Source organism: Nomascus leucogenys, chromosome 1a, assembly GCF_006542625.1.
Source record: "Nomascus leucogenys isolate Asia chromosome 1a, Asia_NLE_v1, whole genome shotgun sequence".
NCBI lineage: Eukaryota > Metazoa > Chordata > Mammalia > Primates > Hylobatidae > Nomascus > Nomascus leucogenys.
The window spans coordinates 47,862,568-48,150,925 of record NC_044381.1 but is presented as its reverse complement, the minus strand read 5'-3'; the positions used below and the strand labels follow the sequence as shown (position 1 = coordinate 48,150,925).

The 288,358-nt window shown below is 39.3% G+C and overlaps 2 protein-coding genes across 7 annotated transcripts; one reads left to right on the top strand and one right to left on the bottom strand.

Moving 5' to 3' along the window:
* Positions 1–50,038: 50,038 nt before the first annotated feature.
* AGTPBP1 (ATP/GTP binding protein 1) lies at positions 50,039–247,140 on the bottom strand. Of its 6 annotated transcripts, none has more exons than XM_030809308.1 (27): positions 246,880–247,140; positions 216,337–216,401; positions 196,554–196,678; positions 184,945–185,012; positions 181,733–181,796; positions 180,856–181,002; positions 177,522–177,653; positions 174,421–174,514; positions 165,942–165,979; positions 162,445–162,653; positions 160,399–160,576; positions 155,312–155,365; positions 151,037–151,134; positions 147,488–147,604; positions 137,026–137,738; positions 125,683–125,766; positions 123,704–123,790; positions 123,472–123,620; positions 100,866–100,953; positions 97,088–97,232; positions 94,110–94,263; positions 92,890–93,070; positions 91,461–91,590; positions 90,087–90,218; positions 83,480–83,656; positions 79,572–79,732; positions 50,039–50,782 (listed from the first exon to the last, which is right to left on the bottom strand). In XM_030809308.1, the coding sequence occupies exons 2-27, from the start codon at positions 216,366–216,368 to the stop codon at positions 50,605–50,607; spliced, it is 3,735 nt and encodes a 1,244-aa protein (XP_030665168.1). In that variant the 5' UTR covers positions 216,369–216,401; positions 246,880–247,140; the 3' UTR covers positions 50,039–50,604. The 6 variants fall into 6 exon arrangements, with proteins under 6 accessions (XP_030665168.1, XP_030665176.1, XP_030665185.1 ...); XM_030809318.1 differs by lacking the exon at positions 50,039–50,782 and adding an exon at positions 56,669–59,148; XM_030809316.1 differs by lacking the exon at positions 155,312–155,365.
* Positions 247,141–263,507: 16,367 nt separating this feature from the next.
* On the top strand, positions 263,508–264,041 carry LOC100606560 (40S ribosomal protein S19). The gene has a single exon (XM_030809304.1). The coding sequence runs from the start codon at positions 263,550–263,552 to the stop codon at positions 263,985–263,987; it is 438 nt and encodes a 145-aa protein (XP_030665164.1). The 5' UTR covers positions 263,508–263,549; the 3' UTR covers positions 263,988–264,041.
* Positions 264,042–288,358: the final 24,317 nt, after the last annotated feature.

Here is a 288,358-nt window from a genome sequence, read left to right as displayed (position 1 = left end):
CACAAAATAGCTTTCCTTGTGGAGCTTATTGGCTAGTAGTGGACACAGACTTCTAGACAATCTCAGCCTGCCTATCCAGTGAAACAGCAGGCATTTTCTCAGATTTGCAGAATGTTCAGAGGAGAGACAGAGCATGACTTTCTGGCAGAAAGTACAGGAGGCTGGATACTGGTCCCCAAAGATGTCCACATCACAATCCCAAAGCCTGTGGCTATGTCATCTTGCATGGCAAAGAGACTGCGCAGATGGGATTAAATTAAGAACCTTGACAAAGGGAGGTTATCCTGGATTATCCAGGTGGGCCCAGTGCAATCACAGGGGTTCTAGAAGGAGGAGGCAAGAGGATACAAGCCAGGAAAACAAAATGTGATGATGGAAGCAGAGGTTGGAGTGATGTGTTTTGAGGATGGAGGAAGGGGCCACAAGCCAAGAATGCAGGAGGACTGTAGAAGCTGGAAAAGGCAAGGAAAAGATTCTCCCCTAGAGCCTAGAAAATGGCCCTGCCAACACCTTCAGGTTATGCTCCTATCTCCAGAACTGGGAGAGAATACAATTGCGTTGTTTAAGCCACTAAACTTGTGGGAAGCTGCTACGGCAGCTAGAGGAAACTCACACGGGTTAGGAAGAGATTACCGGAAGAGATCAGATTTAGGCTTTGAGAATTAAGTAGGAAGCTTCAGGAGGCCAACACAGGGGTGACAGGTGGGAGCACCCAGGCGTGGGGACCATGCGAGCAGTGGACGGAGGGTACGCATGCTGCAGCGTCCCAGAGGCTCTGCTTTCCTTTATCTTTTGTTCAGACAGTAGAGGGTAGTGGAGAGGAGGAGGAAGTGATACTGAGTGGACTGTGGAAGGCCTTGAATGGGGAATATCAGTTATAGCCACAATAATGCCGTGTAACAAACCATCCCCAAACCTGTGGCTTTACACATCAACCACTATTACTTCTCACAAACCAGTGGTCAGCTGAGTGGTTCTGCTGATCTGAGCAGACACACCGGTGTGGCTGGGCCTGCACACGCATCTGTGGTTAGGAGCGTGTGGGCTGGTTGGTCTGGGTTGGCCTCAGCTGGGAGGTCTGTGGCTCTCTTCCCTGTCTCTCTCACATCCTTTTAATGGGCTACCCTGGGTTTGATCTCTTGGTGGTAGCAGGGATGGAAAGAGAAGAGCAGAAATTCACAAGCACTTTTTCAATCTTATTGCATAAAGTTTGCCACACTCTCACTGGCAAAAGTAAGTCACATAGTGTATTGGTTTGCTAGAGCTGTCATAACAAAGTACCACAGATGGTGGCTAAAACAACAGACATTTATTTTCTCACCCTTCTGGAGGCTGGAAGTCTGAGATCAAGGTGTCGACAGAATTGGTTTCTTCTGAGGCCTCTCTCCTCGGCTTGTAGATAGCTGTCTTCTCCCTATGTCTTCAGATGGCCTTTCCTCCATCTGTCTGTGTCCTAACTTCTCTTTCTTTTTTTCTTTTTTTTTTTTTCTTTTTTTGAGAAGGAGTTTTGCTCGTTGCCCAGGCTGGGGTGCAATGGTGTAATCTCAGCTCACTGCAATCTCTGCCTCCCGGGTTCAGGCGATTCTCCTACCTCAGCCTCCTGAGTAGCTGGGATTACAGGCATGCACCACCATGCCTAGCTAATTATTTTGTATTTTTAGTAGAGACAAGGTTTCTCGATGTTGGTCAGGCTGGTCTTGAACTCCTGACCTCAGGTTATCTGCCCACCTCAGCTTCCCAAAGTGCTGGGATTACAGGTGTGAGCCAGCACGCCTGGCCTCCTAACTTCTCTTTCTAGGGACACCAGTCAGATTAGGACCCACCCTAATAACCTCATTTTAACTTGGCTACCTTTTTAAAGACCCTGTCTCCAAATTCAGTCACACTCTGGGGTACCTGGGGTTAGAACTTCAACGCGAATTTGGGGGAGGGAGGACACAGTTCAGCCCACAGCCTATGGCCAAGTTCAGAGTCATTAAGGGAGAGGAATGCCAAGGGGCATGGAGCCTGAGAGAAATGAAAATTTGGCACCAGTAAGGTCATCAATGTGCTAATGAAGAATTAAGAATTTTGATTTAGGCCAGGCGCGGTGGCTCACGCCTGTAATCCCAGCACTTTGGGAGGCCGAGGCGGGCGGATCATGAGGTCAGGAGATCGAGACCACGGTGAAACCCTGTCTCTACTAAAAATACAAAAAATTAGATGGGCGCAGTGGTGGGCGCCTTTAGTCCCGGCTACTTGGGAGGCTGAGGCAGGAGAATGGCGGGAACCCGGGAGGCGGAGCTTGCAGCGAGCCAAGATCGCGCCACTGCACTGCAGCCTGGGTGACAGAGTGAGACTCCGTCTCAACAAACCAAAAAAAAAAAAAATTTTTGATTTAGATTCATTAAATGATGGGAAGCCTGCAGATTTTTAGCTGAGGAATATAACGATGAAAATTGCATTTAAGGAAATTATAGTTCCAGATAGGTGTCTTATAACACAGAACATGAATTTAAAGAAGATTATTAGAAGTGGATTCTAAATGTCATGGCTCTGATCCAACATACTGATTTCAGTTATCTATTGCAAAGTGGCTCAAAACTTCGTGCTTAAACAGCCATTTTATTAGATCTCACAATTTTGTGGGTCAGGAATTTGGGCTGGACTAAGCTAGGCACTAGAGAGTTCTCTAACAGTGAGAATGTGGGAACTTGCAGACTTATCTTTTCTTTTTTTTTTTTTGAGATGGAGTCTCGCTCTGACGCCCAGGCTGGAGTGTGGTGGCGTGATCTCAGCTCACTGCAACCTCTGCCTCTCGAGTTCAAGTGATTCTCCTGCCTCAGCCTCCCGAGTAGCTGGGACTACAGGCGCCCACCAACACGCCTGGCTGATTTTTGTATTTTTAGTAGAGACGGGGTTTCACCATGTTGGCCAGGCTTTTCTCAAACTCCTGACCTCAGGTGATCCACCTGCCTCTGCCTCCCAAAGGGCTGGGATTACAGGCATGAGCCACCGTGCCTGGCTTTTTTTTTTTTTTTTTTTTTTTAAGAGAGACAGGATCTCTGCATGTTGCCCAGACCAGAGTTCAGTGGTTATTCACAGGTACTGTCATAGCACACGACAGCCTCAAACTCCTGGGCTCAAGCCATCCTCCTGCCTCGGCCTCCTGAGTAGCTGGGACTAAAGGCATGTGCCACCATGCCTGGATCAACTTGCAGTCTCTTAATGACTGGACTCAGAAACTGGCACAGAGTTAATTCAACTGCATTGTGTTGGTCAAAATAGTAACAAGCAAGATCAAGCTATTCATGTCTAAAAGCCATGCTTCCTTGGGAAGGCAGGGTGTGAGTAGCTGAATTTACATGTTATCTTTTCTTCACATATTTAAAAAGGGCTTTCAAAGAACATGGGCAACATTTAGAAGCTAGGTGGTAACTTTCCACCAAGAACAGCATCTGATGTGGAAGGCAGGTTTGGTCGCCCATTCTCAGTCTTGCTGAAGATTCATATTCTAGAGGACAAGCCAAAACGCCCATACACTGCACCCCGACCCAGGGTCTCCCAGCATGCGCTTCTGTGCTTTTGGGTGCTACCAGCAGTAGTAGATTCTAAACCCTCCCAGGAGTGAAAAGAATGAAAAGGGACTGACTTCTGGCCCTTTTCTCTTGTGCTGTCATTCTACTGGCCCCCTCCAACAAAGAAGTGAGGGAAACAGAAGTGCACTGTGCCAGCCCCTCCAGGCAGTGAGTGAGAAAGAATTGTGACCTGTTCCAAGCGAGTCTGTGTGAGTATGAAACACTGTTAGTGGAATAGCGAAGTGAGATCGGGAAGGGAAGGATGCCAAGAGGATGTGCTAGTGAGGAGATTGCCTCTGTGAGCACTGGGGCTCACTCTGGCTGGGGGCTTCTGGGGGCTGCTGTAGAGCACAGTGCTGAGTTGGCCCATCAGTGGAGTGGAAGTGGGATCTTGGCCATGCAGCTCCTCTCCATCATGGCTGAGGGCTGTTCCCAGGGCACGGACTGCCTTGCACATCAGACCTGCTCCATGCATGGTTCTAGCAGCCAGAGAAAGCTCAGGCAGAGAGTTACAGACACTCATAGTAGAAGGGCAGGAATGGCAGGTTTTCAGGGCATACAGATGGGGCCCCAACAGTGTGCGCTGGAAACTCGTATCAGGGCACCCACCTTGGACCTCACATCATGGCCATTTTCACCAGTTACACCGTTGAGACATTTTTATCAAATAATCAAAATATGAATGTAGCGTGGATGCTCAGCAAAATAAAATACAATGAAATAAATTCAAACAATACAGAAATGTGTGTGATCAGGGCGCAGTGGCTCATGCCTATAATCCCAGCACTTTGAGAGGCCAAGGTGGAAGGATCACTTGAGCCCAGGAGTCTGAGACCAGCCCGAGCAAGAAAGTGAGACCCCATCTGTACAGAAAAAAACACAAAAATTAGCCAGGTGTGGTGGCACAAGTCTGCAGTCCCAGCTAGTCAAGAGGCTGAGGTTCGATCACTTGAGCCTGGAGGTGGAGGTTGCAGTAAGCAGAGAACACACCACTGCACTCCAGCCTGGGCAACAGAACAAGACTCTGTCTCAATCAATCAATCAATCAATAAAAGTACTATCATGTCTTCCTCCCTCTACCCATTCCACAGAGGTGTCCACTCTTGCAACTGTTTCTGTTTTAAACTGTTGGTTACAATCATCCTTCTAAATAATATACTTCAGAGAGTAGGTCCTCATTATCCAAGAACAATTGGCACTGGAAAAAAAGCCACTTAAAGTGAACCCATTTAAAACAGAGATCAAAATTTCACAGTAAATGGTGATTAGGAGATTATCTTGAAAACTGAAACTAAAATTATAAAAATAAATGTACTTTTATTCAATAAAAGTTAGATTATAATGGCAACTGTGCATTAATTCTTAGAGCAAAGAATAAATCAACCGTTCAAAGAGTGTGGGGAGTAATTTTTATACAAAATTGTACAATAGCAGGATGCATCAAGAGGGAAGGAGGAGAACAGAAGGAACTGACATTTCACACGTACCTTTCACAAACTCACTGATTGCTGCACCAGGCTCTACATATATTATCCCTTATCATCCTTACAACACCATCAAGCATGAGTATTCCCATTTTACAACAACTAAAACTGAAGCTCAAAGAGGTAAAGCAAATTATCCAGGTCATTTAGCTTAGAAGTGGTAAAACCAAGATTTGAACGCATGCAACTTGAGTCAACAAGACCATTTCTGGGCACAGGCTTGCAGAAGAGAGTATTATGGCTAAACTGTGTCCTCTTCCCAAAATGTGTATATTATCGCCCCCCACCACCACCCCATGTACCTAGAATGTGACTGTGTTTATAGAGAAGACCTTTAAAGAGGTAATTTAAGTGAAAGGAGATCATATGGGTGGGCCCTAATACAATTTGACTGTTGTCCTCACAGGCAGAAGATATTTGGACAGAGAGACACCAGAGATGTACAGGCATAGTGGGAAGGCCATGTGAGGTCACAGTGAGATGGGCGCCATGTGCAAGGCAGAAAGAGAACCCTCACCAGCAATTGAATTTGCGGCACCTTGATTATGGTCTTCCAGCCTCCAGAACTGTGAGAAAAGTCATTTCTGTTGTTCAAGTCATCCAGTATGTAGTACTTTGTCATGGCAGCCATCAGGAACTAACACACAGGGAAATGGAAAAGGAAAGGAGGCAGGGGAGGGAAAGAAAAATAAGAGGAGAAGGAAGAGGTGAGAAGAGAAGTATTCAATCTCAATTTACCTTGGGATTTGGGGAGGAGCTTGCCTATATGAATGAGTGAAAGGAATACAACCGTGAGCAAAACTTTGAGAAAACTTCTTAGAACCATTGTCTGGGATGCCTCCTTGAATAAGCTGCACATAGACACAAGCTCCACCCACACACCCACCATCATCCCTCCAGGGCAGCCACTGACTCCAAACAAGGAACAACCTTGGTGTTACCAGCGCCTACATTCTTAATGTGACACGTTACCCCCTCAAGGGAAGCATCCAAAGGAAGTCCTATTAGATTCCTACTAAATGGTTGGATTCAATTTTCAAAAAGGTTTAAAAAGATGAATAGTGAGGAAATGATTCTGATCTGCATGTTTTTCCAGACCTTGGAGTTTTTCCACCCTGGCTGCTTCTAGTTCTGCCTTCAAAGGGCCAGGGAGGTGAACTGAAGGGAAGATAAGCTCCTTTGTCTCCGTCAAAAGCAGATGCCACAAAGCAGGGAGCAGCACTCCCCACAGCGCCTGTCGATTGCTCAGTGTTTTACCGTTTTCCTCGCAGTTAAAGGCATGTCAACTGGGGAGGGGTCCACACTGGGGGGCAGCGGCACCTGCCAAGATGTGTTTACAGCAGATGCTTAGATCTTGTTTTAATGTCATCTGATCTTTAGAGGGAGCAGAACTTGAAAGAGTTTCTGTCCAACGATGCAAAGAACGGAGAACCTCACACTAGCAGCTAAGAAAGCAATGTTTTGAAAGATGGGATAAATTGGTGACCACAGAGGAAAGTTGTTAGAGCTGGGGAAGGGCAGATTTTTTTTAACCTTTCATTAGTGATTCTGAAATAACAGATGGAACAGGGCCATCGACTGCATGATTAGTTTGCTTTGTTTTCGTTGTATTTTCCCCCTCTGAGAACCAGGAAAACAGCCAAGCTTTTTCTTGGTCCCTGACTTTAGAGAAAGTTGTGTTACAGGGCAGACAGCAGGGACTGCCTGTGTGCCATTTGCTTCTTGTGTCCCTGAAACATGGCATCCTTGAAGAGGTGTCTCTGAGTTTGGGAACCTCCAAAACAGCCCCCTGGACAAGGATGTCAGTGCATGGAGTTTATTTGGGAGGTGAAGTCAGGCAGGACCAGCACTGGGGCACGTAGGGAAGTGAAGGAAGACGAAGAAAGATCCCACTAGAGGGAGACAGCAGGTTATCAATGTGGGCAACTGGGGCTCAAGCCTGTTAGGAACTCCGGGAGACGGTGTGGACGATGCCCCTGAGTGATCCCAATCAAGAAGCAAAGAATCTGGGGTATTTATCCATCAAATCCCACATAGCATTTGTTGAGATTGCTCCTGGCAAGACATCAACTGCCCCGTCCTTCAGCCTGGCTGAGCAGGCCAGAGGAAGGCAAAGAGCCTACATGGCCTTGCAGGTGGATGTGGACTTCCAGTGGGCTTTGAGTCAATGGACTTTGAGTCAATGGGCTTGGGAAGGATGAGGGCTTGAGAAGGCATAGGTGGGGCACTATAGTCTCTGCCACAGTGGTTATGCTAAGAAAAGGGAGGGAAAAATGCCTTCTAGGACCATGAGAAAGAGGAGGAGAATTCCAAAAATGAAAGGGTGATGATGAGCTCACAGGTTTTGCAAGTAGGATTGTTGAGACCTAAGACTCATGCCTTCTGTGGACTTTGTGAAAGTGACAGGACTGGATTGGCCACCCAGTGTTTGCTTCCACACCTGGGGCCCACAAATTACTTCTGGAGCTGGAGTCTAGCCTCCTTACATGCACTTCACCACTGCCAATCAGAACAAATGCCCAGCCAATTATAGTGGACATTCAACCAATCAGAATAGATTCCTGACAAGTTAGAACTGATTCTCAGCCAATCAGAACCAACACTGGCCATTAACAATGGGTTCTACTGGTTGTACCGGCCAAATAGCTCTAGCTGGGGGTAAACGCAGGCCTAAGCACAGACTTGCAGTCAGTGAGCTTAAACTTCAGCTTCCAGCCTCCACCTCTGCATCCTTTCCTCTCCCTCCTGTTATATTTCTTTCAGCAACCCAAAGCCTTCATGTAGCCCAGTCCTCTTGGCTTCAGAATTCTCACAAAGGAAAGGCTCATGTATCAGTCATTTACACCATAGTATAAATTCAAGACCCTAAAGCATCTAAAGAGCAAACTTCATATCTGACTGTTGAAACAAAGGCAGAAGCCCCATGAAAAGACACATCCACAACAGGGATGGGTCTTTGCCCCTGAAATAACTCCACAGTAGCCGCCCACATGGGTAGGCTATAAAGCAGCCCATCTTACTTCAGTGCTTTTAGGGAGACTGCTGCCTGCCTGTCCTCCCAGATCCATCACAGCAATTGGTCCTTGTGTCCCTCACATGTCAAAGTCTGATGACCACCTTCGTTACCCACTCAGCTGCTCCTGAGGGTTCCATCCACTCTCACACACATAACCTAATGGTCCGTGAGGAACTATAGGCCTAAATGAAGCCAAAAGCCCTGCTTTTTACAGCCTGTGACAGCCAGGTTTCAAAGAATGTCATGTGATACAGGTTATGTGGGATTTGGGCTGGGAGCTGCAGAGGTGAAGAGGGAACCCTGTCTGTTCTTGCACAGCAGCATCTCTTGCAATGGCCTTTCCTTTCTGTGCCTGCAGCCACAGCTTACCTGAGATCGCTTCTCATGGAAAGCAGCCCAAAATGCCCTTCATCAGTCTCCCGGTCCCACCCTCCAGCCACCAGCCACCACTCTGTCCTGGATTTTGCTGCCGATTCCTCTTCTGAAAGCACAGCCTGAAGTAAGCCATTTCCTCCAGCAGACTTTCTAGTGGGTTCCCGCTGCTGGAATCTCCCGGGCTAGGAGGATGACTAGGACTAGGACTGCCCTCCAGAGCCCCTCAGTGTGGCTGCTCCTCAGTGTGGCTTCCCCAGGGCATGGCTGGCGCAGGGGGGTGGGATTCTCATGTGGGTGCTCGGGGCTCTGTGAGAGCATTCCCTCTCTCAAGGTGGAAGCTGCAACTCCTTTACTGCCCCAGCATTGCAAGTCCCGTGGCGTCACTTCCACTGGACTCCAGTGGCAACATACAAGTCACCAGCTGCACGATTCAGAGGGAGGGGAATTCAACTCCACCTCTTGATGAGAAGAAATGTGTGTGGCATGGGAGATATTGTTGGGATCAACTTTGGAAAATAGAATCTGCCCCCACAGCTCAAAGCCAAATAAACCACTGGCTCTAGCCAGGCATGCCCACACTCTCCCAGGCCATGTTCATTACTGCCACCTGTGACCCATCCTTCAGGGCCCACCACAATTGCCACCTCCTCTGGGAGGCCAGCATCCCAGCCAAAAGCAAACTCTTCCTCCTCCGCCCACTCACCATACTGCAGCTGTTCTTCCCGGCACCTACCCTCTTCCATTTTGCATCCTAGGGCATCTGGCCTGCCCTGGGTCCTTCCAGTCATGAGGACACACGCCTCAAAGCCCTCTGTGTCTTCAAACTGCCCTGCCACATAATATACTCAAACCCCACACGTCTTCCCACAGTGCACCATAGGAGGCCAGCAGAATTGGAACAGAATGTGCTGGGGATGTTTCTGTCAGTGAAACGCGTCTCTGGAAAGCTTATCAGCCTTTGAACATGGCCCCAGGCCCTGGCCCAGCCCCAGCTGGCAAGCTCTGAAGGATGAACTGGATGAGCTGACATCGTCACTAATATTGTCCAAGCCCATATTTCCACCGTGGCTTCTTAAATATGATGCCCTAAAACAAGATTCCTCAGCCTTCTGGTCCAGACAGACATCGCCTGTGGGGCTGTGTGGGGCTGACAGACAGGCTGGCACACACAGTTCTTGGCTGTACAGATTCTGCCTTGGGGTCCTGTGGAGTTCCGGGTCTGTGTGAGACATCTTTTCCCTGTGGGCAATGGCATTCATCTGCCAAAAGTGGCTGCTCCACCTTCTTGACCCAGTTCAACAAACTACAGCTCAGGGAACCAAATCCAGCCCCTTGCCTGTCTTGATAAAGTTTGATTGCAACACAACCTCGCCCATTCATTACGTATTGTCTATAGCTGCTTTCACTCTACCATGGCAAAGTTCAGTAGTGTGACAGAGAAATCATACCATCCTGCAAAGCCTAAAGGATTTGCTATCTGGCCCCTCCTATAAAAGATTGCCCACCCCTGCCCTACACACCTGTAAATGACCTCACTGTTCCCCAGTTTAGAGATGGGCGTTAGGGAAGAAAGATATTCCCCACGATATTCCCCCTTGGCATGTCCCACCTCCTGCCCATTCAGTCTGAGACAGCCCAGGAAGACAAGCAAGGGAGGAAAGATCTCCAGGAAAACCACAAGAAAGAGGCCCATGTTACAATGGGTCAAAGGCACATAGAGAAGGAAGCAAGACTCCTCCTGGGACCACCAGGCCACCCCAGCCTCTGCTTCTCCAGCCTCCTCCTGGGCAAGGTCCTTTCTTCTGCATCCACTAAGAGCTGGGATTGGTACTGTATTCAAGGAAGACCCAGAGAAGCAAAAGGGAGAGGACATCAAGAAGCTCGCGAATGGCCTCATTTCCACACGGAGAGCCACGCTGCTGCTGTAAGGGAAGCCCAGCCCAGTCAGCCCACAAGAACTGCCCCAGGCTCCCAGCCCTGCAGCCTCCCCTTAGCTAGGCTGGGGCACAGTCACTGGCTGGCCCAAAAGCTGGGTCCCAGCATGAGATTCGGGGCCACCATACAAGGTTTTTGCTCTCTGGGGTCCTTTCTTACCTCAGATCACCGCTGACACCTTTGACAGGGGTGGGAACCTGTAAACTCGTTCCCCCCAGTGAACCACCTTCTAGGTGACTCTGCAAAGGGATGCCTCTATTCTCACCCATCTGCAGGAAAGAAATGTGGACCCTGCCCCAAGCATAGAAATGGACAGATGCTTTTCCTTCTCAGTTGACCAAGGTGTAGCCCTGTCCTTAAGGAAAGAAGCTTGCAGAGTTCTAATTCATAAGACTTTTAACACGATGAGTTCCAAGAATGAATCTATAACTTGCCAGCTTTGTGACCTCGAGCAAATTACTGAAATCTTCTGAGCCTTAGTTTTCTTATTTTATTGTTTTTTGTTTATTTTTTGAGACAGGGTCTCCCTCTGTTGCCCAGGCTAGAGTGCAGTGGCGTGATCATGGCTCACTGCAGCCTCGACTTCCTGGGCTCAAGCAGTCCTCCTGCCTCAGCCTCCCAAGTAGCTGGGAGGCACGCACCACCACGCCTGGCTAATTTTTGTATTTTTTGTAGAGATGGGATTTTGCCATGTTGCCCAGGTTGGGATCAAGCGATCCACCTGCCTCAGCCTCTCAAAGGGCTGGGATTACAGGTGTGAACCACCGCACCTGGCCCAGTTGTCTTTTTTTAAAATAGGATAATAACCCCAACCTCGCATGGTTAAAAGATATATATGAGGCCCTTACTATGGTGACTGGAGCAGAGGATGAATGAGGGCTTTGAACAAATGAACAATGATCACACATGCAGCAAAGGAAGTCTCATTCTCTCACGGAACCCCTTGAGAATAGACCTGTTTTCTCCCTCTTATCCTATCTCACTCAATTTACCCTCATTTATCTTCACATAAACTTCTTCCCCTTTCTAGTCTACTGTCAAGGCATACTTGTAAATTGAACTTACATTTACTTATTTTGAATACAAAAATTGGTAGGACAATCCCATATTCCTGCTTTCTTTCTCACCTCAAACCAAAATCAGCCTTCATCTACAGAGCCAAATTTATATATGCCCCATAAACATATCTGTGTGCACCTGGTTTGCATAAGGAGTTAATGAAATAAAAATGTTTAAATACTGGGACTCAGTAGCTAACTACCGGGTTCAAGCCTTTGCTTTGCCATAAACACTGTGTAAGCTTCAGAGGCATGTGACCTGTATAGGTCTCAGTTTTCCCATCTGCAACAATAAGGGATTTGGACTCGATTCTCTTATGTCTGGCTGTATTATGGGATATATGATATGAGAAAAGGGTAGAGACAGAAAGATCTAAAGGATCTTTTTAGTTGGAGTCAATTTGCCATTGGTGAGTCAAAGCTGGCAGGCTCCCAGACATCAGAAACCAATTTTTAATCTGATTTATTTGTATGTCAGTTCTCCTCCTTACTGCTCTACCCACTAACCATGTATAATTCCCTACAAATTCAATCTCAGTCATCCTTCCAAAGAAAAGAAAGCTTTAAATAATCTGAAAAAAAAGTCGCTGATTATCTGAACTAATTCATCCGTGGGCATCAGGTTTCTTTGCAACATACTCCAAGAATTGGGACTCTAAGGGGTGGTCATCTGTCTGCCATGGAGCCAAGCTTATATGTGGCTAATGAATACATGTATGCGCATTTGGTTTCCATAAGGAAGTAGCAAAATAAGTATTATTCCCACGGCATCCTAAAAGTCATTTATGGAAACTTCCAGAAGCCACTGGAGTAGGCAGGGCTAGGCCCCAGTTGCCAATCAGTAGGTCCAGGCCAAGAGCACCACTTACTCTTCAGAGCAGTATCAGGCCACAGACTGCCGCCCTGCCTAGTCATCCCTCCAGCAGGTCATGGCGGCAGGAGAGCCCTGCTGGGGCGGTGAGCAGCCTCATGCTTCCAGGGCTTCTGCTGCCCTCCCCACTGTATGGCTCATCCTTCCTGCTGTATGGGACAGGCCAGACTGGAACCTGAATGCCAGGCTTAGAACTCAAGGCCCCAACCCCTCTAGTCACTGTTCCCAAGACTGTAGCTGGCTCCCTGCCGAGAGGCCAAGGCTAAAACTCCATGACCCTCTCCTCTCGGGCCTCCCTGCAGCCCCTGCCTGCTCCCATCAGCCTCCCACACTGCTCAGCGGTGAGCTCTGAGTTGCATAAATGACCTGGTCACCCTGTTTAAAAATTCCTACTGTTCACTTGAAATTCAGTCTACAGCACCATGGCATTCAAAGACTAAGCCAGAGCTTCCCAGCATCGTTTCTATGCCACGGATGCCTTCCCTGCCACACACACACACACACAAACACACACACTCATATGCATACAACACACACAGAGTTATAAACATACACTCATACCTGCATAAACACATGCAACACACAAACACAAAACCCACACATTAACATACTAAGTCACAAGCTCATACACAATCACACACCCACTCATACATATAACACAAACACGCAGTCACAAACTCATACACAAACACATATACTCTTATGCATACACACAAAACACACAAACACAACACACACATAAACACAGATGTGAAAGAGACATTTAGCAAATGAACTTGAACCTGAACTTGAACCCAAGAAGAGGGGCTTCCAGCCATCTCACCAGCACATAGAGCCTTTGAATTAACACACGAGTTGGGAAGAAACCAAGAACAATATCCCTTGAGCCTCTGGATCAAGCCACACCTGAAGCTAGACTTACCCCATGGGCATTTCATTATGTAAGCCAATAAACTCCCTTCTTTATTGTGGTTCTTTTATTAAGGTTTAGCCAAGTTGGGTTTTCATCACTTGCCAACTAAAGATCCAGACTGAATAGATACCCAGGAATCAAGCATCTGACATTCGGAAAGAACCTCAATTAGTCATACTCTGCCTCCAGAGCTCAGTTGAGTTTCTTTAAAAACTAAGGCTCGGGTCAGGCGCAGTGGCTCATGCCTGTAATCCCAGCACTTTGGGAGGCCGAGGAGGGTGGATCACGAGTCAGGAGTTCGAGACCAGCGTCACCAACATGGTGAAACCCCATCTCTACTAAAAATACAAAAATTGGCTGGGCATGGTGGCACGCACCTGTAATCCCAGCTACTCAGGAGGCAGAGGCAGGAGACTGCTTGAACCTGGGAGGCGGAGGTTGCAGTGAGCTGAGATTGCATCACTACGCTCCAGCGTGGGTGACAGAGCGAGATGCCATCTCAAAAAAAAAAAAAAAAAAAAAAAGCAACTACGGCTGTCTTCTTTCATTTGCATTCAACTGATGGCACCAACCACTGTGCTTTGCACATAAAAAACTTGGCCTACAAATAAAACATTTTTCTGCTGATGTAGCATTCTGAATAACTAAGAATCAGGGCAGAGTCTTCTATTTCACACTTTAAGTCTTTCTCCCACACAGACTTACACAGGGATGACCATAGCTACACTACTCTCAATAGCCCACAACTGAAAGCAACTCAAATCTCTATCAAGTGGTGAACAGGTTAAAAAAGGTGGTATATCTATACAATGGAATAGCATTCAACAATGAAAGGAAACAGACTACAGATATACCACGAGACATGGATGGACCACAAAGACATTCGCTAAGTAAAAGAAGCAGACGCAAGAGACTGCATATTGCATGATTCCATTTACATAAAATATCCATTAGAGGTAAATCTATGAAGACAAAGTAAATTAGTGGCTGTCTGTGCGCAGAGAGGGAGAAATAGGGATTAAGAGTAAATGTACATGAGAGATTTTATCAGGGTGATAGAAATCTTTGAAAGTTGAGGCTGACTCTCTTTTTGGACTCAGCCCGCCTGCACCCAGGTGACATAAACAGCCATGTTGCTCACACAAAGCCTGTTTGGTGGTCTCTTCACATGGACACACATGAAATTTGGTGCCATGACTCGGATCGGGGGACCTCCCTTAGGAGATCAATCCCCTGTCCTCCTGTTCTTTGCTCCGTGAAAAAGATCCACGTACGACCTCAGGTCCTCAAACCCACCAGCCCAAGGAACATCTCACCAATTTTAAATCGGGTAAGCGGCCTCTTCTTACTCTCTTCTCCAACCTCTCTCACTATCCCTCAACCACTTTCTCCTTCCACTCTTCAATCTCTCCCTTCTCTTAATTTCAATTCCTTTCATTTTCTGGTAGAGACAAAGGAGACACGTTTTATCCATGGACCCAAAATTCCGGCGCCGGTCACGGACTGGGAAGGCAGCCTTCCCTTGGTGTTTAATCATTGCAGGGATGCCTCTCTGATTATTCACCCACGTTTCAGAGGTGTCAGAGCACGCAGGGACGCCTGCCTTGGTCCTTCACCCTTAGCAGCAAGTCCCGCTTTTCTGAGGGAAGGGCAAGTACCCCAACCTCATGTCTCTGTGCCCCGATCCCTTATTTCTGTGCCCCAACCTCTTTTTTTTTTTTTTTTTGAGACAGAGTCTCGCTCTGTCACCCAGGCTGGAGTGCAGTGGCGCGATCTCGGCTCATTGCAAGCTCCGCCTCCTGGGTTCGTGCCATTCTCCTGCCTCAGCCTCTCCAAGTAGCTGGGACTACAGGTGCCCGCCACCATGCCTGGCTAATTTTTTGTATTTTTAGTAGAGACGGGGTTTCACCGTGGTCTCGATCTCCTGACCTCGTGATCCGCCTGCCTCGGCCTCCCAAAGTGTTGGGATTACAAGCATGAGCCACCGTGGCCAGCCTACCCCAACCTGTATATCTCTGTGCCCCATCCCTTATTTCCACACCCCAACCTCTTGTATCTCTGCACCCTGATACCTTATTTCCACACCCTGACCTTGTATCTCTGTGCCCTGACCCCTTTAACGCTTTTCTGGAGGGTAAGAACCCCCAAACCACTTCCCTCCATGTCTCTACTCTCCCTTTTCTTTAAACTTGCCTCCTTCACTATAGGCAACCTTCCACCGTCCATTCCTCCTTCTTCTCCCTTAGCCTGTGTTCTCAAAAACTTAAAAACTCTTCAACTCACACCTGACCCAAAACCTAAATGCCTTATTTTCTTCTGCAATGCCACTTGACCCCAATACAAACTCAACAGTAGTTCCAAATAGCCAGAAAACTGCACTTTCAATTTTTCCATCCTGCAAGACCTAAATAATTCTTGTCGTAAAATCGGCAAACGGTCAGAGGTGCCTGACGTCCAGGCATTCTTCTACACATCAGTGCCTTCCTAGTCTCTGTGCCCAATGCAACTTGTCCCAAATCTTCCTCCTTTCCCTCCCACCTGTCCCCTCAGTCCCAACCCCAAGCATCGCTGAGTCTTTCTAATCTTCCTTTTCTACAGACCCATCTGACATCTCCCCTCCTCGCCAGGCCGAGCTAGGTCCCAATTATTCCTCAGCCTCTGCTCCTCCCCTCTATAATCCTTTTATCACCTCCCCTCCTCACACCTGGTCCGCCTTACAGTTTCGTTCCGCAACTAGCCGTCCCCCACCTGCCCAGCAATTTCGTCTTAAAAAGGTGGCTGGAGCTAAAAGCATAGTCAAGGTTAATACTCCTTTTTCTTTATCCGACCTCTCCCAAATCAGTTAGTGTTTAGACTCTTTTTCATCAGATATAAAAAATCCAGCCCAGTTCAGGACTCCTTTGGCAGCAACCCTGAGACGCTTTACAGCCCTAGACCCTAAAAGGTCAAAAGGCCGTCTTATTCTCAATATACATTTTATTACCCAATCTGCTCCCGACATTAAATAAAACTCCAAAAGTTAGAATCTGGCCCTCAAACCCCACAACAGGACTTAATCAACCTCACCTTCAAGGTGTACAATAATAGAAAAAAGTTGCAATTCCTTGCCTTCACTGTGAGACAAACCCCAGCCGTATCTCCAGCACACAAGAACTTCCAAACTCCTGAACTGCAGTGGCCAGGCGTTCCTCCAGGCCTGCCTCCCCCAGGAGCTTGCTACAAGTGCCAGAAATCTGGCCACCAGGCCAAGGAATGCCCGCAGTCCGGGATTCCTCCTAAGCCGCGTCCCATCTATGTGGGACCCCACTGAAAATCAGACTGTTCAACTCACCTGGCAGCCACTCCCACAGCCCCGGGGACTCTGGCCCAAGGCTCTCTGACTCCTTCCCAGATCTTCTTGGCTTAGCAGCCGAAGACTGACACCGCCCAATCGCCTCCGAAGCCTACAGGACCGTCACAGACGCTCTGGGTAACTCTCACAGTGGAGGGCAAGTCCATCCCCTTAATCAATATGGAGGCTACCCAATCCACATTACCTTCTTTTCAAGAGCCTGTTTCCCTTGCCTCCATAACTGTTGTAGGTATTGACGGCCAGGCTTCTAAACCTCTTAAAACTCCCCAACTCTGATGCCAACTTAGACAATACTCTTTTTTTTTTTTTTTTTTTTTTTTGAGACAGAGTCTTGCTCTGTCCCCCAGGCTGGAGTGCAATGGCGCGATCTCGGCTCACTGCAAGCTCCACCTCCCAGGTTCACGCCATTCTCCTGCCTCAGCCTCCTGAGTAGCTGGGACTACAGGTGTCCGTCAACACGCCTGGCTAATTTTTTTGTATTTTTAGTAGAGACGGGGTTTCACCGTGTTAGCCAGGATGGTCTCGATCTCCTGACCTCGTGATCCGCCCACCTCGGCCTCCCAAACTGCTGAGATTACAGGCTTGAGCCACTGCACCCGGCCGACAATACTTTTAAGCAATCCTTTTTAGTATCCCCACCTGCCCAGTTCCCTTATTAGGCCCAGCCACTTTAACTAAATTATCTGCTTCCCTGACTATTCCTGGGCTACAGCCACACCTCATTGCCACCTTTTCCCCCAGTTCAAAGCCTCCTTCACATCCTCCTCTTGTATCCCCCCACCTTAACCCACAAGTATAGGATACCTCTACTCCCTCCTTGGCGACCGATCATGCACCCCTTACCATCTCATTAAAACCTAATCACCCTTACCCCACTCAATGCCAATATCCCATTCCACAGCACGCTTTAAAAAGATTAAAGCCTGTTATCACTCACCTGCTACAGCATGGCCTTTTAAAGCCTATAAACTCTCCTTACAATTCCATTTTACCTGTCCTAAAACCAGACAAGCCTTACAAGTTAGTTCAGGATCTGCACCTTATTAACCAAATTGTTTTGCCTATCCACCCTGTAGTGCCAAACCCATATACTCTCCTATCCTCAATACCTCCCTCTACAACCCATTATTCTGTTCTAGATCTCAAACATGCTTTCTTTACTATTCCTTTGCACCCTTCATCCCAGCCTCTCTTCGCTTTCACTTGGACTGACCCTAACACATATCAAGCTCAGCAAATTACCTAGGCTGTAAAAGCTTCACAGACAGCCCCCATTACTTTAGTCAAGCCCAAATTTCTTCCTCATCTGTTACCTATCTCGGCATAATTCTCATAAAAACACACGTGCTCTCCCTGCCAATCATGTCCGACTGATCTCTCAAACCCCAGCACCTTCTACAAAACAACTCCTTTCCTTCCTAGGCATGGTTAGTGTGGTCAGAATTCTTACACAAGAGCCGGGACCACACCCTGTAGCCTTTCTGTGCAAACAACTTGACCTTACTGTTTTAGCCTAGCCCTCATGTCTGCGTGCAGCGGCTGCCACTGCTTTAATACTTTTAGAGGCCCTCAAAATCACAAACTATGCTCAGCTCACTCTCTACAGTTCTCATAACTTCCAAAATCTATTTTCTTCCTCATTCCTGACGCATATACTTTCTGCTTCCTGTCTCCTTCAGCTGTATTCACTCTTAACAGTCTCCCACAATTACCATTGTTACTGGCCCAGGCTTCAATCCGGCCTCCCACATTATTCCGGATACCACACCTGACCCTCATGACTGCATCTCTCTGATCCACCTGACATTCACCCCGTTTCCCAATATTTCCTTCTTCCCTGTTTCTCACCCTGATCACGCTTGGTTTATTGATGGCGGTTCCACCAGGCCTAATCGCCACTCAGCAGCAAAGGCAGGCTATGCTATAGTATCTTCCACATCTATCATTGAGGCTACCGCTCTCCCCCTGCTCCACTACCTCTCAGCAAGCTGAATTAGTTGCCTTAACTCAAGCCCTCACTCTTGCAAAAGGACTACGCGTCAATATTTATACTGACTCTAAATATGCCTTTCATATTCTGCACCACCATGCAGTCATATGGGCTGAAAGAGGTTTCCTCACTACACAAGGGTCCTCCATCATTAATGCCTCTTTAATAAAAACTCTGCTCAAGGCCACTTTACTTCCAAAGGAAGTTGGGGTCATTCACTGCAAAGGGCATCAAAAGGCGTCAGATCCCACTGCTCTAGGCAACGCTTATGCTGATAAGGTGGCTAGACAAGCAGCTAGCTCTCCAACTTCTGCCCCTCACGGCCAGTTTTTCTCCTTCACATCAGTCACTCCCACCTACTCACCCGCTGAAACTTCCACCTATCAATCTCTTCCCACACAAGGCAAATGGTTCTTAGACCAAGGAAAATATCTCCTTCCAGCCTCACAGGCCCATTCTATTCTGTCATCATTTCATAACCTCTTCCGTGTAGGTTACAAGCCTCTAGCCCGTCTCTTAGAACCTCTCATTTCCTTTGCATCGTGGAAATCTATCCTCAAAGAAATAACTTCTCAGTGTTCCATCTGCTGTTCTATTACTCCTCATGGATTATTCAGGCCCCCTCCCTTCCCTACTCATCAAGCTCAAGGATTTGCCCCCACCCAGGACTGGCAAATTAGCTTTACTCAACATGCCCCGAGTAAGACAACTAAAATACCTCTTAGTCTAGGTAGATACTTTCACTAGATAGGTACAGGCCTTTCCTACAGGGTCTGAGAAGGCCACCGCAGTCATTTCTTCCCTTCTGTCGGACATAATTCCTCAGTTTAGCCTTCCCACCTCTATACAGTCTGATAACAGACCAGCCTTTATTAGTCAAATCAGCCAAGCGTTTTTTCAAGCTCTTAGTATTCAGTGGCAGACTAATGGTCTATTAAAAACACACCTCACCAAGCTCAGCCACCAACTTAAAAAGGACTGGACAATACTTTTACCACTTTCCCTTCTCAGAATTTAGGCCTGTCCTCGGAATGCTGCAAGGTACAGCCCATTTAAGCTCCCGTATAGATGCTCCTTTTTATTAGGCCCCAGTCTCATTCCAGACACCAGACCAACTTAGACTGTGCCCCAAAAAACTTGTCATCCCTACTATCTTCTGTCTAGTCATACTCCTATTCACCGTTCTCAACTACTCACACATGCCCTGCTCTTGTTTACACTGCCAGTTTATGCTGTTTCTGCAAGCCATCACAGCTGATATCTCCTGGTGCTATCCCCAAACTGCCACTCTAAACTCTTGAAGTAAATAAATAATCTTTGCTGGCAGGACTATGCTGAATCTCCTTAGGCACTCTCTAATCAGATGTCCTGGGTCCTCCCAATTCTTAGACCTTTTATACCTGTTTTTCTCCTTCTCTTATTCCATTTAGTTTTTCAATTCATACAAAACCATATCCAGCCCATCACCAATAATTCTACACGACAACTATTTCTTCCAATAACCCCACAATATCACCCCTTACCACAAAATCTTCCTTCAGCTTAATCTCTCCCACTCAAGGTTCCCACGCCACCCCTAATCCCGCTCAAAGCAGCCCTGAGAAACATCGCCCATTCTCTCTCTCCATACCACCCCCCAAAAATTTTCGCCGCCCCAACACTTCAACACTATTTTGTTTTATTTTTCTTATTAATATAAGAAGGCAGGAATGTCAGGCCTCTGAGCCCAAGCCAAGCCATCACATCCCCTGTGACTTGCACCTATACGCCCAGATGGCCTGAAGTAACTGAAGAATCACAAAAGTGAATATGCCCTGCCACACCTTAACTGATGACATCCCACCACAAAAGAAGTGTAAATCGCCGGTCCTTGCCTTAAGTGATGACATTACCTTGTGAAAGTCCTTTACCTGGCTCATCCTGGCTCAAAAAGCTCCCCCACTGAGCACCTTGCGACCCCCACTCCTGCCCACCAGAGAACAAACCCCCTTTGACTGTAATTTTCCTTTACCTGCCCAAATCTTATAAAACGGCCCCACCCGTATCTCCCTTTGCTGACTCTCTTTTCGGACTTGCACCCAGGTGAAATAAACAGCCATGTTGCTCACAAAAAAAAAAAAAGAAATGTTTGAAAGTTGTTTTGTGGTAATGGTTGCACAACTTGATAAATTTACTTTAAAAATCATTGAACTGGGGCCGTGGTTACAGGCACCATGGCTCATGCCTGTAATCCCAGCACTTTGGGAGCCTGAGGCGGGCAGATCAAGAGGTCAGGAGTTCAAGACCAGCCTGGCCAACATGGTGAAATCCCGTCTGTACTAAAAATACAAAAAATTAGCTGGGTATGGTGCCATGTGCCTGTAGTCCCAGCTACTTAGGAGGCTGAGGCAAGAGAACTGCTTGAACCCGGCAGGCAAAGGTTGCAGTGAGCTGATACGGTGCCACTGCACTCCAGCCTGGGTGACAAAGACTCTGTCTCAAAAAAACAAAACAAAACGAAACTAAACTAAAAACCAGAACTGGATTTCACCTTCTGAGAAAAGGCATTTAGGCCAGGCAAGATGGCTCACGCCTGTAATCCCAACACTTTGGGAGGCAGAGGCGAGTGGATCACCCGAGGTCAGGGGTTTGAGACCAGCCTGGCCAACATAGTGAAACCCTGTCTCTACTAAAAATACAAAATTAGCTGGGCGTGGTGGCGGGCACCTGTAATCCCAGCTACTTCGGAGGCTGAGGCAGGAGAATCGCTTGAACCCAGGAGGCAGAGGTTGCAGTGAGCCGAGATCACACCATTGCACTCCAGCCTGGGCAACAAGAGTGAAACTCCATCTCAAAAAAAAAGAAAAAAGAAAAAAAATCATTGAACTATACACTTGAAATGGATGAAGTATATGATATGTAGAATATACCTGAATAAAGTATCTTTCAGTTCTACAATTCACAAGCCTGTATTTTAAGACCGTTTTTTTTGGCTTGACTGTCTCCTGCTTTAGTAAGCCAATCAGGTGAACCACATACATCTTCATCTGATGATTGCTGAAGGTTTTACAATAGAGATGCAGAAGCTTCAAATGCAGAGCTGAAACTGTAAATCCCACGAGACCTACCTAGAAAGCTTATTTTAAAAATTGACAGGCTCCAGTTTTGACCCACCTGCAAGATGTTCATATTTCTGTATATTGGGTTCTGATTTGATCAGAATTTTATCCTACTGTCTTCTGTCTTCTTCCAGAATCTCCTAGGGGCTGGGAGTGGGGCAGGGCGGAAAGAGAGTGAGACTCAGAACCATTCAAGGCAACCTCAGACAGAGACTCTATTAGTTTCTGCACTCCCCATCACCAAGCGCGTAGTAGGAGCTCAATATGTGCAGGGCTGAACAGAAGCCAGGGCATTTGTGTCTCATTTGGGAAATAGGCATGGCCCAATGCCGAGCACCTCCAAGAGGAGCAGCTGGCTAAACACAGCACCAGTGAGTCAAATTTGCGTTTGCAGGGGGAAACAAACAATTAAAGCAGATCAAAGGCTTGATGTGATAATTAGAAACACGCTCATCGCTGTTCAGAAGCTGCCGAGGCTCTCCACGCTCCAAGATGGAGAAAAAGCAGCAGGCACCGTTTTAAATCCATCCTCATCCTCTACCAGCATCCCTTGGATTAATTTTATTTTTCAGCTGAGGGGAGTTGACGTTTCTGCTTGCCATATTTGCAACCAAAGGATCGGTCCCCTTTTTTCCTCAGTCTGTTGGCCTCCGTACATCCATTAAGACAACTCAAAGTCCATGTCCTCGGCCGGGCGCGGTGGCTCACGCTTGTAATCCCAGCACTTTGGGAGGCCGAGGCGGGCGGATCACGAGGTCAGGAGATCGAGACCACGGTGAAACCCCGTCTCTACTAAAAATAGAAAAAATTAGCCGGGCGTGGTGGCGGGCGCCTGTAGTCCCAGCTGCTCGGAGAGGCTGACGCAGGAGAATGACGTGAACCCGGGAGGCGGAGCTTGCAGTGAGCCGAGATTGCGCCACTGCACTCCAGCCTGGGCGACAGAGCGAGACTCCTCAAAAAAAAAAAGTCCATGTCCTCTGGGAAACTTCTCCTGGTCCCCCACTGTGATGCTCACAGTTAGTTGTTGGAGCACATTCTGCATTCTGCTTTGTTCTCATAGCTGGGGGTGAGCCTGCCTGCCCCCCGGCCAGACTGTCAGCTCCATGAGGGCAAAATGTAACTCGGCACATGCTCCTTTGCCTGTGTGCTGTGTGTTCCCCTCTTCACGGGGCCCTCGGCATGTCCTGCACTGCTGTCTTACGCCTCCAGCCCCCACTAGCCCCCTTGATTCACAGAGGAAAGAAAAACATTCGGTTCTAATATTCCCTCCACCTCTAAATTGTTCACCTATGCCAGCTCCCGCCTCCTCTTTTGAGTGTGAAAACCCAATGAGGGAGGTAGATGGAGGTGTGGATTCCAGATCAGCCAGTTTGTGTTTTAAAAGCACACTCCCTGGAGGAGGCAACAAGGGAGGCAAGAGGCCCAGGAAGGGTGACTCAGGCATATTAGTGGGTTGTCCAGAACAAGGTGTGTACCACATAGGAATGCAGGGCAGATGTGAAAGCATCGAGTTTACAGAAGGAGGAAGTATGGTTAATACAGTAGATGCCAGCCGGGTGCAGTGGCTCACACCTGTAATCCTAGCACTTTGGGAGGCCAAGGTGGGCAGATCACCTGAAGTCAGGAGTTCGAGACCAGCCTGGCCAACATGGTGAAACCATGTCCGTGCTAAAAATACAAAAATTAGCCAAGTGTGGTGGCGCATGCCTGTAGTCCCAGCTACTTGGGAGGCTGAGGCAGGAGAATCACTTGAACCTGGGAGGCAGAGGTTGCAGTGAGCCGAGGTCATACCACTGCACTCCAGCCTGGGGGACAGAGCGAGACTCTGTCTCAAGAAAAAGAAAAAATATACAGTAGATGCTTACAGTAGCATGTGAGCTGTCTGTCCATCCATCCATCCGTCTATCCATCCATTCAAATGAAGTAGAAAGAATGACCGGATGGATGGATGGATGGATGGACAGACAGCTCATATGCTAGTAGTTTCAGGTCATCTAGAGAAGTGACTGAAGCACTTCAATTTTCCATGCTTTAGTTTTTCACATATTCCAAATATGAGAGAATTGGGATTTGTCCATAAGACAATTCTCGGGCAAACTTGAGAAATAACAGGAGTTTTCTCCCATAGCCTGGCTATGGTAGACGTATTTTACAGGTGCCATTTATTCACAAAGTTTTCTTCTAATTAGGGTTAAACACAAAACTCATATTATAGTTCTAAGGGGGAGGATGGAATTTGCATTGACCATCCCAGCAAATGCAATAAAAAAGGCAATATTCTGGTTTTGAAGAGTTCATTTGTGCTGATGGAGTCCCAGATCTGGAGCAAGATGTCCAAGGTCAGAAAAAAATAGAGGATTTGAGGGAACCAAGCCTCAGAGTGGGTGGCTTCAGAAATAGCTAAATTGAGACTGATACCCCAAGACTCTGATGCCTGACACCTACCTCACCTCTCTCTTTCTCCCTCTCTCTTCCCTCTGCTACAAATACCGAATTTTAGCCACTAATTAACAAATGACCGATGATTTCAAACCGAAGGCAAAGACTTTTCAAAAGGAAGCCACACTTTGGAAAAGAGCAAAAATCGAACGCATCCCCTGTCTCTCTGTGGGGCATTCCCTACCTTTCTCTGAGTTATATGTGATTACAAGGGGATTTTAACTCTTTTAGGTTTGGCATCACCAATCTCATTAAAAAACACCCTGCTAGCTTACATAATCTACATTAATAAAAATCCAAAAATACATTAAAAAAAAAAGATTGCATTCTAAAATGGAAGACAGCAAACCACTGCCACAATGGAAATCTCATTTTCAATAATGTTTTTGTCTACCATTGGAACAGTGTTGGAAGACATTTGAGGAGCTCAGAAGGTGAATGTACAGCCGAGTTCCACCATTCCCAAAAGGAAGGCCACGGGGGGCTCATGTAGCTTGGCCTTTAGCTGGAAGCTAATAAAAAGTGGGAAAATAAAACACATGACTGCAGTCAGAACAAGAGAGACAATACTCGGTTAAGCAGGCCAGGAAGTTTATTGCCTATTTTGTAGGGCTCAGTTCATTAAGCGTCCTACTGAAAACCGTGGTGGTTCCAAGTTCTAAATGAAGTGAACCCTCCTGGCAACGAATGATTTGGGTAACTTCAGACTAAACTGCCATTGTTTCTCCACAGGGCATCAGAAACAAGACTAAGCCCTGGAAACGTCAGCGACAGGACACAGGTAGTAGATCAGCGTGTCCGGGCCCTGGTCACGGGAAATTCGTAACAATCCGGGACTCAGGAGATGGCTTCATTGGGAGCCTATGGGACTTGTACACCATCACCACACTCTCTCCAGCCCCCAACACCCAAATTGCATCTCCTGAAATGCTGTTAGCTCACTACTCACTTTCCTTGTGCTGGACAAATTGTGGCAACGACAACGTGCTGGAAGTCATCAATCCCGTCTTCTTTCTGCCCTGCCACTGCTTGTGTACCAGGGGCCCCTTAGTAGCCTGTCCCTGGATAAGTTTGCTAACTTGCAGGAAAAATTCCCATTAAAAAAATTCTACCCCCTCCCTGACTCCCACCTCTCTGCTTTCTGTAGGATCCTACATACAGCAAAGGCTGGGCTGAGCCAGGATGACAAGCTTCTCAGTCCCAGGAGAGGCCATCTAACTCTCACCCTCCCGCCATGCCGCTCCTCTCCTCTGACCCTAGGAAACAGTGGGCATCAGAGGGAGGGCTAGGGTCTTCACTCTCCCTCTCTTCTGGGATGCATGCCTTGTCCCTGGGTCCCATGACACAAATGCTCGTGGCAAAAGTCTCTCCTCATCCATCTTTCCCCACATGGTCAGTCCCTGAAGCAATATGGCCTCTGCATTGGCCCAGTTTTGCCATTAAACTGATCCTCTAGTCCCCAAATCCCAACTCCCACCTCCACTAAGGCCTGGGATCTATGACCTCCCCACCAGAAAACTTTTTCTTTATTGGTTTCCTTGAAGAATTTTGATTTCAATCCCTAGCACTTGTTAAAAATATAGTCCCAGATGGTTCTGTTGCATAAACCAAGATGGAGACCCCTGAATAGAATCTCCACATCTTCTGTAGTAGCTGTTCTGCGGAAATACTACTCTACATATACTGGGTCAGTTTGACTAGGCACTAGACATTAGACGACATTAGACAATTGTTGATAAATTCTCTTAGGTGCAATCAAAGTGTTGTGAGAGTTCTGAAAATTTAAACGCATAGAAAGAATAGCTAAATTAGGCCAGACGCAGTGGCTCACGCCTGTAATCCCAGCACTTTGGGAGGCCAAGGCGGGTGGATCACAAGGTCAGGAGATCGAGACCATCCTGGCTAACATAGTGAAACCCTGTCTCTACTAAAAATACAAAAAAAATTAGCCAGGCATGGTGGTGGGCTCCTGTAGTCCCAGCTACTCGGGAGGCTGAGGCAGGAGAATGGAGTGAACTCCGGGAGGTGGAGTTTGCAGTGAGCCAAGATCGCGCCACTGCACTCCAGCCTGGCGACAGAGCGAGATGCCGTCTCAAAAAAAAAAAAAAGCTAAATTATATATAGCAAAATGTAAATAATTGATCTAGATGGAGGGTATATGGATGTTTATTGTACTACTATTTCAAATTTCTTCAACGTTTAATCATTGTCATAATGGAAAGTTGAAATAAGAAAGCAGACAACCAATAAAATATTTCATATAACTACAATTTATGTTAATAAGAAAAATTAAAAATTTTATTATATAAAGGTTTTCCATGACAAGATATGCTAATCATTCAGAAATCTAAGAGAAAAATCACTCCAGAAAGTGACGAAGATTTGTGCCCTGCGATGAGAATGCGGGTATGAAGCTGGGGTCAGCCTCATAAGCAATGGGGGTGGGTGTCATTTATGCAGACTTTGGGGAGGGCAGTTCAGGAACGTTGATCAAATGCATTTCTCCAGCAATTCCACCGCTAGAAGTTTACCCAAAACAACTAGGAAAACAAAGGGAGTAAGACATACGCATAAGGATGTTCAACATAGTATAGTTTTTAAAAGAAAAAAACAACCGATAACCAACCATCTCTCAATAGGGGGCTGATATAGCTACACGGTGGAATAACATTCAGCCATAAAAATTAAGGTATAGATCTCTCTATATGTGTACTTGGAGAGAAGCCTATGGTTGCAAAAGACAGGTCAGTTATAGACAGGCAGATAGATAAAATCCAAGAAGAAATTATAGTCCTCGTGGAGTTGTTTTTGTTTGGTGTGTTGTTTAGTCTTTAGTCTTTTTATTCCTAGAAAAAATTTAAATGACCATTTATTACTTTTGTAATTAGAAAAAAAAAACAACTCTAGCCATTTCCATTTGGGAATTCAAAGGACACAACCCCTTCCACCCAGAGTGAATCAATGTGGCACAGCATGTGTCATGTGGCCCCGCCTGTCCCCAGGGAGAGGACAGACAGCTTTGACAGAATCCCCTTCCTGCCTAGCCACGGCTGATGGAACACATCCACCAGGACGCCTTCCAGGGGCTGATGAGTTAACCACGTGTGCAGTCCGTGGCTTCTCAGAAAGAAGAGTACACACTGTTATGATCTTTCTCTCCAGGCATGCCAGCCTGCATTTCATAGTTTGATTGAAATTGTGCCATCCAGTCTGTCTCTTCACAAACAAATGGAATATTCTGAGCTGCCAGCATTTGGAGGCGCACAGCTTGCATCTTTTTATGAAGAAAAATAAACACTGTGTATCGTAACAACCAAGTCATGATGGATAAAACATGCCTGCGATCGAGAACCACTTGCACGGCCCACGCCACAGACTCGAGGCAGGTGGGGAACGGCTGGACAGTGATGGAGAACAGGCTGCGGGCGGTTGGCCGAGAGAGATGAGTGGCAGCCGCGTGTGGACGTGCCATCAAGGAGAACTCTCTTTTCTGCTTGCATCCCCGCCATTCCTGAAGAACACAGGCACGTGTTGTTTACTCCATTGGTGACAATTAGTGGTGGCATCCGGCTCCCTTTGTGCTTCCAGTCATTACCCAAATGCTTCAGACTTGTCCCATTTCCTGGACATCCTTACGTTGTTTTGTGGACTAGAAAGAATTTCAAACCACTCACATGTGATTTGCCAACTCATTCCTTTGGACAATTGCTTTTCATAGCCCCAAAGTCCTGGAGCAGTGGTGCCCAAGGTGTCGTCCCTGGAGCATCAGCATCAGCATCAGTCAGGGAACTTGGGAAAAATGAAAATGCTTAGTCCCAGCCCCAGAGCTGCTAAAGGGGGATGGGCAAAGCGCAAAGAGCTCACGTGAAGTGAATTTACACTCATTTACACACTTTCTAGAAGTTTCATCCAGTGAGCTGTACTTAGGTCTCTTTGGCCGGAACGGTGTCATATGGCCGCTACTCATTGCAAGGAAGACTAGGGAATGGAGCTTTTGCGTTGGGCCTGTTAGCATCCCACCAGCCCTCTGGACACACACGCACACACACGCACGCACACTCACGTGCTCACACACACATGCACACGCACGCACGCACACACACACACACACTAACCAGGGTTCTCTCAGCAAGCAAGAAAGGCAGGCTGTTGAGTAGGGAAGTGGGAGTGCCTGCCGCCGTTCTCTTCTGTCCCTACTTCATCCTTTCTCACTGTCTTACGGCAAAGGACTATAGCAAAGGCGCGTTCAGCGCCTGCGCGGCCAGGTCCGGGGTGCTGGGTTGCCGCTTCCCGCGGGTAAACCCTGTCGGTCCCCGATCCCCGTCCGCGGAAGGCCAGGAGAAGGCGGTTCCCCCTCTCGCGTCCTCTCCCTTCCCGCATCTGTGAATGACTCTTCCCGCATCGGCCTCTCTCTGCTGACATTAGAAAGACGTCGCTACCCCGCGGCGAGCTTCCTTTGCCCCTAAGAGCACTCCCTTTCCGTGTGCAGGAAACGCCCCCGACTCCGCGCGATCGCCCTGTGCGCGCAGGCGTGACAGGCGCCCCAGCTCGCGCTCTCCAGCCCGCCAGGGCCCGGCTTTGGCAGACCCGAGGCTCCTGACCCGCCCTGAGGGACGGGTTGTACTTACCGAGAATTGATGCTTAGTAAGCTCAAAAGCCCCAGAAAGGAAGTCTGTACAAATCCTTCGTGATCCAGTCAATTGTCGCTGCATAACAAACCACTCCAGAACCGGTAATTCGAAACAGGGGTTTTCTGGCTTTAGCAGGAGGTTCTCACGGGGTCTCCCACGAGGTTGCGGTGGTCAGATGGGGTGCATCGTCTGAAGGCTCGGGTGCCTTGACGTGCCAGATGGCTCCCTCCCAGGGCAGGTATGGGTGCTGGCTGGCAGCTGAAATCTCCAGGGCTGGAGACTGAAGTGTCCGTTTGCACATGGCTTCCCCACGTGGCTTGGGGTTTTCACAGCATGGTGGCTGGGTCAAAAGAGAGAAGGTACCAAGAGGCCCACACTGAAGCTGGAGGGCTGCTTATGAGCTTACCTCGGCAAAACTCCCAGCCACATTGTATGTGTTAAGCAAGTTACTTAGGCTAGCCCAGTTTCAGGAGGAGTGGGATTAGATGCCACTCGTCAATGGGAATTTGTGGCCATCTTCGATCTACCACACTTTGTTTCATAAATAAGGAAACTGAGACCCAGGAAGGTCTTATCCATAGTCATTCACCCTGTTAATGGCAGATTCTGGGCTGATACCTACTCCCCACCCACCCCTACCCCAGCCCCACGATCTTCATCATTGTTGATAAAGGTGTAAAGTAGTTTTTTGCTGATAAACACAAATATTACCATAATTAGAAGGGGAAAAACCCTCCTTTAGGTCGAAATTCCAGGCTTTGTTTTAGGGACTACTCATTGAATATAGAATTTTTCGCAAAACTTTATAAGATCCCTCCCTATTTCAAATATGATAGGGATATGTGGCTATCTGTACAGATGCAAAATTCATTCATAACAAATAAAAGCAGCCATAACCTCCCATGGCCACTCAACTCAAAACTAGATCCTAGGGAAATTCTCAAATTATCTGTGACAAGTATTTGCCGAGTCTCTGTATTTTGAGTATTTTATCAAATACACCATAAAGAAGGTCTCCCCCTGTGGAAGTTTGTACTTTAAGGCCAGAAACAGAATAGAATGGGTAGTGCTGTCTTAGAAAGCCAACTATCCCAAAAGATGCCCTCACCATATCCTTCCCAGATACTCCACTATCAACCCAAAGCAACAGAATTTCTGCCAAAGTGTCTTCCTCATCATCTGTGTGGCAGAGACTTCAAGATATCAAAAAATCTATCCTCCAATTTTTCCCACAAGTTTTATCTGGCCATATGGCTGTTTGCATGAGAACTCTAATTCCCAGCTGCTCATGCACCACATTTGGACCGATAGAAGATGTACTGAGGTAATGTGTGCAATGTCTGGACCAAGACCTCAAAGGGAAGGAGGATAGCCTCCACCTCTCTTCTGCCTTTTCTTCTGGCTGAAATGCCGATGTTCCAGTCAGAGGCAGAACAGTCTTCTGACCCACAAGATGGAAGCCTGCTGTGAATGACAGTGTGACAGTCACTGGTGCTGCTTGCCATATTCAATTCTCATTGCTCTGTGGGAACACCTGTAGGAAGGTTTCTGGCCACTGAGTTGCATGTGTCACTTCCAGGATGAACATTCTATTGCTGATGAAAGGCATTTGCTGTGGCTGCCAAAAATGTTACAGATAGTGGCAGTTCCTTCAGCATGACTCTCAGAAAAGGACAATGTCTCTTTGTTGATCTGCAATAGACAGCTAGCACGAGGGAGAAATAAAACCTTGTTGTTTTCAGCCCCTTAGATGTTTAGGATTGTTTGTTTGTTTCTGCAGCATAGCCTAGGCTTTCCTGACTAACACACCAGGCAACAAGGTAGAAGGGTCTTGGGTCCCTAAAATCATAGTACCACGATCACTTCTGCACTGGTGGTTCTTTAGCAACCAAACTATCTCCCTGCCAGTATAATCATCTTTAAGGGATCAAATTTGGAAGTTGTTTTGGCTCCTGGTGATTAAAAGGGCACCAGAAACCTGAACTTTGAGTGATGAGCATAGTTGAACACCCAAGTTTGAAGAAATAGAGTTTAATCTCACAAAGGAAACTCTGAAAGCCAGTGTCAAACCCACACTCCAGTTATTCCACCCAAAATGGTAAGGGAGCTGGGGTCTTTATTCATCAAATCCTGAGAGTCATTGGTTGAGTGTGGCTCCTAATTTTTTAGCATTTCCAGCCTGATATGTTGGCAGCAAAGAAAGTCAGTTTGGAAGACAGAGAAAGCCTTCAGGTAAAGCAGTGTAAGTGCCGGCAGTGTTGAAAGATGGCCTGTGTGCACTGAGGAGGTAAGAGCAAGAAGATATAGACAAGGCACCACCAGCAGGTGCCATGTTCTTCTAGTTTCTCCCCCCTATCCTGAGCAAGAGCCTCTGTGTGCAGGTGCTGACAGGAAGAGCATCTACAATCCAGCAAGCACAGCCACATCTGAGTAAAAGCCCAGCACAGCCCAGACCCTGCTCCCCTCTCTAGCTTTCTTGTTTATCCCTTACATATTCTGCACTAACCAGACTGAACATCTGTAGCTCATCCAATATTTGTGTCTGTCATTCTCTAGCCTTTTGCATATTCTGTTCCTACTGTTAAGAAGTCCCTTCTCTGGCTACAGAGGCTGACATTCAGACATAACTTCCCCAAGAAAGACTTCCCTAGCCACTCAAGTCCAAGTGAGATGCCCATCCTCTGAGCTCCCTTTGCCCAGGTCTCCCAGTGTCCATCCCAGCTTATTTGTCCCCTTGCCCCTAAAACAATAATCCCAGACAAAATCTTGACTAGCAGATGAAGCAAGTAGGTCTAAATACTAACACTGCAGTAGGCAAGAATCTCATTCTTGCAAGAGGTGGACACTCCTCCCATGCCCACACAGCACCTTCTGTGAAATAACTGTCCCCAAGCACCTTGCTTACTGGATTGGCCATTTTTGAGACTCTGTCTTTCAAAAAAAAGAAGTCCCAGTGTAGTAGTTGCTACATGAATAATGAGCAGAAGAGAGCAGCAAGCTGGTCAATCTACAGATTTTGTATAATGATAGAGAAATTACCATCCACCCCTTCACACCTACCCCAACCCAAAGCTGACCCAATGCTCCCTCTGACTGGAACAGGAAGCTGTGGTTTCCTGCACCATGTTCTAGAAGCAGTGTCTTGTCTCTCCCACTCAGTGCCTCCTCCCTTCCTTCTGTCCTGGGAACTTCCTGGGAAAGCATCATTCTCCCCCTAAAATGATAATCAACTGTCTCCAGCCTCCTTATCATAAACAAATAAAGAAGAAACACAGATAAAGGAGCAAACATGAAATAAGATGTTAAAGAATACAATTCTCACCAAGAGCCCAATGGTCTCCCTAGAGCTTCCTAGGTTGCAGTGGTTTGAATGATGGCATCCACTCCAAAATTCCAATTCAAACTTAATCTCCAGTTTAATGGTATATTAAATTATGAAGGCTCTGCCCTCATGAATGGAATTAGCACCCTTATAAAACAGCTTGAGGGAGCCCTCTCTTGCCCTTCTGTCCCTTCTGCTGTGTGAGGACACAGCGTTTGTTCCTTCCAGAGGATGCAGCAATGGGATGCCATCTTAGATGCAGAGCGTAGCCCTCACCAGAAAACCAACATGCTGAATTTGATTTTGGACTTCCCAGCCTCCAGAACCATGGGAAATAAATTTCTATTGTTCATAAATTACCCATTCTGTGGTATTTTGTTATAGCAGCATAAACAAAGACATCTTTTGTCTGAAAATCTAAATGCCAAAAGCAGGCCTGGGTTATTCTGGAAATATTGGCCAAAGAAGGTTGGACCTGCCTCTGTGAGACTATTTACAACCCCAAATGCAAAACCCAATCCCCAGTGTCCCCTGCCAGTGCATGGACTACATCAGGGTCTCACTCATCTGCAAGTGGCACCACCATTTTCTGAAGAGAAAGAACTCCCATTCTCAAAAGGAACAGAAAAAGAAAATCGCATCTATACTCTTTCTGCTTCTTGACCACACATTCCTGTGACTTTCTTTTTTCTTTTTTCTTTTCCTTACTTGAAAGCAGTAGGGCAGAATTCGTTTCGGGGAATCCTTGTAACATTTCTTCCCTAGTAAAAAATAAGGAAAAATAAAATATGGTCATAAAAAAACAAAGTCAAAGGAAAGGAGAGAAGGGAATTAATATTTGTTTAACACTTAGTATATGTGTGGTATTGTAATAGCTGTTTTCAGTCGTTATCAGTACCCACAATCTTCTGAGGTAGGTATGACCCTACTTTACAGATGAGATGAATGACAATCAGAGAGGTTCAGAAATTTGTCCAAGATCCACATCAGCGGTAGAAAACTCTAGTATGATCATTCTTCTTTTTTTAATCGCTTTAACATGGCCAGCCATCTGCTCTCTCCAATGCCAAGTCCATCTGCTGTTAGAAGGCCTCACCTCCCCTACCACAAGTTCACCCAGGTTGATCCAGGCACCTAGTTTGCAGAAGCTTTCATGTCTGTTTGACAAAACACAGGAAAGAAAGGCATTCCAGGCACAGTGTGAGCTACAGAGCTTTCTGGAACAAAGCGTTTTAAACTCACCTTTTTTGAATGATCTCAATTCTGAGAGAAACAAATAAAAACAAGAATTTTTCAGCTGTGGTCTGTTGGAATAGCTGGGCACTTTTCTCGGCATGTGACATCATTTTCCTTCCAGACTTCCATGATAAAAATAGCCCGGCAGACCCTTTGAACCATTGTCTTCCTGAAACACAATGTGGATTGTGTGTGTGTTTACCACTTTGAAGAAACACTTTGTGACATGAGCCATGCTGACAAGCTGTTCCAGGGGCCTGACTGACGCACAGCAGGATCTGTACACTTGTTAGGCTTACACTGAGCAGACACACACACACCACACACACACACACACACACACACACACACACACACACACACTGCTCTTATGTGGTCCAACCATCCCACACTCAGCACGAGGCCCCCATTCTCTCTCTCCTAGGCAGGTAGATCAGGAAGATGCCTGATCAGAATTGTAAGAAGCTGCCATCTTAAATTTTCTAACTGCTTTCCTATCTGGGTGGACTTAGCACATCCTGTCTGTGGACTCTGTCACTCAGGTGACCTCTCTGGGCTCTGGAAAGGTGAGGTGAGTAGGCCTCCTCTGTCCTGGGGCCTTGACAAGGGCTCCCCCTTATAATAGCACTTTAGATGGAGAGCTGGTTGCTGGAGAGGAAGTGAGGACACTTGCTGTGCAGCATATTTTGGGAGCGCAGGGAAAGGAAACAGACCTGCGTCTGTGAGACTCACAGTGTTAGAGCCTCTCTGTTAGACTGAAACATTCTGGCCAAGACTAGCTGCTCCACCCCTCCCCCAAAATCTTCAGATCAACAGTCACCAGGGCATGAAGCCACTTGACTAAGTCTCATAGTCACCTGCCAGCGGCCCCCAGCAAGGGCTCCACACGCAAGCCCTTCCCACATCTGGATGTCCATGGCTACCCCGTATCCACAGGAGAGACGGCAGGACAAAAAGGGAGGAGTCATGACTGGCCCTCCCACCAGAGCAGCAGCAGAGTGGCCTAAAGGTCTCCAGCAAAAGTGAATCTAAGTGTTCAAGGTGTGTACCCTGTGGGTGGCAGTCACTCCTGCACTCCCCATCAGAGTCCTTGGTCAGACCCAATGTACCAGCTAGTTCAACTTTCTCTAAGCATCATCAGGCCCATGACCAGCAGGAAGTGGTGACCAGCAGATGAGCCTGCCTTTAGTCTAGTGCAAGGGCAAGTGGACACCACAGCCAGGGGAGTGTAGCCCCACCACCATCCCTACCTTCATGCGCAGGCAGGCCCCAGGGCCATCAATCAAGAGGCAGTATGGCTGCAGACCACCACCAGACTGCTGTCTCTTCCTGTGCCACCTCCAGCCCCTACCTCTCCCAAGGATCCCCGGAGGGGAAGAGGAACCCCAGGTTTGAAGTGACTTTAAGGAGTATCTGTCTGGTGCAATCTCTGCAATCTCTGCCTGCAGCCTTGCATAGATGGGGAACTCACTCTTCCTCGGTCAGCTTATTCCACCTCCAGCCATGTCCTTAATTCAACCTCATACTTCACCCAGAACCTCCAGGGCCATGTGGAGCCAGTGCAATCCTTTGAACACCTGGACCTACCAATCGCGGTGCTCTCAACTATATACATATATGAGCATGAAACAGTTTTCTTTTTCTCCAGTGATTTTCTTCAATCCTACCTCGTCAGATCTCCCATTTCCTTCCCTTGATGACATTTTGCAGATTTAAGCTCAAATTCTGTTTAAGCTTCATCTTCTTCCTTCCTCTGATACTTGCTTCAGAGAGACCCTGAATGTGTATGGGGAGAGGGTCATGGTCTATCTCTGAGTCCTTCTTCTTCAGGGCAGCACTCTTCAGTATATGTCAGGGTGAGGGGCTGAGAGAGGAAAACCAACCACTGTTTCTTTAGTCGCTTGGGTCCCAACACAGTCCTCTCCCTGTTGGTTGCCTCTGCTTCCCAGGCTAAGAGCTGGGAACTAGATTTGGCCCAGCTGCAAACCTCTCTATTGGTTGGCACAGCTGTTGGCACCCCCTGGGACAGGTGTTTCAAGAGCTGTGTGTCTGAGTCTCAGAAGACCCTGCAGAGCCCTTTGGATGGCACAGTTCCTTGCAGTCCCTCTAGTGCCCTCAGCTGGAGTCACTTGCATGCATCCCATGGCCTTGCAGGAGCACTGGACCATCCATTGGGCAGTAACTCAAGTGGGACACTGGAAAACCATCTCAATCCCAGCTGCCTTCCACAAGATGCCCTCCCTGGGCCCAGGGAAACTCTTGCGTTCCTGCCTGCCTCACCTTTCCTTTAGGGCCCATAGGCTCAGGGCATTTTGATCATCAGTAATCCCATATCCACTAAAGGTGCAGGTGAGAACACAATCAGTAACAACAGCCTGAAAATTCCACCTTTCTGACATTCAAAAGTGAAGACGGACAAAATCACACCAACAAAATGGCACCTTGTAGTGGATTCAAAACTGTAGGAAAAGGAGAATATGTGGCGGGGAGTGCTATGAAGTGAGAACATCCACATATTGTGAATAGCTCCATGCAAATATGGGCACCAAAACTGGCTGAGCTATGTGGTCCCCCTTGGGTCGGGCAACTTCCCAGACCACCTGGCAGTCATCAAGGATAGCACTGGGCTGCTTAACAATCTCATTTTGTTACACTTTATCTCTTTTTCTCCAAAACTGAAACCAAACTATCACTCCACGCTGAATATTAGCCACATGGAAAGCCTTAAAATTCAACCCATTCTCAATAATTTGACTTTTTTAAATGGGGAAGGTATATTGTTCTCATTTTCCTATTCTCATGCTCAATGGAGAATTGAAACAAACTTTCCATACGCTTGCAAAAAATATATAAAAAGTATCACCTGAAGCTGAAGCCAAACATCAAATGTTTAACTCAAGCAATATGAAAGGTGATCAGTTTTGCTCATGAAAGCAGTCACGTCGCAGTTTCATAAGCGACGTGTAGAACTCATTGCACAATAGCATGGCGGCTGGTATTTGGTTGTTTTCTCTTCTCTTCTTTCTCCTCCAGTTCCTCTCCACTGTATTTGTGTTCTTTTGAGCCCTAAAAATGCCTATAAATTGAGCAGATTTAGCAAATTTAGCACCATAAATGTACTATCTCACAATTTCTTTAAGTCAGACGTCTGGGCATAGCATGGCTCTGCTGGTTCTCTGTGTGGTCTCATAAAGCTAGAGTGAAGGTGGCAGGGCTGCACCCCTTTCTGGGGGCTCTGGGGATGAACTGACTTCCAAGTTCATTCAAGTTGTTGGCAGAATTCCCTTCCACGTAGGACTGAAGTCCCATTTCCTTTCTGGCTGTCGGCCAGGGTCATTCTCAGTTTCTAATCGCTTTCTGTGGCTTGGGGACTCCTCTTCCATCTGCAAATCTTTCTGGCTGAGTCTTCCACATTGAAGGGTCCCTGTGAGTACATTGGGCCCACCCAGATAATCCAGGGCAATTTATTCTAAGGTCATCTGATTAGTAACCTTAATTCTGGCTGTAAAACCCCTTCACAGCAGTACCCAGGTTAGTGTTCGATGGAATCACCCAGGACAGCAATCCTGATTAAAATCTTTAATTTTTTTCTTTTTATTGATATATAATAGATGTATGTATTTTGGGACATATTCATATAATGCGTAAAGATCAAATCAGGGTAATTAGGGTAACCATCACCTGAAATATTTATCTTTACTTTATGCTAAGAACATTCAAATTATTCTCTACTAGTTATTTTGAAATGTACAATATATTAGTGTTAACTATAGTCACCCTACTGATCTATCGAATATCAGGTCTTATTTCTTCTATCTAACTGTGTATTTGTGCTTATTAATCAACGCCTCTTCATCTCTTTCTACCCCCTGCCCTTCCCAGCCTCTGGTACTGGGGGACATCTTCAGAGCTCTGCCTACCACAAACTCCTTTCCCTCCCATTTACTAACTTATTTTTTAGTTTAATTTTCTTCTTTGCATAGATAAAGACCCAAGCAATTTTAGCACGGATATCCACTCTTCTCTTCTGATTTGAGGAGTATCTACGTGGTAGCATCTCTGCCATTCAAAACCACTGAATTTGCAATCCAACGGCATGGGCTTGAGCCTTGGCTCAGGCAAATACATGAATGACCTGCATGCACATCTCTTATATCTGACAGAGGCTCAGTTTCCTCAGTTGTGAAATAGGGATGATACTACATCTCTTAGAGAAGTGTATAGCAATTGAATGAAGTGATATGTTTGGAAGCTCTTTGGAACTCTAAACTGCTTTGCACATGTGTGCACATTCAGACATACACACAAAAACTAGATTCAGCATAAACATCACTCCTCCTGTGAAGTCTTCTCCAATTCCTCAAGGCAGGGCTGGATGTCCCCTCTCAGCTCTGAGCTTCCAGCGCCCAGAGATACATGCCTCTAAGACAGCACTTGTCTAATTCTACCATAATTATTTATTTCTCCCATTAGACTCATTTCCCCTCCAGGGCAGGGGTCATGTCTTATTCACTGCCATCTCTGCAGCACTGAGCGCAGTTTCTGATGTGGAATTGGCACACACTACGTGCTGCTGAAAAAAACAGCAGCCCCTCCCCTTGGTGTCCCAATGCCAGCCTCTGACAGGGTGCTGGGCCCCTGCCAAATATCAAAGGCCAAGGACATGGGCTTTGAAGCAGCCCAAAAGAAACCAGAATCTTCTCTGGGAGGTGAAGAAAACTAATGATTAGTATTCCTAGGTCTCCCTTTGCTGATCAGCAAAACACATCCCACCCACATTTCTTTTTTAAATTTATTTTTAACCTTCCTACTACCTGCTACACAATATTTCCCACCTCAGTTGAAGGTTGTGCTTTCAAGTCTCCAAAATTGAGCATAAAGATTGATTTCTCTTTATTTCTTCTCCCTCCATACACAAATCATCAAGTCTTGTTTCCACCTCCAAAAGATTACTCAAATCCCAAACTTATGAAACTCCAATCCTTTATCAAGACTGTATAACCTTTTCCTCAGAGATTGACGTGGTTTTCATTATACTGGTCAGCAAACAAATTGGCTCTCTGTTTGAAAAGAAGACACTATTCTTATATTCCCAAAGCTGTTTGCTTGAGAAAATAGTCCAGAACAGAAGCTGCAAGTGCCTCTGCTTACATGATATGCAGGAGCAGAAAAGACACATGGAAAATGTCTCCCAATACTACTTTGAACAGTGTGAAAATTAAGGAAAAAGTAAATCAATGTAAGTGTTAGGGTGCATTAGGCTGCAAGTAACAGAAATCCCCACTAACAGTGGCCTAAGCACTAAAGTACAGAATAGGAAGTTCAGAGCTGGTTTGGTACCAATGTCAATGGCAACAAGGACTCAGGCTATTTCTGTTCCACCATTCTCAACTTGCTTCCTGTTGGTTCTCATGTTCTCAAGATGGATGCTGCAACTCCAGGCATCACAGCCACTTTCAAAGGAAGGAAGCAATAGCATTGCCAGCTGTCTGCCTTCCTTTGGGCTTCGGGAACAGGCTGCCACGGGCTCCGGCCCCGCAAGACAATGGTCCTGTTTCCGTGAGCTCCTAGTGGATGTGTTGCCCAAGGGCAGCTATCAGCCAGAGGGAGATGGGGGTCACATATGAACTCGTCCCCAAGAAGGGGAGTTGAGGGGCAAACCCAAGAAACCCAGCTGGTTTTTGAATCAGAAGTGAAATCAGAGGTTTCTACCACGCCAATCCATTCCTTCTCTTTCTACAACATAAATGTAATCCCATTACTTAACTTGCTTAAGACCCATCCACAGCCCCCCACTACCTAGGAACACAACACCATAGTGTGGCTTCCAAGTTCTTTCATGAAGGGACCCCATTTACCTCTCCTCGCCTACCAGCCTCCACCCTCTGCTCAACTTGTTCTCTTTGCCTGGAATTCCTGCCTTCTTATACTCTCTCTCTGCCCCCATCTCCCCGCCTGCCACCCTTTCCCTATATGTTATAATCCCCACCTTCTTTAAGATCCAGTCCAGCCTCCCAGCATCACGACACCTTTCCCACAGGCCCATTTTGGGACTAGTCATTCCTTTGTCCCCGCCTTGGCACTTTGTCCCTCCTGGCACATCATGTTCTGTCGTGCATCATTGTTTATGGAAACAAGGCCTATCTCCCCCATGGGACTCTGAATTCCTTGAGGATAAGGCCACATCTTACTCACTCTTGCATTCCTTTCCCCTTCTCTGCTGGCTTGCACATCAGTACTCAATAAAATTTGAAAAATGAATAAGTGAATGAATGCTCTGAATGAAGAGCTGCCAAACTAACAGGTGGGTTTTCTCTATGGCCCAGGCTAAGGGCAGCTGGTGTTTCTATTCCAAGAACTAAACAATCAAATCATTTAGGCAACAGGAAAGAAAAACTTTCTATTTTTTTTTGATAGACCTACAAACAATAGAAAGTGCAACTTCTAAACAAAGGATAGGAACATAGAACATAAAATTTTGAGGGCAAAATGTCAATCCTGAGGTACTATGCTACGATTCTGCAAAATAATCAAAATCTTAACGAGTATTTGAGCAATGACCTGACATTTTGTGCCTTTCAAAATACAAAATGTACCAAGATAACCACAGACCAGCTATCAGACAACTCGTGTCACTGCAAAGTCCATTACCAAATCCCATTTGCTCCAATTTCTCATTTCGCATGAGCTATCATCTTGCCGCTCTCCTGTGCCACCACTTAAGAGCCTCATTATTAGGCATGGGGAGTACACATTTGGATGGGCAGAGTGTTTGCAATTATATTTTAAGGTGCTTCCCAAAGCTATAAAGTCAGAGCTCTAAATGGCATGATGGACAATGTAATTGTCAACAGACTACGAAACGAGTCTGAAATTAGAGTCAGCACTGCTCAGCCTAGAAGGATGCGCCCGCAGAGCAGACACATCCAAAAGGTCTGATGGGGGGTTCGAGGAGCAGGGTCAGAAAGCTGAGTGGCCTCGAGCAAGTCACGTAACCTCCTTGGACTGAATTTCTTCATCTAATAACAGAGACAGTGGGACTTGATGACCTCCGAGGGTCCTTTCAGCACTGAAAGCTTCTAGGGAGGGACAGGAAAATTCTACATTTGTTTGTTTTTTGTTTTTTAGCGATGGAGTCTGGCTTCGTCACCCAGGCTGGAGTGCAGTGGTGCGATCTCGGCTCACTGCAAACTTCACTTTCCGGGTTCAAGTGATTCTTCTGCATGAGCCTCCCAAGCTGGAATTATAGACAACCGCCACCACACCTGGCTAATTTTTGTAATTTTTTTAGTAGAGACGGAGTTTCACCGTGTTGGCCAGGCTGGTCTCGAACTCTTGACCTCAGGTAATCCACCTGCCTCAGCACCTCAAAGTACTGGGATTACAGGTGTGAGCCACAGTGCCCAGCCAAAAATATTAAGTAGAATAAATGAGACAGCCAAACGGGCCACCAGCCACAGAGACACACTATTTATTGAGCTGTTATTTTGTGCTGAGCTTTGTGCCTGACATCCTACAATTGTAATTAAATCCACACACAATACAAAAACGCACCATTATTGCCCCTTTACAGGTGTGGAAATTCAGGCACAGGGAGATGCAGTGTCTTGCCCAAGGTCACCCAGAGGGCTAAGTAACAGGGCAGTGGGAGATGAACTCAGATCTGCTAAATCCAACACCCAAGCTCTTTCAACTAAGCACAACTCCTTTTTGTTTTGTGTTGTTTTGTAAGGCACTGAAGTGTTCATTATGCAAAAGTCTCACATATTGCACTTGTGTTACAACATTGCTGCAACTTTTCCTTTTCAAAAGGCTGCTCCCATGGGCCCCACTTACACAACAATGTGACTTTCCAAGGCCACACCAGGCCCTGTGACCCTCTTGGTGATCTCCCTGATGAAGGGACACACTCATTTTCTCAAGCATATTATGACCCGGTTTCACCAGTGAAGATCACCAAATGAGGACATGGGACTGATAAAGACTCAAAGGCTGAATGAGTCAGTTCCAAGGGTCTGGTGAGGTTGCCCTCCTGGTGGCTCATTGACTAAAATGTCTGTGCTTTCAATGAAGTTTTAGGGACATTGTTGACCGAAAATGAAGGAGTAATTCCTAGGTAATATTCATCAAGATACTGTAGAACATCTCTTGCTTTCCTTCCTCTCCTTGTTATAAGCACACATTGTGGGAATAGAACAGATTAAACTCCTGAGTTGTACCATTTTCCTGCAGCCAGTAAGTTGCTGCTATTCACTGGAGTCTCAATAACCTTACAGGCTGGGGCCGTAATATTTGGTGATTTAATTAAATGGACATTGAATGCTCTACCCAATGCAAAATAATCCCACACTAGAAAGTAGGCCTGTGAAAAAGCATGCTCTGTCCCTTTGAACAGTTAGATAAATTGAAAGAATCCACATTTAATAAGATTCTAGGATTCCTCCTACTGGGACAATAAAATAAACCTACCATGGATGCTGGAGAACATATGGGTGGTGCTGATAAGCAGGGAGGTTAGAGACTAGAACAAGCATTTGAAAGACCTACGATGAATTTACACCTTTAGGTGTCACACCTGTCCGTTACAAATTCCCAGGCAGGTAGTTTTGATGTGGAATGGGGGCTATATAAATATTAAAGAACTAAAGGTAAAATCTTGGTCTATTATGTCTGGTTTCTACCCATTTGTCTTCCTATGGAGACCTCTAAAATGACACAATTTTAGACAAAATGTACCTTAGGTACATTTTGATACCTTACAAAATTAGGTAAGTACATTAAACAATATTCTTTTCCCTCACAATCACAGAAAGAGAAACCAGAAAGACAGATGAAGAAAGGCTTGTACTAAACCATTATCTATTTTGTTAAACATAAAAAAGACCCAAGGGTCTCTTTTCCTTGAAAAAAAAAAATGGTTAGAAATACAAAACTGGATGTACCTCATTCTTTCCAACCACCCATAAAATAGTGATTTGGAAAATATGAGAATCTTCCCATGAGCTAAAAAAGAAAATGTTTCCATTGAGATTGTTTTCGTAAGACACCCAGGAGAGTGCTTAATCCACGGTAGATATTTTGTCAGTTTTAGCTCTCTCCAATCTCCTTAGGAACACTATGGCTTGTAGTGCTGAAACAGTTGCCATATTTTTCCAGTATCATCAAACTATTGATACAAGGCTGACTAGTCTGGCTCGCTTGCAAAGCCTGGCCCAGGCCACGGGCTAGCTGACTGTGGGAGGAAGCACTGGGTCATCGGCAGCCCCGGCAAGGCTCAGGTCTGTGTTCCCACTCTGCTCTACACTTGCAGGTCCAGGCGAGACACATGCATCTCCGACCGCCAGTTCCCTTGCAGGTAAAGTGGAAGCGCTAATGCTCTCTGTTTAATAGTGTTTTCGTGATGCTGAAATGAGGTACCTTTTAGGAAAGCACTTCCTAAACTTGAAAGGGATGTGCAAATGCTCTTTATGAATCCTGTGTAATGAAAAGGCAGGGGGTTGCAGTTCCACTCAACGAGTGGATGGAAATAGCTTTGAAATGCGTAGATGACTAATGCTAAGACTTCATCCCATTATATTTGTTCATGCTAGAAATTTCCAGCTTTTACTCTCAGTCATTGCATACTTGGTCTAATTGATATGACCCAGCAAAGGGATCTCTGCTCTTTCTCAGCTTGCTCTCCAGGTCCATCTTGTTATCATGATGCACCATTAAAGAGGCACTCAATTTCAATATGAATATACAACAATATTTGTGTCCTTCATTACTACTAGAGAAAACTTTGAAGATGCTGAAAAGCCAGCTTCTAGGACAATATTATCTCTGAAGAAAACAATGAAAAGTCTCACCACTGGAGGAAATATTCCCCAAGTTTAGAGCAGCAGTGATAAAAATGTGGCTCATTTCCGGCTCAGCATTTTTTTTTCTGGTAGACACAACATAAAAATTAGTCGGTCGGACATGTTTGAGTGGACATCTGCTGTTTTTGCCTGCCCAGGGTCCTTTTGGGTGAAAGAATGCATCTCTTCCTTTTAGCTTCTCTTAGGACATTAGCTGTGGGTGGAGCCACACCTTCTAGAATGGTGACTACAGGTTGCTGGCTTTTCAGATAGGTGTCAGACACCCGTTGAACAGACATACCTTCACTAGTAACAAAACATTCAAGTAGCTTAAACAATGAAGGTGGCTTATAGGTCCATTTAACTGACACAATGTGGGGTTTCATGTACAGTTTAATACGGGGCTGAAACGATAAAGGACCCAGTTTCTCTTAATGCCTTGGCTCCATTCTTTCAGTGTTGGCCTGCCTCGGGAATGTCTCCTTTCACACTTGCCTGGTGGCTGTCAGTGGCTGTATCCTTCCTTACCGAAGGAAGGGGCTTGCTCCAGCATTGTCTTGATGCTCACTCTGCGTGGACTGAACGACACACTGGAGTGGACATTTGCTGTTTTTTGCCCGCTCCGTGTCCCTTATGAACTCATCTCTTCCTTTTAACGTCTCTGAGGACATTAGCTTTGGGTGGAGCCATGCCTCTGGAATGGACACTACAGGTTTCTAGCTGCAGTAGGATGGCTTGCTGTAGGAGGATTGCAGCATCGCCATCAGCTCAATCTCTGTGGTCAGCAGTGGAATGTGCCAGATGGCCCAGCTCAGGTCATGTTCTTCACCCCTGAAGTTGCGGGGGAAATTAGTGAGAGACCTAAAACACTGGTGAAGCAAAGGGGAGAATGGATATTTGGTAGGCAACCACATAAGGGTCCACTCAATCAGGTAAAAGACTATTTATTTATTTATTTATTTATTTATTTATTTGAGACACAGTCTCACTCTGCCACACAGGCTGGAGTGCAGTGGCATGATCTCGGCTCACTGCAACCTCCGCCTCCCGGATTCAAGCCATTCTCCTGCCTCAGCCTCCCAAGTAGCTGGGACTACAGGTGCATGCCACCATGCCCAGCTACGTTTTTTTGTATTTTTAGTAGAGAAGGGGTTTCACCATCTTGGCCAGGCTGGTCTTGAACTCCTGACCTCAGGTGACTCACCCGCCTCGGCCTCTCAAAGTGCAGGGATTACAGGTGTAAGCCACCTTGCCTAGCCAAAATATTTTAATTTTGGCATGTAATAGTGACGGTGGTTAATTTTTCCTATTTTTTCATTTTGTATGGCTCGTCGGAGGGAGAAAGACTAGCAAAGGTAGGTGTACAATGGACATTCCCCTCTGCATTAAATAAAAATTAGACTCCTTTAAAGGGGATGTTTTCAGATTTTGAAGTTTATCTTCTTATATGAAATTATACAATTCATCCACTCTATTTCAAGCGCCCCACATTCTGACAGAAAAGGCAGATGAAATGTCAAACACTTCTAGAAATATGAGGAAAACAGGAGAAAGAACAATCATACAGATGACATAAGGGAAAAATGGGAATGTATAAATAATTTAAGTCATGACACTGTAAATATGTATGTAATTTGACTTTAGTAAATATTTACTGTTGAACATGAAAACAAGTTTCTAGTCATAAAGCCCTCTACTTCATTACACTTTCAGCTAGAGAAAAATCTAGAGAGAAGCCAAGCTACTTTCAAAGTGCAGACATTAATTTATTAAACTCTAGTCTTTTCTATTTTAATTTTCAATAACAAACATTTTTGCCTTTTACAATCTCTTCACATTTGCCATTTATCAAAGATCTTTATGTGGTTTAAAAGCACATCACGAACATTCACGAGATCATGCATCTTCATAACTCTGACCAGATGTTTGCTATTGCCTACCCCACTCTTCTCAATGATGTCTTTGAGACAGTCCTATATCGGGTATTATAAAGGTCAATCTTTCTAAATAATCAGAGCAAAATCTCTTTAGCCCTTTAAGGTTATCTGGGTTTGCAAATAGAAGAATACCACAAATCCATTTCCACTTCACAGGGATCTGAGTATGCATGCAAATGCACACACACGAAGAATGCTGTAGGACTTGAGTGTCAACCGCATCTTAGACTACAAATATTACCCTGACTGGCCTGTGCGAGGTCTATATTCCACTGTAAAAGGGCCATTCACATGAATTTTGGCACTGCAAAGTTAGCGAACTCAAACTGAGAAAATGTGTAATTACTCAATGCCTCCCAATAACCAGCCAAGCTCGAAGAAATGGTAGGATTTGATAGAGGGCACCGAGATTCGACGAGTTGTAAACAAGGCTTGTGAGGCAGAGTGGCAAGATGGAGTGGCCAAAGGCCAAGTCATTGTTCACATACTAGAAAGCGGAGTATAAATAAAAGACTCCCATCTGCCCCACATCAGCCCAATATAGGTAAGTAAAAATGCTTTGTAAATATTATTAATAGTGGAAAACAACTGATGTGATGTTCGAGGATTAAACCTTCAAAATACTCATTTTCTTAAAGAAAATTAAACTTTCTTCTAGGTTTCCTTTTCTTTATGTCACAGAAATTTGAATATAGTTTAATCGGAGAAATACTTAATGTTAACATCTATTGTAAAAGAAGAATAGCATTCTAATTAAAACATTGCTTTAATGGGTTTTTCCTAATGGAAAGAACTAGAGTTTACTTACAGCTAAATCTTCACCAACATAAGCGAAAAATTCACCAATTTTCAATGAACATTTTGTAAAGTATGTATAGGAAAACAAGGATTTATAAGGATACACTTATAGTTCCGTTACTATCATTTATTTCTGTATCATGCACAAAAACAATTCCATTAATACATTTATTGTATTATCCATTTCAGTACTTATGCTAATAGTCATTTTAATTTGGATATTTGAAATTTAGAATAGATTCATTGCTGTTAGTGCACTATCTGAAGAGAATTCTAGGTTACTTATTTGTAATTAGGATCCAGACAAACGCCCGTGTTTCTAAACACCACACAAAAACTAGCACAAGTGGCAGAGACTGATCATACTTCCTGTCTTCAAAAGACAATGATCAATACAAAAAGTCAGTGTGAACCATAGGTTTTTGCTTTCCACCTTGCCTGAACAAATTTCACAAATTCAAGAAAGATACTGAGCTTTAAGCAGTCTTCGCTCTTTGGGGAAAGGTAAAGGATAGCAGCTCCTTTGTGAACATGAGGCAGTTGTCAGAAGACCCGGGCTAAAACCCTGGCTCAACCCAAATGCCCCTGTGACCTTACTTGACCTCCTTGATTCTACAAATTAGTTTGATCTAAATTCTCCCCAATGCTAATCTGCAGTTCACAACTCCTGTGATTCTCAGGAAGGAAGGTGTGATGCTCGAAGAGCATACTGGATTATACTAGTGATTCTCAAAGTGTGGCTCTGCAGCATCACCACCTGGGAATTTGCAAGGAATGCAGATTCTTGGACCTCCACCCCAGATCTACATAATAAGCAATCTGTGTCTTCAGAAGATTTGCAGAAGATTCTGATGCACATTACAACATGAGAACCAGTGGACTAGACCAAAACTACATTTAAGAGATTCAAAGTTCCAAATGCCAGGTAAAGGCAATAAATCTAAACTCCATCAACAGACTCAGTTTATCAGATCCCATCACTGCTGCACAACGTAGATCATTAATTTTCAGGACTATGGCACTGAAGACATCTAAGCCATAATTTAAATACTGAATAACCGAGAAAAAAAATGAGGCCACAGAAGCAAAAATAAGGGCAATTTTAGCTACTAATAGCCAATAAAAGTTAATTATATTTCTAACTAGGAAAGTTAGGATTTTATTTTTATTTTTTGAGACAGTCTTGCTTTGTTGGAGTGCAGTGGCTCAATCTCGGCTCACTGCTGCAACCTCTGCCTCCCAGGTTCAAGTGAGTCTCATGCCTCAGCCACCCAAGTAGCTAGGATTACAGGCGCATGCCACCATGCCTGGCTAATTTTTGTATTTTTTGTGGAGGTGGAGTTTCACCATGTTGGCCACGCTGATCTCGAACTCCTCACCTCAAGTGATCCATCCGCCTCGGCCTCTTAGAGTGCTGGGATTACAGGCGTGAGCCTCTGCACCCAGCCCTAAATTTTTTAAATATTTTCAAAGCTATTTATTGTTTATGAAAAAATCATTTCCTAACTATAAAGAATTTCTCCTTCAATCTTGTCAATATTTAATAAAAAGCTTTATTCAGGCTCATAATGTATGTTAAAGTACTTCATTAATATAAAATATTATAATATGTAGTTATGAGTTTTTACACTTAACAAATTGAAATATTTGAGTCATTCTGCACATTACAGTAACTGTAGTTACTTTTAATTTCTAATTTTGTAAAAGCCAAAAACAAATTAATATACAGCCAGCCCTCCATATCTATGGGTTCCATATCCACAGATTAAGTCAATCTCAGGTATAAAATATTCAATAAATAATAAACAATTTTTAAAAACGCAAATTTAAAAAACTGCCAGGCATAGTGGTGAGTACCTGTAGTCCTAGCTACTTGGGACGCTGAGGTGGGAGGATTGTGTAAGCCCAGGAGTTTGAGACCAGTCTGGTCAAAGTGTCCCATTGTGAGTCCTCGTCTCTTAAAACACACACACACAAACACACACACACCCTATACAGTAAAACTATTTACAGAGTATTTATATTTATATTGTATTAGGTATTATAAGTAATCTATAGATGATTTAAAGAATACAGGAGGATGTCCATAGGTTAAATGCAAATACTACTCCATTTTATATCAGAGACTTCAGTATCTGTGGGTTTGGGCATCTGTGGGGGGTCCTGGAATCAATCCAAGAATACCAAGGAACAACTAACTGCATGGACATGGTGGCTCCATAATCTACTATCTGAAGAAATATAACTATAATAAAACATGTAATTGTTTTATACATAAAATATACAAAACATAATTGTTTATAAGTAATTAAATAAATGATTACTTTCCTTCCTAAATTATCCTGATCTTTCCTAAATTTGGTTACCATACTAAGAGGACTAGTTCAACTTCACAGTCTATTTCATCTTTGTTTTCTGAGATTAGTAAGAATTAAGCTAGGGAAAAAGACCCCTTTTTCAATTGCTCCATACTATGTTTTTAAACATCGCTCCCCAAAAATCAGAAAGAATCTACACTGTTAATGAAATACTTTAAATATTAAAAAGAAAAATCATTGATTTGGAAAATGCAAAACTCTGAAATACATCTCTATCATTTCTTTTCAATGATAACAGGTTAAAAACACTACAGGAAAAAGTGAGGAAGATATGTGCCAAAACCTAAGCACCTGAATCCTGGCGAAAATCTGCAATGAGGTATCTTTTGGAGGTTGTTTTATTATATCAGAAACTTAGTTCTTAAAACACTTATCCAAAGTCAATGGATTTGCTTTATTTTATTTAAAAATAAAGTAATTCCTGCAGCAAGAGGGCTAAAACCCAGGTAGGTATCACTACAAGAAAGGGTTTAGCCAGGCACGGTGGCGCACGCCTGTAATCCCAGCACTTTGGGAGGCCAAGGCGGGCGGATCACGAGGTCAAGAGATCGAGACCATCCTGGCCAACGTAGTGAAACCCTGTCTCTACTAAAAATACAAAAATAAGCTAGGAGTGGTGACAGGTGCCCGTAATCCCAGCTACTTGGGAGGCTGAAGGAGGAGAATCGCAGTGAGATTGCAGTGAGCCGAGATTGCGCCACTGCACTCCAGCCTGGGTGACAGAGTGAGACTCCGTCTCGAAACAAAACAAACAAACAAACAAACAAAAGGGTTTAAATGTACTGCAGTCATCTAGGATTCTGATACCAGCGTCAGCATGCCCTAAGTCTATTCACTTCAGTAAGTCTAATAACACAGCACAGCTCATGAGATGCTGAATAAGCTCAATAGACAAATGCACATTTAACATCAGATTATCTCCTCACTGCATTTTTCAAGCTTCTTAACAAACTGTTCAACTGCAGTGATATACTTTAGGTGTATCCATGAGGCACAGTATTAGAGAAATGGGCTGTTCAGATATATCTCTTATGATAGGTGTGGGTATACCTCTATCATAGCAAAATTTAAGAGTAGTATACTAAGCTTTTTTTTTTTTTTTTTTTTTTAAATTGAGACAGAGTCTCATTCTGTCACCTAGGCTGGAGTGCAATGGCACTATCTCAGCTCACTGTAACCTCTGCCTCCTGGGTTCAAGTGATTCTCCTGCCTCAGCCTCCTGAGTAGCTGGGATTACAGAAACCTGCCACCACGCCTGGCTAATTTTTGTATTTTTAGTAAAGACAGGGTTTCATCACGTTGACCAGGCCCAAACTCCTGACCTCAAGTGACCCACCCACCTCAGCCTCCCAAAGTGCTGGGATTACAGGCATGAGCCACCATGCCTAGCCAACTTTCTTAAAAACAACTTCTTATCACTGTGTCCAATTCTGGGTTTTTATCACATTCTCACAAAGTTCTATACATCAAATAATCTGAGCTGGTTAAAGAAGATGACAAGGCCAGGCACGGTGGCTCACGCCTGTAATCCCAGCACTTTGGGGGGCTGAGGCGGGTGGATCACGAGGTCAGGAGATCGAGACCATCCCGACTAACACGGTGAAACCCCATCTCTACTAAAAATAGAAAAAAATTAGCCGGGTGTGGTGGTGGGCGCCTGTAGTCCCAGCTACTCAGGAGGCTGAGGCAGGAGAATGGCGTGAATCCAGGAGGTGGAGCTTGCAGTGAGCGGAGACAGCACCACTGCACTCCAGCCTGGGCAACAGAGCCAGACTCCGTCTCAAAAAAAAAAGAAGATGACAAAATGAATGCAACATTTAATACAGTTTTTATTTGTTTAATTTGGGAAATGTAGAATGTAATGGTTTCAAGGCAAACCCTGGATTACTTCAGTCACAACCCAATAGTTAACATGATTCTGAAGAACAGTCTTATCTTCAATATCTACCCACTTCTAAACAAACACATCTATAGAAATCCATGTACATATATATTAGTTTTCAACAAGTCAGGATTTTCAACAACTCTAAAATTTCAATTTTATATTCTGAACACACTTCAAAATTATCCACTTGATGCAGGATATAACCATAGGGAGATAAAAATTCATGCAATGATACTCAGGTTTTTTTTAAAGGTAAATCCAATATTTGATCATTCAATGCTACATAAGGTGCACTGAATATCTAAAATAAAACAAGCGCCAATTTTATCATTAATTAATAACACATTTATTGTCTTGAAACCAAACTGGCCCAAGTTACTTTGTCTTTTTGAGTCAGCTCTGTATAAACTCATTTCTCTCAAGCTTCCTGGGAAATAAAAACCAAGATGTTTCATTTATTCTTTGCAGTTAACAAGAGATGGCAGCAGGCTCAAGGTAGGTATGTTCTTGATAATTCAGAGTCAGAAAGTACTTCTTCTTGAGCAGAAGTTTCATAATCTCCTACATTTTCAGCCAACTCAATATCTAACTCATCATTACTTTCTGCACTGTAATCAACTTCTTCAAGGAATCGAGGTTCATCTTCATCCAAAACATAAGTGGTAGGGCTGCAGCCAAAACACACAGAACATACAAGACTTCGTTAGGTCTTAAGGTCCTAATATAAGATTATTTCACCATACTGGACTAACTTTGATTCCAATATAATATAAGCTGCATTAACTTTAAAAATCTTATCCAAATGAACAAGTTGAAATTTATAATCGGTGAAAGTTCCTTGTATTGACAATAAGCAGTGAAATGTGACTTATTAATTATATTACAAGAGTATCAATATATATCCTAAAATTAGATAGATAGCTTAAAAAACAGTGAACTCTCTCATCAGGTTATTTCTTTGAAAGATTTCATCAATTTGCAGGCTAAGATTTATTTTTTAATTCTACTTAAATCACTGTAAATCAGGCAAATATAATTTCAATAGTCCTTACAAGAAACTGTGAGCATTTAATTGGCTTCTCGAGTAATGCACTAAAACCACTCACTCTAAGTCTATAAAGTGATTAGCTGCCATAAAAACAGCCCATATACCCACCCCCCAAGTTTCCGTAGGTCAAGAATAAAAATGAAAAACAAGTGAACACTCTACACCCAGATTAATTACTTTCCCTAAGGACACAGAATAAGACATTTGCTTAAAAGCACTAAGTGCTTCTAAATATTTCATGAAGTAGGTTGTTTGGGACTGAGACAACTTTTCTACTAGGTTCTGTAATGTATTCTTTCCTAGAAAAATCACATTATTCTGGTATCTCCCCATTTGTGAGATTTACATCCCCCCCCACACAATATCAAATAAACACTACAGAAACATTTTAGAATCTCTAAGGTAGTGATCAAAACTACCTTAATTTCATGTAGATGTATGTTTGTTTATTTCCCACCTGCTTCCAAAAAGGATTTCCTATAACTGATGCAATTAAAACCTATAAAATCGGACAATGAAAAAGGAACAATATCTGTTAAAATAAGAGAGAAGTAGACGTCATTAGGCACCTGAGAGAATTCCTGCAACTGAGTATGAAATTCAGTCCAGATATCTGGAAGTTAAGGTGGGATGGGAAAGTTAATAGATTGTACGGTTCTAATTTTCTGAGAAGTTTGCAAGACTCATCTGGCAAGAGTACCTTTTTTCCTATACTTGCTTTAATCTTGCTCATTAAAGGAAAAATGCATTGCAAAACCACCTTGATCTAATGTAGCAAACTTCCTCTTAAAAGTTCAGAGCTTGCAATATGATAGAGTAGTCCAAATAAATCAAGCTGAGTGGCTTGGAGGATTGTGTGAGACTTCATTCACAACATACCTAACACTCACAAGAATAATTTAACAGTTTTTAATTTGCAACTAAAATATTTAGTATGAATCTGTTAGGTCATTAGAGAAACAAGTGAGATTAATAGAAATGATTATTTGGCTTTGGTTTTGTTTTTGTTGTTGTTGTTGTTGTTGTTGTTGTTGTTGTTTTGAGACAGGGTCTTTCTCTGTTGCCCAGGCTGGAGTGCAGTGGTGAGATCTCCACACACTGCAACCTCTGCCTCCGGGTTCAAGCAATTCTCCTGCCTCAGCCTCCTGAGTAGCTGGGACTACAGGCCCCCACCACCACGCCTGGCTAATTTTTGTATTTTTAGTAGAGATGAGGTTTCACCATGTTGGCCAGGCTGGTCTCCAACTTCTGACCTCAAGTGATCCGCCTGCCTTGGCCTCCCAAAGTGCTGGGATTACAGGCGTGAGCCACCGCACCCGACCTTATTTGGCCTTTTAAAATGACTTACCATGTTTCTTTCGAAATATAATAATTCATTCTTCCTCCTTGAGTTTGTATTTCAAATTCTCAGAGGAGTCCCAGGTGATTCTTAAAATAAATGGAAAACTGAAGCAAAGAAAGGGAAAAGAGGGAAGGGAGAAAAGACAAATCTTCTCTTGCCACATACTTATTTTCTTCCTGGAGACAGTCATAACAAGAAGGTATGATAATGGAAATGCAAGGAAGAGACAGATACTAAAAAGTTATGCACTGTGCCAGCACAGGGGCTGGGGAAACCACCCAGAACTACAGAGGCTGCTTCCAGATAGACAAGAAGTGGCCAGTGTCTCCCAACAGGTAGGAAGAACACAAAATCCATGTGTTGGATAGGTGGGCAGGGAAGCACGCATCATTCAAGAGATCTATGGACAGCGGAATTCCAGCCCACCTTTCCCCCTATCTGAAAACAGACTTGGCATAAGTGAAACTGGTTGCTGGGAGCCCAGCCACCGCACTGGGATCAGAGTAAGGATCTCATTCTCCATGGGAAACTGAATATTACAGTTAATCAATTTGAACAAAAGGAAAGGGTTTACAGAAAAAGCCTAGTCTTATGAGCTGAAGTCAATGAGGAAACAGAATGAGAGAAGTATGATTTAGGAGCAAGAAGGATGCCCAGGATGGAGCTAAATAAGTTTAGCTTCCTTGACAGGAAGGAATCTTAGAGCAATGTTGGTATCAGGTGTTGATGTGCACTTTTAAGACAAAGTAGCACAACCTGGAAGGCAAGCACCTGGAAAACAAAAGAAGCATCTTCACAAGAAATGCTTAGCAAAATAATCTGATCCTGTCAGTTCTTGATCTTGGCTCATTCATCACGTTGACTATGAGAAGAACTCCATTCATTTCTTGAAATCACCCATTCTGTTAAGAGTATGGAACTGGTCCACTCCTCTGATTCCATTCCTATAACCCACAATGGCCCTAACATTTGACTCTTGTTTCTCCAGGTCCTAATAAAATCATGTTCCTAGCCAAAGCTTCATTAAGGTCTACACTGGAGCTGAAGTATACAGCACACATCGAGCTATTGTGATGGGCCCAACAGTGCTAGCTCAAGCACATTAGTCAGGCTGAGTGTGCAAAGAGGAGGAAGTTAGCGGTGGAAAGAGGTATACACAAGTGTGTGTAAGAGTGTGTGTGTATGAGAGAGACAGAGAGAGAGAGAGAAAGATATCAGGGGATCTGGAAGGAGCTAGGGGAATAAATACTGAGACAGGGGAAAGAGAAAAACAGATTACATCCCCCAACATTCCACTAAAACTAGCATTCAGACTGCTATTCCAATCACCATTTTCCAGTCCATTTTTACTAGCTCTCTCCACTGTACTTCGTGGTGGTGAAAATTCTGATACCCTTCTATTCTAGTTTGCTTAATTCCTTTCTGTCCCTTCTCAATGGTGATCATGTGCTCCTCATCCTCTATGCATTCCTCAAACCTAGGCACTGTATTTATAAAAATATTTTCTTAGCCAACAGCTCTTATAAGCATGCCCTCTTTGAACAAGTTCATCTATTTTAATCTGTATTCTCATTATTTCCAAATCCAAATTCTAGCCCCAACTTCTCCACTGAACTTCTGCACATGCATGGACTTGCCAGATATAGTCCCATGACTGTCTCACATGCACCTCAAAAGTAGCATCTGGAAAACTCACTGTTCTCCCCACCAAGCCCAATCCTCTTCCAGTATGCTCAGTATCATTCACTCCGTGAGTCATGCAAACCAAAGTTCACTACAAGCAAGTCCTGCCACTCAATATCCTGACCACTCCACGCCTCACATTTCATACAGCAAGCCTTCACCAGCACGGTTTCCTCTGCATAAGGTATTGATAGGGTTTGGATGTGTGTCCACTCCAAATCTCATGTTGAAATGTAATGCCCAGTGTCAGAGGTGGGGCCTGGTGGGAAGTGTTTGGGTCATGAATGGCTTGGTGTCCCTCTCGCAGCAATGAGTTTTCACTCTGTGTTCATGCGAGATCTGGTTGTTTAAAGAGTGTGGGGCACTTCCCCCTCTCGCCATGTGACATGTCTGCTCCCGCTTTGCCTTCCACCATGAGTAAAAGCTCCCTGAGACCTTCCCAAAAGCCAAGCAGACGGGGGCACCATGCTTCCTGTACAGCCTGCAGAACCACCAGCCAATTAAACCTCTTTTCTTCATAAATTACCCAGTCTCAGTTTATAAGTACCCAGTTGCTATAAAGGAATACCTTTATAATGGACAAATGCAGGTATACTTCACATCTTTCTTCCCCTAAATACTCTTTATTTTTTCAAAACACAGCTCAGTCTCATCCTCAGATGTTTGTCCTTAAAGCTCATCTTGGGATATGTGTCCTTTCTCTATATTCCCTTTGTACCTTGCACATTCCATCTGATAACTTCATGTATGCAATTGAAACCACTCATTTGTGTGCCTATATTCTCAGTACTAAATCACAAGTGCCTTTAAGATCAAGAACTGTGACTTACCCATCTGAGTACCTCCTGTCAGCTTCCAGAAGGGCATGACACATTGCAGGCACCTCAATAAATGTTTGCTAAACTCTATGAGAAGCCTTGAGGTTGACGAGATCCTCAATTTTTATCCCACGGATTTTACTTTAGTGAACAAACTTCAAGGCACAAGACCAATCACAGCAATTCATCTTTGCTTTTATTAATAATTTTAACGTATGTTTTGAGCACTTTACAATGTAGGAAATGCTTTCATAGACATTATTTCCTATGATTCTCACAAAACCTTCACTTAAAAAAAAGACTTCGACCTTCCTTCCTTCCTTCTTTCTTCTCTTCCTTCCTTCCTTTCCCCTCCCCTCCCCTCTTTTCTCCCTTCCCTTCCCTTCCCCTCCCCTCCCCCTTCCCTTCCCCTTCCCTTTCCCTTCTCTTTTCTTTTCCTTTCTTCCCTCTGTTGCCCAGGCTGGAGTATAGTCGGCTCGCTGCAGACTCCCTGCCTCCGGCTCCCGTGATTCTCCTGCCTCGCCCTGCCGGCTGCCTGGGATTGCGGGCGCGCGCCACCACCCCTCCCTGGTTTTTGTCCTTTGGCTGGAGGCGTGGTTTCGCCACGTTGGCCGGGCTGGTCTCCAGCTCCTGACCTCCACTGGTCTGCCCGCCTCGGCCTCCCGAGGTGCTGGGGCTGCAGATGGAGTCTCGCTCACTCGGTACTCGGTGTTGCCTGGGCTGGAGTGCAGTGGCGTGGTCTTGGCTCGCTGCAGCCTCCGCCTCCCAGCCGCCTGCCTTGGCCTCCCAGGGTGCTGGGATTGCAGCCTCTGCCCGGCCGCCGCCCCATATGGGAGGTGGGGAGCGTCTCTGCCCAGCGGCCCATCGTCTGGGATGTGAGGAGCGCCTCTGCCCGGCCGCCCCGTCTGGAAAGAAGTGAGGAGCGTCTCTGCCCGGCCGCCCATCGTCTGGGAAGTGAGGAGCGCCTCTGCCGGCCGCCCGTCTGGGATGTGCCCGGGCGCCCCGTCTGGGATGTGAGGAACACCTCTGCCCGGCTGCCCATGGTCTGGGATGTGAGGAGCGCCTCTGCCCGGCCGACCATCGTCTGGGATGTGAGGAGCGCCTCTGCCTGGCCGCCCCGTCTGGGATGTGGGGAGCGCCTCTGCCCGGCCGCCCCGTCTGGGAGGTCTACCACAGAGGCCAGACGCAATGTGGGGGCTGGACGTGGTGGCTCACGCCTGTAGTCCCAGCACTCTGGGAGGCCGAGGCGGGTTGATCACTTGAGGCTAGGAGTTAGAGACCAGCCTGGCCAACATGGCGAAACATATGAAAAATACAACAGACAGACCAACCAACCAACCCAGCGACAACAAAACAGGTTTACCCTGAAGTCATACTCTAATTTTTTCTATTTTCCTCCCTTTCTGATCCTTTATCCCACTTTCTTTTTCGTCCTCTTCCTTCTCCTTGTTCTTTGTCAAATAGAGGATTGAGTTATTATCATTGATCCATACAAAGTCTCTCTCTCATTTATTTTCTTTAATTCCCACCCCCCATTTCTATTCCCCGTCTTCCCATGTGCAACCTTCCTAATATGTTTGATATGCATCTTTTTGTTTGTATTTCTAGAAAATGTTTATTGTTTTGTGTGCAAAAAAATTAATAAAAAAATAAATAAAAATAAAAATAAAATAAAAAAATAAATAAAAAAAGACTTCAAGGTCACTTGCCCTATGTTTATAAAATAATCGCTTTAAATAAGCAGATAGGAGTCCAAAAATTCTTACAATCATAAGAAAAAAAAAGTCTAACCAATACTTAATTATTTCTCGTCATGATTACTTTGTATTAACGCCACTGTTTCCTTGCTTCCCCCATTTTCTTCAGATAAGTTTACTCCTTTTGGCTTGTTCTGCGTCCTTTTCTAACAGCTGCCCTGTGTACACCTGCCTTAACATCTATCCTTCTACTCTGAATAGAGTAAGCCAAAAACAATTAAGAAACATTTCATTCTAAAGAAAACAGCATTTTAGTCCAAAACCAAATCCTGTCATGCTGCTTCAAGAAAAACATCAAAACTTTCACCCAGAGTCTTTCTGACAGGATGAATGCATTGAAATTCTCTGCTGTATGGTATCATTATGATGCAGAAAAGGTTTATAATTCCAACTGATTTCTAAAGAGAACAAAAAATGTTTATGCAGATTCAGAAAGTTTTCTGGCTACCCTCACATTAAGCTATTAAGTATAACACAAAACTAAACCTAAAAAATTCACCGTTCTCCCTCAAATATATGCCATCTCCTTCCATGAGAGCTGATTTGCCATCCAAGACACCAGAATGTAGATCTTCAGCTCCATGACCTACAACAGGCACAAGGAAAGCAAAACACTGCCCATGGAGTTGGAAATTCTGGGTTGTGCCTCTATTGTATTCACCAGTTGTGACCCAGAGCAAGCCATTTCCTCTCTCCGAGCACAGGTTTCTCAGTGTAAAGCGGAGATAACAATATCATTCTCACCTATCTCACAAAGTTGCTGGGCTCATATTATGACAATAATAAAGCCTACCTTGTTAAAGAAAACACTAAATCAACCTTTCTCAGTTCCTGAAGAACGCAGGCAATGGCCTGTCTCAAGCCAATAGGATGAAAAATACTCTGTCTACCTTTGCACCTCAGAACCCTCCTTTAACTCTGCACTCTTAACTCTTGAGAATAACCTACCTGTTTTAAGATAGCATAATAAAATATCATGGGGGAAAATTTTTGAAAATGATGCAGAAACAGAAAAATATGCCATTGCCTAAATTATTGGCAATTTGTGAATTGCTGATTGTGTCTGATTTTCTTGTACTGAAATGTCAGATTTAGGGTGAAAGAAAATCTTTCTATTTGTTCAAATACCAGAAGATGCTTCATTTATATAATTTATAAAATTTTATTCCTATCTTGTGAGAGATAAATATAGTATCTCCTAAAAATATCACAAAGTAAACAAAGTTATCCATAGAAAATACAAGTAACAATTTCTGTCAGGCTTAAATGGTTACAGCACATAGACGTACATGCATACACACACAGAACTAGCATACAGAATATCCAACGAGAAAATATATCTATTTGAAAAAAAAAGAAATTTGCTAATTTATTTGTACTTTTGTTGAAAAGTACAATACAGTCCCTGACTTGTAACAGTTCAACTTAAAATTTTTTGACTTTACAATTGTGCGAAACCATTCCGTTATTTCAGTATAATATTCAATAAATTACTTGAGATATCCAACAGTTTATTATAAAACAGGCTTTGCCTTAGATTATTTTGCCTGACTGCAGGCTACTGTTTAAGTGTTCTGAGTATGTTTAACATAGGCTAGGCTAAGCTATGATGTTTGGTACTTAGGTATAGGAAACAGGCTTTTAACTTATGGTATTTTCAACTTATGATGGGTTTATCGGGACATAATCCCACTGTAAGTCAAGGAGCAGCTGTATCACTAAGCTGGCTTTGGGAAGCAGCAATTAACTATGTCACTAAGCTCCAACTTATTTTGCCATTGAACTAAAACATTCCTTACACATAACGAAAATGTTAAATGATTAAATTATCCAAATTAGACAAGAGCATTTCAAAAATTGAAACCATTATATTGTATTAATTTTGGTTACATACTTGGGGGATACAAGATACAATAAAGGAACGTGAATTTTAGAGTTAGACCTCAATCCAATTCCTGATTCTGACAGGAATTTCTAGATGGATGGCCTCAGGTAAATTTCTCTCTCTGAGCCTCAGCTGCATACATCCATAAAAGGATCACAATACCATCTGTCTCTGATCATTCTCAGTAGAACATTAGAATCTCTGGGATAATCAACCTTTACAGAAATTCAGAATGAACATGCTTATCAGGGGTCCCAAGACCACCTTAGGGTTAGTGATTTGCTAGGAAGACTCACAGGACTGAGCAGTCGAATTCAGTTATGACTTATTGCAGTGAAAGGATACAAAGCAAAATCAGCAAAGAAAAAAAGGTGCGTGGGGCAAAGTCCAGTGGAACCCAGGCCAAGCAAGGGCAGCTGTTAGAGGCAGAGAAGTCATCAGAGCTTTCAGCAATTTCAAAGGATTGGAGGCAAAAACTGAAGTTCAGAGCTGCCAAGGTTCCTGAAAGAAGGGAGGTGCAGAGATGTGACCTCAACACTTGACAGTTTTCCCTTAAAGACATTTGACAAATTTTTAAATTACATAGTACAAGAGGCTAAAAAGCAAAGCATAAAGCAGCAAAACAACCAAAACAAAAAAATAAACAAGTGAGCAACAGAAATTTCTGGTAGTCCTGTGGTGCTGGGGAGACGAGGAACCTAGGCCTTCAGTTGCGACCTCTGGAGGGCTACAGCTCACAAAGCCAGGAGGTGTGAACCAAGAGTTAAAAGAGGTTTCACACATTTTGCAACCCTACCTTAAGGCAACTCAGTGGCTCTCTGGACTGAGGCAATCTGCCCTACTCTAAAAGCCTCCCAGAAGATAAAATTAATCTTCAGTGAGGGAAGATATCTAGAGCCTCTGAAGTTTTTATACATAATACCTGGCATCTGACCAAATGTTACCAGACATATCAAGAAATAGAAACAGGAAAAATATTCCAACAGAAACAGACCCAACGATAGTTCAGTATGGGGGTTTCTCAGGCATGAACTTTAAGTAATAACGTAATTAATATGTCCAAACAGATGATGAAATGTAGAATTTCACCATCTATTATCTATTTAAAGAGAATCAAATGAAAGTGAAAAATATATAACTGAAATTAAGAACTCAAAGATAGGTTTAAAACTGTCTTTTGGACAGAGCTGGAAAGAGAATTAGTGAAGCAGAGATAGGTAAGTAGAAAATGTCCAAACTGAAGGGAAGAAAGCAAAAAAAGGATAGAAAACTTAAATCTCCACATAAATTAAACCTGCTGAGGAGATACGAATGTGGCATTTGCAACATTTGAGAGCTAAGGGCTGGTAATTTTCCAAAAACAATGAAAGACTCAAATCACAAATTTAGGAGGGGCTACAAATCCCAAGTAGGATAAATACAAAGAAAACCAACTCTCATCACTCATAGCAAAATTCCTAAAAACCAGAGATAGAAAAACCTAAAAGCATCCAGACAAGACTCATTACCTGCAAAGGAGTAAAAAATAAGACAGTAGGCCAGGCGCAGTGGCTCATGCCTGTAATCCCAGCACTTTGGGAGGCCGAGGAGGGCAGATCACGAGGTCAGGAAATCAAGACCATCCTAGAGAACATGGTGAAACCCCGTCTCTACTAAAAATACAAAAATTAGCTGGGTGTGGTGGCAGGCACCTGTAATACCAGCTACTCAGGAGGCTGAGGCAGGAGAATCACTTGAACCCAGGAGGCAGAGATTGCAGTGAGCCGAGATCGTGCCACTGCACTCCAGCCTGACGAAAGAGTGAGACTCCATCTCAAAAACAAAAAAAGACAGTTGATTTCTCAACATAAACAATGTAAGCTCAAATTCAATGCAGTGGCATCTTTAAAGTGCCAGCCAGAGGGGCGAGGTGGCACTAGGGGGAAGACCCACTTAGAATTCTATACTGGAGATACAGTCTTCAAAAGTGAAGGTGAAATAATAAGAAAATTTTCAAATAAATAAAAATGGAAATAATTTGTTGTAAGCAGACATGCACTAAAAGAAAATTAATCTTAAACCAAAACACAGAAATAGAGGAAGAAATAAAGAACAAAGGAAAAGTAAATATAAGTGAATATGACTAACTAAAACCTTAATAATGTGTAATTAGATTTAAAATATATGGAGTTCAGTTCAACAAACCCTAGGGCTTACTTTAGTGTGGAAGGTGGGAGAACAGAAAGGATCAGAAAAAAATAACTATTGGGAACTAGTCTTAGTACCTGGGTGAGGAAATAATCTGTACAACAAACCCCCGTGACATGGGTTTACCTATGTAACAAACCTGCATATGTACCGCTGAACCTAAAAGTTTAAAAAATACTACTAATAAAAAATAATAAAATATATGGAGTTCAATTAAAATGCGACAATAACACAGAAGGTGAAAAGGTGAGTAGAATACATTCAAAGATCCTAGCATTGCCTGTGAAGAGGCAAGAGTAATTTTTATTATACTCTAATAAACCAAAAATCCTTGTTATCATCTCTAGAGTACCAGTAAAAGAATAGTAAAAGAGAACGGAACAAGCTTATAGAGAGACAAAATTGGAATAACAAAATTTTTTGAATTAATCTCAAAGAAGATGAGAAAAAAACATAAAACAAGTGAAACCAATAGAAAACAAATATAGTAACTTACAAGCTCAGTTGTATTAGTAATTCATTAAATGGAAATGGAGTAAATACTCCAATTAAAAGACAAAGATGACTAACTGGATTATAAAATACAATTACCTGGTACATACAAGATTCCTATCTTAAATATAAAGAGAAAACTGGGACTAAAAGGATGGAAAAGATATTATGCAAAAACTAACCAACGAAAGCTAGGGCAGCTACACTAATGTAAAACAAAGCTGGCTATAAAGCAAGAAGCATTACCAAAGAAGAGACATTTCATGATAAAGGGATCAATCCACCAGAATGAGGTAATGATTCAAAAGTTCTACACATCTACTATGATAATACATAAAGCAAAAATCGACAGAACTAAAAGGAAAAGTGGACACATTTGCAGTCATAGGGGAAACCTGAAAACATCTCTCTTAATACCTAATAGAACAAACAGACCCAAAAACCATTACAATGTGAAAAATCTGAACCACAGATTTAAAAACTTGATCTTATCAGGAATATATGGAATGCTACAATCAGCAATTAAAGAGTATACATTCTTTTCTAATATGAATATAACACTAAATATGTACTCTTCCTTATGCTGATATATTCTTATTTTGAAGTCTCAGACACTTATTGTGAGAAAAATAACTTTTTTCCCAAGAGGCTACCAAAAATATAAATAGCCATAAATGTATACAATCATCAAATTCCTTACATAGCTAAGTCTTCCAGACTAATAATCACTAATTTGATACCTATCTACATCTCAATTATAAGGATCATTTACTTATGACAAGGCCCAAAGCTTTCATTATAATCAAATCTGGTCTGGGATCCGGAGGTGCTCACATCAGTCCCAAACTTATTTATCTGGATGATTTCAATCTCTCTATTTGTGGGTACAACAGCATTTCATCTACTCAGCACAAATACAAATGGTGCACTTTTAGTTATAAGCAACTATGATTTCCAAGATACAAGAAGGTATGATATGATCTCCAATTATATGACTTATCTGCCCAGAAAAATCTCAGTAGTAATTACAGCTCTAAGAATTTTCTATGTAGTAGCAATAAATGATTCCCAGAAATGCAAACCAGACTCAAGTTATGTGTACCAGAGCTATTAGAAAGGAAAATCTTTTTTCTTAATTTGCTTAAATGGTAAATTATACATTAAAAATAAGATACATTAATACCAGTAAACTTTACCACATAGCTAAGTGTTAGACACTACTGTTAACATTTAGCCAAGAATCACCTATATTAATTTTCTCAGAACACAGAGTTCCTATATATGTATAAACAAACAAATACTTCACATAAGGAAAATACAGATAACAGAGGTTAACATTTCATTCTAGTGTTTGTTAACGGTCTATAGCAACTAATATCTTTGTACTATTTTACCAATATCTACCACTCAGTCTCTCTCATAATGCTGGGGACAGGACTACGGCCTTTAGCTGAGAAATAATATGATGGTAACTGGTCCACAGACTCATAGTGTTCCCTATACCTTATTAGAAAAATACCAAACATACAAAATTAGGTTTTTTAAAAATCTTAATACAAAATACAACTAATGCTAAGTATTTTAAAGGCTTTCTCTGGCTTAAGTTATATTTATTAGTCACATTAGGAACAATTTCTCATCAAATTTTCTAATGTCCATGCTGTATATATGAAAAGGAATTAAGTAGTGACACATGCTACAATATGGATGAACCTCAAAAGCATGCTAAGTGAATGAAATCAGACACAAAAAGGTCACATATTGTATGATTCCATTTCTATGAAATGCCCAGAATAGGTGAATCCATAGACAGAAAGCAGATCAGTGGTTGCCAGGGGCCAGGAGTGACTGCTTAACTGGTATGAGGGTCTCCTTTGGAGGTGATAAAAGGTTTTGGAACAAGACAGGGGTGATTGATGGCTGCACACCATTGTCAACATACTAAATGCCACTGAATTGTTTGCTTTAAAATGGTTAATTTTATGCTCTGTGAATTTCATCTCCATTAAAAACTAGATCCAAATAGTATTTTTGATTATATGTCAGTAATTAGGCTTCATTTAAACATGGGTATATTTTTAATTATGATAAAACATTGTGCAGATATTGCTATCTTTCAACTTCACTTACCTATAATTTTTTTTGAGACAGGGTCTCATTCTGTTACCCAGGCTAGAGTACAGTGACATGATCTCGGCTCACTGCAACCTCCACTTCCTGGGCTCAAGCAATCCTCTCACCTCAGCCTCCCGAGTAGCTGGGACTACAGGCACCTGTCACCAGGCCAGGCTAATTTTTGTATTTTTTTGTAGAGACAGGGTTTCACCACGTTGCCCAGGCTGGTCCCGAACTCCTAGACTCAAGACATCTGCCCGCCTTGGCCTCCCAAAGTGCTGGGATTACAGGCATGAGCCACTGCACCTGGCCATCCTATAATATTTTAAACATACTCAAGCTTCAAATACTTCATCCATAGACCTGATATCCTGAAATTTAGTCACCACCACAATATCCTAATAAATAACTATTAAATGTTTCATCAGTCTCATTCTCAAATCATTTAAATGAAGGTCACTGAAACTGTTTAATATTTCAGATAATAGATAAAATAAAAATGCCTTTTGCTAAGCACAAAAATACTATATAGCATTTGCTTTTATGAGTCCTACCAGTATTTCCAGCTTTGACCTGAAAGAGAAACACCTACCCCAGAAAAAATGTAATGTAGACTTAGTGTTGCATCAGATGGAATTTTTATTATACAACACAAATGGGTAAAATTAAAATGACTTTTGTTTGGTAATTACCAATAAATGCCTTGGGAATATATAACATAATGAATAGTGGACAGTGAGCATTATTGAAAAGAAAGTTCTATAACTTCTGGTAAACACAGAGGATCTAACATAAGCATTTATTTCTGATCCCTTCTCAAATACTACTAAGATGACAGTAAAAAAAAAAAAAATTTTTTTTTTTTTTTAAGGATAAATTCACACGGAGAAAATAAATTCAAGAGGAGGTAATGATGAGACAGGAATAATACAGGGTGGTCACAGGAGAATAGAAAATTCCAGGCAGCAGTTTCACATGACCAGCAAAAAAGAAACTGCTGAAATGGCTGCAGAAACTAGGGACTGATAAGACCCTGAAAAACCAGGTTGGGACCAACTGGACCCAACATAGCAATGGAATTGACCTAGGTTTCACCTAGGACCTCATCATATGCTCATTAACATACTAAGTCACACACCCACTAGTGTCATGACAGTTCCAGGAACACCCATATTTGGTGTAAAAGTGGGTAGCACACCAGTTCTGAGAAATCTCCACCTTTTTCCAGTTATCTTCACAGATATTCCACCTTTTGATTAAAGAAACCCATAAAGATAAAAATCCCAAACCCCAATGTGGGAATGTCTCTTGAGTATGCCTGCAGTCCCCTTTCTTGAGTGTGTACTTTTGTTTTGCAATAAATCTCCGTATTTTCACTATTTTCTGACTCATCCTTCAATTCCTTGGCATGATGGTGTCAAGAGCCTCGGGACACAGACACTGGCTGGGGTCAAGTTCCCACCAGCATTTGGAGACCCCCTCCAGCCCACCAGTATCAAACGCAAACAAGGGATATCAACAAAATGTTGGAAGGTGGAGGCAGATGGATGAAACTAATGGTCTTGAGTTCCAACTTCCTTCACTTTGCTAAGTACCTACAGAAGGAAGGGAAATCAAGGGGAAAAAAATGCTGATTTACATTACAAAGCCCTAGAAAAGTTCAGCAGTTAGAGACACTGGTTATTTTTAACAAATGGGTTTTAGGGTGGAATTGAAAACAAGAACCAGTTAAAAGATTTATAAAGAGGAGTTAGACCTTCAAATTCCCTTCTTCAGCCCATCTGCTATTTCACAAAGATGGGAAGTTGGTTTTCAAAAGATGCTTCAGAGAGGCTACTCACATAGGGCCAAAAGGCATAAGTAGCAGAAGTACAATCCAGAAAATGGGGCTGAAGAGGGAGCACAAGTCAAAGTCTGCTCCAAGGTAAATCCTATTGAGCTCCCCAAATGCGGGCTTATGCCCCTAAGGCAATACTTCTCAACTTAAAAAAAAAAATCCCCTAAGGAGTCTTTGTAGATAGATATTTTTCCTAACTCCCACCCCTTAATTAATTATATTAAGTATTAAAAAGATAAATTTAATGTCAGATAACACCCAGTTAAAGAAAGAATGGGTGAATTAGAAGGTGGGTTATAGAAAAAACATCAACAAGAAAGCACAGAGAGACAAAAAGATAGAAATTTATTCATAAGAGAATAAAAGCGAAAAGATCATACACAAACATAAATGGAGTCCCAGAAGGAGAGATAATGAAGGCAGGAATAATGTTTGAAGAGAATACAGCTAAGAATTTCCCAAAACTGATAGAAGACATGAAGCTCCAAATTTAAGAAACTTCGGGAACCCCAAGCAAAATAAAAAGAAAATCATATCTATGTAAAGCTCCTAAATATGAAAGACTAAGAGAAAATCATAAAAACAACTTAGCCTTAAAAGAGACCATTTTGGGCTGGGCGTGGCGATTCACACCCAGCACTTTGGGAGGTGGAGGCAGGCAGATCATGAGGTCAGGAGTTCAAGACCAGCCTGGCTAATATGGTGAAACACTGTTTCTATTAAAAATACAAAAATTAGCCAGGTGAAGAGATAACAGTGTTCTTTGGGAAAAAGACAAATGATCTCAGATAAAACCCAAAATGTAGGGGAAAAAAATGAAGAAAAAAAAGAGCAGGGGGTGGAATGTGTGGTGAGAGCTAATGACTGCATTAAACAATAGTATCTGTAAAGTTAAAAATACTCATAGTACCTGAAAGTAACAACAGCAACAGATATGTTGAGAGGCGGTTAAATGGACTTAACATGTTCTAAGAATCCTGTATTGTCCAAAAAAAGATAAAAGTACAATTTTTTTTCTTTTTTTTTTTTTTTCGAGAAGGAGTCTCACTCTGTCGCCCAACCTGGAGTGCAGTGGTGCAGTCTCGGCTCACTGAAACCTCTGCCTCCCGGGTTCAAGCAGTTCTCTGCCTCAGCCTCTCGAGTAGCTAGGATTACAGGCACCTGCCACCACCCCCAGCTAATTTTCATATTTTTAGTAGGGACGGGGTTTCACCATCTTGGCCAGGCTGCTCTTGAACTCCTGACCTCCTAATCCACCCGCCTCGGCCTCCCAAAAATACACTTTTGTATTAAGAGTTTGATAAAGTGAGACTGCATGAAGTAATGCCAAGTGTCCATTAAAATCAGTTAAGAGGGCCGGGCACGGTGGCTCACGCTTGTAATCCCAGCACTTTGGGAGGCCGAGGCGGGCGGATCACGAGGTCAAGAGATCGAGACCACGGTGAAACCCCGTCTCTACTAAAAATACAAAAAATTAGCCGGGTGTGGTGGCGGGCGCCTGTAGTCCCAGCTACTCGGAGAGGCTGAGGCAGGAGAATGGCGTGAACCCGGGAGGCGGAGCTTGCAGTGAGCCGAGATTGCGCCACTGCTCTCCAGCCTGGGCGACAGAGCGAGACTCCGTCTCAAAAAAAAAAAAAAAAAATCAGTTAAGAGAATAAAACCAATATAAATCTAAAATCAATCTAAAATCTACCAATCTAAAAGAAAGCCAAAAAAAAAAAAATACAGGACAGATGGAACAAATAGAAAGCAAATAATAATCTGGTAGATGTAAACCTAAATATGTCAATAATTACAATACATGTAAGTGAACTAAATGCTCCGATTGATAAAGAATAACTATATTCTGCTTACAAGACATATTTAAATATAAAGACACAAAAGGCTAAAAACAAAAACTAAATAAAAAGATAGCTTACATACATAGTAACGCAGCAGGGTTAAGATTCTGTCAACTTTGTAATATTAACTCACACACTCAGAAGTTTCAAGCTTTTCCAATTAAAATAATTTTACAGATTAGTAGTTTTAAGCTCTGTTTAATTTACATCTAACTTTTAAATCTCCATTGTTATTTATAAAACTAAACTTATCTTTCACCAAATAAAGCAATGGTGTAGAAACTAAATGGAATGACTGGCAACTTATTTTTCATAATTATCACAAATTCACTTTGAATAAGTCTCTCACCTTTTTCTTAGTTTATTTAAACAAACTTAAATGTTATATGCCAAAAACCTGATGGTTCACAGTGTTGTAAAGAATAATTATATAATAACTGAAATTGGGCGAATATTTACATCCCCCCTCCCATCCCAATTCATATGTTGAAATCCTAATTCCCAAGGTGATGGTATTAGGAGGTGGGCCTCTGGGAGGTGATCAGGTCACAACAGCAGAGCCCTCTTGAATGGGATTAGTGCCTTTATAAGAGAGACCCCATAAAGATCCCTCACCCCTTCTGCCATATGAGGTTACAGTGAGATGACCACTATCTATCAAAGAACAAGGCCCTCCCCAGACACTGAATCTGCTGATGCCTTGATCTTGGACTTCTCTGTCTCCAGAACTGTGAGAACTGTTTATAAAGTACCCAGAGTATGGTATTTTGTCACAGCAGCTCAAACAGACTAAGACAGAAATTGACACCAAGAACTGGGGGTGCTATCGTAACAAACATGTAAAAATGTGGAAGCAGTTTTGGAAGTGGGTAGTGAGTAAAAGCTGTAAGAGTATGGAGGTGCATGCTACAAAAGGGATACATAGCTGTGAATGGCTCATAAAGAGCAATTCTGGTGAGGCTCAGAAAGAAAACAGGAAAGCTATAGAGAAAGCTTCAGACTTCTTAAAGAATACTTAATAATCCTGACAGAATGTTGGTATAAATATGACAGTAAAGGCCATTCTGATGAGGTCTCAGATGAAAATGAGGATATTTGGGCAAGGAAATTTCTAAGCAAACTGTTGAAGGTATGGCTTGGCTTCTCTTGATTGCTTATAGTAAAATGCAAGACAAGAGAAATTAAAGGTGGAATTGTTCATGGGAGAGGAAGCAGAACTTAAAAATTTGGCAAACTCTCACCCTGTCTATATTGTAACAAACAAGAAAGAGAGTTTGGGAGGAGAGAATATCAAGGGTGTAGCAAAAGGACCAACTGATAAGGCATAAAGTCAGCCAAATAAACAGAGCCAGGAGCTATTGTCCAAGACAAGAAAAGAACGACCACCCTCCCTGACAGGCAATTCAGAGATCATCAGAGTGGTTTCAAAAGAGAAGCCACCTGTGCTCACACACTCCACTCCCTGCAGTCTGGCACCCTGCTCCTCAGCAGCACAAGGTGAGGCTGGCTCCGGAAGGCCCAGGTGTGGTACACATGCAGTGGTCACCACTTCAGAGGGCTCAGGCATTTGGCAGCATCCGTGTATGCTATCTCTGCTGAGCCCCAGAATTCACCCGCCTGGGGAGCATGGCTACCTCCCCCTAGGTATCGAAGGATGGAGCCACAGGCACACAACCCAGGTAAGGAACCACCACAAGGGAAAGGCCACCACAAACAGCTGCTTCTAGGACAAGGCCCAAGAAAGCCATGGGGGCAGGACTGCCTGGAGGCTTAGGGATCCAATCACTGGCCAGCAAAACTGCAGGGATGGAGCCTCCACTCCAGTGTGCCCAGAAGGTGGAACGGCAGCCCCAGTGTGCCTGAAGAGCAGAGAATGCAGCTAAAGATCATTTTCAAGCCTTCAGGTTTTGGACATGCTCAAGAATTGTCACTCCTTTTTCTTTTTGGAATAAAAATGTGTGTCCTGTTCTTGTTCTACCATTGTATTTTAGAAGCACCTAACTTGGTTGATTCCACAGGCTCACAGCTAAAGGAAAATTTGCCTCAGGACAAATTATATCTTGAATCTCACCCATATCTGATTTAAATGACACAGTCATATGCTCCAATGATGTTTCAGTCAACGATGTAATGCATATATGACAGTAGTCCCAATTATAATACCATATTTTTACTGTGCTTTTTCTATATTCAAATATGTTCAAATACAGAAATACTTGCCATTGTGTTACAATTATATATAGTATTCCATACGGTCACATGCTGTACAGGCTTGTAGCCTAGGAGCAATAGGCTATACCATATAGCCGAGGTGTGTAATGGGCTATACCATCTAGGTTACTGCAAATACACTATTATGATATTCACACGATGGTGAAATCACCTAACAACACATTTCTCAGAATGTATTCCTATTGTTAAATGATGCATGACTATATTCAGATGAGTCTTTGGACTTTAAACTTTCGAGTTAATGTTGGAATAAGTGAACACTTTGGGACTATTGAGATGGAAATGATGTATTTTGTTTGTGAGAAGGACATGAATTTTGGGATGGGAATAGGGATGAAAGGTAATGAACTGAGTGTTTATGTCACCTGAGGTTACAGTGAGAAGGAGGCCACCTATGAGGAAGCAGGCCCTCACCAAACACCAAATCTGCCGTTGCCTTGCTCTTGGACTTCACAACCTCCAGAACTGTGAGATATAAATTTCTGTCATTTATAAGCCATCTAGCCTATTGTATTTCATTATAGCAGCCTGAGCGGACTAGGGCAACATCTGTCAATGAGTTACTACTTATGTTGAAAAAGACATTTAACACAAACATTTATTCTTATTGCTGCAATTATTCAAGCTTATTTGATATACATTGCCTATAAATGAAAATAAATTAATTTATAACAGATGCTGTATCTCGGGAAATAGTTAAAACCAAGAAAGATAAAACTGAATTGAGGGCTAATTTGTGGAATAACACGATCCACGTTGCAGACAGGCTGAATAAAGCAACATTCTGGCAGGGAAAGATGGATTGGAAAAATTATAAAAGGGTGAACTCAACCAAAAAAAAAAGTTGGGGGAATTTAAATTCATTAACTTGATACCTCAGTTTCACATTAGGACCAGGAAATAGATTAAAAATTACAAGGACAAAGAAGGGATCCAGAAGAGCACAGACAATAAAGAGAAAAGGACAGGGAGGTGATCTTAGTAAAAGGTAAGTGGTCTCCTAGTTCCATCTCTAATACTGTCATTTACCCTTTTCACTTACACTTGGAAATGTGGCTTCCCCTACTGATTCCATATTCGTCATTATGACCCTCCAATGCTACCTAATACTATCTCCTCAAGCAATCATTGCCCCTTATCCTCATTATGCTTATTGGAGCACTCATCCTCCTCTCAAATATAAATGATTCCAAACACCTTCCTTAAGAATTTTCTTGCCTCCACCTTCCTAGTTTCAAAAAAATGCATACACTTCTTTCAGGTAAAATAGTGGCATACTTTGCCAGTGGCTTTAAAACTCCCAAATGACTAAAGGATAAAGTCTCATGTGCTTATATGGTTAATCAGGGCACTATAAGACAGTGTTCTTCCCAGAAATCTAATTCAATTGAATTTTTAAATCTTACATAGCTACCTACCTCTTATTCAACTCAATATGTGACTGGCACACACTGCAAGGTACCATGAATGGTACATTATGCAGCACCAAAGGGCACAGATATAATATCTGGGGTTAACTAGGAGTCAGCCAGAAAAGTGTGAGCAAAAGGCTTCTCTTAAAAGTTGGTATTGAAGCCAGGCACAGTGAGTGGCTCATGCCTATAATCCCAGCACTTTGAGAGGCCAAGGTGGGAAGACTGCTTGAGCCCCAGGAGTTCAAAACCAGCCTGGGCAACATAGGGAGGCTCCCTCTCTACTAAAGAAAAAAAAAAAAAAATTAGCTGGGTGTGGTGGCATGTGCCTGTAGTCCCAGCTACTAAGGAGGCTGAGTTAGGAAGACTGCTTGAGCCCAGGAGGTTGAGGCTGCAGTGAACTATGATCATGCCACTGCATTCCAGCCTGGGCAACAGAGCAAGACCCTGTCTCAAAAAAAAAAAAAAAAAAAAAAAACACACGCTTTCAGGTTCCTGTTATCCTAACTGTCCCAAAGACAGAGCAATGATTAGATAAAATACAAAATAGGATGACAAAAAAGACACATGTGCATATAGAAATAAGATATACATCTCTTTGGACCAGAAAAGAACAGAATCACGAAGTCAGGTCATGGCTGTGCCACTAGGTCCAAAAGCAGGCAGCAGTAGCTCCTTCAAGGCAACAGAGAGGCTGACAAAGTGCCCTACAGGCAGGGAACTAAATTCAGACTTGTGAATGCAGCAGCTGGAGTAAGGCTTCCCACTTTAGAAAGGAGGCTGAGAAAATAAGGCTGAGACTTCTGCCTAAAGCTAAAGACTTTATAGCATTGCAATTATAAAGTCAGAAAGAAAAGACAGAGGGAATCACAGCCAGAACTTTCATGAACTCAGTGACTTGTCCTGGAAAATCCCCAATCACTGAAGGATGGAAAGTCTGAAATGTTAGTATCATGCTACCAAAAACTTGTGCTGGAGCCCTGAGAGGGCCAGGTAGAAGGAATCACAAAATCATTAAGAGGTTACAGGGAGAGGCTTGAAAGGCCTGGGAGTGGGGGACTCTTACTCAAAATGAGCCTGCAAACTATAGGATCATGAGAAACAGTGGATGAATTTACCAACACAATAAAAATAAACAGCACAACCCACAAATGACTTTAAAAGTGTTTAGGGTCTTCAAAGAAGGAAAGAATACCGGCCATAAGATAAACAAGAAAATGCGAGGGCTGGGTGCAGTGGCTCACGCCTGTAATCCAGCACTCTGGGAGGCTGAGGCAGGTGAATCACTTGAGGTCAGGAGTTCAAGACCAGCCTGGCCTACATGGTGAAGCCTCATCTCTACTAAAAATACAAAACTTAGCCAGGCAGTAGTGGCCCATGCCTGTAATCCCAGCTACCAGGGAGGCTGAGGCAAGAATCGCTTGAGCCTGGGAGGCGGAGGTTGCAGTGAGTGGAGATCACACCACTGTACTAGAGTCTGCATGACAGAATGAGACCCTGTCTCAAAAAAAAGAAGAAAGAAAATGTGAAATAAATGCAGAAACAAAAAAGAGCAAATTAGATGTGAAATACATCATCACTAAAAGAAAAATCTCTTAGGAGATAAATTCTGGGAATAGTTGGTGAATTATAAAATGCTACTGAAGAATTTACCTAGACTGTAGCAGGAAAAGGAAACATGAAAAACGGTTAAAAGACATGCATGGAGAACAGACTGAGAAATTCCAATACAGGAATTCTAGAAGAACAGAATAAAGGGAATGATAAAGAAGCAATTTTCAAAGAGAAAGTGGTTGAGAACTTCAAAACTGAAGACAAGAGTCCTCAAATTAAAAGTACCTATTAAGTGTCAAGCAAGATAAACTAAAAATAAGTCTACTCCTTAACACAATGTACTGAAACTGAACCAGATTGAGGATAAGAATAAAATCTTAAAGAAGTGGAAACACAGATATTTTGGTAGAGAAAACCAAAAATGCAAAGACCCTAGGGTGACAAAGAGACTGATCTGTTCTAAAATAAGGCTACTCAAGGTGTGGTCCATTGACCAGTGTGGTCCACAAACTCTTTGTTACTGGCCCATGGTGACAAAAGTACAGAAACTGAAATGAAGTGTTCAGAAACCTTTATAACAATCTGACACAGAAATTACAGGTCTGGTGAATCTAATAATAAGAAATTAGCGCTTATATTTGTATTCTTTGGGGTCCTCTCTCCCATTTTCATAGTGTTTCATTCTTATATTTTTATTCAAGTATCAGTACAGAAAAAGTTGTAAAACAGAAACTGGTCCTTTGCCATAACTGGTTTAGAAGCACTGTTCTGAAAATTCAAGGGTGGTTAGTGCAGTTAGAATGATAAGGACACAAAGTGAGAGCAGGACAAGCTCAAAGAGGAGAGGAAGCTGTAGGTGGCTTACGCTGGACCTCAGAGACTCTGATAATGGATATATTCCATTACACACCTGGGGCACTGATAATGGCTTCTAAACACACGAGTGACCAGTGCATGCAAAGAAGCTGGAGGATACCAGAAGTAAAGTACACGGAGCAAGACCAGTCAGAAGGTTACTGGAGTCGTCCAGGCAAAGGGTAATGGCAGCCTGGACTACTGTAATGGTAAAGGTGATGGAGAAAAATGAAAGCTATTAGAAATATCTCAGAAGAGAAATCAAAAAGTTCTGGGTGATGGATTGGGTTAAGGGTAAGCGAGAGATAGGAAAATGCCAAGAATAAGACACGAGCATCTGGGTGGACAGGGGTGGCTAAGAATGAACAGGTTTGCTATGGGAGCAGCAGTCACAAGCTGAGTTCTAGACCAGTTAATTTTGTGTCCAGGTGTACATAAGCAAGTTGGAAGATGGATCCACAGGTCTGGGAGATTCTAAGTATTTTGGAGTTGTCAACATACAGATAGAATGTGAAGTCACAGGAATGAATATCACCCACAGAAAGCAGGTAAATGAAAGTGGAAGAGGAGAAAAAGCAAAAGAAGATGAAGGAAAAAATGCTCAAAGGAAAGTTTATGAACACACCACCCGTTTCCCCCTCAACAAATAAACCCAAGTGACCTGTGTTAATTAACTATGGCTGTTGTTACCAAAGTAACTTTTATTAGTGATCACCGATGCAGAGCACAACTAAAGGACGAATATCAACAGCTAAGAGAAGGAGGTAAAGATAAGAAATAGTACAACATCCCCTACATCACATTACCAATAATGTAAATAATGAGAAGAATTTGCACTTATTCCTGAAAAGTTTCCAAGAGCAAGAAAAAGAATAGCTGAATGAATAAGCAATTACTATAAAATAAGATATTAAAATAATAAATAGCAGTAACTAAGGAAAAAAGTTTTGCCAACCTGTATTGGGTGGGGGGAAGCAGGCTTAAAAGCAATAAGTATATACTAATGATCTGATCTGAAATTATAAAGCTGGCTAGTTTTATCTTCAGCCCACAATCAGAACCTCCCTCATCCCCCTTATTTACTCTATCTGTATTATATGAAAAAACAGTAACAACAACAAATTTACATTTAAGAAGCAGCGTGCTGAATAGCTGTACGCTAGTAGCGTGTCATATTACACTGGAAGTATCCACCTCCAAAAACAACTCCAGATCGCTCTGCAGCCACCACTCTCCTCAGAGTACCACATTAGCTGGTGCTTACATCATAGAAGTACCAGGCTACGGCTGACTCTCTTTTCGGACTCAGCCCACCTGCACCCAGGTGATTAAAAGCTTTATTGCTCACACAAAGCCTGTTTGGTGGTCTCTTCACACGGATGTGCATGAAATTTGGTGCCATGGCCCGGATTGGGGGACCTCCCTTGGGAGATCAATCCCCTGTCCTCCCGCTCTTTGCTCCATGAGAAAGGTCCACCTGTGACCTCAAGTCCTCAGACTGACCAGCCCAAGAAACATCTCACCAATTTCAAATGCGATCTTCTCGGCTTAGCAGCTGAAGACTGACACTGCCTGATCGCCTCAGAAGCCTACAGGACCATCACAGATGCTCTAGGTAACTCTCACGGTGGAAGAAGAAGACAGGAATGTCAGGCCTCTGAGCCCAAGCTAAGCCATCATATCCCCTGTGACCTGCACGTACACATCCAGATGGCCGGTTCCTGCCTTAACTGATGACATTCCACCACGAAAGAAATGAAAATGGCCTGTTCCTGCCTTAACTGATGACATTGTCTTGTGAAATTCCTTCTCCTGGCTCATCCTGGCTCAAAAGCTCCCCTACTGAGCACCTTGTGACCCCCACTCTGCCCGCCAGAGAACAACCCCCTTTGACTGTAATTTTCCTTTATCTACTCAAATCCTATAAAACAGCCCCACCCCTATCTCCCTTCGCTGACTCTCTTTTCGGACTCAGCCTGCCTGCACCCAGGTGATTAAAAGCTTTTATTGCTCAAAAAAAAAAAGTACCAGGCTACTATAAGCTTCTAAACGTTTTGAATTAATACATTTTTCATATAGGATGGATCATTTATCATTCATACTTAAAGACATATACAATTACTATTTCCTCTTCTATAAAATCTATACTCATTAGCAAAGAATTGAACACTTGCTCCTCTGATGTTTTCTTCAGCCTTAACTTTTCTAAGCTCCAGATAAGTCTTTCCACCTTACCTAGTCTACAGTAGTCCCCTATTACCTGCAGAGGACAATACCAAGACCGCTCTGTTCGTACCTGAAACTATGGACGGTAACAAACCCCACATATCTTGTTTTTTTCTATCTGATAACTGAGGCAGCTACTAAGTGACTAAGGGGTAAAGGGGGTGGGTAAGAGTGTCTACAGTGTGGCTACGCTGGACAAAAACAATGACTCACGTCCCAGGTGGAATGGAGTGGGATGGCAGGAGACGTCACCAGACTACTGAGAACAACATGCAATTTAAAATTTATGAATTGTTTATTTCTGGAATTTTCCATTTAATATTTTTGGACTGCATTTGACCACGGTTAACTGAAACCATAGAAAGTGAAGCCAAGGATAAGAGGGCTACTGTATTTTCCATTGCTAACTTTGTTTCCTCCACGTTCAGCTGCTATTTCTTTACCAAACCTCATCTACTATTATCTTTCAAGCCCTACCCTAAAACCTAATGACTTGGGAAAAACTCTCTCAGATAAATCCAGCCTTCACTCAGTCACTCTTTTTCTTCAAAAGTCTATGTAATTTTTAACTGTTATTTTTGTACTCTTTTATAACACCATCATGCCACTTCACAAACATAAACTGTGCTTTCTCCATTATACTATCGGCTCTCCTCAGGACACGAGCTCTCATTTCCCATTTCTTCTACTTTTGCAGAGATTCTAGCTCAACACTCTGCCCATAATAGGTTTGCAATAAATACCTAAACACAATGACTCATTAATAGAACATAATTGGTCAACGAATAGCTACTACATGACAGACACTGAGATTACAAAAATAATTTTTAAAAAGCTCCCTCCCTTTGGATTGTTGGAGCCTAAGTAGGGTGAGGAAGGTATCTGAGACAGACCAGTGAGACAGAAGATTAGTTACACACAGGCAGATTGATCAAGTAAGAAAAAAATATTCAAGATAATGACAGCCAGGTTTCTCACTGTTAAAGGAAGGGAATTAGACATTTAAAATTTAAAAACTAGACTTAACCCTTAGGTGCAGAATCAGAATGGAACATATCACTGTGAACTCAGAATTTTTAGGTTATGTCTGTCTTTATTCGAGCATGCATGTATATGCATGTGTGAACATATATATAAATTCATGTATGTAAATACTTATATATATCTATAGTTCTGTCTACTGAGAGAACTTGGGAGCAGTAACATCACAAAAGCAATAAATAACTACTAGCACCAAGGCTTACATATAAACACCGTTTTCCACCAAAAGGAATCAGGAAGCATTGAAGAAATGATTGATGATTCCAACCCTGAGATAAAGAACATGCAGTGACGGCCTGGGAAATCCTGTTCTGCCAAACAGCAAGGAAATCCGCAAAGAATGATGGTGACATATAAAAAAACATACAATGCCGGGCGCGGTGGCTCACGCTTGTAATCTCAGCACTTTGGGAGGCCGAGGCGGGCGGATCACGAGGTCAGGAGATCGAGACCACGGTGAAACCCCGTCTCTACTAAAAATACAAAAAATTAGCTGGGCGTGGTGGTGGGCGCCTGTAGTCCCACCTACTCGGAGAGGCTGAGGCAGGAGAATGGCGTGAACCCAGGAGGCGGAGCTTGCAGTGAGCCGAGATCGTGCCACTGCACTCCAGCCTGGGTGACAGAGCGAGACTCTGTCTCAAAAAAAAAAAAAAAAAAAAAAAAAAAAACATACAGAAGTTTGAAGGGGCCAAATCAGGAAAATTTTGAGCATGAAAATAAATAATGGCAGTAATAGATTAAAACTCACTGAATTAAAATTATAAATCATGAGCCCCACACATACAAATTTAAGGATGAATAAAAGTTGGATGATGAAATGGAATACTGACAGTTTCAAAGTACATGCCCATTAAAATATTTACTAATTACAAAAGAGGAAAAAACTAACTTCATAATGGAGAAGTTTGGCAGATACCATCTTAATTAAACGATCAAAGGGAATGTCTTGAGTAATGGAACAAATTAAAACTGCGCTCTACGATAAGATGCAATGAGAAGCGCACAGTATCCATGATAGTCTTGCCAAAGATGCATAATCTGAATATAATTATGCAACACACACAGACTCAGATTGAGAATATTTAATCCTCAAAAGTGTCAGGATACAGAAGTCAAGGAAAAGTCAGAAGTATGTAAAAAATTCATTTGAGATAGACAAAGAGGAATGACAGCATGGAGGAAGAAGTGACTAGTTTGCCTACATCAATAAACAAGAGAAAGAGCTACAGTAAAATCTCAAAAGAAAACTGAATTTGTAATTGGCCATTATGAGTTTTTTTTTTTGGATGCACAGTTTCATTCTGTCACCCAGGCTAGAGTGCAGTGGCAGGATCTCAGCTCACTGCAACCTCCGCCTCCTGGGTTCAAGCGATTCTCCTGCCTCAGCCTCCTGAGTAGCTGGGACTACAGGCGCATACCATCATGCTCAGCTAATTTTTGTATTTTTAGTAGAGACGAGGTTTTGCCATGTTGACCAGGCTGGTCTGGAACTCCTGGCCTGACCTCAAGTGATCCGGCCACCTCGGCCTCCCAAAGTGCTGGGATTACAGGTGTGACCCACCGCGCCTGGCTTGGTTTGGATTTTTATATTTATGCAATGATAAGGATGAGGAGTTCTTAACCTTTTTTGTGCCACAGTCCCCTTAAAGAGTCTGATGAGTCCTATAAACTCCTTCTCATAATACTTTTAAATATATAAAACAAAATAAATATGATTACAAAGGAAATCAATTATATGGAAATATAATTATCAAAATGTTAAAAACCTATTTGTGATATACCAGTATATGCGATTTCTTTAAAATATGTGCTTTTCAAAATATATATACTCCTTTTAAAACAATAAGACCAGTGGAGGGTCTAATCATAACCATAGTCGTGAAGTATTAGTAAGCATAAACGGTATTTCAGTATATCTAAAGCACCAGCAATGTGTCTGTTGACTACATGTTAAGAATACATGAGTTAAAACTTAAAAGGAGGCTTAAATATCAGTGAGAATTGACAATCTTTATATTCACTTCTATTCTTGTTTAGGAAGTACTTTGAAGGGTAGAGAATGCAGGTGATTATTTGTCTAAATTATCACATTTATGAGGAGTGGAGTTCCAAGTAATGTTTGCCACACCTAAAACTACTATACTGACATACACAACAGGGCAGAGCAATAAATTAACAAATTTGATGACAAGTTAATATCTAACAACAAAAATCATGAAGGTTCTATAAAATGACACTATTGTTACCCATATACACAAAACTATAAAATGCTAATCTCTGGCATTATGATTAAGAATTATGACATGAAATTACCTCTGAGCCTATAGCTTATCAAATTTGTATATACTAACTTTTAGGAAAAAAAGACTACCTATTTAGAAGTATATTTGGCAGATGTAGTTCAATTTTCAAAGGAATGCTAAATTAGCTGTTTCTAATATATATATAACCAGAAGGATACTGGACAGCCATCTGATGTGCGTAGACATCAACAAAATCTTTTGAAATATTCCTGACTCTAAGCCTTCTTTTTTTTTTTTTTGGAGATAGAGTCTCCCTCTGTTGCCCAGGCTACAGTGCAGTGGTGAAATCTTGGCTCGCTGCAACCTCCACCTTCCAGGTTGAAGTGATTCTCCTGCCTCAGCCTCCCAGGTAGCTGGGATTATAGGCACCCAACACCATGCCCGGCTAATTCTTGCATTTTTAGGAGAGATGGGGTTTCACCATGTTGGCCAGGCTGTTCTCGAACTCCGGACCTCGGGTGATCCACCTGCCTCAGCCTCCCAAAGTGCTGGGGTTATAGGCATGAGCCACCGCACTCTGCTGTCTAAGCCCTCTTAACTTAGATATTAGCTAAGTACAATATTTCTCACACTGTTCATTTTGGGGTTAAAAGTAAACCAGTACAACCACTAAAAATATCTGAAATATATTTTTATTAAAATCTCATCCAAATATCAACATTAAAAGAATCAGCAATATAATTTGGAACAAATATTAGATGTATTAACTTATTAATTGTAAACATGCTCTTGCCTGTCAAAATTTCCATGCCCTTTCTATGCTAAGCTATTTTAATGAAGTCTAATAATATACTACAATATAATAAAAGAAAAAACAATTTTTTCCTACCTAGTTACTTTACAGCTTGATTCAATTAAATCATTTTCAAAGTCAAGCAGGCTGGAAGGCAGATTATACTCCAACGGAGAGGTCAGTCTTTTCAAACGTAAAAGACCAACACAAAATTTTGCTCCCATCTCTTCCAGTTCTCGGGTACCAATCTGTAAACCCTTGAAATAAAGAAATATTATGCATATCATTACAAAGTTTGCTATCTTCTGGATACATCTCAATGAAATTATATAAAAAGAATTTATAACTATATTAATAAAATTAAAAGGCTGGTACCTTGTATGGAACTAGGACTCAACAAGTTTAACATCTTAACAATACAAGATTATTGTAAGTCACAAAGGAAACTGTCCTATAAGACAATTTCTAAAATTCTATTCTCTTTCACTATGATGCAAACTATTTTCACCATCACACTAGGGGGAAAAAATACAGTAACACTTTGTGATGTTACTTGTAGAATTCATGGGACAAACTGTATTTTAACAAGAGCTTGTTAGTATTTCTTGTAATCCACTACTTTGTATGCTAATCTTGAAATATTATAGTATTAAAATCAAGGCTCCAATACGTACATTTGAACATTACTTTATAGATACTTCTACTGTATGATAAGAGAAATTGATCAGTAAAAAGCAAATAAAGGTAACTGTCAAAAAAAGAATCAAATCTAAGCCAATGAAGTAGTGGTCAAATATATTCCTATGATCCATGTCAATTCAGAATGCTCATTTCAAATTTTGTCTACTAAAGCAAAAAGAGTATTTTATCTTAACCTATCTTTTTAAAAAAATAGTTTCCCTAAGCTGGGCGCAGTGATTCATGCCTGTAATCCCAGCACTTTGGGAGGCTGAGGCAGGCAGATAACAAGGTCAGGAGATCGAGACCATCCTGGCTAACACTGTGAAACCCCGTCTCTACCAAAAATACAAAAAAAAATTAGCCGGGCGTGGTGGCGGGCGCCTGTAGTCTCAGCTACTCGGGAGGCCGAGGCAGGAGAATGGCGTGAACCCGGAAGGCAGAGCTTGTAGTGAGCCAAGATCACGCCACTGCACTCCAGCCTGGGCAACAGAGCAAGACTCCGTCTCAAAACAAAACAAACAAACACAAAATAGTTTCCCAATAAGTAATATAAGGTTTACCAAAAGTTAAATGTTACCACATAAAACCATAAAAATGGCCTACAAATTAATATACTCCTTCTTTACCATTTTTCAGATACAAATCCCTAAAAAAGGCAAAATTCTTGCACCTATAGAAGTTGTAGGTGTAGATGACAGCTGATATCAATTCAAGAGAAAGTATTTTAAAACAGCTTTTCAGTGACCAGACTAAGTGAGTTCCTATGGCACACGGTAACTAAAGAAAATGAACTGTAACAACTGTTACTTACTCTACATGAAGCACATGACTTTACAATAATTTTTTAATTTTTCAACTTTTTGGTTCAAATAGTTTGGCCAACTCCCAAGTATTCTAGGAAATATGACCTAACTGACTTCATTAGAACATTCATTTGACCTTTTAATTTGTAAGTTTTAGAAAGGTTATAAGTGTTTCTGAATTAGTTCATAAACAATAAAAATAAAGCTTACAGACTAAAACTCAGTAAGATAAAAACATTGTTGAGAGTGAAAAAGTCTGTTACCTAAAATATTATGAGACTCACACACTTATCAGCTAGCAAGTTTAAGAGATGTTAAGTGTGTGTGGAGAGGCTGGGAATATATGGGAGCTCTGTGTACTTTCTACTCAATTTTGCTGTGAACCTAAAACTGCTCTAAAAAAATAAAGTCTATTAACCTTTTTAAAAGTATATGTTATGATCAAAACCTTGCATTTTAGACATTTAAGGAAAGCCCTGGCTTAGTAAGACACTTTACTCAGTAAGAGTTTTAAATCAATGTATACATTATTTACTAAACAATATCAAAGAAAAATGAACATTAGGTATCCATTTTATTTGTAAAAGTTTATATATTTATATATTAAAAACAAAAATAACTTGAAAAAATGGTTTAACATTTTACGTTTCAAAATATATCTTAGCTTTTTAAAAATCTGTGTTTTTAAAGTGACCAAATTTATCAAAATAGAAATCGAAAAAAATTTTTAAATTCAACGAAAGTCTATCAGTAGAATCCAAATATAGTGACAAAGCACTACTATTGTATACTATGGATGATTTCAGGGGTATCCAAGTCAGGTGTCCCGACAGCTTCTTTCCCCACTGCCCCCTAGTTTCAGAGACAGTGATGCTTTAAGTCACCTTCTGAGCCTAACTGCATAAGTCATCTCTGTAAGAATTAACAATGTGTTTCCATAAATCATATAGCTCAAGGTTTTTTCCTAGAAATCACCTATATTCTTATAAAAAAGTGATTCTCAAGTTTTTTCCCCATCCCACACACTTACTGAATGAGACCCTTAACAACAATTGTCCACTGAAGCAATGATCAGGGGACAGGGGCTGGAAGCTGGAATGGTGCAAAAGCTACATTTTATCTCTCACCACCACTATGCCCTTGTAAACTACAATGACTAGAAGTCACTGTTTTTACAGTATTCAGGGAGATCTCATATTACACTCTGGAAGATCACATTGTGATCAACCTAAAATTCAGGGAAGAGTCACTGAACAGGAAGTACTGGAATTTCAGTAAGTTCTACTTTACTACTACTATTCTTATTTAAGTAAGTTCTACTTTACTACTACTATACTTATTTAAGTAAGTTCTACTTTACTACTACTATACTTATTTAAGTAAGTTCTACTTTACTTAAACATCACTTGCAAAATCAGTGTAATTTTCTTCCAGTTTGTTACAGACTGAAAAAGTCATTATTTAAGCTCTCCTAAAATATTTCATATCAACTATAATATGTTTACATTTTAAATACTAACCAGTTAGACGTTTCTTTTCAAACACAAAGTTATAACCATCTTTATGTGAGGTACATAAAAATCATTCTCAGATTCAGTATCCTCTTTCCCCATAACAAAAGAAACAAACAAAATGGAATGAGTGGAATAATTAGCACGACACCTGAAAATCTTTCTGTGCCAAGGCAAGAAATAGAAATGCCCAGTTTTGCTCACTGCTTATTTAAAGTCCAACTCATTGCACATTAAGTCTTCAATCTGTAAAATTAATAAATCCAAAATCACCTAACATTTTACTAATATTTAATTTCAAAAGTAAAGTTTAAATTCTAATTATCTCCAGTAAAAGCCTACAGTACCATGAATGAGTAGTCTTAATGAAGAAAAAAGTTTACTAATGGGATATGCATTTAAAAGTCACACATAAGGCCGGGTGTGGTGGCTCATGTCTGTAATCCCGGCACTTTGAGAGGCCAAGGCAGGAGGACTGCTTGAGGCCAGGAGTTTGAGTCCAGTCTGGGCAATATGGTAAGACCCTGTCTCTATTTTTATTTTTCAAAATATAAACAAACAAACACATAAACAGCTACACATACAAAAACCTAAATATAACAAACCCACTGCTTTATAAATAAATGTGTTTATTTTAAATGCAAAAAAATTTATACCCAATAAATTAAAACAATGGAAAATTTTTAACGTACCACTTACACAGGTTATTATAAATTACTAATGAGTAAATGTGTACTCTAATGTGCTTTCCTAAAAATTATGAATATAAACAGACTCAACCAAGAATTTCTTAAGGATCCAAGTAAGCTATTTAGTTCAGAGAAGTAAAGAAACCAACAAAACAAAAAATAAAAACCTATTCTTAAGACTGCGTATGATTCCATTATTACAAATTACGTGTAACTCAATAAAACAAACATCATTTAATATATACTTAAAAACCACAAGATATATATGAAAGGAAAGTTTTCAAATATCTTTCATGGTTAGAAAACCTAAGATGTTTTACCTTGTATTTCCCCTGATCACAGCCACATAAAGTACTCTCCATGGTATAACTTCTTTGTACTCCTATTTCCCTCCAAACCACAACACGTGCTGTCGATTCTTTAGATTTTTCCACTACGAAGCTACAGCTGCTCATGCAAAATGCTGGGGCGATATGGCTCAGTATCTTAGGCAATGTCTGTTAAAAACAAGAATGATGATGATAAAACAAACCAAGTTTTTAATTTTAAATGTTTTTAATTTTACAAAGTTTTGATGAAAACACAGTAATTAGAGCAAAGCCATGTGGATGTTCTATTATGTATCCCTTGCCATTCAAACAGCAAAACAATCCTCTTAACTAATTTTGAATTTTCTGCTTTTCTAAACAAATATAGTATCCAGTTAGGAAACAATGGAAGGATCATATTCACAGTATAACCAATAAGCAGAATAAAATAATTTGAGAAAACCATGTCTAAAAATATGAGAAAAATGTTTAAAATGTGAAATTTAGTCTTAAAAGACTAATTGAGATATTTAACACTGTAAATGCCAATCATCCCTAAATTAATTAATAAAGCTAAGACAATCACAATCAAAACTACCCACAAAGTTTTCTGCAACTGAAATTATTTTCAATTTCACCCGAAAGCATAAATATAGAAGTATACTCTGAGAAATTGTAGGGGGGGTGAGGAAAGGCTATGACTAAAGAAATAATCCAATATATCAAACTAGCTTATAGATCTAAAGTATGTTAAATTGTGATACTGATATAGGAACAGATCCATCTCTAGAAAGAAAGAGAGATCAGAATTAGAACCAAATGTATTAAACTTATTATCATTATTATTAGTGGAGAAAAGATTGATCATTCATTAAATATTGGCACTACTGGATAGCCATTAAGAAAAACAATCTAAAGTCACGCTTCATTAAATTAAATTCTACCTGGATTTAGAATATAAACTTAAAATTAATAAACATTTTTAAATGAAACTAGGAATAGTAAACATGGAACTGTACTTTTAAAACTTCAGCACAGGCCAGGCTCACGCCTGTAATCTCAGCACTTTGGGAGTCTGAGGCAGGTGATCATGAGGTCAGGAGTTTGAGACCAGCCTGGCCAACATAGTGAAACACTATCTCTACTAAAAATACAAAAAATTAGCCAGGCGTGGTGGCAGGCGGCTGTAATCCCAGTTACTGGGGCGGCTGAGGCAGGAGAATCTCTTGAACCCGGGAGGCAGAGGTTGCGGTGAGCTGAGATCACACCATTGCACTCCAGCCCGGGTGACAGTGCGAGACTCCATCTCAAAAACAAATAAAAAAAACTTTAGGATGAAAAATATCTTTCTAAGCCTCAAAAATGTATTTGTAATATATAGAGAGAGTTTTTTTTTGTTTTTTTTTTTTTTGAGATGGAGTTTCACTCTTGTTGTCCAGGTTGGCGTGTAACGGCGCAATCTCGGCTCACCACAACCTCTGCCTCCCAGGTTCAAGCAATTGCTTGAACAATTCAGGCCATTATATGACCTGAACAAAAGTAAGCAGAAAATATGAGAAAAGACTATTTTAAAAGACACAGATCATAACTGGCCAAAACATAGGAACCTTATTTATAATTATAGGTATGCTAGTTAACAATCAGGTATTATTTTCACCTGGCAAAGATGATAGTACAATGTAATAAGGGTGTGGAAAAACAGTACTATCATTCATGGTATTTGGTAGTATCAATTTGTACAATCTTTATGAAGGACAATTTGGCAATACTTACTAAATGACTATCAACAGAGACTACTAAGTAAATAAATTTGGGTACAGTCTACAAAAATAAGAAAAATGCACAATGGAAATCTTATCTGACTGTTTAAAAGACTGAGACAGATTCAGACATGATGATCTGGAAAGATGATCAATAAATATTGTTATGGGAAAAAGATGCTATGTAGTGTTTAAAAAACATTAAAAGACAAAAACTGCATATGCTACATGCATATCCATATGGACGTGCTCAGAGGCAAGTCTCACAATGTACATGGTAAAACTGTGCAGTGTTAAGAGAATGACTAGGAAAAGATAGCTTTCACTTACTCCTTTATGTAAATCTGGAGTGTTTCCCCATTTTTTATATAACTCTAACCATTTTATTTATTTGGGAAAGGGGAAGAAGAGAGAGGGCACCCAGAAAGAAAATGTGCTTTGAAGTTCTGCTAAGAGCTGCAGTAGGTTACCGAAAATGTCTTTTGGAAAATAACCTAAGGCGCTTGTTTAGGCATAACTGTAGGAAGAGAGGCACGTGACAGAACGGAAAGCACACGGGACTTAAAGCAACACAGCTCATTTTGGCCAAGGCCTCAAGCATGTCAACTGACTCAGATGTCTTAGTGGACTTACTTGTACAGTGGCAATGATAATCCCTACCTACATCACAGAGCATTGTGAGGCTTGCGCAGAAAATTCATATGAAAGCTATAAGCACAATACAAATACGGTAATATAATTGTTAGATGTTGGGCTATAGTTATAATTAATTCATCCATCCATTTAACAAATATTTACTTAATGCCTACTAAGAATCAGGGATACTCAGTCAACCAAATAAACAAAAGTCCTAATTTACATTATTGTTAGTCATCTCAGTCAGGAATGATGATCTACTGTCCATAATATTTAGCAATATTAAAACATCCTTAAAAAGCTAATAGTTTTGTTGAAGCTAAATTACATATTTCCATAGCATCATATGCTATGACGTTCACCTTACTGGAAGGATGCCATGATGTTCCCCTTATTGGAAGCAAATACATGATTTAACTTCAATAAAAAAATCCATTATCTTCCAAATTCCAAAGTTTTTTGAATGTCAACATAATGCTCAAAGGAAATGCTCTTTGGAGCATTTTGGATTTCAGATTTTGGGATTAGGAATGCTCAAACCAGCAAATATAATATAAATACTCCAAGAAAGAAAAAAATCTGAAATCTAAAACACTTCTAGTCCCAAGCATTTTAGATAAGGGATACTTAACCTGTAATAATAAAGATTTGTTTTGTACCTAATGCTAAATGACGAGTTAATGGGTGCAGCAAAACAACATGGCACATGGATACATATGTAACAAACCTGCACATTGTGCACATGTACCCTAAAACCTAAAGTATAATAAAAAAAAATTTGTTTTGTAAACCTTTTATTTTAAGCTAATTTTAAACTTAGAGAAAAGTTGCAAAAACAGTACAAAGAATTTTCATTTTTCTGTCACCCTTAACGTTAATATCTTAACCATAGTTCAGTATCAGAACCAAAAAATTAGAACTGATGCAATACTATTGATAGACCTTATTCAAATTTCATCCATTTTTCTAATGCCGCGTTTCAGGATCCTATCCAGAATCTCACATTGCATTTAGTTATTGTTCCTCTTTAGCTTCCTGCAGTCTGTAACAGTTCCTCAGTCTTATAACTTTAATAATCTTGACACTTTTGAAGAGTATTGATTAGTTATTTTTTCAAATGACACTCAATTTAGGCTGGGCACGGTGGCTCACACCCGTAATCCCAGTACTTTGGGAGGCCGAGGCAGGCGGATCATTTGGTGTCAGGAGTTCAAGACCAGCCTGGCCAACATGGTGAAACCTCATCTCTACTAAAAATACAAAAAATACTAGCTAGGAGTGGTGGTGGGCACCTGTAATCCCAGCTACTCAGGAGGCTGAAGCAGGGCAATCACCTGAACCTGGGAGACAGAGGCTGCAGTGAGCCGAGATTGTGCCGCCACACTCTGGCCTACACTCCGGACTGGGTGACAGAGTGAGATTCCATCTCAAAAAAAAAAAAAAAAAGACACTCCATTTATATGCCATAATTTTTTGTATTTTCCCCCGAAAACACAAACACTTGCACTAAAAGGACAAAGCAGTTCTATGATTTATCATCAGAAACATAGCATTTATGTGTATTAGTCCATCCTTTCCCAACCCATCTGCAAAAAAAACAGGTTCCATGGTATGGTAGTCGCCATCAAAAATGTCTTAATCACCAGAATCTAGGAATGTTACTTTACATGGCAAAACGGGCTGTCCAGATTTGATTCAGTGAAGAATCTGAGATAGTAAGATTATCCTGGATTATCTTAGTGGCCCTTACCATCACAAGGGCTCTCATAAGGGAAAGGGGAAGGCAGTGGAAGGAGAGAAGGAGATGTGACAATGGAAGCAGAGGTCAGATTTGATTCCTGGCTGAAAGGGACCATGATGCAAGGAACACAGACATGCTAGGGGTGTGGAAGAGAACAAGGAAACAATTCTACCACACAGCCTCAAAAATTAATGTAGTTGATGACACTTTGATTTTAACCCAGTGAGCCCTGCATTCGACTTCTGATCTGCAGAACTGTAAGTCAACCAATTTGTTTTGCTATGTTTGTGGTTGTTTGCTATTAACAGCAATAGGAACTAATATGATTATAAAATTATGGGAAATACTCCACTTTCACACACGTGCACACACACACACATGCACACACCCGCCCCACAACCCTGGAAATGTAAGAAGCTTACATTTCCTAAAGAAAAGAAACAAAGTTGGTTGTGTCTAATGCAATTACCTGACATAACTAATTACACAACTACTAGTGAGGGGAGGTGTATGTGAAACACCTGTTAACATCTTGAGAAATGCAATTTGGGTGCATTATTTACTCTAATTAAAGCATCATCTTACGTTTCCTTTCACAACAAAATTCAAAAAATTAATCAAATAAAGAAATTTGAGACAAGATAATTTTAATGAAAAAAACTGAGACCAAAGAGAGTTAATTTTATCTCTTACAATGGAAAAACTGTTTTGCATTTACCCTCCCACATGTCTGTCTGCCATTCATCCATTAACCCACCTAACAACAAATATTTATTGAGTATTTATTACGAATAAAATACTGTGCTATATAGTGGCAATGTTGTCAAAATGCGCAAATCAGACATATTTGCTAGGTATGTGGAGCTTACTATTATAAAGAGAAACCCATTAATCAAATAACATAGAAAACCTTACAATTATAATTCTTAAGTGTTATGAAGGAGACAGAATCCTATAGATGTATGATCTGATTTCATTTTGGGGACTAAGTGAGAATTCCCTGAGAAGTGAAGTACAATCCCAGCAGAAACAACTGGGTGAGGCAATGGTGGCAATGATGGTGCTGTTCCAGAGAGCAGCCTAGGGAAGGCTCTGTGCATGTGCTCTTCATCTAGCTTTCTCTCATTCTCTGGGCCTCTCACTAGTCTCATTTTCTTACATTTTTTTATGTGGGTCTCAACTAAATATTCCCCTTTTCTGTATCACTGAGCTCTGCTAATCTACTTGGCTTCCTTTATTTAATGCGGTCTAACCTAATAAAACTCTATTTTCTGAAGGTCCTGTAGCAGAAATATTTGTTTACTGTTGACATGTTGGGCATTTTACACACATTCTTGGGCTCTCCCTCCACCTTTATCCTGGGCTTTGTCTCCCTCGTGAACTTAATTTCTGTATGCCTTCCTCTTTCATATATTCCTTTACTTTGGCAAGAATGTCTTCCAGCAGCTTCCAGAGAAAGGCTAGTTGTGAGGTAAATTTTTGAGACTTTAAATGTCTGAGAACATCCTTTTTTATTTTCACACTTGCTGATAGTTAGAATGGGGTATGAAATTTACAGGTTGGAAATCTAGTTGAGAACTGTGAAGGCTTTGCTCCACAAAGTTTTGCTTCCAGTGTTGCTACTGTGAAATGTGGTGCCATTCCTATATGTAATCCTTTGTAGAAGAATCTGAAAAATTTGTAGACATTTTTTTCTGAAAAAAAAAAAAAAAAAATCAATAGCTTTCCTATGCACCATCAATGATCAACTGGGGGCAGGAAGATATGTGGGGAAAAATTCCATTCCCAACTGCAACAAACTTCATAAAGTATTTGTGAATAAATCTAACAAACATTTCACACCTATGTGAAGAAATTTTATACTTTATCAAATATGACTTGACTAAATAGACACATAGGCAACGGTCACAGATAGCAATGTTACATATTATTATGATAATTCTCTCCAACTTTAAATTCAAGGCAGCTCTAATGCAAATTCCAACAAAGTTTATCCACAAATGGATCCTAAAATTCACAAGTACAGAGACAAAAAGAGTCAAAGCAGTTTTTAAAGAAGAAGAAAGGAAAATTTGCCCTACATGATATCAATATTAATTGTAAGTCTACAGTAATGAAAACAATGTTGTATGCAGAGACAGAAACAAGAATGGGTATAATAATGGCCTTGCAATACATCCATATATATGAAATAAGGTATGTAACAGATGGCATCATCAAATTGACAGAGGAAGGAGGTACTATCGAGTTAATGGTGCAAGCCAACTGGTATTCACAGAGAAAACAGAATTAGATCCCCACATCTCACACAAAAATTAATTCTAAATAGATGAAAAACATAAGCATGAAAAACTTTTAAAATAAAAAATCTCAAACATGGCAAAATGTCAATATTTATTGAATTTGAGTAGTTCATATATGTTTTCTGTACTTTTATGCATGTTTGAAATTCAAACACTCATGAATCATCTGTAATAATTACCCTGTATCCCGTATCTTCCACAACATCACATGAAGTTGCATTATCATTGGTATGCCACACTGTCTCTTTGATGCTGCAACCATACATAAATACGTTCTTCTTTCGGGAATGGCCATGATAATCACAATAAACCTTGAAAATACATATTTTAAAACTTAAAAGACTTCAAGTTCATATGTTGCTAAGGAAAGGTAGTTAATATCAAGCCAATAAACATGTAGGTCTGTGTTCCTTGGTCTTTTTATTGTAAAGAACCACCATTTAACAATTAGAACCAACAAAAGTAATAATACCTAGTTTGGGAAAGGATCTATAATTAATTCTATAATTGCCAAATCCTTTAACGGTCCTATATCACCTCTGTATTTACTATTCACCATTTAAGAAATAATACATTCCATTATAGTTCAAATCTACAGTTGTGGTGATTGCTGCCCCAAATGGTTGTAAAAACATTTACCTAATTTGGCCTGGAGCAGTGGCTCATGCCTGTAATCCCCGCACTTTGGGAGGCCAAGGTGGGTGGATCACTGGAGGTCAGGAGTTTGACGCCAGCCTGACCAACATGGTAAAACCCCATCTTTACTAAAAATACAAAAATTAGCCGGGTGTGGCTGTGGGCACCTATAATTCCAGCTACTTGGAAGGCTGAGGCAAGAGAATTGCTTGAACCTGGGAGGCAGAGGTTGCAGTGGGCCAAAATCGAGCCACTGCACTCCAGCCCGGGCAACAAGAGCAAAACTCTGTCTCAAAAAAAAAAAAAAAATTAAAAACAAAGAACAACGACAAAAAAAAAACAAGAAAATGCTCCTATAAAGAAACACCATTAAGAAGGATATGGTTTTAATTTAAGTGCATCATCTTTTTAAAAAAATAAAAAATGAAGGACATGTCAATTTTATTCCTCTGCAAAGTTTCCTAAAGAAAGATTAAATAATATACACATTAATATAACAGGAACATTCTAATCAAAAGCTGGTAAGAACAGAAGGAGCATATTTATATAGTCCAGTCCGGTCATGCCTGTACTACATTTCCCGGGTGTGTAGTAGAGACTTAACAGCTTCAGAGCTGACTAGAGAACTCAGAAATAAGCTTCTAGTTTGAGAATTTGGAAGATACATATTGTTACCTTAGTGTTGTTCAAACAGTGAAGTTAAATATCTAAAAGTTACAACCAAGAGTTATCAATATTCATTAGGAAAAAGGAAAAAATAGAAGGCTTATGAGAATTACAAACATTCAACCTTATAAAATTAAGACTACTAACATAATGCATTAATTTGACCTCATGATTATCACACAAGTGCTTGATAATTAAAAATGACATTTTATCTTTGACTATCCCAAGTAAAAACAAGTATTGCTACTTACCAAGGGTAAACGCTTCACTGCAGCCAAGTATTGCAACAGCCCCTTAGCATGGTAAATTGTAGGATGTAAATCTGGATTTGGACTTTGCCACTGCCTATTCAAATCCTCTCCACTTAAAGAACAGCGATGACTACATGTACATAAACACAAAGACAGAAAAACACTGGTACCAATAAACTCTTATATACATTTCTTACACCCTTATATACACTTCTGATTTAACTTTATGACTCTATTCCACTAGCATTTCAAATAGGTATAGATGGTAAGCTCAACCAAATGCATACTATATTCATTAAGAAAACAGTTATTATTTGCTATGTGCAAGATTTTGTGTCACATGCATTTAACTGTGGTAAGTTTTCAGATTCATAATCAAAATTTTCAAAATATAGAAAAAAATAATTCTTAACTCCAGGGTTTTCTTCCATATGTTATAAAAATGTATTAATAATCACATTTTCCATTCTGACTACATAATAATCATTTGTTATGTTAGCATGCTATATCTTGACTTCATCAATTAAAGTGCTATCTAGATGCTTCTTCTGAGAAAGATAAGTATATGAAAAGTATACATTGTTGTAAGAAATCAAATACCTTTTTGTTTATTTATGGGTACTAAGTAGTAAAGCTATCATGCAAATAAGCAAATAATCATAAAGTGATGACAAATATAAATAGAATTCTAACTGGTCAATATATTTCTCAATTAAAAATAGACATCATGTTAGTTCCATAACCATAACATATTAACTAAGAAGAAATTCTATATTTAAAAAATTCAGTAATTTCCTAAAATACGAGACATATTCATGCTACTTTTATTGAAGTAAGACATGTTATTCTCATCTTTGGAGATACTCATGACAACTAGACTAAATCCCATCTTTCAGAGTGGCACTACAGAGACCTTGTCAAATTACCAGAATAAATTTACTGTACTAACTATATGCAGCCTCCTCTTACAAAGTAATTATCTTCCACTATTCCCCCTCTAAAGAACTCCTGTCAAAAACCAGACCTCCTCATATCAAGAAGAGGTTAGCAGATGGGGCTAACATTCCAAGAGATCCCAGAAGAGTCTTAATCTTAAAACAATCTAGGTTCATGCCACTAACAACAAAAAAATAAAGGAATATGAGAGGTATGAGTTAATCTTTCCTACAGCCTGACGTGATTTTTCTAAAACAATTCAAGCATTTTATGAAAGCATATTCCCATGGATACAGAATTTCTCATAATTTCATACCGCTACTAGTATCCAAAATGTATTTTCATTTAAAAGTTTATCTTAATTTCCCACTAAAAATTTCTTTATTCTAGAAAAATCACTAAATTTGTTAACTTGGACACTGTTATTTCAACAAGTTTATACAGGACAACCACAATGGTCTTGAATATATTCAATAACTATTGCTTAACTTACTTTCCATTGATGACACCATCTGGATTTAACATAGGGACAATTTTAAAAATATAAGATTCTCGTAAGCTCTGAGCAGTGGGGTTATTGCTCATGAGATACTCCAACGTTCCTTTCATAACCCAACTTGCATTAGTTTCTCCAGGATGTACCCGAGCAGACAAGAAAACGTAGGGGCGATTTCCTAAAGTACACATAAAATCTCAAATTAAAATGAACGGCTATTAAAACTTTGTATATTTTACTTCGGGGCTTTAGAAATGTCTCTAACTCAATTGTGAATTCTGACATAAATTAATAGAACCCAATGGTGCATCCTACAAGCACTGCACTAGGCCCTATAAAATAAACAAATATAAAATCAATAAAACCATATCCTGAATGAGCTCATAATAGGACATAAAACAGTAAGTAGTATTTGATCCACTTACTCATTTCCCAATGACTAATTTAACATGTAAAATTAGTTATTTAATTTTAATTTTATAAAGAACAAGTACTTGGGGGAAGTTTAAAATATAAAACTATTTTTTCATAAAATCATAGGGAAAAGAAATATAATTTTAGCCCTGTCTTACAGTTGCTCTGATAAGCATAGAGAAACAAGTTTATCTGCTCAGAGATTTAGCCCCCAAAATTTCACTATACATTTAGATATACAAGTCTACAAAATAATCATTCAGCTTATCAGTCATATTTTCAATACACAATAAGCTCTGTTTCCTGAAAATACTTTGCCTTATCAAAACTGAAACAGTTTTATTTTTATTACTACAGCTGTACATTCGAGGCAATTTAAAAAAATATAAATGGCAGGGAAAAATGAGTAGCTATTCAGTGCTAGCTATCAAAACAATTGATAGGTTTCTGGTTGTTTTATTTACAAGTAAAATCAGTCCATTTCTAAATTGATAGTATTATTACACAACCTCTTAAAATAATTTGTTGTATTCTACTTTGTATACAATTTCTAAGGATAAGAACTAAACGACAGTGGTAGCAAAAGAGACCTCAGAGAACATCTCATGTAGCCCCTTATTTTCAGGATAAGGAAATTGAGGCCCAGAGGTGGGCCCATGGCTAGCTAGACAATAGCAGGGCCAAGACTAGAGCCCAAGTCTTCTGATATCTGTTCCTATTATCATTTCCATTAAAAAATACAGATAAAGCAAATCAAAGTAGGTGAGAATGACTGCTATTGTGAGTCGGGAAGACAAACTTACTGAAATGGCAGATATGTTCATAATAATTAGACTCTGGCATTGCTGTTATAGTCACCAAGGGGCAGCTGTTTCCAGACAGGGTTTCACATAACACATCTTTCCGAAAATAGATTTGCTGAGGGTTGTGTGCTGATTCCAATTTTTGAAGATGCATCTTGATAAAAATTTTAAAACAAAATATACAATCACTTAAAAAGTCCCTATGATATACAGAAATAATGCATCCAGATCTCCACATAACTAGAAGTGAATCAGATTCTTAACCCCTTATCCAAAACCCTCAGGGCCAGATGTAGTCTAAACATCAGTTTGGGAAACTTGAAACAGGCAATATATTGTTTAAATCATAAATTATGCAGCACCACCAATGGGGTCAGGGGTAGCAATCTGTAATACACTCATTATTTGTGCAGCAAAACATATGAAGAATCACCCTAAGTAGAATCAATATTCTAAATAAACTCAGGTCAGGCTTTGCCTCCAAATGAGTTCCAAAAAACCTTTTGGTTTTCAAAGCCTTTTGAATTTTGACATTGTGAGTGATAATAGACCTGTAACAGCAACAATCTAAAATTTGAAAAATAAAAATTATGTAGCACAAATTTTAACAATTTATCTTCCTGATTTCAAGATTAATATGGGTTTGTTGTAAAATGTCTGAAAGACAGCAAAAAACTTACAAAGAAAAAAATTTTTTTAATGTTTTAAAAAATTTAAAACATCCACAATTGCACCACCTAGATTACTACTAACACAATGTATGTAAGCAAAACCATGATCACATAAAGACTTTTATAGTCTGATTTTATCACTTAAAAATTTATACATACACACAAACACATATATATTTCTAATTATGAATACCATACCACATCATAAATATGTTAAATGTGTATTTTTTGAAAACACAAGTTTTAATGGTCTTATTATGTGGTTATACCAAAAATAAATTTTTCAATCCCCTATTTTTTAGATATTCAGTTGGTTTTCAAACTTTTGCCTATGTTCTTTCACATAATCACTATTGACTGAGTGGTCACTATTTTCCAGAAACTGTACAGGGCATTGGGGATACAACAATGAAAAAATGAACCCTACTCTAGGGAAAATAGAGAGTGCTGTGAGAGCCTATAATAAGGGGAGGGGAGCCTAGCCAAGTCTGGGCAGTGAGGGAAGGTCTTCTACAGAAAACTACATTTAAACTAAACTCCAAAGGATGAGTGAAGAGAGCAGAGATGAATACTGCAGGCAGAGGGAAAAATATTAGGAAGACCAGAAGACAGAATAGGGCATTTCAAAGAATTCAGTAAGATTCATTATAGCTACAAAGGTGAGAAACAAAGAATCTGACACAGAATGAAGGGCCTGGTAGACAGGTCTTTCCCAAAGCATAGTACACATACCACTGGTAATTGAGATAACTAAGTGATATGTAGATAACCATTTTAAAAGTTTAATAGGTATATATTTTATGTGAATTAGAAATAAGTCTAGCACATTAATCTTTCATGGATTTCACAGATATGAACTGAGGATGAGGATACAATTTAAATGATTTAATGGATATTGAGGATGAGGATACACTTTAAAGAGTAATCTATTTTAAAGTCTATTTAAAGATAAATAATACTTGAAATAGTATGTAGATATGGCAAAAAAAAAAAGGGGGGGGATTACTAGAAAAAGGACAGGGTGAATCACGGTAAGAATTTTAGACTTCACACAAAGGGCAAGAGAAATCACTAAAGAGTTTTAAGCAGGGTATTTTATGATAAGATTAGCTATAAAAGAACCCTTTGGCTACAGTCTGGGGTTTGTGGTGCAGGGGGGTGTGACAGGAACTAATGAAGAGGAAAGGGGGCAAAACTGAATCCTAGGACACCAGTTACAAAGAGTTGGCAGAAGCCCAGGTGAGAAACGACGGTCATACCTGGAAAACATCATGGTAAGGGGATTGAAAGAAAGCAGGAGGATTCAAAATATATTAAAAGGCACAATCAGTAAAGAACAATAACATAAAACCAGGCAAATAAAAACAGTTAAAATATATTTTTATGTGCATTCTTATTTGTTTTCCTAGGATAAATTAGCCAAAAGTAGAACTACTAAGCACAGAAAGATACATGAACATTGTACCTTTATGGTAGGTTGTAACCTTTACTAAAGTACAGTAAGGCTCATTTAATGCTGTCAGCCCATTTAGTCTTCTTAGGTTTGATATCTCTTCTGCTCTATAGACTGTGTTTTTCTTTCATTTTCTCCTCTCTAATAATTTGGGAGCTTGTTTCTAATTAGAGTGTTCCAATTTCTTTATTGGTAAATTGATCACACCTTCATGATCCTTGACCATTAGAACAGATATTCTGTTCTGAGAATAAATCTACCACAGTTGATATTTAATTACTAGACTTTGTTTAGTTTTGGTTTTTAGTTTCATTTTGCCAATATTCAAAATCTCAAAAGGTCTCACACAAAACAACTCTTACACCTTAGATTCTTAAAAATCTGGATCTAGGTCTCCATAATAAAACCATTTCCTTCAGAAAAAGATCTCAATGTTTCCTTCAAAAACACTCAAATTGCATCCACATTTTTCTAATATTCTATTTTCTATGAGATTCTGGTTAAACATGCAGAAATCTCACCTGGTTAAAAATTGTAAATCATGGAATCTTAGCTTAGAGAACTATGGATTTCAGCAAAAGATGGGAAGTAAAAATCATGTCAAAGTTTCTTAATATTTCTATTAAAAAAAATGAGCTACATTCCCATTTTACTCAAGAAATACTGTAGTATTTTCCAAAATCTTCAACACTAAACTCTTTTCTTATATTTAACTAAACTTAATTTTCCTCATGTTAGAATATTTAACTAAACTCAATTATCATTATCCTTACGTTAGAATATTTAACTAAACTCAATTTTCTTCCATTATCTTATACATATCCATATAATACAATTTAATTTAGAGTTCTTACCTGTAAAGTTGAATACGTATATGGATAGTGATAAGCAAAGTAGCACACATCATCTTTATGTGGAAAATTGACAGTAAATGTAATTGTATAGTAGGATTTTCCCTTTTGCCCACCTGCAGCAACTGAACTTCTTGAGAAATGATTTCTGCAATAAAAACGCATAAAATGTGCTCATTTAATCCACACAAAAACTGATTTTCCTTGTTACTTTTATTAAATAGAACTTCAGGGAAAAAAGAAAAACCCGAGTCTGTAAAAAGTGTAACTTAAATACCCTATTTAAAAAAAACTTAGTACTAATAAAGCAGTTAACTGTTATTAGCCAATGACATAACTTTTCACTTCTGAATTTACTAATTAAATGAGCTAATATTCCTCACATGAAAAAAATTTTTAGAACCCCATTCTTTGACATCCATACACATTACTGAATCTAGAAAATGATCATCAATGGCTACTACAATCAACAGAGGAAAGGTTGATGGACACCTTTATGTGGATGGATCAGGCTACAAGACCTGGGTTCACTAATCAATCTTAAGATTACAAAAAGAGAAACAATCAGAGATGATGTTGTTTCCTGATGTGATGCAATGGGAATTCATTGCACCACCTATTAAGTATTCTTGCCAAAAACCAAACCTGAAGTTGATGAAGCTTCTAGATCTAACTAACAGTTTATAGGAAATTGGTGAAACAGAAGTACTTGTTAACACCACAGGGATGCAATCCAATAAAATCCAAATGTGAAAAACCCTACATGACAATCCAGCTTCTTTAGTGAATGAATGAGAAATTTAAAAAAAGAGAAAAGGGAAGCCTATAAATTAACACAGACTTAAGGGATGTCAACAAAAATCAAATGCAATGTGTGATTCTTGGCTGGATTCTGATTAAATAAAACTATAAAACATCATTTAGAGGCAATTGGGGAAGTCTGAACATTGGATATTTCATCACAGTAAGAAATTTTCTTAATCTTTCTGTGTTGTGATAATGGCATTGTAGTTAGATTGTCTTAAACAGCCTTTGTCTTTTAGAAATACATATATAAGTATGTATGGATAAAATATGGTATCTGAAAATGGCCTTAAAAATTCATTGTGGAAGTATGAGTAAAAGTATAGATAAACAAAACTCACCATGTGTTGATAATTGTTGAAACTGGGTGATGAATACATGGGGCCTCATTATCTTATTCTCTGTTTTTGTAAATGTTTGAAGATTTCCATAATAAAGTTTTTAAAACTATACATTACTTTCCAGACTCTAAATACTGCTGACATATGCTGACTTAAAGATGCTCTAATTTCTAAAATTCTGAATCATCTTATATTATTTAAGCCATGAAATGAAGAAAAACCAGGGCCTATAGGTTATTTTTTCATGCACGTAAATGTTCAAAGTATTTTCAAATTGATATAGTCTTCATTAACTTATGCATAGTATCTTGAGTAGATACCCAATGACAGAGCGCTAAGGATTAACAAAAATGCAAAACAAGTTCAAAAACTAGTCCTTGCCAACTCTTTTCCCTCAAAAGTTTAACATTTAATTGGAGAGGTATTTATACTACCACATTACAACTATATGGCAGTTTCTAGTTTATAAACCAGTGAAACATATATTATCTCATATAATGGTGAAAAGCAGTTTTTTTCCATTTTATAGAGAAGACAAACAAGCACCACAGGACTTAGCTGACATGAAAAGTTACAGCACAATGCAAAAACAGATTTTAATCTTTATCATCTAAATTTCAGGCTGGGCACTTTTGTTCATGCCTGTAATCCCAGCACTTTGGGAGGCTGAGGCAGGTGGATCGCAACATGGTGAAAACCCAGTCTCTACAAAAAAGACAAAATTAGCCAGTTCACAACTGTAGTCCCAGCTACTCGGGAAGCTGAGGTGGGAGGATCACTTGAGCCTGGGAGTGATGATACGCTCTTGAGGCTGCAGTGAGCCAGGCTGCACCATTGCTTTCCAGCCTGGGCAACAGGGCAAGACTGTGTTTCCAAAAAAAATTAAAATTAAAATAAATAAACATATCTCAGGCTTCAGGAAAACAACTAGAATAGAGTCTTACATAGAACGTGGCTAATAAATGTTTGTTGAATTGAACTCCACTTCCAGATCAGGAAGTAGTAGCCAAAAGAAAAGACAGAACCTAAACTAAAAATATAAAAATCCTTGCCATCACCCCTTACATGGAATAGAACAACTTGTCCTGCTATGATCATTTTGCAATGTGAAAAAGCATTCATTGATTGACAATTTCTAATGTGACAACATAAAGAAGCATGAAAGTAAGAATGCTTTTTGAAAAACATTGTTTCATTCTTTAAAAATCTAAATAATTCTAAAATCTAGCCAAGCACTGCTCAGATAGTTTCACCCAACTTTATGAGAAAGAGACAAGTGATCAAAGACTATTTTTATATTAGTCTACCATTAAAAGAAATACAAGATGTATTATAGTGCAGACGAATTACACATTACCTTTACTTCTGTTTCTCATTTATTTGCTATTCATTTTGCTAATAAGAGTAAGGAAGAAATCTTACTGAGATGAATTCCAAGGAAGATTTTGTTTCCCAGAAAGTAAGAGTACTTAACAGCAAGTTTTTTCTAAAGCCATGTCAAAACAGTTTAATTTTAGAAGCTTCTTCTAATTGATAAAACACAGGGGCATTAGTGCCAGTTAAGCACAATCTAAAAAGCCAAAATTCACCATACAGAAATGTCAGGATTGAACTTAGTAACAGAGAAGAAACAAGGGTGCCAAGTGGAATCAACAATGAACATTACCTGGAAACATTTGCAGACAGAGTAAAAATGAGAAGCAAGATAATGAGAATCCTTGAGTACTTAGAGGTGGAGCTGAAGAATAATCAAACTATTCCACAGAAGTAGGAAATTATTTCTAGCACTTATTTATTTTATTTTATTTATTTATTTATTTTGAGATGGAGTCTTGCTCTGTCACCGAGGCTGGAGTGCAGTGGTGCAATCTCGGCTCACTGCAACCTCCGCCTCCCAGGTTCAAGTGATTCTCTTCCCTCTGTCTCCTGAGTAGCTGGGATTACAGGCGCACACCACAATGCCCGGTTAATTTTTGTATTTTTGGTAGAGATGGGGCTTCATCATGTTGGCCAGGCTGGTCTCGAACTCCTGACCTCAGGTGATCTGCCCACCTCAGCCTCCCAAAGTGCTGGGATTACAGGCATGAGCCACCACACTCAGCCTCTAGCACTTATTTCTAACTTGCTATAAGTAGATCACATATTTACAGTCAAAGACGATCTGTGTAAGCTGATGTACTGTATTTGGAACACATCTCCAGTTAATGTTTTGGAAATTAAAATGAAGTAAATATTTGTGTGTTAATATAAAAAGGGAAAAGATAAGAGTCATACTTGATATCATAGGAACAACAAAAAGCCACTGCAAATTATTACTCGTAATTTCTATTTTCAGTTTTATTCAATAAAGTTTCCAGAGTTTTAAAGCTGGAAAAGCTGAGGACACATAACTCTCTAAGTGGTGGAGACACAGCCTGGACCTAAGTTTGTCTGCCTATACAACACATTTTACTTCTACTATATACGCTCCATAAGTGGATCTCAAGTTCAAAAGGACTCTTTAGAATTACTAAAGCATAGCACCACAATTCAAAGTATGCAATAATAACTCTACTGTTTCCTTTTACACTGAAACAGGATGACTTAATACTGCTTTCTGTAAGCTGACGTTCTATTAATATTCTTAAAATACTTACTTATAGTAACAAATGTCAGTCCCCATACGAATCCACCATGGTCTGGCATTTAATGCTTCCTGAACCGAGTACATGAGTGGTTGCATACCTTTGAAAGAGAGAAAAAAACAGACAAAATTATTTTCAGAATTTTTGAATTAAAAATTAATCTTGCCTTTGTAGAACGCACCAAACATTCAGGAAAGCAGAAATAAATTACATTTCAGTTTTTTAGTATGTATTTTAAAAATCTGATGCAGTTCTTAAACATTCCAAGTCAACCAAAGATATGCTTTTTTTAGTTTAATAATACAGGATTACAACTTTAGAGTGAGAAGTCATTAAACTCTTTTCTATTAAATTTTCTACATGAAATCAATTAAAGATAACATATTCCTTATAAAAAGTGAAACAGCCAAAACATATGTAAAGACATAATGTACAATCACCCCTCTAACTCTCCATGGATTTCCATCTACACTGAAATTCATGGGAAAACACCACCAAAATGGCATGTTTGCTTTCTTCCCCACTCTTCTCCATACATATATGTGTTTGTAGGAGAGAAAAGGAAGAGGGACTCAAAAATATAAAGTATATTTTCTTGGGTATTCTAGAAATGTATTTTCTACATGAACTTTAAAATCATCTTACCTAATTTCTAAATGATATACTAGGTTTCTAAATGGAACTGAACTAAATTCATGTTAATTATAGAAAGGCTGACAATTTTTATTGAGATCTGGTTTGACTTGCCTTAAATTCTAACTTAAGGACAGTCATTTTTTTTTTCCTGGTACAGAATAATTTTATTAAACTTACCTGTGAGTATTTTTATAAGATTCTTTTTTCCCTTTCCATTTCTGACTGGTCATTCCAACAATGAAGCACTATTCATTTATTTTTTGTACTTATCTTAATATTCACATTATCAAATAAACTCACTAATTGTAACAGGTTTTTAGTAGTCTCGTGGATTTTCCAGTAATATAATTAAAATATTTTATCTCCTCTCTAGTATTTATATCATTTATTTCATTTTCTACTCTTACTACATTTAGATAAATGAAACCTCAAAAAAATTATGCTGAATATAGTGGTAAAAACAAACAATTCTTTTTCATGACTTGAACCAAAATGTTTTGCCATTCCATGTAATATTCGCCACTTTTTTGCAAATCAACTTTGTCATGTTTAAGTCATAAAAATAGCTAACAATGAATAATTTCTATATGTGAAACACTGCTCTAACGGTTTTTACATGTATTAAGTAATTAAATCCTTACAACCACACTTAGGTGGTAAATGCTATTATTATTCCCATAACTTGAGTAGTTTCACCATAATTTTTATTATACTTCAGTTTTAATTACTTCATCAAATGCCTTTTCAACATCTAATAATAGAATCAGATGGCTTTTCTCCTTTAAACTGCTGATGCAATAAATTACGTTGATAGGTTTCCTATCATTGAACTATCTTTGCATTCTAAGAAAATGCTACTCTTTTAATACTATGTGACTAAGTTAGCTAATATTTAGAATTTTTCCATCTAAGTTCTTAAGATGATCTTTCTTATTTCAATTTACTTTTACCAAGTATTGGTAAGATAATACTAGCTTCAGAAAACTAAATTTTAAAACTGTCCATCATTTAGTAGAATAAATAATAAAAGCACCATCTATTCTTTAAAGGATAAATAAAATGCAGCTGGAATACCATGTCAATATGGTAACTTATTAATAAACATATTTTTTAAAATTTCCCTTCAACAGCTATATGGCCTCTTCAGAATCTCACTTTTTCCTCATCGCTTTTGGTATTTCTCTCTCTCTCATCGCTTTTGGTATTTCTCTCTCTCTCTCTCTCTCCCTCCTAATGTCTCTAAGTTTTCAGTTTCTTTATCATGTTATATCATTTCTTAGAATCCAGTCCACTTTTTTTAAAGTGTATTTCCAGGATACCACTAACTTATAATTCTAATTTGGATGAGTTGCTTTCTAGGAAATCTGATTTCATCCTGTTATTTCTTTTCACTGGACTCCCAGATTAGTACCACTTTTTCTTGTATCTCCCATCTCCATTTAGGGTTTCAAATGGGATCCTAGTAAATCAAAAAATCAAGCTTGTTGATGATATTACTCAAATTCTCTATAGCCTTACTTATTTTTGTCTTCTTGATATGTCAAATTCTGAAAGGAGTACTTTAAATTCTCATAAATGTTTTCTAATCAAGTTGCATTTCCTGGAGCTTTTTGCCCTGCTTATATAGGTGCCATGTGGCCAGGGTTGCTGTGCTGTATAAAGGTTTACAGCATCTCCAAGGATTGCAACTTGTAAATACAAAATATCTGCCTCTATGCAAGTCAGTGTTTTTGACCTTGACGTTTTAGTCTGACATCATTTTTTTTTATTATTATTATTTTCCAAGATGGAGTCTCGCTCTGTTGCCCAGGCTGGAGTGCAATGGCACGATCTCGGCTCACTGCAGCCTCCACCTCCCGGGTTCAAGTGATTCTCCTGCCTCAGCCTCCCGCGTAGCTGGGGACTACAGGCGCATGACGCCATGCCCAGTTAATTTTTGTATTTTTTGGTGGAGATGGGGTTTCACTATGTTGCCATGGCTGGTCTCGAACTCCTGACCTCAGGTGATCTGCCTGCCTCGGCCTCCCAGAGTGCTGGGATTACAGGCGTGAGCCACCGTACTCGGCTGACTGACACTAATATTAACCACTTTTGCTTTATTTTAATTTCATTTGCCTAGTTTATCTTCGTCCATTCATTTTCAACCTTGTCACTGAACACACACACACACACACACACATACACACACACACACACACACACACACACCCCCCCGGTGGGGAGCAGGTGAGAGAGGGAGAGAGAGGGAGAGAGGGAGAGAGAGATCCCACTAAACTGTGTTACTTTCAATCTCTGACCTTTTGAGGGTACTTCACAATTTATTCATAGTTGGTGATGACGGATATACATTTCATTGTATTCCCTCTATCTTATTTTCTACTTCTGATACCAACAAATGCTTTCTTTGTTCCTCCTTACCATTTTATTTTTATTGGTTTCGTGGCATTGCTCCACATTTTCTTTTCTTCCTTAATTTGGAAGCTTTCTATCATGCTTTTCAATTCTACTTTTCCACCCTCATAGTCATGATTGATATTTTTCTAACACTATATTAAATGAAGTAACTAAGCCATCCCACTGAGACAAGTTAATTTTCACTTCTCCTACATTACCCCCCTTAGAATATTTTTGGTTAACACGTTTTATAAGTCCCAATACTTCTGTCTTGAGACCTTTTACTCATTTTGTTCAGAGAGAGATCCGATAGCATATTTTCTGAATCATTGTTTTTGAGACAGACCTTCACTCTGTATATTTTCTGAATTCTTATAAACACTGACATGCAGTTTGTTGGCAGTGACAAACAATTTACAGATTCTTCAAAAGACATTTGGATGTCCACTGGCTTCCAGTGCTACAGATGAGCAGTCCAATACTAGTTTAATTTTTTAAATATGCAGAAAAATACAGTGATTAAGAGCATGCAATCTGCAACCAAATTTCCTGGGTTTGAATTCCAACTTCACCACATACCAGATGCATGATCCTGGCCAGACTATTAACCACTCTATGCCCCCATTTTCTCTTCTGTGATGTGAGGGTGACAACCTCACTGGGTTGTTTGTTGTGTGGATGGAAAATATCACGTGTTAGCACTTGAACAAGGCCTGGCATGTGATAAATATTCAATGAATGTTAGCTACTGGTATTATTATTATTATCATTATTTCCTTTTAAATAACCTATTCTTTTAAAGAAACATGTTAAAATTTTCTCTTTATACTTGAAACTCAGAAATTTCACTGGTACATATAAAATAAGTCTTCCTTCCTGATCACTTCCTGGGACTCAGTGAGCCACTTCAGTCTGAAGTTTTGACCCCCCCCCCCCCCCCCACTCACATAAAACTCACCATAACACAAAACTCATTCTAATAGTTTCAACAGTGACCACAGGAGACAGAGGACGGGCTTCAAGATGGCTGACTAGAGGCATCTGGCACTTACCTGCTCCACAAAGAAGCAACAAAATAGTGAGTAGATAATCACCCTTAAAATAGATCATCTAAGACAGAATACTGAAACTCAACAGAGAAGTAACGAGAATACCTAAGACAAGGAAGGAGAGGGCAGGCGGGCAGGCTACTTGGCCGGGAGCCCAGGGAGGCTTCCCAGTACAGGAAAAGGATAAGTGAGATTCTCAGGGGTCCACATCCACACTACAGACTCCTCCAATCCTAGCCAGCGGGGAGACCCTCCATCCTCACAGGTCCTGAGACTAACACAGGGAGCTGCTTCGAGACTGCACGAAGGTATTGCTCCAGAAAGTGAGCTCACACAGGGTGTGACCTAAGCAGCAGCAGTATTGGCATGGTTTTGAGAACCCAGCCCCCACTCAACTGCATCCCGCCCCGAGGCCCAACAGCCCCTGCCTCCCCAACCCACAGCCACCAATGCCACAGGCTGCTGCCACTGAAACCTAAGCAACAGTCACTGGCAGAGACCCCACTTCCCAGCAGCAAGCTGTCATGCATTTGCACGTGCCCAGAGGACAGGCTCCCCTACCCGCAGCCACCACCACTGCTGATCGCTGCCACTGGGGCCAAAGCACAAGCCCCTGGCAGCAACTCCATTGCCCTTGGCAGTGTGGTCACCCTACATTAACACACGCCCTGCAAACAGGCTCCCAGGTCCCCAGCTGTCGCCTGGGGCTGAGGCACACACTCCCCAGCCACCTGCCTGCAGTTGCTGCCACTGATAGCAGCACAGCAATCCCTAGCAGCAGGGCTGGGGTGCATTTGCAAGCACCCTGAGGGCAGACTTCCCCAGCCCACCAGCACTGCTGCTGCCCCCACTCAAACACTCTAAGGCGAGCCTAGGGATCACCCCAGCTGTCCTCGTTACAGCCAGAGCCCCTATAAATCACGTGAGGAGCTTGAGGACAGGCCTGCCTGGCCTGGCTCCCCCACCATCCCCAACACCAGAGCATACCTGGGAGCCTAGGGATCACTCAGCCATGTCAACCACTGCTGACACCCGAGCACTCCTCCCAGAGGTCTGAGGATGGGCCACCTCGCCTGCCACTACTACTGCAGCTGGCACACACCCACACACACTACCTGCAGGTCTGGGGATTGGACCACCCAGCCTGTCGCAGCCACCACCAACACTAGCACAGACTGCTTAGGAGGCAGAGAGTTGTCCCACCACTGATCCTCCCATTGCTCATACTATGCCTGCTGCTCAGGAGCCAAAGGACCCACCCACCTCTCTGGCCCAAAGCTGCAACTGCCAGCATCTGAGAAAGCTGCATGGGGGCCCAAGAACTGGCACACTTAGACCCACTAACACCAGTCATGCTGGGTCCTAAGGACAGGAATCTTTGGCCTGCTGTTGCCACCACTGGTGCCCAAGGAATGGCCGACCTGGCATCCTCATTCTCAGCAAATTTCACCACAGCCACCACTAACAACCATACCCTAAGCCACTGAAGAAATTACAGGAGCCACATTACTGCATCCACCCAGAATCAAAGCCACAGTGCCCTATCCAGCCAATATCATAGACATGCCTTCAGAAAAAAGTCCTCCCCATGAAAGTAAATTAAAAAAATTGGAAGATGTGACTGTTATACCAGATGTGCCAATAATAACATAAGGACACAAGAAACACGAAAAAACAAGAAAATATGACACATCCAAAGCAATCAATAATTCTCCAGCAACAGATTCCAATGAGAAAGAAATACATGAAATGCTGGAAAAGTAAGTTAAAATAATGGTATCAAAGAAGCTCAGTGAGATACAAGAGAACACAGGTAAACAATACAAAGAAATCAGAAAAACAATTCAGATGATAAGTGAGAAATTTACCAACAAAACAGATATCATTTTTTAAAAAGTAAACAAATACTAGAACCGAAGAATATTCATTGAATGACACAAAAAAATATATTAGAGAGCTTTGACAATAGACTAAAGCAGACAACAGAATTTCAGAACTTAAAGACAGGTGTTTTCAAATAACCCAGACAGACACAAATAAAGAAAAAAAGAATAAAAAAGAATGAACAAAGCCTACATGACATATGGCACACCATAAAGCAAACACATATTCAATTTTTTGGTGTTCCAGGAAGTAAAGAGAAGATGTGAGGGAAAGTAAACCTATTTAACAAAATAAACAGCTGAGAGGCAGAACAAGATGGCCAAACAGAAGCCTCCAGTGATCACCGACCCCCACTCCACGCCCCACAATAGGAACACCAAATTGAACAACTATCCATGCAAGAAAGCACCTTTTTAAAAACCAAAAATCAGGTGAGCAATCATACCAAGGAAATGCACTGAAGACGGTAGGAAAGACAATCTGGAATTGCTCATACCACTCCCGCAGTCCAGCAGCAGTGGCCACATGGAGCAGAGAATCTGTGTGCTTCAGGGAGAGAACATGCAGTGACTGTGGGACTTTGCATTGGAACTCAGTGCTGTTAATGTCACAGCAGAAGGCAACACTAGGCAGAACTCAGCCGGTGTTCACGAAGGGAGTATTTAGACTGACCTAGCCGGATGGGAATTGCCCATCCCAGCTGTCAGAACCTGAGTTCCGGCTAGACCCACCACCGCAGGCTAAGGCACTCTGGCGTCCTAAATAAACTTGAAAGGCAGTCTAGGTCACAGAACTGAAATTCTGGACAAGTCCTGGTGCTGTGCTGGGCTCAGAGCCAGTGAATGTGGGGTGCATGCGACCCAGTGGGACACTAATCAGAGCAGCCAAGGGAGTACTCACATCACCCCTCCCCCAACCGCAGGAAGCACAGCTTGTAGGTCTAGGAGAGACTCCTTTCCGCTTGAGAGCAGAGACGGGAGAATAAAAAGGTCTTTGTCTTGTAACTTGGATACCAACTCAGCCACAGTAAAACAGGGTACCAGGCAGAGTCCTGAGGCCACCATTACAGGCCCCAGGCCCCAGGTGACATTTCTAAACACACCCTGGGCCAGAAGGGAACCCACTGCCTTGAAGGGAACAACCCAGTCCTGGCAGGATTCATTGCCTGCTGGCTAAAGAGCCCTTGGGCCTTGAATAAACATCAGTGGTAGCCAGGCAGTTCTCACTGCAAGCCTTGGGTGAGACATAGAGCCATGCTGGCTTCAGGGGGTGGCCACAGGGAGGTAATACTTTTGCTCAAGGAAAGGAGAGAGAAGAGTAAAGGGGATTTTGTCTTGCAGCTTGGTCACCAGCTTGACAACAGTACCAAGAGGGCTCCTAGGGTCCCCGATTTCAGGCCTTGGCTTCTGCACAGCATTTCTGGACCTGCCCCGGGCCAGAGAGGAGCCTGCTGCCCTGAAGGGAGAGACCCAGGCCTGACAGCATTCACCACAAGCTGACTGAAGAGACCTTGCGCTTTGAGGGAACATCGGCAGGAGCCAGGCAGTACTCAACGCAGGCCTGGGATGGTGATGGATATGGGAAAAGACTTCTGCATGAAGAAAAGAGACGGAAGAGTGGGAAGAACTTTGTTTTGCAGTTTGGGTGCCAGCTTAGCTGCAGTAGAACAGAACACCAAGTAGATTCCTAACATTCCCGACTCTAGGCCCTGAATCCTGTACAGCATTCTGGAACCTGCCCTGGGCTAAGGGAAGTTCGTTGCCCTGAAAGGTAGGACACAAGCCCGGCTGGAAAGCCCTTGGGCCTTGAGTGAACACATCAGCAGTAGCTAGGCAGTGGTTGCCACGGGCCTTGGGCAGGACCCAGTGCTATGCTGGCTTTGTGTCTGACCCAGTATAGTACCAGCGGTGGTGGCCACAGGGTTGCTTGAATCATCTCTCCCCTAGCTCCAGGCAACTCAGCACAGAGAGACAGACTCTGTTTGTTTGGGAGAAAGTAAATGAAGAGAACAAGAGCCTCTGCCTGATAATCCAAGAAATTATCTTGTATCTCACAGTTGGCCACAAAGGTGGTATCTCTATAAGTCTGCAAGAGTCACAGTGTTACCGGACTTGGGTCCCCCCTAATGCAGATATGGCTGCAGTGACCAAAGATTTAGATCACAACACTCAATTCCCTTTGAATATCTGGAAACCCTTCCCAAGAAAGATGGGTACAAATAAGCCCAGACTCTGAAGACTACAATAAATACCTAGCTCTTCAATGCTCAAACACCAATGAACATCCGCAAGCATCAAGACCATCCAGGAAAACATGACCTCACCAAATGAACTAAGGCACCAGGGAACTGGAGAAACAGAAATATGTGATCTTTCAGACAGAGAATTCAAACTAGATGTTTTGAGGAAGCTCAGTGAAATTGAAGATAACAGAGAGAAGGAATTCAGAATCCTCTGAGATGCATTTAACCAAGAGACTGAAATAATTGTTAAAAATCAAGCAGAAATTATGGCACTGAAAAGTTCAACTGACATACTGAAGAATGCATTATAGTCTCTCAGCAGCAGAACTGATCAAGTAGAAGAAAGAATTAGTGAGCCTGAAGACAGGCTATTTGAAAACACACAGAGAAGACAAAAGAAAAAAAAGAATAAAATGAAGTATGCCTACAATATCGAGGAATACTTCAATATCTTCGAAAGGACAAATTTAAGAGTTATTGGCCTTAAAGAGGAGGTAGAGAAAGAGATAAGGTAAAAAGTTTATTCAAAGGGATAATATCAGAGAACTTTCCAAACCTAGAGAAAGATATCAACATTCAAGTACAAGAAGGCTATAGATTTAACCCCAAGACTACTTCCAGCCATTTAATAATCAAACTCCTGAAGGTCAAGGATAAAGAAAGGATCCTAAAAGCAGCAAGAGAAAAGAAACAAATAACATGCAAAGGAACTCCAATATAACTGGTAGCAGACTTTTCAGTAGAAACCTTACAGGTCAGGAGAAAGTGGCATGCCATATTTAAAGCACTGAAGGAAAAAAGCCTTTGATCCTAGAATAGTAAGTACATCCATTGAAAATATCCTTCAAACATGAAGGAGAAATAAAGACTTCCCCAGAAAAAAAAAAGCTGAGGGAATTCATCAACATCAAATACCTGTCCTACAAGAGACGCTAAAGGGAGTTCTTCATTCTGAAAGAAAAGGACATTAATGAGCAATAAGAAATCATCAGAAAGTACAAAACAACTACACAGAAATACACAGAATATTATAATACTGTAATTGTGGTAAGTAAATTACTCATATGTTGAGTAGAAAGACAAAAAGATGAACCTATCAAAAATAATGATAAAACTTTTCAAGGCATAGAATAGTAAGATATAAACAGAAACAACAAAAAGTCAAAAAGTGAGGAGGGATGAAATTATAGTTTTTATTAGTTTCCTTTTTGCTTGTTTGTTAATCTGTTTGTTTTTACAATCCATGTTGTCATCAGTTTAAAATAATGGGTTACAAGATGTTATCTGCAAGCCTCACAGTAATCTCAAAAAACCTACAACAGATACACAGAAAATAAAAAGAGAAATTAAAAATATCACCTGAGAAAATAACCTTCACTAAAGGGAAGATAGGAAAGAAAGAGGGAAAGAAGAGAGGACCACAAAACAATTGGAAAACAACAAAATGGCAGGAGTAAGTCCTTAACTACCAATAACAATGAATGTAACTTGACCAAACTCTCCAATAAAAGGAAACAATCAACAGGGTGAAGAAACAACCTGTCGAATGGGAGAAAATATTTACAAACTATCTATCCGACAAGGGATTAGTATCCAAAATATACAAGGAACTCAAACAACTCAATAGTAAAAAATAATCATAATCATCTCATTAAAAAGTAGGCAAAGGACATAGACATTTCTCAAAAAGAAGATACACAAATGGCCAACAGGCATATGAAAAAATGTTCAACATCACTAACCATCAGGGAAATGCAAATCAAACTACAATGAGATACTATCTTACCCCAGTTAAAGTGGCGATTATTAAAAAGAGAAAAAAAAAACAACAGATGTTAGTGAGGATGTGGAGAAAAGAGAACTCTTACACACTGTTGGTGGGAACGTAAATTAGTGTAGTCACTATGGAAAACAGTACAGAAATTTCTCAAAAAACTAAAAATAAAACAATGTAAGATCCAGCAATCCCACTACTGGGTATTTATCCGAAGTAAAGGAAATCAGTATACTGAAAGGATACCTCCACCCACCCCATGTTTATTGTAGCACTATTCACAATAGCAAAGACATGAATCAACCTCAGCATCCATCAATGGATGAATGAATACAGAAAATGATATATATACACAATGAAATACAATGTGGCCATAAAAAATGAAATCATGTCCTTTGCAGCAACATGGATGGAACTGGAAGTCTTTATGTCAAGTGAAATAAACCAGGCAAATATTGCATGTTCTCACTCATATGTGGTAGGTAAAAAAGTTGATCTCATGGAAGTAGAAAGTAAAATAATAGATACAAAAGCTGAGAAGGGTGTGTGGGAGGGATAAGGGGGATGAAGAGAGGTTGGTTAATGAGTGTAAATATATAGTTCAAGAAAAGAAATAAGTTTTAATGTTCTATAGCAGAGTCGGGTGACTATCAGTAACAATATATTGTATATTTCAAAATGGCTAGATGAGAGGACTTAAAATATTCCTAACATATGGAAATGATAAATCATCAAGGCGATGGATATCCTAAATACCCTTACTTGATTGTTACACATTCTATACATGTAACAAAATATCACATATACCCCATAAATATGTGCAAATATTATGTATCAATTTTTAAAATTTAACTATATAAAGTAGTGAAAGGTTCAAGTTGAGGTCAAAGGGCACTTTAGATTTGTCTCATGTGTTCTAATGTTATAAAAAGCAATTATTCTTACATTACATTTAAAACAACGTATTCTCATATCACATTTAAAACAATCATATTAAATGTTGGTCACAGTGAAGTTAGCTATATTTGGATATTCTGACTGTAACAAAAACCATTTGGACAAAGTAAGATGCCCCAGCAAGAATCAATCAAATGAGGTAAACTCAGACTCAATAAACCAGTCTATTCAACCTGATATAGTAATAAAAAGCCTATATCTGAGCAAGATTTGTTCATTAGCGAAAGGATAAACCTTCATGTACATAAAACAAGTGTGCTTAGAACTGTCCACTTTTTGCCTCAAATATAGATAATCAAAATATTCAACTGCCAGAGTAACATCCAATGGCACTAGCCTCTATTAATATCCATGTAAAGGCCAAAGTTTTATTGAGAACATGGTTAATATTATGTGCAAATACAAAGAAAGATGAGATGTTTTAGGTCATAATCATTAATGTACTATAAATCACAGATTTGTAAAATGTTGGAGTTGATGTTAACACCCTCATTTAACAGATGAGGAGAACAAGAAAAGTTTAAAGTGGAGCTCTAATAAACCTGAAGGCACTTATCGTAAGCTGCATGTTATTTACACCCAATGACTCTACGTAGAAAGAAATACATGCTTCTAACATGTCTAGTATTACAGCTGCAATTCCAGATTCAGATTCAGGTGGCTGCCATTATCCACCAGTCTCAGAATTTGATTTTTCATCCCAACTTAAGAAGAAATCAATAAATTCAGTAAGTAGCACATATAAAACCACACATGACCCAGGCCTTCAGCATTACTAGAAGACAGAATATAACAAACTTTAAATTGTTTATAAATGGTAAAATGAGCAAAGATATAGAGGATAGATGGAACAATAAAATCGGGGTTGAAATCCTTAAAGTAGATTTTAGAACAAAAAATATTTAATGAGAAAAAGGAATTTTATAATGACAAAGTCACAATTCATAATGAAAATATAATAATACTTAATATCAATGCATCTGATAAGATCAACCTCCTACATAAAGCAGAAACTACAGGAGATATAAGCAGAAATCGACAGGGACATACTATTGATATAGTCTTCAAAACACCACTCTTCAGAATAAGATAGAACAATTGAACAAGAAAACAAAATATAGAGAACCAAATAACATAATCAATGTGGCAATTTTTACACCTAAATGTCAAATGTCTCATCCTGAAACAGATGAAAAATATATCTTCTTCTATGACGAAGATATATTCTTTATTATCTTCTCAACAGCACATGATACATTTGTAAAAATTGATAATACATATGACAATATATTATCAGCAAATTTTAAGCAAAGATATCTTCTTTGCTTGGAATTTGATGATAATATATTAAGATATAAGAAGATATAAGTAATATATCTTCTCAATAGCACAATACATTCATAAAAACTGATAATATATTATATCACAGGGAAAACAACAGCAAATTTCACAAAATAGAAATACTACAAACTCTCTGATCACCGTGTACTAAAACTAGAAATTACAAACAAAATGAAAAAACAAACAGGGAGGGAACCCATGCAGGAGGATGGAAGGAAGACTGATTTGGGATATCAGACCCTCAATAGGGTGGAGGAAGGCATCTGTCCAAATAGACAACAGGGAGATTGTTACAAAAACTGGAAGTGATCAAACAAGTTAATATATTACGGATAATGGGGCCCAAAATTATCTATGTTGGAGAAGACAGTTGTAAATATGGAAAGAAAACAAGAATAAAGCCTGTGTTATTTGCTTGAAAGTTAAGGTATAAGTATAATCTCATGGAGCATATGTGTGTTTGTGTGATTATATACACACATACATAAACATGTACATACGAATATGGAAAGCACTACAAATGTGAATTTCTGTGTAAATATTATGTATGTATTAAATATACTCCCTAATTGTTCATTGAGATAGTTTGTAAACAGTAATAACCCAATAGCAATGTGTATACGAAGTGTACAGATCTTGGTTTTTAAGAAAATTTCTTTTTTTCTTTTTTTTTTTTGAGACGGAGTTTCTCTCTTGTTGCCCAGGCTGGAGTGCAATGGCGTGATCTTGGCTCACTGCAACCTCCACCTCCCAGGTTCAAGTGATTCTCCTGCCTCAGCCTCCCAGGTAGCTGGGATTACAGGCATGTGCCACCACACCTGGCTAATTTTTGTATTTTTAGTAGAGACGGGGTTTCACCATGTTGACCAGGCTAGTCTCGAACTCTTGACCTGGTGATCCGACTGCCTTGGCCTCCCAAAGTGCTGGGATTACAGACATGAGCCACCGCGCCCGGCCAGATCTTGGTTTTTAAACACCATTCACTACTAAAGTAAAACGGCACTCTGAAGAAATAGCAGATTTCATTCAGGGGCAGAGAAAAGCAAGATGGGCCTTGTTGTGCCAAAAAGCAAGGGCACCCATAAGGAATGATAGGAATATCTCAAAAGGGCACACACACCAGCATGAATGGTATCCCACTGGCCAAATCCTGAACAATTTGAATAACAAAATAAATAATGATAGCAACAAATTATAACTCATTGAGTCAAATAGGAAACCCAGTCTATCCTGATAATAATACATTAAAAGCTTGAGAAGAAACAAGATATTTAGATAGTCTCAAAGTACCTCAATGTATAATACTAATTACAAAGAGAAAAAGGAAATGTAGGAAAGCCACACACCTAAATAATATTAAACTGTAAAGAGCACCCCAAAAGGTAAAAATGTATGAGGAACATTTGTCAGGGGGACTAATCCATTCTAGGGAGGCAGAGGAGACTTGAATTAACTAACGTGGGCAAAGCGGTGAGAATGCTACAGACTAGACTCCAAAATTGTACTTTATTGCCTGGTTCCAAACATGTTCAATTTATGTAAGAAGGCAGTTGAAAATCCTCAAAAATCTGAGAGAAACAAAGATGGAGAGAAAGTGAAAGAGAAGCTTGGTACTGAAGCGCCAAGTCACTAAAATGCAAGACTGCCATCTAGTGGTAATTTCAGCAAATCCCTTCCAAGTAATGGGTGGGTAAGAGGGGGTGATGGATTGAACAGACACAGCACTATTTAGTGACATACATTCTCAAATTCAGTATTTCAAAGGCAGTATTCTCTTTACAATTAAAAATACAGTATGAAACAAATATTTTTAAACTGCTTAACTTTAAGATCATTCACTTGTGAAAACCACTAAGTATTCAATAGAATCACTTTTAAAAAGCTCCAAGAAAAGGACAACTTGAAAGAGAAGCAACTGCCAGCCTGTTCCTTTTTGGGGACACTGCCAAAGAACAAAACCTCTATTGGGCACATTTTCTAGAATCCAACACTTAAATAGTCCCCCAACCAGCACGCCCCAATCAAAAAAAAAAAATTACAGACAATAAGCTACTCTCCTGATACTTCCTCATTTCAATCATGCATGACAATTAAATAAATACTTCCAGATGAAGAAGTTTCCACTGCACATACTTTCTTTGGTCATAAGCCCCCACCTTTAAAATGAATTATTGCTAGTTATAATTGCTTACAATGTTAAATGCTAGTTTACCAAAATACTGGTCCCTTTCTTTTAATTCTGTTCATGTTAAGACAAACCAAGATTTGCTTTATGTTGTACTGACCTAACAAATCTAAAGATAAGTTTAATAAAATATTACATCTACCTAAACAGCTCCCGTAGCTTCTACTAACTTCCTAGTTAAATACTTACGAATACATGGAAATATGAAGAAAACTCACAATAGACAACTTCTCATCAGAATCTGGAAGGAATCTCTATTAAACTTAAGGCAGATGGAGCAAGACTGAAAAATCCAATGCAGAATATGCCTCGTGATCTGTATCTTGTGGTTTAGGGGCTTTTTTTTTTTTTTGCATTTTACATTTTGGATTCCACAGCTAAAATAAGTGTCACACTAAATAAAAAATAAAACAATAAAGAAGCACAAAAATAGAAAGCATAAAAACCCAAACACATCAATTGTAAGAATTTTAAATAGGTTAATTAAACTCGTCTATTAAAAGACAAATGATCAAACAACAAAATCCAACCTCTTATTTATGAAAAAAAAAAAAAAGCAAACATATATCAAGCAAATTCAAACCAATATAAAAACAGAATTCAAGGCAAAAGATGCTGAATGAGATAAATGTGATAATTTTATACTATTAAAGGGATATGCAAAAGGAACATGGAAAACTTACAAAATCCTATGTGCCAAGTAACATCACACGAAAATAAAAAAAAAATATTTTTTAAATGAAGGCTTGACAGAAACACAACATAATTCAAGACTGTTAAGTATTTTTAAGTCTTAGGTAGACAGAGAAGACAAAAAATAAACAAGGATATAGAAAGTTGAATAGATGTATAATATTAAATATGAAACCATATATTTTGGGGGGACAGAGTCTCACTCTGTCACCTAGGCTGGAGTGCAATAGCACAATCTCAGCTCACTGCAACCTCCACCTCCTGAGTTCAAGCTATTCTCCTGCCTCAGCCTCCTGAGTAGCTGGGATTACAGGTGTGCGCCACCAAGCCTGGCTAATTTTTTGTATTTTTAGTAGAGATGGGGTTTCACCATGTTGGTCAGGCTGGTCTCAAATTCCTGACCTTGTGATCCACCCACCTCAGCCTCCCAGAGTGCTGGGATTACGGGCATAAGCCACCGTGCCCAGCCAAATATGAAATAATAAGAAATCTCTCTATATATATATTGGTCTCTACCCCCCAGTTCCTGGCACAGAGCTCCTAAAACCCTTGTCATTTCCTAAGCAATGGAGGTGCTAGAAACATCTTTTGTTCTAATATTTGGTCTTTGACCCCACTCCCTGACAAAGAGGATCTAAAAAGCTCTTAGAACTTCCTGGTGATAGAAACAACTTCTGTTCTAATGAGGCAGCTCTTGGTGTACTCTTTGATGGGGATTGGTCACCAAAAAGACCAAGCCATGATAAGAAGCTTGGAACTTTCAGCCCCAAACTCCATCCTCAAGGGAAAGGAAAGGAGCTGTAAACTGAGTTAATAATCATATCAACATGATGAAGCCTCCATAAAAATCTCCAAAGCACGGGATTCAGAGAGCTTCTGAGTGGTGAATGCATCCACATGCCAGAAGGGTGGTGCACTCCAACTCCATGGGGAAAAAAGCTCCTGTACCTGGGACCCTTCTGGACCTACCCGTTCATCGGGCTGTTCATCTGAATCCTTAAATCATATTCTTTATAATAAACTGGGAATCGTAATTCAGTGTTTCCCTGAGTCCTGTGAGCTACCATAGCAAATTATCAAAGTGAGGAGGGTTATGGGACTCCCTGTTTGTAATCAAGTCAAGAGTATGGTAACCTGGGGACCCACTGCTTTTGACTGGCATCTGCAGTGAGGGGCAGGCGTGGGAGACTGAGTCCTTAATCCTTGAGGTCTGCACTAACTCCAGGTAGTTTGTATCATAACTGAATTGTAGGAAGGACACCCAGTTGGTGTCTGGAGAGTAGAAGAACTGGAATGTGTGGAGAAAATAATCCCCACACATTTGGGCACAGAAGTGTGGGAAGCAGTGTGAGTAGGATGAAGAAAAACAGTTTTTTTTTTCTCCTCACTAAACAATGTATGTTACATTATGTTGCCTAAAAAGAATGAATATTATTTTCCAAGTGCCCATGAACACAAAAACTGACCAGATATTAAGCCACAAAAAATTACTGCAAATCATAAATTCCACATCAGTGAACAAAATGGATTAAAATTTGAAAGAATGAGAAAAGTCTTCACAAAAATAATACAACCAACTAAAATGTAAACTCTGGCCTAAATAATTCTAATCTAAAGGATACCAACATTACATACAAGTAATACAAAAAGTAACAAGGAGATCTTAATATTAAAATTTGAGAGGGGAATACAGAAGATGTAATCAAGAGAAAATTTGAAACTTAAATACTTTGATCAACAGACAAAAATAAATTTAGGTAAACATACTAGAAGTTAGAAAAAGAAAAAAAATCAACCTGCAGAGAGGTAAAGAGAGAAATTAATAAGTATAAAAAATTCCAATAGAAATAATGAATAAATCAGCTTTTTAAAATTATAAAACAACAAAATAAAATTAAGTTTTAATTATCAAAAAATTGGAAAAAACTAAGCCAAAGAATAAGCAAATATACATACTGCAAATAGCACACAAATTTCTGCTACTGAATTTTTAAAATCTAAATGTCACTTACATAAAAATATATAATACAAATTATCAAGACTCCCTCAACAAAAAATAAAAAACTAATCTAGACTGAGTTACAGAAAACTCTGAAAAAGTCCAAAAGCACCCCCTCTCACCCAATTAAAGGGTACAAAATCAGACAGTTTTAGAGGCACATTTTTTGCAAATTTCATTAAAACATATGTTATTTAAACTGTTCCAGAACATAGGGTGCAGAAATAAAAGCCTTTACATTTAAGTGTTCAAAGTAAGATCAGCCTCCTTCCAAAACTAGACAAAGATAGTTCCTCAAAAAAGGAAACTGACTTGTCTAACTTATGATGTAAAACCTTTAAACAAAATTTTAACAAATCAAAAATAGCTGTATCATAAAAGATCAATTCACACAGCCAAGCTGACTTATTCTTAAAATCCAAGGGTGGCTCAATAATACGAATATTATTAACATAATACAACACATCCAAAGGTTATAGACTAAATATGGTCACATTACATTCATTGATAAATGCAAAAAAAATTCTTATATCTGATTTTTTTAAAAAAGAAATTATTTCTATTTTTAGAAATAGAAAAATATGTATCTCAAAACAAGGATATGCTTAATGTAAATACTAGCAACATTCCCACTGAAGTTAAAATAAAATACGAGGATGCCCAGTGTATCCATTTTAAACACTGTCAAAATTCTATTCAAAAACAATGAAAGATACACAATATAGCTATGAATCACAGAAATTCTAGGTATCAAGAAACTCCAAAGTACCAACTCAGAAACTATAATAACTAATAAAAAGTTCAGCAAGAAGGTTGATTTTCAAGTAAACATATAAAAATCAATAGCTTTCTTAATAGAAGTAATGTTTGAAAATAGGAGTACTCTTTCACAACAGAAACAAAGGTAAACAGAAATATAAAACTTACAAAAAGAAAACTAAAAAACATAGGTGAAGGCATAAAAAAAACTTGAATCAACAAAACAAAACATCATGTGCCTTAGTAGTAAGACTGGATATAAAATACTCTGTCTCTCCCAAGCTATTCTACAAACTTAATCCAATGGAAATTTTTGGTATTTGATAAAATTATTGTGAATCATATTCAGAATAAACTATTCAGAAAAAATAGGTAGAAAAGTCTGTAAATTGTTTTTGAAAATAACTACAGGATGTTAGACTATATTTTAAAGTCAAAATAAATTAGAAACACAGTGGTACTAGAGCAGCAAGAAACCCCCAAACATAATTAGTGTGTATGTAGGACCATAGATTATAAGAACTGTGGTGTTTCAAACCAATGGGGACATATGTCTAAGAGGTCAAAATAATTGAATTCAAATTTAAAAAGTGAGGAATTATAAGCAAGTTATGGTGGCATTTTACCAATCAGGTTCTAATCTGTTTTACTAACCTGACCATTGTCTTAACAGCCAAAACAGAGCAACAATGTTTAATGGCTTCTGAATGATATTTCGTAACTTTCTTTCATTCGTGGATCAGGTACGCAGTTCTAAATGTGAAATGTCTAACAATTCAATAAATTCATCAATGACACTTTAAAACTCTTTGGAGAAGGAATGAATTTAGTTGTAGCTACTTAACCACTGAGAATAGGATTAAGTTAAATCCCAATTCACAGAAAATACCAAAATAAATCCGGATGGATGCTGTTAAATATAAACACTGAAAACACACTATCAAATGCACTTCAAAAAGGCTGAACTAATTTAATACTTCACCAGCACTGTAGTACCCATTTTGCCTAGTCTTCAGCAACATATGTTCATTCTCTTTGAGAAATCCAATTTCTAGGAATTCATGGCAATAATCAGAAACATATATGTAAACAAATAATTAAGGGTATCTACTGCAAGACAGCTTATAATTTTGAAATGTGGAGAAAGACTTAAATCTTCAATCTGTTATCGTTCAAGTCATTTATTGTACCTTACTCAATAGAATATTACACAGACATTACTAACGATGCTGCTGAATAATATTTAACGGGCATGGGGAAAGTTTTTTCTTACAAATTATTGTACAGTTTAAAAAAATGTAGTGTTACACATGAGCTTTCATCCCAAATCTGTAAAAGAGTAAAACTTAATTTTAAAATTATGTATGTGAATGTGAATAAATTTAAGAACAGATAAAATGTTAAACAATGGTTTTTTTTGGATGCTCCCTTTCTAAAGTTTTTCCTTTAAACTGTTTTTAATTTACTTACTTTCTCATATTAAATATCTACTGTTTTATCATCAGAAAAACATGCATGTGTACCTGGCATACAGATACTTCTATGAATTATAAATACAAATATCTATGTATAATAACGTTTACCTCGGCGATATTTAAAATAGAAAGTAATCAGAAACAACTGTCTTACAAAGAAAGGTTTGGATAAATAAATTACAGTACTTCCATTGGATGTCTCTTAAAACTATGTTTCACAGGAATATTTAATAACCAGAAAAAAATGCTGATAACATAAAACTTGATTAAAATACAGAACATGAAATTGCATTGGTTATGAGTCTTCTTTTTTTAAAAAAATGCATAACTATATGTAAGTAGAAATCATACACTATTATAAAAAAGGCTGGTAAGAAGCAACAAATGTTAAAGTGATTATCTCTGGATGATGCATTGTCAATGGTTTTATTTTTTTCTTAACACCATTCTGTTTTCCAAATTCACTACATAGTGAGTTTGGAAAGTGTGATATACATACAAGAATATCCAAAGGAGAAGAGGGAAGAAAGAGAGGAAATTTAAAAATAAAGCAGCCATCTGTCTCACTGCTTTGAATTAGTTTTAATTACAGAATTTTATTCATTTTAAAATTTCAAACGACACTAGAGAAATTATTTTATCTATCACATAAAGGTATAGGTTTTTTTAAGAAACAGAGAAGCATTGCTCCAAAATGTATACTTTTAATTTAAAATGTTATATTTTTAATAAAGTTTAAAGTGTTAAGAGTTCTATTTTAAGTGAATATAGTTAGTAAAAATGCAATCTACTTGTAGCATTTCTGAAAATTATATTGACTATTATATCAGGAATAAATATGCCTTTATATTTTACTCATAAGGAGCACCCACCATACCAATAAAATTAATTTAATTAATTGTTCTCCTCTAAAAATATTATGTAGCATCATTACAAGTTAAATAGGGAAATCACTAGGTTTCTTTACTTATTTTAATAATACTTTGAGTTTCAATTAAGGTAATTTTGAAAGTTAATTGAAAGTTTAAGGTTAACATATTTCTGAGAAATATCACATTCCATAGTTAGTAGTTGAAAATCACAAAAGAATGTGAAATAGACTGCATCAAGAATATTCCTATCACTATTCACATAAATCAATATACTCGCTGAACTTTTAGTCAAAATATACATATTTAAAAGAATAAACACTTAAAAATTAGTTACTTAAGCCATTTAAAAATCTTAGAAAAGTGTTTATAACTAAACCAGGTATTATGCTACCTAGTCTTCCTACAATTATTGCATTAAATAAATGAATCTGACTAAAGCTTTTTTTCATACATGTGAAGTAATTCTAGAGTATACAATATCCTATTTTCCACATAAATAATGACAATTGGGAACAATCTCTTCAACTGTTGAAAGCTTTAATTTTCAGAAATGTCCCCTTAAAGAGCATTATCATATTCATGCTTTTAACAACTTAGAGGATTTAAATGAAATGGATGATACAGCATTTCATGTCTCAGTTGTTAAAAGTTTTTCAATCTTTCCAACAAATGATTGAGACCTTGGAGATTTTGTAACTTGTCACACATATGTTTCTTCTCAAGCCCCAATGTAAGTTTTCTTGTATGCCAGAAAAAAATTCTTTTCTTTTACACAAAAAGATTGCCATTATAACATCAATACTTGAAACCTGATGTTTCAATTTTAAAATGCTGATATTAAGTTCATACAAGTATGTCATTTTCCACAGGCATAATGTTTGACTACCAGGTGTCTTACAAATAATCCTTAGTTTTGTATATATTAAAGTACTAAACACAAAAACATTGAATGAGGCTATATTTTTAAGATTTTTGTGGGTACAACTCAGAGTTTTTTTTTTTAAACGATCTCATGAGACAAATAGTAGGGAAAACCAGTGAAACAAAACACTAGTTCTTCGAAACAGTCAACAAAGCTAATAAACCTCTAGAGTTAGACTGACAAAGAAAAAAAGAGAAGAAATTATCATTAGCAGGAATTAATTAGGGGCTATCAATACAGACCCTGCAGAAATCAAAAGGATAATAAGAGAATACTACAAACAACCCTGCACATACATTTAACAACTTAGAAGAAATGGACCAATTCCTAAAAAGCACAAACTACCACAACTCACTCAAGATAAAAGAGATAATGTGAATAGCCCTAAAACTATTCAAGAAATTAAATTTCTAGCTGGGCGCATTGGCTCACACCTGCAATCCCAGCACTTTGGGAAGCCAAGGTGGGCAGATCACTTGAGGTCAGGAGTTCAAGACCAGCCTGGCCAACGTGGTGAAACCCCATCGCTACTAAAAATACAAAAATTAGCTAGGCATGGTGGCATGCACCTGTAGTGCTTGGGGGGTCTGAGGCAGGGGAATCACGTGAACCTGAGAGGTGGAGGTTGCAGTGGGTCACAATCACACCACTGCACTCCAACTTGGGTAAAAGAGCAAGACTCCATCTCAAAAAAAAAAAAAAATTACATTTCTAGCTTAAAAGACTATCAAGAAAGGAAATCTCCAGATTCAGATGGTTTCATTGCAGAATTCTACCAAAGTTTAAGAATTAACCCCAATGGTACACAAGTGCTTCCAGCAAATAAGAGGAGGGAACACTTCCCAACTCATTTCATGAAGTAATACCATGATACCAAAAGCAGATACAGTACCAAACAAACAAACAAAAAAAGACAACTATAGACCAATATCCCTCTCTAGCAGAAATGAAAAAATTATTAACAAAATATTAGCAATTTATAATACGCAATGACCAAGTGGGGTTTATTCCACACTTTTTTTTTTAATAAATAAATCCCACTTGGGATTTATCCCAAGTGGGGTTTATTCCAAATAAAAAAGGTTCATTCAACATTCAAAAATCAATCAACATAATATACCATATTAACAGGCTAAAGAAGAAAAATTACACAATCAGATGTCACCATCGGAGTATACATAATAAACCTTTAGTTCCATTCAATTTGGATGAAATCAATCATTACATTTTAAAGGACTTGCCTATACAAGAGTAACTCTTTTTCACCAACAAAAGCTTGACCTATTAAAAAGGTTGCATAATATCTGAATTTTGAGAACTAGAGAAAACAAGACACTGAAACATTTTTTAAAAGTTGATAATTTTTTTAAAAAAACTGCTTTTCCACAGTTAAGATGCCTGCATGCCATCTCAATTGGGAAAGAAAATTGTCTTACCATAATTAAACTGACTGTTGGACTTTTCACAGTTAATGATGTTAAACCTGTAAGCAACACCTGGCCGCATTCCACTGACTTCAAAGTAAAACCACTGATGATAATGATTGCTGTTTATGTCTGAGTTCAGAATAAGATCATATTCATTTCTGAAAATAGAAGACAAAGAAATCTGATGAAAATTAGGAAATATCTGTGCACATACAAAATGAGAAAATCTTAAGTGACTTACTTTCTAATTTGAATTACTTTGCGCAGATTCCCAGACTCAAATTTGGAGTTAAATTTCAAAATATCTCCCTCTTCTGGAATGGTGTAACTAAATAGAAGTTTTAAAGTAAATATATTAAAATACATCGCATTTAAACAGATGAGCAAAAAGTAAATAAAATTATAATTAAAAATACATCACTACTGCCATATCACCTTCCTCATTATTTTTAAGCTAAAGCACAAAACAAGCACAATCAATACATTAAATGTGGATAAGATTTATGGACAAAACTTACAATGAGAGATTTGTTCTTATGTTTATACTGATATAGTAAGAACTTTTGCCTCACTGAATGCATGTCATTTCTAAAATACTTATTTTTATACAAAAAAGAACATTTTTAAAACTGCTATGACCTGTACTGAGCAGCAATAATTCTCATAAACGATGCAGTTCTCTGAAGAAAATATTTTCAATTTGAAGAGCTAAATTACCTATTATCTTATTTAATTAGCATCAAGAAGCACACGTATTATCCTCATTTTACATATTGATTATTAAATAAGCATCTACCATGTATCTACTAGGTGCCAGATACTGTTTGAGACATATGTCTGTTTGGTTCCCTGACTGAATGCAAACTCTTGCCCTTCTGGAGCCTACTCTCTAATTAAGAGAAGACTAGGACTCTAAGATGCTCAATAATTCTGTCCAAAATAGCACTGGTATGCCACACTCAGGGTTCCTGAGTTTCTGTTCCTACCACTTCTGCCTGTCTTATCTGACAAAGAATTATCAATGTTGAAATAATTAAATAAATAAGGTATATGTTTCCTCATTTTTATAACGGTATTATTTCAAATTTAGTCATTAGCTTTGCTACAGCTTATACTCTTATCTAACAAAACTTTAAAAATAAAAAAAAAGTGTTTTAGCCAGGCACAGTGGCTCACGCTTGTAATCCCGGCACTTTGGGAGGCCGAGGTGTCAGATGACCTGAGGTCAGGAGTTCGAGACCATCCTGGCCAACATGGCAAAACTCCGTCTCTACTAAAAATACAAAAAAATTAGCCAGGCGTGGTGGCATGTGTCTGTAGGCCCAGCTACTCAGGAGGCTGAGGCAGGAGAATCACTTAAGCCCAAGAGGCAGAGGTTACAGTGGGCCGAGATTGCACCACAGCACTCCAGCCTAGGAGACAGAGTGCATGGGACTCCATCTAAAAAAAAAAAAAGTGTTTTTTTCCTCCACATATGATTGGCAAGATGTGAAATTTTCCAAAAATATTAGTATGTTGAGGGAGAGAAGAAAGCCATTGAGGGCTAATTGAATTTCTCATATGAGAAGGCAGATGACTAAATAAAAGTCAAACTCAATATTTGTAATTTTCATTTATTTACTTACATTTAAATCCTAAAATGTGATGATATCAGTGAAAATCCTAAATAATAAATGACTAACACATCAAGGATCACAAAAAAATGCATTCCAAAGATGGAGCAGGCAACCTAAATGACTGAGCCAATTATAAGCAGTGAGAGACAACAGGGTGTGGTGGGGACTGTGGAGAAGTCTCAAGCAGATGCTCCTTCGAAAGGGATGGTAATTTGTTATCCTAATGAAATGAAGGCTCAGTATTGCAGGACAAGCCAGCATTTCATGTAAAATATCCACTCTCCTAAGTGAAAGTAATTTCAGTTTTTTAAAAATACATCATCACTGTGTAACCTTTACCTTAAGCCCATTAAAAATCTACCTAAAAATAAACAAAATCTCATGATAGAGTTAAGTAGGTAAACACGATTTACCATTACCATTACATTCCAAAGGATGAAAACCTAATTAAGTCGCAACTACTTATAAATTAACTATGTTTTTTATTTATTATTTTAAAAACTACCAACATTTTTCACAGAATTTTTTTTATCTTTTAGAAATAATACTAAAATTTTATAGAAAAACGTAAAACTAATAAAAGTTTATTAAAGTCAAGACTTACTTTGGGTTATCTAAGTCATATACCACACGATCTATGATATCACTCTGATGTATTAGCCTTTCAATATCTTGAGCAATTTTTGTCCTGAAATCATAAAGGTTTAACCAAAATATATTATTATACACTAATGTACAACTTTCTCCAAAATAAATTTCGAATGAAAAAAGTATATGATAAAAATTTCTTAAAATAAAAATGATCATTCCTCTATCTATATATTTTGCATACAAAAAAATTAGCAATACGTAACAAGACAAAAATCAGCATCAGAATTTGAGTTCTAGAAAATAACCACATAGAATACAGCAACAATTCCAATCATTTAAAAAGAAAAAAAGAAAAAAAAAAAAAAACCTTGAATGTCTATTATGCCTTTCTACATAGAAATGGTGTGGTTTCACTATCTAACCCTTGGGCAAATAATTCTGTATACATAATAGCAGCATTATGAGAAGGTATAAAGATGTGAAAAGCCAGAGATTATATAAGAAGAATTTTTTTCAAACCCACCTGGCTGTAATTTAGCTAAAATGCAATTGGCAGTCAGCCTGCATGTTCTGTAGAATCTCTCCTCTCTTTTGTGGTGGGAAAGGAAAGGTAGAGGGAAGGGAAACACCCGTTTGAGGGAGCAGAGGATGATTCCCTGAGTACACAAAATTCTCTAGACTTGATCTCTCCCTGAATCAGTCCAACAAAATAAAAATTCCTACAATCCCTGCCACTGTCCTAGAAGACTAAGTCACCCATAGGACCCACAATCTTTACCCCATCAATATTTAAGCAAAGGAAGACAATAATCACCAAACTGTGTCAACATAGGGGACAGTAAAATATAGCCAAAACAGAACAGATTTGGTTCCTAAAGCCAGACTGCCTGGAACTCCAGGTAGACTGGCCACAAAGTCCTGCTAGTGTTAACACATAGCTACTTCTCATGTAAAACTTATTCTTAAAGAAGAAGGTGATTACATGCACTGATTTAAATTTCAAGTTAGTTCGTTTCAGCTAAAGATAAGTAATGCAGATAAGAACTGTGGTTTATAGATTTATTGAGAGCAGGGTGAGAAAGTGTACCAAAATAGTTTATAACAAAATCTCAAGAATCCATTAAACACTGACAGTCTTAAACTTCAGGCAAATTTGAAACTAGTCTTCTGCACGAAGATACTTTTCCATGATAAAAAGATATTAACTCTCATATAGTTTAGAAATATACCTAACAATATCACAGTATAACCTTAAATTTAAAATAAGCCAAGAACCTACCCTAATTGAAAAATTAAAAATTACCAGGAAAATATCAGAAGGTATGATAGTTAAACATATAAACAAAGGATACTAAAAAAAAAGTATAATGCTAAAACTAATCTTAATCTACTAGTTAAACAGTTAAGAATAATTTACTTTTAATTTTATTCTATAAAAAATAACTCATTACTGACATAATAATCTATCAGGAAAAAAAGATCTAGTATCAAAAAATTAAGCTACACATTCTTGATGTAAGTTTAATGTCATAACTTTAAAATGCCAATTATAAAGAAACAAGCTTTTTTAAAAGCTATCAATTATAGTAACACATAAATAAATTCAGAATTTACATCAACCAGATGGTCAATAGTGAAGGATATGGCACTTTCACATACTCAAAATACACCACACGAAAATTTAAGTGGTCAAGTATGGGTGAATGACTAAATATATCTATTTGTCAGAATAATTTATTTAATTAATAAGGTTGATATATGCCACAAATATGTAAATATTAATATTCACAAAGGTTTGGTTTTTGTTTTTTTAGCAAAATGTTATGAGAAGCTAGTTTTAATAGCTCAGTTCCACAGTGATGTTCCATAACGCAAAACAGCGTCAAAGAGCTGGGGCCCAACGGGCCAGCAGGTACGAGAACTGAGTGAGGCTGACAGGCAGGAACTGTGGAAAACTGAGGACACAGCTTCTGTCTAAAAACAAGCTGACTGCTGCTAGGCAGGAAACAGAGGTAAAGGTTGTTGACAACCTTCAAGAAACACCAGAAACTTGGACTTGTTTGGGAGATGTGGAATCTCCCAAATTTTAAAGGCTGGCAATTGGTTTAAAAAAAAAAAAAAATGCCACTCTGCAAGTTAAGCCAAATCATGTACAAGTTGAAAATGGCCTATATACCTGTTTGTAAACCTCTAACGCTGTATTTTGGGGGACATAATTGCCCATTTATATTAGACTAGATCTAAAATACTTGAGGGAAATCTTTGCCCTGCCCTAAGCCCTCTTTAATAAAGAGGAGAGGCAGGGCATGGTGGCTCATGCCTGTAATCTCAGCACTCTGGGAGGCCGAGGCAGGAGGATCACGAGGTCAGGAGTTTGAGACCAGCCTGGCCAACATGGTGAAACCCTATCTCTACTAAAAAATACAAAAATTAGCTGGGTGTGGTGGCGGGCGCCTGTAATCCCAGCTACTCAAGAGGCTGAGGCAGGAGAATTGCTTGAACCTGAAAGGCAGAGGTTGCAGTGAGCTGAGATTGCGCCACTGCACTCCAGCCTGGGCGACAGAGCAAGGCTCTGTCTCACACAAAAAAAAAAAAAAAAAGGGGGAGAGGAAACAGCCTTTTATTCAGACATGTATTTATGTTAAGCAGATCAACTTTTTTATAAAAGAATGACAACTCTTCCTTCCTTTACCCCAGCCACCTATTGAAATACATGGCTTTCCAGTCAGAACAACAAATAATCTAGGTATTCTCAGGGACTATAACCTCAAACTTACTGCCATTCAACATTTATCAAAGACTTGGCATGGAAAGGAATAATTTATGCAGGACTGTCTAGAAAATATATAGCCTATTCGGTCCATACTCAAAAAAATATGTGATATGTGGCCACCAGCAAAATTGTACTTTGTTAGGTTTTCAACCACAGAGCAACACTACAAGAAATAATTTAGTAAATCTCATTGCTATATTTATTGTAAGAACATTACGGGAAATGTTCATCACATTAACAGTATGCTCTGAGGTTCCGTATTATTATCTGTATCTGCTAGAAAGAAGATTCAAGATCATCTTCTTTACAGAGAGTATAACATATATATGTGATCAGTACATATATACGATCAACAGGATAGGTTCATGATATAGACCAGGGTTTGACTCTTGGCTCTGCCATTTACCATCAGTATAACTCAACAACCCTGAGCTTCAACCTACTCTTCTGTAAAATAAAGAGAAATAATAGCACCTTCCTCATAGAGCTGCTATAGTATCAAATGGCACATTTTATATGCATATATACACTGCATATAAAATGCTTCTTACTGAATTGTGTGTCTGGCCCACAAAATGCCTTTAATAAAAGTTATCTGCTGCTTTTGCTCCTACCAATACTTCCACTATTGCCTCAATTCCAGAAGTACCTGTGTTTTCCAAGCCATTCTAAACTTCATATAAGAAATCCAGGGTTTTGGTTTCCTTATTTTGCCTTTGCCAGAATTCTTTATTTACTTTTTAATTTAAAATTTCTGAAAAGGTAATATGCTGGCATTACACAAAATCAAGTATGATATAAAAGCAAAAAATGAAAAGTCTCACTTATTAACACAACCTGTGTCTTCCATCCACATAATCAGGAACTACTTTTATTACTTTTCTTCCAGATTTTACTTGATGAAAACATAAATGTAGATTGCTTTTCCCTCTTTCTGATACAAAGTCTAAAATGTCATAAAACAAGCACCTTGTTTATTTCATTTAATAATACATCTTACAGCTCTATCGGGTAGAGACAGCTTTTTGTTTTTTCAACCACTGCACATTATTCATAAAAAGGTTACACCATAATTTATTTAACTAGTCCCTGATAGGCACTTGAGTTGTATCCAATCTCAAAATACTGCAGTGAAAAACTTTGAATGCCACTTCACACGTATGCAAACTATGTGTGCACACAGATGTGTGAAATTTATGAAATAAACATATCTCACAAATTCCCAGATGTGGGACTGACATGTCAAAGGAAACATGCACATTAATCTTGATAGAATCTGTCAGATCGCCCTCTACCAGTGGTATTCTCAATTGACATTCCCACCCTTAATGTATGAGAGAGGCTGTTTTTCCATAACCTCATCAATAGAATGTGATGTTCAATTAGATTTTAGCCAATCTGATATGTGGAAAATGATATCTCAGTACATCTTAATTTACATTTCTCTCATTTGGAGTGAAGTTAACCATGCTTTTGTGGTTTTCACCGTTTCCTTTCCCTTATTTTTCATTTTATTTTCATAAGCGTATTTTTTTAAATACCTTGAATGTTTTTTAAAACAGGCATTACATATTATATAAAATTGTAATTTATGATAAAAAGTTTTTAAAAATACAGGTTTTTTTTTTTTTGCTGGGCACGGTGGCTCACACCGGTAATCCCAGCACTTTGGGAGGCTGAGGTGGGCAGACCATGAGGGCAGGAGATCGAGACCATCCTGGCTAACACGGTGAAACCCCGTCACTACTAAAAATACAAAAAATTAGCCAGACGTGGTGGCATGCACCTGTAATCCCAGCTACTCAAGAGGCTGAGGCAAGAGAATCACTTGAACCTGGGAGGCAGAGGTTGCAGTGAGCCGAGATCATACCGCTACACTCCAGCCTGGGTGACAGAGCAAGACCCTGTCTCAAAAAGAAAACAAAAAACAAAACAAAAAAAAAACCTAGTTTTTTTTTTTTTTTTTAGAATATATGAAAAAACAATGGAAAGAAAATAAATCAAAATGTTAATAATGGTTATCTCTGCAGGACGGGACAAAAAGTGATTTCTTCCTACTCTCTAATGTTATGGACTATGAAAACAGAAAAAAATGCACCAAAAATGCTAAGCATATTTTAAAATAAGAGATGAATTTAATTTTAATTTTAAATCCAACTTAAACCAAAAATATAGGTTTAAGTAATCATCAGTATGTGTTTACAATACAATTTTTTAAATGTTAGTGTGCTATCTACACTGAGATATGAATCTTACTTATAATGGACTGTTTCATTTGGAGGTAAAGAGATTTTTAACCAAGTTTTATTCATTTTATACTGAACTTTCTTTAAAACAGTGATTGCACATAAGAAAACTGTACAGTAGAAATTCAAAATAACAATCAGGATATTTTCACTGAATTAATTTAAAGGAGTCTAATGCTTCCTTTCCTGAAAGTGATAAAACAGTAATTCTTCATTAATTTTGACATCATTCATTTACAATGCATTCAGGTAGGGACTGTGATAAGTTGGCAAATAATTCACAAAATGTCATCATTTGCTCAAAAACAAGATGCAGAAGACTAGGCAAATAAGCAAACCAGAATTACCATCCTCAAAGTATTTTTTTAAATAAGCATTTCTGAGTACTTTGGAAATACCTTTAACCTGAACTATATTTGATATTTTATCACAAATATAGAACCATAAAGCCCTCAGAGTGGCTACAGGGGTCAGCAAACTTCTCCTACAAAGAGCCAGATAGGCTTTGCAGGCCACATGACAGCCATTCAACTCTGCCATGGTAGCACAAAAACAGTCAAGGATAATGCATTAAAAAAACAAGACATGGCTATGTTCCAACAAAGTGCTATTTGTGGACACAAATATGAATTTCAGATCATTTTCATGTGCCACGAAGCTTTATTTTCCTCTCAATTGTTTTAACCATTTAAACATGTGAAAACCATTTTTAGCTCATGGGCTGAACATAACCAGGCAGATTTGGCAGATTTGGGATGGATTTGGCACACGGACCACAGTATGCCAACCCTAACCTAGGTGAACGACAACCAAACTTTTTTTAATATGACCAACAAGAAACACATTTTAAAGATCTGACAAGCCCACAATAGAGAAACAGAGAGGTGAATCAAAAGAATTATGAAACAATACTTAGCTGTACTACATGTAACACACTGTTATTTGAATATTGGTTACTAATGAGTATCAACCCAAATTTGACAAACACTGATCTAATCTTTGCTTTTAAAAAGTTGAGAAAATTGGTATCTAGAGAAATAAAGTTATTTACCCGCGCGAACACACACACAGAGTGGGAGAGTTAAGTCTAAAACTTGCTTTTCAGAGAGCATCCTGCCCTGCCCTGACAAGATGTCTCACCACATATATGGTCTCACCCCTCTCATCAAGTCTAACCCAATTATCCAAGCATTTCTGCCATACACATATGTTCTTCAAGTCTCACATTAGTGTTACTTGGAGGAACAAATAATTTTGAAGAGTTTCCTACCCATTATTCAAAAATAATGGGTAAAAAGGTGAAAAGGGAGACTGGAGGCTTTGGAGTATGCACCTGCGAAGATCCACACTGCACTGCTCACCGTAACTCCCATATAAACACTTGAAAAACTCAGTTGACCCCTGAACAACACAGGTTTGAATTGCACAGGTCCACTTATTTGTGGATTTTCATTCCCCTTGGCCCCTGGTGAGACAGTAAGACCAACCTATCCTCTTCTCGCTGTTCCTCAGCCAGTTACTTAACAAGAAGATGACAAGGATGAAGACCTATATGGTGATCCACCTCCACTTAATGATTAGTATACATATTTTCTGTTCTTTATGATTTTCTTAATAACATTTTATTTTCTCTAACTTACTTTATTGCAAGTATACAGTATATAATATATATAACGTACAAAATAAGTGTGAACTGTTTACATCACTGGTAAGGCTTCCGGCCAACAGTAAGCTATTAGTAGTTAAGTTTTGAGGGAATCAAGTTATACTTGAATTTTCAACTGCACAGGGGCTGGTGCCCCAACCTCTGCATTGTTCAAGGGTTGACTGTATTTGCAAAGAATATATAAAATTAGGAGGGGAAAGGCAATAACTTTCAAATACCAAAGTACTGTTGTCTATTACACAATCTGTAAACATTTTTAAATAAAAATACCTTATTTTTTGTAGCAGTCATGGCTAAGGTGATTAACATTATTGGGGAAGTCCTATACATCTAAGTAATATAAATAGAATTATATTGTTTTGTTGAAATATGAAAACTTCATCTCCAACAATGCAATCGTTCTCAGGGCTACAACTCCACAGTGAAATATGGTTATACTCCTGCTGCATGTCAACTATCTAATACCCACAGAAATGTTGGCAAATATGGTATGAAAATGGAGGGACAAATACGATGAAAGGTGTTCTTTGAAACACAGGTATACCAGTAAGTCAAACTTGGTAAGAGTCACCACCATACAATTATATGATGATGAGACTAGCAGACAAATGTTTTAGATTGCTTCAGAATTTATGACTTATTTCTGCAGCAACAAATCAGAACACATCTCCATCAAGGTCATGAAAATCAATGGGAAAACATCTTTACAGGGAAAGAAATCTTTGAAACTTCTGAAGAGACGTGGATCACTCAATTCTCAAAGGTGTTTTGGAGCCAATCCTGTTTTTCTCATCGCAAACCTTCTAGGAGCAAATACAGGTAACAACGGAGTTGTTTTATTTTTGTTTTGTTTTGTTTTTTTGAGATGGAGTCTCGCTCTGCTGCCCAAGCTGGAGTGCGGTGGCGCGATCTCAGCTCACCACAACCTCTGCCTCGAAGGTTCAAGTGAGTAGCTGGGACTATAGGTGCCCGAGTAACTGGGACTACAGACACATGCTACCACACCCAGCTAATTTTTTGTATTTTTAGTAGAGACAGCGTTTTACTGTGTTAGCCAGGATGGTCTCAATCTCCTGACCTCGTGATCCACCTGCCTTGGCCTCCCAAAGTGCTGGGATTACAGGAGTGAGCCACCACGCCTGGCCAACAACAGTTTTAAATTTCCAGAATTGTGTGTTTGTTTCCTTTAGCTGCATCTCCTTTGCACTTTAACTTGCACACCAACATATCTATGTTTAAAGCACCTGTACCAACTCTCATCCACCTTTTGATTTCTTATCATGCTACTTACCTCACACTATCAAAAATGTAACTTAAAGCTTTGTTTTGAACTCAGTGGTATATTACACTGTACACAGGGAGTAAGAATGTCAATTACTTCAGGAAAAAGTCCTACAGATGCCCTAATATATGGAAGAAGCTGGACTCTAATCTGTAGATTGCATTTGCAGGATAATTCTGAGATCCATGTTTCAGAAACAAGGTGAGAAAACTAATCATAAAAATTAAGACAGAGAAGGCTGGAGAAGAGTCACAGTAACTCCCAGTATGTATAAATTCCTCCATCATCAGTATAGGCTCAGTCAGGGAAAGAGAGGAAGCGAAGCTTGGAACCATGGATAGAACAATATTACCTGAAAGGTCCAGCAAGCCAGGCAAGGACAAAACCCAATATCAGAAATAGCTGCTCAAAGAGGACAGAGGTCACCAGAGCTAAGGGTGGTAGTCCTCAATCTGCATACAGACATTCACAGAGATATGACAGCTAGTCAAAGTCATCATGCATTTAACTGTAATACATCTACACTTAATTAAGACGTTAAGTTTCTTTACATATTGATATATACAATCAAGTAAATAGAGTTTAGCAATGGTTATCGAATGTTGCTCAGAAGCACTGCTTGGGAGGGATATATGTCCCTTACTAACATAAACAGGTAAAATATCTAAGTAAGTGTCCTGACCGATGAAAGCTTTCATAATATAAAGTCCATGAGAAGAAATTAGAGGGTTCCTTGGTGGTTAAAATTAAGGCTGAGAATCAGAGGCTTATATAAAATTATGCCTCTTTTCTATAATCCTTCTTCCTTCTAACCTTACCTCAAATATTACAGGCTAGTAAGAGAAAATGCTTTCAGTTTGAGGCAATTTAATAACAAAACTTGCTTTCAGGGCATAAAGAGCACTTAAAATTCAGGAAGTGCCTTCTGCAGTCAAGATGATATCTTTGACTTTGGAGAGGTAAAGAGCCTAAGAGATGATGCTGAAAAGAAGAAATATCAAGTTGCTGCCTGACTCTGACTCACTCCAGGTGGGTCGTTCAGGTTCTTCAAAAAGCAGATGCCAAGGCACAATGAGATATGCTCCTGTAGGCCTCTCCTGAGGGGAAACTTGGAAGAAAAACACTGGGACAGAGTTCATCCTCAATCACTGCAATTGTTCTCAGGGTTGCAACCCCTCATCTCTATCCCCCAGGATCAATTTACTTACTTACAGGATCGATTTACTTATTTATTTATTGAGACAGAGTCTTGCTCTGTCACCCAGGCTGGAGTGCAGTGGCACGATCACGGCTCACTGCAGCCTCTGCCTCCTGGGTTCAAGCAATGCTCCTCCCTCAGCCTCCTGAAGAGTTTGGACTACAAGTGTGTGCCATCACACCCGGCTAATTTTTGTGTTTTTAGTAGAGACGGGGTTTCACCATATTGGCCAGACTGGTCTCAAACTCCTGACCTCAAGTGATCCACCCATCTTGGCCTCCCAAAGTGCTGGGATTAAAGGGGTGAGCTACTGCACCCAGGCCCCAGGATCTATTTAAATCCCCCTCACCCTCAGCTGTCACCTCTGCAGGTCTTGATAGCTTATCTGATTAAGCAATCCAAACGCTCATTCCTGAGCAGTGTGAGCCCCTGGGAATCATTATTCCAGGGTGGCTGTAACGTGTCCATTCACAGTTAAAATTGAGGAAGGGAGTAGGCAACAGGCCAATCACTGGATTGCCTATGTTCCACACATAGCCAACCCATTGCCGCTGTGTAAAAACAACCCTTCCTCCATTAGCTGATCTGGGTCAATCACTTGTCAAAATGGTATGCTTTTCCCCTCACCTGCTGGTCTTAGACACAAGGAGTCCAGAGTAGCCCACTGGCAACCACATCTTGTTGTTACATTGCACTCTGTGGTAAGACTGCACCCACTTTGGGAACGAGGACTTCTAACCCTGCAGAGCCCAGAGGTGGAGGGACAGAAAACAGCAAGTCCCTGGGTGGATACTGCATGCTACACTAAATAGGGCCACTTCTGTTCCCACCTCCTGGTTCCCAGGCTTGTGTATTCTTTCTATGGAGCTATGCAAACATTTCTAATTTAGTGTATGTACTGCATGCTGCAAGATGGCAACCCAACCATGCAGAGGATTTCCTGAGTTAGAGCTTTGCATGGGCCTTTTGAAGGCCACTTGTAGCACTCCACGAGGCCAGCTGCCTCTGGATGGTGCCATCTGTAACATGGTAGATTGGCACAGACCCACTCCCACACAACTTTCCCAGGGAAGTAAGTCCCCCATTCTGATGCTATGACATATGGGACGACACACCTGTGGATCAAGGGGCCAACCAGTGGCATTAAACATACACTAAGTTGCCAAGTAAAAATAATGAATTATATAAGATGCTACAGGTAAAAAAAAAAATAAGATGCAGTTATTTTCTTGAAGGAACTTATAGTCTAAAGATAATCAAATACAGCAAGTTCTTCCTTGTTCATTACATACTAGTAACAAGGGTATACAATTTTTTTTCAGATACTGATATAAGCCATTATCAAAAAACCTTCTCCATAATCACCAAAACCAGTCCAAATGCACCAAAAAAGATATTTTTGTATGACAAATATTCACTCATTGGCAATATTTAATATTATTTGCAATATCTAATCTTACTTGGCAATATTTAATAACCTTATTGATTTTATGAATCCTGTATTTTTATCTTATATATTTCCAATTAAAATTTCAAACTTTACAAAATTATACTGTCTATATTGCTTCATTGATAGTCTATTTTTATTTTTTCGATTTTTAATTTTTGTTAGTACACAGTAGGTATATATATATATATTTATGGGGTAAATGAGATATTTTGACACAGACATACAATGCATAATAATCACTTCAGGGTAAAAGGGGTATCCCTCACTTCAAGTATTTAACCTTTCTTCCAATTATACTTTTACTTTTTAAATGCACAATAAATTACTGTTGATTGTAGTTGCCCTGTTGTGATTTATAGCCTATTTTTAAATCATATACTTAACTCAAGTTCAAACGACAAATTACTAAGTTAACAAATATTGCTAAGAATATTTACTCAAAGATTATTAAATAATCTGTTTTCATATTTTAAGATTCAGTAATAATAGAAAATTTCTAAACTATCCAATGGTCAGGTTTATCATTCTGGCTTCATCTGAATAAGGAATAAGCTCAAGAAATAAAGTAAACCAACAAAGACAATTTCAAAACAAGGCAAAATTTCCACAGCAGAATTTAAAAATACAGTAACTTGTAACTCACAGTAATTATCTTCCTAAATGCCCAAAGTAATTTTTTTAAGACTGCCTCATATCTTGACAATAGCCTTATTTAGAAGAGGGAAGAAATATGCAACTCACCTTTGTACACCATAAGGCCTTTCTAAAATAGGCTCTTTGAATGGAGGCGGAATGTGACCAAAATAATCGGGATAAGCCACCTCTGAATATTCTGGGACAGACTTTGTATTTTTCACAATCTCAATATAGAGGTCTGGGTCATGGAGTGTTGGTCCATCAGGTACTTCAACCGATGCTTGTTCTACTGATGAATTTGACTCCGTATCTTCATCATTTTCAGTTTCAACTCCAGTGCAGCAAAGCTTCCCTAGCTGAACTGTTCTTCCCTCAAACAGAACATTTCCACAAGTAGCCATGTGTGGACATGCTTTAGCACAGGTAAGGACAGTAAGAGGAAGACTGCAGTCCTTCTTCATTTCTGCAGTAAAACCTGGGGCTGTTTGAGAAGGAATATTCTGCAATGTAATTCGGTCCAAGGCCTTTACAATATCATTGTTTAAACCATGGACTGATGAAATAGTTCTATTTTGATCACCTGGCTGCTGTTGTAATGTTCTATCATGATCTTTAATATCTTCTTTTGCTAGATCCATAAAGGTAGACTTCTTTTCACCTTCATCTCCTTTAGAAGATATGTTCTCCTTCATTACTACTTTTCTTAAATTGCCAGAATTCCCAGATGTTTCCTCGCCTGCCGTAGGAACAACAATAGGACCACGTACTTTTCCCTCAAATACAAAAGGCTTTGGTTCTTTGGAGATTAAATCATAGTCCTTTGAAAATAAAAGAATGTTTAATCTTTTAACTGTAAATATTAAAACATATTAACAAAACTACATTCACGTTATATAGTGCTTCAGAAATTTTTGGAGATTTTAAAATAAAACAGGATATGTTTTCATTTCACTAAAAAGACAAAATTTTTAACCACAACAAAATTCATAACACCTACTTTACTTTTTCTATTATAAAAATAATGCCTACATGTCACAGAAATGTAGGAAATCTTAGAATTCTTAACAGAAAAACGTAAAGACTCCAAAATCCTATTAGGGACAACAACTAAATTGTTATTCATTAATTCAATAACATTACAGTGTCTGTTTTGTGCAATATTTATGAAGTGTCTATTTTGTGCCAAGCTTTGTCTCAAGCACTTAAGACACTTAAAAAAACAACTCTTCCCTTTTGTAGCTTACATTTGTATAGGGGTAGAAGAGAGGACTGTCAATACAAGTAATAAATATGATATATATTTTACATATAGAACATTAGAAGGGTAAAGCGCTACAGAAAAAAAAAAGGGGGGGGGGGAGGGCAAGGCCAGGCACAGTGGCTCACATCTGTAATCCCAGCACATTGGGAGGCTGAGGCAGGGAGATCACCTGAGGTCAGGAGGTCAAGACCAGCCTGGCCAACATGGTGAAACCCCGTCTCTACTAAAACTACAAAAATTAGCTGGGCATGGTGGTGGACACCTGTAATCCCAGCTACTCAGGAGGCTGAGGCATGAGAATCGCTTGAACCCAGGAGGTGGAGGTTGCAGTGAACCGAGATCATGCCACTGCACTCCAACCTGAGTGACAAAGTGAGACTCTGTCTCAAAAAAAAAAATGAGGGCGGGACAGGCAGGATGTAATGTGGATTGGGAGTACCAAGAGAGCAGAGGTAGGTGGCAACTCTAAATGCCATTGGTTAGGGAGCCTCATGAGCAGATGAAATACAAGCAAAGACAGTGAGGGCACCACACAAGGGGCGCATTCCAGGCAGAGAGGACTAGAGCACATAGCTCCCAGATTGGAAGAACACCTGAGGTGTTCAAAGAACAGCAAGGATGGGATAGCTGGGAAAGAATGGACAAGATGAATGTCACGATGAATGCCAAGTGCTGGAGAGCCTTGCACACTATAAGAATTCGGGTTTTTACTCTGAATGAGATTGGAAGCCATGACAGGGAGCGATGTCATGACATGAGTTATTTTTGAAAGATAAGATCCTAGTGCAGGGTTTCTGAATGACAGTGGCAAACATTTTGGGCCAGATCATTCTTTTTTGGATGATTTAAACAGATAAATAAGGTGTATATTTAAGTCATTTCCAAAATTTTGTTATTATACAAAACTGCAATAAAAATCTTTTTGCAAAGAGTTTTTGCTTTGTTTATAATGATTTCCTAAGCACTGATATGGAACTGCAGAATCAGATATTATAATCAATTATAAAAATGCAAACTGGCCAGAACACCAAACTCTCCAGAAACACTTGTATTAATGTATATTCCCAGTAACTATACATAAGAGTATTTCAACTGCTCTCTTCTTTGCCAACATTCGATACTATGGTTTTTTAAAAAAATTTTTCTAATGTGGTGGATAAGAAATATTATCTTACTACTATTTTAGTTTGCATTTCTCTGACTACTGGGAAGCAAACACTTTTTTATACATCTGTTAATCAGTCGCAATTCTTCATAGGTAACTTTTTTGTTCCTGGATACAGGGTTTTCTTTTTTTATGGTATACATTTTCATGTTAAAAAATTTGTACACACAAACATACACGAATCCTCCAGCTAACCCATTTTTTGAAAATATTTTTCTGGATTTGCAATTATCTTTTAATTTGGGTTAATTTCCTTATATGCATTATGGAGTCCAAATTAAGAATCTTCCATTGTGATTTATTCCTTGAATGTCCACTGTATACAAAGCAAGGATTCAAAGATGATTCACAGGATCCCCTGTACTACAGCTAAGCCAAGAAGACGGTGGAAGCACTAAGGAGGAAATAGGTAGATCTACCTTAAAAGGGTCAAAGGGGTAGTAAGTTTGCATTAAAAACCACATTTTGGGCGGGGCGCGGTGGCTCACGCCTGTAATCCCAGCACTTTGGGAGGCCGAGGCGGGTGGATCACGAGGTCAGGAGATGGAGACCATCCTGGCTAACACAATGAAACCCCGTCTCTACTAAAAATACAAAAAATTAGCCGGGCGAGGCAGCGGGCGCCTGTAGTCCCAGCTACTCGGGAGGCTGAGGCAGGAGAATGGTGTGAACCCGGGGGGGCGGAGCCTGCAGTGAGCCGAGATCGCGCCATTGCACTCCAGCCTGGGCGACAGCGAGACTCCGTCTCAAAAAAAAACAGAAAAACAAAAACAAAAACAAAACACATTTTGCAGGAAACATGATAGGCTAAGTATCCACCTCACAGAACTATTTACAATTTTTACATATATTAAATATTTACAATTGTTACATATATTAAAATATTTTAAGTTTGTCATTAAGTGGATAAGAAAGCAAGGATAAAGGCAAAGTATCAAATGAAGAAGGGATCCCTATGTGATAAGCTAAAGACTGAAGCTACCTTTCACTTTGAAAACATTTGCTAAACCAGGTGACCTTGAGTACAGATTTTCCCATCTCAAAGGCAATGAAGGACAGGAGAAAAACCCTGAACTGGCATTAAGGTGATTTTCCTCTCAAAAAGATGAAACTCTAGAACTACATCTTCAATATATAGGTCCCAGAAATACTCCCACCATAAAAGGAAAAAAAAAAAAAAAAAACACATAAAAAGAAAAGCCAACTGTCTCAAATTTTTAAATCTTAGCTCCAAGATGGTGAAAAGTATCACTACTCACAAACTGGTATTAAAAGCCGGCCATTAAATCACATGGATTCGCAGCCTGCATTCACGTCATCTTGGTGGTCCAAAAGCCCTTGAGGATTCAATCTATAATGGTGACTCTCAAAAGCAACAGCTTCTGGAGTTTCCACATAATTTCCACATACAAAATTATAAAAAAGAAAAGAAATCTAAACATACAATTCAACAAGGTAGAAGGAAAAAGAATCAAAAGAAACATTAGATATTGAAAAAGACCTACCAGAATCTCAGACTAAGAAATGACCATATTTAATATGTTCAAAGAAATAAAATATAGAAAACCAGAAAGACTGATTAAATGCATTTTGTAAGCTTTCTTTTTTTTTTTTGAGAGGGAGTCTCGCTCTGTCTCCAGGCTGGAGTGCAGTGGTGCAATCTCGGCTCACTGCAAGCTTCAACTCCCTGGTTCAAGCAATTCTCTCTGCCTTAGCCTCCCGAGTAGCTAGGATTACAGGCACACACCACCACACCCAGCTACTTTTTGTATTTTTTAGTAGGGACGGGGTTTCATCATATTGGCCATGGTCTCAATCTCCTGACTTTGTAATCCGCCCGCCTTGGCCTCTCAAAGTGCTGGGATTACAGGCTTGAGCCACTGCGCCCCGCCCCTAGTAGATATTTCTAATGACAGACGAGATAAAGCCAAAAAGAGAATTAGGAAACTGACAGATAGTTCTAATGAAATAACCTGAAGGCAGCATAGAGAGGCAAAGAAAAGGAAAACAGAAAAAAGAGGTTAAAAGACATGAAAGGGAGTAAAAAGGTCTACATTCAATTAGAATTGCAAAAGAGGGAAGGCAAAAACAAAATGCAGTAACCGAAGAAGACAACACAGAGTTTTTCCAAATCTTATGAGAAAACAACTCACAGAATCCAAATACAATAAATCCCAAACAGGATTTTAAAAAAGAAAATCCACACTTAGTCAACATTACTAGGAACTGTAGCATTAAAGCAAAAATAGTGTTACGTTAAAAGCCACCAAAAATAGTCTCTTATAAAATAAAAACATATACTTACCATACATACCACCCAGCAATTTCACTGATAGGTATTTACCCAAGAGAAATGAAAGCATATCTCCCCAAAAAGTTTTTTTTTTTTATTTTTTATTTGTAGACAGAGTTTTGCTCTTGTTGCCCAGGCTGGAGTGCAATGGCATGATCTCAGCTCACTGCAACCTCCAGCTCCCGGGTTCAAGCGATTCTCCTGCCTCAGCCTCCCGAATAGCTGGGATTACAGGTGCCCGTCACCATGCCCAGCTAATTTTTTGTATTTTTAGTAGAGACGGGGTTTCACCATGTTGGCCTGACTGGTCTTGAACTCCTGACCTCAGGTGATCCACCCGCTTCAGCCTCTCAAAGTGCTGGGATTACAGGCATGAGCCACCACACCTGGCCACCCCAAAAAATTTTGTGCACAAAATGTTATCAACTTTACTCATATTAAAGTCCAATGAAGTCTAAAACTTCAGACATTCCAACACTCATCCACAAAGAAATTGTGGTATATTTACACAATAAAATACTATCAAGCAATAAGGAAAGAACCACTGTTATATGCAGCAACATGAGGAAACCTCAAAAACATATGCTCAGCAAAAGAAGCCTGACCCTAAAAAGTAAATGCTGTATGATTCAATTTATAAGAAGTTCTAAAACAGTCAAGACTAGTCACAGTGACAGACAGCAGATCAGCAGTCACCTGTGCAGGAGATGAAGAGACTACAAGGGGCCCAAGGAGACTTTCTGGAATGATAAGAAATATTTCTGTCTCAATGGGTGGTAGTCACATAGGTGTATAAATGTGTCAAAACTCACTGAAAAGTGAAACTTACTGTATGTAAATTATAACTCAATAAAGTTGATTTTTTAAAAGTAGTCAGAGAAAGAGACTAATTTTAAGAATGTTTACAAAATAAAGACACTTTTGGGGAGGGAGGGCAAGACAGCATGTGCGCAAGTGCACATGCAAGTACATGCCACTAAACGACATGATCCCAACAGAAGGTCTGAGACACAAAAGGTAATGAAAAATTTTAAAGTGGTAAAAATGTGGGTAAGTCTACAGTAAACATAAAAAAGCAAAGCAGTAATGTCAAATAGGTTTTTTATGTATCTTAACTCTAGTTTTTAAAAAACCCACTTGATGTTTTTTATTTTTATGTTTTTTGCTTTTTATGTATAGTCAAAAAAGTATATATGTATATATATGTTGATTTGGGAAGTCATGGTAGTTAGAATATTCGAAGTTTCCATTTATGGCTGAGGGAAAGAGGAAAGAAAGGTCCTGATTTACTTTAGACTTTGATAAATATGTTGGAAAATCTAGAGTAACTGGAATTTTTGCGTATTTGTCAATAATCAAACTAATACTTTAAATGGATACAGTTTATATAAGTTATACCTCAAAAAGTTGATTAAAATAAAAAAGACTGTATATACAGTTTTAAAACTAGTAATAAGGAAATGGTGGAGTAAGAGAAAGATAATCCAAATGAAGGCAAAAAAAGAGATAAAGAGATAAAACTATTAAAAATAACATTTCATAAATATAAATCCAAATATAGAAGTAATTATATGTAAATGATCTAAATGCTCCAGTTAAATGACAAAACTCAGATTTGGTATTTTTAAAATCCAACTATACACTGTTTAAAAAATACACATCGAAGGATACTGAAAAGTTAAAGTTAATATAAGTACATTAATTTTTTTAAAGTGCTTTTTGTCTTAGAATCTTAGAGGTAAAGATAGTCACTTCATAATGATAAAAAGTCCAATTCAAAAAGGAAGAAAACTCAATCTACATGTATATACAGTAAGTAATAACCCTCAAAAAATATAGAACAAAAAACTAACAGACCTGCAAATAGAAACACACTCATAATCATAATCACAGTGAGAACTTTTTTCATTGTGAGAAATTTTTAAAATACTTTTCACAGTGATTAATAGAATAAGAATAAAAATCCGTAAGGGTAAAAGAGAACTTAGCTTCTCAACACAATTAACAATCTTGTCCTAATAGGCAAATAGACAACTGTGACTAACAAGTATAGAATTCTTTTCAAACACATAAGAAAGAGTAACAAAAGTTGATCATATCCAAGGCCATAAAACGAGCCTCAAAATTTTTAAAAGGTTATGATTATAAAGAATGTGTCTTCTCATTCTACAACTATATGCTAGAAATAAATTAAAAAGATTTAAAATTTTTTATCTTTTTTAGAAAGCCAATTTTAAAAATTATTTTTTAAAAAACAAATGAATCAAAAAAAAAGTTTCAGAGTAAAGATAATAAAAACATTAAACATCAAAATTACTGCTTATAAGATGCAGCAAAAACAGTAATTATAGGAAAATTTATAGCCTATCTATGCATGCATACATACACACCCTTGTGTGTGCACACATGCGCACACACACACACATATATGAAAAGAATAAGGCTGAAAATTACTGGATGTCTACCTTAGATGACAATGCAAAAAAAGAAAATAAAAAAGAATGAAAGCAGCAAAAGTCAAGACACAGCACTTTAAACATATTATTTAGAGATATGAGGATTAACTTCAAAAACATACAAAAAGTAATTTCAGGATTTAGCATGTGAGAAAGGATTACCTATGTAAAACTATTTGACGCTTTAAACTTTCTCCATGAATAACTTTGACAAAAATTTAAAACCAAATTTAACAAGAGGAAAACAAGAAAGAAAAACAAAATATAACAAAAGTCCACATAGCAAATGCCATCATGCTACCACAGACATATGAATAAAAGAACTGTGAAAATGCAGAATTTTGATACTTTCAATATTCTGCCATCAAGAAACAAGAGAAAATAAAACTATAATTGTCACTATGAATAAATAAACATAGCTTTAAAAGCATGGTAAGGTCACTTCACAAAGGATGTTGATAATTACTTTAATAATACTATACGTTGCCTTCAAATAGCATTCATTTTCCTTCCATCTGGCCACTGAATAGTGGCCTTAACACATCTGGAAACAAAGCGGGCAGTGTTCAAGATTGAAACAAACACATAAAGTAAACTTAAGCATTAATGGTTGATGCTGAAAATAATATACAAATGAAAGTGGAAAAAGTCATAATTGAAATTAACTTCATTTATGTTTATTATCTCATGATGTACAAGAAATTGATACAAAGATAGCTGAAGAATATTCTTTCCAACACATCCTATCTGGAACCAAGCAATCTTTTTAATCCTTGAAAGCACGTCACTTACATATCGCTGCCTAAAATTCAAATACACACTTCAAAAAACAGAGCCTAAAGTACAATTAATGCAATCCTTTGAAACTTAAAAATGACAATCAAGTGGCAACACAATTACCTTAGAAATAATTTTCTGATTATGTAAATAAAAGACAACATGCTATTTCCTATTACATACACTACAGAAATAGAGCTACTCTATATAAAACTTTACAGCAGAATAGACTATGCATTAATAAATGTGTACTACTTGAAATATCTGAAGCAGCATCTTTCACTTAAAGAAAATAAAAAGGAGTAACTTAGTGAGAAGCTCTTTCACTCAGATCTGTCTTTACAATCTGACCCTGGCCACACCTATTCAGACACAAAGCAGGAAACTGCTCTAGGAGCAGCCAAACTAATGGACAAGATGGCCGGCTGTTCATAAATTGCCATGTAGGAAATCATCAAGGTTAGCCTATTCCGGGTGACAAACTATAATTAGAAAACAGGGAATCTAAACATAGAATGCAAGAACAACTCATCACAATCTAGAAGAAAGAAAACTCATTTGTGAAAGGATAAGAATCAAAGTCCTGGACTTAATACCCATAATCAGGTTACTTTTTTCTATTCCCAAATCAAAACTACAATTTGTAATTACATGAGAGTAGTGCCCCCTTAACTAAGGTTTTGATTTCCATGGTTTCAGTACTGGAGGTTAATCACAGTCTGAAGTATTAAATGGAAAAGTACAGAAATAAACAATTCGTAAGTTTTAAAGAGTGCTCCATTCTGAGTAGCATACCACCACGGACCATCCCACCGAGGACATGACTCATCCTTTGTCCAACATATCCACAATATCTATGCAACTGACCTGTTAGTCACTCAGTAGCCAATTGTTATCAGATCAAAAAAACATGGTATATAAAGGGTTTGGTTTCAAGCATCCACTGGGTGTCCTGGAACCTATCTCCCATGGATAAGGGGGGCCTACCGTATATATTTCTCATATGTACAGAAAAAGTAGAAGGTACAGAAGAAACAGGTGACTTCTTCACACAATAATCGATTTCCTCCTCAAAACTTTTTCCACAGTATTCTTCTGCCTTGATTTAGCAGTATTTGTTATTGCTGATATTTTCAAGTGGTTCTTAGCTAGACACAAATGTGTTAAAAGAGCTCATGGATAACTGCTGTAGGTTGAATGAAAGAGAATCAACCTGTACCCTTTCTCAAATGCCTCTTCCTGTCTTCTTTTTTTTTTTTTCCTTTGACAAATACCTTCTCTTTCATTCCTGCCTTCCATTACCCCTGATCTCAAAGTACCTTCTCATGTACCTCAAATCTAGGGGGAATACCAAGACACCAGAGCAGGGGGTGGCAGGGAGGGCTGCAGAAGGTGGACAGTCGTTGCATCTTTTATGGCATCTAAGGCTCCTAAGTTCCCAAGCTGAAACCTGAATGATTAGAACCATGAAATGTAAACTCTAGGTGATAAATGTTTCTTTTTTTTTTTTTTAGACGAAGTCTTGTTCTGTTGCCCAGGCTGCTGGAGTGCAATGGTGCGATCTTGACTCACTGCAACCTCCATCTCCCAGGTCAAGAGATTCTCCTGCCTCAGCCTCCAGGTAGCTGCAACTACAGGTGCGTCTCATCATGCCCGGCTAATTTTCTTATTTTTAGAAGAAACGGGGTTTTGCCATATTGGTCAGGCTGGTCTCGAACTCCTGACCTCAAATGATCTGCCCACCTCGGCCTCCCAAAGTACTGGGCTTACAGGCATGAGCCACCACACCCGGCAACAAATATTTCTTTTTTATTTCTCACCTATAACCTCACAACTATAACCTCACAACAAAGTATTTTTCTTTAAGCAACTATAAATTAAGTATACGAAATTTGGGGAACAAAGGAAGGGCTAAACAAATCTTTGAGATTATCTAATTCAAACTCTTTGACACTTTAAGATCTTGGGCAATTTCATAGACTTATCCAAGGAACCACAAAAGCCAGCTAATTGCCAACAATTCAATCAACTTGACTTGCTCTGTAATCCAGGCTGAATAAAAAACTATGTCCATTAAAGTGATGCAGAAAAACTAAAGCGACAAAAAATGTAATAGTCCATCTCCCCTCTTTTTTTTTTGAGATGGAGTCTTGCTCTGTCACCAGGCTGGAGTGTGGTGGCGAGATCTCGGCTCACTGCAACCTCTGCCTCCCAGGTTCAAGCTATTCCCCTGCCTCAGCCTCCCAAGTAGCTGGGACTGCAGGAACGTGCCACCACACCCAGCTAATTTTTTTTTGTATTTTAGTAGAGACAGGGTTTCACTCTGTTGGCCAGGATGATCTTGATCTCCTGACCTGTGATCCACATACCTCAGCCTCCCAAAGTGCTAGGATTACAGGTGTGAGCCACCACGCCCAGCCCATCTCCCCTCATTTTACAATTGCTTAACTGCAGCTCAGGATATTGACATAATTATTCAATGTCACTCAGAAAAGCAATGCTAGTTTCACTTTTTAGAAATGGAAAGAAAATAAAAACAGTGATTATTAACCAAAGGGAGAAAAAATAACTTTTTATTAAAATCAGTTAAGATGCTGAATTTTCTATATTTATACCTGAAAATCATCAACAAGCTCAGGGAAAAGGTGTTCATACATTTTTAGATCTTCTATTGTTCGTCCCGGTTCTTGCTGGGGTTTTAGTTTGTTAATATCTGTTTCAATATCATCATTCTGAAATGATAAAAAGAATATGTTACCAGGTAAAACAAAATTTTTAAAAATTACATAATACATTTTAGATTTAAAATGTTCCAAGTTATTAATTACATGTAATTAAAGAATAATTACTGAATAAATGCTGCATTAATTTTATCTTAAATTCAAATTTGCTTATTGTTTTGGTGGTATTGTGTTATTGTTGGGTAGTTTTGTTTTGTTTTTGTCATGGTTACTCTAATAGAGTATTTTGGCTACTCAAAACAGAAAAACTTGTGTAAAGATCAAGACTCCAGTATGTTCTCCTCATTCTCCCTAATTGCCATCATTTTGCTCATATTAAAGGGCAGTAAAACTTAAGAAGACTAAATTGTAAAACATACATATATATGATGATGGTGATAATAAAACAGCTAACATTAAGCACTGAAAATAAATGAAGCACTATGCTAAGCATTTTACATCTATTATCTAATTTATTCTGCCTAAGAACACTATGAAATTACCCCAACTTAACTGAAGAGGAAAACGAGGTACGGAGAAGTTAAGTCATTTGCTGAAAATTACACATCTTGCAAAGACAGGAGCCAGGATAAAAACCAGTTAGAGTGATTCTGAAGCACCACACTGTCAGCCAGCATGACACATTGCCCCAATACAGATTAATGATGATCATACAATCTTACAGTGCATGGGAAATAAAGTTCCTTTAGAAAAACTCAGTGTCACCATTCACTCTGTTTTCAGTGGGGGAAAAAAGTTAGGAGTGGAACAAGAGCCAGAAATTATTTCTATGTCTCTCTAGGAAAAAAAGCAGGTGGATTTAAAGGAAAAGTAGGCCCTCAGAAAAACAAGATATGTATCCAGGATCAATGTGTTCTATATGCTCTTCAGAGAAGAGCTAATGAATCCCATGATAAGAGGGCAAATGTCAGCTTATCTACTACCCGAGCTATTTTCTAGGATCCTCAATGACTCTGGCCTCACACAAACTAATTATTATGGCTAAAGAGAGATAATAATACCATTTAGTAATTTTCAGTTGGTACTTATTTTTAATTTTGTATTTACTTACTAACAGAGTAAGCTACTTATTTTTCAGCCTAATTTACAAGTATATTTTACTATGCTTCAATCCTTAAAAAACTTTATATACATGTATCTGACCATACTTACACATATTAACTACTAGTTTAAAAGAAAAAACATACTATGTATTTCTTATTATTTCATATTCAGGAATTTAGCTATTATTTACATAGCCAATGAAAAAGATTTTCCTCATTGCTATGCATAATAGAGATTGATTTTATTTAAAAATTATCATATTAATCACTATATCATTATTGTATAATTATTACATTAATATGTAATTTAATCTCTTTAAATTATACATTTATGAACCAATAATGTAATAATTTTCTTAACATCTAATAGAAAATGTTTCTAAAATAAAAAATAATTTACAAAGATATTCTTTTCTCTAAACATACTAGTTCAATATTTGACATTATTTTGTGAAAATATGGCCTTACCTAGTGGCTATTTGGAGAGGAAAAAAAAAAAGACTTTACCTGTAAAACAGGCATAATGGGGAAAGAAAACTACAACACTCTGAAAGCTTAACAGCAGGGAATTTTGTGTTTGGTTTAAGAAGAAATAGTAGTGAAGGACTACTTACAGACTCATTAGAAAAAAACAAAACAACCTGCCACTACTCCTTAAAAGTTCTGCTAGTTAAGGAAGGAACAAAGAATGCACTGAAACTTATATACAGTCAAGTTGCGGCTATCTGGAGATGAATCTTCTAGAAGCTACGAGTTTCTATAAATGCTCCAAACTCTGAAAAATCTAGGACAAAGAAAATGGAATCACAGGAAAAAAAGTTATAACCATAAGAGAACATAAATAAATAATACCCCCCCCATGATGTAGCAGTTCACCTGAAGGATGAAGGAATAGGATTCAGATAAAAAGAGGAAAAATTAAGTAACGTCTAAATGTAAAGTCAATGAGAGTAAGAGGCAGGCAGCAGTAGGAAAGAAAAAGAAGATAATAAAGGTCAGCAGTCTCAAAAAGCCAATAATTCTATAGTTCTTGAAGAAAAATTATATTTTAGTACAGTATAGTGGTAAAGAGAGTGGACATTCCATTAGACTGCTTTCTGAATCCTGGCTCCACCTCTTATAAACTAGACTGAGAACCTCTCTCTTCCTCTGTTTTCTATGTACTTATACAACCTGTATTTACCTCATAGGGTTGCTATAAGGATCTAATGGTTAACTATGTATATGTAAAGAGTTTGGACTAGCACAGTTAAGTGTTCAATAATAAAATATATTTGGTTCTTATTGCTATAACTGCTCTGTTAAGATAAAGTAGGGAAAATGTGAGCAATCACTGATACCCCAGTGAATAATGCAAGCTAACAACTACATTTTCCAAAGATGTCAATGTTATAAGACAAAGAAATCTGTAGAAATGTTCCAGATTAAAGGAGACTAAAGGGATAAGATAATTAAGTGCAATACCTGATGCTAGGACACAGATGTAGTTTAGATTGGCTAACTTGACAGTTTCACCAAAGCTTGCCTTGGTGATCACGTTTGCTGGTTATAAAATGGGTTCTGTATCTATTAAGACAGAAATCTTCCAATATCTTAACTACTACCTCCAAAGTGAATCAAATACTCAGTGTACCACAATTTTGGTACAGTTTTGCAAGACAAAAATGGTCCAAACAGGAAAAAGTCAAATTAATCCCTCCTCCCCCATAAAAAAACCCAGCAATAGGCTAAACAGCTAAAAAAAGAGACCATTTTTCTACAGATGCTAGAGTGGTCCTCTCTCAATAAATAAAGCAAAATACAGACTTTCTAGGCTTTCAGAAGTACAATGAAACTCTGAAAACTTACCTGCCTCCTTTACCTAACATCTTATGTAATATGACAATAATTTTATATTTTCTCAGTAACACTTTTTTTACTTCCTTGTTCAATTAACTGAAACCTAAGAATCATTATGCAAATACTAATTCTCACAAAAACAAATCCATTATAGAATATTTTCCTACTGTTTTTGTATCCCCAAAAGATTGCTGACAAAGGGTAATAATGCATTTTGAAATAAGTTGCCACAACAGAGTTTCAGATCACTTTCCTTCAATTTTGTAGATTTCAAAATCTAAGGCAGAAAGGTTAGATAAAATCTTTCTGGTCAGAGAGAGTAAAAATAAGTTACTTTAAGGTCCTTTTCAGACCAGTGGATTTAAACCAATATCATCTACCCCTTTAATTGCATAGTCATTCATGGTAAAAAGATGTGAACAAAGTAAAACCTACAATTACATATATGTTTATTTACCCAATTTTTGTTTTACCCAATTTTTGTTTTACAACTGTAGTATACCATTTATAAAGCTAACTAATTACAGAAATTTATACTAACCTTAAAATTTTGATCTAGGTCATCTTCATTCTCAGTTTCGTTTTCAGCTTCTACATCAATATCATCGTTGTCATCACTTTCATCTACTACGTCATCCACTATGACACAAAATGTGCTATAAGTAGGTCAGAGGTAAGCATTCTACAATATGAATAGCCTTATATAAAGTATTTCAATCACCACAGAAAAAGTAAATGAGATTTCTTATTTAACATGTCTCTAAGGCTGTCCCAGCTATTGACAAACCCATGAGACAATATGAGAAAGTGCTTTAAAATTTGGAAAGCACTGTAAAGATGAATTTTACTAATGTTCTCAGTTTTTAAAAATAATGTCTTATGTTGCGATAGCCTGAATGAAACATCCTGTTTTCTATTTATTATAAATTTCAATGACTCACTTCATCCCTTTATAATTGACCCACTATCTGTTTCAATGACGGTCATGTGCCACATACTGTGCTATATGCTGGGAATTTTTTCAAAAGATGTGTAAATCGGGTTGTCTAATCTTTTTGTTTCCCTGGGCCACACTGGAAGAGGAAGAATTGTCTTCGGCTACACATAAAATACACTAATACCAACGATAGCTGGTGTGCTTAAAAAAAAAAAAAATCACGCACACAAAATAATCTCATATTGTTTTAAGAAAGTTTATGAGGCCGGGTGCAGTGGCTCACGCCTGTAATCCCAGCACTTTGGGAGGCCGAGGCAGGTGGATCACCTGAGGTTGGGAGTTCGAGACCGGCCTGACCAACATGGAGAAACGCTGTCTCTATTAAAAATACAAAATTAGCTGGGCATGGTGGCGCATGCCTGTAATCTCAGCTACTTGGGAGGCTGAGGCAGGAGAACTGCTTGAACCTGGGAGGCGGAGGTTGCGGTGAGCTGAGATCGCGCCATTGCACTCCAGCCTGGGCAACAAGAGCGAAACTCCGTCTCAAAAAAAAAGGTTTATGAATCTCTGTTGGGCCACATTCAAAGTCAACCGGGGTTGTATGTGGCCCATGGGCAGCATATTGGACAAGCTTGGTGTAAATATAGTCTCTTCCCTCAGGTAGCTCATGAGGTTAAAGAGCAGAAAGGAGTAAACATGTAATTCTAATACCAAAGATAAACACTAATGAAGCCATAAACTCCAAAATGCTACGGGAAAACGAGGAATGAGGTGGCTCATGAGGTTAGGGAGCAGAAAGGAGTAAACACGTAATTATAATACCAAAGATAAATGCTAATGAAGCCATAAACTCCAAAATGCTATGGGAAAACGAGGAATACAACTAACTGTAAACTGCTTGGAGTCAAGGGGCTTGATGCTGACTACTTCACAGAACAGGTGATATTTAAGCAGTATCTTGTAGAAAGTATAACAGATTTCTATGTGAATGTAATGGTGGGTGAGTGTGGCTTTTAAGAAGAGGAAGTAATAATACTAAAATAAGGAAGTGAAATGATATCTTCAGAAAGTAACAAAAGGTATGACTAGGATGAAGAGTATGCTTATGAAAGTACTGAAAGGAAAATAAAGAATTAAAAAATGAAGGATGTAACATAGTAGGCTAAGTAGTTTTGACTTTCAATATAAAGAAGATAGGCACTGAGAATTTTCAAGACGAGAATGGCTTAATTCAATGTTAAGAGGTGAGAGAGACAGCATACAGGTGGAAGGTGACCAACAAATAGGAAAAAAAAAAAACACTGTCCAGACCATTATAGCAGTAAAAGAATATCTGAGGGAGTAGAATGTAAAAGGACATGGGACCATGGATGTAAGGGAGACAAGGGAAGAAGAGGAAGAGTACTTGCAGGATTCTCATGTAAAACATGGCTTCTAAACACAGTAGAAAATATTTTTAAAAGCTATTTTTGCAAACCCTTTTTGACTTTCATTTCCAGTGTGACTTACAGTAGTGATTATTAACTGCCCCCCTTAGTATTTGTTCACCTCCCCTTCCTTTTAGTAATTGAGCCCCTGAGTTTTAGCTATGTATGGAGAATCCAGCCTCCCTTGCAGTAGTCATAGCCATCTATATGACCAATTTTTGGCCAGTGGTATAGAAGGCAAAGTGATGAATACAAATTCTAGGTCACATTCTTTAAAAAGAAAATTGTCTTCTCCATTTTTTCTATTCGCATCTTCCACATGAGGAAACCACATAGGAGATGGTTAAAAACACAATAAAAACAATCTGTTTTCTTTGATGACCCAGTAGAAGTCTACTGCCTAGGACCACCTGTCTATCTTCTGGACGGATATGTGGGGAGAAAAAAATTCTATGTTGTAGCAGGATAGCACAGAGGTTCTAGAAACAAATTCAAATTTGAATTCAAAAGCTGAATTCAAATCCTAGCTCCCGAACTTACTAGCTATTTGACCTTGAGCAAGTTACATCAATTCTTTGTCTTCGCTTCTTTGTCTATAAAATGGAGATATCTACTCATAGTGTTTTTGTGGGCATTAGAGAAGTTAATATATGTAAAGTGCCAGGCAAAGAGTATGTGTTACACAAATGTTTATTACTGCTGTTGCTTGAGGGACTGTGCTACTGGATGTCTTTGTAACAGCAGTTTAGTCGACCCTAACTAATACAGGTACAAATAAAATACAAATCACCTCAAATTCTTAGAAACAGGTAGCAAAAAATAAATATTCATATTTCACATGGTAACCTGGGTTTATACTTATGCCATAACTAACAGCAGTTGGTCGTGGATAAACAAGGGAAGAACTGACATTTGGAAGAGAAGGAAGAAAATAACTCCTAGGAAAAAAGAAAGGGATTGAATTAAGAAAATCCTATTGCAAGGCCAGGTGCGGTGGCTCACGCCTGTAAACCCAGCACTTTGGGAGGCCGAGACCAGCGGATCACGAGGTCAGGAGATCAAGACCATCCTGGCTAACACAGTGAAACCCCATCTCTACTAAAAGTACAAAAAATCAGCTGGGCGTGGTGGCGGGCGCCTGTAGTCCCAGCCACTCGGGAGGCTGAGGCAGGAGAATGGCGTGAACCTGGGAGGCGGAGCTTGCAGTGAGCTGAGATCACACCACTGCACTCCAGCCTGGACAACAGTGCGAGACTCCCTCTCAAAAAAAAAAAAAAGAAAAAATTCTATTGCAAAGAGGAAAAATGACTGCTTGGAAAGAAAGGGAGAGGAGAAAATGCAGTTCAGCATCAGAGAGAAAATATGTTTTCAATTTTTGGTCAAACCTTTCAAATATTTTCCTTTGTAGGATGTTTTCTTCTGGGTTTATATTCCAGATGTGAAATGCCACGTAGCTTAAGAGTGTCTGAGACCTTCTCTGCTATTTCAAAGATCCATTCATTATACCAGTACCAATAATTAACAATATTAATTATTATAGCCAATCAAATTAAAACCAGAGAATATAAGTCAAAATTCTTACTGATTTTCAAAATGTCCTTGACTTATAGTAAAAACAGAAATACAGGAAACAACTTAAATGTCTATCAGTAGGAAACTAGTTAGATAAATTATACTATGACTGTATGACGTCGTCATTAGAAGGAAAGAGTCTGCACATTCTATAAGGACTGGGAAAGTACATCACGGGAAGTTTATTTTGTTGTTGCTATTGTGCCTATAAATGTGATCTACTTTCCCTTTATGTTTTCTACGTGGGTTTTGTTAATACATATAAACACATGCAGAGGAAGGCTATTTAATTTTATTCATTTTTCTTGTAAATAGTACTTTACTGTTCTTTTGCATAAGCCACATTTTTACAATCGATTTGCTTGGATTTTCTATGTAGACAGTAATATCCTCCACAGATACTGATAAATTTATGTCACTCTTTTAATGGTTAAGACCTTTCTTTTCCCGATCTTACTGATTTAGCTAGAGTTTTCAAAACTATGGTGAATAATAATAGTTGAGAGAGGCATCCTCTAACATTTCATTACTATTTATGATGTTGGCTATTGATTTGAGTTAGATAATACTTAGCTTGTTCAGGAAATATTCCTGTGTTCCTTAAAAAATTTTTCTAGACTGATAGGATTTTCATGAAATCTTTTCATGGCATTTACTGAGATGATCATTTGGTTTTGTCCCTTTGATCTACTGAGAATACATTTTACTAATTAAAGTCTCAATATTACAATAAACTTACTTTCTTAAAAATCATCTTTACTTGGTCAAAGTGTCCTATACGTAAACAATACTGCTCAACTAAATTTGCTAATACTTTAGGATTTTTATATTCATTTTCATGAGTGATAGTGATCTGTAGGTTGTTTCAGATTAATCTTACCAGATTGTGTTTTCAGCATCATGCTAGCTTCTAAACTTTCCTTTTTTTTTTGCTCTGGAAAATAAAGCGTAGGACAATTTCTTGAGAGTTTGGGAGAACTAATCTATGAAGTCATCACCATTTGGTGTCTTCACTAAAGAAGCTTGATCGCATATTCAATTTCAATTTTTTTACTATTTAAATCAATATTAATTATTCATATTTTCCTAAAATATTGTCCATTCCAATCACACAGTGACCCTTGAACAATGTAAGTTTGAACTGTGCAGGTTCATTAATACACAGATTTTCTTCTGCCTCTGTCACTCCTCAGATAGCAAAACGAACCCCTCCTCTTCCTTCTCAGTCTATTCAATGTGTAGACGACAAGGATGTAAACCTTTATGAAAACCACCTCCACTTAATGAATAGTAAATATGTTTTCTCTTCCTTATGACTTTTTTAATAACATTTTGTCTAGCTCACTTTGTTGTACAGAATACATGTAACATAAAAAATATGTATTAACTGTTTATGTTATCGGTAAGGTTTCTGGTCAACAGGTTACTAGTAGTTAAGTTTTAGAGGAGTCAAAAGTTCTATGTAGATTTTCAACTGCACAGAGTCGATACTGCTAATCCCCAAGTTGTTTTAGGGTCAAGTGTGTATTCAAACGTATTCGCAGGAGTTGCCTTTAACATCTACTTAGACTGATTTAACCACCTCTATTTACTTTGCCAAGAATGTAGAGCTATATTAAAATCAACCACCAACACTGTTTCTACCAATGTCTTTCTGTTACTCAAATGATTATAGTTTTGTCCACTTTTAGTATTTGGCACATGTGTTATCTAGCTTGCATAAAATAATCTTCACTGCCTTGTTTTAATCATTTTTTATTCTGTATTCGTGTTTTGTTTAACAGTAATTCTTTCTCACCTCTTTTGGGCTAGGGAATAACACATACATATTTGCTAATCTGTTTACTTTCAAGCTTTCTATCCTGCTGTCTTAAGAGACTTCATATGTACCAGCTAGTCGGATTTTGTTTTTTAACCCAATCTGGGAGTCTCTTTCCTTTAACAGGAGTACTTCATCCATTTAGACGTATTACTGAAACTGATCTGCTTGTCCTTGCTTAGCATTTAGTGCTCTCAGGATATTGTGCATCTTTGCAATTTCCTTGCTTTTACACAGCAATGATGGACCCCTGTAATTTTACATCAATTTTCAAAGTGTCCATAGTCTCCAAAGGCCACCCATGTATTTCTATGGGTCAATGGACTCCTGTTTAAGGATCTCTGTTCCAGATGTTACTTTTACATTTGGAGAATATACATTTGGATTATTTGTATAATTTCCATTTTAGAAATGCAAGAACAGTATAATATTAGGAAATCTATCAATATAAATTTTAGCTCATTTATGTAAATACCCACTTTATAATAACTGTATTATGTATCTTTTTCCAATAATTAGTTAACATGTTTCATAATAATACTGTAACAACTATTTAGTATTATATAGTTAACAGATTATAATGTTTAATACAAATACTCTTAGGTAACGTCTACATTCTTGACATCTCTAATTCATCATCTGACTGGCTGGAGTAATATTTCACATAATTACTTCAGAAAGGGTATACCTGGATAATATACTTCTGTACCCAAACATACCTAAGAATATGTCACCTTCACATATGGTGACAACTAACAAAGGTCCAGAAGTCTTGAGTCAGAACCCTTTCCTTCAAATCTCCATAGATGCAGCATTTCACATTCAGGAGAGTAAGTATCAAAGCCAGCTCGATTCATTCATTCAACAAACATTAAATGCACTTATTATGTCCCACACAATCTAATGGATGCTGAAGACAAGATGAAAAAAACAACAGTCCTATTGTAATATATATTTGATCTTTGTCCCAGGTTCCTGGTACACAGCTGCTAAATCCCTTGGAATTTCCTAGGTAGAGGAGCATCTTTTGTTCTAATGATGTGACTCTTGGTGGGCCCCTTGATAACTTCAGGATAGAGGCTGGTCACTAGAAAGATCAAGGCATGATTAGACAGTTGGAACTTCAGCCCCACTCCTCAACCTCTGGGGAGAGAGGAGCTGGGGACTGATTTTATCAAAAATAGCCTTATATTTAAGCAATCACACCTACATAATGGAACCTCCATAAAAACCCTAAACAATGGTATAAAAGCTCAGAGTTTTGGCCAGGTGCAGTGGCTCACGCCTGTAATCCCAGCACTTTGGGAGGCTGAGGCAGGCGGATCACAAAGTCAAGGGATCGAGACCATCCTAGCCAACATGGTGAAACCCCATCTCTACTAAAAAATACATAAAAATTAGCTGGGCATGGTGGCGCACACCTGTAGTCCCAGCTACTTGGGTGGCTGAGACAGGAGAATTGCTTGAACCTGGGAAGCAGAGGTTGCAGTGAGCTGAGCTCGTGCCACTGCACTCCAGCCTGAAGACAGAGTGAGACTCCATCTCAAAAAAAGAAAAAACAACACACCACTCACAGTTTCTGAGTTGGTGAACACATCATGGTGCTGGGTGGGTGGTGTGCCTGGAGAGGGCACGGAAGCCCCACACCCCTTCTCTTACACCTGGCTCTATGCATCGCTTCCATTTGGCAGCTCTCGAGTTGTATCCTTTATAATAAACCCATAACCATAAGTAGAGTGTTCCTGAGTTCTGTGAGCCATTCTAGCAAATTATCAAACTTCAGGAACAGGTTGTGGAAACCCCCACCCCCATCAACTTTATTGCCAGTAGGTCAGACATACAGGTAGTCCAGATCTTTAATTGTTATCTGAAATGGTAGCAGTCCTGTGGGACTAAACCCTTAACCTGTGGGGTCTGTATTAACTCCAGGTGTTCAGTGTCAGAATTGAACTGAATTGTAGAACACCCAGCTGGTGTCTGGAGATATGGAGAATTGGTTGGTGTGAGAACAAAAGACACATATTTGGGGTCAGAAATGCTGTGAGTAAAAGAGTTCAGACCTATCCTTGTGGACTCACATTCTAGCTGAGGAAGGTAAATAATAATGAAGACTGTGAAACATATAATAAAGGCTGACATGTGAGAAAATGGAAAACAAAGCAGTGGCAAGGGCCTGTAGTCCCAGCTACTTGGGAGGCCGAGGTAGGGGGATCTCTCGAGCTCAGGAGTTTGAGAACAGCCCAGGAAACACAGGAGGAGGAAGGAGGAGAAGGAGAAAGGAATAATGGAAAACAGAATAAGCGTATTTTCCTAGTACCTATACACTTGCTATTAGAACCCTCCTATCCCATCTGAATCATGAAGGCTTGTCAGTCAATGTAAATATGCATTTCTAGTCCAGTGACTCATTGGTCTGAGAAGCAGGCACAAAAGGAACCAAAAGAAAAATATAATTTCCTGTTTGTTCCCATGTTTGGTGAATTTACTGCACTAGAAGTCAGCTTTCTCTATCCATCAATCCAGACACTAAATAAAGAATTTGCTGGGGCATATCCTACCTCCTTCCTGGTGTTACTACTGGCCGCAGCACAGGGAAGCCTCACCAGCTTTCCGCCAGTGAGAACCACCACTTAACTCCCATAATCCTATGTTGATGTAGGAAAGAAAGGGATTCCAACTGCTTCCTGATTGTCCCTCCAAACTGGTGCTAATGGCACCTCAACTTTAGCAGAAGATAATGCATTCCTAGAAGAGGGAGTGGAGGCTTGATGCTGCTCCTGCATTTACTCACAGCTCCGTCACATTTCTTGAATGTTCTGTATTTGTTCCATGCCCCTCTTACCTAGTTTTCAGATTTGGTACAGATTTTCTCCTGTAAAAGTCTGTCAGTAATTTCAAATGGAATGGGAAAACGGTATTGGACCATTGTTTTTACTTAGCTTTCTTATTCATAAGTCCTAGACTTAGTCTTAGATTCTTCAGCATTTTAAAGGAGATTTCTCAATAATCCATTTTGATATGTTGTGTCAACTTGTGTTTTAATAATTACATATTTTAAAAATAAAATCATAATAGTGTACCCTATGACATATACCATTAATAAATTTATATCAAGGTAATGAAACTAATATAATTCCTTGAAAATTCTTTTAAAATACTTGTTTCAAATAAGAATTTTTACATATACATAAAGAATCTTCAATTTTTTTTTTTTCAAAAAAGTAATCAACTGAAAAGAAAATACTATAGAAATTCTATTAAAAGCCGGAACTACTTTCTCTTTTTCACTTTGGTAGATGTTATCAAAGAAATTCTTCTTCCCCACATAAATAAACTTAAACTCTTACTTCCTCTACTATACACTTACAGTATTATATGGAAAATGACAAACAGCCTACCTCAGATAATTTCATATTTTCATCCAAGAAAGTCATGTGCAAGTTTTTGTTAAGCATAAAACCATAGTAATTTTGGTGATTAGGTTTTTTTTTTTTTTAACTTAAGAAAAAAAAAACACTGAAAAGCTACAATGTAAACCCGAACATAATTACCTACACATTTAATGTTTATATTTTTACACTTTAAAAACAAACATAAGTTGGGCCGGGTGTGGTGGCTCATGCCTGTAATCCCAGCACTTTGGGAGGCCGAGGCAGGCAGATCACTTGAGGTCAGGAGTTTGAGAACAGCCTGGCCAACATGGCGAAAACCCATCTCTACTAAAAATACAAATATTACCCGGGAGTGGTGGCATGCGCCTGTGATCCTGGCTACTCGGGAGGCTGAGACAGGAGAATTGCTTGAACCCGGGAGGCAGAGGTTGCAGTGAGCCAAGATTGCGCCACTGCACTCTACCCTGTGCAAAAAAAAAAAGTACTTAAGCTATCAAATAATGATCCTATGTGAAGCTTAATTATTTCACAATTCATATTCGTATATATACAACACATCCCACATAATTTCACTTAATTATTAGCCTCCAATTTCTTATATTTAAAGAAATCCTTAACTAAAATAAAATGTGAATGTTTATCATGTTCATTAAGGCCTTCCTTTGCTGAGGAGTTAGACATAAATTTAAAAAAAAAATGACAGGGTCACATAATTCTAAGAACCCACAAAAAGCAGCAGTGACCCTGTGATCCTACCTTCAGGGGGTAAGCTGTAGAGCTGAGCCACAGGACCAGTCACAGGAATAACAGGCAACTGGAAATGAAAAGAACTTTTAATTGTTGGGAGTGGCAGTCTATTTTTTGGGAAACACTTCCTCATTATCAGACTGGAGGTATTGACAAGAGGATCCAGAGTCCTGACCGCCAGACATTCCTGTTTTTTAAAAAAAGAAAAAGAAAAATAGTGTTTTTGATGAATAACTGAACCAATTTTACTTTACTTTAAAAAGTAATACATTAATAATTTTCTGGAAACAAATATCTCAAAAACCAGTATTTTAACACAGAATAATTACAAAATAGCTTTACTATTCAGAATTATCTATCTGTAAGAACTCCATGTGGCAAATTGAGAAGAACTTTTCTTTAAATATTTTCACTAAGCAGAAATCAGTACCATCTTTGGAGTGACTTGGGGGAACACTTGGCAAGCCTAGGGCATAAAATAAAAAAGACAATTTAAGGGAAAAGGGGGGGAAAGGATTAAGCAATAAAATTTAAAAGGTGTAAGAAATTAAAAAAAAAAAACAAAAACATGCATTTGACCAAACCTTCCTCACAACTGTATCAGTTATCATGCAATAATACCTCTCATAAGTTGGCTATTCACCTTATAAAAGGATAGCCTGAATATCACAATATAAAGGTTTTTTTGTTTGTTTGTTTGTTTTGAGTTGGAGTCTTGCTCCATCGCCCAGGCTGGAGTGAAGTAGAGTGATCTCGGCTCACTGCAAGCTCTGCCTCCTGGGTTCATACCATTCTCCTGCCTCAGCCTCCCAAGTAGCTGGGACTACAGGTGCCCGCCACCACGCCTGGCTAATTTTCTGTATTTTTAGTAGAGATGGGGTTTCACCATGTTAGCCAGGATGGTCTCGATCTTCTGACCTCATGATCCACCCACCCTGGCCTCCCAAAGTGCTAGTATTACAGGCGTGAGCCACCACGCCTGGCCCACAATATAAAGTTTTAAGAGTCTGACTTGCTGTCCTGGTATCTAATCTGGAGAAGGGTTAAGGGACATGGGATATGAAACTGTCACATAACAATAGTATTATTAGTGACAATTGACATTTAGATGGTACTTTGATACACTGTAAAAGTTTCCATATACATTTTCACATCTGACCTGTCAAAACAAATGAGAAATTAAGGCTCAGAAATGTTAAGTGGCATAAACCAAGTGACCTAACTCTTTCTCATATATAAAATATCCATCAGTGTCTATACTAGGAATAGTAAAAACAAGTACATATGGTTGATCTAGAAAAGAAAAAACTAAGGTAAACATAAAATCTGTGTTCAGATATCTTAACTCTTGTCATATAAAAATAGATTGTGTTTGTCACCTGTAAGACCAGGAGGGCACAATCAAGATAACTGGCTATTTTCAAAAAGACAGATTTCTTTCTAATAATTATAGCTTTCTTAAAAAAGGGGGGGGGGGGGTTGCATTGCAACATCCTTATTCCCCATGGCTGACAGTCAACACAGATGCTAGAAAGGATCTCACTAAATATACTGTCAAAAATGTTTATGCTTAAAATGGATGGCAGATCTAGCATTCCCAGTTCCAGGTTTCATTTTTGTACCTTCTCTATTCAAAAAAGCCTCTATCCAGCAGGAAAACATGCAGAACACTCACAGACAACAGAGCTGCTCTACAGGCTATAAAGGATCCACAGATACCTCATGAGAGGAGCATACAACACCGAGTACAGCCAACTACACATCCCAGAAAACATGGCTTTATGGAATCCCCTCTTGCTAAGTGGATGAATTTCTATTTCTTACTTTTGCCTTTGGAAGAAAATTTCACATTGCAGAGCTGTGCACTGACCATTTCCTCCAACTCAGCCTGGGGTCACATGTGAGAAATAATTGTGTCTTTTACTTTTAAGATTTTCGAAAAATGCATTTATCCTGTGTATATGTTTCTGAGTATTTGCACACTAATTCAGTTTTCTTAACAACCAAATCATATTATTAGTACATAATCACGATAATAATAAGAAAATAACTCACTTGTGAAGTATTATACAGAATTTTCATCCCATTGGCATCAATAAATGCTTTTCTTCCCAACTTGATGTTTGTAACACTTTTTAAACTCTGTAAAATTCCTTTCCGAATGAGCATGTTTCTATGCCGGTTATCATGGCGGTGCCAATCTACATAAATTGTTAAAAGCACTTGGACATATCCTCTGTCTACAGCTCTCCTGGCATTTGTTTCTTTAACAAAAGAAAATTGAGAAAGAATATTTTATAAATGACGAGAGTGACTGGTAGAATAAATCAAATTTAAAATATTACCTCAATATTGTGATGGATACTTATAATTCTTTTTTCCAAAACAAATGACAAGCACATATTTAAATTTTTTCTAACAAAATAAATACGAAGTTCCAGAGAGCAAATTACAACCTCTTCCAAAATCTGCCTATATACTGTTTCACAATTTATAAACATAAAAATCTCTTTACTAAAATTAGAAGAACATCTTTTTAAAGGCTTTTGTTTACTACAAAAGCTTCATGTATTTTAAAATTTATGAATATACTGATTTTTGTTACACCAAATGAAATGTATAAGCTTTCTACTTGCTATTTGTGAATGTGATTTTTAGAAGATCTGCAATCATTTTTATAATTTCTATTACAAACTTTATGTTCCCACTGAAATAAACCCTATTGAATTGTACCTTCTATTGCAAACTTTGTGTTTCCACTAAAATTAATTGCCCTAATTACTCCACAATTATATAAATATTCATAGTATAACAATGCTCATTTAAAAATACTTACATAACTTTTTTAGTAAATGAAATTTAAGGAGCATTACATGATTAGAAAATAGTGCTTTCTGGCTTTCTAGTCATTAGATTTTTATTGCAATAAGAACTACACTAAAGGTTTTTGTAAATAATTTTATTGGAGTAGAATTAACACATAAATCCACACGTTTGACCTAATTTTATTATTTTTAAAAGTATTATTATTTAAAATTATTAACCAGAGGGTGCATTTTACTAAGATAGTGGCAAGGGAATCATATCAGAGCAACATACCAAGTCACCCAATGCTGCTCTGGTGGGTTAATTATAAGGGGCGCAAAATAATGTGCAATACCCATCTGAGGTTGTTTAATTACAAGGAAATACTAATCTCTTCTTAATCTCAAATATACCTACAAAATAATCACTAGGTTCACAGTATGGACACTAAGATAATGCAATAGTAAGGCTCCACTAGTTTTAGCTATCTGAATTATTACAGTTTCTAAATGTGTTAGTACAAACCTAAAACATAACACTGAAATAAACTTATTAATTCCCTTTCAGAACTATATTCTGACATTAGACAGACAGAAGACACTTAGAGCTAGGGAAAAGATTTCTTATGTGAAGGCTTTCAACCCTCTATTGTGTCTACAATAGCTAGTGTGCTAAGGTTGTGGCTATTTACAAAATCACTTCCATTGTTTTGACCAAGAAAAGCTTCACACATTTTACATGAATATACACTTTGTTTATACCAGTTGGAAATAAGCCTTTAGTTTACTAGCTGTGAATGTGATTTTGTTAAAAGCCATTATGATCATTCTAATTCCTATTACAAACCTTGTGTGTTTCCACCACGATTCCCAATAGCCTAAATGGAATTTATAAGAAACATTAAAATTCTTCACGAAAGATTAAGTAAGAAACTTGCCCATAATTCAAACACAGGTGCTGAGTGCCCCTTAAAGGAAGTGAACAGAGCTACATGCAATCCGTGCTGAGCACAATTAAAACATTAGTAAAGGGAACTTTATTCATGTATTCAGTGTACCAAACTCACAATTAGCCTATGCCTCTTCTTCCCTCTCTAAAGTCTAATTTATCCTTTTAAAGAAAATGATTGCTCCTCCCTGCCAAAACCAAAAAAAATTTGAAAAATAAATGAGAATGCTCTAAAATGCCATGATTTGTTTTAAAATATGCAGTAGGCTACTAAATTTTATTTTGCATCATTCGATTTTCATCCTATTTAGTGCCATGTGTCATCTGAAAATATATTAAATATAAACTGAAGTCATTCTACTTGTCAGTTACTTTTTTTTATTTTGATGGAATAAACAGGTATGTTTGCCCACCACCCTCATTTGAAAAAGGGAGGGAGTAAAAAGGAGATTACTACTAAAAACTGAAAATATTAAATTGCAGTCATCATGGATTAATTGATTTCTATAAAATACTTGCAACTTATGAGAATTTTGGCTTTTACTAACTTAGAATTAATGACTTCGTTATCAGTGATCATGAAAATTAGTAAGCTTTAATAATAGTTTAGCTTCAATAGCTATTCTAATCTACTCCAAATCAAAAATATTTGCCCATATTAAGAATTAATCTTTATACAGTTTGAACCACAAACTCAGAACCCATCAAAGCAAAGCTAAAAATATCTTCTAAAAGTAATCCACATATAGTGATCCTGGTCTAAAGCTTACCACATCATATATGAAAATAAAGCTACACAGCTAATCTGAGTGTCATACACTTCATTCGAAAAATAAAATTGTTAAATGAGAATTCTATTATTTACTACTAATACCTAAGGTGATTTTTAAAATTTAATAAATCATTACCAAATATTAGATTTTTGATCAATTCTTTATTTGCTATTATTTAAAAAAAAAAAAAAGAATTCTGGTAATTCAAATGTAAGGGCAAGTTGGTCTCACCCGACAGTTCTTGATGAGCTAAGCTGTTAATTATGTCTCCCTTATGGAGGGTGGGGTGGGGTGGGGTGGGGTGGGGACATATAAAAGCCACCAACACAGATTGTGAAGACCAAATGTTAGTGTGATTAAACAAAATGTTTATGTAATCAACCAACAGACCCCTGAAGCCCCCCCAAAAAAAATTTAAAATAGAGAGACTCAGTATCTTGGAGAGAAAAAATATATGTAAGTACAGACGATTACTCTCCAAAAGCATAAGACGTATCTACTCCAAAGCTTCAATTCTGATAAGGAAAATAGTGCTTTATTTTGTAAATGAAGTAGACTGTAAATGTATATTGTCACATTTTCTAAATGTTATATAAACTTACATTTATGGTAGAAACAAAATTTGTAGGGTTCTAAGTTACTCACAAAATCAGAGATAGTAGTTGTTAAAGATATTTCTTATAGTAAAAGTTCAATACCATGTTAGCTTAACTTTCAAAACATGATACTTATGTATTTTTCTCTACTAATGGACTTTTATGTTATCTAAATTACTTAGAAATAAGAAATCAATGTGCTTGACTAAATTATATAAATGTACTAAATAAATTATAGCTCAATAAACATAATATGGTATTAGTTATGATGCATATCAACTACACTAAAAGGAAAAATCAATTTTGACATTAGAATATTATAAACCAGCTTTATAACTACGGTCTAAATCTACATTTCCAGTTTCTTTAACATAGTAAATAGAATTCTCAGAAAAATAGTATCTAGTATTTCTAGTATTTAAAAACTTACTTGATTTTAGCAATGCAGCAAGAGTGTCTAAAGCAACCCTGTCAACACAACAAGAAAACACAAACAACAACAAAACTAGTAAAATTAATCTACAATAGTAAATTCATACAATCTTTTTCAATAAGTCATTATTCTATTATCTATTCCAAAGTTTACTCTTGTTTAAGGTAATTACACATGGTATTTCTCTGTATGCATCTCTCTCTTCAGCTTAAAATTAGATATGAAAAAGATTGAAATATCAATAGATGGGAACAAAAAAATGTTTTAAGAAAGAAAAAGAAGGAGATTAATAATGTCTAAGTTTTTGTCAGAAGTTAGATGAACGGAATCATTCATCAGCCTGTATCTGACCTGAGAGTTAACAAAAGAACCACACTATTAAAAATCATACACCGTAACTTGCAAAGAAATTAAAAACAAATTTAACACAAGTTCGTAACAACAAAATTCTATAGATATTGTAACTTTCTGACTTCAAAGTATTTCCATTCTATCAAGGTATATATCCCCCTATTTAAGGCCATAACAAAGGTAAAATATTTTGGAACTTGAAGGTTGGGGAGAAGTATCAGCCCTTACCATTTTTCAGCTATGACGCACCAAGATGAATAAGAAGCCTAATTAATATCTCAAAAACTCTTACTGTCCCTTAGAGGACAAAGCAATCACCCCCAAAATTGGAAGTATTTAAATTGTATTTGAACGTAAATACTCAGTCACACACAGTGAAATCAACTGCCATTAATCAGATGTAAAAATACACATAATATCACCATGGAAAACCTGTAATTCAAATTGTTTATTTTTAATCAGCTACTGAAGAAATGGCACTTAATTTCAATAATTTTTAAAATGTAAGGCATATACTATGGTACCTCTTGGTAATACATCAACAATTACAATTAATTTGCATTAAAATTGTGTGTATTATGAAACAATCATTTCACTCACCATTAAGCATTTGTTGAATGCCTACTTGATAACCACAGTAGCAAGTTCTTCATGGTTATAAAATTAGAAAACAAACTTATCTCTTTCACAGATAATTTTACAATCTACATAGTGTAATAAAAGAGCACACCTATGAAAAAACTGCTCAAGAAATTAAAAACAAAAAGGAGGTAATAAAGTAAAAGTTGCATACATCAGCAGTAAAAGGGAAGTAGCACGACTAGGTGTAGGTAAAGGTAAAGAGCATAACAGATTACAAGACTTAAGATGGGCAGGTAAAGTTCAAAGTAAAATCTGAAAAAATAATCCAGGACTAGGCACAGGGTAAGTGCTCAACAAATGCCCAATAAGAGGAAGTTCTTAATGGCTACACTTTGATTTACTGACAAAAATAAAGCAACCATGTAAATCTTTACAATAACGTTTGTAAAATAATAAATTCATACCTGTAACTTCCTCAAAACAACATGAAGTGTTGGTGAGTTAAAAATAAACATTATAAAATTTTATATTAAATTTTCACTGCATTGAATTATCAGTAAGAAACTTTCCATACTTTTTACACTTATGCAATAAAATGTACAGGAGAATACAAAACTGTGAGAATATGGATGGCTTTTAAATTGGTCCAAATTAAACACAAAACTAAACGAATATTCCATATGAGACTGCGATTTATAAAAACAAAAATGGAAAAGAAAACTACTTCAGCAAGACCTGACAAATGCCAGACACTGTTACAGGTGCTTTATATATGTGTTTTCTAGTTTCCTTCTTAAAACAATTTTGTTCCACAGAACTGAAATATAACATGCCTAGGGCCACATAAAATCTCAATGCAACAGAAAATGAATAACGTAATTCTCTTGTTGAGAAAGGAAATTATGAAATCAGAAATGTCAGTCTCCCTTTGAGAAGGCTATCTGAACTTTCACTTCCAGACAAGATGGAGTAACAGAAACCGGATGTACCCTCTCATTTGATGTAATTTTTTTTAATGGACAAAATGGAATGGCTGTTTAAGATACTGGATATTAAGCAATGAAAGATAGAGCTCCACAGAAATGGCAAAAATGAGATGAGCCCTACAATTGCCCCAGTTTACTACACCTTGAGAAAGCGACCAAGCTACAGCACAGGGTGACAGAACCTAGGTGGAGTCTGGCAGATCCCAAAAGTTGAGCACATGAACTCCCTGATTGAGGACATAGAGGGTCTAGGGAGACCAAGTCGGTTAGAGTTCACAGGGCAGAATACCAGAAAATGAAAGCTGTACAGAAAGAATGGCTCAGGGATTTCAGCGAGTTGTGTTTGAATATTCAGCAAAGTAGGGATCAGCACATGTGTGTGAAGTAACTACTAAGGCTGGGGAAAAGCCATCCAAAAGGACTGCAGAACCACATCTAGTATTCACACAGGGCTGAGAACAGTGCCTGTTCCCACCAATCACACTGGAAATCCTCATAACTCATGGGGTAGAGTGTTCGGAAGGATTCTGCCTCAGTAGTGGGGAATAATCAGTCCTAAACAATGCTTTGATCCCATCTAACAAATGTGAAAAGATATTTACAGATCAAACCATTTCTAACTAACTTAACCACATCCCAGAACAAACCTCAAGAATATTTATAGAAATACAAAAATATCCAGCACTCAACAAGGTGAAATTCACAATGACTGGACTCAAAAATTATCAAGCATGAAAAAGGCAAGGAAAAAAAGACCCATAATGATGAAAAAAAAAATTGAAACACACCTAGATCTGACATAAACATTAGAAAACATTAAAACACTTATCACAATAGTACTCCACGTGTTCAAGTAGGGGGAAGATTTAACATATTGCAGAAAGACAGTTTTTTTTGAAAAGCTACCAACTGATCCAGCCATTCCACTCCTAGATATCTATTCAGCAGAAATAAAAAATATATGACCATAAAAAGTCTGTGAATGCTTATATATCCAAATAAACATTCAAAAACTAAAAAGTCTTTATTTGTAAGTCAAAAACTAAAAACAACCCAAATGTCCCTTAATAGGTTAATGGATAAACAAATTACAATACAGCCACATAATTGTGACTACTCAACAATAAAAAGGAGTAAATTTTTGATACGTGCAACATAAGTGAATCTATAAATAATCATGACACATGGAAGAAGCCAGATCCACCCCACCACGAAGAAGAGTACACACACTATGATTCCATTTATATAAAATTCCTGAACTTACATGTAACCAAATCTACAGTAATAGAAGGCATCGTCATGACTGCTAGGGCCAAAAGGGAGAAGCAAGGGAAGAATTACCAAGGGCATGATAAAGCCTTTGGGGGTGATGGAGATGTTAGCTTGATGTGGTGATAGTTTTTCACAAGTTTAGCCATATATCCAGGACCACATTACGATTTTCATGGGCTCTAGACACTTCTTTGCCTTCATAGGCCCCTCCCTTCAAAAAAGTATTTAAAATTCATATAGCATTTTACAACCGTGTTGGTGTTGGTATAAAGATGAATGCACTAATATCACAAATGAAAACATTTTCTTCAGCCTAAAAGTTCATTTTTTATATGATTTTTAAAGAAATTATAACTCTTTTATGGGACCCTAGAAGTACTGTGCCTACCAAGTCTAAAGGCTTTATCCAGCCTATGTCCATTCTCATCAAATTGTACACTTTGAATATATAGATTTTATCATGTCAACTACATCTCAGAAATGTATTTTTAAAAACAGAGGTCAATCTAATATAAACTAAAACCCTCTTCCTATGGTTACTCTGTTTAATTTCTACATATTATAAATCCCTTCTATTTAAAAAGTGATTAAGAAAGCTAAGACAAAATATTTATTCCCCAAGGCACTACACAATCTGCTGATTAATCGTGTTAAGAAGGTCTCAAGACTCACTGCATTACATGTATTATCTACAGTAAGTAGCAGACTCCACTTACCATTCAACGGAATATGTTTCTTACCATTACTAAGGCTTCTTTGTCAAATTTATTCGAGACTACCATGATCCATCAAAAACATTAACTTCTATGTATATATAAAGATGTCAAGTTTTGTGAAAGACTACGCAAACTATGCAAAGTTAAGACACAGCTAACATAGAACACAGTGAAAGATCACAAACTGTGCTTACTGCTAAGTACATGCAGTTAATCACTGTTATGGGTTGAATTGTGTTCAAAGATATGTTGAAGTCCCAACCCCCAATACCTCCAAATATGACCTTATTGGAAAACATCGTCATTGCAGATGTAACTAGTTAAGGCAAGGTCATACTGGAGTAGGTGGGCCCTTAATACAAGAGACTGGTGTTGTTATAAGAAGAGAGAAGACAATGTGAAGACAGACACAAAAGGGGACAGTGCCATGTGATGACGGAGGCAAAAACCGAAATGCTACAGCTGCAAGCCTAGGAACACCAAAGATTGCCAGCAAACCACCAGAAGCTAGGAAGAAGCAAGGAAGGATGCTCCCTTCCAGGTTTCAGAGGGAGCACGGCCCTGCTGACAAGTTGATTTTGGACTTCTAACCTCTGGAACTATAAAACGATAAATTTCTGTTGTTCTGAGCCACTCAGTATGTGGACTTTGTTATGACAGCCCTAGAAAGCTAATACAATAACTTACATGCAATCACTTACAATGAACTCATAAGACCTTCCTTTCTACAGCTAATTCTTTATTCAAAATTGTAAAAATCTGAGAGTAATTTCAGAAACTCTTTCTCCCTACTGGCAGTTGTTTACACCTGTTTAAACCAAATAAAAGTGCTTCTGACAGTTTCTAATCCTAAAATAGAACATGTTTTTTCTGTTGATGTTTATTTTTCAACACTGGAAAGCTGGGATATGAACCCAGTTCTTTCGGATGGCAATGCCCATTGTGTTTGTTTCTTATTTCCAGTAGATTAAAAGATAGTCAAGTTTGGTGCAAAGTCATTTGTAAATTTTTACCAAATGTTATTTAAGAGTTATTTTTAGAACTTTACCACAAAGAAATTTCTGAAATTCTGTAACACTTATAAGCCAGAGTAAATTAATGTTACAAAAGAATTTCAAAATTTTAGATTTATTGAAATGCATAGTTTGTATTGTTAATTAAAATTTCTCAGTATAAATAATTTATACTTCCTCATATATTTTTCCAGTCTTCATATTTCCACAAAGAATACTATAAGCAACAATAATTCAAAAAGTAGTCTGTGGCTTAGATCTAGGAGATGTGAAGGAAAAAAAGCTTAAGTCCCCAGGTACTAATGAAGTGACATCTACTTTCAACTGTGGGTCAGTCCTTGCAATGACTTCCAAACCTATGGGGAAACTCAAAAAGATAGTTAAAATAACCTCCTGAGTTGTTTCCTTCTAGATTAACAGTTTTAAATCCAAAACCTAAAATTAAAAAGGAGAGGAAGCATAACCCTTCAAATATAACTCTTCCTCAATCTTCTTCCCATTAAATGTGGAGCACTGTTTAAAGGGAGGAAGAAATACAACAGAAAGTGTTAGATGTCTGAGGTTTTTAGTTAATTAGAGGAGAGACCCTCAGATTACTAAAAATGGTAAGAGATCGAGATATAGCAAGTTTGGTCAATGAATGGCTTGTTCTTTTTAAAGTAAAAATAAAGTAAAAGATTATTTTTCCTTTTTAAAGTAGAAATAGAAAAATAATGAATAATTCATCTTTTCTCTGATGTTTTAGATCCACTGATTTCTATAAGGTTTTGAATATACCCCATGTGGTATATTATAAAGATCCTTTTGAAATGCTCCATTTCATTTCCCCGGGAACATTTTATATTAGATTTGATAACTTGGTTATAATAGAGCATGAAGTACATCTTAAGTAGGAGATCATGGCCATTATATAAAAAATAAATTATAAAATGCCGTACCGATTAAAGGGAGAAACAGCATATAAATAAAAGCATAACGACTGTACTTTTAGTGTTAGCTAGGAATCATTCATACACACACTACTACATTGCTTATCTAAACTGTATTACATTAATACAGGCATTGTGCTAATTATAGGAATCATTTCATTACAACCTTACAATAGAGGTGCTAATATTATTACCATTTTACAGACAGGAAACTGGGGCATAATAAATTAAGTAACTTACTTGTATCCTAGGGCCAGTAAATGATAGAGCTAACATGCAAATCCAAGTCTGTCTGCCTGCAGAGCCCACTCTAAACCACCATAAGATACCAATATTCTGTGTTATTGATTGGATACAAACATTGTTTTGTTACATTTCATCAGACACTCTGGGATTGTGTATAACTCTTACACAGCTGTAACTATGTTGTCATCCCACCAAATAATATTTAATAGTTATGTGTGCAAGTAAGCTCCCAAAATATTTTAAAATATTTGACCCTTATTAAGAAAGGGTAAAAACACTGGAAATGTCCTGAACCTATTTGTTTAAGAGTAAAATCTAATCAAATAGTTCATGTGGACAAGTTCTTCATTACAAAAGATTCACAGCTAATAAACACAGGAAAAAAATAAAACTAGATAAGTTATTATTTTCCAACCACTAATGAAACAACAGATATAGGCAATGTCATGAATGACTGCTAAATCACTAAGTGAAAAGTGGATGGGGACATTTCTAATGGATAGATCACCTCAACTCAATTATCTTAAGTGACATAAAACAAAGTTGCCAGCTCCACCTATGAAATATTTTTGATCAGAAAAAACAAACCAAAACCCCAAATCTAATCAAGCCACAGTTTTATCAGTCTACAGAAAATGTAAGGGATATACTCATATGTTAAATAACTTCAGGATAGAGTCATTTTAAGCCAGAATGTGGGACATTTTAAAAGACCAATCACTCAAGTCCTTCAACAAATAAAACAAAACCAAAAAAGAGGGAAACTTTTTATTTCAAAAGATTATGAGACGTATCAATCAAACATAATGTATAGACTTAATTGAAACCCTGAACAAGCAAGCCACCTGTTAAAAAAAAAAGGCATTTCCTAGATAATCAGAAAATATCAGATATTAAGAAATTACCGTTAATATTGTTGGGCACAGAAAAGACAATTGTGGTAACACTAAAAGAAAAAAGATCTGTAATTGATAGTGATCATATTAAAGAATTTACAGATCAAATATAATGGCTGATATCTGCTTTAAAATACGCTACGAAAAAAGAAAAACAGAAAAGAAAAATAAAATTAACATGACAGATTTTTGATAGTACAACTGGGTAACAGGTACATCAGAGTTCATTATATTATCCTCTCTACATTTGTGTAGGCGTGGAAATTTCCTAAATATAAGGAAGAATAATGTATGTATCTTGTTTGGATTCTGATTCAAACAAACCAACTAAAAAGGGGCTATTTTGAGACAACTGGAGAAAACTAAACACAGACTAGATTTTAGATTGTATTAATTAAGTATCAGGAGGGAAAGGTGGGAGCAACACTTGAGCCTAGGAATTTGAGGCTACAGTGAGCCATGATCATGCCACTGCACTCCAGCCTGGGCAACAGAGCAAGACTCCATCTCAAAAAAAAAAGAAATTAATAATTTTATTAGCTATGATTGTAGTATTATGGTAATTTTTAAGTCCTGATTTAGTAGAATTATATACTGAGGTATTTAGAAAATAATATTCAAAGAAAATAATCCAAGAGAAAATATCTAGGATCTGCTTATAGAAATACACACACATTTATGTATATATAAAATACGTGAGATTTCTTAAAAGTACTCCAGGAAAAACAAACAAAAGTGTGGAGTGGAAATAAATGAAACAAAAATAGTGGAATGTTCAGAATTGTTAAACACAATAAGTAATTAATATAACTTAATATAATCAGTTTAATATAAACTCTATTTTATGTTATGTTTTAAAAATTCCACAATAAAAAAAATTTTAAAGAAAGACCTCTAAAATGGCTTAAGAAAACATTAAACTGTAACCAATAAATGAGACATGGCTTTCATTTTCTGAGGCTGAAAGGCCTAGGAATGAATAAAAATACATACATACATACATATATATATATATATATATATACACACACACACACACATCTGAGGATGGGGGAAAAAGAATGATGTGATTTTGACAAAATAGAAATGTATCAATTTAAGATTGTTCAGGTATTCATAAGAATGAAGAAGTCATTACAAGATTGTAAAATTGGGTGAGAAATATAGTAGGCACTCAATAAATGTTTCTGAATGAATACTCTATAGATAATCTTTTTTCCTTTTATAGTATCTAGAAATGTTCAGTCTAAGTTACTATAAACATTATATTCAATGAAGTCAAAACTGTCCAATTTTGATATATTTGTGAAGATTAAATTTTATACTAAAGAAAATCTTTATAATGATAAAATCATTATTCAAGAACTAAGAAATGAAATAACCCTGGAGACAATTTAATTCAACCTGCTCATTGTACATATCAAGATAATGAGGCCCGGAGTAACAAAGGCTATACCTATGTTTACATTCAAAACATTTACTCACTTTATAAGACTGGAATTCTTCTTACTAAATGGTCCAATGATTTTAAACATCAGTTCCACAACTCCATTTTTCCCTAAGGATACTGAATTCACAGCTGAGAGGGGGAGAAAGAGATGCAAAATTATTTTAAGCTTTGACAACCAAAAATGTGTATACTTAGTGATACATAGGCAAAAACATATACAAACTGTTTAGTAAATGTCAACTCAAGTCACTCTTGAAGTCCATCTAAGCTAACCACATGAAGAAATAGCGTTTTTTGTTTTTGCTTTGTTATGGAAAGTGCAGGGAAATTCTGAAACAAGTTATATGCAAAAAAAAAAAAAAAACTATTATAAAAAACTTCAGTTACTCCACATTTCTCTAATAAATTTAGTGAACCTCATTGAACACCAGGTTATGGGGATTCTGAAACAAGAATAAAGTCTCTGACCTCAAAGAACAAAGTGTACAGAGAATGACAGAAACAATAAACAAATAATTACTAAATTACTTTCAACATAGATTAAGAGTTGTAGACTATTTGGATTATACCATTGAGAAGTTCCCAATTCAGAGTGAGACACAGACATTTCTGGAGAAAATGATGCCTAGGCTCAGTCTTTAAAAGTGAGTAGGAGTTAGTTAGGACAGGAGTTGAGGTAAAGGGGTAGATGTGGCTCTGGACACAGGAATAATACAAACAACAGAACGAAGACAATGAACATCACGATGTGAGCAGTCACATATTGTTAAACACAGAGTATCAAACAAAGATACACAAATAGGAAGATGAGGTGGAAAAACAAGGTGAGAAATTATGAAGGGCCCTAGAAGTTGTTAATTCTTTTGACTATGGGGAATCACGCAAAAGGAACAACAAATCAGTTGTGAATTTTAAATAAATACGTCAGAATTCAAAGAACTCTGGGGAAGCTGGTTTTGAAAGACACGTTAGGAGGCTATGGTCTAGGTAACAGGTTATGAGGACTTTAATTAAAGCAAGTGTAGCAGGGAAAAAGATGGAACAATTTCAGTATTTAATATGGAATATGCAAATAATTACCTAACCAGAAAACTGTGCTAAACATTTTTAATTCTGAACAAATGTTATTAAATATATTGTAGAACCAGGCACAGTGGCATGTGCCTGTAGTCTCAGCTGCTTGGGAGGCTGAAGCACGAGGATCGCTTAAGGCCAGGAGTTCAAAGCCAGCCTGAGATGTATAGCAAGACCCTGTCTCTAAAAGAAAATTGTTTAATAAATAATTTTTAAATTATAGATAAGCCATTTGCTAGCCTTCTATTGGTTAATCCAATAAAATGCCACCAAAAATGTAGCTCCTAATATTTCTTAGGATGATCTTAATTTTCTCTGTATCTGTTTATTATTCCGTTATCCCTTCTAATTTCATGTCTATACTGTATTCCGTTGACCTTGATTGGAGTATTTGGTGGTTTAGCTGCTTTATTTTTACATTTGGGGGTTTTTGTTGCATTGCTGTTGTTTTTGAGACAGGGTCTTGCTGTGTTGCCCAAGCTGGAGTGCAGTGGTGTAGTCATGGCTCACTGCAGCCTCAACCTCCTGGACTCAGGAAATCCTCCCACCTTAGCTTCCTGAGTAGCTGAGACTGCAGGCACACATCACCACAACCAGCCACTTTTTTCCATTTTTTTTGTAGAAATGGCATCTCACTATGTTGCCCAGGCTGGTTGCAAACTCCTGGCCTCAAGCAGTCCTTCTGCCTAGCCTCCAAAGTGCTGGGATTACAGCCATGTGCCACTGTACCAGTGTATTTTATTTTTAATCCAATACAGTTTTATTTTTTAAATCAACTGCTTTTCTATTTTCTAATGCATATTTTTCCTTTTCCCTTTACTATTTCATTTCTTGACTTTAATGGTGTTTATTTCTCTGTTCTTAACTTCATTGGTTAGATATCTAATTCATTCATTTCCTTATGTTCTTTTTAATTACGTTAGTTATTTTAGTGTTCTAAGCTGTTTTCCACAGAGCACACCTTTAGCCATATTTTAAAGGTACTGATACACACACACACAGAGACATATACATAAGCTTACGTCTGTTTATATATTACATATATGTATATACGCAATATACACACATATCTAGTACTCTATCATTATTTTGCAATGATATTCTGCAATAACATATATTCTGCAATTCAATCTTAGGTTCTTTCATTAACCACTTCAATTCTGCAATCAGAGAATAGAAAAAAAATCCATACCTCATGGTTTGGAACCTTGTGTTAGTGAGTGTGTTTTGGGAGACAGTTTATCTGAGTCTATCTCTCTGTGATCCCTCTTCTCTTTAGCTTCCTCAGAGGTTCCCATACTAGTTACTTTCAGTTCTGCTGCTTCCCTATTGATTGTCGAAGAGAATTTGCCCCAGGTGACTATGCTACTGCATCCCTTCCTTCTTGGCTTTCCTCTCATCTATGACAGTCCAAAGAGGCACAGGAGTTTTTCCAGCTGCCAATACCCTCATATTCTTCCACATCTTTTCTACAGGCTGCCTACCCATCCTCCTCACTCCCATCCTTTATAAATTGGGGAAATTAGTTAGAATGTTCAAGGTTTTATCAACTTAACCTTCTTTTTTTTTTTTGTTGTTGTTGTTGTTGTTGTTGTTGTTGAGACAGAGTCTTGCTCTATCGCCCAGGCTGGAGTGCAATGGCACAATCTCGGCTCATTGCAACCTCTGCTTCCCAGGTTCAAACGATTCTCCTACCTCAGCCTCCCAAATAGTCAGGATTATAGGCGCCTACGACCATGCCTGGCTAATTTTTGTATTTTTAGTAGAGACGGAGTTTTGCCATGTTGGCCAGGCTGGTCTCAAACTCTTGACCTCAGGTGATCCACCCGCCTTGGCCTCCCAAAGTGCTGGGATTACAAGCATGAGCCACCATGCACAGCCCAACTTAACCTTACCCCACATCACTTTTGTTGTGGTTGGAGTCAAGAGTTAAAATGAGCCATATTAAATTTTCTCTTTCCTTTTTCACAAATATCAGAGGTTTACAGAATCAGGATACTTTAAAATTCTTTTTGTGTAACTTTACAACACTGAGTTAACTAAAAGCCACCTAAATACTCACAGTTGGCAGAATATACTCGTAAAAGCTGAAGGCAAGGTAGAACCAAGCGATGATTCTGCAAATTCTGCTTGACCAAATTCAGGGTTATATTCAGAGCCCCATTAATTCTAGCCTTTACTCCAAATTTTTTATCTGTTTAAAAAAAAAGACAATTTATTCACATGTAACTTTTCTTTTCTTTTTTTTGAGACAGAGTCTTGCTCTTGTCATCCAGGCTGGAGTGCAGTGGCTCCATCCCAGCTCACTGCAACCTCTGCCTCCCAGGGTGAAGCGATTCTCCTGCGTCTGCCTCCTGAGTAGCTGGGATTACAGGCACCTACCACCACACCGGGTTAATTTTTGGATTTTTAGTAGAGACGGGCTTTCGCCATGTTGGCCAGGCTGGTCTCAAACTCCTGACCTCAAGTGATCTGCCCACCTTGTTCTCCCAAACTGCTGAGATTACAGGCGTGAGCCACTGTGCCTGGCCCACCTGTAAGTTTTGAATGAAACCATATTATAAATCAATGATGTAAATTTTAAATTTATATTATGAATTAATATTATGAAATATAAAGTTGGCCTGAAAAGAATAAAATTATAACCCTTTTTTGTATTATTTTTAAAATAAAACATCCCTTTCATTTTAAAACATTAGTTGAAAGAATGTACTAAGAAACAGACAGGGGGATAGGGCAGGAGGATGGAGGCCGGAGTAGCCCAACACTTAAACTGTCATTTAAAAAAACTGAACTGCTCCACTACACATATACATCTGTCTAGTTCAACACACTTCCCAGAACACCATCACAGAGTTAAAAGGAACAAAATCTAAATGTCCATTACAATAGTACTTACTTAATATGAACCATATTCTTTTCTGACTTGTAAAAAAATAAAAATTAATGTAAAAAATGAACAGTTTATATAGAAAATAATCTGGCAAATATTACCAAATAAATTTCTAAAGGGAAATAATTCTTAACACAGAAAGGGAAGTGTTCTTAATTTTTATTCTCATGAAGAGATTAAAACAGTAAAAAAAAATTTAAATAAGAACTTAAGAATGTTAAGATTTATAGTAGACAATGGAGATACAAAAGGTGGCAAGGTGGGTGAGGGGTGAAGGTTGAAAAATTACCTGTTAGCTACAATGTTCACTATTCAGGTAATGGGTACATTAAATGCCCAGACTTCCCCACTACACAATACTGCATGTAAGAAATCTGCACTTGTACTCCTTCACTATATAAAAATACAAATAAAAATGAATTTTAAAAAAGACTTAAGGCCGGGCACGGTGGCTCACGCCTGCAATCCCAGCACTTTGGGAGGCCAAGGCAGGTGGATCACGAGGTCAGGAGATCGAGATCATCCTGGCTAACATGGTGAAACCCCGTCTCTACTAAAAATACAAAAAAAAAAATTAGCTGGGCATGGTGGCGGGCACCTGTAGTCCCAGCTACTCGGGAGGCCGAGGTAGGAGAATGGCATGAACCAGGAGGCAGACCTTGCAGTGAGCCAAGATCGTAACACTGTACTCCAGCCTGGGTGACTGAGCAAGACTCCGTCTCAGAAAAAAAAAAAAAAAGACTTAAACAAAATAAATAGGACCAGCAAACAAAGAATTTTAAATCAAAATAACTCAATATTCCTGAGGGAAAATTATTTTACCTCACTAGAAAAATCCCAGCCCTTTGGGAGGCCAAGGTGGGCGGATCATGAGGTCTGGAGTTTGAGACCATCCTGGCCAACATGGTGAAACCCCGTCTCTACTAAAAATAAAAAAAAATGAGACAGGCATGGTGGCACATGCCTGTAGTCCCAGCTACTCGGGAGGCTGAGGCAGGAGAATCACTTGAAACCAGGAGGCAGAGGTTGAGCCCAGATCACACCACTGCACTCCTGCCTGGCAACACAGTGAGACTCCGTCTCCCAAAAAAAAAAGCATTTCATTACCAAGTCTAAGAAAAAGCTGTGGCATTTTTTATTTTAAAAATTAAGCACTCTCCATAAGAAAACACTGGAGAAATGCTTCCGGACATTGGTCTGGGCAAAAATTTATTTAGTAAGACCTGGAAAGCATAGGTAACCAAAGCAAAAACTGACAAATGAGATTATATCAAGCTAAAAAGCTTCTCAACAGCAAAGGAAACAATCAACAAAGTGAAGAGATAACCTACAGAATGGGAGGAAATACTTACAGACTACTCATCTGACAAGAGATTAATAACCAGAATATATAAGGAACTCAAATAACTCAACAGCAAAAAAAAAGAAAAAGGATTTTTTAAATGGGCAAAAGATCCGAATAAATATTCTCAAAAGAAAACACATAAATGGGCAATGGGTATAGATAAAAACGCTCAACATTACTAATCATTAGGGAAATGCAAATCAAAACCATAATGAGATATCATCTCATCCCAGTTAAGAGAGCTGTTATCAAAAAGACAGAAAATAATAAATGCTGGTGAGGATAAGGGGCAAGGGGAACACTCATATACTGCAGGAATCCAAGTTAGTACAGCCACTATGGAAAACAGTATGGGGTTTCCCCAAAAAACCAAAAATAGAATTACCAGATGATCTAGCAATCCTACTGTTGGGTATATATCCAAACGAAAGGAAGTAAGTATATTGAAGAATATCTGCATTCCCATGTTTACTGCTGCACTATTCACAAAAGCCAAGGTATGGAATCAACCTAGGTGTCCATCAATGAATGAATATATAAGGAAAATGCAGTTTATTTATACAATAGAATATCATTCAATCATAAAAAAGAAAGAAATCCTGTCATTTGCAGCAAAATGGATGGAACTGGAGGACATTATGTTAAGTGAAATAAGGCAGGCACAGAAAGATAAATATCAACGTTCTCTTTCATATGCAGAAGCTAAAAAAACTGATCTCATTAAAGGAGTGAATAGAATAGTGGTTATCAGAGGCTGGCAAGGGTAATGGGGAGCGGGAGATAAAGAGGAGTTTGTTAATGGATACAAAAATACATTTCAATAGAAGGAATAACATCCAGTGGTAACACAATAGGGCAACTATAGCTAATAATAATTTATTATATATTTCAAAATAGCTGTAAGAGAAGATACGGAATGATCCCAACACAAAGAAATAATGAATGTTTGAGGTGATGGATACCCCATGTACCCAGATTTGATCATTACACATACATTTGTATCAAAATATCACGTGTACCCCCACAAACATGTACAATTATTGTGTATCCATAGAAATTCAAAATAATATTTTTAAAAACTGAGTAGTTACAAGGTGAGAGAATCAATGTTACAAAAATAGTTCTAGATTCAATAATCATACAAATGAAATCCCTTACCTTTCGGTCCAATCTTTGCAAGAATAGAATGAATCTGTACCATTAAGTCCTCATGTGGGGGAGATTCTTTGCTGGCATTCATAAGTAACTGCAACAATATTTGTGAACCACCTTTGGTGACTAAGAAACTCACTCTTCGACCTCCACCTAAAAATTTAAAAAAAAAAAATTTAAACAACAAATCCTCCCATATTAGGTATCATAACTTGTTAGCATTCAAGAAATGGGTAAAACTGATGACTTCTAAAATCAAACAAATACAGCCAGGCACAGTAGCTCACGCCTGCAATCACAGCACTTAGGGAGGCCGAGGCAGGCAGATTCACCTGAGGTCAGGAGTTCAAGACCAGCCTAGCCAACATGGTGAAACCCCGTCTCAACTAAAAATACAAAAATTAGCCAGGCATGGTGGTGCACACCTGTAATCCCAGCTACTTGGGAGTTTGAGGCAGAAGAATCTCTTGAACCCAGGAGGCGGAGGTGGCAGTGGGCAGAGATCATACCACTGCACTCAAGCCTGGGTGACAAGAGCAAAACTCCATCTCAATCAATCAATCAATCAATAATATCAAACAAATACCATCAACATATTTTGTTTAATCTCATTTATTTCGAAAATAGCACACAAAGGGTAAACACAAATCATGCTGAAATTCTAGGTTCAAGGCTGTGAAATACATGGCTATGGGGTAGTCTGAGGGATACTTGAAGATACCAAAAACAAAGCAACAACAACAAACTATGACATTTCAGTTTCTAATTCCAATACTCAGAATAGCCTCTATAAGAGTATCAGAAAATTCCAAATAAAGTGAATATGATACACTGTTGATCACTGTTCAGGAACAGAAATTAGACCAAAGAAACAAAAACTTACCAGCTGACACCAGCTCAACAAGAATGCTTAAGATATTAAGTGTAGTTTGAAGATCTTTTGTGTTCTGAAATAAATAGTTTGTTTTATTAAAACATTGTAAATTTTTGATTCCCAAACTTTTGAATCCATTGGGAACTACCCATATTTTACAAATGACCTTTCCAATTTCTCTAGGAACAAAGGTATTCAGGTTTTCACTATTCTCTTATCATTTCCGTCTGTTTCCTTCTACCTTTAAGAACTTTTACAAATCACTTTGAGTTATTACTTGCTTAATATCAACATTACTAGAAGAATAAATTTGTCATTCGAATTCCTCATCTTTCTATCAAATAGATAATAAAAGTAAATGAATCCAAATGTAAATGGCACCACAATATATCTGGTGACAATCACCTAACTGCCCTCTCAGAAGGCAATCACATTATCACTTTCTTGTGCATTCTGCCAAAGATAATACGCACACATAAAAGAAATCCATGTAAATATACACGTGCATACAGGTTTATTTCTCCAAATGGTATTGCCCTATAGGTACTATTTTGCACATTGATATTTTACATATCAATAGATACAGAGCCTCTTTATTCTTTTTGAGGGCTACAGGATATATTCCATTATATGGCTATATCACCATTGTTTATGTAACCAGTCATCTACCCATGAAATATTTAGGTTGCTTTTAATATTTGGCTATTAAAAAGTTTCAAATTTAACTAAGGATATATATTTACATGTGGTAAAGTACATCTGTATAGTAAGGTAAATGCCTACAATTTCAAGGTCAAAGAATATGGGGTTTTTTTGTTTTTTTTTTTTGAGACGGAGTCTCGCTCTGTCGCCCAGGCTGGAGTGCAGTGCTGCAATCTCGGCTCACTGCAAGCTCCGCCTCCTGGGTTCACGCCATTCTCCTGCCTCAGCCTCCCAAGTAGCTGGAACTACAGGTGCCCACCACCACGCCCGGCTAATGTTTTGTATTTTTAGCAGAGACAGGATTTCACCGTGTTAGTTAGCCAGGATGGTCTCGGCCTCCCAAAGTGCTGGGATTACAGGCGTAAGCCACCATGCCCAGCTGGGCCTTTAATAGATATTACCAAATTGCTCTCTATGAAATAATTTATACTCCCATCAGCAATGCAGAAGAGTGACTATTTCTCCAAGTTTGGACAACCAATCTAATAAGTGAAAATGTTTCAACATTGTACTTTGGTTTTATTTATCTTATTAAAAGTAATGCTCAATCTCAAGTGACATCTGTGTTTCTTTTTCTGAGAACTGCGCATAGCCTTTACATGGTTTTTGAGGTGTTTTTTTTTTCTTCCTAAATGAAGAAGTTCTTTTTTTTCTTTTTTTTTTGTTTTTTTGAGATGGAGTCTCGCTGTCACCCAGGATGGAGTGCAGTGGCGCGATCTCAGCTCACTGCAAGCTCTGCCTCCCAGGTTCACACCATTCTCCTGCCTCAGCCTCCCGAGTAGCTGGGACTACAGGCGCCCGCCACCACACCCAGCTAATTTTTTGTATTTTTAGTAGAGACAGGGTTTTACCGTGTTAGCCAGAATGGTCTCAAGTCTCCTGACTTTGTGATCTGCCTGTCTAGGCCTCCCAAAGTGCTGGGATTACAGGTGTGAGCCACCACACCCAGCCTTTAACTGAAGAAGTTCTTTACATATCAAAGAAATTACATAAGCCAAAAAGCTCTTCCTCAGTTTTCCAAGTATCCATGTCGTGTTTTTCTACATCCTTTTGTTAATATAGTTGAATCTATCAATCTTTTATAGTTTCTATTTTTTCATACTTAAAAAAGCCTTCTTTGTTGTAAGATTATTTTAAAATTCGTCTTTCTTTAGTATTATGATTCCATTTTCCATCTTGAATCTTTGCTTCATGTGGAATTTATTTGGGTGTGGAATGCAGGAAGTCATCATTCAATGTTACCTTTTTCCAGATAGCTACCAATCACTCTATTTCTCACTGATCTGAAATGCTACCTTTAATAAATAATACTAAATTCCCATATGCATTTTATTTTTGGATTTTCTATTCTGTTACACTATAGTAGTAGTCTATTACTCATGCATAATTTCCAAACTATTTTAATTACTGAAGATTTCTAATGTTCTTTGATATTTAATGGGGATAGTCCCTTCTCATGTATCTTCATTCTCAGAAATATGCTTTTTATTTTGCTGATTATGTCTACCCATTTGGACTTTAAAAACAAAACTGTTAGGCCGGGCACAGTGGCTCATGCCCGTAATCCCAGCACTTTGGGAGGCCGAGGCAGGCGGATCACCTGAGGTCAGGAGTGCAAGACCAGCCTGGTCAACATGGTGAAACCCCGTCTCTACTAAAAATACAAAAATTAGCTGGGCATGGTGGTGTGCACCTATAATTCCAGCTACTTGGGATGCTGAGGCAGGAGAATCACTCAAACCTGGGAGATGGAGGTTGCACTGAGCTGAGATCGCGCCACTGCACTCCAGCTTGGGCAACAGAGTGAGACTCTGTCTCAAAAAAAAAAGAAAAGAAAAGAAAAAGAAAAAAAAACCTGTTGGTAACTTTTATTGAGATTGCTCTAAAGTAACAGATCAATCTAGGGAGAAATCACATCTTTATGATGCTAAGACTTCCTATTGAAGAACATAAATTCATTTCTTGTTCTTAACATTGCAACTGAACAAAATACAGAATCCTGATTCTGAATATGTCCTGTTGGTCCACCCAAAACTTTACACTGGCATAGAAATTCAATTATCATCAGTATAATATAGTTAACCAATACGTGTAGTAAAATCACAAATGTATACCAGCTAAAACAATAAACGATAATTTTCAACGTCAATCATTTGTTTTAAGCTTAAGATTTATTTCCAGCTAATGTTTTATTTTCTATTACCAACTAGAATGGCATGTTAGGATTACAATTTACAGTTATCATTATAATCATATAAGGGAAATATACTTCAATAGTCACCTAATACACATTAGAATATTTATACCACCATTCCAAATAGTATTTTAAAAACCTAAAACGAACTTCCATTCACTGGCTTTACCTCTAAAATAAAAATTGTTACATATATATGTGTGTGTGTGTATATATGTACATGTGTATGTGTTTCTGTGTGTATTTACATACACACATAGGCTTTTTCTTCTTCAGTATCACTTGGCAGTAGTAGTTACATAATTAAAGTGTGTCACTGATTTACCTCTAATGTTGACAGCAGAATTTCCATTCCTGTAGAACCTTTGGCTGTCATTTCTCTCCTTGTTTTTTCTGAAAAGTAGCAAACAATTTTTTTCTCAAACATAAATTTTTAAAAGTATGTATAGTTTTGTTGCATATAGCTAATAAAGATTCAACAAGTCTCCACTGGTACAGTAAACACTCTAACTTGGTTCACAGACATTCTTCCCTCTGATGTTGCTAATTCTACCGTATGTGGACTTCAAGATTTCAGTTAACATGGCGTTCTTCACATTTCATCACGGCTCCTGTCATGAATTAGATGATCTCTATTCATCCATTTAAAATCTTAAAATTGATAATATAGTACAGGTGCCAGAACTAGGAGTAAGGTAGGAGTCTTACCTCATCTTCATGAGTAGAACTAGAAAATTGATCATCAAAATGGGTGAAAACAAAAACCTACTATCATTTTCCAATGTCATGATTGTATTAATACCTTTTTTTTGAGATGAAGTCTCACACTCTGTTGCCCAGGCTGGAGTGCGATGGCACAATCTCCGCTAACTACAACCTCCACCTCCCGGGTTTAAGCGATTCTCCTGCCTCAGCCTCCTGAGTAGCTGGGATTACAGGTATGTGCCACCATGCCTGGCTAATTTTTGTATTTTCAGTAGAGACAGGGTTTCACCCTGTCGGTCAGGCAGGTCTTGAACTCCTGACCTCATGATCTACCCGCCTCAGCTTCCCAAAGTGCTGGGATTACAGGCATGAGCCACCACTCCTGACCTGTATTAATACTATTTTAAAATTCTGTATCACACAAAAATAAACAAAACTAACAAAAGGCTACTTCTGAACAACCTGGAGACCAGATCACCCAAATGATCCTTTTCCTCTCATTAGGATTGGTTAAAAAAACAAAACAAAACAAAACAGCATAAATTATTTCTATTAGGTGAAGGTTTCTAGAGCTTCTTCACAATTCTTCTCCTTTGATTAACAAGAGAAGAAAAGTACATCCTAGGTCAACATTTAGAAAACGAACTAACATTTACTATTCCATACCTATGTTATCTCATTTATAACTCACTTCAACCCTCTAAGGAAAAAAAACTACTCTTTTCATGGATCTAAAGATTTAAGTTCAGAAAGGAGAATAAATCTGTACAAATCGCTGAGCAAACAAGTGAAAAGACCAGGTGATCACTTGTGTTTCTGAACCCAAAACTTACAGTCTTCCAGCATTTAATGCACTTCATTTAATGTCAAACCTGAATACTAATGCCAGAAATTCTTCTAGTACAGAATGACAGTGCCATTTATTTCACATTTTGAGATTTTAAAAAACACAATACAACCCACTCTCAATACAGTACATATTCCACAATGAAGTTCAAAGGACTGATACCAAATTCAATGTTCCACATGGAGATAGTCAAGGGAGTTTAAGAGAAGAACAATAGATAGTGAGGCCCTGATTAAAGGAAAATATCAACATAGATGGGAAAAAAACAAACTCAGGCTAAGCCTTTAGAACACACTTTTGCTCTGAGCAAATCCTGTTCAACTTCATGAATCTGACATCACTTGAAAATTAAGTTACTCTAAATTAGGAGTAAACAGAGGGAAAAATGTACTACAGAAAGGATATAGTATAATGTTATTTATGACAACTACCTATGACTAGCTACAAATTAAATATGCTGGAGAGTACATGTCATATTTATCTTAAAACAACAATCTCATGCTATCATGCATCATCTCGGGTTCAGTTACTGGACTTCGTTAAACTTACAGGAACCTTACATCTTTCAAAACAGAAACTCCCGTAAGTGATATGAAGACCTAAAATAATGTTCACCAGTTCCTTGCTGCCACATTGCTAATGCTTAAAAGAATATAAAATTTACCCAGAAAAAAAGGAAAAACTCATTAATGATAGTAAAATTAAATTTTTCCTTTTTAAAAAGTATGTCATTCCTTCTGACAATGCAACCTATCCTTTACTTTTTCTCCAGCCCTGCTGCCTCCACCAAAAAATATTGAGTTGTAAAATAAAACATTGTTTCAAATATCTAATGTACCCTTGATGTAATATTTTAAAGGCCCCTGATTTAATATTAAAGCCAAATTATTTTTCAATATTAATATCACCACTAACAAGCTATTACATTTTCACCTCCATGAAGGGTTAAAAAAAACTCTCTTCCTCTGAAGACAGTATAATGCAGCCTCCCCTTGTTAACATTCACCACTGTTTCGTTTACACCTCACACTAAATGAAAATTAGGTGTTTAGACTAACAGTTTTCTACTCTATTCCAAATTCTGCCATGATGTTAGGAGACTTCAATGTCATTGTGGAAAATTCATTCAAATACCTAGTTCCATAGTTTCTTGACCTCATAACAAAATCCTTCCCTCTGTGCTCCAATTCACCAACCCTCTGAACGGCCATACTCAGGACCTCAAACTGCTCTGCCTCTGATATCTTAACCTCTAATCTTCTACTTATGGACCATACCCTCCTAACATTTTTATTCATCTTTCCTTTATAAAGACTATATAAACCTCACTGTCACCTTTGTTGAAACTTCTTATCCAGTGCGAGGTAGCACTGTTTTCCCACAGTTATCAGTCCCCTCCATACTTAACTTGGATTCCAAGCACACCCACCCCCACCAACTTTCCCACCACAAACCCTGATACAGAAGTGAATCCCAAAAAGCTGAGCTCCCTACTCCTACATCAGAGTAAAAATAACACCACAATTTAAGACTGTTAATACCATAAAATTAATGAATTCCAATCTCACTTGGGAACACAAAACTGCTCCTTTCACTTATCTTAGCTCACATCCATCACCACCTGCCCTGCCACAGCCCATAGCTATTCCAACATTTATAGTAGCGCTCAATCTTTCCTCTCATTCTCTGGACTTCTCTGAACCTACATTTTTCCTCATTAAAATGAAGCAAAGTATATATTAACAAAACATTTTACTAATAACAACCAAACTCTATATGCTCCTGTACCAAAATCCTTGAAAATCTTGCATTCCTTCCGCCAGTAAATGGCAGACAGGAGCAGGGAAGTGGAGGTTAGGAAGAAATGTCCTTTCATCTGTATTTTGAATTCCATCCTTTCTACGTTCTTATGAACCTTTACCTTCAACCTCTACCAACATATCGGTTGTTCCCCCTCAACCAATAAATACACTTTTTATTATTCCACATACTTACCAAATCTTATTTTACCCTGCCTCCCCCTCTGTTTCCCTCTTTTCTCAGTGAAGCTCCTCTAACAAGTACTCTATATTCCTTGTGATTATTTCATTTGCCACTCACATTATAACATACTGCAATCTTCCATCTAATCCTACCACTTGAAAAATGCTTTTGCTGTGATCAATAATTTGTTAATAATCCAATCAAAAAGAACTTTAACTAACCTTCCTAACACTTAGCACTGCTGACTACTGCATCTTCCTTTGGTTTCTTTAAATATAATCCTTCCCAGTTATTATAATGCTGTATTCCTTCCTCAACAGCTTCAATTATCGGAATGTTAGATTTAGATTTACAGACAAGAACTTAAAAGATGCTACTATAATAAATGACATTAAAGTCAAGAAGTACACAATGAATGAAAAGATGGGGAAACACAGCAGAGAAATAGAAACTACAAAAGCAAAAGAACCAAGTGCACACTTGAGAATAAAAAAATAACATCTGAAATAAATTATCAATAGCTAACTGGAAGGATGCATAGGAAAGAGGCAGTGAAACTGACAACAGAACAATAGAAATTATCCAACCCAAATTGGACAACAGAGAATTAAACTTAAAAGATATAAGCCTCAACAATAGCTGAAAAATATCAAAAATCTAATATATGTATAATTATACTTCCACAAGACAAATAGAGAAAATAAGGGAGAAAAAAAAACTGAGCAACCAAAAATGTCCCAAATTTGACTAAAGATATAAATTTACAGATTCAAAAATCTCAGTGAATTCCAAGCAGGATAACTATGAAGAAAACTACAGCCAGTCAAACTTGAAAAGCAAAATCAAAACAAACAAACAAAAAAACCCTGAAATCAGCTAGAAAAAAAATCACACATAACGTTCAGGAAAATGAAGATTCAAATGACAACAGAGTTCTCATTTGAAATTATGGAGGTTATAAAATGGTGGAAACACAATTTTAAGCACACTTTAAAATGCTAAAAGACGAAGACGACGATGAAACTGCCAACCCAGAATTCCATATCCAGTAAAAATATCCTTCAAAAATGGTGAAATAAATTCACTGTCAGATTAAGAAGAAAAAAAAATCTTCCACAGCCAACCTGAACTACTGGAAATGACAAAATTCTGTAGGCTAAAGAGAAATGGCACCAAATCAAACTCACATCATTAGAAAAGAATAAAGAGCTTCCAAAATGGTAAATATCTCTGCAAATATAAAAGCTACCTTTTTTCTTCTTAATATCTTTAAAATATACATGACTGCTAAAGCAAACATTGTGTTGTAATGTATATAGATGTAGATACACATGACAACTACAGCTAGTAGAACAGTAGAAAAAATTTAAGATTCTAAATTTACATGAAGTAACAATAGTAATTCTAAGCAAACTGTGAAAAGTTAATGACATTTAGTACAGTCTTCAAAGAAATTACTTCTTAAAAATGAAAAGAGGCATAACTAAAAAGCCAATAGGTAAATTAAAACAGAATTCTAAAAAAATGTTCAAATAATCCAAAATAGGGTAGGACAGGAAGAAAAGGAATAAAAAACATAAAAGACAAACAGAAAATAAAATCGTAGACCTAAATCCAATCAACAACTACATTAAATGTTAACAGACCAAATGCTCAAATTAAACACTCAGACTGTCAAACTGGATAAGTGTTTTTTTAAAAAAGATCGAACTATATGCTGTCTACAGAAATCATACTTTGGATTCAATGACACAAAAAGGCTGGGAGTAAAAGAATAGAAAAGAATATATCATGCAAACAACAACCATAGGAAAGGTTGAAGGGTTATACTAATATCAGACAAAATAAACTTCAGACAAAGAACACTGCCAGAGATAAAGAGAAACTTTCCATAATGATAAAGGGTTAAATCATCCGGAAGACATAAAAATCATGTGAATGCACTTGATTATCTTCACAAGACCCTCTTATAGCCCTATCTAAATGTGCACAGTTCCCAGGACACAAACCTCAGCTTTCTCACTCTACATCTCCTTCTAAGAAAACTTAATTCCACCCCCATTACTTTTAACTATCAATCTGTTGGCTCTTAATCCTGCTCTTCATTCAGAACTTCTTCATAAAGCATAAGATTGTGTAAGCAATAATTACAACACTGTATTGTTGGGATTCTAATATGTATAAACATAACATGTAAATCAATAACAGCATAAGGAATGAGAAGGAAATGAAGCTATATGGGAAGTTTTGATATTGAGTGGAATTAAGTACACTGCAGTACACTGTAAAAAGATGCACATTTTAATCCCTACAGGAACCACTAAGAAAAGAACTACAATTTCTTAAAGTTAGATAACACAAAAGCAGTGAAAGAATGAGGAGAATGTAAAAGACATGGAACAAAACAAATAGCAAAACGGCAGATGTAAATCCAATCATATTAATAAATGCATTAAATTGGAAGCACTAAAACACTCAGACTAGTTAAGAAGCAAGATCCAACAATATGCTATCTTCAAGAAACATGCTTTAGATTCAAAGGTACAAACAAGTTCAAAGTAAAAGGAATGAAAAAAGGTACGATATGCAATGAGTAATCATTAGGCAGCTGGAGTGGCGATATTATCATTAGACAAAATGAACTTTAAGTCTAGAACTATTATGAGACAAAAAGCAGTATTTCACAATGATGAAGAGGCAAACTACCAGGAAAATGAAACAACTGTAAATGTACACACAGCTAAGAACAGGGCCTCAAAATACATTAACCAAAATCTGCCAAAATTAAAAAGATAAATATACAATTTAATAATATTTTAACACCTAACTCTTAATAATTAACAGAGCACCTAGATAGAAAATCAACAGTGTATAAGAGATTTGAACAACACTATCAACTAACCTGACCTAACTGATATGTATAGAACACTTCACCCAACAACAGCAGAATATACATTCTTTTCAAGTACACATGGAACATTTTTCAGGAGAAACCATAAACTATGTCATAAAACAAGTCTCAAGCAATTCCAAGGATTGAAATCATTCAAAGTATATTCTCCAGCCACAAGAGAATTAAATTAGAAATCAACAGAAGGAAATTTAGGAATTCCTGAAATATTGAGAAATTAAACAACACACTTCTAAAAAAACCTATGGGTCAAATTAAAAAAATCACAAAGAAAATTAGAACAAATTGTCAACCGAATTAAACAAAAATACAATATCTCAAAATTTGTATATTGTGGCTAAGGCAGTGTTTACAGAAAAATCTATGGCTTTGAATGCCTCCAGTAAAAATAAAGGTCTCAAAATAAATAATCTAGGCTTCCACTGTAAGAAAATGGCCACCGGGCACGGTGGCTCACGCCTGTAATCCCAGCCCTTTGAGAGGCTGAGGCGGGTGGATCACCTGAGGTCAGGAGTTTGGGACCGGCCTGGCCAACATGGTGAAACGCTGTCTCAAGACAAAAAATTAGCCGGGTTTGGTGGCAGACGCCTGTAATCCCAGCTACTCGGGGGGCTGAGGCAGAAGAATCACTTGAACCCAGGAGGCAGAGGTTGCAGTGAGCCCAGATTGCACCTCACACCACCGCACTCCAGCCTGGGCAACAAGAATGAAACTCTGTCTCAAAATGTAAAAAAATAAAAAGGCAAAAAAAGAGCAAATTAAACTCAAAACAAGCAGAAGGAAGAAAGCAATAAATAAAAGAAGGAAATCAATGAAACAAAACAGAGAAAATCAATTAAACCAGAAGTTGGTTCTTTAAAAATATCAACAAAATTGACAAACTTTTAGCTAGGTTAGGGTTTCTTAACCTCACCACTCTTGACATTTTGGGACAGATAATTCTTTCTTGTGGGGGGCTGATCTATGTATCACAGAATGTTCAGCAACATCTCTGACTTCTATCCAACAGATTCCAGTAAGCCCCACTAAAAAAAATTTACAACTAAAAATGTCACCAAACATTGCCAACGTCCCTGGGGGAAAAAGTGGGGTGAACACAATCACTCCTGGTTGAGAACTAATGAGCTGACAGACCAAGAAAAAAGAGAGGACACAATCAAACTCAGGAATGAAAGACACAACATCACTCCCTACTCTATGGAAACTAAAAGGATTATAAGGAAAGATTAGCAACAACCATGGGCCAACAAATTAACCATTTGCACGAAAATGGACAATATAAATGTTTCTAGGTAAAAAGCTAAGGGGAAATTGCAAGTAACCATGTTCACTGTACGTAAGTAGTTAGCAAGAGGCAAATTATGGAAATTTATAAGTTAATTGTGTGAGGGCCGGGCGCGGTGGCTCACGCTTGTAATCCCAGCACTTTGGGAGGTCGAGGCGGGCGGATCACGAGGTCAGGAGATCAAGACCACGGTGAAACCCCGTGAAACTAAAAATACAAAAAAAAAATTAGCTGGGCGTGGTGGCGGGCGCCTGTTGTCCCAGCTACTCGGAGAGGCTGAGGCAGGAGAATGGCGTGAACCCGGGAGGCGGAGCTTGCAGTGAGCCGAGATCGCGCCACTGCACTCCAGCCCGGGCGACAGAGCGAGACTCCGTCTCAAAAAAAAAAAAAAAAAAAAAAAGTTAATTGTGTGAATAAAATGTGTTGTAGGGGTTGGTTTTTTATATTATTTAAATATGTAAGTAGTATATGCTTGTTACAACAATTTAAAAGTGTTTGAAACAAAATTAGCTTATCTTATTCTCCTCCATTCCTATTCCATCAATATAGCTACTGCTAACAATTTGATATGTATCGTTCCTTTTATTTTTTTGGCCTGGCTCATACAAATATTACATACAAATATAATGGTTTATTTTGTACAAAAATGAGACTATACACATTTACAGTCATATGAACTAAAGAAACTTGCTGTATGTAATATACTAAATTTAAGCCTCCAAGAGAGTGCACATAGTTACACATATGAACTGTATGTTTCAACTATAATATTTTTTTTTCAGTGTCTACAATAAAGTTTATAGGAACTCAGCCATGCCTGTTTCTTTATGTATCATCTATGGCTATTCTTGTGCTACACGGCAGAGACTGTATGGCCCACAAAGCCTAAAATATGTCTTATCTGGCCTTCCCAGAAAACGCTAGCCATTCCCTGCTCTAGAGCAGTAGCTCTCAATTTTGGAACCATCTGGAAAGCTTTAACAATAAGATTTAATTGGTTTGGTGTGAGCCTGGTGTGGGGGTTACAAGAGTCCCCATCATAAATAATGTATTATTCATAATAGCTGCATAATATGACTATAAATTTCCAGTTTGGCTATATCAAAAATTATTCACACATTCTCTCAATGATAAACATTTAGGTTGTTTCTTGATCTTTGATGTAACAAATAATGCCACAATGAATATCTCTATACTCTCTAACTAGCATTTTTATTTCAGTTAAAATATATTTCTTGGCCGGGCACAGTGGCTCAAGCTCCCAGCACTTTGGGAGGCCAAGGCAGGCGGATCACCTGAGGTCAAGAGTTCAAGACCAGCCTTGCCAACATGGTGAAATACCATCTCTACTAAAAATATAAAAAATTAGCCAGATGTTGTGACATACGCCTGTAATCCCAGCTACGTGGGGGGCTGAGACAGAAGAATGGCTTGAACCCGGGAGGTGGAGGTTGCAGTGAGTCAAGATTGCACCACTGCACTCCAGCCCGGGCAACAGAGTGAGAGAGACTCTGTCTCAAAAAAGTAAAACAAATTTTATATATATATATATATATTTCTTAAAGTAAAAATCAAATACCAGGTGCTGGGTCAAATACCAGGTGCAATTTGTTTTAGTACACATTGCCAGATTATTTTCTCCAAATTTGTAATAATTACTACACCTCCAACAGTGTATGAGAGTACCCTCTCCTCGTGCCTTCAACAGCACCAGACATTGTCATTCTAATTTCTGTCAATCTGACCAGTGAAAGATATTTTTGTTGTTTTCATTAGCAGTTCCTGAACTGTAAGGGAGTAAAGAAAATTTTTGTACATTTCTTGGTTGTTTGCATTTCTTCTTTCAACTATAAATTTCCAAACTTTCTCTCCCAAATGGGTAGCTAACTGGATTATCCTATAAAGGATGGGACAGTCTTTCACTACCAACTTATACTGTGTTGGTTGGCTAACCCTAGGCACTATAAACAGTCACTATATTACACACCCCAAGGGAATATCTGATAGTGGTATGGCTAGGAGTATTTTCAGTGGTGGGAACAGGGTCATTCTCTGATAGTGGCATGGTTAGGAGTATTTTCAGTGGTGGGAAGAGGGTCATTCTCTGATAGTGGTATGGTTAGGAGTATTTTCAGTGGTAATGCTGGAGTAGGGGCTTCTAGGTTGTGACACAAAGAAGAGTCTACAGTGGTAGGAGCAATGGACAAAAGTGTTGATAGGTCTGAAGGATTCATTTTCTTTTGTTTTTGTTGGATTTTTTTGTTTGTTTGGTTTTTTTTGAGGAGGAGGTATTCCATATGACAATGCAGTGAATATACCTGGCACATTTAATTTTGTACTGATACAATGAACATCCTTGTTCATTAGTTGCCTTAGTTAATAAGTATAATATTTCCAGAGCCTGGAATCCAATACAGTGGCTTTAATTCAAAGGTACAGGTATTTTAAATTATGTGAGAAACAATGGGGTGGTGTCAACTATCCCCCAAATGCATGGATTACATGGGAGGAAGTTATCAAAACAAATATAAGGGTCTATGATCAAGAAGAAAGGTTAATAGATTCCGAGCTCTTGAAACAGTAAATGCCTGCCAAACATCTTATTAGAATGACCTAAGCCTCCAGAATAACGAAATTTTAAAAAATTAAATCAAGATTATAATTATTGGACCTTACTTCTAACAGAAATACCTTTTATGTGCACTGTCAAATATTAAAGTAGCTGCTGGTTTTCTCTTATTCAAATCATGCACAGTTTTTATTTAGTCTTATCAAAGTCTTTTTTACTATCTATTAAGATAATTATATGGATTTTATTTGATCTGTTCAGATATTGTTATACTGATATATTTCCTGATATTAAACCATCTTGCATTCCTGAAATGTGTGTTTTTTTTTGTTTTTTTTGTTTTTTTTTTTTTTTTTTTTTTTTTTTTTGAGATGGAGTCTTGCTCTGTCGCCCACACTGGAGGGCAGTGGCACGTTCTCGGCTCACTGCAACCTCCGCCTCCCGGGTTCACACCATTCTCCCGCCTCAGCCTCCCAACTAGCTGGGACTACAGGTGCCCCCCCCACCACACCCAACTAATTTTTTGTATTTTTAGTAGAGACGGGGTTTCACTGTGTTAGCCAGGATGGTCTCGATCTCCTGACCTTGTGATCCACCCACCTCGGCCTCCCAAAGTGCTGGGATTACAGGCGTGAGCCACCGCACCTGGCAAAATGTGTTCTTTAACATTGATATTCATATTTCCGTGTATAGACTTAACTCCCTAATGTTTTATTTGAGCCTTTTCACATTATGTTCCTAAGTACAAAGTCAATACTATTTGCGTACTCTGTCAGGGTTTTGATATCAATTTAGTACTATTACCATCATAAAATACAAAAATAATGTCTAATTACAGATGACATTTATAGAACATTTTAAACATTCTTTTTACATGCTTCTCATGTAAATCTCCTGACAACCCCATGATATTTTTTACCTCTACTTCGGAGATGATACAGCTATTATACATCCTAGAAATTCAATTAACTTCCCTAAGGTACCCAACCACTAAATGGTAGAGCTTGAATTTCAAAGTGAGGACCACATAATAACCAATATTCTATGCTACTTGATATCTTTTTGCCAAAAATCTGTATCAAGTAGCACTGGAATTCGGTACTGTTTGTAAACTGGAGGGTGGCAATCATATATAAGTAAAATTGTAATCATTATTAGAAACAATGCTTTGAAGATCAATTTCCTCCAAGGTTATTCAGTTCTCTACTCAAGTTAATCTGAGAAAGTTCGATTTTTTTTTTTTTTTTTTTTGAGACGGAGTCTCACTCTGTCACCCAGGCTGGTCTCAGCTCACTGCAACCTCCACCTCCCAGGTTCTAGCGATTCTCCTGCCTCAGCCTCCTGAGTAGCTGGGACTATAGGCGCCTGCCACCACACCTGGCTAATTTTTTGTATTTTTTAGTAGAGATGGGGTTTCACCATATTGGCCAGGCTGGTCTGGAACTACTGATTTCATGATCTGCCCACCTTGGCCTCCCAAAGTGCTGAGATTACAGGTGTGAGCCACTTTGCCCAGCCTAAAAGTTCAATTTTTGTGGAAAATCATCCATTCATTAGAAGTTTGAACATTTTTAGCATCCACTTTTAAAGAATTAAAAAAGCATTTCAAAAACAAAGAAGAGATCAATGTTTACCTTGACTCTGAACCAGATGAAGAATTTTTGATGTAACATATCGGGCAGTGTCTGATTCTGAAGGTTCAGCATTGATCTTCTCCAGCTGAGCCAGGAGTCCCACGATCCTAGAATTATTGGTAAGGCTAAAAAGAATTGTAGGATGTTAGGGCACATTCTAAATCAATGGTGTAAATTCAATACTATAACGATCACTGTTTAAAAAACAATTCTACTCTTTTAAAAACAGTAAGCATTTACACGTCACACTTCGTTACTCTGTTCTATAGCTTAATATTGTTAAAATTCTACTGACTTAAGAGAGAAACACGTTCTATTTCAGAAAACCACAAATCCCTTCAACTCTGTTCAGTAATCTTACATCACACCTGGAAAGTTCACCTTTCCACTCTCAAAGACTTTTTACACTTACTCTGCTCTCCTCAAAACTCTGATAATCCTTCTTCCTGTCCAACTCTATTCTCAGTTAGTGCCCTGCTTCATAACTGGTATAAATCTAGCAAGAATACACTCACTTTCCTGTCACCAGATCCTTAAGCCTACCTATCCTCCACCTATGTTCTTTCTTCCCTGTTCCTATTTATCATACAAATATTTGTACATAGGCTGGGCACAGTAGCTCACACCTGTAAACCCAACTCTTTGGGAGGCCAAGACACGTGGATCACTTGAGGTCAGTTTGAGACCAGCCTGGCCAACATGGTGAAACCCCATCTTTACTAAAAACACAAAAAAATTAGCCAGGCGTGTGGCGCATGCCTGTAATCCCAGCTACTTGGGAGGCTGAGACAGGAGAATTGCTTGAACCCAGGAGGCGGAGGTTGCAGTGAGCTGAGATCATGTCATTGCACTTCAGCCTGGGCGACAGAACGAGACTTCATCTCAAAAAAAAAAAAAAAAATTGTACATGTGGTACTGATCTAGGTGTTGTCAATATAGTGTAAACAAAACAAGCAAAAACTCCTGCCCCGCATAGAGTGTACATTCTTACGGTGAGAAACAAGTCAAGTAAGTAAACATGTACATTTTGTATCTCAGGTGATGGGAAGTACTATGGAGAAAAAGCACATTGGGGGAATAAAAAGTACAGGGGGAGAAAGACAATTTTAGACAGCATGGTCAGAGAAGACCACTGAGAAGGTACCATTTAAGAACAGGCCTGAAAGAAGTTAAGTGAGTAAGCCGTGCAGATACTGGAAAAAAGAGCTGTCCTGAAAAACGGAGGCACAAGCTCCAAGATCCCTGGGCAGGAGCAAACCTGCCATGTTCTCTGAACAATGAGGTGGCCAGTGTGGATGGAGGAGACAGTGAGGAACAAGGTGAGAGTTGGGGGTAGGCATGGGAGATAACAGAGAAAAATAGCAGATTGCTTAGAGGCTTGTAAGCCATTTTAAGGACTTTGGCTTTTACAATGAGTGGGATGGGAAATTTCTGAGCAAAAGAGTTACATGTTCTCACTTTTAACGGACTCTATTTGGCTGGTACATTGAGACTGAAAGAACAATCCACTCGTACACTTGCTCCCAGCCCCTTTCATTCTCAAAGTACTTGCTTTCTCTTTCAGTTATACTTTCTCTGATCCCTCATCTTCCCCCTTCAATTAATCGGACTCGTAGGCACACAAGTATGATCTAGGAGCTCCTACCAGCTGTTTCTCTGATATTCCTCCAAACAGAAGTATGTACTGCTCTCTCCATTTCCCCACATATTGTTCACTTTTCAAGCCACCAGGTTGCCTTCTGCACTCTGAGATCTCCCAAAAGCCTTCTGTGGTCACTTCTAACCCCAACATATTCACATCTCTGCACCATACAAACCAGTTATCTCCTCTTTTTTTAACACACTTTCTTCTTTGGGATTCAATGAATCTATACTTGCCTGATTTTCCTCCTCTTGCCCCTTCTTTGAGATCCTCTCTGACACACCTCTAGACAGACATCTCCCCCAACAGCTCTGTCTCAGCCCACTTCTCTTCACTCACTACACTTTTGCCTTGAGTGATCCCATCTAATCCCACAGTTGTAATTATTATCTGTATGCTGCTTGGCTCCTACGTTCAACAGCAGCCTCAACCTCTGATAGCTTCATCAACCTAATGAGCCCAATGTAAAACTTCTGTTCCTCCTCTCAACCTAGTCCTCTTCCAATCTTAACCTTTACAAATTCACATGAATTCAGTTGAAGGCTCAACATAAATATCTAGACTCCCTTTTCCACACTGCAACCCAATACAAGCTCTATCTCTAAAACATCTCAGATCCATTCACTTCTGTCCATATCTACTATATGACTACCCACATCCAAGCAATCATCATCTCTCACAGCCTCGTGACTAGGCTGCTTCCCTTCTTGGTGCCCAATAATCCATTTCCACACAGTAATTTTTTTTAACTTTTATTTTGAAGTAATTATAGATTCACAGGAAGTTGCAAAAATAGTAGACTGGTGCTTTGTAACCTTCACTCAGTTTTCTCAATGGTTACATTTCACATTAACTATAGGACAATATCAAAACCAGGAAAACCGACACAGTTGCTACTTTCCTGTGAGAGCCTCATGGTCGGCCTGTACTGGACCTTGGGTGCTCAGGGGCCCTTGTTTTATCTGGTTCTTAAACGTTTGTTACCACAGAAAATAAAACTGAGCTTAAAAAAAAAAAAAAAAAATGCTAAGCTACCTGAGACCCTTTCAGCAAATGTGCAAGGCCAAAGACAATTTTCATAAAAATACTAACACATTATTCACCTTTGACACTGTGTGGACATTTGTACCGATGGTCCAAAGGCAACGATGAGTAAAGAGTTGGCATTGCAGCAAAATGAAGGTAGGGACACCAAACTGTTCTAATAGTCAGTGCATTTTTCACCACCATGAATTTGTAGTTTAAAGAGAATGCCAGCTTTATCCATGAGTGTACATCATCTTAATATTCTGTGTGCATAAAAACATTTCTGCTGCACATTGAAATACGATGGTTATCTTGGGAGAAAATAAATGCAACTGTCTGAATGACAAGCTAAACTAGCCACTTTTTTCCACAGAACATCATTTTTACTTCAAATAAACGATGGACATTATTCAGACTGGGATATTTCGCCAGACATTTTCTTTCTTTTTCTTTTTTCTTTTTTTTTTTTTTTTTTTTTGAGACAAGAGTCTTGCTCTGTTGCCCAGGCTGGAGTGCAGTGGCGCAATCTCAGCTCACTGAAACCTCTGCCTCCCAGGTTCAAGCGATTCTCCTGACTCAGCCTCCTGAGTAGCTGGGATTACAGGCATGAGCCATTACACCCAGCTAATTTTTGTATTTTTAGTAGAGAAAGGGTTTCACCACATTGGCCAGGCTGGTCTCGAACTTGTGACCTCAAGTGATCTGCCTGCCTTGGCCTCCCAAAGTGCTGGCATTACAGGCATGAGCCACCACACCTGGCCTTTGCCAGACATTCTCTTTCCGTGGAGATAAGCAAAGTGAGCCTGTCACTTCAAAGGAAACAACTAATAGATTTGCTGCTGATGATAAAATTTGAGCTTTCAAGCAAAAATTGGAATTTTGGAAAACACTGATCTACCATAATGACCTTGACAGTGTCTCAATATTTAAAGAATTTTCTCATAAAATCAATGGTGATATTAACAAATATAATTTTTTAATATTGTGTAAAAAATGTGTCAACCCGGTTGGGCGCAGTGGCTCATGCCTGTAATTCCAGCACTTTGGGAGGCCAAGGTGGGCAGATCGCTTGAGGTTGAGAGTTCAAGACCAGCCTGGTCAACACAGTGAAACCCCATCTCTACTAAAAATACCAAAATTAGCCAGGCGTAGTGGCGCACTTCTGTAATCCCAGCTACTTGGGAGGCTGAGGCAGGAGAATTGCTTGAACCTGGGAGGTAAAGGCTGTAGTGAGCCAAGATTGTGCCACTGGACTCCAGACTGGGTGACAGAGTAAGACTGTCTCAAAAAAAAAAAAAAGTATCAATCAACATTTACAAGATTTGCATAATTAAATCAGTACTTTCCGAATGACCAATGCATGGTGTTACAAAATCAGACGTGGGTAAAAGAACTATTTTAAGTGTAAGATAGACCAAAGGATTTTAATGTAACAGAGTACAAAAGTTCACTAATATGGTTTCAGATTCTACATTGTAACCAACCTATAAGACATTGCCACTTATCAAGCTTTAGTGTAATATCAAAGAATATCTATTTCAATTTGAATCTCACATAAAATGGTTTTATTTCCAAAGCACATTTTCATTTAAAACTGTTTGTTCTACATTTTAACTATGACTTTCGCTTTGATCACATTTTTACTGTTTTTCTCCAAATAGTGAACACACGATTTTATTTTCCTCCACCATAAATCAAAGGACAACAATCTAAAAAGGCTACTAAAGTACTTCTTCCTTTACTATATATTTCTGTGTGAACCCAGATATGTCTTCTTCGTATCCTTCAACAATACAACACACACAAAAAATATGTACGTGTATATATATTTACATATAACACGTAAACTCAGAAGCAGATAAGAGAATCTGTTTTCTATTAAGCCAGACATTAATAAGATCTGCAAAAATGTAATAAAATATGCCACTCTTCCTACCAAATCTATTTTGTTTAGGAAAGCATATTTATTTTTAATGCAAAAACATTTTGTGTTATGTAGTGGGTTTATTATTTTTTAAATGAATTGATAAATATTTGTAATATGATAAATTATAGGTCTTAATTTGTTATATGATAAATACCAAGAGATAAAATAATCTGCATGAACAGAAGTTTTTTGGAGTATCATCAACTTATAATAGAAAAAGGTTCCAAAGCCAAAAAGTTTGAGAACTGCTCTTTTAGGCTTATCTTGTACGTTTAGTGATCTTGATCTGGTTTTTTTTGGGTGAGAAATGATACATAAGTCACCACAATCTGTATACTAGAGAGCAAACACATCTTTTTAAAAATTTCCGTAACCCAGATTTGAGAGAAATTTGTACTCACAGAAACCAACATTCTAGAATTTAATAACTGACCATTTTGTTTTTCGTTATTTTTCTTTTAAAAGGTCATCTGTTTTTTTTTCAGCAGTTAATAAAACATCTATTCAAAAAATTCAACATGCAATTCACAAACATACAAAACACAGTGAATGGAACACAGGTCCTAAAATTAAGAGCTTGCTTTGCCAGTAACCCTGACTAGTTAAAAAATTAATTACGCCAATTAAAATAAATTTACCACTACAAAAAAAAAACTTGCATCTTAGTGATTCCTTTGTGAGAATCATCCTTTTCCAAATGATAGATGGATAGATGGGTAAATTTCTTAAAGGCAAATAAATGGAAATAAACAGTTAAATAAATTTATTTTTATTTTTATCTATGGAATGAAAATGGAAAAAAATTATATTCTAAACCACTTCCCAACTCAGCTCTAAAATTTGTAAGACTGCTGGTTGACACTCATGTTAAGGGTCAGAAGGTGAACACCAGAGGGCAGCTCTACCATTTGACTACATTTTGGCTTTGGAAAATCTGAGGGCGGTGGGAGGCAAATGAAAGAAACAAAGCTATACATGAGCAATTTGAGATACTACACTGCAAAGCAGAGGAATGTTAAATAAAGACACTTAGAGGAGGAAATGTATCTTCCCCACCTAACCCTCTTTTTTTTTTTTTGAGACGGAGTCTCGCTCTGTCGCCCAGGCTGGAGTGCAGTGGCACGATTTCGGCTCACTCCAAGCTCCGCCTCCTGGGTTCACGCCATTCTCCTGCCTCAGCCTCCTGAGCACCTGGGACTACAGGCGCCCGCAACCACGCCCAGCTCATTTTTTTGTATTTTTATTAAAGATGGGGTTTCATTGTGTTAGCCAGGATGGTCTCGATCTCCTGACCTCGTGATCTACCCACTTCGGCCTCCCAAAGTGCTGGGATTACACACCTAACCCTATTTTTAGATGTATCAAAATAAGGCTGAGACCAACTTTGGGAGGTTCCATTTGTAATTGTCAGTGTTATACATGTAACAGTGAGAAAATTACAGAATTGAAAAAATGATCAATGTGAAACACATCAAATCAAGTTAACTTCAAATGCATATTTTTTTAAATAATTTCATTTATTTATTTATTTTTACGAGACAGGGTCTCACTATATGCTGCCCAGGATGATCAAACTTCTGGCATCAAGCGATCCTCCCACATGAGCCTCCCAAAAAGTTGAAACCATAGGCACATGCCACCACACCCAGCCCAAATAAATATTTTAAGGGCATTATCACTCAAATATTTGTTTCACTGTATTGGTCTCATGCTGCTTTTGATTCTTTGAGTTTATATTCAATCTTGCAGCTATTTTCCTAAAAATATAAATTTTCTTGAATATGGCAAAAGTCCCAATGATATGCAGATATTGTCTTTGCAACAAATAATTTCCTAAGGGCAAGGGATATAAAACCTATATTCACATTATAAATAAATTACACTATCTTTTTCACCTTAAAATGTAACTCAAATGCAGGTAATAAAGACTTCCTCATAAATACGGTAAAAAAAAAAAGCAGCAAAAAAAAATCCATAAAAATATACGAAAGTCTTAGAATTACACAGGATGCATGGTAGTAAAACAATTTCAAACAATATGGCTTTATTTTCAAAATGCACCTTATCTTTCAGAAATTTCTGCTCAATAATAACTATTATTCTGGCTTTAATCACATTTTTACTGTTTCCAAATACTAAACACATAACTGTTTTCTTCTACTTTATGTGGAATGGATTTTTTTTTACCATAATACAAATTAAAACTGAACAAATTTTCAAGTAGTACACTCATTCATCATTAAATCACTTAAAATAATCCATTACATAACATTTTTATAAATGGTATCTGTATTTTACCAAAAAAGAAAAAAATTTAGAGAGAAGAGCGGCAGTGTTTTACATTACTACAAATCTCTTCTAATGTCTGGCTCAGTAGAAGACAGAGTCTCATACCTACTTCTGCATTCAATCTGTTACAGTATCACACATCATGAGGCCTCTGGAAAACAGCACTTTATACTCATGAGAAAATGAGCATGAATAAAGCAAATCATCTCTCAGTACTACTATGAAAATGGTTGTGACCGCATTCCTCTAAGGTCCACAGCTAACACCTTGAGAACTTCTGGGCTAGGTTATACTGCCAAAATGAACAACTCCACAATCCCCTTGGCTTATTCAACACAATGAAAGTGTAATTCCTGCTCACATTACGTGTACAGTGCAAGTCAGCAGGAGACTCTACTCATTTAACGACCTAGGCTGCCAGAGATGTTTTCATGTTCGCAATACCAAGAGGAAAAAAAAAGAGAGAAAGATGTGGCAAATGGTGCACTAGCTCTTAAAGCTCTCACCTGGAAATGACAAATATCACTTCAGCTCATTTCACTGGCTACAGCAAGTCACACAACCACAGATTAACCTCAAAGAAAATACAATACAACCCTGCCAGGTACCCAAAAGAAGAACTAAAATATATGTGACCAGCCCTTGTGACAACCACACTAGGCATAGCCATGTATCCAAGTCCTGGCAAGTGAAATGTATAGTCAGATGAGATGTGAGCTACTTTGCAAGTTTTGCTTTTAAGAATAAGAGCTGCATCCTTTCTGCATTCCCACTGGCTATGATACGGTGACAACAAGAGAAAATGCCTTGGACCCAGAGATAGAAGTCACATATTCAGGAAAAGCAGAGCCATTCTGCCACCCTTGAACAACCACCTCTAGGTTATAAAATAGAAATAAGCTTGAATATTTAGCCATTGTATTCTGAGGTATCTATTACATCAGCTTAGCCTATATCTAAACTAATAAATTGCTATATATATTAAGCACACTATACTTTTTTTTTCTCTTTTGAGACAGGGTCTTGTTCTGTCACCCAGGCTGGAGTGCAGTGGCATGACCTCGGCTCACTGCAACCTCCACCTCCTGGGTTCAAGGGATTCTTGTGCCTCAGCCTCCAGAGTAGCTGGGATTACAGGCATGTGCCACCACACCAGGCTAAGTTTTGTATTAGAGACGGGGTTTCACCATGTTGGCCAGGCTGGTCTTGAACTCTTGGCCTCAAGTGATCCACCCACCTTGGCCTCCCAAAGTGCTGGGATTACAGGCATGAGCCACCACACCTGGCCTTTTTATTTTATTTTATTTTATTTTTTATTTTTATTTTTTTTTTTTTTTTTTGAGATGGAGTCTTAGGCTCTGTCACCCATGCTGGAGGGCAGTGGTGCAATCTCGGCTCACTGCAACCTCCGCCTCCCTGGTTCAAGTGATTCTCCTGCCTCAGCCTCCCGAGTAGCTGGGATTACAGGCACCCGCCACCATGCCCAGCTAATTTTTGTATTTTTAGTAGAGACAGGGTTTCACCATGTTAGCCAGGCTGCTCTTAAACTTCTTACCTCAGGTAATCCACCCGCCTCAGCCTGCCAAAGTGCTGGGATTACAGGCATGAGCCACTGCACCTGTCCAACTTTTTATCTGAACTAAAGTATATGTTTATAAAGAATTAAATCAGTTACTATATTGTAGGAGTGATCAAACAGTCCACATCAGGAACACCATGAACAGAAGACAATGTAAAACACCATAACAGAGGACAAAAACAGACTCTGACAGATTGCTTTATAAACAGGGAAAACAACCCTCTCCAAGCCCCCATAACCACTATTCCACTCTCTATTTCTATGAGATCAACTTAGATGTACTACCTTTTACCTATCTTTACCAACAGGTCAACTAGGAAAGGAAAAAATGTGAATTCCTTTTTGGGGACTACTTCACCTGTTTCCAAAGGTTAGTGTCTGCTTTCATTACTATATTCAAGGTATTCTCAAACGTCTGTTTTTATTTCCTCTTTGACTCAGGTTGTTCAAGAGAGTTTTAAATTCAAGGTGAACAGGCTTTGTTATTAAAAGCAGCCTGATTCTTCTTGCCCCATATAATCTTATCTTTTTACCTAGCTATCCAAAAGACTATCTTTAAGGTCCAAAACTTTTGTAGAATATGTTCTGCTATCTAGCGTATGTCCTACTTTGCTCAGTTTTCTCTGACACAGCCTGTGTCTTTTAAGTCATCATTCTTCCTTCTCCCTCTCCACATTCAACCAAAAGTTTTCTTGATACATTTCTAAAAACATACCTTTTAAGTAATACATCCTATTCCACTGTTTCCATTCCTTCCTTGGAAATTACAGTTACAAGTATATTGGATTTCTTTTGCCAGTCTTTCACAGCTAACCTTTCATCTCTAATCCCTTTAATCATTTGTTTACATCCATTAAATTGTGTTCACTTTCTCCATTATTATTCTTCGTGTGTTTTACTGTGCTTTTATAGTATCCATCTACTTTCGTACTGCTAATTTAATTGTCCTTTCTGTGATACCTTCTCTTCTGTTTTAAGTATTGCCAGTTCACATTTCATCTCTTCCTGCTGACTCACAATATCATCTCTCAATTTATCTGTTTCTGTTTTATGATCTTCACAGAGGTAACTGCATCAACAGTTTTGTTTTTTTTTAATTTGTAGTGAAATATTTCATGAGAATTTTCATCTGCTTCCTAAAAATCTTATTTCTGGTAACAACTCTCTGTCTCTTTTTTTTTTTTTTTTTAACAGTACCTTTTAATTACTCATTGAATGAGCTGAATTTTCCTTGACTGGTAACTTGTATAAGCTCCTATAAAAAGATGGGAAGTGAAGGAAGACCAGGGTAGCATTTCAAATTAATTAGGTCTCACAACTGAATGGCTCTCTCCTTTGCTGCCACAGAGACAGACTACTTTGGATACATGCTATTGGTTTACATAATTGTTGAATAGCCTGCCTGATCTGCTGCTCTGGACCAACCCCATCCATGAAATATTGTTCTCCTATCTCTGCACAACCCAGTTACAGTGAGTTGTCAAATTGTTGCAAAACAATTTAGGGTCCATCCTAAACCTTCAACAAGTATATTTTTGCTGGAGCTTTCTGAGATCTGCTATTCTGAGCCCTCTGTTCCCTATGTGTACTTATCTTCACTTCCTCCCAAGTGGCTTCTGCCCAATGTCCCAGTTGCATTTGGCAGCCTTTACATGTATTGCTGAGTCTGAAGCTAATGTTTCCTAATCTTGCCAATAACTGAATTTTCAAAGAAAGAGGCTGTTTAGTCTTCCTAGTTTTTTGAGGATTTTAAATAATTTCCAGGAAGAGATGGGGAAGACAGAATTATTGAATGATGTTCAAACTGGAAGTTTAGATATACAATTTTTAAAGGCCTCCTGGCTCTTGTGAAGTGAACGGATTACATAAAGGAATCAAGAGTAGATGCAGAGAAGTAAGTAAGGAGACTATTACAGTGGTCTTAGAAAGGGATGATACAAGCCTGGTCAAGGTAGCAACAATGGGCATGGGGAAATACACAGACAAGTGATTTACTTTTAGTGATAGATACAAAACACAGTATTCACTGGTAGGCTGGATGAAGACTGCTAAATGAAAAGATTGTCAAGGATGACTCCCAGATTTATGGCTTGCACTTGTGCATGGTTAGAATGTCATTTCACCGAGTCAGAGTAACACTAGAGGATGCAAAGATTTGCAAAGGCTCAATTTGGGGGAACATATAATGTGGGAGATGACTATGAGACTTCCAGGTGGCAATACTTAATAGGCATGGAGATACAGAGGGATTGGTCTCCACTAGAGATGACATCTAAATCAACAGGACTCAAATGAGATTGTCTAAGGACGCTGTATAGGTTAAAAGGAGAAAAAGTTTAGGACTGAGTCCTGAGGACTATTTAGAGGTCCTACAGAGGAAAAAGTGCCATAAGTAGGTTTAGAAGCAGTGGCCAATGAAGTGGGAAGAAAAACAAGAGACAATGGTACCGCAGACACCAACTGAAATACGTTTCAAATAGGAGGGACAACATCTAAAAGAAATGTTAATTGCTGCTTAGAAGTTAAATAAGACAGAAGCAAAAATAAAATAAATCCACTAAGTTACCACCTGAAAACTAAAGGTGGCCTTGGGCTTCTATATCCTATCAACATGGAAAGACAGGAAATATATGAGGTAAACCAAGTACTTGCCCTAGCTTACAGCCTTGACAGTTTCAGGCAATGTAAGAAGGCAGAACCCAGACGGCCCAACAGACTTCTTTAGTTGAGGAGGTAAAGGTAAGAGTCCAGGGAAACCATCATGGCTAGAATTCCAAGGAGAGACAACCACAGGAGAGAGAGCAGCACAGAGAAAACTCCAGAGATCTGCAGAAAGTCTCCCTCAAATATACAGCTGAATACAGATCAGCGCAGGAGTGTGAGGAAACTACCCAAGACTAGGAAAAAAAATCATCAAAGGATTCAAAGTAATACTGCTAGGTAATCACAGGACAGGGAATTGTGTCTGATCCCACCAATCAAAATTTTAAAATTTCATAATTAGCAGAGCACTGGATAGAGTACACACAAGGGTCTAACCTCAGTAGTAAGGAATAATTTAGTCAGACAGACTGAGAGTAGCTCCAGTCCTATCTAACAAACATTAAAAGAAAGACTCAAAAGATTCACACTTTTTTGAAGTAACTTAACTGCATCCCAGAACAAGGCTCAAGAATATTTAAGGAATACAAAAATGTCCAGGACAGCAGAAGGTAAAAATCACCAATCAAAAGTTACCAGGCATGCACAGAAAAAGATAAGTACAATCTATAATGGGAACAATCAAAGTGAACAAAGAATAGACACAAACATTATAATTAATAAACAAGGATATTAAAATAGGTGTTGTAACTATATTACATGTGTGCCAAACTAGTCACTTAAAAAATATTTTAAAAGGCTGGGCGCGGTGGCTCACGCCTGTAATCCCAGCACTTTGGGAGGCCAAGGCAGGCAGATCACGAGGTCAGGAGATCGAGACCATCCTGGGTAACACGGTGAAACCCCGTCTCCACTAAAAATACAAAAAATTCTCTGGGCATGGTGGCGGGCGCCTGTAGTCCCAGCTACTCTGGAGGCTGAGGCAGGAGAATGGCGTGAACCCAGGAGACAGAGCTTGCAGTGAGCAGAGATTGCGCCATTGCACTCCAGCCTGGGCAACAGAGCAAGACTCCGTCTCAAAAAAAAAAAAAAAAATTAAAAAGTCCCAACTACAATGTCAGAGATGAAATATACTTTGTATGAGATAAACAGCAAATTTTATGTGTCAGAAAAAAAAGATGGGTGAACTTGAGGATACAGCAATAAAAAGTATCCAAAATAAAAGAGAGAGAAAAAAGAATTAAGAGAAAAAATTTGATAGGACAGTGATCTGTGGATCAACTTCAAGGAAAGACATATACATTTCATTGAAGATTCCTGAAGGACAAGACAGAAAAGAACAGAAATATGTAATAAAATTATGGCCAAAATTTATCCAGTTTTGGTGAGCTACATACCCAAGAAGCTCAATAAACTAAAGGCACAAGAAACATTAAAAAAAAAAAAAAAAATCCTACATCAAGGGACATCATAATCAAACCTTCCAAAATCAGTGATTTTTAAAAGAAAATGGGAAAAAAGCAGCCAAATAACAAAAGACAGGTTATACACAGAAGAACAAAGATAAGTATGACAACAGAATTATCTTCAGGAAAAAAAGCAAGCAGCCAGGAAGCCAGGAGGGGTAGCTCACACCTGTAATCCCAGCACTTTGGGAGGCTGAGGCAAGAGGGCAGCTTCAAACCAGCAGTTCCAGACTAGCCTGGGCAACATAGCGAGACCCTATCTCTATTCTTTAAAAAAGAAAAAAAGAAGTAGAAAATGAGTTGATAAGACAATGATACTATATATTATTTAAATTTATCTAAAAGATAATTAACTATTTAAACTAAAACAAAGTAGTGTGCTGGGTCTATAACATGTAACGGTAACCGTATGACAAACAGCACAAAGGTTAGGGAGAGGGGAAATGGAAGGGTTTTGTTGTTGTTGTTGTTGTTGTTGTTTGAGACGGAGTCTCGCTCTGTCGCCCAGGCTGGAGTGCAGTGGCGCGATCTCGACTCACTGCAAGCTCTGCCTCATGGGTTCATGCCACTGTCCTGCCTCAGCCTCCCGAGTAGCTGGGACTACAGGGGCCTGCCACCGCACCCGGCTAATTTTTTGTATTTTTAGTAGAGATGGGGTTTCACCGTGTTAGCCAGGATGGTCTCAATCTCCTGACCTCGTGATCCGCCCGCCTCAGCCTCCCAAAGTGCTGGGATTGCAGGCATGAGCCACCGCGCCCGGCCTATGGAAGGTTTTTATGCTATGCAGGAAGTGATGTATCATTAAAAGATAAACTATGATAAGTATACTAGATGTATAGTATTAACCCTATAAAAACCACTAAAACAAAATGGAGTTCTAGCTAATAAGGTGCTAAGCCAACGAGAAGATGAAATAGAAACAGGAAGAAATACTCATTAATCTAAGAGAAAGAAGAAAAGGAGGAAGAAGAGAATAAAAAATGAGACATATAGAAAATAAATAGGCCAGGCACAGTGGCTCACGCCTGTAATCCCAGCACTTTGGGAGCCGAGGCAGGTAGATCACAATGTCAGGAGTTCAAGACTAGCCTGGCCAAGATGGTGAAACTCTGTCTCTACTAAAAATACAAAAAAACTAGCTGGGCGTCATGGCAGGCACCTGTAATCCCAGCTACTCATGAAGCTGAGGCAGAGGATTGCTTGAACCCAGGAAGAGAGGTGGCAGTGAGCCAAGATCGCGCCACTGCACTCCAGCCTGGGCCACATGGCAAGACTCTGTCTCCAAAAAAAAGAGAAAATACATAGTAAGATGATATTTTTAAACATGTTAAATATAGAGGATCTAGGGCCAGGCGTGGTGGCTCACGCCTGTAATCCCAGCACTTTGGGAGGCTGAAGCGGGCGGATCAGGAGGTCAGGAGATCGAGACCATCCTGGCTAACACAGTGAAACCCCGTGTCTACTAAAAATACAAAAAAAAAAAAAAAAAAAAATTAGCTGGGCGTGGTGGCAGTCGCCTGTAATCCCAGCTACTCAGGAGGCTGAGGCAGGAGAATGGCGTGAACCCGGGAGGCGGAGCTTGCAGTGAGCCGAGATCACACCACTGCATTCCAGCCTGGGCGACAAAGCGAGACTCCATCTCAAAATAAATAAATAAATAAATAGGATCTAAAATCCTCAGTTAAAAGACAGAGAAGGACAGACTGTATATTAAAAAAAAAAAAAGCAGACACAATACATGTTGCCTACAGGAAATGCACTTTAAAGATAGAAATAGGCTAAAAGTAAGAGAATAGAAAAAATACATCGTGCTGACACTAATCAACTACGGAACTAAATTAAAATCAGTAAAAACCTTTAGAAACCCCTCAAATATTTGGAAAGTAAATAACAAGCTTCTAAATAACCTATGGATCAAAGAAAAATCAAAAGGGAAATCAGAAGGTATTTAGAACTGAATGAAAATACAACATATCGGAATTAGCAGGATATCACCAAAGCAGTATTTAGGGGGAAATTTACAGCAATAAATGTCCACAGTAGAACAGAAATGTCTCAAGCCAATGACCTTAGCTTTCAATGTAAAAAATAAGAAAAAAAGAGCACATGAAACTCAAAAATAAGCACAAGTCAGGAAATAATAAAAATCAAAATAGAAATCAAAGAAACATGCAAAACCATAAGAAAATCAATGAAACCAAAAGCTTGTTCTTTGAGAGTATCAGTAGAATTAATAAACTTCCAACCAGGCTGATCGAGAAAAAAGACAAAACACTAATTCCCAATATTAGGAATGGAAAAGTAACATCACTATAAATGCTAGACAGTAAAAACATAAAAGAATACTTCAACAACTTTATGCCTATAAATTGGACAACATAGAAGAAATGAACAAATGCCTTGAAAGACATTAGTTTCCTAATACTTTCATAGGAAAGTGTTTGTTTCCTACTGCTGCTGTAACCAATTACCACTAACCTCACTGCTTAAAAACAACATGAACTTATTATTGTATTACAGGCTAGAGATCAGAAATCCAAAACCAGTTTCACTGGGCTAAAATCAAGGTGTAAGAAGAAATGGTTTTTAGCATATTCTCACTCATAAGTGGCAGTTGAACAATAAGAACACATGGATACAGGGAGGGTAACATCACACACTGGGGCCTGTTGGGGGGGTGGGGGTTAGGAGAAGGATAACATTCGAAGAAATACCTAATGCAGGTGATGGGTTGATGGGTGTAACAAACCACCATGGCACGTGTATACTTATGTAACAAAACTGCACATTCTGTACATGTAACCAAGAACTCAAAGTATAATAAAAATAATAATTTTTTAAAAAGAAGAAGAAATGGTTTTTCTAGAGGCTCTGAGGGAGAATCCATTTCCTTGCCTTTTCTAGTTTCTAGAGGTCACCTGTATTCCTTGGCTCATTGCCTCTTTTTTACATCACCCTAACCTTTTGCTTCCATCATCACATCTCCTACTACTGACTCTGATCCTCTTACCTTCCCCTTAATAAAGACCCTTATGATTACACTGGGCCCACACAGATAATCTAGGATCATCTCTCTACATCAAGATGCTCAATTTATTTATATCTACAAAGTCCCTTTTACCAAGTAATGTAACACATTCACTGCTTCCAGGGATTAAGGCATGGACATCTCCTAAGGGACCTACCATAGACACAAATTACCAAAACTCACTTAATAAGAAATAGAAAAACCTGAATAGTGCTATCTATATCTAATAAAGAAAGTGAATTTATACTTTATTGTTTTTTGTTTGTTTGTTTTTTGAGACAGAGTCTCACTCTTTCGCTGAGGCTGGAGTCCAGTGGCACTGTCGGCTCACTGCAACCTCTGTCTCCTGGGTTCAAGCAATTCTCCTGCCTCAGCCTCTCGAGTAGCTGGGATTACAGGCGTCCACCACCACAGCCAGCTAGTTTTTATATTTTTAGTAGAGACGAGGTTTCACCATGTTAGCCAGGCTGGTCTTGAACTCCTGACCTCAGGTGATCTGCCCACCTCGGCCTCCCAAAGTGCTGGGATTACAGGCGTGGGCCACCATGCCCGGCCATGAATTTATACTTTAAGAACTTGCCACAAAGAAAATTCCAAGACAAGGTGCCTTAACTGACGAATATTACCAAACATACAAAGAAATAATACCAATTATATACAAACTCTTCCAAAAAAACTGAAAAGGAGGAAATACTTCCTGATTCCAAAATTCTACGTGGCTAGTACCTAATACCAAAACCAGATAAAAACATTACAATATGCTTCATGAACATAGATGCAGAAGTTCTAAACAACCCTTTAGCAAATCAAATCCAACAATATATGAAAAGAATAATAACAATATATCATGACCAAGTAAGATCAATCACAGGAATGCAAAGTTGGTTTAATATTTGAACATCATTCAATATAATCCACCCATTAATAAACTAAAAGAGAAAAACTTTGCAACCATCTCAACAGACAGAAAAAGTATTTCACAAAATCAAACATTCATACTGGATAAAAAATTCTCAGCATACTAGAATATAAGAGAATTTTTTCAACCTGATAAAAAGCATTTACAGAAACGCACAGTTAACAAAATGTTTAAAGGTAAAATGCTTTTCTCCTATGATCAGAAAACAAGATAAGGATATCCACTGTCACCATTTTTTTAGTGATACCTACTAAATGAGTTCACCCTTCAATGTCATTCAGCTGCTCAATAAAAGTTATCCAGGGTAAGGACTTTGTCTCTTGGATGTGATGGAAAAATTTAAAGTGAGGTAAAGACATCTCAGATATCGGCAAGAACGTGTAATAATGGACAACAGATTCTATACTAATAAAAGAGGAGGAGGAAGAGATGAATGAGAGAAAACAAAAGTTAACAGATTAGAGCTCTGGGTGAGGTAGAACTCTTAGAGAACAGATATTTGAGCAAGTGAGCTAGAAAGATAACAGATTATAGTTGGAGAATGAAAAGAATAAATTAGTATTTTGAAATTAGAGTTTTTTTAATGATAAGATTTAGGGCATGACATAATGGTAGAGAGTGAAGTGTAGAGAAAATTTCTGCTCCTTATATTTTACTAGATGTGCTGCTTTGATTTAAATTGCCACCTATTGCCATGGTCTTTAAATCTGCCAATCTAATCTATCTAATTAGAATCTTTGTTTAAGTTCAGCAATTCTGAATATTCTACCAACCCTCAAGCCGCCCTTGCCTCTTCAAGTCCCTATCACACAATAAACACCTGTTTATGAGTACCTTATTTTCTAATTCTATACACCTCAAAATTTAACACTTCACTATACACTGGTTAAGTCACCATACTGCATTTGTTCAGATATTCTTTATCAGTTTACAGGCTTTGTGTAAAAAGAGAATAGGGCTCTATTTTTAGAACACATTCTACACTCATTTTCTTCAATACACTGTATTAAGTGTTATACTCATGTTTCTTTTCTACTCTCACAGATTTAGTACCAAGCTAGCTAAAAGTATTTCATAATTGAGAAATAAATCAAAAAGAGGCAAAGAAAAAAAGAAAGAAATCAAAGCCAGCATCTACAGAAGCTTCTAGAGACATGAAAATATACAAAAGATTTTCTGTGAAAATTGGTGAGCTCTCATCAAATTTGAAGAAAGAAAAAAATTCAAAACAAAACTTGGAAGTATTATTTCTCCCCACTTTTCAGACCCTTAGAAGACATTCTTGTAAGTTCTCTGACACAGTCTCAATATGCCATACTATAGGAAAGGAGCTTTGACCCTTTTCTATCTATCTCAATTTGCCTTATTGCATTCAGCTTTCTTCACAGAGCAGTATGACAAGTTTTACTAGAAATTATAATTTATTTTAGATGAAAACTATTTGCAGTGATTCCAAATTAGTTACCCTACAAAAAAATATATATATCCAATAAAATATACTTCAGGAGAAAAAAATTAAAAATGACATTAGGAGCCAGAGGCTTTCAAACTAAAAGTAATTTCACATTTTTATGAACAATGGTCTAGTAATTTTAGATAGTTTAGCTAATCAGTAGAGATAGCATTATTTGTTTGACCTGATGCAAAAAGTAAGGCATTTTTTAAAAAGATCCTTTTTAAAATACAAATAATGCCTAATTCCTTTCCTACAGAAATCACACAAGTATGTGACTAAAACGAAATTTGGTATGATGTATTACATAGTTAATAACTGCAAAACCTAGCAATTTAAGGAATAAATTGTGTGTATACTATTCATTATAAAACAGTGTGTATACTATTCATTATAAAACATACTTAAAGCATACCTATGAATGTCAAGTTATATACATGTAAACATAAGAACATTGCTACAAAGCAGAAACTTTCATTACCAGTATTAATACACTGTCAATTACCAAGCCAAATACCATCTAATCTTCACAGCCTTATAATAACAGCATTATCATTAAAATAATTGTTCAGATGAGAAAACTGAGGCTTCACAAAGTTACACAATTTGCTCATGGCTGTATAGCCAAGACAATTTCAATATACAATCAGAATTGTCTTTCAACTGAAAGAAATAAAACCAACATTAAGACAATTTCTTGATATTTAAGAACTTTTAACAGAGATGATACAGTGTGCTTTAACTCAGCAATCAGTTAAACTTTTTCTTTTTTCTTTTTTTTTCCTTTTTTTTTTTTTTTTTTTTGAGACAGAGTCTCACTGTGTTGCTCAGGCTGGAGTGCAGTGGCGAGATCTAGGCTCACTGTAACCTCTGACTCTCGGGTTCAAACGATTCTCCAGCCTCAGCCTCCTGAGTAGCTGGGATTACAGGCGCCCACCACCACACCCAGCTAATTTTTGTATTTTTTATAAAGACAGGGTTTTGCCATGTTGGCCAGGCTGGTCTCGAACTCCTGACCTCAGATGACCCACCCGCCTCGACCTCCCAAAGTGCTGAGATTACAGGCGTGAGCCACTGCGCCCGGCCTAAACTTTTTCTGTAAAGGGCCAAATAGTATGTATTTTAGGCACTGTGGGCTATGCAGTCCCTGTCATAACTACTCGAATTCACCATTTTAATAGAAAAGTAGCCACAGACAATATGTAAATGAATTACCATGGCTGTGTTCCAAAAAAAACACTTTATTTATAGATGCTGAAATGCAAATTATACATAATGTTCATGTATCACAAAATACTATTTTTTTTTAACCATTTAAAAACGTAAAAACTGGCCGGGCATAGTGGTTCACGCCTGTAATCCCAGCACTTTGGGCGGACGAGGTGGGTGGATCACCTGAGGTCAGGAGTTCGAGACCAGCCTGGACAACATAGTGAAACCCCACCTCTACTAAAAGTACAAAAAATCAGCCGGGTGTGGTGGTGGGTGCCTATAATCCCAGCTACTCCGGAGGCTGAGGCAGGAGAATCACTTGAACCCGGAGGCAGAGGTTGTAGTGAGCCGAGATCCTGCCACTGCACTCTAGCCTGGGCAACAAGAGTGAAACTCTGTCTCAAAAAAAAAAATGTAAAAACCATTCTGAGCTCACAGGCCATACAAAAACAGGAGGTGGTCATAGTTTGCTGACTCCAATTTTAACTGAAAAGTTAAACGTTAATAAACATTTTTAATTACATAAATATAACATAATATACTTAAACACAAATAATACTTTGTCAAGTATTGAGTTTCAAATAATTCTGTCATACATTATTTCTGTAACTTATGCATACTGATATTTAGAATTACAGTACCTTTTATCTGGTATCACTTTTAACTTGCTCATCTTGAGTTACTTCATTTCATAATTGCAGATAATCTAAAAGAAAAGTGTTAATGATATTAAAAACTTATAACTCTTTTTTCTATATATTAGATATCACAGAAGCCATACAATGGTAAGTTTTCATTATGGGCTACACAAGATAACACCGGAAACAAAGACAGAACATTTGAGTTCTATGTGCTTCTGCTGGGTTACTTCGGAATGCAATGTATGACTATTAAAATATCTATAATCAGCCAGGAAACTGTTATCAAAATCCAGAGCTACAAAAACACAGAAACCTAACATAATGTCATTTGCAACCTAATGCTAAGATCTTTTGAGACAGTTCAAATTATCCTTCCTGTTCTAATACTCCTCCTTAAAATACATAAATCAATCACAGCATCCTGTGATTAGTGCACTTACTGTACACCATTCACACAGTAGTCAAATACTAGTCAATATGTGTTATTTCCATATAAGAACATTTTCAAATTAGTAAAAGCTTCTATGCACATCTTCCCTTAAACAATAGTTTTCATTTTTAGACATTATACATGTTAAAACAACCTTAAATCTCAATTCACATAATTTTTATAAATCTTCAAGTTTATTTTGCAACTATTAACCCTAAAATACTCTAAATATCTTTTAAATACCAGTGCTTACTGAAGCAGAATTTTTTGGCATCACTAAACAGTAGAATAACTACTGTGAATTCAAAAAGTTAATCACGGCTGGGCGTGGTGGCTCCCACCTGTTATCCCAGCACTTTGGGGGGCCGAGGCGGGTGGATCACCTGAGGACAAGAGTTTGAGACCAGCCTGGCCAACATGGTGAAACCCCATCTCTACTAAAAGTACAAAAATTAGCTGGGTGTGGTGGCGGGTGCCTGTAATCCCAGCTACTCAGGAGGCTGAGGCAGGAGAATCACTTGAACCCAGGAGGTGGAGGTTGCAGTGAGCCAAGATCGTGCCATTGTACTCCAGCATGGGCGACAAGAGTGAAACAAGAGCGAAACTCCATCTCAAAAAAAAAAAAAAAGTTAATCACATACTTATGAAATATTTATTAATGTCATATTTAAAAGGACAACAAACACACAAAAAGGGCAAACTTCAAATTGTTTAACTTAATACTTTTGGAAGATCCTCTGATGAAGTAGAAGATATTCTGGATGTTTTTCTTCAATAACAAAACTTTTCAACAAGACATATAATTTTTTTCATTTTCCTTAACTAAACAAATATTTAGAATTGTGTACAAAAATTACATGAATTGTTTTTAAAGTCAATGTGAAATTTTAAATTGTATTTTTTTTTACTCTTTTTTAAGACACAAGTACAAAATCAAAGTAACTTTTTTCTATTTCTAAATTAAGTAAAAATCACTATATATCCACAGGGAGAAAAAAATCTTACCTGATTTCAAAAGTACTGTTGCTGCCACAAACAGAAGAAACTATTAATACACTAACAGCACATCTCATGAAAAGTTCCCTGTGGATTTTATTAGAGTTGATAGAGTTGAAAAGAATAATGGTGAGCACTAATATCATAACCAACTGTATTTCAACAGATAAGAAATGATTTGAACTTGCAGTTCACAGTAAAATAAACCACAGGCATTTCTCTCCTCTTCCTCTTGGGACTAGATTACAGTAAAAGTAAAGAAATAAAGTTGGTTCCTCTCCAGTCCTTCTGGCGTTACCAAAGTGAACAGATCCAGGAGCTGAAGAGGGTCCATCGGTGGGAAGTGAAGTCAGTGCCTCAGTTGCCAGTGTGTGTTTTGTGCCTTATTCTTTTATCACGCAAAAAAGGAGAATACTGCAGTGAATGAAGTGCCTTTTAGCACTGCTTTTTCTACTGTAATTGGTGTTTGAATGAAGATGACAATGGAAGAGATGAAGAATGAAGCTGAGGCCATTTCCATGTTTTATATGCCCTTCTATGCAGTCATGTATCCTGTGTTTAACGAGCTAGGAGTAAATCTGCCTGCAGCTCTAGAATGAGTAAATCTGTCTGCAGCTAGACACCGAAACCATTTTCATTATGGTTGAAAAAGACAATTGTAAAATGTAGCTTCATCATAATCTCACACTGAAGATTTTTTGCATCATTTTTGCTATTATCATTCTAAGAATTACAAGTCAAAAGAATCTACACCTTAATGTGTCATTGTATAGCATTCCTTAAAATAATTATAGATATTGTCATTGTTTCTGGCATTTTAACTTGAAAGTGATATGCTGCAAGGTAACATTTAAGAATATTTGATGGCAAACATTCAATATATGGTATGTATCTGTTAAACATCTCTTGAAAAAATGCATATATATGTGTGTATATATGATCAGAATATCAAGAGTGGTGTAATGTCTAAAAACTTCTAACAGGAGCTTATTATAGCAGTTTATCAAAAATAAATGGCCAGGCGCAGTAGCTCACACCTGTAATCCCAGCACTTTGGGAGGCCAAGGCGGGCAGATCACCTGAGGTTGGGAGTTCAGGACCAGCCCAGTAAACATGGTGAAACTCCATCTCTATCAAAAATACAAAAATTAGCCTGGCCTGGTGGTGCAAGCCTGTAATCCCAGCTACTCAGGAGGCTGAGGCAGGAGAATCACTTGAACTGGGAGGCGAAGGTTGCTGTGAGCTGAGATCACACCACTGCACTCCAGCCTGGGTGACAAAGCGAGACTCTATCTCAAAAAAAAAAAAAAAAAGAAAGAAAGCAACAAGAATTCTCAAGAATGGAGGGAGGAAGGAAGGAAGGTTGGTTATGTTTAAACCCACAGTGACAAAAAGGAAAACTAAGAGGGAAGAAGGAACAGGTATTATACTAAGGAGAACCCAGGAAAATAGGAACCTAGCAACCTAGCACTCAGAAACAAGGACGACAGAGGAAGACTACGAAACAGGGCTAACTAAAACTTTGGAACTGCAAATAGTAACTTCTCACCCCCTCCATATCTCCATGCCCTACCACTGTGGAACATGCTCAGCAGTATCAAGCACCTAACCCCTGGCAAATAATCTTCACTAAAGAAACAGACAACCTCAAAGAATTCTGCTTTCTAGGCTTAAGAGTCCCCAAGGAAAAAGGTCAGTTCTCAACCTTGTTATCCTAAGGTAGGCCAGTGTATCCCTTACAGTTCACTTTTTATGACTGAAGCCTGAAGCCAGAACACTTCAGAATAAATGAAAAATCTTGCGAAAGCTTGTGTTGATTACAATATGGTGTAATAGAAAGTGCAGGCACCTAGAAGCAGAAGTGTTGCATATCACCAAGTTTGTGGCTTTGCCAAGCAAGTGTGATAAAGCAAGAGGGCAGAGGAACTGAGAATGTATGAAAAAAAGTGATAAAAACTGAGCTCGAAATTTAGGTATAATCTCCTCTTTCCTCTTTACTGAATCATTTTCATCACCATAAAATCATGATATTTCTGTGTCTTAGGAAAAAAACTTTCTTGCTCCCATCCTCCCAATCCAGCTACTGTCCCATTTCTCTCCTTCTGAAAGCAAAGACTTGTTTATGCACACTGTCAACAAGTCCTCTCTTCCAATCCTCTTAAACATATTCCAATGAGACTTTCCCCACCCTAGCCCATCAACACCATTCTTATCAACAAGCAATGATCTCCATGTTACTAAATCCAATTGTCAATTCTCAGTCCTCATCTTATTTGTCCTATCAGCAGCATTTGATACAGCTGACCACATCCTCTTCTTGGAAATGCTTTCTTCATTTGGCTATATACTTTGTTTTCTCCCAACCTCACTGACCACTTCTAAGTTTCCTTTAACGGAATGACCAGGGCTTAGTTCTTTCTTGTCCTCTTCTAACTACAGTCTCTTCCTTGGTGATCTCATCTAGTCTTGTAATTCAACATTTCCACTTGAATCTCTACTAATATAACCAACTCAACATATGCAAAACGGATCTGATCTTCCCTTCCAAGTGTGCTCTACCCTGGCTTTCCCATCTAAGTTAAAGACAATTCTATGTCTCCAGTTGCTCAATCCAAAACCTTAGCTTCATCCTTGTCTCCTGTCCCACATCCAATACGTCAGGAAGTCTTGATAATTCTACTTTCAAAATATATCCAGAATCTGATCACTTTACCACATCTACCATGGTCAAGTAAACAATGTCACTAGTCTCCCTTCTACCTCTGACGCCCCCTACAGTCTATTCTCAACACAACATGCTTAGTCATCCTTTTAATACACTGGCGGATAGAAGAAGGAAAAAACACCTTAGGTAGATTTTTGTCACTACTCTGCTCAAAGCCCTGAGTGGCTGCCAATTTCAATGACATAAAAGACCCTAGGGGAATACCCCAAGTCCTTACCTCCCTGTCTTCATATCCTACCTACAACTCTTCTCACTGACTCTGCTCTGGATGCACTGGCTGAGCCTCCTTGCTTTCCTCCAACATGCCAGGCTCTCACTTTAGTGCCTTTGCATAAGCTGTTTCTTTTGCCTGGAATGCACTTCTGCCAGATATCTCAATAACGAACTCCATCACTTCCATTGCTCAAGTATCACCTTTTCAATACAACCCATCCCAACCATCCTATTTAATATTGCAAACTACCTCCAGACCCTAGCATACCCATTGCCCTTGCCAGAATCTACTTTGTCTTCTTCCAGAGCACTTACTGCCTTCTAAAACATGATGATTCAAAAATAACTGAAAAGGCTGAGTGCAGTGACTCACGCCTGCAATCCCAACACTTTGGGAGGCCCAGGTGGGACAACTGCTTGAGCCCAGGAGTTCAAGACCAGCCTGGGCAACATAACAAGAGCCCTTCTCTACAAAAATAAAAAAATCAACCAGGCATGGTGGCATACACCCATAGTCCCAGCTACTCAGGAAACTGAGGTGTGACAACCACTTGAGCACGGGAGGTTAATGCTGCAGTGAGCTGTGTTCACACCACTGCGCTTCAGCCTGGGTGACAGAGCAAGACGCTATCTCAAAAAATAAATAAAATAAAAATAACTGAACATTTTTGCTATGGTCTGAATGTTCGTGTGCCTCCCAAAATCCTTATGTTGAAAAGCTAACCCCCAAGTGACAATATGAGAAGTTGGGGCCTTCGGGAGATAATTAGGTCATAAGGGTGGAGGCTTCATGAATGGGATGAGTAACCTTTTTTTTTTTTTTGTAATATATTTTAAGTTCCAGGGTGCATGTGCACAACGTGCAGGTTTGTTCCATAGGTATACATTGTCATGTTGGTTTGCCACACCCATCAACTCGTCATTTATGTTAGGTATTTCTCCTAATGCTATCCCTCCCACAGCCCCCCAACCCCCGACAGGCCGTAGAGTGTGACGTTCCCCGCCCTGTGTCCGTGTGCTCATCGTTCAACTCCCACTTATGAATGAGAACATGCAGTGTTTGGTTTTCCGTCCTTGTGATAGTTTGCTGAGAATGATGGTTTCCAGCTTCATCCATGTCCCTGCAAAGGACATGAACTCATCCTTTTTTATGGCTGCATAGGATTCCATGGTGTACATGTGCCACATTTTCTTAATCCAGTCTATCACTGATGGACATTTGGGTTGGTTCCAAGTCTTTGCTATTGTGAATAGTGCCATAATAAACATACGTATGCATGTGTCTTTATAGCAGCATGATTTATACTCTTTGAGTATATACCCAGTAATGAGATCGCTGGGTTCTAGTTCTAGATCCTTGAGGAATTGCCACACTGTCTTCCACAATGGTTGAACTAATTTACACTCCCACCAACAGTGTAAGTGTTCCTATTTCTCCACATCCTCTCCAGCACCTGTTGTTTCCTGACTTTTTAATGATCGCCATTCTAACTGGTATGAGATGGTATCTGATTGTGGTTTTGATTTGCATTTCTCTGATGACCAATGATAACGAGCATTTTTTCATGTGTCTGTTGACTGGATAAATGTCTTCTTTTGAGAAGTGTCTGTTCATATCCTTCGCCCACTTTTTGATGGGCTGTTTGGTTTTTTCTTGTAAATATGTTTAAGTTCTTTGTAGCTTCTGAATATTAGCCCTTTGTCAGATAGGTAGATTGCAAAAATTTTCTCCCATTCTGTTGGCTGCCTGTTTACTCTGATGAGTTTCTTTTGCTGTGCAGAAGCTCTTTAGTTTAATTAGAACCCATTTGTCTATTTTAGCTTTTGTTGCCATTGCTTTTGGCATTTTAGTCATGAAGTGTTTGCCCATGCCTATGTCCTCAATGGTATTGACTAGGTTTTCTTCTAGGTTTTTATGGTTTTAGGTCTTACATTTAAGTCTTTAAACCATCGTGAGTTAATTTTTGTATAAGGGGTAAGGAAGGGATCCAGTTTCAGCTTTCTACATATGGCTAGCCAGTTTTCCCAGCACCGTTTATTAAATAGGGAATCCTTTCCCCATTGCTTGTTTTTGTCAGGTTTGTCAAAGATCAGATGGTTGCAGATGTATGGTGTTATTTCTGAGGCCTCTGTTCTGTTCCATTGGTCTATATCCCTGTTTTGGCACCAGTACCATGCTGTTTTAGTTACTGTAGCCTTGTAGTATAGTTTGAAGTCAGGTAGTGTGATGCCTCCAGCTTTGTTCTTTTGGCTTAGGATTGTCTTGGCAATGTGGGCTGTTTTTTGGTTCCATATGAACTTTAGAGTAGTTTTTTCCAATTCTGTGAAGAAAGTCATTGGTAGCTTGATGGGGATGGCATTGAATCTAAAAATTACCTTGGGCAGTATGGCCATTTTCACAATATTGATTCTTCCTATCCATGAGCATGGAATGTTCTTACATTTGTTTTTGTCCTCTTATGTCGTTGAGCAGTGGTTTGCAGTTCTCCTTGAAGGGGTCCCTCACAATCCTTGTAAGTTGGATTCCTAGGTATTTTATTCTCTTTGAAGCAATTGTGAATGGGAGGTCACTCATGATTTGGCTGTTTGTCTGTAATTGGTGTATAGGAATGCTTGTGATTTTTGCACACTGATTTTGTATCCTGAGACTTTGCTGAAGTTATTTATCAGCTTAAGGAGATTTGGGGCTCAGACAATGGGGTTTTCTAAATATACAATCATGTCATCTGCAAACAGGGACAATCTGACTTCCTCTTTTCCTAATTGAATACGCTTTATTTCTTTCTCTTGCCTGATTGCCCTGGCCAGAATTTCCAACACTATGTTGAATAGGAGTGGTGAGAGAGGGCATCCTTGTCTTGCGCCAGTCTTCAAAGGGAATGCTTCCAGTTTTTGCCCATTCAGTATGATATTGGCTGTGGGTCTGTCATTTTTTTTTTTTTTTTGTTTTTTTTTTTTTTTTGAGACGGAGTCTTGCTCTGTGCCCCAGGCTGGAGTGCAGTGGCGCGATCTCGGCTCACTGCAAGCTCCGCCTCCCGGGTTCACGCCATTCTCCTGCCTCAGCCTCCCGAGTAGCTGGGACTACAGGCACCCGCCAACACACCCGGCTAATTTTTTGTATTTTTAGTAGAGACGGGGTTTCACTGTGTTAGCCAGGATGGTCTCGATCTCCTGACCTCGTGATCCGCCCGCCTCAGCCTCCCAAAGTGCTGGGATTACAGGCTTGAGCCACCGCACCCGGCGGCTGTGGGTCTGTCATAAATGGCTCTTATTATTTTGAGATACGTTCCATCAATACCTAGTTTATTGACAGTTTGTAGCATGAAAGGCTGTTGAATTTTGTCAAAGGCCCTTCCTGCATCTATTGAGATAATCATGTGGTTTTTGTCATTGGTTCTGTTTATGTGATGGATTACATTTATTGATTTGTGTATGTTGAACCAGCCTTGCATCCCAGGGATGAGGCCAACTTGATCATGGTGGATAAGCTTTTTGATATGCTGCTAGATTTGGTTTGCCAGTATTTTATTGAGGATTTTTGCATCAATGTTCATTAGGGATATTGGTCTAACATTCTCTTTCATTGTTGTGTCTCTGCCAGCCTTTAGTATCAGGATGATGCTGGCCTCATAAAATGAGTTAGGGAGGATTCCCTCTTTTTCTGTTGATTGGAACAGTTTCAGAAGGAATGGTACCAGCTCCTCTTTGTACCTCTGGTAGAATTCGGCTGTGAATCTGTCTGGTCCTGGACTTTTTTTGGTTGGTAGGCCATTAATTATTGCCTCAATTTCAGAACCTGTTATTGGTCTATTCAGAGATTCAACTTCTTCCTGGTTTAGTCTTGGGAGGGTGTATGTGACCAGGAATTTATCCATTTCTTCTAGATTTTCTAGTTTATTTGCATAGAAGTATTTATAGTATTCTCTGATGGTAGTTTGTATTTCTGTGGTATCGGTGGTGATATTCCCTTTATTATATTTTATTGCGTCTATTTGATTCTTCTTTCATTTCTTCCTTATTAGTCTTGCTAACGGTCTGTTTTGTTGATTTTTTTCAAAAAAACCAGCCCCTGGATTCATTGATTTTTTTAAGGGATTTTTTGTGTCTCTCTCTCCTTCAGTTCTGCTCTGATCTTAGTTATTTCTTGCCTTCTGCTAGCTTTTCAATTTGTTTGCTCTTGCTTCTCTAGTCCTTTTAATTGTGATGCTAGGGTGTCGATTTTAGATCTTTCCTGCTTTCTCTTGTGGGCATTTAGTGTTATAAATTTCCCTCTACACACTGCTTTGAATGTGTCCCAGAGATTCTGGTACATTCTGTCTTTGTTCTCATTGGTTTCAAAGAACGTCTTTATCTCTCTGCCTTCATTCTGTTATGTACCCAGTAGTCATTCAGGAGCAGGTTGTTCAGTTTCCATGTAGTTGTGCAGTTTTGAGTGAGTTTCTTAATCCTGAGGTCTAATTTGATTGCACTGTGGTCTGAGAGATAGTTTGCTGTGATTTCTGTTCTTTTGCATTTGCTGAGGAGTGTTTTACTTCCAATTATGTAGTCAATTTTAAAATAAGTGCAATGAGGTGCTGAAAAGAATGTATATTCTGTTGATTTGGGATGGAGAGTTCTGTAGATGTCTGTTAGGTCCACTTGGTCCAGAGCTGAGTTCAAGTCCTGGATATCCTTGTTAACCTTCTGTCTCATTGATCTAATATTTACAGTGGGATGTTAAAGTCTCCCATTATTATTGTGTGGGAGTCTAAGTCTCTTTGTTGGTCTCTAAGGACTTGCTTTATGAATCTGGGTGCTCCTGTATTGGGTGCACATATATTTAGGACAGTTAGCTCTTCTTGTTGAATTGATCCCTTTGCCATCATGTAATGGCCTTCTTGGTCTCTTGTGATCTTTGTTGGTTTAAAGTCTGTTTTATCAGAGACTAGGATTGCAACCCCTGCTTTTTTTTGCTTTCCATTTGCTTGGTAGATCTTCCTCCATCCCTTTATTTTTAGTCTATTTGTGTCTTTGCATGTGAGATGGGTCTCCTGAATACAGCACACTAATGGGTCTTGACTCTTTATCCAATTTGCCAGTCTGTGTCTTTTAATTGGGGCATTTAGCCCATTTACATTTAAGGTTAATATTGTTATGTGTGAATATGATCCTGTCATTATGATGTTAGCTGGTTATTTTGCCTGTTAATTGATGCAGTTTCCTCATAGCGTCGATGGTCTTTACCATTTGGCATGTTTTTGCAGTGGCTAGTACCTGTTGTTCCTTTCCATGTTTAGTGCTTCCTTCAGGAGCTCTTGTAAGGCAGGGCTGGTGGTGACAAAATCTCTCAGCATTTGCTTGTCTGTAAAGGATTTTATTTCTCCTTCACTTATGAAGCTTAGTTGGCTAGATATGAGATTCTGGGCTGAAAATTCTTTTCTTTAAGAATGTTGAATATTAGCCCCCACTCTCTTCTGCCTTGTAGGGTTTCTGCCGAGAGATCCACTGCTAGTCTGATGGGCTTCCCTTTGTGGGTAACCCGACCTTTCTCTCTGGCTGCCCTTAATATTTTTTCCTGCATTTCAACCTTGGTGAATCTGACAATTATGTGTCTTGGGGTTGCTCTTCTCAAGGAATATCTACGTGTTGTTCTCTGTATTTCCTGAATTTGAATGTTGGCCTGCCTTGCTCGGTAGGGGAAGTTCTCCTGGATAATATCCTAAAGATTGTTTTCTAACTTGCATGCATTCCCCCCATCACTTTCAGGAACACCGATCAAACGTAGACTTGGTCTTTTCACATAGTCACATATTTCTTGGAGGATTTCTTCGTTTCTTTTCACTCTTTTTTCTCCAATCTCGTCTTCTTGCTTTATTTCATTAATTTGATCTTCAATCACTAATATCCTTTCTTCGACTTGATCGAATCAGCTATTGAAGCTTGTGCATGCGTCACAAAGTTCTTGTGCTGTGGTTTTCAGCTCCATGAGGTAATTTAAGGTCTTCTTTATACTGTTTGTTATAGTTAGCCATTCATCCAACCTTTTTTCAACATTTTTAGCTTCCTTGCGATGGGTTAGAACATGCTCCTTTAGCTCAGAGAAGTTTGTTATTACCAACCCTTCTGAAGCCTACTTCTGTCAACTCATCAAACTCATTCTCCATCCAGTTTTGTTCCTTTGCTGGTGAGGAACTGCAATCCTTTGGAGGAGAAAAGGTGCTCTGGTTTTTTGAACTTTTCTGCACTGGTTTCTCCCCATCTTTGTGGTTTTATCTACCTTTGGTCTTTGATGTTGGTGACCTACAGGTGGGGCTTTGAGGTGGATGTGCTTTTTGTTGATGTTGATGCTATTCCTTTCTGTTAGTTTTCCTTCTAACAGTCGGGCCCCTCAGTTGCAGGTCTGTTGGAGTTTGCTGGAGGTCCACTCCAGACCCTGTTTGCCTAGGTATCACCAGCAGAGGCTGCAGAACAGCAAATACTGCTGCTTGATCCTTCCTCTGGAAGCTTCATCCCAGAGGGGCACTCGCCTGTAGGAAGTGTCTGTCGGCCCCTACGAGGAGGTGTCTCCCAGTTAGGCTACATGGGGGTCAGGGACCCACTTGAGGAGGCAGTCTGTCCGTTCTCAGAGCTCAAACGCCATGCTGGGAGAGCCACTGCTCTCTTCAGAGCTGTCAAACAGGGATACTTAGGTCTGCTGAAGCTGTCTGCTGCCTTTTCTTCTGGTATGCACTGCTCACAGAGGTGGAATCTAGACAGGCAGTAGGCCTTGCTGAGCTACAGTGGGCTCCGCCCAGTTTGAGCTTCCTGGCCTCTTTGTTTACACTGTGAGCATGAAACCGCCCATTCAAGCCTCAGCAATGGTGGACGCCCCTCCCCCCAGCAAGCTGCAGCATCGCAGGTTTATCTCAGACCACTGCGCTAGCTGTGAGCAAGCCTCCATGGGCGTGGGACCTGCTGAGCCAGGCACAGGAGGGAATTTCCTGGTCTGCTGGTTGCGAAGACTATGGGAAAAGCGCAGTATTTGGGCAGGAGTGTACCGTTCCTCCAAGTACAGACTGTCATGGAGTCCCTTGGCTAAGAAAGGGAAATCCCCTGACCCCTTGCGCTTCCCAGGTGAGGCGCTGCTTCGGCTCACCCTCCGTGGGCTGCACCCACCGTCCAACCAGTCCCACTGAGATGAACCAGGTACCTCAGTTGGAAATGCAGAAATCACCCGTCTTCTCCATCAATCTCACTGGGAGCTGCAGACCGGAACTGTTCCCATTTGGTCATCTTGGAAGCCTCCTCTGGGTTGAGTGTCCTTCTAAAACAAACTCCAGAGAATAAGCTCTTCCCTCCCACCATGTGAACACACAATGAAAAGGCACCATCTATGAACCATGAAACAGATCCTCACCAGGTATGAATCTGCCAGCATCTTGATCTTAAACTTCCCAGCCACCAGAACTGTTAGAAATAAACATCTGGCCAGGTATGGTGGCTCACGCCTGTAATCCTAGCACTTTGGGAGGCTGAGGCAGGTGGATCACCTGAGGTTAGGAGTTCAAAACCAGCCTGGCCAAGATGGAGAAACCCGAACTCTACTATAAATATAAAAATTAGCTGGGTGTGGTGGTGAGCACTTGTAATCCGAGCTACTCAGGAGGCTGAGGCAGAAGAATCACTTGAACCTGGGAGGCAGAGGTTACAGTGAGCCGAGATCACACCATTGCACTCCAGCCTGGGCAACAGAGTGAGACTTTGTCTCAAAAAATAAAAAAATAAAAATAAACATCTGTTCTTTATAAGCTACCTACTCTAAGGTATTTTGTTGTAGTAGTGCAAACAGACTAAGACAACTTTGAAAATTGTCATTACTGAATAATCAGTTATATATGAACCTGTGTCAAAACCAATTTTTGAAAGAACAATCAGTTTATTTCTATAAACTTGCAAATGCTCAATATATGCCACATCATAACACATACATTAATGCCACAATCTACTTTATTCCAGGCCCTTAGCCATTTATCACCACTGTTTACTACAAAAGCAACCAAAATAGATTATTTCCTCAAGGTTGTGGGGAAAACCATATCGCATAAATACTCAGATGGTATAATATCTAAGACTTCACTGGCCACTACTTGATTCTTTTTATTCACACAATAACACAGACAACTAATTTAACAATGTGTTATGTCTATTATCTATCTCTTTCCACTGGAATTAAAGCTCCATGAGGGCATGGATCTTTGTTTTGCTTACTAAATGCCTCCCAAGTGTCTAGAAGAATGCCAGCACATTGCAGGTGCTAAATAAATTTTTTAATTAATGAATGCTTTTAAGTTTTCTTTTGAAAAACATTTTACTACACAAACAAGCAAGAAAGTCTTCATTTTTAAAAATCCAGTAATATGGCAGACACGGTATAACGGCACACAGTATCTATCCCAATTTCCCTCTACCGTGCCTTCCTATACCACAGGAACTTGAAAGTTTAAAAACCAAAAAGCATTTCCCAGACTCCCCTGCACCCTGCAGCCACACTTCCAGATGTAACTTAAGTCTACCAAATTCGTCACTTGTGAGAGATTTCGAAGATGAGCAAAAGCTGCCTGATTATAGAGGAAAGCACAGACACAGACATGTTCAGTTTTTCTACAACAATGTATGAAGAGGTCCCAGAGTGTAAGGCAGGGATTCTCAACCTGGAGTCCACAAGATATTGAAGATACTGCTTGAGTTCTTTGAGAGATCAGAAATTTAACAAAAAAAATTTAAAAAAACTTTTTTTAACTTTTGTGCATCAAGCAATGGCAGTATTGACAGTAAATGAACCACCTCATTAGCAATTGTGTTAGAAATTAGCCATGTGGTAGTGCACAGTAAGACCATGTTTATTGGGATACAGTTGTCCTTGATAACTAGTGGTTGCTATGCATAGGGGGAGGATGGTAGGGGGCTAATGAACATCAGCCTCTCCCTCTCAAATTACCTCCACAAACCTCCCCATAGGCACCGCCAACTGCCTGATATAAGCAAAAAAGCTCTACAAGTGTAATGGAAAATTGGAGAGAAATTTTAATTCTGATGAAAAGGCCAGCCACAGTGGCTTACACCTGTAATTCCAGCACTTTGGGAGGCCAAGGTGGGAGGACTGCTTGAGCTCAGGAGTTCGAGACTAGCCTGCGCAATATAGGGAGACCCCATTTCTGCAAAAAATTAAAAAATTAGGTCAGGCGCAGTGGCTCACACTTGTATTCCTAGCACTTTGGGAGGCCAAGGCGGGCGAATCACCTGAAGTCAGGAGTTCGAGACCAGCCTGGCCAACATGGCGAAATCCCATCTCTACCAAAAATACAAAAAAATATTAGCCAGGCGTGGTGGCACATGCCTGTAATCCCAGCTACTTGGGAGGCTGAGGCAGGAGAATCGCCTGAACCCAGGAGGCAGAGGTTGCAGTGAGCCGAGATCATGCTACTTGCACTCCAGCCTGAGAGTGCAAGACTCCGTCTCAAAAAAAAAAAAAAAATAGCCAGTGTGGTGGCATGCACCTATGGTCCCAGCTACATGGGAGGTTGAGGTAGAAGGATCGCTTGAGCCTGGAAGGTTGAGGCTACAGTGAGTCATGTTCACGCCACTGCACTCCAGCCTGAGTAACCGAACAAGACTCTGTCTCAAAAAAAAAAAAAGAAAGAAAAATGTTTACATGTTGCAACTCAGTTACCCCCAATGTTTTGCTATTTGGTGCAAGCTTTGCAAAACATGGACAAAATTACAATGGAGTTATATCATGAAAATTTAGTTTTGTGATTTTTCTCAATTAGTTTTTTGTTATGGTCTTAAGTCTTAACATCTGTGTTTTACAAATGCCCGATAATCCAATGTGGTAATTTCTGAGGATGAAGTGTGAGAATAGGGCCAAAGGAAAATTCCAGTAAGGTTGGTAAAGAACTGTATCTAGTGAGTCATTTCATCACACTAATGCATCAAGAGACACATGAAACAAGTCCCTCTTTACAATGCAAATAAGTATCAATCGATGTATACATGGGCTGTACTAAGTTTTCCTATACCATTTTGTGTTGTCTGTGGAAAACAACTTTACAAATACAGCAATGGTTCCAGCAAAATTCAAAAGACACTTAAATACAAATTACATTCATTTGACAAGTTAAGTGTCAAATATACTGGAATCTCAAAACAAACAGAATAAAGATTTTGTTTTAAAAAAAAAAGTCAGTGAAAAGGCTGAGGCAGCAAGTTACACAGTAGTAGAATTTATTGCCCAGAAGAGGGAAAGTCACACAATTGGTGGTGAGAATCTACTGTAATTATAATAAAAAATGTAAAATTACACAGAGTAAAAGATCAGTAAAATGTTTATATAAGATACAGAAAGAGAAACTGAAAAAAGTTCTACAGTACATGTTGAACATCCCAAATCTGAAAATCTGAAATCCAAAGTGCTCCAAAATTCGGCCGGGTGTGGTGGCTCACGCCCGTAATCCTAGCACTCCAAGAGGATGAGGTGGTCAGATCACCTGAGGTCAGGAGTTCGAAACCAGCCTGGCCAATATGGTGAAACCCCGTCTCTACCAAAAATACAAAAATCAGCCGGGCATGGTGGCACATGCCTGTAATCCCAGCTACTCGGGAGACTGAGGCAGGAGAATCACTTGAACCCAGGAGATGGAGGCTGAAGTGAGCCGAGATTACACCACTGCACTCCAGCCTGGACAACGGAGCGGGACTTCATCTCAAAAAAATAAAAGCAAATCCCACTTCACAACACAGTGTTTTCTTCACAGAGAGATGCTGGTGTCAAAAGCCCTAGGAAAGGAAATTTTTAAAGTTCTAATTGAAGCTCCAAAAAAGTATTAACTGTTCTATAAAAACCTGTTCATTCAAAAATGTTTAAAGAATTGTGTAAAAACATGGGTGAAGAGGACATAAATCTACTACATACAGAAATACAGTGGCTTAGCAGAAGAATTTTCAACAGGTATCTAAGCTGAAAGATGAATTCCAGGAGTACTTTCACAAACACAGCAGACCAGATTTTGCCAAGTATTTTGAGAATGAAGAATGGCCCAATCTACAAACATTTGTTACCACATGAAGTAACTGAACAACTCTGCCAGGCCTTAGAGAAAATATTTTTAAGGCCAGTTGTGGCGGTTCACACTTGTAATCCCAAGTGCTTTGGGGAGACCAAGGCAAGAGGATCACTTGAGGCCAGGAGTTCTGGACCAGCCTGGGTAACATAGTGATACCTCCATCTCTACAAAAAATAAAAAAATAAAAAAAATTAGCTGGGCATGGTGGCATATGGCTGTAATCCCAGCTGCTAGGGAGGCTGAAGCAAGAGGAATCCCTGAGTCCAGGAGTTCAAGGTTGCAGTGAGCTATGACTGCATCACTATACTCAAGCAAGATCGTGTCTCAAAATATATATTTATATACACACACACACACATACACACACACACACACACACACACATATATATATATTTGCTTCAAGTAACAAGATTCTTGGGAAAAAAATCCTGTGATCAAAAAAAGGCAATCTTAAAATGTTTCCATTGTTTCTTGGGCTTGTGAGTAAAAATGTTTATCTGCAAATCTCAAGTCTTGCTGATATAGGAGAAAAATATTAAAAAGGAAAAGTAAATAGTATTTCCCTTTCCTTCCTCAAACAAGTGTAAGACTGAGGAAGGAACCCTTTCTCTGAATCTTGTGCTCAGGCTGAGAACCTAACTTTGAGGAGGAGGAATTTTACTCTTCCTCCTCATTGATTATACACTCAAGATGAGATTTATGCTCCTGATTATACACTCAAGATGAGATTTACTGATCTGCCCCTAAAAAAGTTATGGATTTCCCTGAATCAGTAATGTCCTGCCAATCATAGGAAAGTAATGAACATTTAGCTGCAAGTTTTCAACTTCTTAAGTGTTTTCTTATTTAACAAGCACCTACAGCAAAGAGGAACTGTCTCATGTCAGATAAAAATGAAAACTGTGAATGCTGATTTCAAATTAAACAAAAATAGGTTTCATGTGAACAAGATAAACTTCATTCTTTTAGTTTTAAAAGGCAATTTTATTATATATGTTAAAGCCTATAAAAGATGAAAAAAATCAAAACACATACAAATATTTTGTTAACTTGTGGACCTATATTTCAGCTTCACCATGCCAATCAGAAAAAAAAAAAAGTTGGCTTATTTCAAAATCTTACATAAATTATGACTTGGACTATATTTTTATTAGTATTACTTTGGCTTATGGTTTTTAATAGCTTTGCTATCTGATATTGTCAATAATTTTCATGGTGTATTAGGTGAAAAAGTGATCAGTTATTGCCATCACTTTTAATGTTAATTGTACTTTTAATTAAAAGTAATGGAAGGCCGGGCACGGTGGCTCACGCTTGTAATCCCAGCACTTTGGGAGGCCGAGGCAGGCCGATCACGAGGTCAGGAGATCGAGACCATGATGAAACCCCGTCTCTACTAAAAATACAAAAAATTAGCTGGGCGTGGTGGCGGGCAGCTACTCGGAGAGGCTGAGGCAGGAGAATGGCGTGAACCTGGGAGGCGGAGCTTGCAGTGAGCCGAGATTGCGCCACTGCACTCCAGCCTGGGCGACACAGCGAGACTCCGTCTCCAAAAAAAAAAAGTAATGGCAAAAACTGTGATTACTTTCACACCAACCTAAATAAATAACATTAATTAAAATCAGCTAGTAGTAGCATAAAGACAGATATACAGACCAATGGAATGAAAGTCCAGAAATAAACTCATATATCTATGGCCAATCGATCTTTGACATGCGTGTCAAGTCCATTCAATTGGAAAAAATAGTCTCTTCAACAAATGGTGCTGGAACAACTTGATATCCACATGCCAAAGAATGAAGCTGGACCACTATGTCACATCACATACAAAAATTTACTCAAAAGGGATCAGCAACCTAAATATAAATTAAAACTCTTAGAAGATCACATGGGGGTAAATCTGCATGCCTTGGATTTGGCAATGAGTTCTTAGTTATGACAACAAAGCCATGAACAACAATAAAAAATAAACTGGACTTCATCAAAACTAAAAAATTTTGTATTATCAAAGGACATTATCATAAAATGGGGAAAAAAACAAGTGTTAGGATGTAGAGAAACTGGAACCTAGGTATGTTGCTGGTGGGTGTGTAAAATAATACAACCACTGTGAAAAAAACGGTTTGATCGTTCCTCAAAAAGCTAAACATAGAATTACCATATGACCCAGCAATTCCACTCTTAGGTATACCCAAAAGAACTAAACACAAGGACTCGAACAGATACTTTATGCCAATGTTCATTGCAGCATTACTCACAACAGTCAGAAGATGAAAACCACCCAAGTGCCCACCAACAGATGAATGAACAACACATGGTAGAAACATACAATGGAATACTATTCAGCCATAAAAAGCAATGAAGTTCAATATATGCTACAACATAAATGAACCTTGAAAACATTATATTAACTGAATTAAAGACCTAAATGTAAGACCTAAACCATAAAACTCTTAGAAGAAAACATAGTGAACAAGTTGCTCAACACTGGTCTTAGCAATTTTTTGCATAGGATCTAAAGTATAGGCAACAAAAACAAAAACAGATGGGACTATGTCAAACTAAAAAGTTCTGCACACCAAAGGAAATAACAAATGAAAGACAGCCTATAGGTTCGGAGAAAATAATGTGCCAGCCATACATCTAGATATAAAGCGTATCTCAAGATACAAGGGGTTAATATCTTAAATATATAAGAAACACTCACAACTCAACAGCAAAAAAAAAAAAGAACAACCCAATTAAAAAATCAACAAAAGACCTGAATACTCTTCCAAAGAAGATACTAAAATAGCCAACGGGTATATAAAAAGTTGCTCCACATCACTTATCAGAGAAATGGAATTCAAGACCACAATGAAATATCATCACCTCACACCTTTTAGGATGGCTATTATCAAAAAGACAAGATACCTAAAAGTTATTTCACAGTTCCTCCAGGGTATAAAGATTTAGAAAAGTTGGGGCAGTCACTAGCAGGCGGCTGGTGCACACCAGAACAGGCCTAACATGGTTCTACAGCTAGTAATGATAGTCCGAGGTTCCTGATCACCAGAGCCTCCTGACCTCAACTGTTTCCAGATTCTGAAACAGCAGTGTGGTTCCAGAAATGAAGCTCTAGAAGCAATTTCACAATTAGACCGGAGGTTTCCTAATCATAAAAGAGGTAACTCTCTTGGTTTCCCAGTTCTGTGCTAAGATGTGAGAGTTGTTCCTTAAAGCTCAACCTACTGTCTCTTCAGATCTCCCAACTTAATTCCTCCTAAGTAAGCCACTTAATGCCTGTGCCAGATATTGATTTATTGCCCCTCATCTCCCAATTCGCCCTTTTTGTCTGCTCTGTGAAAATGAATTTGTGCCCTTTAAATATTTTTTTATCTGTCAGCTGACATGACATTAAGCTTTGTCAGTAGAGGGCACTGGAAAGGCATTGCAAGGGAAAAGCATTGTGCTTCCTAGTTCCAGGGCATTCACTTGGCTCCAGTAGGCAAGGCTTTTCCAGTGCCCTACTCCTTCAACAAGGATGGTTCTTCTACCACCAGGCTCCTCAGTATGTGCTGCTTTTCCAACAAGAGCCTAGGTAGTTTTGTAGTAGAGGTATCTGATGAGATACCTCTTCATAAACAGCATTCCCTGGTACCCCAAGGGGTAAATTTCCAGCAAATTCCACTAGTGCTGTACCATAGCTTGAACTTGCCCTTTGACATAGCCTTGACCGTGCCCTTTCCAATAAGGTCTAAGTTCATCTGGAAGATGGAAACGCACTCTATCTTAGTCCTGGGATAGTCACTGTTCCTTCTATCTGCTATTCCTATATTCTTTAGCATTATCTTTACTTCTCACTGGTAAATCTCTTATTACTCCAATCCCCTGTTATAATCAATAATTCCTTATATTATTCTTTCCCTGTTAAATTACTATGTGGTTTCTATCTCCTGATTGAACCCATACTGATACATTCCAACAATTCTTTAAACTATTTAGCAGCCTATGGTAAACCCTCTCTTTGCTTAAGGGAGAGTGGTTCTTTCTCTACAAGTGTGCTTTACTGTTTTATTTTTAAATGAAGGATTTGGGCTGTGGAGTGGGAGGGGAATAGTACAACACCCTCAGAAATGAAATGAAGTTGTGACATCAACTTTTTAAAATTAGGAAGTGATACTAATCATGCATAGCCAGGGTCAAGAACCATTCCTAGGTCAGCCTATTCAATACTTTAATTGGAACATTAACTTCATCTTAGTACTATCACTCCTGTTATGCCTAACTGCTATTTTGAAACTTAGCCTACAATAAGATACCACTTCACAACTAATAGAATGGCTAAACTTTAAAAAGACAGATAATAACAAGTGTTAGCAAGGATGTAGGAAACTGGAACTCTCACACATTGCTGACAGGAATGTACAATGGTGCAATTACTTTGGAAGTAGTTTGGCAGGGTTTTTTTTGGGGGGGGGAGGTGTTTCGGGTTTTTTGTGTGCATTTGTTTGTTTTTGAGACAGGGTCTTGCTCTGTCACCCAGGCTACAGTACAGTGGCACAAACAAGGCTCACTGCAGCCTTAACCTCCTGGGCTCAAGTAATTCTTCTGCCTCAGCTGGGACCACAGGTGCACACCACCAGCCACCTAATTGTTTTTTTCATTCTTTGTAGAGACAGGGTCTTGTCATATTGCCCAGGCTGGTCTCAAATTCATGAGCTCAAGCAATTCTTCCACCTCGGCCTCCCAAAGTACTGAGATTACAGGCATGAGCCACTAAGCCCAGCCCAATGATTATATTTTAGTCCAATCTTCAAACAGGAAAATTGATTTCACCTATTTTATTGTCATTAATTTTATCAAAAAGTATGGGTAAGAGTAAACCTACAAAAAGCTTATATATCTTCCCTGATCATGCATTCTTATCAAAACCAAACAAATCTGTAAGGTTCACACACTACTCCATAAAAAATGTTCAGATACTTATGAAAAGTCTAATTAGTTTTGCTTTGTGACATTTCCATTTTACTATCAATAAATGAGGTAGGTTTGAAGAGCAGAATCTCATTACCCTTCAACTATTAAATGATTTGTTTAAAATAACTCTTCCTCCAACTCAGATTTCACTATTTTCAGACTTAAACAAAGCCAAAATTTCTAAGTCTATACAGATGATAAATGAGATTTAAAATCTTACCTTGAAACACACATTTTTCTCTGCCTCTAACCTATGACTATGACCCTTTTTTGTTTGTTTGTTTGTTTGTTTGTTTTTTGAGACAGAGTCTTGCTCTGGAGTCTTGCCCTGTTGCCCAGGCTGGAGTGCAGTGGCGTGATCTCGGCTCACTGCAAGCTCCACCTCCTGGGTTCCCACCTCAGCTTCCCAAGTAGCTGGGACTACAGGCGCTCACCACCACGCTTGGCTAATTTTTTGTATTTTTAGTAGAGATGGGGTTTTAAAGTGTTAGCCAGGATGGGACTATGACTCATTTTTATAAAGAAACCACTATAACCCAAAGTCAGCTCCAGCTAATATCCCAATATAAATCAAAATATACAAAATATGAGGAATAAAAACAGCTAATATGGCATATAAAAAACAAAGAACAGAAATAAGTAAATAAAGTAATCTACTTTAGGAAGTAATTACTTTAAATGTAAAGGGATTAAATTTGCCGATCAAAACACAAAGATTGGCAGAATAGATTTTTTTAAATGATCCAACTGTATGTTGTCTGCAGAAGACTTACTTTAGATCCCGTTGCACAAATACATGGAACGTGAAAGAATGGAAGAAGATATTCCATGCAAATAGTAACCAAAAGAGAGCAGGAAGGGCTATACTAGTGTCAGACAAAACAGACTCTGAATCAAATAAGTTTACAAGAGAAAAAGTATATTATATATTAATAAAAAGTTCAATAGAGCAAGAAGATAAAACAAGTATAAACATTTACACACCAACAAAATATATGAAGTAGTTACAGATCATCAAAATGAGGCAAAAATTAACATAATTAAGGGGAGAAATACTTCTATAATAAAAGGTGGAGACTTAATACACCATTCTCAATAAGGAAAAGAACAACCAGAAAGAAGTGAAGAGAGAGATGATCTGAACAACACAATGAATCAACTAGATCTAACATATATTTAGAACAAGGTACTCAACAACAGAATATAAATTCCTCTCAAGTGCACATAGAACATTCTCCAAAACAGGCCACATATTAGGATACAAATTAAGTCTCAATTGATTTTAAAAGATATTTATCACACAAAGTGTGCTCTCCAACCTCACAACAGGATTAAGTTAGAAATCAATCTGAGAAAGAAAACTGGAAAATACACAAATTTATGGAAATTAAACAACATACTCTTAACCAATGAATCAAAGAAGAAATCACTGGGTTAACCGGAAAACAGAGACAAACGAAAGCAAAGACATGACATACCAAAACTTACAGGATATAGCAAAAGCAGTGCTGAGGAGAAAATCTATAGACATAAACACATTAAAAAGTAAGACAGCTCTCAAAACAACCTATCTTTATAACTAAGGAACTACAAAAAGAAGAACTAAACCCAAAGTGAGCAGAAGGAAGAAAATAAAAAAGACCAGAGCAGAAATAATTGAAATAGAGACTAGAAAAACAATAAAGAAAATCAACAGGCCGGGCGCGGTGGCTCACGCTTGTAATCCCAGCACTTTGGGAGGCCGAGGCGGGCAGATCACAAGGTCAGGAGATCGAGACCACGCTGAAACCCTGTCTCTACTAAAAATACAAAAAAAAAAATTAGCTGGGCGTGGTGGCGGGCGCCTGTAGTCCCAGCTACTCGGAGAGGCTGAGGCAGGAGAATGGCGTGAACCCGGGAGGCAGAGCTTGCAGTGAGCCGAGATTGCGCCACTGCACCCCAGCCTGGGCGACAGAGCGAGACTCCATCTCAAAAAAATAAAAAGAAAATCAACAAAACCAAAAGTTGGTGCTTTGAAAAGATTAACAAAACTGACAAACCTTTAGCAAGATTTAAAAGAGAGAGGACTCAAATTACTAAAATCAGAAATGAAAGGGGAGACGTTCATGACCAATTCTACAAAACCAAAAAGGATTATAACGGAGTACTGTGAAAAACAGTACACCAACAAATTGGATAACCTAGATGAGATAAATTCCTAGAAACACAAAACCTACCAAGCCTGAACCACAAAGAAATAGAAAATCTAAATAGACCCATAACTACTGAGGAGATGTAATCAGTAATTAAAAACCTCCTTACAGGCTGGGCATGGTGGCTCACGCCTGTAATCCCAGCACTTTGGGAGGCCAAGGTGGGTGGATCACAAGGTCAAGAGATCGAGACCAGCCTGGCCAACATGGTGAAACCCTGTCTCTACTAAAAATACAAAAATTAGCTGGGCGTGGTGGCGTGTGCCTGTAGTCCCACCTACTCAGGAGGCTGAAGCAGAAGAATCGCTTGAACCCAGGAGGCACAGGTTGCAGTGAGCCAGGATCACACCACTGCACTCCAGCCTGGCAACAAAGAGAGACTCTGTCTGAAACAAACAAAAAAACCTCCTTACAAAGCAAAGCCCTGAATCTGATGGCTTCACTGGTAAATTCTACAAAACATTTAAAAAACAAAAAAAAACAAAAAAAAAAAACAGTTCTTTTCAAACTCTTCCAGAAAAGTGAAGAAGGAACACTTCCTACCTCATTCTATAAGGCCAGTACTGCCCTGATACCAAAGTCAGACAGATGCTACAAGAAAATGACAGACCTATATTCTTTATGACCATTAATGCAAAACCCAACAAAATACTAGGAAACCAAATACAGCAACATGAAGGCAAATCAAAACTACAAGATATCACTTCGTAGCCATTAGGATGGCTGCTACCAAAAACAAAACAAAAACAGAAAATAGTAAGTGTTGATGTGCATAGATTAGAATCTTTGTGCACTATTTATAGGAATATAAAATGGTGCAGCCACTACGGAAAACAGTATGAAGCTTCCTTGAAAAATTAAAAATAGAATTACCATACAATCTGGCAATTCCACTTCCAGGTATATACTCAAAAGAATTAAAAACAAGGTCTTCCTTGGGAGGCCAAGACAAGTGGATCACGAAGTCAGGAGACAGGGACCATCCTGGCTAACACGGTGGAACCCCGTCTCTACTAAAAATACAAAAAAAAAAATTAGCCAGGCATGGTGGCACACACCTGTAGTCCCAGCTACTTGGGAGGCTGAGGCAGGAGAATCACTTGAACCCAGAGGCGAAGGTTGCAGTGAGCTGAGATCGCGCCACTGCCCTCCAGGCTGGGCAACACAGCAAGACTCCATCTAAAAAAATTTAAAAATAAATAAATAAATAAATAAATAAATAAAAAGCAAGGTCTTGAAGAGATGTTTACATACCTAGATTCAAAGCAGCATTATTCACAAGCAACTCAAGTGTCCATTCATCAAGGGATGAACGCATAAACAAAATCTGGTATATACATACAACAGATTATCCAGCCTTAAAAAGAAAGTCCTGACACATGGTACAACATGAACGAACCTTGAAGACATTGTGCTAAATGAAATAAGCCAGTCATAAAAAGATAAATGCTGTATGATTGATTCCACTCATGTGACCTACTCAGAGTTGTCAAATTCATAGCAACAGAAAATAGAACAGTGCCTGCCAGGGAATGGACTATGGGGGAGGGGGAGAGTAATTGTTTAATATATACAGAGTTTCAATTTGAGAAGATAAAAAAAGTTCCGTAGATGTATGGTGGTGACGGCCGCACACAACAATGTGAATATACTTGATGCCACTAAACTACACACTTAAAAGTGATTTAAATGGTAAATTTTATGTTATATATGTTTTACCACCATTTTTTAAAATAAATATTTTTTTAAAGATCAAAATATGAACCTTGTGTTAAAAACTGGGAAAAAAGTTGTTTCAAATATAAATACAAGTTAAAATTAATGACATTAAATTAAAAGGTGAGAGATTAGTTTTCACCGTGCACCAAAAAGGAGTCTAGAAAGTGTGTTGACCATAAATTAATAAACCTAAAGAGTTCTTGTTAAGATACTATTTTTTAATTCATTAAACTCTATTATATGTAGGCAGTGTTCAGATTTTTATTAACATTATCCGACCATAAATCCCTCTGGCTGACTTTATTATTGTTTTTAATCCCTATATAACCAATGTCCTTATAATCTTCATAATTTTAAATCATTTTCCCCTTAAGGAAAAATGTGAGGCAAAGACAGCAAGTGCCTGGCATTTCTCCATAGGGCAGCTCATTCTCAGCATGAATTAAGTGAGAAATAAGCAGAGATTAAGAAGGGAAACCAGGTCGCTTTTTTTTAAGCTTATGAGTTAGATATTAGTGGAGCTTTTCACGTTGTGCCTTCACTGTTTAATATTTACATTCCCAAAACGTTAAATTTGAACATTTATAAAGAAATGTACTACCAGGTCTGATTTTTGTTTTTAGATGGTATTCAGATTACTAATACTATAATCCCATTGTATCAGCACCTGACTAAAACCATTAAGAAACTTTCTGTGAATAACCTTTACTGTACTTAATTTTGTATGTTAAAATATTTTTCTTTAAATTTTTTTAATCGGCACATAATAATCATATGTATTTATGAGGTACACAGTGATCTTTTGATACATGTAATGTATACCAATCAGGTCAGGGTAATTAGAAAATCCATCATCTCAAACATTTATCATTTCTTTGTGTTCAGAGCATTTGATATCCTCCTGGCTATTCGAAAGTATATATTATCAATTACAGTCATCCTATACTGCTAGAGAACACTGTAGAGCTTATTCCTACTATCTAGCTATAATACTTTTTTTTAATAAGGACTTTACCAGGTCCCAAAGCCTAAAACAAAAACAAACCAGAGACTGTCACTACCACTTCACTTCTTAATCAAAGGTTTGTGAGAAATCCTCTTTAAGATTTAAATCCAGAAGTTCTAAAAGCATGGTGCATGGGCCCCTGGGGTCCTGACACTCTTTTAGGGGACCCACAAGATCAAAACTATTTGTATAATACTAGAATTTAAAATCTTAAAATTACTGGCATCTTGGACTGAATTAAAGTCACCATCAACCACCAACAATTATAAAACAAGAAAAAGCCAGCCGTGGCTCACGCCTGTAATCCCAGTACTTTGGGAGGTGAACGCAGACGGATCACAAGGTCAGGAGATCAGGACCATTCTGGCTAACGCGGTGAAACCCCATCTCTCCTAAAACTTCAAAAAATTAGCCAGGCGTGGTGGTAGGCGCCTGTAGTCCCAGCTACTCGGGAGGCTGAGGCAGGAGAATGGCGTTAACCCAGGAGGCGGAACTTGCAATGAGCTGAGATTGCACCACTGCACTCCAGCCTGGGCGACAGAGCAAGACTCCATCTCAAAAAATAAAAATAAAAAGACAAGAAAAAGCCAATATCACTTAAGAATGTCCTTGAAACAGCAAAAATTATTAATTTTTATACACCTTTTTATGTGACAAAATGGGAACTCTGCATGAACCATTTCTGCTACATACTAAATTACAATAGTTGATGGCTGTCTCAAAGTAAAGTGCTTCTGTAACTGAACTGACAGCTTGCACTAGCCTCTTTTTTAATGAAAGTGACTGAAAGAATGATTGACAGACTATGGTTATTCAAATTGGAATATTTTGGCAGAAGTTTTCTCAGAAATGAATAAACTGAGCTTGCTTGTCACTTTAAGTAAACAAGTCACATTTGTTGTCAATGATAAAATTTGAGCTTTCAAGCAAAACTCTGAATTCTGGAAAACTCATATCCACCATTGTCATGTCAAGACCTAAACAGCTTCCCAATAATTTGTCTCTAACAAAATGGGTGGTGATATTAACAACCATAACTTTATTTAATACTGCATGATGAAAGATGTCAACATTTGGAAGATCTGCATAACACTGAACCAATATTTACAAATGACCAAGGAATGATGTTACAATCTCAGGAATGAGTATAAGATCCATTCAAAGTTCAAACCAATGGGCTTTACTAGACCATGGAAAAATCCGCTTACATGATTTCTCACTGCATCTAATCTTTAAGAAATTGCCACTTACCGAGTTTTGATATAATACCAAACAAGAATATCCACAATTATCTGAAAAGGCTATTAAAATGCTCCCTCCCCTGGCCTCCGCACCCTGTTTAGCCATTAACTGTGGGAGACTGGATTTTCTCCATATGTACTTCAACCCAAAGAACATACTGCAATAGACTGGATGCAGGAGCAGATATGATAATCCAGCTGTTTCCATTAAACCAGACAGATTTACAAAAAAAGTAAAACAATGCCACTTTTCTCACTACCTTATTTTTTGTTTTAAAAAAAGTTGTTTTCATTAAAAATATGGTATTTATATTAACATGTAAAGAGTTTATAATTGTCATTTTAAGTGAACTGACAATTTATATTTCCCTTTTCATTTACAATACAGTAAATATAGATAAATTCACAAAAGCTTTTTGGGGATCCTCAACAACTTTTAACAATGTAAAAGGGTCCTGAGACCAAAAGTTTGAAAGCATTTAGAGTTTTAATATTAGATCCCTGCAAACCAAGAACAAGTATGTGAAATCATACTGGAGGGAAAAAAAAAAAGTTCCTAGGAAAATTATATGAAACCTGAAAATGAACACAATGTCAAATCAAAACTGACCTCACTCTTATAGATAAAAAAGAATGCTTAGATAAAACTGATTTTGTGTGCCCTAGAAACAACAAACAATATTCTGATCAAACAAACACGTACATACCTACCAATATTTTGACAGATATTTTTGATAGCGGCACATTATAGTCAAAGAAACACCCAATCACAAACTCAAAAACAGATGATTAAAGGATTAAAATAGCAGCCATCACCAACAGGAGGGAGACAATCCAAGGTTCTGTCAGAAGGGACAAATAGGGATATATCAGCAGCTCTCCAGTAGCATCCCAGGGCACCCAGCTCAGGGTCTAGCTGTTCTATTTAAAACTGACTTACTGTTTCCAAGGCAGGAGGCAGGACGGTGAGACTAAGCTCTCATTTAACCCCAAAGGAGCAAATGGGTCATAGTGGAATTAATCTGCAGTAATACTGCTCCATCCACCAAAAGTCTTTTCCGCTTACTAGATCCCTTTGAAGACTGAGGAAGAGCAACGATAATAATAGCAACATTTACTGGGCACTTACTAAATGCCAGGCACTGTGGGCTAAGCACTTCACATGTATTAATCACTTAATATTTGAGAATATCTTGAGTATGCACTAGTATTATGTCATTTTTGGAGCTGAGAAAATTAAAGTACAAAAAGGACAAATAACTTGCCTTAAAAAAATAAAAATAAAAATAACTTGCCTAAAGCAAAGCCAGGACCCAAACCGAGCCATCTGGCTCTGAGGCCCAACCCCTTAGCCACTACACTATAGTACACAGGCACAGTAATCAACAATAACATCTGAAGTTTAAAATTCAGTGCCCACCCTATAAAATTTATGTTGTTTATACTGAAACCCATTGCCTAAGGAAAGCTCCCATCTTGCAGATGGCCCTCTGACAGGTGCATCCATTGCTGTTCACACACTGTTCAACTTTCAGATAGTGGGGGACTTCAACCAAGAAAAGCAGGTTTGGGAAGATGAATACTTTGGATGAGGTTTAAAAAAATTCAGGCCAGGCCGGGCGTGGTGGTGGACCCCTGTAATCCCAGCACTTTGGGAGGCCGAGGTGGGGGGATCACCTGAGGTCAGGAATTCAAGACGAGCTTGGGTAACATGGTGAAACCCCGTTTCTACTAAAAATACAAAAAAATTAGCCGGGCGTGGTGGTGTGCTCCTGTAATCCCAGCTACTCGGGAGGCTGAGGCAGGAGAATCGCTTGAACCCGGGAGGCAGAGGTTGTAGTGAGCTAAGATCGCGCCACTGCTCTCCAGCCTGCGCAACAAGAGCGAAACTCCGTCTCAAAAAAAAAAAAAAAAAAAAAATTCAGGCCAGGCGCGGTGGCTCACGCCTGTAATCCCTGCACTTTAGGAGGCTGAGGCTGGTGGATCACCTGAGGTTGGGAGTTCAAGACCAGCCTGGACAACATGGTGAAACCCCGTCTCTACTAAAAACACAAAAATTAGCTGGGCATGGTGGCGTGCGCCTATACTCAAAAAGCTGAGGTAGGAGAATCGCTTGAACCCGGTAGGGGCAGGTTGCAGTGAACCGAGATCGCACCACTGGCACTCCAGCCTGGGCGACAGAGTGAGACTCAGTCTCAAAAAAAAAAAAAAAAAAGTAGAATACAAATTACAAAATTTCATAACTCTTGGACCTCTTTTCCTTCTGCTAATGGAAGTAAAACCATTATTATATAGCAGCCTAGCCCGACTTTTCTAAAGAGAACAATGCCTCAATTCGGAAGAGCTTTATAAAAATTGCTTCTACGAAAGTTTAATTAATAGATTTAAATGCTTTGCAATGTTGGCCAAATACGAGGGTAGTTTCAAGCCTATCCATTTCATTTCCGAGTTCAGAGTGAGTCTGCAGTTGTAATTATGTGATGAATCAATTCAAGGCAGAGTTTTGTGATCAATAAAAATGAACCTATAACTTCACCATAGAATTTAACTTAAGAGAAGTGGAATGGGAAAATGAACAAATCATATTAGAACTCTGCCCGCAGGATGAGGAAGAGTGGGTAAGGCACGACTTATTATCTCTCTAAGTAGGAAATACTTACAGATCTTTCAGAGTTTGGTTTGGTTTTGACATTTGGCACGCTTTAAAATAAGCACCATTTAAAGTTCCTTAAATAAATCATTTCTTTTTTGGCCTACTGAACTAAAAACATTCCACAATACAATTACAAAAATAACTTTCTGGTTTTCTCAGACAACCAGTTTATAAGAATAATTCAGAAGTTCACAAAGGATAATTTGATTTACATAAAGCTTAAAAAACGGACATAAAAGGTAAGTGAAAATGACTGATTAAGAAGACTGTTAAGGTCCTTTCTAACTACAAATTGTCATGCATTGTAATTAAACACAACTACAATTTTAAACACCTGAAGGAAAAACCCACATAGAATTAATACTGCCAAAGAAAATTTCCGCTACCTTCAGGCACTTGAGTAAGCTATGTTAAAACGGGAAATGGGCTTTAAATTATCAACATTCACATCGATTACACTATGATGCATGAAAACTCCATTCTACAATGAGTAAACGCCCAAGAAAGGAACCCAACCAACTCCAATTGCCCTGGTGCTCATAAGAGGTTCATACGGCACAAGGGTAAAACAACGGTAGAGTCGAGCAAGCCTTTGGGTTACAAGAGTCCTTGAACACTTGCAATTGAGAACTCGCAATTCAGGAAGGAAGACACTAAGGAAACTCTGCACTGTCATCCAGGGTGATCTGATTCAGGTTCAAACCAAACGCTCAAGGCGACAAGTTGTAAACAGAAGACACACTTCAGCTCAAACCACCCAGCGAGAGGAAGCAAACCTGCCCATCGCCGATGTCACAGCAAATCCCACCTTGCTGGCGCTCAGCCGGGAACACTAGGATTGCCCAAGCACAGGGGCCAGCAACTCGGCGGCCGGCTACCACTGGGGCGGGGGGGGCGGGGGGGGCGCGGGGGCGCGGGGCTGGGCGCGCCCGCCCCCGGCCCAGCAGCCCCTCGGTTGGACTCCCCGAGGCGCCGCGAGCTCAGGCCCGAGAGAAAGGGTAGAGCAGAAGGGGCGGCCTCCGCCCAGAGACCGCGCCCGATACCCTCCGCAAAGACTGGGACGGGGATCCACCGAGGGTCCGGGGACTGGGGAAGGCGTATTCCAGACCTAGCCAAAGCCCCAGCCTGTCAAGGCTTTCCCTCAAGACCGAGTGCGTTCCCCTCACGCCCCGTGAAAGACATGCGTTACACAACCCGTCAGGTAAGGGGCGCAGGGATCCGGGGTCGCCCCTCCTACCCCCGGGCGCCGCCGCCCGCATCTCCCGCAGCCCGGGGAGAGCAGAGGGACGGCCGGCCGGGACGCGCGGACGGCAGCGGGGCGCTCACCGGCTCAGGATGGGGCGCTGGCGGGGACCGCGCAGAGCCGCAGCACCCGGCTCGGCACCTGGATCACGGCGGATCCCTCGCCGCCCGCCGCCTGGTGTTTTCATACAAACCCCGGTCGCAGGCGAGGCGGAGGCGGCGGCGGCGGCAGCGGCAGCTGCGGCGGCGGCGCTGGAGGCGGCGGAACCTGTCCGCATCCCGGGCAACGTCAGCGCGGCGCCCCGCCCACCGCACGCCCTGCCAGCCGGCTCCCAGCACGCGCAGGGAGTGGGGGAGGGGTGTGCGAGGCTGCGAAAGGGGCGGGGCGGAGCGCACGCCCTCTTCCCGCCGCGTCCCTTGTTACCTCCGTGCGCGCTCCGCCCCGCCCCTCTGCGCGCCCGACGGGAGGGAGCGCGCGCGTGGTGCCAGAGCGCGCACGGGAGCGGGAATTAGGGGCGGGTGTTCCGCGCGCTGCCGGCCTCTTGTGCCCAGCAGCCCCGGCCACCGCCCCACCGTACCGAACCGCGAGCGACTCCCCACGTTCTTCAAGTCACCTTTCTGTACACTCCCAACGAGGGCCCAAGCCTTTTCCCGGAACTAAGCCCGCGCCCACCCCCTCCCCCGCCATCAATCAGTCACTCTCTTAGGAAGGATACTTAAAGCTCCCCACGTGATCCCGGGTTCGCATCAAACACTGGGGACTGCGGTAAAGCTTAGACCTTTCCTGACCTCAAGGAGGGTCCGTAATAAGATGCTGGAAGGGACCTGCTGTTACTACAATTGGGCTCCCATAAAACAACAGGATTGCACCTTGTGGCCAAACCTCAGTAAATTAGATGCCTAGTGCTGCAGCGAACAAAATAGCGTGCTGATTTACTGTTTTTTGAAAAGGTGCCTGTATATAATCAAAACAGTAATGCTAAGTTGGCTACTGAAGGCAAAGGCGGAATGTTTTATCTGAGCCAAAGTAATGTGTCAGATAAATTACTAATACACCCCCTTCTGTTTTGACTGTATTTAAGTGTACTGTAATGTATTGCAAATAAATACTGACATCATTTACTTTTTCACGATGCACAAGATCATGTTTGCTACTGTTTATGGTAAGGAATGTAATATTACAACTAGATAAGGGAATGCATTGAGAACTGTGAGATTTTTGTTTTGTTTTATGATCTTGTTCAAATAAAATTAAGCAGGTGTGAAAGCAATTCAAAAAGTAACCCAAGGTACACCACAGTGCTTCTTATAGTTTACCCTTGGTGGATGTCTTTATTCGGATGAACAAGAAACTGACATTTTATAAACATCGTAGTTTCCCTCATCGTTAGCACTAAAAGATACGTTACGGTATTTAAAATAATTTTAAAACAACCACCACTCCAAACCACCCAATCGGAAAGGTATTATCTGAAAATACCCATTAATAATGTAATAATTTTACAATAATGCTAAATATGTATGTAATATACCTGAAACTTTTCTTAAAGAACATGTTTCTAAATGAGTCAACCTGCAATATATGAAGATATTATGTTCATGTGTGTGTTTGTGGAATTTGAATCCCACTTTCACAAGCACTGTTAGCATAGTTTGATGACCACGACACAGACCCAGGAGAGTAACCCACACAAGATAAATAGCAGCGTTACGTAGCTTTGAAATGATTCCAATCACATAGTTTGCCTGCAAGAGTGAGTGATTTATGTTTTGCGGGAATTAAGAACTTAGAGCTACTCCCCCACCCCCTGGGAATGCGACATCACTCTTCAGATCCCACATGTATGAAGTTGAAATAAACTTCACCTCCCCTAGCTAATGTGACATTACACCTTATCAAACACCGTATATAAGTCACTGACCTCAACTACAGGATTTCGAAACACATATAAAGTCAAGAATTTGCAAGATATTTTGAGAGCTCAGCGGGTGGCAGATTGTGTGCTGTCAGCCACTTCCCTGAATGCTACCAGCTCAGGCTGCAACAGGGCCACACCCTGTTAGCCTTTAAGCTTTGGAGCCTGTCCACCAACACTGGCACCACCCTCTAGCATCGTGGGGCCTTGCATATCCTCACAGATCTCCTGTTTGTTGGACACCATCTCTCCCAAGAACCTCAGCCTCCAAAAGGTAAAGGTACACCTCAATTGTTTTTTGTTTTTTGTTTTGAGACAAGAGTCTCATTCTGTTGCCAAGGCTGTAATACAATAGTGCAATCATGGCTCGCTGCAACCTTGACCTCCCAGGCTTAATGAATCCTCCTACCTCAGCCTCCCACTGAGTATCTGGGACTACAGGCACACGTGACCACACCTGACTAATTTTTTTAATTGTTTTTGTAGAGTCAGGGTCTCCCTAAGTCACCCAGGCTGGTCTCAAACTCCTGGGCTCAGCAGTCCTCCTGCCCTAGCCTCCCAAAATGTTGGGATTACAGGCATTAATACCACACCCACCTCAATCTCTAATCAGACTTTACTTTTTTTTTACTTTTTTTCAATCTTAATTGAACAACTAGATTTTAATAGTTTTGGAACTCACTCACTATGTAGTTAATATACATCATCTATGGAGTGTATTCCCTGTGAAATTATTCTCTTAATTCTCTGCCTCTATACATTGTAAACCTAAGAAAATAAATTATCTTCACATGGCAATAAACCACATTGATCCAGAATTTTTTTCTCCTTAGCTCAGCTAGATCCAGGTTCTTGTCTCAAGACCAGGAAAAATCAGGTACACGGACACTTGAAGAGTGAGTGGAGTAGAATTTATTAAGCAAAAGGAAAGCTCTCAGCAAAGAGAAGGGTCCTGAAAGCAGGTTCCCAGTTGCCGGCTTCACAGTTGAATACATGGGCTTTTACATGCAAACTAATAGGGCTGGGTTCCCTATTTGTATAAGGCATGAATTCCTGGTGGCTCCACCCCGTTCCCCCAGTGTGCATGCGGGTCCTTAGTCCACTGTAGGCATGTTTAGGCAAGATCCCTGTGTAAGTTCCTTTATCTGTACAAAACACAGGTGGGAGGTTCTCTGGGGACCCTTTCCTTACTGTCTGCCTAAAGCAGGCTGGCTGACGCCTTTCAATGTGATTCACGAAATCATACTTTTCTCTCTCTACTTTGAACCATACAAAACACAGAGCTAATTTCTGTTGGTCACTCTTTCCACAGCTTCTTCAATAAACCTTATTATGATATATAAAACTAAATGTGAATAGCTGATATAGATCAGCATCGGGCTATATAATGGAATTCATTTAACTTGGATTCCTCTATTCAGTCTAGCCTTGTAGGTACTCAATAAATGTTTTCCTGTTTCATTTTTGGACCAGTCACGGGGAGAGAGAGGTGAACATTGGAGCCCAGCTATCTGTTTCTCCTCTTCCGCTGATGACTTTATCTCCATGCTTTTAATAAGATAACATACAAAATGCAACACACTGTATTACAAAACTCTATAGTCATAAGGCTTAGAACAGCCATGGACCTCTCAAAAAGTCTACAGCAATTTCCTTCTAGAACATAAATGTTAGGAAAGCATGATTGATCATGAGGTTTCTGCAACATAGCTGGTCCTCTGGAGTTAGAGGATTGATTGTTATAACTGTTCAACGATCAACCATTTATTGAGCACCTCTTATGTACCAGACAGTCCTCTTGAGATCTTCTGAGGAATTAAGCAAATGATAATGCTCAACAAAATACCTAACCACTGCCTTGTGTCAAACTAAAAGGTTTACCACAAATAGACCACAGAACAGAATGTAGTACGAACGACCAGAGCTGAATCTAAATGAATGCAGCAAAACTGGGAAATGGAGGGAAGCAATCTGGGATTTCACACAATGAATGGTACTGATGCAAAATCTTTTACAGTGGCAAATGGTTTCCATGGTAAACTGTGAATGATATATAATTCCGGGTCAGAAAAATTGAACTTAAAGGCCAGGTGTGGTGGCTCATGCCTGTAATCCCAGCATTTTGGGAGGCCAAAGCAGGAGGATCAATTGGTGATATAGGAGTCAAGAAGAAATCACTTAGGCAGATAGCAAGAGTATGGGAGCCTTTGGTAACGCTTTTCTCTTTAAAGAAAAGCAGCCCCAAATCATTTTCTAACAAAGAGCAGCCTGTAAGGTCGAGCTGCAGACATAGACAAGCAAGCTGGGAGCTTGCACTGGTGAATGCCGGCAGAAACTTGGGACTAGACATGTTCAAGATGGCAGCTCCACTTTCCCTTCTCTTTGTCAGCCACGTGTACAGTAAGAAGCAGACAACATGGTGCAGATCAACAGGAAAGCCCATTTGCAGAATAAGATTAGGGTGGGGCAACCAGCCTTCCTTTTCCCCCCGCCCCCACACAGTATGTAGATGTCATACCTGATGGAACTAATCTGTGAGCCCCATGTAAATCAGACACCGCCTTCTCCAACCTGCTGCCTATAAAATCTGCTGCGATCCACTGCCTCACCCCCTCTTCGGACATCTCTCTTTCCTGAAAAGCTGCTCTCCTCTGTCCTTTCTTCCGTCTATCTACTTTCCACTACTTAACCCACCCACATGTGTCTGTGTCCTGAATTCTTTCTTGGCACACGACAACAAACCACAGGGTATATACCCCAGACAGCATAGGCATATCATTGGAGCCAGGAGTTCAAGACCAGCCTGGACGACATAGTGAGACCCCCCTCATCTCTACTAAAATTAAAATTAGCTGAGCGTAGTGGTGCATGCCTGTAGTCCTAGCTACTTGGGAGGCTGAGGCAGGAGGATAGCTTGAGCCCAGGAGTTCAAGGCTACAGTAAACTGTAATCACACCACTGCACACCAGCCTGAGCAACAGAGCAAGATTCTGCCTCTAACAAAAAGAAAGAGAAGGGGAGAGAGAGAGAGAGAGAGAAGCAAAATTGAGTTTAAAGATCCATACATATAAACCACTGCACCTTCACTCACATTCTGTGTGCGTGTGTGTGTGTGTGTGCGGAAATTTTGCTCTTGTTGCCCAGGCTGCAGTGCAATGGTGCAATCTCGGCTCACTGCAACCTCCACCTCCCAGGTTCAAGCGATTATCCTGCCTCAGCCTCCCAAGTAGCTGGGATTACGGGCATGCACCACCATGTCCAGCTAATTTTGTATTTTTAACATAGATGGGGTTTCACTATGTTGGCCAGGCTGGTCTCGAACTGCTGACCTCGGGTGATCCACCCACCTCAGCCTACCAAAGTGCTGGGATTACAGGTGTGAGCCATTGTTCCTGGCCACCCTCACATTCTTCGTTTATGAAGTGGAACTTAAATATTCCTGCCAAATCTAAAGCTTTAATATTTGGCATACCCTTTGATTCACTTACAGGAATTTATCCTAAAGAATTTATCCAAGTGGCATCACATTACCCAAATTCAAACCATACTACAAGGATATAGTCACCAAAACAGCATGATATTGGTATGAAAATAGGCACATAGACTAATGGAACAGAATAGAGAACCCAGAAATAAAGCCAGCTGATCTTCAACAAAGCATACGAAAACCTAAGTGGGGAAAGGACAACCTCTTCAACAAATGGTGCTGGGATAATTGGCAAGTCACATGTAGGAGAATGAAACTGGATCCTCATCTCTCCTGTTACGTAAAAATCAACTCAAGATGGATCAAATTCTTAAATCTAAGATCTGAAACCATAAAAATTCAGAAGATAACATTGGAAAAATTCTTTTAGACATTGACTTAGGCAAAAACTTTCATTACAAGAACCCGAAAGCAAATGCAATAAAAAACAAACAAAAATAAATAGATGGGACTTAATTACACCAAAAAGCTTCTGCACAGAGAAAGAAATAATCAGGCTGGGCGCGGTGGCTCACGCCTGTAATCCCAGCACTTTGGGAGGCTGAGGCAAGCGGATCATGAGGTCAGGAGATCGAGACCATCCTGGCTAACATGGTGAACCCCCGTCTCTGCTAAAAATACAAAAAATTAGCTGAGCATGTTGGCGGGCGCCTGTAGTCCCAACTACTCAGGAGGCTGAGGCAGGAGAATGGCGCGAACCCAGGAGGTGGAGCTTGCAGTGAGCGGAGACCTCGCTGCTGCACTCCAGCCTGGGTGACAGAGCGAGACTCCATCTCATTAAAAAAAAAAAAAAAGAAAAAAAGAAATAATCAGCAGAGTAAACAGACAACCCAGAGCGGGAGAAAATCTTCACAATCTATACTTCCAACAAAAGACTAATATCTAGAATCTACAAAGAACTCAAACAAATCAGCAAGAAAAAAACAAATAATCCCATCAAAAAATGGGCTAAGGACATGAATAGACAATTCTCAAAAGAAGATATACAAATGACCAACAAACATATGGAAAAATGCTCAATATCACTAATTATCAGGGAAATGCAAATCAAAACCACAATGTAATGTCACCTTACTCCTGCAAGAATGGCTGTAATTTAAAAAAATCAAAAAATAATAGATGTTGGCATGGATGTGGTAAAAAGGGAACACTTTTACACCGTTGGTGGCAACGTAAGCTAGTATAATCACTATGGAAAAGAGTATGGAGATTCTGTAAAGAACTAAAAGTAGATATACCGTTTGACCCAGCAATCTCACTACTGGATATCTACCAGAGGAAAATAAGTCATTATATGAAAAAGACACTTACACATTACACATGCATGTTTATAGCAGCACAATTCACAATTGCAAAAATATGGAACCAGTTCAAGTGCCCATCAACCAATGAGTGGATAAAGGAAGTGTGGTATATATATACCATGGAATACTACTCAGCCATAAGCAGCAACCTGGATGCAGTTGGAGACTATTATTCTAAGTGAAGTAACTCAGGAGTGGAAAACCAAACATCATGTGTTCTCACTCATAAGTGGGTACAGCATACACTGCTAGGGTGATGATGGGTGCACCAAAATCTCATAAATCACCACAAAAGAACTTATCCAGTAACCAAACATCACCCGTTCCCCAAAAACCTACTGAAAAGGAAGGAAGGGAGGGAGGGAGGAAGCGGAGGGGGTGGGGAGGGGAGGGGAGGAGGAGGGAGAGAGAGAGAAAGACAAAGAAAGAGAGAGAAAGAAAAAAAGTAAAGAAAGAGGGAGGGAGGGAGGGAGGCAGAAAGAGAAAATGTGGCTGGGCTCAGTGGCTCACGCCTGTAATCCTAGCACTTTGGAGGCTAAGGCAGGATGATCCCTTGAGTCCAGGAGTCTGAGACCAGCCTAGGCAACATAGCAATACCCTGTCTCTACACAAATTTTTTAAAAAATAGCTGGGTGTGGTGGCACCCACCTGTAGTCCCAGCTACTCAGGAAGCTTAGGCAGGAGGATCCCTTGAGCCCAGGAGTTTGAGGCTGCAGTGAGCTATGATCACCACTGCACTTGAACCTGGACAATGGAATGAGAGCCTGTCTCAACCAAAAATAAATAAAGAAAGGAAGAAAATATTTGGGTTCTACTTCTGCGTATAAACCAGAAATCTTTTCATATTAATCATTGCAATTCATATACATGATTAGATATGCACAGAATATCACCGAAAGCTAGATAAGGAACTGATAATAATGGTTGCCTCTGGAAAGAACTGGTAGGCTATCTGGTGGAGGTGAGAGAGAGACTTATGTTTATTGAATACTATATCATGACTTTATGTCACTTGTACATAGTACCTGCTTGATTTTTTTTTTAATTTACTTGATTATTTTTAAATTTGTAGCTTTTGATTTAGCTTTTTTTTTTTTCTTTTGAGACGGAGTTTCACTCTTGTTGCCCAGGCTGGAGTGCAATGGCGCGATCTCCGCTCACTGCAACCTCCGCCTTCCGGGTTCAAGAAATTCTCCTGCCTCAGCCTCCTGAGTAGCTGGGATTACAAGCATGGGCCACCGTGCCTGGCTAATTTTTTTGTGTTTTTAGTAGAGACAGGGTTTCTCCACGTTTGTCAGGCTGGTCTTGAACTCCCAACCTCAGGTGATCCGCCCACCTCGGCCTCCCAAAGTGCTGGGATTACAGGCGTGAGCCACTGTGCCCGGCCATGGTTTAGCTTTTATTCAGCATTTTATATAGGGAAAAAGCGTTTCATGTATAGATTAACCCACAGCCATTTCATATGGTTTGGCTGTGTCCCCACCCAAATCTCATCTCCAACTGTAACCCCCATAATCCCCACATGTCAAGTGAGGGACCTGCTGGGAGGTGCTTGGATCATAGGGGTGATTTCCCCCATAGTGTTCTTCTGATAGTGAGTGAGGTTTCAGGAGATCTGATGGGTTTTATAAGTGGGAGTTTTTTCCTGCACTCTCTTTCCTCTCTCACTCCGTCATGTAAGATGTGCCTTGCTTCCCCTTCATCTTCTGCCATGATTGTGAGTTTCCTGAGATCTCCCAGCCATGCAGAACTGTGAATCAATTAAACCTCTTTCCTTTCTAAATTACCCAGTCTCAGGTAGTATCTTTATAGCGTGTAAGAATGGACTAATACACATGTATACAGATGAGGAAACTGTTAAAAACCAGTCAAGAGTGGCATTACATTGTGCACTCAAGTTAAAAACAGAAATTCCCTTTGAAAAACTCACATGTAGGCCAGCCGCAGTGGCTCATGCCTGTAATCCCAGCACTTTGGGAAGCCAACGCGGGTGGATCACCTGAGGTCAGGAGTTCAAGACCAGCCTGGCCGACATGGTGAAACCTCATCTCTACTAAAAATACAAAAAAATTAGCTGGGCATGGTGGCAGGCGCCTGTAACCCCAGCTACTCGGGAGGCTGAGGCAGGAGAATAGCTTGAACCCGGGAGGCAGAGGTTGCAGTGAGCCTAGATCGTGCCATTGCACTCCAGCCTGGGCAACAAGAACGAAACTTCATCTCAAAAAAAAAAAAAAAAGTCATGTGTATATGTGTGAATATACGTATTTGTATAAACAGCTAGCATATAAACCAAAAATAATAACTATCTCTGAATGTGGCTAAGTGATTTTTTTATTTTCTCCCTTTTACTTTTTTTTCTCAATTTTTACAAGGAACATAGGTCACTTTTGTAATTAGAAGGGAAGCCAATTTAAAAGATGAAATCTTCCCATGGCTTGAGCCCAGCTATTCTGATTGATTTATTTTCCCATTTCCTTGTAGCAAAAAGAATGTTTCCAGCTGCTACATTTAAGAGAGAGCTGGCTGGATGCGGTGGCTCACGCCTGTAATCCCAGCACTTTGGGAGGCCGGGGCGGGCGGATCACGAGGTCAGGAGATCAAGACCATCCTGGCTAACACAGTGAAACCCCGTCTCTACTAAAAATACAAAAACAAAATTAGCCAGGTGTGGTGGCGGACGCCTGTAATCCCAGCTACTCGGGAGACTGAGGCGGGAGAATGACGTGAACCCTGGAGGCAGAGCTTGCAGTGAGCTGAGATCACGCCACTGCACTCCAGCCTGGGCGACAGAGTGAGACTCCGTCTCAAAAAAAAAAAAAAAAAAAAAGCTACCAGAGAGTTTGGCGTGCTGATTACACTGATAAAAATCCCAGATGAGCAATTCTTCTTGTCTTCAATATGGTTAGACAATAAATTTGGCTTTTTTCTGTGGGCGCATCCGAACATTATCAGTTGATTGAAAACTAACTGATGTTAACTGAACTCATGAATGGCTGAATTATACCCAGATTAATAACGTATTAAAATAAGGGTTGTGCTTTTCTGGTGAACAAACAGCTCTGGCCCATCTTCAAAAGTTATTTGTTATTGCTTTATTTATTTAGCAGTGGTATGCTTTCTTCAAGCAGCTATGTTTTGTTTCGTTTTTATGGACAACCAATATGTAACAGAAAACGAAGCTGCTCTGATTGAAGGCAGACGACAGACCTGCCCAGCCTCGAGTTCCCCTTTCTTTCCCTTCCCCAAGGTGTTCCCTAAGAGGGCTCCTCAGAATCCCCAAGACTTCGAAGAATGCAGTTTAACACCAACTCATTTGATGGTACCAAATGGATAAGCAGAACATTGTTTGGTGAGCATAGACCTGAAGCAAACAAAATTAGAGGAATACTAAATCCAGATTCTGGGAAATGTCTGATGAGTTTTTCTAGTTCCACAATAGTATATGCCTCTCTGAGAGATAGGAATATACATTCCTGACAGAAAGAATCACTCTGCCTTCAACAGTGCTGAACAATAGTGAGCTAGTAAACCAGCTTGCTGAAAACAAACAAAATAACCCAAAAATCCCTGGTCTACAGCAATTTGGCATTTTCTGTGGTGTAGACACTCCCATAGTGGTCTATCAACAGAATTTAACAACGGCTTGCAAAATTCCCGAGTATCAGTTCTTGTAAACCTCTACTAGCTGACTTTTGGCACACACTGGCAGAAAACCCCTAACTAATTCTATTATATGTGTGCTCCACACAGAACCCAACCTGCTATTTCTTCTTTATTTCTTCATACACTTGGGTTATAACATAGCTCATTAGGCTATAGCTTTCTTTGGGGATGTTCTTGCCTCAGTAATAAACCTGGATCAACTTTATAGGATTTAGGAGTTTCCCGAAACTCTAGCAATCAAGTATCTACAAACCATCTCTGGATGGTTTTTGTAAAAGGCAAATCAACTTGTCATGTGTTAATTGTTACCATCTTTGTTCAGAGAGCAGCCAGATAACAAAAGCCCCATTATTTATTGACAGCGGCGATTTCTGACAAATTTTAGACATCCCTTCGGCCTTGTGATTATTTCATACCCAAATGTCTTTTCTTCCCTTATGAATCATGCTGCTGTTTCTTCCTGGAAGCCAGATGGACTTTTTTTTTTTTTTTTTTTTTGAGACAGAGTCTCGCTCTGTCCCCCAGGCAGGAGGGGCGATCTTGGCTCACTGCAACCTCCGCCTCTCAGGTTCCAACAATTCTCCTGCCTCAGCCTCCCAGGTAGCTGGGATTACAGGCACGCACCAGCATGCCTGGCTAATTTTTGCATTTTTAGTAGAGAAGGGGGGTTTCACCATGTTGGCCAGGCTGGTCTTGAACTCCTGACCTTAGGTGATCTGCCCACCTCGACTCTCCCAAAGTACTAGGATTACAGGCGTGAGCCACCGCGCCTGGCTGACAATTTTTAATAAATGTTTTGTTCACATGGCTCTAGAAGAATTGGAGCTGGACAAATAATTGGGTTAGTCTAGTTTTACTGTTTTTCATTCAGTGCCGTAGTTTATACTGAAGACTTGGATGACCATTTCTGCTTTCCATAATAAAGTAGCTCCTGGTTCAGTTTTTTAAAGAGTTGTGTAAGATCAATTAACATTTTGCGCAGAAACACAGACACTGTAAAATATTTCTGCTTATCTTCTAGGCAATGCTAGCTAGCATTAGTGACTGATATGCTTAAAAAAAAAAAAAAACCTTAACTGCCTCCCAAAATATCTTCACTACAGTTATATCAAGTTGCCTAATATTCTCAGCCAGCAGTCTCTTGTTTGAGGTAAATTACAATTCTCTGGGAGCTTTTATAGCTATGAAATATTTAACCTATGAGGGAAATACCTTTGCAGCTAGAAATACAATTTTCGGATATTTATGAATTCAGTGAAAAAGAAGCCACAAAGGAGAGATTATCATGAAGGAATGGTTTAGAGTTTGAAAGAATGATGTGTTCAGACTCTGGGCCGAATGAGGCACAGAGAGGCAACAAGCATTGAAAGTAGCAGAAGCAGTAATGGGAGGTGAGGGAGTGGAAGACAGATTTTAATTCTGTGACTTTTTTCCTACTGCTGGCTTTCGTTCTAGCACATACATGATTCTGGAAAATAAAGCATAGTGTTCTCTTTTCTAACTAAAGTGCTTTCATTTCCATTGGTATGGCAGCTGAAACTGAAAAGTGGATGACACCACTGTGAAAACCTACCAGCCCAGTACAGAGCCCTTTCTTCTATGAATTAGCAGCAATCATGAGTATTAGTCAACCGAGCACTCCTGGAAAGTCACCGGCATGTAATTGGATCAGGTATCACCAATGATTACAGGAAGATGAATGGAGATAGTAGCAAAATGAAAAAGAAATTTGACCTGAGGCATGCAGCCTGAAGCAACTGGAAAGCCAAATCATAATATGTGTGGAATTGATCCTTCCAGTTAGCTCTCCAGAAAACTCCCTTATTGCCAGGAAGGCTTTAATTTGATTAGCAAAGGGCTGCAGGAAAAGGGCATGTGAAACCTTGAGGCTGGCTAGGTATCCTTAGCTCCAAACCAAATTAATTTTGGGAGATTTATCTTAATTCCCTTGCTGCAGCACCTAAGCTCATCCTGAGTAAGCTTCCTGAAACTCAAAAGAATGCTGTGCCCTGGACCCTGTGTTTCTGCATGTAACTCTGGGTTCACTTCACTGCTGCTGCCTGTATCTCTGCCTCCCCAGCTTCCCACTGCCTGTCTACTTCACATCCTTATTGCACAGACACAATCTAGTCTGTCTTTTTTTTTTTTTTTTTTTTTTTTTTTGAGACTGAGTCTTGCTCTGTCGCCCAGGCTAGAGTGCAGTGGCACGATCTTGGCTCACTGCAATCTCCGCCTCCCAGGTTCAAGTGATTCTCCTGCCTCAGCCTCCCAAGTAGCTGGGATTACAGGCGCCCTCAACCGCACCCAGCTAATTTTTGTATTTTTAGTAGAGACGAGGTTTCACCATCTTGGCCAGGCTGGTCTCAAACTCCTGACCTCATGATCCACCCACCTCGGCCTCCCAAAGTGCTGGGATTACAGGCGTGAGCCACTGCACCCAGCCTCTAGTCTGTCTTTTGCATTCCTCCCTAAGGGCTCCTCTCCCTGCATTGGCTTAGCACATCATTCCCAACAACTCTCAAATTCTACCCTCCATGGTTTAATTGACCACTGTGAGAGCATCCCCCACCAACTCCCTACGTGACTGCTGGATGACCCTCATAGAGCCTGTCAGCATTGTGGGCAAGACCCTGGAAATTTCTCATTTTACATATGAATAAACTAGACTCAGAGATGTTAAGTAACCTACTCACAGTCACAGAGCTAAAAAGAACAACAATAATAATAATTGCTATTATTTATTACCATTTGCTGAAACTGTGCTGAACAATTTACATACATTTTCTTAGAATTAGAAACCTAAGGTCAGTTCTGGCTTTCAAATGCCACCCCAAAGTATGCTGCTTCAGCTTCAGTATGCTAATTAGTTAGAACTGAGGGCTTTGAAGGAAGAATAGGAAGAAGAGGGAAGAAGGAAATGGGAGTGGGAAAATGGAATGGAGGGCTTTGCAGCCAAAAGGAAGAAAATGAACAAAAGATCAGAGAGTTGGGACAAAGAGCGTTCTGAAGGACTTTACAGTAATAAAGAGGTGCCATCTCTAGATGGAATTAGTGGGGAGAAACCCAGATTCAGTATGTGCCTTTGGGTAAGTCTTGTCACCTCTAAGGACTTTAGGTCTCTCTTTTATAAAACAAAAGATCTGAAAAATAAACAAACAGCAGGGCCGGGCTAAACAATCTCTAAGGTAGTATTTTTTTTTTTTTTTTTTGAGTTGGAGTCTCACTCTTGTTGCCCAGGCTGGAGTGCAATGGTGCGATCTCAGCTCACCGCAGCCTCCACCTCCCGGGTTCAAGCCATTCTCCTGCCTCAGCCTCCTGACTAGCTGGGATTACAGGCATGCGCCACCACGCCTGGCTAATTTTGTGTTTTTAGTAGAGACGGGGTTTCTCCATGTTGGTCAGGCTGGTCTCGAACTCCTGACCTCAGGTGATCTGCCCGCCTCAGCCTTCCAAAGTGCTGGGATTACAGGCGTGAGCCACCGTGCCCAGCCTTCTAAGGTAGTGTCTTTTTTTAAATAATTTTTATACTTTAAGTTCTAGGGTACATGTGCACAACGTACAGGTTTGTTACATATGCATACATGTGCCATGTTGGTGTGCTGCACCTGTTAACTCGTCATTTACATTAGGTATATCTCCTAATGCTATCCCTCCCCCCTCCCCACACCCCATGACAGGCCCTGGTGTGTGATGTTCCCCACCCTGTGTCCAAGTGTTCTCATTGTTCAATTCCCACCTATGAGTGAGAACATGCGGTGTTCGGTTTTCTGTCCTTGTGATAGTTTGCTCAGAACGATGGTTTCTAGCTTCATCCATGTCCCTACAAACCACATGAACTCATCCTTTTTTGTGGCTGCATAGTATTCCATGGTGTATATGTGCCACATTTTCTTAATCCAGTCTATCATTGATGGACATTTGGGTTGGTTCCAAGTCTTTGCTATTGTGAATAGTGCTGCTATAAACATATGTGTGCATGTGTCTTTATAGCAGCATGATTTATAATCCTTTGTGTATATGCTCAGTAATGGCATGGCTGGGTCAAATGGTATTTCTAGTTCTAGATCCTTGAGGAATCACCATACTGTCTTCCACAATGGCTGAACTAGTTTACAGTCCCACCAACAGTGTAAAAGCGTTCCTATTTCTCCACATTCTCTCCAGCACCTGTTGTTTCCTGACTTTTTAATGATCACCATTCTAACTGGCATGAGATGGTATCTCATTGTGATTTTGATTTGCATTTCTCTGATGACCAGTGATGATGAGCATTTTTTCATGTGTCTAGTGGCTTCTAAGATAGTATTTTTAAGCAGATGGGCCAAGAAACATTAATGTAACAGGAATGGCTTATGGGCAAACTGCCAGTCATCTGGATGCCCCTGTCTGGCGTCCGTGTCCGTGCTCATTCTGATTGGTAGGTGCCTGTGCAGTAAAATTTGTTAGTAATGTATTTGCTCTGGCTATAGATATGCAGAAGTATTGAGCCCTCGGCCCTCAGGGCAGCTGGAGGTCCTGAGCCTGCCATTTCTAACCACAAACCACCCTATTCATTTTTCGTGATATGAAGACAAATATTAACTTTTATGAGAAACAATAACATCTCTTTCAGAACTAACATTCTGTTAATCTGTAGGAGTATCATTTGCATTTTCTAGAGGGAGAGGTTTCATAACCCTCAGATAATATATGTAGGAGGCCATGGAAAAAACAAATAGGGAGCTCTCTTTGGAGAGTCTCAGAAAGGCAGAAAAGATGCTTATAGCAAAGGTAAAGATTTGGCTTTTGGAGATGCATTAATTATTTTGCATTCGAATCATAATAATAAAGAGATAGTTCCTCCTAAAGATCTGGTAGAAGGTATAAGGTTTAGCAAACGGTGAATGAATGAATGAATGACCTATACTAAGTGTCTTTGTGCACCTAGAATTATGCCTGTAACCACACAGTTCCCTTGATATGTCTTCAGCTGTCCATTTATGTACACCTGTTGCCTCCACTAGACTCTGAGGGCCGCTTGATCAAGGACACAGTCTATAGTACTTCGTTTTAGCAGCCCAAAGTGACTAAAACATGCCCCATGAGGGCAGAGACCTTATTGTCTTAATTACCACTGTATAACCACTATGTTGAAATAGTCACATAGTACCTTGCACACAGTAAGTGCTCAATTAATATTTGTTGACTTAAATAATTAATTCAGTTCCATCTTTAAGTAGAATAGTGTAAAATACACTAAGAAAATGATATTAATGTTGAAAATAGAATGTAAATAAGGTGAGCTGTATTTATTGAGGTCCAGGCAATAAATAAAATTAGGCTCAAATATTTTTTTTTATTTTTTTCCTTTTTTCTTTTTTTTTTTTTTGGTCAGACAAGGTCTCACTTTGTTGCCCAGGCTGGAGTCTAGTGGCACAATCTCAGCTAACTGCAACCTCCACCTCCCGGGTGCAAGCGATTCTCCTGCCTCAGCCTCCCAAGTAGCTGGGATCACAGACGCATGCCACCACGCCCAGCTAATTTTTTTTATTTTCAGTAAAGGCAGGGTTTCATCATGTTGGCCAGGCTGGTCTCGAACTCCTGACCTCAGGTGATCCACCTGCCTTGGCCTCCAAAGTGCTGGGATTACAGGCATGAGGCTCAAATATATCAAATGATAAGTCTTTAATGAGGGAACTACTTAAAGAGTTCCTTCATGAAACGACGAAGCAAAGAACATTGAGCCACCTAGAGCTTGCAACAGTGGGACTCCGTTACCGTTTCTAAGGCTCAAGATGTTAAGGGAAGGAAATAGTGTTACCAGAGCACAGAGCATGCAGAGCTGGGGAGGATGGGCCATCTTGCAAGAGCTACAGCTGTACAATGAAGCTGCCACTGTCAAAACCACAGAGCCCTCTTAACATTGCTTTTGCTGCATCCCAGAGATTTTGATATGTTGTGTCTTTGTTTTCATTTATTCCAAATAATTTTTTAATTTCTGCCTTAATTTCATTGTTTACCCAAAAGTCATTCAGGAGCAAGTTGCTTAATTTCCATGTAATTGTGTGGTTTTGAGATATCTTCTTGGCATTTCTATTTTCCACTGTGATCCAAGAGTATGGTTGGTTCAATTTCGATCTTTTTTTAATTTTTTGAGACTTGCATTATGGCTGAGCACATGGTCAATCTTTTGAGTATGTCCCATGTGAAGAAAATATATATCCTGTGGTTCATGGGTGGAGTATTTTCTAGATATCTATTATGTCCAATTGGTCAAGTGTTCCATTTAAGCCTAGAATTTCTTTGTTAGTAAAAGCAGTGTTAAGAGGAAAGTTTATAATTCTAAACACCTACATCAAGAAGTTAGATCTCTTTTCCCCTGGCTGGCAGCGCGGAGGCCGCACGATGCCTGGAGTTACTGTAAAAGATGTGAACCAGCAGGAGTTCGTCAGAGCTCTGGCAGCCTTCCTCAAAAAGTCCGGGAAGCTGAAAGTCCCCGAATGGGTGGACACCGTCAAGCTGGCCAAGCACAAAGAGCTTGCTCCCTACGATGAGAACTGGTTCTACACGCGAGCTGCTTCCACAGCGCGGCACCTGTACCTCCGGGGTGGCGCTGGGGTTGGCTCCATGACCAAGATCTATGGGGGACGTCAGAGAAACGGCGTCATGCCCAGCCACTTCAGCCGAGGCTCCAAGAGTGTGGCCCGCCGGGTCCTCCAAGCCCTGGAGGGGCTGAAAATGGTGGAAAAGGACCAAGATGGGGGCCGCAAACTGACACCTCAGGGACAGAGAGATCTGGACAGAATCGCTGGACGGGTGGCAGCTGCCAACAAGAAGCATTAGAACAAACCATGCTGGGTTAATAAATTGCCTCATTCGTAAAAAAAAAAAAAAAAAGAAGTTAGATCTCAAATTAATAATCTAACATCACATCTAGAGGAACTAGAAAACTGAGAACAAACTAACCTCAAAGCTATCCGAATAAAAGAAATAACTAAAATCAGAGCAGAACTGAATGAAATTCACACAAAGGATCAACAAAACCAAATGTTGGTTATTTGAAAAGACAAACAAAATGGATAGACTGCTAGCTAGATTAACAAAGAAAAAAAGAGAGAAGATATAAATAAGCACAACCAGAATTACAAAGGTGACATTACAACCAATCCCACAGAGATATAAAAGATCCTCAGAGACTAAAACGAACACCTCTATGCACATAAACAAGAAAATCTAGAAGAAATGGATAAATTCCTGGAAACACACAGCCTCCCAAGATTGAATCAAGAAGAAATTGAAACCCTGAATAGACCAATATTGAGTTCTGACATTTAATCAGTAATAAAAAATCTACCAAACAAAAGTAGCCCTGGACCAGAGAGATTCATGGCCAAATTCTAACAGACTTACGAAGAAGAGCTTCTACCAATTATACTGAAAGTATTCAAAAAAATTGAGAAGGAGCAACTCCTCCTTAACTCATTCTACAAAGCCAGTATCAGCCCGATACCAAAATACAGCAAAGACACAATGAGGAAAGAAAACTGCAGGCCAATATCCCTGATGAACATAGACCCAAAAATCCTCAACGAAATACTAGCAAATTGAATCTAGCAGCACATTAAAAAGTTAATGCACCACAATCAAGGTATTCCTGGGGAACAAGCTTAGTTCAACATATGCAAATCAATAAATGTGATTCATCACACAAACAGAACTAAAAACAAAACCATACAATCATCTCAATAGACACAGAAAAAGCTTTTGATAAAATCCAGTATCCCTTCATTATAAAAACCCTCAACAAACTGGGCATCAAAGGAACATACCTCAAAATAATAAGAGCCATCTATGACAAACCCACAGCCAGCATCATACTGAATGGACAAAAGCTGAAAGCGTTTCCCTTGAGAACTGGAACAACACACGGACTCCCACTCTCACTATTCCTATTCAACATAATACGGAAGTCCTAGCCAGAGCAGTCAGGCAAGAGAAAGAAATAAAAGACATCCAAATAGAAAAATAAAAAGTTAAACTATCTCTTTGCTGATGATACGATTCTTTACCTAGAAAACCCTAAAGACTCCACCAAAAGTTTCTTTGACAGATTAATGTCCTCAGTAAAATTTCAGGATCAAAATCAATGTATGAAAATTAGTAGCATTTCTATACACCAATAATATTCAAGCTGGGAGCCAAATCAAGAACACAATCCCTTTTCCAATTGCCACACACACACACACACACATACAAATACATAGGAATACATCTAACCAAGGGTGTGAAGGATCTTCACAAGAAGAACTGCAAAACACTGCTGAAATAAATCAGAGGTGACACAAACAAAAGGAAAAACATTCCATGTTCATGGATTGGAAGAATCAATATCATTAAAATCGCCTTACTGCCCAAAGCAATCTACAGATTCAACACTATTTCTGCAAAACTACCAGTGTAACTTTTCACAGAATTAGAAAAAACTATTCTAAAAGTCATATAGAACCTAAAAATAGTTAAGGCAGTCCTAAAGAAAACGAACAAAGTCAGAAGTATCATATTACCTGATTCCAAACTATATTATAAGGCCACAGTAACCAAAACAGCATGATACTTCTGCAAAAACAGATCACATAGACCAATGGAACAGAATAGAAAACTCAGCAATAAAGCCACACACTTAGAACCACCTGATCTTCAACAAAGTCAACAAAAATAAGCAATGAAGAAAGGATTCCCTATTCAATAAATGGTGCTGGGATGGACTGGTTAGTCATATGCAGAAGAGTCAAACTGGATCCCTACCTTTCACCATACACAAAAATTAACTCAAGATGGATTAAGGATTTAAATGTAAAGCCTCAAACTACAAAAATCTTAGAAGAAAACCTAGGGAAAGAGTTTATGACCAAGTCCTCAAAAGTAACTGCAACAAAAACAAAAATTGACAAGTGGGACTTAATTAAACTAAAGAACTTCTGCTCAGCAAAAGAAATTATCAATCAACAGACAGCCTATGGAATAGAAGAAAATATATGCAAACTATCCATTCAACAAAGTTTTCGTATCCAGAATCTAGAAGGAATTTAAACAAATCAACAAGCAAAAAACAAATAACCCGGCTAGGCGCAGTGGTTCACACCTGTAATCCCAGCACTTTGGGAGGCTGAGACAGGCAGATCACCTGAGGTCAGAAGTTCAAGACCAGCCTGGCCAACATGATGAAACCCTGTCTCTACTTAAAATACAAAAATTAGCTGGGCACGATGATGTACGCCTGTAATCCCAGCTACTCGGGAGGCTGAGGCAGGAGAATCACTTGAACCCGGGAGGCAGAGGTTGCAGTGAGCTGAGATTGCACCACTGCACTCCAGCCTAGGTGACAGAGTGAGACTCTGTCTCAAAAACCAAAACAAAACAAAAAAACAAATAACCCCATTAAAATGGGGGGGCGAAGGACATGAACAGACCTTCCCAAAAGAAGACGTACAAGCAGCCAACAAACGTGAAAAAATGCTCAACATCACTAATAATCAGAAAAATGCAAATCAAAACCACAATGAGATACCATCTCAAACCAGTCAGAATGGTTATGATTAAAAAGTTAGAAAATAACAGATGTTGGCGATATTTCTGTGAACAGGGAATGCTTCTACACTGTTAGTGGGCATGTAAATTAGTTCAGCCACTGTGGAAAGCAGTTTGGAGATTTGTGAAAGAACTTAGAACAGAACTACCACTCAGCCCAGCAATCCCGTTACTGGGTATATACCCGCAGAAAAATAAATCATTCCACCAAAAAGGCACATGCACTTGTATGTTCATCACAGCACCATTCACAATAGCAAAGACCTGGAATCAACCTAGGTGCCCATCAATGGTCGATTGGATAAAGAAAATGTGGTACATACACATCATGTAATACTATACAGCCATAAAAAAGAATGAGCTCTTCAAAACCAGCCTGGCCAACATGGTGAAACCCTGTCTCTACAAAAAAAAATACAAAAATTAGCCGGGCATGATGGCGGGTACCTGTAATCCCAGCTACTGGTGAGGCTCAGGCTGGAGAATCACTTGAGCCTGGAAGGTGGAGGTTGCAGTGAGCCGAGATCTTGCCATTGCACTCAAGTCTGGGCAAAAGGGCAAGACTCTATCTCAAAAAAAAAAAAAAAAAAAAAAAGAGCTGGGCCAGGCACGGTGGCTCACGCCTGTAATCCCAGCACTTTGGGAGGCTGAGGCAGGCAGATCACCTGAGGTCAGGATTTCAGGACCAACCTGGCCAACATGGTGAAAACCTATCTCTACTAAAAAAATTAGCTGGGTGTGATGGCTCACGCCTGTAGTCCCAGCTACTTGAAAGGCTGAGGCATGAGAATAGCTTGAACCCAGGAGACAGGTTGCAGTGAGCCGAGATCTCGCCATTGCACTGCAGCCTGAGCGACAGAGCGAGACTCCATCTCAGAAAAAAAACAAAAAACAAAAAGTGAGCTCATGTCCTTTGCAGCAACATGGATGCTGCTGGAAGCCATTATCCTAAATGAAAAACAAAACAAAACAAAACAACAACAACAACACACACAAGAACAGAAATCCAAAAACTGCATGTTCTCATAAGTGGGAGGTAAATATGGGGTACTCATGTACATAAAGATGGAAACAGTAAACACTGGGGACTACTAGAAAGAGGAGGCAGAAAGGGGTGCAAGTGTTGAAAATAATCGATTGGCTATTATGCTTACTACCTGGGTGACGGAATCATTTTGTACCCAAAACCTCAGCATCACACAATAAACCTATATAACAAACCTGCACATGTACCCCTGGAATCTAAAATAAAAGTTGAAATTATATGTAAGAAAAAAACCACACAGAGCCCAAGTAAGGAGGAAATGGTGGAATTAATACTCTCACTGCTGTCTCCTCTACCCTCCCCTGGCTAAACCTGGCCAGCAGTCAGTTGATAAGGGAGCACAGGTAACACAATCCGTGGCTTCCAGGAACATTGAGAAAGGCAGAGAATGGCAGAGAATGAAACTTGGATGGTCAAATGGAAAACAACCAGCAGAGATACAAAAGAATGTTCTCTCTTTTTTTTTTTTTTTGAGACGGAGTCTCGCTCTGTCACCCAGGCTGGAGTGCAGTGGCGCGATCTCGGCTCACTGCAAGCTCCGCCTCCCGGGTTCACGCTAAGTGAACCGGGTTCACTCACTCTCCGAGTATCTGGGACTACAGGCGCCCACCACCACGCCCGGCTAATTTTTTTTGTATTTTTAGTAGAGACGGTGTTTCACCGTGGTCTCGATCTCCTGACCTCGTGATACGCCCGCCTCGGCCTCCCAAAGTGCTGGGATTACAAGCCTGAGCCACCGCGCCCGGCCAAGAATGTTCTCTTGAAAGGATAAAAATAGACCACAGAAGAGAAGGAAAAAGTCAAATATGACAGGAATCTTCAAAGAGAGTATTAATTCTGTTACCCTTCACTCTCTTAGTTTTTCTTCTTATAGTAGGTATATTCATTATTTTCCCTCTGGAACCTTATTATTGTCCTCATTTCTTAATGTTTTCTTTAAGTATGAATGTTTTAACTATCATAGATGATTTCAAACATAGTAGAGTGATATAATAAACTCCCATTACACCACCCAGTTTCAACAATTAAAACACACTTGGCCAATCTTCTCTATAATTCAACTCTTTCCCTCTACTCAGATTATTTTAAAGCAAACTCCAGACATTATACATACATATTTCATACATATAATAAAGATGATGCCTCTTTAAAACACAGGTATAAGATCATTATCAAATCTAAAAAAAAGTGAACCATATTTAGCAGCTAAATATCATCAAATATGCAGTCAGCTTTTACAGGTTCCGATTTCCTTACAGAATTTGTTTTTACACTTTACTTCGTGAATCAGTCTCAATGAGGTGTATATATGTGTGTGTGTGTGTGTGTGTATATGTGTGTGTATATATATATGTATATAGTTACATATATATTTGTTGCCCAGGCTGGAGTGCAGTGGCGTGATCTGGGCTCACTGCAACTTCTGCCTCCTGGGTTCAAGCGATTCTCCTGCCTCAGCTTCCCAAGTAGCTGGGATTACAGGCATGTGCCACCACGCCTGGCTAATATTTTTTTGTATTTTTAGTAGAGACGGGGTTTCACCATGTTAGCCAGGCTGGTCTCAAACTCCTGACCTCAGGTGATCCGCCCACCTTGGCCTCCCAAAGTGCTGGGATTACAGGTGTGAGCCACTGTGCGTGGCTGAGGTCCATATATTTTAACTGGTTGATATATCTTTTAATCTTTATGTCCCCCTTCTATTTTTTTTCCTTTTTCTTTTCTTGTTTTTTTAATATGCCTTGCAACTCAACTTTTTGTCAAAAAAAAAAGCAAGATTGTTTTTCACAGGCTAGACTTTCTGGTTGCATCCCCAGGGTTTTTTGTTGTTGTTGATGTTGTTTTGAGATGGGTTTTTGCTCTGTCACCTAGGCTGGAGTGCAGTGGCACAATTATAGCTCATTGCAGCCTTGAACTCCTGGGCTCAAAGGATCCTCCTACCGCAGCCTCCTGAATACCTGGGATTAGAGGCACGTGCCACTATGCCTGACTAATTTTTTAAAGTTTTTGTAGAGACAGGGTCTCACTGTGTTCACCATACTAGTCTCAAACTCCTGGCCTCAAGCAATCCTCCTACCTCAGCTTGCCAAAGTGCTGGGATTATATGCGTGAGCCACTGCACACCAGCCGTAAGGTGTCATTTAACACATTCCTCTAACCTTTTCAATGGAGTTTAATTTAAAGTCTTGATCAGATTCCTTTTTTTTTTTTTTTTTTTGGCAAGACTGTTTCACAGGTGGTGCTACCTCTACCCTTTTCCCTTCAGGAGGCACTGTGTCTAGTTGTGTGTGTGTGTGTCTAATTGTGTGTGTGTGTGTCTAGTTGTGTGTGTGTGTGTGTGTGTGTTAGCAGTTGATGATGACAGTTGCCTACGCTGATTAATTTATTAGGAATTGAAAAATGGTGATGCTCTAATTTTACCATTCTTCTTTATTTATTAGAGGGAATATAACTATAAAGAGAAAATTTTCATCATCAACTACTGGGTTACCCTGTGGTACAAGCAATATAAGAAAGCCAAAATAAATGCTTCATTCTTTTCCCTTTAATTACCAGTTTTCAGCATAATAAGTTAGTTTCCTAACATCCTCCAAAAATGACCAATGGTATTTTTTTCTTTAGCATCATTATGATCTCACTGATTTTAAACATATTTGAATATTTTAAACAATATTGAAATATTTGAGGTATTCAATTCCTTGAAGCTACTACTGTTATTCATGTTAAAATTTCTCCTTCTTTGGCCAGTGAAAGTCTATTAAAGTTGGTTTCAGGTTCCTTTAATGCAACCCTAGTAGTCTTTGATAGCTTTGTTGTTGTCTGGTATTGTAAGATATTCCAGGCTCATCTTTTACTTTCCCTGCCCCAAACATGGAATCAACCATTTTGCCAAGGTATCTTGGTGCTCTTTCCTAGTCAGTAGGAAAAAACCCAGAGACGGTGACCAGCTGAAGAGCAATGAACACCTGAAGTGGCCAGATTGGGGTCTATAAATAGCATTTTTTCAGTAAATCATTGCTTCTGGGTATTGTAAAATGTGCTAGAGAATGATGGTAAATTGCTGAAATGGACACAAATTCCTCTCTCTCCTGCATACCCCATGTCTCTTTGTAATGTGGTTTTGACACTTCTACCATTGAGAGGTCGTGCCTCTTTACCTCTTGAATCTGCACTTGGCCATGTGACTTGATTTAGCTAATGGAAAACAGCAAAGGTGACAAAAGCAGAGACTTGAAAAGCACATGTCCAATGGGGCTTGCTCACCACACTGCTGGGAACAAGCCTTGATTAAGCTTCTAGAGAATAAAACACCACATGGAGAGAGGCACCTGCCATGCTAATTGTCCCAGCTGCAGCACAGATGTGAATTATGCCATCCTACACAGTCTGTCCCCAAACTAGCCAGCTAAAACCATAAACTAGCCAGCTGACCCATAGAATAATGAGAAATAAAAACATTTGTTGTTTTAAGCCATTAAGCCTCTAGGTGGTTTGTAAAACCCCAAAAAAGCAAAAGCTGACTGATATAAAAATATGTATTTTTTCTTTTTTTAAATTATTTTATTGTTGTTGTTAAGTTCTGGGGTACATGTGCAGGATGTGCTGGTTTGTTACATAGGTAAACCTGTGCCCAGGTGGTTTGCTGCACCTAACAACCCATCCCCTAGCTATTAAGCCCAACATGCATTAACTCTTTTCCCTAATGCTCTTCACCCCCACTCTCTGCTCTCCCCTGACAGACTCCAGTGTGTGTTGTTCCCCAACTTGTGCCCATGTGTTCTCATTGTTCAGCTCCTACTTATAAGTGGGAATATGCTGTCTTTGGTTTTCTGTTCCTGCATTAATTTGCTGAGGATAATGGCTTCCAGCTTCATTCATGTCTCTGCAAAGGACATGATCTCATTCTTTTTTATGGCTGCATAGTATTCTGTGGTATATATGTACCACATTTTCTTTATCCAGTCTATCATTGATGGGCATTTGAGTTGATTCCATGTCTTTGCTATTGTGAATAGTGCTGCAGTGAACATATACGTGCATGTATCTTTATAATAGAATGATTTATATTCTGGATTGCTGGGTCAAATGGTATTTCCTGTTGTAAATCTTTGAGGAATCACCACACTGTCTTCCACAATGATTGAACTAATTTACATTCCCACCAACAGTGTAAAAGCGTTCCTAAAAAATATGTATTTTAAAGGTAAAATATGTATTGACATTAGCACTTTAAACTAAAACCCAAATCTATAGGGTTTTTGTTTTAAGCCCTTTATTGATCTTTCACGGAAACTTCTTTCTCCTACTCTAAAAATTCCAATTGTAAACAAAATAAACAATAACTCATTTGTTTTATCTCGATCTACATATATAGAGGTCTTAGAATGATAATACTAATACAACCTCTGTCACAGGTTGCATTTTCTGGAGCAGACACTGAGATGGAATTTGGGGTACAACACGAGAAAGAAGTGGGGATCAGGAAGAACTGAGCAGAAGACAAATCAATATGATACCGTATGATCAGGCCATTCAAAACTTTGGCCAACCTAGCAGGGAATTCTGGAATGAGTAATACCCATCATAGATGTCTCATGTTGGGCCAAACTGGTCAGACTTTATATTCCTGTCATACTTGGCCACCAGATGTGGGCTGTACCAGGAAGCACATAACGTTATGCATGGCAACTCTGCACATGATATCAACCCTGGAGGAGCTAATAGTCTGAGGCTGTCCACCCCCAGCAGCAAGATCTTCCCTGTAGGAGGATCTGAGCAGCACTTCTCCATGTCTACCAGTCTCCAAAATATAGTTCCCGAAAACAGGATTATTTTTATACATCTTTTTGTCCTTAGTATATATACCTCTAGGTACATGCAGTCAAACTATTGAACAGATGATCCACAACTCGATGGTTCAACATACCAATTTTCAGCTTTACTATGGTAAGCTAAGCTATACGCATTCAGTAGAAACTACACCCCAAATTTTGAATTTTGATCTTTTCCCAACCAGCAATAAGCAGTCCAATATTCTCTGGAGATGTTAGGCAGTGGCCATGAGCCATAGCTTCCAGTCAGCCATGCCATCACGAGGGTAAACAAATACTGTACTCTGCAGTGTACTGTATTCAATAAATTACATGAGATATTAAATACTTTATTGTAAAGTAGACTTTATGTTAGATAATTTTGCACAACTATATATAATGTAAGTGTTTTGGGCATTTTATTTTATTTATTTATTTATTTATTTTTGCTTATAAAGACAGAGTCTCGCTCTGTCGCCCAGGCTGGAGGGCAGTGGCGCAGCGAGAACTCGGCTCACTGCAAGCTCCGCCTCCCGGGTTCACGCCATTCTCCTGCCTCAGCCTCCTGAGTAGCTGGGACTCCAGACGCCCGCCACCATGCTTGGCTAATTTTTGTATTTTCAGTAGAGATGGGGTTTCAGCGTGTTAGCCAGGATGTTCTCAATCTCCTGACCTCGTGATCTGCCCGCCTGGGCCTCCCAAAGTGCTGGGATTACAGGTGTGAGCCACTGCGCGCAGCCGAGCACGTTTAAGGTAGATGAGGCTAAGCTCGGTAGATTAGGTGTATTAAGTGCATTTCAACTTACGATGTTTTCAACTTATGATAGGTTGATCGGGATGTAATCTTGTGTTAGGCCGTTCTTGCAATTCTATAAAGGAATACCAGAGACCGGGTAATTTATAAAGAAAATAAGTGGGCCAGGCGCAGTGGCTCGTGTCTGTAATCCCAGCACTTTGGGAGGCCTAGGCGGGCGGATCACAAGGTCAGGAGATCCAGACCATCCTGGCTAACATGGTGAAATCCTGTCTCTATTAAAAATACAAAAAATTAGCCGGGCGTGGTGGCAGGGGCCTGTAGTTCCAGCTACTCGGGAGGCTGAGGCGGAGAATGGCGTGAACCCGGGAGGTGGAGCTTGCAGTGAGCCAAGATCGCTCACTGCACTCCAGCCTGAGCGACAGAGTGAGACTCCGTCTCAAAAAAAAAAAACAAACAAAAAAAACAGAAAATAAGTTTAATTGGCTCACAGTGCTGCAGGCTATACAAGCATGGCACCAGCATTTCTTCAGCTTCGGGGGAAGCCTCAGGGAGCTTTTTACTCATGGCAGAAGGAAAACTGGGAGCAGCCATGTCACGTGGCAAAAGCAGGTGCAAGAGAGACAGTGGGGGAGATGCCACACACTTTTAAACAATTCAGTCTTGTAAGAATTCACTTACAATAGTGATGACAGCACCAAGCTATAGGGGACGCACCTCCATGACTGAAGCATCTCCTACCAGGCCCCACCTTCAACACTGGGGATTACATCTTAGCATGAGATTTAGAAAGGACAAAATCCAAACTGTATCAAACCCCATCATAAGTTGAGGAGCATCTGTTTTTCGTTTGTTTGTTTTTTTATTTTATTTATTTATTTATTATTATTATTATTTTGAGACGGAGTTTCTCTCTTGTTGCCCAGGCTGGAGTGCAATGGCATGATCTCAGCTCACTGCAAACTCCACCTCCCGGGTTCAAGCGATTCTCCTGCCTCAGCCTCCCAAGTAGCTGGGATTACAGGCATGTGCCACCACCCCGGCTAATTTTGTACTTTTAGTAGAGACGGGGTTTCTCCATGTTGGTCAGGCTGGTCTTGAATTCCCAACCTCAGGTGATCCATCCGCCTCGGCCTCCCAAAGTGCTGGGAATGCAGGCATGAGCCACTGCGCCTGGCCAAGGAGCATCTGTATTTTAAAGACATTCATAACAATGTCTCTCTCTGTAGTTATGCAATCAACTGGATGTCTTATTTTAAGTTCATTTGTTTACATTTTAATTTTACATTTAATTTTATATTATGATTTTTTTTTTTTTTTGAGATAGAGTATTGCTCTTCTTGCCCAGGCTGGAGTGCAATGGCATGATCTCAGCTCACTGCAACCTCCGCCTCCCAGGTTCAAGCTATACTCCTGCCTCAGCCTTCCGAGTAGCTGGGATTATAGGCATGCACAACCACGCCCAGCTAATTTTGTATTTTTAGTAGAGACGGGGTTTCATCATGTTGGTCAGGCTGGTCTCGAACTCCTGACCTCAGGTGATCCGTCCTCCTCAGCCTCCCAAAATGTTGGAATTACAGGCGTGAGCCACTGCGCCCAGCCATATTATGATTATTTTTAAAAATTTATATGCTTCCAAAATCAAATATATAAACAAAATGTGTTTGAAGAAATTAGCTTCTCTCTCTGTCTTCACTGTTCTGTTCCTCCCTATAGGTAACCTATTTTTAAAATTTTAATAGTTTGTCCTTCCATTTTATTGTTAATTTAAAATCACTAAGCAATTTAAAATAAAAGAAATCATTTTGTTTGGTAATAAGAATTTTTTTTTTTTTTTCGAGACAGAGTTTCGCTCTTGTTGCCCAGGCTGGAGTGCAATGGCACTATCTCGGCTCACCGCAACCTCCGCCTCCCAGGTTCAAGCGATTCTCCTGCCTCAGCCTCCCAAGTAGCTGGGATTACAGGCATGTGCCACCATGCCCAGCTAATTTTGTATTTTTAGTAGAGATGGGGTTTCTCCATGTTGATCAGGCTGGTCTCAAACTCCTGACTTCAGGTGATCTGACCGCCTTGGCCTCCCAAAGTGCTGGGATGACAGGCATGAGCCACTGCGCCCGGCGGTAATAAGAATAATTTTGTTAAGCCTTACATTTGCCTAGAATTTCACAGTCTACAGAAGTCCTCTTCGATTGACAATTGCATTGTACAAGAAGCTTCCAGAGGAAAATGTACCACTGAGTCTCTGTATGGACCTATTCTCAAGTGAGATGTGATGCTAAAAGATGCACATTCTCTTCTTCCGAAAATTATGAAGACTTAGGAAATTTGTGCTTTTTTGCCTCCAAGTCATCACATGGGGTATGCATGCCAATGTATTGAGGCGAGCCTACTGAGAAATAAAGGTAGTGCCAGAGGTAGGATGATCAATGCTTCTTTCCAACTGTTATTTGGCTCAGATCCCTCTATGCTTTCTTGGTTCCACTCCAATAGCTAAATTAAATTAACAGGAATTTTTTTTTTTTTTTTTTTTTTGAGACGGAGTCTCACTCTGTTGCCCAGCCTGGAGTGCAGTGGCGCCATCTCGGCTTACTGCAAGCTCCACCTCCCGGGTTCACGCCATTCTCCTGCCTCAGCCTCCCTAGTAGCTGGGACTACAGGTCCCCACCACCGCACCCGGCTGTTTTTGTTTTTTTTTTTGTATTTTTTTTAGTAGAGACAGGGTTTCACTGTGGTCTTGATCTCCTGACCTCGTGATCCTACCACCTCGGCCTCCCAAAGTGCTGGGATTACAGGCGTGAGCCACCATGCCCAGCCAATTTATAAGAATTTTAAATTCACTTCCACAATGCAGTCCATACAATTTGGAAAATGATTGCTTGGTGTTGTAGGGGATATGACAAAAGGCAAAGCCCAATGCTTGACTCTAGAAGCTCAGAATCAAGTGGATTTTTAAAAAGACATTTCAACAATCCAAACATTTTTGTTCATTGAAAACAGCCCTACTTTGCATGGAATTTATTTTCTGGAGAGCTTCATCAAATGGAAGTCTTTGAACCAGGATTTGAGAATAAATTAAAATGCTGCTGCTTTTTTGTCTTCAGATTAATTGTGGAAAAACTGTCTTCTGACTTTAAGATTGTAACCCTGGCTCTAGAAAGAGCTTCAACATTACTATGCAGGGTAAGAGCAATAAGGTAATGTACAGGCAGTCCCTCCAACACAGAATGTTCCTACTAGGAACAGAACCTAGAGGAGAAGAAGCTAAACATACTGTCAGAAAGACTTATGTTGTATTTCCACATAGCAACAACTGTTTTCTCTTTGAGGTTTTTAACTAGACTCTCCAGAGAACCCCCTATAAAACGAAGATGGTTGAAACAGTTTCATGAACAATTAAAAATAAACAAACTCACTAAATAATTTTTTTATTTCACATTTTACTTCTAAAATATCATAATTAGGAAAGAAACTTGAGAAAAGGCAAAATGATTTCACTTTTTTTTTTCAATGTTGTTAACTCTAGCAAGTTAAGGGTGTGAAGATCTGTCATTGTAAAACAGGGTTTATGAATAGGAAGATGTTGGTTTGGTGTTTTTAAAGGAGCTCATTGTAAATATACAGTTAAAATTTGTGAAGCAAAATTACATGAGCTTGAAAACATTTACCTTCAAGCTCTATAAACATAAATAGTGATAATACTAATGCTATCACTAAACTCAAAATATATTTTGTAGTTTAGTGAATTCTTACCTTGTATAAGACAAGGGGTCAGCAAACTATGGCCTGCAGGCTAAATCCAGCCCACTGTCGATTTAGGATCTTAAAAAAGTAATGTTCTCATTACTATTCAGTCTCTTCATAGTCAGCTAATTTATTTTTCTTTTTCTGGCAATTTAAAGAGCTTAACTTTCTGGCTAGCTTTTTTTTTTTTTTTTTTTTTTTTTGAGACTGAGTCTCCCTCTGTCGCCCAGGCTGGAGTGCAGTGGTGCGATCTCAGCTCCCAGCAACCTCCACCTCCCAGGTTCAAGTGATTCTCCTGCCTCAGCCTCTTGAGTAGTTGGGACTACAGGTGCACACCACCACGCCTGGCTAATTTATTTTTTTATTTTTTATTATTTTTTAGATGGAGTCTGCCCTGTTGACCAGGCTGGAGTGTAGTGGCCCTATCTCAGCTTACTGCAACCTCCGCCTCTTGGGTTCAAGTGATTCTCCTGCCTCAGCCTCCCAAGTAGCTGGGATTACAGGCACATGCCACTGCCACTATGCCCGGCTAATTTTTGTATTTTTAGTAGCGACGGGGTTTCACCATGTTGGCCAGGCTGGTCTTAAACACTTGACCTCAGGTGATTCATTCACCTCGGCCTCCCAAAGTGCTGAGATTACAGGCATGAGCCACGGTGCCCAGGCTTTTAAAAATATAGTAGAGATGGGGTTTCAACACATTGGTCAGGCTGGTCTTGAACTCTTGACCTCAAGTGTTCCACCCACTCAAAGTGCTGGGATTACAGGCCTGAGCCACTGTTCCTGGCCCTGGCTAACTTAGATATGTATGTAGGACCACATATGCATGGGATCTGGAGTGAGCTTCAGATCCTGCCTTATGAATGACTTTACATTTTGAAATGATTGGGGGAAAAAAATCAAAGGAAGGATAATATTTCATGGCACATGGAAATTATGTATGAGATTCAAATATCAGTGTCTGTAAAGTTTAACTGGAACTTTACCATGCCCATTCATTTACCCATTGTCTATTGCTTTTGCACTGTAACAGCAGAATTGAATTGTTGCAGCAGAGACCATATAGCTAACAAATCCTAAGATATTTACTACCTGACCCTTTACAGAAAATGTTTTCCAACCCCTGTACAGGGGTGACTGATGAGTCACAACAGACAAGATCCCTTGCTTCATGGAATTTACCAACAAGACATTTTCTCACTTTGACCAGGCACGGTGGCTCACGCCTGTAATCCCAGCACTTTGGGAGGCCGAGGCGTGTGGGTCACCTAAGGTCAGGAGTTCAAGACCAGCCTGGTTAACATGGTGAAAGCCTATCTCTGCTAAAAATAAAAAAAATAAAAAAAATAGCTGGGCATGATGGCACGTGCCTGTAATCCCAGCTACTCGGGAGGCTGAGGCAGGAGAATCACTTGAACCCGTGGGGTGGAGGTTGCAGTAAGCCAAGATCAAGCCACTGCACTCCAACCTGGGCAACAAGAGTGAAAACTGCCTCTCAAAAAAAAAAAAAAAAGACATTATTTCACTTAAATCTCATAACAAGTCTGGAGATGAAGGTACAATTTTATTATTATCTTCATGAGGCAATTGAGGCATGTCATTATTATACCCACAGGCAACTGAGGTACGGAGAGGTTAAACATCTTGTCAAAATCCACACAGATCACTGAGGGAGGCAGGATCCGCAGCTCACTCCAGACCCCATGCATATGTATTCCCACTGATCAGCATTAGCCAGCTAGGAAGTTAAGCTCTTTAAATTGCCAAAGGAAAAAAATAGATGCTGACTAGGAAGAAAGTGAAATAGTAATAAAGATGTTATGATTTTTCTGACAGTTTTACATTTACAGAAAAATTGAGCAGAGACTACAGAGAGTGCCAATATGTGACCCCAATCTCTGCACACAGTTGCCCCTTTTAGTAATATTTTACATTCATATAGTACTTTTTGTCACGCGTGTCCGTGTGAAGAGACCAGCAAATAGGCTTTGTGTCAGCAATAAAGCATTTTAATCACCTGAGTGCAGGCGGGCTGAGTCTGAAAAGACAGTCAGCAAAGGGAGATAGGGGTGGGGCAGTTTTATAGGATTTGGGTAGGTAGTGGAAAATTACAATCAAAGGGGGTTATTCTCTAGCTGGCAGGGGCAGGGGTCACAAGGTGCTCAGTGGGGGAGCTTCTGAGCCAGGAGAAGGAATTTCACAAGGTAATGTCATCAGTTAAGGCAGGAACCAGCCATTTTCACTTCTTTTGTGATTCTTCACTTGCTTCAGGCCATCTGGATGTATACATGCAGGTCACAGGGGATATGATGGCTTAGCTTGGGCTCAGAGGCCTGACATTCTTGTCTTCTTATATTAATAAGAAAAATAAAACAACATAGTGTTGAAGTGTTGGGGCAGTGAAAATTTTGGGGGGTGGTATGGAGAGATAATGGGAGATGTTTCTCAGGGCTGCTTCGAGCGGGATTAGGGGCGGCGTGGGAACCTAGAGTGGGAGAGATTAAGCTGAAGGAAGCTTTTGTGGTAAGGGGCGATATGGTGGGGTTGTTAAAAGAAGCATTTGTCATAGAGAATGATTGGTGATGGCCTGGATGCAGTTTTGTATGAATTGAGAAACTAAACGGAATAAGAGAAGGAGAAAAACAGGTATTAAAGCACTAAGAATTAGGAGGACCCAGGACATCCAATTAGAGAGTGCCCAAGGAGGGTTCAGCGTACTTACTTGCTTGGTTGGTGAGTTTTTGGGCTCTATCCTTGACAGAGTCCTCCTTTTTAAGTTGGAGGCTGAACTTGGTGAGGTGTGTTTTTAAAGACCATTAGTCCATTCTACCTTTTCTGAAGACTGAGGACAGTAAGGGGTATGAAGCTTCCACTGAATACCAAGAGCCTGAAAAACTACTTGGGTGATTTGACTATTAAAGGCTGGTCCGTTATCGGACTGTATAGAGGTGAGAAGGCCAAACCAAGGAATTACGTCTTACAGAAGGGGAGAAATGACCATGGTGGCCTTTTCAGACCCTTTGGGAAAGGCCTCTACCATCCAGTGAAAATGTCTACTAGACCAAGAGGTATTTTAGTTTCCCGATTTGGGGCATGGGAGTAAAGTCAATTTGCCAGTCCTGGGCAGGGGCAAATCCCTGAGCTTGATGTGTAGGGAAGGGAGGGGGCCTGAACAATCCCTGAGGGGTAGTAGAATAGCAGATGGAACACTAAGAAGTGATTTCCTTGAGGATAGATTTCCACGATGCAAAGGAAATGAGAGGTTCTAAGAGGTGGGCTAGCAGCTTGTAACCTACATGGAAGATGTTAAGAAATAACGACAGAATAGAATGGGCCTGTGAGGCTGGAAGAAGATATTTTCCTTGGTCCAAGAACCATTTGCCTTGTGTGGGAAGAGATTGATAGGTGGAAGTTTCAGTGGGGGAGTAGGTGGGAGTGACCAGCTGAGAAGGAGAAAAACTGCCGTAAGGGATAGAAGTTGGAACCTTTTTAGCTACTTATCAGCATAAGTGTTGCCCTGAGCGATGGAATCTGATGCCTTTTGATGGCCCTTGCAGTGAATGACTCCAGCTTCCTTTGGAAGTAAAGCTGCCTTGAGAAGAGTTTTTATTAAAGAGGCATTAATGATGGAGGATGTCAGGCCTCTGAGCCCAAGCTAAGCCATCATGTCCCCTGTGACCTGCACATATACATCCAGATGGCCTGAAGCAAGTGAAGAAATCACAAAAGAAGTGAAAATGGTCAGTTCCTGCCTTAACTGATGACATTCCACCATTGTGATTTGTTCCTGCCCCACCTTAACTGAGCGATTAACCTTGTGAATTTCCTTCTCCTGGCTCAGAAGCTCCCCCACTGAGCACCTTGTGACCCCCGAGCCTGCCCGCAAGAGAACAACCCCTTTTGACTGTAATTTTCCACTACGCACCCAAATCCTACAAAATGGCCCCACCCCTATCTCCCTTTACTGACTCTCTTTTCGGATTCAGCCCCCCTGCACCCAAGTGAAAAAAACAGTCTTGGTACTCACACAAAGCCTGTTTGGTGGTCTCTTGACACAGATGTGCATGACATTTGGTGCCGAAACCCAGGATAGGAGGACTCCTTCGGGAGACCATCCCCTGTCCTCGCTATCACTCCGTGAGGAGATCCACCTACGACCTCGGATCCTCAGACCAACCAGCCCAAGGAACATCTCACCAATTTCAAACAGGGTAAGTGATCTTTTCACTCTCTTCTCCAGTCTCTCTTGCTACCCTTCAATCTCCCTGTCCTTCCAATTCCAGTTCTTTTTCCTCTCTAGTAGAGAGAAAGGAGACACATTTTATCCATGGACCCAAAACTCCGGCGCCAGTCACAGACTTGGGAAGACAGTCTTCCCTTGGTGTTTAATCACTGCGGGGATGCCTGCCTGATTATTCACCCACATTTCATTGGTGTCTGATCACCAAGGGGACATGTGCCTTGGTCATTCCCCCACATTCCCTTGGTGGCAAGTCAACTGTGGGGATGCCTGCTTTGGCTGCTCACCTACATTACAGCCCAGGGCTGCTCACCAACCCCCTTCTCTGTGTCAGTATCTTTCTCTTTAAACTTCCCTCCTTCACTATGGGCAAGCTTCCGCCCTCCATTCCCCCTTCTTTTCCCTTAGCCTGTGTTCTCAAAAACTTAAAACCTCTTCAACTCTCACCTGACTGAAAACCTAATCGTCTTATTTTCTTCTGCAACACCTCTTGGCCCCAATACAAACTTGATAATGGTTCTAAATAGCCAGAAAATGACACTTTTGATTTCTTCATTTCACAAGACTTGGATGATTTTTGTCAAAAAATGGGCAAGTGGGTCTGATGTGCCTGACTTGCAGGCATTCTTTTACATATTGGTCTCTGCTCCAATGTGACTCATCCCAAATCTTTCTTTTTTCTCGCCTGTCTGTTCCTTCAGTCTCCACCTGAAGCTCTGAGTCCTTTGAATCCTCCTTTTCTACAGACCCATCTGACCTCTCCTCCCCAGGCTGCTCCTTGCCAGGCCGAGCCAGGTCCCAATTCTTTCTCAACCTCTGCTCCCCCACCCTATAATCTTTCTATCACCTCCCCTCCTCACACCTGGTGTGGCTTACAGTTTCATTCTGTGAATAGTCCTCCCCCTCCTGCCCAACAATTTCCTCTTAAAAAGGTGGCTGGAGCTGAAGGCATAGTCAAGGTTAATGCTCCTTTTTCTGTATCTGACCTTTCCCAAATCAGTTAGCATTCAGGCTCTTTTTCATCAAATATAAAAACCCAGCCCAATCCATGGCCCGTTTGGCAACAACCTTTAGACATTTTACCGCCTTAGACCCATAGGGGCAAGAAGGCTGTCTTATTCTCAATATGCATTTTATTACCCAACCCACCCTGACATTAAAAAAAGCTCCAGAAATTTGATTCTGGCCCTCAAACCCCACAACAGGACTTAATTAACCTCGCCTTCAAGGTATACAATAATAGAGTAGGGGCAACCAAGTAGCAACGTATTTCTGAGTTACAATTCCTTGCCTCCACTGTGAGACAAACCCCAGCCACATCTCCAGCATGCAAAAACGCCAAACACCTGAACCACAGTGGCCAGGTGTTCCTCCAGGACCATCTGCCCCAGGATCTTGCTTCAAGTGCTGGAAATCTGGCCACTGGGCCAAGGAATGCTTGCAGCCTGGGATTCCTCCTAAACCATGTCCCATCTGTACGGGACCCCACGGGAAATCGGACTGTCCAACTCACCTGGCAGCCACTCCCAGAGCCCCTGGAACTCTGGCCCAAGGGTCTCTGACTGACTCCTTCACAGATCTTCTCGGCTTAGTGGCTGAAGACTGATGCAGGCCGATCGCCTCAGAAGCCCCCTAGACCATCACAGATGCTGAGCTTCAGGTAACTCTCACAGTGGAGGGTAAGTCCGTCCCCTTCTTAATCAATACAGAGGCTACCCACTCCACATTACCTTCTTTTCAAGGGCCTGTTTCCTTTCCCTCCATAACTGTTGTGGGTATTAATGGCCAGGCTTCTAGACCCCTTAAAACTCCCCTACTCTGGTGCCAAATTGGACAACATTCTTTTATGCACTCTTTTTTAGTTATCCCCACCTGCCTAGTTCCCTTATTAGGCCGAGACATTTAAACCAAATCATGTGCTTCCCTCACTATTCCTAGGCTACAGCTACACCTCATTGCCGCCCTTTTCCCCAGTTCAAAGCCTCCTTCGCATCCTCCTCTTGCATCCCCTCATCTTAACCCACAAGTATGGGGTACGTCTACTCCCTCCTTGATGACCGATCATGCACCCCTTACCATCCCATTAAAACCTAATCACCCTTACCCAATTCAACATCAATATCCGTCCCACAGCACACTTTAAATAGATTAAAGCCTGTTATCACTTGCCTGTTACAGCATGGCCTTTTAAAGCCTATAAACTCTTCTTACAATTCCCCCATTTTACCTGTCCAACAACCAGACAAGGCTTACAGGTTAGTTCAGGATCTGCGCCTTATCAAGCAAATTGTTTTGCCTATCCAACCTGTGGTGCCAAACCCATATACTCTCCTATCCTCAATACCTCCCTCCACAACCCCTCCATAACCCATTATTTGGTTCTGGATCTCAAATGTGCTTTCTTTACTGTTCCTTTGCACCCTTCATCCCAGCCTCTCTTTGCTTTCACTTGGGCTGACCTGACACCCATCAGCTTCAGCAACTTACCTGGGCTGTACTGCCATAAGCCTTCACGGACAGCCTCCATTACTTCAGTAAAGCCTAAATTTCTTCCTCATCTGTTACCTGTCTTGGCATAATTCTTCATGAAAACACACAAGCTCTCCCTGCCGATCGTGTCTGACTGATCTCTCAAACCTCACCCCCTTCTACAAAACAACAACTCCTTTCCTTCCTGGGCATGGTAGGATATTTTCGCCTTTAGATACCTGGTTTTGCCATCCTAACAAAACCATTATATAAACTCACAAAACCAAACCTAGCTGACCCCATAGATCCTAAATCCCTTTGCCACTCCTCTTTCCGTTCCTTGAAGGCAGCTTTAGAGACTGCTCCCACACTAGCTCTCCCTGACTCATCCCAACCCTTTTCATTACACACAGCCAAAGTGCAGGGCTGTGCAGTCGGAATTCTTACACAAGAGCCAGACCACACCCTGTAGCCTTTCTGTCCAAACAGAACGTGAGATATTCCTTGGGCTGGTTGGTCTGAGGACCTGAGGTCGTAGGTGGATCCCCTCACGGAGTGAGGGCGAGGACAGGTGACCGGTCTCCCAAAGGAGTCCTCCTGTCCTGTGTTTTGGCACCAAATGTCACATGCGTCCGTGTGAAGAGACCACCAAACAGGCTATGTGTGAGCAATAAAGTAAGTAGTGAAAAATTACAGTCAAAGGGGGTTGTTCTCTGGCGGGCAGGGGCAGGGGTCACAAAGTGCTCAGTGGGGGAGCTTCTGAGCCAGGAGAAGGAATTTCACGAGGTAATGTCATCAGTTAAGGCAGGAACCAGGCATTTTCACTTCTTTTGTGATTCTTCAGTTGCTTCAAGCAATCTGAATGTAAATGTGCAGGTCACAGGGTCTATGATGGCTTAGCTTGGGCTCAGAGGCCTGACACTTTTGTTACAATTAATGAACCAATATAATTACTTTATTATTAAACAAAGTCCATACTTTATTCAGATTTTCTTAGTTTTTTCTCTAATGCCAGTTTTTTTGTTTGAGACAGAATCTCCCTCTGTTGCCCAGGCTGGAGTGCAGTGGTGCAATCTCAGCTCACTGCAACCTCTGCTTCCTGGGTTCCAGCAATTCTCCTGCCTCAGCCTCCCAAGTACCTGGGACTGCAGGCGTGCACCACCATGCCCAGCTAATTTTTTTTTTTTTTTTTTAAGTAGAGATGGGGTTTCACCACGTTGGCCAGGCTGGTCTTGAACTCCTGACATCAGATGATCCACCCACCTCGGATCATCTGTGAATACAGGCGTGAGTCATGCTCCCGGCCTCTAATACCCATTTTCTGTTCCAGAATCTCTTCCAGGATACCACATTACATTTAGTTGTCCTATCTCCTTAGATTCCTCTTGGCTGTGACAGTTTCTTAGACTTTCCTTGTCTTCAATGATTTTGACAGTTTTGAGGAGTACTGGTCAGCTATTTTTTAAAGAATGTTCCTCAATTTAAATTTAAATATAATATTTTTACAATGATGAGACTAAGGCTATGGGCGTGGGGGAGGAAGACCACAGAGGTAAAGTGTCACTCTCCTCACATCATGTCAATGGTACAGACTGTCTGTGTGATTTGTGACTGTTGGTGTTGACCTTTGTCACCTGGCTGAAGGACGTTTGTCAGGTTTCTCCACTGAGAAGTTACTCTTTTCCCCCTTTTCTATGCTGTATTATTGAAAGGAAGTAAAAATGTGCAGCCGACACTTAAAGGGCAAGAAGTTATGCTCCCCATCTTTAGAGTGAAGTATCTACTTATGTGATTTTGAATTCTTCTTTCCAGGACATTTGTCTTTTCTCTCCCATTTATTAATTTATTCAATCATTTATTTAGATCAGTAGGAATGGCTGGGTATTTATTGTACTTGGGTTATAATTCAATGCTACTTTTTTTCTCTAATTCTTCCAGCTTTGGCCATTGAGAACTCTTTCAGTTGGCTCCTGGGCCCCTTTGAAATGCCTTTTTTTTTTTTTTTTTTTGAGACAGAGTCTCGCTTTGCCATCCAGGCTGGAGTACAGTGGCACGATCTCGGCTCACTGCAACCTCTGCCTCCTAGGTTCAAGCGATTTTCCTGCCTCAGCTTCCCAAGTAGCTGGGATTACAGGTGCATGCCACTATGCCCGGCAATTTTTGTATTTTTTAGTAGAGATAGGCTTTCATTTGTTCATTTTTGAGAAATTCCTGTTTCTAGCACTACAGGATGTCCTAGGCTCATCATGTGTATATCCTGCCCAGTACTAGAATCAGCCATTTCTCCAAATAGCCCTGGTTTCTTCTACTAGAGGATGGTATTACAATAGAAACCAAGATCTGAATAGTCACTGTGTGCTACCTTGTTTCTTTTTCGGCCCTCTCAGCCGACAGAGCAAAGAAATATAATGTATATACTAATCTGTATGTGGTAGGCCAAGAACAGCCACCTAAAAGATATCTACCTCAAATTCCTAGGAACCTGTGAATGTTACATTATTTGGAAAAATTGTCTTTGCAGTTGTGATTAAGGATTCATACTCAGCAACGTTTCCATTTTCCTTCCACTCACTATGTATTGTTGATTATGAACTCAGCAATATCTAGTTAGACACAGCCTGTCTGACTTCTCTCCCAATCACAAGAAGGCCAACCCTGTACCTGTGGTCACTGACTAGTTGAACTTCAGATGCCTGCGCTAGCAGGCTTCCACAAAGATCGAATGAACCAGAAAGTTTCTGGGAAAGTAGAGAAATTTTGAGAAATGAGAGAAATGATGTGAGATTAGTGAAAAGTGAGATATGGTAGATCTTTAAAGGTCTTGCAGCCAGGGAAAGAGAGAAACCTATGGTAGAGCGGGAAAGTTGAGACCGAGGTTAGATGGAGACCAGCTAGCTTCCATCCCAACTGAGGCTAGCCACTATGGAAGGCTCAACCATCTCAGAAGCAGACTGGTTGACTCCTTGTAGCAAATTCAGTGGCTGACCTTGCCAATGCACAGCTAGAGGACTGCCCCTGATCCCAGCACACTTCCGAAGCCCTGGAGCTCAGATTCCATTTTGAAGAGGAAAGTGACAAGTAATGTATTTCAGGGCTTCTCAAATTTTAATGTGCATATAAATTACTTGGAAATCTTGTTAAACTACTGATTCTGATTTAGGGATTTTTAATACAAATCTTGATTCTGACTCAGAAGATCTGCAGTGAGGATCAAGATTCTGCATTTCTAAAAAGCTCCCAGATGCTGCTGATGCTGCTGGGTCCATGGACCACAACTCGAGTAGCAAGGATGTGTTTGACTGAATTTTAAAATGCATAAGAAATCTTAATATTTGGCTGAGTTTATCTGGAAATGTCTAGATTAAGTTTTGCCATAGCAGGCAGAAATGGAGACTTGAGATAGAAATTAAGTTCAGTTTTAGAAAAATTTAAAAGTCAAATTTTTATGTACTGATTTTGTGACTTGAGACATCTAGGCATATAGTGATCACTATTATCCTTCAGGGTCCAGTTCAAATATACCCTCTCCCTGAAGTCTTTCCAGATATTTCTCTGGTTGGAATTAACTATTTATTATTGAGAACCCATATCTCATGTTTCTTTAAAAGCTCGTTTTTCCATGAATCACAAATATTTACTATAAATGTAGAGCTGTGACTGTCTCTTCTTTTTCCCCAAGCATAGTGACTCATAGAAAGTACTTAATAATTGCTTCTTGATGAAAATGCTGATTTTAGAATAGACTGCCTGTAGAATGAGAATAGTATCTCAAAAGTTAAGTGCATCATGAAATCAAGCAGCTAGCCCAAAAGCATTTGAAAAGACAAAATGAAAACAGTGATTGCTGGCTGGGAACTTCTCTAAGCAACAGAAGGAAATGTTCTCACAGTTTGGGAGACAAAGATAATTCAGCAGAAACAAATCCAGACGTCTTTAGGTAATTAAGTATTTAAGCTTTAAGACTGTTAGAAGACTTTTTCTTTACTAAATCTAAAATTAGTAAAATTACAGTAAAGACTGTAAAGCTAATAGTAGTTGTCATGTACAAACTTTAAAAAATATTATCAGCTGGGCGCAGTGGCTCACGCCTGTAATCCAAGCACTTTGGGAGGCCGAGGTGGGAGGATCACGAGGTCAGGAGGTCAAGACCAGCCTGGCCAAGTTGGTGAGACCCCGTCTCTACTGAAAATACAAAAAAATTAGACGGGCAAGGTGGCAGGCGCCTGTAATCCCAGCTACTCAGGAGGCTGAGGCAGAGAATTGCTTGAACCCGGGAGGCGGAAGTTGCAGTGAGCCAAGATTGCGTCACTGCGCTCCGGCCTGGGTAAAAGAGCGAGACAGCATCTTGAAAAAAAAAAATGTATATATATGTAATCAAAGTTAGCTTACACCTTAGGGAAAGTTGCCAAGCTTCAGTTTTCTTTTGGTAACGGTATTTTCTTTTCTGTTTTTCTTTTTTTTTTTTTCTGAGACGGAGTCTTGCTCTGTTGCCCAGGCTGTAGTGCAGTGGCACAATCTCGGCTCACTGCAACCTCTGCCTCCCGGGTTTAAGGATCCTCCTGCCTCAAC

Bases quoted from the DNA above. Each gene is read 5' to 3' on its own strand.
- LOC100606560 (XM_030809304.1), top strand. From the start codon at position 263,550: ATGCCTGGAGTTACTGTAAAAGATGTGAACCAGCAGGAGTTCGTCAGA.
- AGTPBP1 (XM_030809330.1), bottom strand. From the start codon at position 247,073: ATGCGGACAGGTTCCGCCGCCTCCAGCGCCGCCGCCGCAGCTGCCGCT. The intron at 83,657-90,086 runs GTAATTATTACA...TGTTTTTAACAG, and splicing joins TGGAAGATACGGGATACAGG to ACATTGCCTAAGATACTGAG. The intron at 79,733-83,479 runs GTAAAACATCTT...CTTTATTTCAAG, and splicing joins GTGATCAGGGGAAATACAAG to GGTTTACAGATTGGTACCCG.